The sequence below is a fragment of the Geotrypetes seraphini genome, chromosome 19 (assembly GCF_902459505.1).
Source record: "Geotrypetes seraphini chromosome 19, aGeoSer1.1, whole genome shotgun sequence".
Taxonomy (NCBI): domain Eukaryota; kingdom Metazoa; phylum Chordata; class Amphibia; order Gymnophiona; family Dermophiidae; genus Geotrypetes; species Geotrypetes seraphini.
In genome coordinates, this window is record NC_047102.1 from 30,397,097 (window position 1) to 30,610,097 (window position 213,001).

General features: G+C 42.7%; 7 protein-coding genes, 2 long non-coding RNA genes and 1 pseudogene across 19 annotated transcripts; 4 read left to right on the top strand and 6 right to left on the bottom strand.

Annotated features, from left to right (window-relative positions):
• Positions 1-1,572: 1,572 nt before the first annotated feature.
• Positions 1,573-10,544, bottom strand: LOC117352411 (vitamin D 25-hydroxylase). Its single transcript, XM_033928920.1, has 2 exons — positions 8,460-10,544; positions 1,573-2,047 (listed from the first exon to the last, which is right to left on the bottom strand). The coding sequence occupies exons 1-2, from the start codon at positions 9,139-9,141 to the stop codon at positions 1,845-1,847; spliced, it is 885 nt and encodes a 294-aa protein (XP_033784811.1). The 5' UTR covers positions 9,142-10,544; the 3' UTR covers positions 1,573-1,844.
• A 1,069-nt stretch (positions 10,545-11,613) lies between these two features.
• Positions 11,614-127,170, bottom strand: LOC117352039 (anoctamin-3-like). Of its 7 annotated transcripts, none has more exons than XR_004537562.1 (7): positions 127,082-127,158; positions 126,350-126,434; positions 125,951-126,033; positions 123,533-123,667; positions 72,254-72,448; positions 59,780-59,907; positions 11,614-12,883 (listed from the first exon to the last, which is right to left on the bottom strand). XR_004537562.1 is itself a non-coding variant. In XM_033928046.1 (5 exons), the coding sequence occupies exons 3-5, from the start codon at positions 72,444-72,446 to the stop codon at positions 12,752-12,754; spliced, it is 453 nt and encodes a 150-aa protein (XP_033783937.1). In that variant the 5' UTR covers positions 72,447-72,448; positions 123,533-123,667; positions 127,082-127,120; the 3' UTR covers positions 11,614-12,751. The 7 variants fall into 7 exon arrangements, 2 of the variants coding, with proteins under 2 accessions (XP_033783937.1, XP_033783936.1); XR_004537561.1 differs by having other exon boundaries at positions 126,387-126,434; positions 127,082-127,154; XR_004537560.1 differs by lacking the exon at positions 125,951-126,033 and having other exon boundaries at positions 126,387-126,434; positions 127,082-127,170.
• LOC117352043 (nitric oxide synthase-interacting protein-like) lies at positions 25,649-38,015 on the top strand. Of its 4 annotated transcripts, XR_004537566.1 has the most exons (6): positions 25,649-25,908; positions 26,749-26,890; positions 35,991-36,072; positions 36,913-37,054; positions 37,397-37,541; positions 37,948-38,015. XR_004537566.1 is itself a non-coding variant. In XM_033928052.1 (3 exons), the coding sequence occupies exons 1-3, from the start codon at positions 25,732-25,734 to the stop codon at positions 27,787-27,789; spliced, it is 324 nt and encodes a 107-aa protein (XP_033783943.1). In that variant the 5' UTR covers positions 25,657-25,731; the 3' UTR covers positions 27,790-27,841. The 4 variants fall into 4 exon arrangements, 2 of the variants coding, with proteins under 2 accessions (XP_033783943.1, XP_033783942.1); XR_004537565.1 differs by lacking the exon at positions 37,948-38,015 and having other exon boundaries at positions 37,397-37,605; XM_033928052.1 differs by lacking the exons at positions 35,991-36,072; positions 36,913-37,054; positions 37,397-37,541; positions 37,948-38,015 and adding an exon at positions 27,785-27,841 and having other exon boundaries at positions 25,657-25,908.
• LOC117352042 (nitric oxide synthase-interacting protein-like) lies at positions 41,319-43,082 on the bottom strand. Its single transcript, XM_033928049.1, has 3 exons — positions 42,856-43,082; positions 41,874-42,015; positions 41,319-41,531 (listed from the first exon to the last, which is right to left on the bottom strand). Exons 1-3 carry the CDS (start codon positions 43,030-43,032, stop codon positions 41,527-41,529), a joined length of 324 nt encoding a protein of 107 aa, XP_033783940.1. The 5' UTR covers positions 43,033-43,082; the 3' UTR covers positions 41,319-41,526.
• Positions 114,027-116,789, top strand: LOC117352037. The gene is made up of 2 exons (XM_033928044.1): positions 114,027-114,239; positions 114,336-116,789. The coding sequence occupies exon 2, from the start codon at positions 114,349-114,351 to the stop codon at positions 116,542-116,544; it is 2,196 nt and encodes a 731-aa protein (XP_033783935.1). The 5' UTR covers positions 114,027-114,239; positions 114,336-114,348; the 3' UTR covers positions 116,545-116,789.
• Positions 127,171-127,199: 29 nt separating the features above from the next.
• Positions 127,200-148,621, top strand: LOC117352038 (annotated as a pseudogene).
• Positions 148,622-165,548: 16,927 nt separating this feature from the next.
• Positions 165,549-168,750, bottom strand: LOC117352041 (nitric oxide synthase-interacting protein-like). 2 transcript variants are annotated; one of them, XM_033928048.1, is made up of 3 exons: positions 168,545-168,750; positions 167,572-167,713; positions 165,549-165,645 (listed from the first exon to the last, which is right to left on the bottom strand). In XM_033928048.1, the coding sequence occupies exons 1-3, from the start codon at positions 168,719-168,721 to the stop codon at positions 165,641-165,643; spliced, it is 324 nt and encodes a 107-aa protein (XP_033783939.1). In that variant the 5' UTR covers positions 168,722-168,750; the 3' UTR covers positions 165,549-165,640. The 2 variants fall into 2 exon arrangements, with proteins under 2 accessions (XP_033783939.1, XP_033783938.1); XM_033928047.1 differs by lacking the exon at positions 165,549-165,645 and adding an exon at positions 165,652-165,987.
• An 8,305-nt stretch (positions 168,751-177,055) lies between these two features.
• LOC117352044 lies at positions 177,056-179,012 on the bottom strand. The gene is made up of 3 exons (XR_004537567.1): positions 178,644-179,012; positions 177,662-177,803; positions 177,056-177,319 (listed from the first exon to the last, which is right to left on the bottom strand). It is a non-coding gene; the product is annotated as an uncharacterized LOC117352044 (long non-coding RNA).
• Positions 179,013-184,413: 5,401 nt separating this feature from the next.
• On the top strand, positions 184,414-189,759 carry LOC117352268. The gene is made up of 2 exons (XR_004537636.1): positions 184,414-184,636; positions 189,417-189,759. It is a non-coding gene; the product is annotated as an uncharacterized LOC117352268 (long non-coding RNA).
• Positions 189,760-190,906: 1,147 nt separating this feature from the next.
• On the bottom strand, positions 190,907-212,119 carry LOC117352067 (26S proteasome non-ATPase regulatory subunit 13-like). The gene is made up of 13 exons (XM_033928111.1): positions 211,942-212,119; positions 209,178-209,256; positions 208,928-208,962; positions 208,796-208,851; positions 207,902-207,945; positions 206,430-206,516; positions 200,775-200,946; positions 198,375-198,454; positions 195,833-195,958; positions 195,043-195,105; positions 193,423-193,503; positions 192,484-192,600; positions 190,907-191,441 (listed from the first exon to the last, which is right to left on the bottom strand). The coding sequence occupies exons 1-13, from the start codon at positions 212,040-212,042 to the stop codon at positions 191,346-191,348; spliced, it is 1,137 nt and encodes a 378-aa protein (XP_033784002.1). The 5' UTR covers positions 212,043-212,119; the 3' UTR covers positions 190,907-191,345.
• Positions 212,120-213,001: the final 882 nt, after the last annotated feature.

The window sequence follows — 213,001 nt, forward strand, 5'->3', positions numbered from 1 at the left end:
TTTATTGATTTTTCAATTTAAATTTCAAGTATTACACTTGTACAGAAAGCAATAATAGAATAGATATCAATTACACAGTAAATATAACTCACAAATTAACAAATTTTACTATTTATGCTCAAGTCCTCAACTTAGGATCCAAGAGTCAAAGAAAATTGGTGAAAAATAGAAGAAATTAATAATAATACATAAGAAACTGAAAGCTATAGCACTGAAATGAGGTCATCAATAATCAAATTATAGGGCTCAAAGGTTGTTTGCATTCAGACGAGACATTGCCACAAAGTTTGTCAATTGGGATGGTTCAAAAAACACATATTTGAGAGTACGGTAACACACAATACATTTACACGGATGTCTCAAATAAAAAGTCACCCCCAAAGATAAAACCCCAGGTTTCAAAAGAAGAAATTCACGGCGGCGCCTTTGCGTCTCCCGTGCCAAGTCTGGAAACATTTGTATTTTGTGACCAAGGAAACTTTTCTGTCTATTTTTAAAGTAAAGTTTTAACAACCATGTTTTATCAATTGGCAAAGCTAAAGTAATAATCATAGTGGCTGGTGATGCTAAATCCTTCTCAGATGTCTCTAAGATTTGTGAGATATTTAAGGGTTCTCGGTCTGAAGATTTTACTTTTTGTTGTTGGTTTTGTTCTTTATCAGGCAAATAATAAACCCGTGAGAATGGTGGTAATGATTCTTCAGGTATCTCCAAAGTTTCCACTAGATATCTCTTAAGCATATCTCTGGGTGTTACTAGATCAAGTCTTGGAAAATTAATTAACCTTAAATTGTTACTACTGAATTGTTCTCAAGCTATTTGTTATTTATAGACAGTTGTACAAGATATGGTGAGCCCCCCCAAAAAAAACCCACTCTACCCACCTGTCTACAACCCCAGTAGCCCTTATGGCTGCAGGTAGCACCTATATGGCAGTAGAGTAGGGTTTAGGAGGGATTTGGTGGTGCACATTTTCCACCCTAAATGTAGTGGTTAGAGTGGTTTATGGACTGGGTCCTCTTCTCTCTGGTTCACTAGCCTACCCCCCAGGCTACTTAAGACACCTGTAGCAGCTCTACTAGGCTTTCCTATACCAGGTGCTGATTTTCTGGAGACAGGTTTGTACTTTTTTATTCCGATCTATGTGGGGGTGTGAGGGGGGTCAGTGAACACTGGGGGGGGAAGTGTGTGGGTCTTTACTTTGTCGCTACAGTGGTTATCTGGTCACTTTGGATACTTTTTGGGCAATTATACCTGTTTTTACATCATCTAACTCACAACGTATAAGTTTCATCCAGGAAGTTTCGTGAACCCTTCGATTATCCCTGCAGGATGACTAAGTCTAGGCCGGCCCACATCCCATTCTAACCACTCCTCCAGATACGCCCCTTTCAGCTCTGGGCACACAGCGGGATTCAGAGGCCTAAAAAGTCCCACGGCATGTCCAGAAAGTTGGTTTGATTATCGGCACTTGGACAACCTGGGCGGATTTTTAGCTGTGTTTAAATTTTGATTATGAGCCCCATAATCACTCTTGTACATCATATGATGAGGAAAGTACCACATAGTAGCAAATGTTTAACCTATTCCATCTATTTATTTTTTTAAACTTTCTTAAAAATGTCGACAAAAATGGAATGCTTTGAAATGTTATATACTCATCATCTCAACCTCATTCCTCTTCTAGCACTTCTCAAGCATTTTGGCCCATTATGTTATCTCCTTGTTCTATAACTTGTTGTTTAATGTTTTTGCAACTTGTTCAACAATTTACAATACATAAATAAAGACAAAAAATAAGTCCTTTTACCCAAATCTTTTCACTGCGGCATTAGACCTTTCTATTAACATTGGTCCCTGCTTTGTCCACTTTGGCGCCTTTCGGCACAGATAGGGTATGGGAACGGTTGGAGAGTCATGCCGAGTTTTGGCTTTAGGTTTGGAACGACTCCGTGTGGGAAGTGCAGGTGAAACCGCTGAAGCAATGCAGAAAAGAAGAGAAACATTTCCATTCGAGCCAGCTGTTCTCCAAGACACTGTCTTCGCCCTGGAGAGTTGAAAAATGGATAAAACCCAACAAGAATTGAATGAATGCTGCCTTTACCACCTACTTATACATGCAAACTGAGAGAAAACCCGACAAGAACTTGGGAAAAGAGGAGGGGATTTGAAACACTGCCTTTCTGTGGTTTATATATTATATGCACTTATATTATATTGCATGCACTTATATATTATATGCACTTATATTATATTATATGCACTTATATTATATTATATTGTACTTATTTTGTACCTGGGGGAATGGAGAGTTAAGTGATTTGCCCAGGGACACAAGGAGCTGCAATGGGACTCAAACCCAGTTCCCAAGCCACTGCACTAACCACCACATCGGGTTACCAGCTATATGGATTTACCTGGACATGGACTGTCTGGGTGTCTGGACGGCTTTCTGGACTGGGGGGAGTTTGTCCAGGTTTTGGACTCACTCTCACCAGTCCAGCCCCCACCCCAGAGTTGGGCCTGGCTCTCGTGAGTCTCCCCCGTACCTGCTCCGGTGCTGGAATTTAAAAGCTTTGGGCAGCTGGCAGCTTTAGCGATGAGATCCTTCTGACGTCGGCCTGCCCCGGAAGCTTTCACTCTGCAGCACTTCCTGTTCCTGCGTAGACAGGATGTAGCAGAGTGAAGACTTCCAGGGCAGGTCCACGGTAGAAGGATCGCGTCACTAACACTGCTGGCTACCGAAGTTTTTAAACTGCAGTGCTGGAGAAGGTACTGGAGACTGACAAACGCCATACCTGACTCCGTAGTGGGCTGGAGAGAGAGAGAGGCTGTGCTTGGGGGAGGGGAGGTTCTTAATTTAAAAAATATCATACATTCAAAGTGATGAGACAAACCCAATCAAGAACAACTGAACATATGCTGTACATACAATGAACTGAAATGACTTGAAGAAAAAGCAACAGGAGTTCAATTACAAACACAGAAGCAGTGCGTAAAAAGAGGAAGGCATGAATCAGGCCACTGGGGGGCATATCCTATCGTTCCAAAGAGCCCCCACTGCAGCATAAATATAGTGGAGACAACTTGACCTTCCCCTCCCCCACCCATGTTGTCTTCCCATTGGAAAAAGCCTTTACCAGGCCACTCTGGCAGGCCTTAAAGGTACCCTAACCTATTATTTATTCCAAAGTAGCACCTCTCTTTCCAGAACCAGCATAAAACTAATAAATGACTACAAATAATGAAGTATTACATATACAATGTTTGATGCCAATACTTAAAGAGTTTACACTCCTAACTGCTAGATTTATGCCCTTAAATTGTCCTGTGCGTAGTCAATGTAGGAATCCTGCAGACCTATTTCATGTAAATGTATTCATTATGGGATCTTGAAAACCAAACCTGTTGGAGTACCAGTTCCCTAGGGGGAAAAAATATCAAGTCAACACCTAGACCAGTGGTTCCCAACCCTGTCCTGGAGGACCACCAGGCCAATTGGGTTTTCAGGCTAGCCCTAATGAATATGCAAGGAGCAGATTTGCATGCCTGTCACGTCCTTTATATGCAAATCTCTTTCATGCATATTCATTAGGGCTAGCCTGAAAACCCGATTGGCCTGGTGGTCCTCCAGGACAGGGTTGGGGGACCACTGACCTAGACCATCATCACGAATTCACGTAGGACGAAGGACCTGCATACGTAACATAAATCAATTTCTTAACTGCATTGCCTTTGAGTTCTATGTGGTTTACAAAATATTAACTAAGAATGCAACAAGTGATGAATACAATGGCGTAGTGAGGGTGGGAGGCACCAGGGGCAGAAGTGCCCTACCGTTCCTTCCCCGTCCCCCCCACCACGTGTGCACCCCTCCCCTTTCCCCATACCTCTTTAGCTTCCCTGGCGCAAGCAGGCATCTGCAACTTGGGGCCTGCGCTCCCTCCGACATAATTTCCTAGTCATGGGACCCGGAAGTGACATCAGGGGGAGCGCCGGCGTGGGCAGTGAGTCGGAGATGCTGCTCGTGCCAGTGAACAGCTAGAGATACGATAGGGTGCATGAATGGCAGGGGAGGAGTGGGAAGGAGGAAGTGGGACGGAGCAGAGGAGAGATGCTGGCGCCCGCACCAAGATGGCGCTCCTGCCAAGATGGCACCCCGGGTGCTACGCCCTCCACCCAACTTCCCCCTTACCACCTGAGCTTTTGTTTGTCTCTGTTAAAATGTGCTCATCGCTTTAGGAAGAATTTATGGAAATGAAGGTCAGGAACCACAAAGACACATGGCTATGGCTCTTCAGCTATTTGCATTGGTTTCAGATTGTCATATGCAGTAGGACTGTGTAAGTGGAGTTTTTTTGCACTACTTTATTTATATTTCCTCACTTCACCTTTTGTAGGACTGTGTAATATAGTACTCCCCCGAAATTTGCGGAGGTTTTGTTCACAGAGTTGAAAAACCATTAACATCAGAAGAGTACTGTAATCGGCACTCCCCCTCCTCCTCTCTTGCTACAGCCTGAACTGTGCCGCTTACCTGGTCGCCTCAGTCAGCGTTGGCTCAGCTTCACCATTGCCGGTTCCTGCGCACTCAACCTCCTCCTCCTCCTGCACAACCCCGCACGGGAAGCGCGCTCCAGGTTTCCGCGAGAAGAGGCTGACGTCAGGAGTGATGGTGGAAGGAGGGAATCTGTAGTTTTCACTGCATTGTGGGAGGGTGCACAGGAGGCACGTGGCCAGGGAAAACAGAGAGCTTTTCCATTGGTCACTCATTCGCGTTATTTTCAGACTGGAAGAGGTGGTCAGAAAATACTGTGAATGACTGAGTATGTGAATCGCCGACCGTGAATTTGTGTATATCACTGTGTAATATGCTAGTTCATTAGACTTCCTTAAAAAAATTTAAGGGAGTGCTAAATTGATTTTGCACACATTTTAAAAAAAGGTTTATTTAAATGAATGTGTGAAATAAAGCAGGAAAAAGAGGGAAAATAGCCTAAAAAGAAACTGAACATTTTTCCCGTGCATATTTACCACTATTATGTCAACTTGTCCTCATGATCCACCCTGCCAATCAAGTTTTCAGGATATCCAGGATGAATATGATCCATTTGCATACGATAGAGGCATGGTATGTAAATTTCTCATGCCTACTTACAGGTATTCTGAAATGCAGACTGGCTGAGTGAGTCTCCAGGGCTCCATTATGACATTTAACTTTGTAAGCTACTTTTACATTTTGTTATGAAAGGCGGTATAAAAGGTTATTTGCCTTTCTGTATTATATGCAGGTACTTTCATAGTCCCTAGTGGGCTCACAATCAAAGTTTTTATACCTGGAGCAATGGCAATTTCTCATGCTTGGTCCAAAATGTTTTTTGGAACTTTTGTATCCGGATCAAAGGTTGCTGGTCTTTATAGCTTGGAAGCTTGGCCAAGCATGAGAATTTAAGAGGTGTTTTCATAAAACATTTTTTGCTATACAAGTTTATTCCTATTCTGCTGTTTCTTAAGTATCCTCACTGAATTGTTGAAAAGTGCATTATGCATTGTAGGGAGGGGGTATGTTATTACTACATATTTTATATGATAATGGAATATATGGTTGGGAGGGATGGGAAAGGGGAAGGGATAAGAATTTATGTAATGTACCAATGATTGTGTATAAGTGATATATTTATTGTTACTGTGAATGAATATATTTAACACTTAATATAATTTTGAAAATGAATAAAGAATTAAAAAAAAAGAAAAGTGCATTATGGATGCCTTTAAAAAAGTAAAAAATAAATGATAATCTGCAGAGCTATTGTTGGACTTGTAAGTCTGAGACTGGAACTTTAGAACATATGATCTACAAATGCCCATTTATACAATCTTTTGGGGGGGAAGATTTGGATAACTATATCTGAACTTCTTGATATAACGGAATCCTTATCAAATAATTATTATAGGCGAGATGGGATTGAAAATGGAATTAGACATTTATAAGGCACAGATGTTAAAAACTCTAATAATGATAGTTATTCAAATAATACTTTCTAATTGGAAAAATTTTGCAAAATTAGATTATGATAATTGGTGGAATATGTTATGCTTATATGCTAAGTATGAGAAACTTTTAGCTGTAAGATCTGGAAATGTAAGCTAGTTTGAAAAAAATTTGGGAACCTTTATGCAACTTTGTGAACTTAGACTAATGTAGGATGAATATCGATAATAAGATTATTCCTGATTTATAGTTAAGACTAATATAGAGTAGAGATGATTGCAATACTGAGTCAAGTTAGGTTTTTGTTTTAATATAGGATAAATATAATCTACTGCATATAATTTATATTGTATTGTATTGTTTTGTTTATCTTTTTTCTTATATGACAAAATTCAATAAAATATATTAAACAGAAAAGCGACTTTGATTTAAAGTAGATGCATCATGTGTGATGGCTTAAAAGTGGTGCTGTGAGGAAAGTATACCAGGCCCATATTCCCTGGTCTTTTTTTGCCACCTCATTTTGCATTTTTTTTCAGTGATCACACTTAGGGCTCCTTTTACAAAGGCACGCTAGCGGTTTAACGCACGTAATAGCATGCGCTAAACCGCCAGATGCGCTAGTCGCTACTGCCGCCTCGAGCAGGCGGTAGTGTTTGGCCAGCGCGGGGTGATGAAAAGTCACGTGCGTTAACCCCGCTAGCGTGGCTTTGTAAAAGGAGCCCTTAATTTTGTTCAGCACCATATAAATATGATGGCAGATAAAGGCCAAATGGCCCATCTAGTCTGCCCATCCGTAGTAACCATTATCGCTTTCTCTCTCTGAGAGATCCCACGTGCCTATCCCAGGCCCTCTTGAATTCAGACACAGATTCTGTCTCCACCACCTCTTCTGGGAGACTCTTCCATGCATCTACCACCCTTTCTGCAAAAAAGTATTTCCTTAGATTACTCCAGAGCCTATCACCTCTTAACTTCCTCCTATGCCCTCTCATTGCAGAGTTTCCTTTCAAATGAAAGAGACTTGACTCATGCGTATTTACATTACATAGGTATTTCAATGTCTCTATCATATCTCCCCTCTCCCGCCTTTCCTCCAAAGTATACAGATCTTTAAGTCTGTCCCCATACACCTTATGATGAAGACTACACACCATTTTAGTAGCCTTCCTCTGGACCGACCCCATCCTTTTTATATCTTTTTGAAGGTGAGGCCTCCAGAATTGTATACAATATTCTAAATGTTTAGATGTTTATGATTTTAGTTGTGGGACTTTTAGAATTCACCCAGCACAACCTGACTACCATTTATATTGTAAAACGCTTGGACCTGTCATAAGAACAAGCGGTATAAATGCTGTTTAACACGAATCACCTTTGAAAAATAGTTATTTGCCAAAATTGTGTGCTGCCTGAATGAACAGGGTCTAAAAATACCCTTTAATACCCATTACAGACTGCAAATACAATGATAGAGATTTTGCTGACTCATGAGTTTTACACGCCAGACCTCAGACCCCTTTTGTTCACTCAGTGCAAATTTCTCACAAGGTACCACACGCAGTGGGCCAACATTCTGGGGATCCGAGTTCAATTCTCACTGCAGCTCCTTGTGTAAGTCACTTAAAAATTGTAAGCCTACTGGGGACAGAAAAAAGTACCTGCATACAATACACGCAAAATGTTTTGATTGCACCCACAAAAAGGTGGTAGATCAAAATACACGAGCCTTGACCCTTTATTAACCCTTTCTTTTGCACTGTTGCTCAGAAGCAACCTGTGTTTCCTATGGCTCCCATGGGAGATCTGCATCTCCAAATGCCCGTCCCTTGGCACTGCTGCTCTCGTTCAACATCAACTGACGTCAAGCAGCTGTGTCACCGTCTGCCAATTAAAGGGTTAAGAAAAAGTCAAGGGAAGACTGTAACACTCGCTTCCTTCAACGTTTTAAAAGTAATGCATTCATAGTCCTCATTAAATCCAATCACCAATAAAATGAATTGCAGAGTTTTTGCTGTTTATGTGAGAAATGTGGCACCAAGATATGACATGCTCAAGCCACCATGGCACCATTGGCGTAGTAAGGGTGGGTGGGGCGGTCTACCCAGGCATCCATTCTCCTCTCTGCTCCCCTGCTCCTTCCCTACCCCCCACCCCGCGCCGCTCCCATGCACCCCTTCCCTTCCCTCGTATCTCTTTTAAATTTTCCTGGCGTACGCAGCATCACAAACTTTGCTGCCCACGCCGGTGTTAGCTCTCTCCGATGTCATTTCCTAGGTCCTGCGCCTGCGAAGTGACATCAGAGGGAGAGCAGACACAACGCGGGCAGCAAGTTCGTAACGCTACTGGCGCTGGGAAAATTAAAGAGGAACGGGGGGAAGGGGAGCGTGCACGGCAGAGAAGTGCCACTGCTCTGGGCGCTACTCACTCTCGCTATGCCACTGCATGGCACAGAGCTGTTCCTTACCTTGGATGTTGGGATACAGCGCCATGAAAAGCACGGCCCATCTTAGAACATTGGTCGTCGTCTCTGTTCCGGCTATGATGAGTTCTCCAACGGAAAAAATTAAATTTTCAGTTGAAAAGCTCGCCCCTGGATCATTTTTGCTCTGGTCCATCTCATCCAGGTACACATCTATGTAGTGGCGAGGGGAGTGGGGTGTCCTGTTTTCAGAGAAATGCTTGATGAGCCTCAGCAAGAAATCGTACACGTCGTCTGCATTTCTGAAGAGCTGCTTATGTTTGCCGAAAGGGAGGATGCCAATCACTGGGAAGGCGTTATAGAGGAACACCCAGGCACTGGTGGCAAGCTCTACGTTTTCACTGAATATTTCAATCATGTGCTGAAAATCAGTGTCATCGTATCTAAAGCGCTCCCCGAATAAGATCAGATTAGACACATTAGAAACAGCGTTGGTTATCAAATGTTTGGGGTCAAATGGTTTGCCTTTGTGCGTATCGATGGCATCCAGAAAGAACATGCACTCTTCTGAAATTCTGTTCTCAAAGGACTTTTGCCCGTATCCAAAAGTGCGAAAGCTGCTGGTGGCTAAACGGCGGTGCTCTGTCCAGCCTTGTCCATACTTCGCATTCAATAAGCCTGAAAATAACAGATTTTTAGAAAATTTTAATGCTTCCTCATGGTTCATGCTTAAATACAGCAGTTCCAAATCCTGTCCTGCTGACCCCACAGCACTTCTTCAGAGAACCCCCCAATAGCTGGATCGATAACAGAGTAAAACGTCTTCCTTCCTCTTCACCCCTAATTACATCACTTCCTGGAAGGAAGACGTTTTATTCTGTTATCGATCCAGCTAATGGGGGGTTCTCTGAAGAAGCCAACAGCGAAACGTGTTAGAGCCCGCTGGAGTGAGACTACTTCCTAAACACCCTTGCAAGTTAAGTTTAACCTTCTCAAGCATTTAAGAGTTGAAGATATCACCAATTATAGTTTTTTGTATCACAGTCAACATAGTTTTACAAGTTTTTTTCAACAAATCTTTCTACCGATAAAGATGGTGCAATGATAAGAGCATTGAAACACCTGCAGGGGTTTGTCTCCGGTTTGTGATTTCATCACCTATTCAAGGTTCTGAGCGCCATTATGGTTGAAAGTTTCTTCTAGCATTAGTAGTCTTTTCCTTTTTTGTTAGTTGTATGATTCTACACTTTGGGGGACTTCTCTCTATATATTTTCACCCAGTAGTTTGATTGGGATGCTTACTTTTTCTGCCATGCAAAAGTAATGCCAGTGTGCTGGCATTATTTAACGTTTCCAAATCTTTTATGGGCTGGGACCCTGTGATTGCAGACAAATAAATTTGTGTGACCCCCCTGGAGGTACAAAATTAATGGTGTACCTATAGAGAGCCCACCTAGGTTATAACCCCATTGGGGTCCTGACCCACAGTTTGAGAAGCTCTGGCATATTAACTGAGAAAAAAAAACTGATGCTCTTTCCTGCCCACTCCCCATAGCGACACACTCAGATTAATCTTTAAAGTGTAATCCAGGCACAGTAAATACCAAAGAAATGAACTGATAAGAAATTAAAAGGTATGATTCATTAACCATCTCTATGAAGATAATCAACTAAGCAGGTTCAGTGTAACAAAAAACTTCCAATTTTTCTAACAGCAAAACAATAGTATAACAACCAAATACAATCAATGAGGCAAACTTGGAACTGGCCAATTGAACCCTAGTAATAAAAAGGATGATGCTCCAGCAGCTCATGCCAGTGTGACTCTTCCAACTTTGCCTTCCCACCCCCTCTCCCCTTGTTAGCTTCAAGGCTCCTAGGCCACCCCATAAGGCTTAAGAACATAAGAAATGCCTGCACCGAATCAGACCTGGGGTCCATCTTGTCCGGTGATCCGCACACACGGAGGCTCAGCCAGGCGTATCCCGGCGAACACCTTAGTCACTCATATCCCTCAATGTGTCCTGCAATGTGCGTCCAATTTTTCCTTAAATCCTAGAATGGTGGTTTCCTCCACCACCTCTTCCGGGAGAGAGTTCCAGGCATTCATCTCTCGCTATGTGAAGCAGAACTTTCTGACATTTGTCCTGGCCGTGTCCCCTCTCAGCTTCAGGCCATAACCTCTGGTCCGAGTCTGGGTTACATTTGCCAATGTGAATAATGCTGTTTCTTGCTCACCATCCTTTCCCCCTGCTGGTGAGTGAGCTTGCTCCATTTTGTCGATTCCTTTTAGCAATTTAAAAGTCTCTATAAGATCCCCTCTCAGTCTTCTCTTCTCAAGGGTGAATAATCCCAGTTTTCTGAGGCGATATTTGTAGCTCAAGTTCTCCATACCTTTTACTAGCTTCGTCGCTCGCCTCTGCACCCTCTCCAGCAGTTATATCCTTCTTCAGGTATGGAGACCAGTGTTGGACACAGTATTCCAAGTGTGGTCTGACCAATGGTTTATAAAGCGGCATTATGACCTCCTTCGATCTACTCGTGATTCCCTTCTTTATCATGCCTAACATCCTGTTTGCTTTCTTTGATAAACTCACTTCAATACCATGCCTTCCAGAACAGTCCTGTAAAGATGACTGGTTGGATATCATATATTTAAATATGAGGGCAATTTCCAAAAGCTAATTAACTGGGTAAAGAGGCTCTTTGGAAATTCATAAACCCAAAATGTTTCTTATCTTAATATTGATCTGCTGGCTCACCAGTCAGAATAAATGGATGTCAAAACCTACTATCAATTCAGACGTGGAGACAAAAGACCTCAAGAGTACTTATTAAAAGCCTCAAAAGTAACAGGGTTAAAATATTCCATCATAGGTCAAAACAACTCCATTAATGGATAACTTGAAAATAATTGTAACTCTTTTTTTCATATATTCTCTTTTAAAAAAAAAAAAAAAAAAAAAGGTGAAATATTGAGCATATGAAATAGGAACAGTTCAAACTTTCAACACTGAAACAATTCAATAATTGTATCGCACTTAGTTCAAGTATCATTCGGCCATCGCTAATCCCAATCACTTCTTTTTCAGTTGGCTATTTATCTGCCTGTTCCTGTGTGAAGCCAGAATTGATTGGAATTATCGATGGCTGAATGATACTCGAGCTAGGTGTGATACAATTATTGAATTGTTTCAGTGTTGAACGTTTGAACTGTTCCTATTTTTGACCTATAATGAAATAAAAACATAAACCCAAAAATTTATTTCTGCATGTAATACATTAATTTTCTAAATATCTTGTAAACAAATTCGTTTTCAATTGCAAGAGGTCACTATTAGAGAATTCAGATCTTTATCCCAAATTGCAGCTTGAAACGACAGGAGACGTTGGTGATATTTTTTTATATTGCCAACCTTTGACTGAAGGAGAAGTAAATACAGCATGTGTGTGTCGAGAGTGCTTTGAATTAACAAACGTGAACGAATCCACAAGGCCGAACAATACCTTATAACAAATGCAACCAAATTTAAAATTTCACAAGAGCCTCGACTGGAAACCAATGCAATTCATGGAAAAAAGGGGCAACATGATCAAACTTTTTCAGATTAAAGAATAATGCGGAATCTACATATTTTAACCCCTACTACTTTTGGGGGCTTTAATAACTACTCTGAGGTTTTTTTATCCCTCCACTTTTGATAGTATGTTCTGAAATCTATTGATTCTAACTGGTGAGCCGGCCTATGAATATTTCCACAGGAAAAACATTGTGAGTTTATGACTTTCTGTATTTATTTATTTAGAAATTTCTTATGTGCCGTACATCTACAAATTTGGGTGGCTCATAAAATACACGCACAGTGCATGTCAGACATACAAACAAACGGTGGTATAATATTATAGATTATTAATAGGAAATACTTGTAAAAACAATCTGTTTTTAGCACTAGCCGCAGCGGTAACAGCCTCCGATGCCATAGAATTCCTATGTTTCCAAATACACAGGGAAAATGTAGCAATTAAGAGTCAGAAAGTAGCTGAAATGCAATAGAGAGAACTGACTCAGGTTAATTAAACCTCCAAGAGAAGTGCTCATAAAACTGTAACTCTGCTCAGAGACTTGTAACTCTAAAGAGAGGGAGGTAACCCTCTCTTGAAACAAGAGTTATTATTTCAAATCATAGCATAGTATTTTAGTAAAAACGAGTCCTACTCTTGAGGGTATGCAAAGCTTGAAAAATATATTCAATACTTGAATGGAGTATTTCGCAAAATTTTTAAAAGTCCAAAATAATGGTGATTGCATTCAGGAAATGCTAAAGATTGTACTTAGCTTAAATGCAGAACATGCAACTTCCAGGGTCCCGACGTGGCCCCGTTTCGGCGACTGCTTCAGGAGACCCCGCCAACCGAAAGTAGATAGTTTTTGCAAATATCACACTGAGTATAAGTGCTTCAACTGTAAGCTGAAATGCAACAACAAAAAAGGAAAAAATGTAACATGCACAAGAAACAGGCACTGGGACTCAAAAGGCTACTGTAGCTGTGCAGGATACTAAAATGTTAGAAGCTAGCAATCGGACAGGAGACACAATATAACGGGAAGGGGTAAAACGCGGACCTCACGGACCTGACGGACCTTGCGGATCTAAACCCGTACGGCCTTAAAAATCTGAGGTCCGTGTCGGTCCGTGTCCCTGCCGCTTGTAGTTTCTGTCGCTGACAGACCTTGATTGAGATTTGAGCGCTGACGGATCCGTCTCAGCATAGGGAGGGAAAAGTGTTAGGATCCGTCAGCGCTAAAAATCTCTTCGAGGTCTGTCAGAGCCAGAAACTAGTGCTGGACTTTGGAGACTTCTTTTCCCCGCTCTCTTGGCTTCTGCTCTGCCGCTCCAGCACTAGTCTCTGGCTCTGACAGACCTCGAAGAGATTTTTAGCGCTGACGGATCCTAACACTTTTCCCTCCCTATGCTGAGACGGATCCGTCAGCGCTCAAATCTCAATCAAGGTCTGTCAGCGACAGAAACTACAAGTGGCAGGGACACGGACCGACACGGACCTCAGATTTTTAAGGCCGTACGGGTTTAGATCCGCGAGGTCCGTCAGGTCCGTGAGGTCCGCGTTTTACCCCTTCCCCAATATAACTACATACCGGTTCAAAAACTGAAAAGTTCCCTGCAATGGGAATTCCTATGAGCATCGGAGCCGTTACTGTGACAGCTGGCGCTAAAACCGCACTACTGGTTTGTAAAACGGTTGGGGGGGGGGGGGATGATGGAAATGTGTTTTCAGCTGTTTCTGAAATTTAAGTAAGGAATCAATAATTCCAAATTCTCGGTAATGCATTCCACACAGAAGGACCAACAACCATAAAAATGGACTCTCTGTGCATATCAAGCCTAATCTATTTAAAGCTTGGGACATCTGAAAGAGCCTGACTTCCAGGGCGCAAACAGTGTCCCGGATATTAGCGAGAATCTTAAGAATCAGTGTTAAAATTAATTTGGCAAGTGATCGGCAACCAATGAAGCTGCTTTTACTAATGGGGCAATATGATTGAAATGTGAACATTCAGCAATTAATCAAACAGAATTCTGGGCTACATGTCAGGCTCTTAAATCTTTTTTAGGCAGTCCTACTAAGAAAGAGTTACAATAGTCAAAAAGAGGATATATGCAAGCTTGCATTATAGTCCAAAAATGTGCACGTTTCTAGCTCCTGTGATGATTGTTTTATGCCATTTTCAGCACTAGCCATGCCCAGAGTGCAGTTAGATGGACTAAGCAGGGCTGCCCAAGTCCGGTCCTCGAGATCTACAGGCAGGCCAGGTTTTCAGGATATCCACAATGAATATGCATGAGAGAGATTTGCCTGCACTGCCTTCTTGGTATGCAAATCACTCTCATGCATGTTCATTGTGGATATCCTGAAAACCTGGCTTGCCAGTAGATCTTGAGGACCGGACTTGGGCAGCCCTAGCCTAAAGTGCCTCCAGAGGCACGATTCCAGCACCAATTTTTTAGCACCTAAGGGATCCTTTTACTGGGTTCGACTCCCGTGCTAGAATGTTTGTATTTTAAATCCAAATCAAGGAAGGAGAAGTATAAGAGGGAGAAAAGTGGGCCAAGCTTCATCAGTCCAGTGGTGGACTAGAGGAAAGCTTTGTTACCTTGTACCTAAGAGTCCTGGGTTTGACTCCCATTCATGGATGTTTGAATTTTAAATCCAAATCAAAGCATGAAAGGTATAAAGGGAAGAAACCAAAAGCATCTAGTACTGGTGGCTCAATGGATAAAGCACTTCCACTTGATACAGGAGATTGTGGGTTCAAGTCCAGCTTAGCCAGAGGCTAGGTGGGACCAACCCTCAGGATGGCTGTGCAGAAGCTGTGGAGTCTTCCCTAAAGGCTGGTAAGTGACCCCCCAGGGCTACCAAGTTTCCCAGTTCCAGGATGGAGCCTTTTTGGCCAGTCCTGGTTTTGAACCTCCATCCTAACGCACTATGGGATTCGTAGTCCCTGCTTTTACCCACTGAACTTTGTGCTGAAAATCAAAGAGATCAAGGATAAGGCTGTCAGAAACCCAGAACTGACCTATGATCTCCCTTCTGGATCTGGGCAATTTGGCAGTTGTGGCACAATGCCTCCAAAATACATGTCATAAGCAAGGAGTTAATATACTGAACATTTGTCATCCTTCTACTGCCCTTTGTATGTTTTAATAGATAAGCGAGAGGTAAAAATAAATTCCAGAATGTTTAAGGTAGAAGACCTCCAGCTAGCTGGCCGGTCTGAGGAGGGACAGAGAAGGTGGGGTGCAGTGAATATTGCTGTAAAATTATACCAATGATTAAGCGATTATACCTGTATTCTGAGGAATGGCCACAGGAGGACACCACTGGGCTATTAAATATAGTTCTTTCTAATGTAATTGGCGCCCTCCTGTGGCGCTATCCAGAATAACACCTATAAATCTAAGATTTGAAATCCAGCACAAAATTTCTTTAGATGCATTTTGTTTTTAAATGTTCTGAATGTGATATGCATTTCAGGCATGCTTTGTTTCTGCAATATCATATAAATACACATACTGAAGGGAAACCTCTTTAATGTTCTGAATGTAATAAGTATAGATATAATGAAGAGAAACCTTTTAAATGGTATGAATGTGATAAGTCCTGTAAGACCCTGTTCAAATGCAATGGAAACACAAGAATATTCAAAGTCTCCATCCCTCTCTGGATTAGTTAACGAATGTATCCAGTCCACCTTTTATCGCCACTGAATGCCAGTCTGATTTCCTCAAGACAAAGCAGTAGACAGTTAGAACAAGTCCCTGCAAGTAGTGGGATAAAATTCGGGACTGAATGAGTTTGGTCGACCTGAGATTGAGCAGCAAATCCAAGGTCATTTGAGACTCGCTAGACCAACCCTCAGGATGGCTGTGCAGAAGCTGTGGAGTCTTCCCTAAAGGATGGTAAGTGACCCCCCAGGGCTACCAAGTTTCCCAGTTCCAGGATGGAGCCTTTTTGGCCAGTCCTGGTTTTGAACCTCCATCCTAACGCACTATGGGATTCGTAGTCCCTGCTTTTACCCACTGAACTTTGTGCTGAAAATCAAAGAGATCAAGGATAAGGCTGTCATAAACCCAGAACTGACCTATGATCTCCCTTCTGGATCTGGGCAATTTGGCAGTTGTGGCACAATGCCTCCAAAATACATGTCATAAGCAAGGAGTTAATATACTGAACATTTGTCATCCTTCTACTGCCCTTTGTATGTTTTAATAGATAAGCGAGAGGTAAAAATAAATTCCAGAATGTTTAAGGTAGAAGACCTCCAGCTAGCTGGCCGGTCTGAGGAGGGACAGAGAAGGTGGGGTGCAGTGAATATTGCTGTAAAATTATACCAATGATTAAGCGATTATACCTGTATTCTGAGGAATGGCCACAGGAGGACACCACTGGGCTATTAAATATAGTTCTTTCTAATGTAATTGGCGCCCTCCTGTGGCGCTATCCAGAATAACACCTATAAATCTAAGATTTGAAATCCAGCACAAAATTTCTTTAGATGCATTTTGTTTTTAAATGTTCTGAATGTGATATGCATTTCAGGCATGCTTTGTTTCTGCAATATCATATAAATACACATACTGAAGGGAAACCTCTTTAATGTTCTGAATGTAATAAGTATAGATATAATGAAGAGGAACCTTTTAAATGGTATGAATGTGATAAGTCCTGTAAGACCCTGTTCAAATGCAATGGAAACACAAGAATATTCAAAGTCTCCATCCCTCTCTGGATTAGTTAACGAATGTATCCAGTCCACCTTTTATCGCCACTGAATGCCAGTCTGATTTCCTCAAGACAAAGCAGTAGACAGTTAGAACAAGTCCCTGCAAGTAGTGGGATAAAATTCGGGACTGAATGAGTTTGGTCGACCTGAGATTGAGCAGCAAATCCAAGGTCATTTGAGACTCGCTAGACCAACCCTCAGGATGGCTGTGCAGAAGCTGTGGAGTCTTCCCTAAAGGCTGGTAAGTGACCCCCCAGGGCTACCAAGTTTCCCAGTTCCAGGATGGAGCCTTTTTGGCCAGTCCTGGTTTTGAACCTCCATCCTAACGCACTATGGGATTCGTAGTCCCTGCTTTTACCCACTGAACTTTGTGCTGAAAATCAAAGAGATCAAGGATAAGGCTGTCAGAAACCCAGAACTGACCTATGATCTCCCTTCTGGATCTGGGCAATTTGGCAGTTGTGGCACAATGCCTCCAAAATACATGTCATAAGCAAGGAGTTAATATACTGAACATTTGTCATCCTTCTACTGCCCTTTGTATGTTTTAATAGATAAGCGAGAGGTAAAAATAAATTCCAGAATGTTTAAGGTAGAAGACCTCCAGCTAGCTGGCCGGTCTGAGGAGGGACAGAGAAGGTGGGGTGCAGTGAATATTGCTGTAAAATTATACCAATGATTAAGCGATTATACCTGTATTCTGAGGAATGGCCACAGGAGGACACCACTGGGCTATTAAATATAGTTCTTTCTAATGTAATTGGCGCCCTCCTGTGGCGCTATCCAGAATAACACCTATAAATCTAAGATTTGAAATCCAGCACAAAATTTCTTTAGATGCATTTTGTTTTTAAATGTTCTGAATGTGATATGCATTTCAGGCATGCTTTGTTTCTGCAATATCATATAAATACACATACTGAAGGGAAACCTCTTTAATGTTCTGAATGTAATAAGTATAGATATAATGAAGAGGAACCTTTTAAATGGTATGAATGTGATAAGTCCTGTAAGACCCTGTTCAAATGCAATGGAAACACAAGAATATTCAAAGTCTCCATCCCTCTCTGGATTAGTTAACGAATGTATCCAGTCCACCTTTTATCGCCACTGAATGCCAGTCTGATTTCCTCAAGACAAAGCAGTAGACAGTTAGAACAAGTCCCTGCAAGTAGTGGGATAAAATTCGGGACTGAATGAGTTTGGTCGACCTGAGATTGAGCAGCAAATCCAAGGTCATTTGAGACTCGCTAGACCAACCCTCAGGATGGCTGTGCAGAAGCTGTGGAGTCTTCCCTAAAGGCTGGTAAGTGACCCCCCAGGGCTACCAAGTTTCCCAGTTCCAGGATGGAGCCTTTTTGGCCAGTCCTGGTTTTGAACCTCCATCCTAACGCACTATGGGATTCGTAGTCCCTGCTTTTACCCACTGAACTTTGTGCTGAAAATCAAAGAGATCAAGGATAAGGCTGTCAGAAACCCAGAACTGACCTATGATCTCCCTTCTGGATCTGGGCAATTTGGCAGTTGTGGCACAATGCCTCCAAAATACATGTCATAAGCAAGGAGTTAATATACTGAACATTTGTCATCCTTCTACTGCCCTTTGTATGTTTTAATAGATAAGCGAGAGGTAAAAATAAATTCCAGAATGTTTAAGGTAGAAGACCTCCAGCTAGCTGGCCGGTCTGAGGAGGGACAGAGAAGGTGGGGTGCAGTGAATATTGCTGTAAAATTATACCAATGATTAAGCGATTATACCTGTATTCTGAGGAATGGCCACAGGAGGACTCCACTGGGCTATTAAATATAGTTCTTTCTAATGTAATTGGCGCCCTCCTGTGGCGCTATCCAGAATAACACCTATAAATCTAAGATTTGAAATCCAGCACAAAATTTCTTTAGATGCATTTTGTTTTTAAATGTTCTGAATGTGATATGCATTTCAGGCATGCTTTGTTTCTGCAATATCATATAAATACACATACTGAAGGGAAACCTCTTTAATGTTCTGAATGTAATAAGTATAGATATAATGAAGAGAAACCTTTTAAATGGTATGAATGTGATAAGTCCTGTAAGACCCTGTTCAAATGCAATGGAAACACAAGAATATTCAAAGTCTCCATCCCTCTCTGGATTAGTTAACGAATGTATCCAGTCCACCTTTTATCGCCACTGAATGCCAGTCTGATTTCCTCAAGACAAAGCAGTAGACAGTTAGAACAAGTCCCTGCAAGTAGTGGGATAAAATTCGGGACTGAATGAGTTTGGTCGACCTGAGATTGAGCAGCAAATCCAAGGTCATTTGAGACTCGCTAGACCAACCCTCAGGATGGCTGTGCAGAAGCTGTGGAGTCTTCCCTAAAGGCTGGTAAGTGACCCCCCAGGGCTACCAAGTTTCCCAGTTCCAGGATGGAGCCTTTTTGGCCAGTCCTGGTTTTGAACCTCCATCCTAACGCACTATGGGATTCGTAGTCCCTGCTTTTACCCACTGAACTTTGTGCTGAAAATCAAAGAGATCAAGGATAAGGCTGTCAGAAACCCAGAACTGACCTATGATCTCCCTTCTGGATCTGGGCAATTTGGCAGTTGTGGCACAATGCCTCCAAAATACATGTCATAAGCAAGGAGTTAATATACTGAACATTTGTCATCCTTCTACTGCCCTTTGTATGTTTTAATAGATAAGCGAGAGGTAAAAATAAATTCCAGAATGTTTAAGGTAGAAGACCTCCAGCTAGCTGGCCGGTCTGAGGAGGGACAGAGAAGGTGGGGTGCAGTGAATATTGCTGTAAAATTATACCAATGATTAAGCGATTATACCTGTATTCTGAGGAATGGCCACAGGAGGACTCCACTGGGCTATTAAATATAGTTCTTTCTAATGTAATTGGCGCCCTCCTGTGGCGCTATCCAGAATAACACCTATAAATCTAAGATTTGAAATCCAGCACAAAATTTCTTTAGATGCATTTTGTTTTTAAATGTTCTGAATGTGATATGCATTTCAGGCATGCTTTGTTTCTGCAATATCATATAAATACACATACTGAAGGGAAACCTCTTTAATGTTCTGAATGTAATAAGTATAAATATAATGAAGAGAAACCTTTTAAATGGTATGAATGTGATAAGTCCTGTAAGACCCTGTTCAAATGCAATGGAAACACAAGAATATTCAAAGTCTCCATCCCTCTCTGGATTAGTTAACGAATGTATCCAGTCCACCTTTTATCGCCACTGAATGCCAGTCTGATTTCCTCAAGACAAAGCAGTAGACAGTTAGAACAAGTCCCTGCAAGTAGTGGGATAAAATTCAGGACTGAATGAGTTTGGTCGACCTGAGATTGAGCAGCAAATCCAAGGTCATTTGAGACTCGCTAGACCAACCCTCAGGATGGCTGTGCAGAAGCTGTGGAGTCTTCCCTAAAGGCTGGTAAGCGACCCCCCAGGGCTACCAAGTTTCCCAGTTCCAGGCTGGAGCCTTTTTGGCCAGTCCTGGTTTTGAACCTCCATCCTAACGCACTATGGGATTCGTAGTCCCTGCTTTTACCCACTGAACTTTGTGCTGAAAATCAAAGAGATCAAGGATAAGGCTGTCAGAAACCCAGAACTGACCTATGATCTCCCTTCTGGATCTGGGCAATTTGGCAGTTGTGGCACAATGCCTCCAAAATACATGTCTCTAAGATGTTATAAGCAAGGAGTTAATATACTGAACATTTGTCATCCTTCTACTGCCCTTTGTATGTTTTAATAGATAAGCGAGAGGTAAAAATAAATTCCAGAATGTTTAAGGTAGAAGACCTCCAGCTAGCTGGCCGGTCTGAGGAGGGACAGAGAAGGTGGGGTGCAGTGAACATTGCTGTAAATTTATATCAATGATTAAGCGATTATACCTGTATTCTGAGGAATGGCCACAGGAGGACAGCACTGAGCTATTAAATGTAATTGGCGCCCTCCTGTGGCGCTATCCAGAATAACACCTATAAATCTAAGATTTGAAATCCAGCACAAAATTTCTTTAGATGCATTTTGTTTTTATTTATATATTTATTTATTTGGTTGCTTAGCCCATCCTCCCAAAAGAGCCCAGAATGGGTTACAGATCAGCATACATAGTATAATTAAATAACTGCATAGCACAGACAGATACTCTTACAAAGAATGTTGTTAATTTTCCTGGGAACAGTATTTCAGATGCATTCAGGTAACAATTTAGAAGTCAGAGTCTATGATTGCAGTCCAGTTCATGTGGGGATTTAAATACACAGGCGGTCCCTGCTCAGAAGTGCTGACAATCTAATTTAGACTGTAAGGAGAAGGAGAAGTATAAGTGGGAGAAAACGTGATGCAGCCTCCCATCAGCCCACTGGTTGTTTGAATTTTAAATCCAAAACAAGGCTGGAGAAGTATAAGGAAGAGAAAAAGCGAATAAGCTTTTGTCAGTCCATTGGTGTGCTAGAGGGAAGGTTTGTTACCTTTCACCAAAGAGTCCTGGGTTCAACTCCCATCCCTGCATGTTTGGTTTTTTTAAATTAAGGAAGGAGAAGTATAAAGGGGAGAAAACGTGATCTACTCTTCATCAGTTCTTTGGTGGACTAGAGGAAAGCTTTGTTACCTGGTACCAAAGAGTCTTGGGTTCAACTCCCCTTACTGGCTGTTTGAATTTTAATTCCAAATCAAGGAATGAGAAGTATAAAAGGGAGAAAAGGTGACCCCACCTTCGTCAGTCCAGTGGTGGACTAGAGGGATGCTTTGTTACCTTGTATTAAAGAGTCCTGGGTTTGTGCCAGGATGTTTGAATTTTAAATCCAATCAAGGAAGGAGAAGTATAAAGGGGAGAAAAGGTGACCCATCCTTCATCTGCCCAGTGGTAGACGAGAGGAAAGGTTTGTTACCTTTTTACCAAAGAGTCCTGTGCTCAACTCCCCTGACTGGCTGTTTGAATTTTAAATCCAAATCATGGAAGGAGAAGTTATAGATGTTGATAACTTCCCCACAAAAAGTTATCTGCAAAGCAGCACCTGGTAACTGGGAAAAGTTGTGCTGATTGAGGGCAATTATCTGGACAAATTATTATAAATCACCTCAGTGCTTCTCAGGTAATGCCACGGTGGTCTGTGGGCAGAGTGAGAGGTTTCCCCAGTGTTACTCAGTTACCAGAGGGTCTTTTTTTTATATATTCATAACCACAGAACTACCCAGATATAGGGTTAAGACAATAAAAAGAAGTTTCTAAGTGTATTTGAATATCACTAGCTCTGTCTGCCTCTCTGGATAAATACACTGACTGTGTTTAATCTACTGTGGTAGGATTTACAAAAAAAAAAAAACTCAAACAAAATACTGATCACCTCAGCTGTTCATCTTTTTCCCATGATTTGTTGCAGTATACCTAAAGTATAAAAAAAAATAAAAATAAAAAAAGATCTCAAGTGATGGGATTATTCTCCAATCCAAGGCTCTCCACTGATGTTATGTACAGTCTGAGATAAGCGCAGAGGATTCGTAGGTGTGAGGGTTTAAAGTCTGGGATTAGTACAGGGATTCAGGAAGAAGCTATTGGTTCAGAGACCAATTTACCAAAAACTGAAAAAAAGCACAATGTTACATTAGCTGTTAGTGAGCCAAACTTCATCAGTTCCTGTGATGGACTAGAGGAAAGGTTTGCTACCCTCTACCAAAAAGATCTGGGTTCGAGTCCAATCCCTGCTTAGTTGTTTGAATTTTTTAAATTCATATCAGGGAATGAGAGATATAAGAGGGAGAAAAATTATCATCATTACATGAAGCAGCTGGTGGCTGTGGGTGGGTGTGAAGCAGCTTAAAGGTTGTGGGTTTAAATCCCCTATTTCATGAGTTATTGGAATGTGAAACCAGAATGATGGGAGGAGAGGTATAAGGGGGAGAAAAAGTGAAGCCATTCTCACCAGTCCAGTCGTGGAGTAGAGGTAAGTTTATTACCTTGTAGCAAAGAGTCCTGGGTTCAACACCCGTCCCCGGCTGTTTGATTTTTAAATCCAAATCAAGGAAGAAGAAATATAAGGAGAAGAAAAAGTCCTGGGTTAAATTCCCCTGACTGGCTGAATTTTAAATCTAAATCAAGAAAGGAGACCTATAAGGAGGAAGAAAAATTGAGTTAACCATCACCAGTCCAGTTGTGGACTAGAGGAAAATTTGTTACCTTACAGAACAGGGTTCTGGGTTGAACTCCCCTGACTGGCTGTTTGAATTTTAAATCCAAATCCAGTAAGGAGAAATATAAGAAGAGCAAAAGTGAGCGGGGTTTCATCAGTCCATTGGTGGACTAGAGGAATTCTTTGTTACCTTGCACCAAAGAGTCCTGGGTTCGACTCCCGTGTCAGGATTTTTGCATTTCTAATCCAAATCAAGGAAGGAGAAGTATAAGGTGGAGAAAAAGAGAGCCAAACTTCATCAGTCCAGTGGTGGACTAGAGGAAATCTTTGCTACCTTGCACCAAAGAGTCCTGGGTTCGACTCCCGTGCTCGGATTTTGTATTTTAAATCCAAATCAAGGAAGGAGAAGTATAAGGGGGAGAAAAAGTGTCTCAACCTTCATCAGTCCAGTGGTGGACTAGAGGAAATCTTTGCTACCTTGCACCAAAGAGTCCTGGGTTCGACTCCCGTGCTAGGATTTTGTATTTTAAATCCAAATCAAGGAAGGAGAAGTATAAGGGGGAGAAAAAGTGTATCAACCTTCATCAGTCCAGTGGTGGACTAGAGGAAAGCTTTGCTACCTTGCACCAAAGAGTCCTGGGTTTGACTCCCGTGCTAGGATGTTTGTATTTTAAAATCCAAATAAAGGAAGGAGAAGTATAAGGGGGAGAAAAAGTGTCTCAACCTTCATCAGTCCAGTGGTGGACTAGAGGAAATCTTTGCTACCTTGCACCAAAGAGTCCTGGGTTTGACTCCCGTGCTCGGATTTTGTATTTTAAATCCAAATCAAGGAAGGAGAAGTATAAGGGGGAGAAAAAGTGTATCAACCTTCATCAGTCCAGTGGTGGACTAGAGGAAAGCTTTGCTACCTTGCACCAAAGAGTCCTGGGTTCGACTCCCGTGCTAGGATTTTGTATTTTAAAATCCAAATAAAGGAAGGAGAAGTATAAGGGGGAGAAAAAGTGTCTCAACCTTCATCAGTCCAGTGGTGGACTAGAGGAAATCTTTGCTACCTTGCACCAAAGAGTCCTGGGTTTGACTCCCGTGCTCGGATTTTGTATTTTAAATCCAAATCAAGGAAGGAGAAGTATAAGGGGGAGAAAAAGTGTATCAACCTTCATCAGTCCAGTGGTGGACTAGAGGAAAGCTTTGCTACCTTGCACCAAAGAGTCCTGGGTTCGACTCCCGTGCTAGGATTTTGTATTTTAAATCCAAATCAAGGAAGGAGAAGTATAAGGGGGAGAAAAAGTGTATCAACCTTCATCAGTCCAGTGGTGGACTAGAGGAAAGCTTTGCTACCTTGCACTAAAGAGTCCTGGGTTTGACTCCTGTGCTAGGATGTTTGTATTTTAAAATCCAAATCAAGGAAGGAGAAGTATAAGGGGGAGAAAAAGTGTCTCAACCTTCATCAGTCCAGTGGTGGACTAGAGGAAAGCTTTGCTACCTTGCACCAAAGAGTCCTGGGTTCGACTCCCGTGCTAGGATTTTGTATTTTAAATCCAAATCAAGGAAGGAGAAGTATAAGGGGGAGAAAAAGTGTCTCAACCTTCATCAGTCCAGTGGTGGACTAGAGGAAAGCTTTGCTACCTTGCACTAAAGAGTCCTGGGTTCGACTCCCGTGCTAGGATGTTTGTATTTTAAAATCCAAATCAAGGAAGGAGAAGTATAAGGGGGAGAAAAAGTGTCTCAACCTTCATCAGTCCAGTGGTGGACTAGAGGAAAGCTTTGCTACCTTGCACCAAAGAGTCCTGGGTTCGACTCCCGTGCTAGGATGTTTGTATTTTAAAATCCAAATCAAAGCATGAAAGGTTTAAAGTTAAGAAACCGAAAGCATCTAGTACCTGCCTCACTGGTGGCTCAATGGATAAAGCACTTCCACTTGATACAGGAGATTGTGGGTTTGATTCCAGCTTAGCCAGAGGCTAGGTGGGACCAGAGCTGGTAAGTAGATGGGTTGAAGGGGGGGTTTGTCAGAAACTAGGTGGAAACAGAGAAGGAGGTTAGATAGATCCTGAAGAGGTGGGAGGGACTAGGCAGAGCAGGGATAGGAGGGCTGGTATCTCTGTGTTTTAAGTATACTTCATGAAAATTAATAACCTTTGCTACTTTTTACTATGAATGGACTACATTTGAGTAAAACTACCCTCTTCTCTTCGAGCAGTATCAACCCCTACTCCTTAGCTGAGACTTGAACCCTCAGTCTCCTGTTACTAACCCAGCACACAACTCTTTAAACATCAAGAGCTTTTCAGAACTTATAGTTATCCATTTCTGGGTTCAAATCCTAGTAGTTGACACAGACAAAAAAAAAAAAAAAGATTTGAACCCTTAACTTCCTCTTACCCTCTTCTCTTGAACCCTCAGCCTCTCCTCTTGGAGCAGTGTCAACCCTACTCCTTAGCTGAGGTTTGAACCCTCAACCTCCGGTTACTAACCCAGCACTCAACCGTTGAGCTAGCCAGGTTTTCACACTAAGAGCTTTTCGGAACTTATATTTATCCTTTTCTTTGTTCAAATCCTAGTAGTTGACACAAAATAGAGTTGAACCTACTCCTTACCTGAGGCTCGAACCCTGAGCCTCCAGTTGCTAACCCAGCACACAACCCTTGAGCCAACCAGGTTTTCACAGCAGAAATTTTTCGGAACTTATATTTATCCTTTTCTGGGATCAAATCCTAGTAGTTGTCCAACAAACATCAAAATAGAGTCTAATGTTGGCATAGTACCAGAGGGATGATCCAGTGGTGACTGTGAGTACTGCACGTTAGAAACAATTATTCAGGTTCAAGTGGATGATAGAAGTGAATGCATGTGAGGCCTCTGGCAGGTGTTTCAAATGGACCATCAAGTAGACTTATCTCCTGTTTTGTTAGGCTTGTGTGATGGTGGTGTGATGACTGGTGGAACATTCTCTTATCTTCCTTTCCTTAGCCCTGACGGTTACATCTATGAGAAGGAAGCAATCCTGGAATACATTTTGCACCAGAAGAAGGAGATTACCCTGCAGCTGAAGGTACGTTGGCCATGGTTGATTTTCCTAGAGGGCAAAATTAGTGGCGTGTTATTAGACAAGCTGTGAGGACTCTTGCCGATGTGAATGCTGAGAACTAGAAAGAGAAAGTTTGGCTGTGTGAGGGATCGCTATTGAAAAGCACCGATGCAGTTGGCTGGGGTAGGGGAGAGTTTAGGTTTTACCCACATAAGGCATGAACACATGAATGAGCTTTCAGTGGGGGTATTCTCATACCTGCTTGAAACCTGCCGCATCTCTGGGAGGATCATAAGCGAGGGCTCAGAGTCACAATTTCAGAAATCCCAGCGCTATTGTAAAGTCCTCTTACTTGTGATGTCCTGTCCTGTCTGTCTGTCCAAATTAGATTGTCAGCTCTTCTGAGCAGGGGCTGTCTATTGAATGTTAAATGTACAGCGCTGCATACGCCTTTCAGCGCTATAGAAATGATAAATAGTAGTGTTCACGATAAGCCTCAAGACCTCGGTAGTGGCGCGTTTCACGTGAAGACTTTCGCCTCACAATTTGCTTGTATTGTCATTGGTCATGGAGAGAGTGTTTCAGGTCACAAATACCCCGATGTAACTTTAATATTTGAAAAACATTTATATGAGGAATAAAGTACATCGGGGTATTTGTGACCTGAAACACTCTCTCCATGCAAGCAAATTGTGAGGCGAGAGTCTTCACGTGAAACAAGTCCCTGCCAAGGTTTATTATAGGTCTGAGGACTTTATAACAGCACTGGCATCTCTGTGAGGAGACGGATGAGTTTGGGTGCTTGAGGGGGAAGGTGTCCTGGGTTACTTTTTTTCCTTCTCCTTGCCATTTCTGGCTGTGCAGGCATATGAAAAGCAGAGGAGCGAGCTGAAGACGGAGCAAGAGGAGCTGAGCAAAGCAGCCAAAGAGTCGCAAGTGAAAGGCTTTCTGGAGAAAGAAATGTCCATTGTCCTCAAACCTCTGAACCCTTTGACCGCATTGCCAGGTACTGTGACTTAGAAAATTCAGACTATATCTTTCATGCTTGAAGCTGGCTTCGTATGCTGTCCAACATCCCGAGGGGTATCCCATATTTGTACACATGTAAACATGGGCAAATTGGCTATGTGAAAATACACCCACTCATATAGTGTGCAGGGGGTGTACGCGATACGTAAAAAACGTACGCATTCCATGCAAGAAAATATGCTACTTGGGCGCAAAAGCGTGGGCATCCTTGCTTGTATTCGATGTGGCAATGAATCCCCTGCCTGAACAGAGCTTGATGTACAGAACTTAATTCTGCTTCTTTGATTATTTTAACTCGTAGTTCCTCTTTATTTTCCAGATTGAAAATGGCCAGTGCAAAAGTCTGCTTTAGTCAGCGAAGAGCCTGTCAATTCTTGCTTTTTTGGGAGTTATATTGTATGGCAGCAGTGTGTGTGTTTGTGTACTCTTTAGCTCACACCTTTTCAATAGTCGCTTCAAAACAAGGTAACATAGTAAATGACGGCAGATAGAGACCCAAATGGTCCTTTTGCTTAGATATTTCTTGGCCAGAAACCCAGAGCTCTGCCTGGTAGTGTGCTTAACCGTGCAAGTCTGCCCTGTACTGGCCTTAGTTCTTCAATATATACCATTATTTTCTGATTAGAGATCCTCTGCTTCTTTGAACTCTGTCACCGTTTTCCTCTCCACCACCTCCCTCGGGAGCGCATTCCATGCATCGATTAAAGATGAATTTCCTACCATTATTCTTGAGTCTACCACCCCTCAACCTCAAATTATGTCCTCTGGTTTTACCATTTTCCTTTCTCTGGAAAAGATTTTGTTCTACGTTAATACCTTTCAAGTATTTGAACGTCTGAATCATATCTCCCCTGTCCCTCCTTTCCCCTAGGGTAAACATATTCAGGACTTCCAGTCTCTCCTCATACGTCTTTTGCCGCAAACCTCCTACCATTCTCTGGACCGCTTCAAGTCTTCTTATGTCCTTTGCCAGATACAGTCTCCACAATTGAACACAATACTCCAAGTGTGGCCTCACCAACAACCCGTCCAAGGGCATCAACACCTTCTTCTGCAACAGAGTAGACACGCCGGATGGTGTGAAGGACCTGGCGAAGCTTGAAGAATGGTTTGAAATTTGGCAGCTAAAATTTAATGCTAAGAAATGCAAGGTCATGCATTTGGGCTGCAAAAAACAGAGGGAACGGTACAGTTTATTGGGGAAAGAACTTATGCGCACGACGGAAGAGGGGGATTTGGGCGTGATTGTATGTGATAATGTTAAGGTGGCCAAACAGGTTGAAAAGGTGACGGCGAAAGCTAGAAGGTTGTTAGGTTGCATAGGGAGAGGCACGGCCAGTAGGAAAAAAGGGGGTATTGATGCCTTTGAATAAGGCTCTTTTGAGATCTCATTTAGAATATTGTGTACCATTCTGGAGGCCGCACCTTCAAATAGATGTAAAAAGTATTGAGTCGGTCCAGAGGAAGGCTACTAAAATGGTATGTGGTCTTCGTGATAAGGCGTATGGGGACAGACAATCTGTATACTTTGGAGGAAAGGCGGGAGAGGGGACATATGATAGAAATGTTTAAATACCTATGTAATATAAATGTGCATGAGTCGAGTCTCTTTCATTTGAAAGGAAACTCTGCAATGAGAGGGCATAGGATGAAGTTAAGAGGTGATAGGCTCTGGAGTAATCTAAGGAAATACTTTTTTACAGAAAGGGTGGTAGATATATGGAACAGTCTCCCAGAAGAGGTGGCGGAGACAGAGACTGTGTCTTAATTCAAAAGGGCCTGGGATAGGCACGTGGGATCTCTCAGAGAGAGAAAGCGATAATGCATAACGCGGATGGGCAGACTAGATGGGCCATTTGGCCTTTATCTGGCATCATGTTTTTATGCTAATTATCCCGGAACCACAACCCTCAGAATTTTCTGATTCTGGACATGTTATGTCAGGCAACAATGATATACATCTTGGTTTAATGGGTTCGATATATTTATTATTATGATTATGCCAGTTCATTCATCTGCCACTCTTGAGGAGGGCAGTGGATAGGAAATGAGGCACTTATACGACCCTTTTCCACCCCAAATATTCTGTAACATAGTAACATAGTAGATGACGGCAGATAAAGACCCGAATGGTCCATCCAGTCTGCCCAATCTGATTCAATTTAAATTATTATTTTTATTTTTCTTCTTAGCTATTTCTGGGCGAGAATCCAAAGCTTTACCCGGTACTGTGCTTGGGTTCCAACTGCCAAAATCTCTGTTAAGACTTACTCCAGCCCATCTACACCCTCCCAGCTATTGAAGCCCTCCCCTGCCCATCCTCCTCCAAACGGCCATGTACAGACACAGACCGTACAAGTCTGCCCAGTAACTGGCCTAGTTCAATCTTTAATATTATTTTCTGATTCTAAATCTTCTGTGTTCATCCCACGCTTCTTTGAACTCAGTCACAGTTTTACTCTCCACCACCTCTCTCGGGAGCGCATTCCAGGCATCCACTACCCTCTCCGTAAAGTAGAATTTCCTAACATTGCCCCTGAATCTACCACCCCTCAACCTCAAATTATGTCCTCTGGTTTTACCATTTTCCTTTCTCTGGAAAAGATTTTGTTCTACGTTAATACCCTTTAAGTATTTGAACGTCTGAATCATATCTCACCTGTCTCTCCTTTCCTCTAGGGTATACATATTCAGGGCTTCCAGTCTCTCCTCATACGTCTTCTGGCGCAAGCCTCCTATCATTTTCGTCGCCCTCCTCTGGACCGCCTCAAGTCTTCTTACGTCTTTCGCCAGATACGGTCTCCAAAACTGAACACAATACTCCAAGTGGGGCCTCACCAATGACCTGTACAGGGGCATCAACACCTTCTTTCTTCTACTGACTACGCCTCTCTTTATACAGCCCAGAATCCTTCTGGCAGCAGCCACTGCCTTGTCACACTGTTTTTTCACCTTTAGATCTTCGGACACTATCACCCCAAGGTCCCTCTCCCCGTCCGTGCATATCAGCTTCTCTCCTCCCAGCATATACGGTTCCTTCCTATTATTAATCCCCAAATGCATTACTCTGCATTTCTTTGCATTGAATTTTAGTTGCCAGGCATTAGACCATTCCTCTAACTTTTGCAGATCCTTTTTCATATTTTCCGCTCCCTCTTCGGTGTCTACTCTGTTACAAATCTTGGTATCATCTGCAAAAAGGCACACTTTTCCTTCTATCCCTTCAGCAATGTCACTTACATACATATTGAACAGGATTGGCCCCAGCACCGAACCCTGAGGGACTCCACTAGTCACCTTTCCTTCCTTCGAGCGACTTCCATTAACCACCACCCTCTGGCGTCTGTCCGACAGCCAGTTTCTGACCCAGTTCACCACTTTGGGTCCTAACTTCAGCCCTTCAAGTTTGTTCAACAGCCTCTTATGAGGAACTGTATCAAAGGCTTTGCTGAAATCCAAGTAAATTACATCTAGCATATGTCCTCGATCCAGCTCTCTGGTCACCCAATCAAAAAATTCAATCAGGTTCGTTTGGCACGATTTGCCTTTTGTAAAGCCATGTTGCCTCGGATCCTGTAACCCATTAGATTCAAGGAAATACACTATCCTTTCTTTCAGCAACACTTCCATTATTTTTCCAACAACTGAAGTGAGGCTCACCGGCCTGTAGTTTCCTGCTTCATCCCTGTGACCACTTTTATGAATAGGGACCACATCCTGCTCTCCTCCAATCCCCAGGAATCACTCCCGTCTCCAGAGATTTGTTGAACAAGTCTTTAATAGGACTCGCCAGAACCTCTCTGAGCTCCCTTAGTATCCTGGGATGGATCCCGTCTGGTCCCATCGCTTTGTCCACCTTCAGTTTTTCAAGTTGCTCATAAACACCCTCCTCCGTGAACGGCGCAGAATCTACTCCATTTTCTCGTGTAACTTTGCCAGACAATCTCGGTCCTTCTCCAGGATTTTCTTCTGTGAACACAGAACAGAAGTATTTGTTTAGCACATTTGCTTTCTCCTCATCACTCTCCACATATTTGTTCCCAGCATCTTTCAGCCTAGCAATTCCATTTTTTATCTTCCTCCTTTCACTAATATATCTGAAAAAATTTTTATCTCCCTTTTTTACATTTTTAGCCATTTGTTCTTCCGCCTGTGCCTTTGCCAAACGTATCTCTCTCTTGGCTTCTTTCAGTTTCACCCTGTAGTCCTTTCTGCTCTCCTCTTCTTGGGTTTTTTTATATTTCATGAACGCCAACTCTTTCGCCTTTATTTTCTCAGCCACTAGGTTGGAGAACCATATCGGCTTCCTTTTTCTCTTGTTTTTATTGATTTTCTTCACATAAAGGTCCGTAGCCATTTTTATCGCTCCTTTCAGCTTAGACCACTGTCTTTCCACTTCTCTTATGTCCTCCCATCCTAAAAGCTCTTTCTTCAGGTACTTTCCCATTGCATTAAAGTCCGTACATGCTTCTTCTCAGGAGGCACCAGCCCAAGGTCCTGTGCCTGGATAAGCTCCCTGTTAGCACTGCGAATAGAAACGGGTCAAGTGTAATGGAAATACACAGAAAAACACCTCAGCGGGACAGGATTGGCCCATCAGAGTTCCCAATATCGATTCATCTTTTATTTTTGAAATCCATTTAATCATGGAAATACCCTCTCTAAAAATACGTAACAGCATGATGTTCTTCCGAGGAACTGGTACTCTTCTCCAAACTCCAGGAGCGTCGGGTGCACATTCCCATCCCTTCTGCTTAGGCTCCCACCGCCCTGAATACCTGGTGCTACTGCTGTCCAGCCCAGGGAAGCTTTTAGCCTCATTAGCTAAGAGACGGTGATGTCCTGTATGACCCAGTTCAAATGCAGTGGAAACACAGGAATATTCAAAGTCTCCATCCCTCTCTGGATTAGTTAACGAATGGATCCAGTCCACCTTTTATCCCCACTGAATGCCATGCTGATTGCCTCAAGACAAAGCAGTGGACAATTAGAACAAGTCTCTGCACGCAGTGGGATAAAATTCAGGACTGAATCAGTTTGATCGACCTGGGATGGAGCAGCAAATCCACGGTCATTTGAGACTCGCTAGACCAGCCCTCAGGATGGCTACTGAAGCAGCCTGTGCTGTGTAGAAGCTGTGGAGCAGGGGTCTCCAAAGTCCCTCCTCGAGCGCCGAATCCAGTCAGGTTTTCGGGATTTCCCCAATGAATATGCACTGAAAGTATTACATGCACATAGATCTCATGGATATTCATTGGGGGATTCCCGAAAACCTGACTTGATTCGGCCCTCGAGGAGAGACTTTGGAGACCCCTGCTGTGGAGTCTTCCCTAGAAGCTGGTATGCGATCCCAGGGCTACCAAGTTTCCCAGTTCCAGGCTGGAGCCTTTTTGGCCAGTCCTGGTTTTGAACCTCCATCCTAACGCACTATGGGATTCGTAGTCCCTGCTTTTACCCACTGAACTTTGTGCTGAAAATCAAAGAGATCAAGGATAAGGCTGTCATAAACCCAGAACTGACCTATGATCTCCCTTCTGGATCTGGGCAATTTGGCAGTTGTGGCACAATGCCTCCAAAATACATGTCATAAGCAAGGAGTTAATATACTGAACATTTGTCATCCTTCTACTGCCCTTTGTATGTTTTAATAGATAAGCGAGAGGTAAAAATAAATTCCAGAATGTTTAAGGTAGAAGACCTCCAGCTAGCTGGCCGGTCTGAGGAGGGACAGAGAAGGTGGGGTGCAGTGAATATTGCTGTAAAATTATACCAATGATTAAGCGATTATACCTGTATTCTGAGGAATGGCCACAGGAGGACACCACTGGGCTATTAAATAGAGTTCTTTCTAATGTAATTGGCGCCCTCCTGTGGCGCTATCCAGAATAACACCTATAAATCTAAGATTTGAAATCCAGCACAAAATTTCTTTAGATGCATTTTGTTTTTAAATGTTCTGAATGTGATATGCATTTCAGGCATGCTTTGTTTCTGCAATATCATATAAATACACATACTGAAGGGAAACCTCTTTAATGTTCTGAATGTAATAAGTATAGATATAATGAAGAGAAACCTTTTAAATGGTATGAATGTGATAAGTCCTGTAAGACCCTGTTCAAATGCAATGGAAACACAAGAATATTCAAAGTCTCCATCCCTCTCTGGATTAGTTAACGAATGTATCCAGTCCACCTTTTATCGCCACTGAATGCCAGTCTGATTTCCTCAAGACAAAGCAGTAGACAGTTAGAACAAGTCCCTGCAAGTAGTGGGATAAAATTCGGGACTGAATGAGTTTGGTCGACCTGAGATTGAGCAGCAAATCCAAGGTCATTTGAGACTCGCTAGACCAACCCTCAGGATGGCTGTGCAGAAGCTGTGGAGTCTTCCCTAAAGGCTGGTAAGTGACCCCCCAGGGCTACCAAGTTTCCCAGTTCCAGGATGGAGCCTTTTTGGCCAGTCCTGGTTTTGAACCTCCATCCTAACGCACTATGGGATTCGTAGTCCCTGCTTTTACCCACTGAACTTTGTGCTGAAAATCAAAGAGATCAAGGATAAGGCTGTCAGAAACCCAGAACTGACCTATGATCTCCCTTCTGGATCTGGGCAATTTGGCAGTTGTGGCACAATGCCTCCAAAATACATGTCATAAGCAAGGAGTTAATATACTGAACATTTGTCATCCTTCTACTGCCCTTTGTATGTTTTAATAGATAAGCGAGAGGTAAAAATAAATTCCAGAATGTTTAAGGTAGAAGACCTCCAGCTAGCTGGCCGGTCTGAGGAGGGACAGAGAAGGTGGGGTGCAGTGAATATTGCTGTAAAATTATACCAATGATTAAGCGATTATACCTGTATTCTGAGGAATGGCCACAGGAGGACAGCACTGGGCTATTAAATAGAGTTCTTTCTAATGTAATTGGCGCCCTCCTGTGGCGCTATCCAGAATAACACCTATAAATCTAAGATTTGAAATCCAGCACAAAATTTCTTTAGATGCATTTTGTTTTTATTTATATATTTATTTATTTGGTTGCTTAGCCCATCCTCCCAAAAGAGCCCAGAATGGGTTACAGATCAGCATACATAGTATAATTAAATAACTGCATAGCACAGACAGATACTCTTACAAAGAATGTTGTTAATTTTCCTGGGAACAGTATTTCAGATGCATTCAGGTAACAATTTAGAAGTCAGAGTCTATGATTGCAGTCCAGTTCATGTGGGGATTTAAATACACAGGCGGTCCCTGCTCAGAAGTGCTGACAATCTAATTTAGACTGTAAGGAGAAGGAGAAGTATAAGTGGGAGAAAATGTGATGCAGCCTCCCATCAGCTCACTGGTTGTTTGAATTTTAAATCCAAAACAAGGCTGGAGAAGTATAAGGAAGAGAAAAAGCGAATAAGCTTTTGTCAGTCCATTGGTGTGCTAGAGGGAAGGTTTGTTATCTTTCACCAAAGAGTCCTGGGTTCAACTCCCATCCCTGCATGTTTGGTTTTTTTAAATTAAGGAAGGAGAAGTATAAAGGGGAGAAAACGTGATCTACTCTTCATCAGTTCTTTGGTGGACTAGAGGAAAGCTTTGTTACCTGGTACCAAAGAGTCTTGGGTTCAACTCCCCTTACTGGCTGTTTGAATTTTAATTCCAAATCAAGGAATGAGAAGTATAAAAGGGAGAAAAGGTGACCCCACCTTCATCAGTCCAGTGGTGGACTAGAGGAAAGCTTTGCTACCTTGCACCAAAGAGTCCTGGGTTCGACTCCCGTGCTAGGATTTTGTATTTTAAATCCAAATCAAGGAAGGAGAAGTATAAGGGGGAGAAAAAGTGTATCAACCTTCATCAGTCCAGTGGTGGACTAGAGGAAAGCTTTGCTACCTTGCACTAAAGAGTCCTGGGTTCGACTCCCGTGCTAGGATGTTTGTATTTTAAAATCCAAATCAAAGCATGAAAGGTTTAAAGTTAAGAAACCGAAAGCATCTAGTACCTGCCTCACTGGTGGCTCAATGGATAAAGCACTTCCACTTGATACAGGAGATTGTGGGTTCGATTCCAGCTTAGCCAGAGGCTAGGTGGGACCAGAGCTGGTAAGTAGATGGGTTGAAGGGGGGGGTTTGTCAGAAACTAGGTGGAAACAGAGAAGGAGGTTAGATAGATCCTGAAGAGGTGGGAGGGACTAGGCAGAGCAGGGATAGGAGGGGTATCTCTGTGTTTTAAGTATACTTCATGAAAATTAATAACCTTTGCTACTTTTTACTATGAATGGACTACATTTGAGTAAAACTACCCTCTTCTCTTCGAGCAGTATCAACCCCTACTCCTTAGCTGAGACTTGAACCCTCAGTCTCCTGTTACTAACCCAGCACACAACTCTTTAAACATCAAGAGCTTTTCAGAACTTATAGTTATCCATTTCTGGGTTCAAATCCTAGTCAGTTGACACAGACAAAAAAAAAAAAAAAGATTTGAACCCTTAACTTCCTCTTACCCTCTTCTCTTGAACCCTCAGCCTCTCCTCTTGGAGCAGTGTCAGCCCTACTCCTTAGCTGAGGTTTGAACCCTCAACCTCCGGTTACTAACCCAGCACTCAACCGTTGAGCTAGCCAGGTTTTCACACTAAGAGCTTTTCGGAACTTATATTTATCCTTTTCTTTGTTCAAATCCTAGTAGTTGACACAAAATAGAGTTGAACCTACTCCTTACCTGAGGCTTGAACCCTGAGCCTCCAGTTGCTAACCCAGCACACAACCCTTGAGCCAACCAGGTTTTCACAGCAGAAATTTTTCGGAACTTATATTTATCCTTTTCTGGAATCAAATCCTAGTAGTTGTCCAAAAAACATCAAAATAGAGTCTAATGTTGGCATAGTACCAGAGGGATGATCCAGTGGTGACTGTGTGTACTGCACGTTAGAAACAATTATTCAGGTTCAAGTGGATGATAGAAGTGAATGCATGTGAGGCCTCTGGCAGGTGTTTCAAATGGACCATCAAGTAGACTTATCTCCTGTTTTGTTAGGCTTGTGTGATGGTGGTGTGATGACTGGTGGAACATTCTCTTATCTTCCTTTCCTTAGCCCTGACGGTTACATCTATGAGAAGGAAGCAATCCTGGAATACATTTTGCATCAGAAGAAGGAGATTACCCTGCAGCTGAAGGTACGTTGGCCATGGTTGATTTTCCTAGAGGGCAAAATTAGTGGCGTGTTATTAGACAAGCTGTGAGGACTCTTGCCGATGTGAATGCTGAGAACTAGAAAGAGAAAGTTTGGCTGTGTGAGGGATCGCTATTGAAAAGCACCGATGCAGTTGGCTGGGGTAGGGGAGAGTTTAGGTTTTACCCACATAAGGCATGAACACATGAATGAGCTTTCAGTGGGGGTATTCTCATACCTGCTTGAAACCTGCCGCATCTCTGGGAGGATCATAAGCGAGGGCTCAGAGTCACAATTTCAGAAATCCCAGCGCTATTGTAAAGTCCTCTTACTTGTGATGTCCTGTCCTGTCTGTCTGTCCAAATTAGATTGTCAGCTCTTCTGAGCAGGGGCTGCCTATTGAATGTTAAATGTACAGCGCTGCATACGCCTTTCAGCGCTATAGAAATGATAAATAGTAGTGTTCACGATAAGCCTCAAGACCTCGGTAGTGGCGCGTTTCACGTGAAGACTTTCGCCTCACAATTTGCTTGTATTGTCATTGGTCATGGAGAGAGTGTTTCAGGTCACAAATACCCCGATGTAACTTTAATATTTGAAAAACATTTATATGAGGAATAAAGTACATCGGGGTATTTGTGACCTGAAACACTCTCTCCATGCAAGCAAATTGTGAGGCGAGAGTCTTCACGTGAAACAAGTCCCTGCCAAGGTTTATTATAGGTCTGAGGACTTTATAACAGCACTGGCATCTCTGTGAGGAGACGGATGAGTTTGGGTACTTGAGGGGGAAGGTGTCCTGGGTTACTTTTTTTCCTTCTCCTTGCCATTTCTGGCTGTGCAGGCGTATGAAAAGCAGAGGAGCGAGCTGAAGACGGAGCAAGAGGAGCTGAGCAAAGCAGCCAAAGAGTCGCAAGTGAAAGGCTTTCTGGAGAAAGAAATGTCCATTGTCCTCAAACCTCTGAACCCTTTGACCGCATTGCCAGGTACTGTGACTTAGAAAATTCAGACTATATCTTTCATGCTTGAAGCTGGCTTCGTATGCTGTCCAACATCCCGAGGGGTATCCCATATTTGTACACATGTAAACATGGGCAAATTGGCTATGTGAAAATACACCCACTCATATAGTGTGCAGGGGGTGTACGCGATACGTAAAAAACGTACGCATTCCATGCAAGAAAATATGCTACTTGGGCGCAAAAGCGTGGGCATCCTTGCTTGTATTCGATGTGGCAATGAATCCCCTGCCTGAACAGAGCTTGATGTACAGAACTTAATTCTGCTTCTTTGATTATTTTAACTCGTAGTTCCTCTTTATTTTCCAGATTGAAAATGGCCAGTGCAAAAGTCTGCTTTAGTCAGCGAAGAGCCTGTCAATTCTTGCTTTTTTGGGAGTTATATTGTATGGCAGCAGTGTGTGTGTTTGTGTACTCTTTAGCTCACACCTTTTCAATAGTCGCTCAAAACAAGGTAACATAGTAAATGACGGCAGATAGAGACCCAAATGGTCCTTTTGCTTAGATATTTCTTGGCCAGAAACCCAGAGCTCTGCCTGGTAGTGTGCTTAACCGTGCAAGTCTGCCCTGTACTGGCCTTAGTTCTTCAATATATACCATTATTTTCTGATTAGAGATCCTCTGCTTCTTTGAACTCTGTCACCGTTTTCCTCTCCACCACCTCCCTCGGGAGCGCATTCCATGCATCGATTAAAGATGAATTTCCTACCATTATTCTTGAGTCTACCACCCCTCAACCTCAAATTATGTCCTCTGGTTTTACCATTTTCCTTTCTCTGGAAAAGATTTTGTTCTACGTTAATACCTTTCAAGTATTTGAACGTCTGAATCATATCTCCCCTGTCCCTCCATTCCCCTAGGGTAAACATATTCAGGACTTCCAGTCTCTCCTCATACGTCTTTTGCCGCAAACCTCCTACCATTCTCTGGACCGCTTCAAGTCTTCTTATGTCCTTTGCCAGATACAGTCTCCACAATTGAACACAATACTCCAAGTGTGGCCTCACCAACAACCCGTCCAAGGGCATCAACACCTTCTTCTGCAACAGAGTAGACACGCCGGATGGTGTGAAGGACCTGGCGAAGCTTGAAGAATGGTTTGAAATTTGGCAGCTAAAATTTAATGCTAAGAAATGCAAGGTCATGCATTTGGGCTGCAAAAAACAGAGGGAACGGTACAGTTTATTGGGGAAAGAACTTATGCGCACGACGGAAGAGGGGGATTTGGGAGTGATTGTATGTGATAATGTTAAGGTGGCCAAACAGGTTGAAAAGGTGACGGCGAAAGCTAGAAGGTTGTTAGGTTGCATAGGGAGAGGCACGGCCAGTAGGAAAAAAGGGGGTATTGATGCCTTTGAATAAGGCTCTTTTGAGATCTCATTTAGAATATTGTGTACCATTCTGGAGGCCGCACCTTCAAATAGATGTAAAAAGTATTGAGTCGGTCCAGAGGAAGGCTACTAAAATGGTATGTGGTCTTCGTGATAAGGCGTATGGGGACAGACAATCTGTATACTTTGGAGGAAAGGCGGGAGAGGGGACATATGATAGAAATGTTTAAATACCTATGTAATATAAATGTGCATGAGTCGAGTCTCTTTCATTTGAAAGGAAACTCTGCAATGAGAGGGCATAGGATGAAGTTAAGAGGTGATAGGCTCTGGAGTAATCTAAGGAAATACTTTTTTACAGAAAGGGTGGTAGATATATGGAACAGTCTCCCAGAAGAGGTGGCGGAGACAGAGACTGTGTCTTAATTCAAAAGGGCCTGGGATAGGCACGTGGGATCTCTCAGAGAGAGAAAGCGATAATGCATAACGCGGATGGGCAGACTAGATGGGCCATTTGGCCTTTATCTGGCATCATGTTTTTATGTTAATTATCCTGGAACCACAACCCTCAGAATTTTCTGATTCTGGACATGTTATGTCAGGCAACAATGATATACATCTTGGTTTAATGGATTCGATATATTTATTATTATGATTATGCCAGTTCATTCATCTGCCACTCTTGAGGAGGGCAGTGGATAGGAAATGAGGCACTTATGCGCCCCTTTTCCGCCCCAAATATTCTGTGACATGCTTCTTCTCAGGAGGCACCAGCCCAAGGTCCTGTGCCTGGATAAGCTCCCTGTTAGCACTGCGAACAGAAACGGGTCAAGTGTAATGGAAATACACAGAAAAACACCTCAGCGGGACAGGATTGGCCCATCAGAGTTCCCAATATCGATTCATCTTTTATTTTTGAAATCCATTTAATCATGGAAATACCCTCTCTAAAAATACGTAACAGCATGATGTTCTTCCGAGGAACTGGTACTCTTCTCCAAACTCCAGGAGCGTCGGGTGCACATTCCCATCCCTTCTGCTTAGGCTCCCACCGCCCCCGTCCAAGGGCATCAACACCAATGGACTGACAAAAGCGTATTCGCTTTTTCTCTTCCTTATACTTCTCCTGCCTTGTTTTTGATTTAAAATTCAAACAACCAGTGGGCTGATGGGAGGCTGCATCACATTTTCTCCCACTTATACTTCTCCTTCTCCTTACAGTCTAAATTAGATTGTCAGCACTTCTGAGCAGGGACCGCCTTTGTATTTAAATCCCCACATGAACTGGACTGCAATCATAGACTCTGACTTCTAAATTGTTACCTGAATGCATCTGAAATACTGTTCCCAGGAAAATTAACAACATTCTTTGTAAGAGTATCTGTCTGTGCTATGCAGTTATTTAATTATACTATGTATGCTGATCTGTAACCCATTCTGGGCTCTTTTGGGAGGATGGGCTAAGCAACCAAATAAATAAATATATAAATAAAAACAAAATGCATCTAAAGAAATTTTGTGCTGGATTTCAAATCTTAGATTTATAGGTGTTATTCTGGATAGCGCCACAGGAGGGCGCCAATTACATTTGAAATAACTTTATTTATAAGCTCAGTGCTGTCCTCCTGTGGCCATTTCTCAGAATACAGGTATAATCGCTTAATCATTGATATAAATTTACAGCAATGTTCACTGCACCCCACCTTCTCTGTCCCTCCTCAGACCGGCCAGCTAGCTGGAGGTCTTCTACCTTAAACATTCTGGAATTTATTTTTACCTCTCGCTTATCTATTAAAACATACAAAGGGCAGTAGAAGGATGACAAATGTTCAGTATATTAACTCCTTGCTTATAACATCTTAGAGACATGTATTTTGGAGGCATTGTGCCACAACTGCCAAATTGCCCAGATCCAGAAGGGAGATCATAGGTCAGTTCTGGGTTTCTGACAGCCTTATCCTTGATATCTTTGATTTTCAGCACAAAGTTCAGTGGGTAAAAGCAGGGACTACGAATCCCATAGTGCGTTAGGATGGAGGTTCAAAACCAGGACTGGCCTAAAGGCTCCAGCCCTGAACTGGGAAACTTGGTAGACCTGGGATCGCATTCCAGCTTCTAGGGAAGACTCCACAGCAGGGGTCTCCAAAGTCTCTCCTCGAGGGCCGAATCAAGTCAGGTTTTCGGGAATCCCCCAATGAATATCCATGAGATCTATGTGCATGTAATACTTTCAGTGCATATTCATTGGGGAAATCCCGAAAACCTGACTGGATTCGGCGCTCGAGGAGGGACTTTGGAGACCCCTGCTCCACAGCTTCTACACAGCACAGGCTGCTTCAGTAGCCATCCTGAGGGCTGGTCTAGCGAGTCTCAAATGACCGTGGATTTGCTGCTCCATCCCAGGTCGACCAAACTGATTCAGTCCTGAATTTTATCCCACTGCGTGCAGAGACTTGTTCTAATTGTCCACTACTTTGTCTTGAGGCAATCAGCATGGCATTCAGTGGGGATAAAAGGTGGACTGGATCCATTCGTTAACTAATCCAGAGAGGGATGGAGACTTTGAATATTCCTGTGTTTCCACTGCATTTGAACTGGGTCATACAGGACATCACCGTCTCTTAGCTAATGAGGCTAAAAGCTTCCCTGGGCTGGACAGCAGTAGCACCAGGTCTTCAGGGCGGTGGGAGCCTAAGCAGAAGGGATGGGAATGGTAGGAAATTCATCTTTAATTGATGCATGGAATGCGCTCCCGAGGGAGGTGGTGGAGAGGAAAACGGTGACAGAGTTCAAAGAAGCAGAGGATCTCTAATCAGAAAATAATGGTATATATTGAAGAGCTAAGGCCAGTACAGGGCAGACTTGCACGGTTAAGCACACTACCAGGCAGAGCTCTGGGTTTCTGGCCAAGAAATATCTAAGCAAAAGGACCATTTGGGTCTCTATCTGCCGTCATTTACTATGTTACCTTGTTTTGAGCGACTATTGAAAAGGTGTGAGCTAAAGAGTACACAAACACACACACTGCTGCCATACAATATAACTCCCAAAAAAGCAAGAATTGACAGGCTCTTCGCTGACTAAAGCAGACTTTTGCACTGGCCATTTTCAATCTGGAAAATAAAGAGGAACTACGAGTTAAAATAATCAAAGAAGCAGAATTAAGGTCTGTACATCAAGCTCTGTTCAGGCAGGGGATTCATTGCCACATCGAATACAAGCAAGGATGCCCACGCTTTTGCGCCCAAGTAGCATATTTTCTTGCATGGAATGCGTACGTTTTTTACGTACCGCGTACACCCCCTGCACACTATATGAGTGGGTGTATTTTCACATAGCCAATTTGCCCATGTTTACATGTGTACAAATATGGGATACCCCTCGGGATGTTGGACAGCATACGAAGCCAGCTTCAAGCATGAAAGATATAGTCTGAATTTTCTAAGTCACAGTACCTGGCAATGCGGTCAAAGGGTTCAGAGGTTTGAGGACAATGGACATTTCTTTCTCCAGAAAGCCTTTCACTTGCGACTCTTTGGCTGCTTTGCTCAGCTCCTCTTGCTCCGTCTTCAGCTCGCTCCTCTGCTTTTCATATGCCTGCACAGCCAGAAATGGCAAGGAGAAGGAAAAAAAGTAACCCAGGACACCTTCCCCCTCAAGCACCCAAACTCATCCGTCTCCTCACAGAGATGCCAGTGCTGTTATAAAGTCCTCAGACCTATAATAAACCTTGGAAGGGACTTGTCTCACGTGAAGACTCTCGCCTCACAATTTGCTTGCATGGAGAGAGTGTTTCAGGTCACAAATACCCCGATGTACTTTATTCCTCATATAAATGTTTTTCAAATATAAAAGTTACATCGGGGTATTTGTGACCTGAAACACTCTCTCCATGACCAATGACAATACAAGCAAATTGTGAGGCGAAAGTCTTCACGTGAAACGCGCCACTACCGAGGTCTTGAGGCTTATCGTGAACACTACTATTTATCATTTCTATAGCGCTGAAAGGCGTATGCAGCGCTGTACATTTAACATTCAATAGACAGCCCCTGCTCAGAAGAGCTGACAATCTAATTTGGACAGACAGACAGGACAGGACATCACAAGTAAGAGGACTTTACAATAGCGATGGGATTTCTGAAATTGTGACTCTGAGCCCTCGCTTATGATCCTCCCAGATATGCGGCAGGTTTCAAGCAGGTATGAGAATACCCCCACTGAAAGCTCATTCATGTGTTCATGCCTTATGTGGGTAAAACCTAAACTCTCCCCTACCCTAGCCAACTGCATCGGTGCTTTTCAATAGCGATCCCTCACACAGCCATACTTTCTCTTTCTAGTTCTCAGCATTCACATCGGCAAGAGTCCTCACAGCTTGTCTAATAACACGCCACTAATTTTGCCCTCTAGGAAAATCAACCATGGCCAACGTACCTTCAGCTGCAGGGTAATCTCCTTCTTCTGGTGCAAAATGTATTCCAGGATTGCTTCCTTCTCATAGATGTAACCGTCAGGGCTAAGGAAAGGAAGATAAGAGAATGTTCCACCAGTCATCACACCACCATCACACAAGCCTAACAAAACAGGAGATAAGTCTACTTGATGGTCCATTTGAAACACCTGCCAGAGGCCTCACATGCATTCACTTCTATCATCCACTTGAACCTGAATAATTGTTTCTAACGTGAAGTACTCACAATCACCACTGGATCATCCCTCTGGTACTGCTATGCCAACATTAGACTCTATTTTGATCCCAGAAAAGGATAAATATAAGTTCCGAAAAATTCCTACTGTGAAAACCTGGTTGGCTCAAGGGTTGTGTGCTGGGTTAGCAACTGGAGGCTCAGGGTTTGAGCCTCAGGTAAGGAGTAGGTTCAACTCTATTTTGTGTCAACTACTAGGATTTGAACAAAGAAAAGGATAAATATAAGTTCCGAAAAGCTGTTAGTGTGAAAACCTGGCTAGCTCAACGGTTGAGTGCTGGGTTAGTAACCGGAGGTTGAGGGTTCAAACCTCAGCTAAGGAGTAGGGCTGACACTGCTCCAAGAGGAGAGGCTGAGGGTTCAAGAGAAGAGGGTAAGAGGAAGTTAAGGGTTCAAATCTCTTTTTTTTTTTTTTTGTCTGTGTCAACTGCTAGGATTTGAACCCAGAAATGGATAACTATAAGTTCTGAAAAGCTCTTGATGTTTAAAGAGTTGTGTGCTGGGTTAGTAACAGGAGACTGAGGGTTCAAGTCTCAGCTAAGGAGTAGGGGTTGATACTGCTCGAAGAGAAGAGGGTAGTTTTACTCAAATGTAGTCCATTCATAGTAAAAAGTAGCAAAGGTTATTCATTTTCATGAAGTATACTTAAAACACAGAGATACCCAGCCCCTCCTACCCCTGGTCTGCCTAGTCCCCCCCCACCTCTTCAGGATCTATCTAACCTCCTTCTCTGTTTCCACCTAGTTTCTGACAAACCCCCCCCCCTTCAACCCATCTACTTACCAGCTCTGGTCCCACCTAGCCTCTGGCTAAGCTGGACTCAAACCCACAATCTCCTGTATCAAGTGGAAGTGCTTTATCCATTGAGCCACCAGTGAGGCAGGTACTAGATGCTTTCGGTTTCTTAACTTTAAACCTTTCATGCTTTGATTTGGATTTTAAAATACAAAATCCTAGCACGGGAGTCGAACCCAGGACTCTTTGGTGCAAGGTAGCAAAGCTTTCCTCTAGTCCACCACTGGACTGATGAAGTTTGGCTCTCTTTTTCTCCACCTTATACTTCTCCTTCCTTGATTTGGATTAGAAATGCAAAAATCCTGACACGGGAGTCGAACCCAGGACTCTTTGGTGCAAGGTAACAAAGAATTCCTCTAGTCCACCAATGGACTGATGAAACCCCGCTCACTTTTGCTCTTCTTATATTTCTCCTTACTGGATTTGGATTTAAAATTCAAACAGCCAGTCAGGGGAGTTCAACCCAGAACCCTGTTCTGTAAGGTAACAAATTTTCCTCTAGTCCACAACTGGACTGGTGATGGTTAACTCAATTTTTCTTCCTCCTTATAGGTCTCCTTTCTTGATTTAGATTTAAAATTCAGCCAGTCAGGGGAATTTAACCCAGGACTTTTTCTTCTCCTTATATTTCTTCTTCCTTGATTTGGATTTAAAAATCAAACAGCTGGGGGGACAGGTGTTGAACCCAGGACTCTTTGCTACAAGGTAACAAACTTACCTCTACTCCACGACTGGACTGGTGAGAATGGCTTCACTTTTTCTCCCCCTTATACCTCTCCTCCCATCATTCTGGTTTCACATTCCAATAACTCATGAAATAGGGGATTTAAACCCACAACCTTTAAGCTGCTTCACACCCACCCACAGCCACCAGCTGCTTCATGTAATGATGATAAATTTTCTCCCTCTTATATCTCTCATTCCCTGATATGAATTAAAAAAATTCAAACAACTAGGCAGGGATTGGACTCGAACTCAGATCTTTTTGGTAGAGGGTAGCAAACCTTTCCTCTAGTCCATCACAGGAACTGATGAAGTTTGGCTCACTAACAGCTAATGTAACATTGTGCTTTTTTTCAGTTTTTGGTAAATTGGTCTCTGAACCAATAGCTTCTTCCTGAATCCCTGTACTAATCCCAGACTTTAAACCCTCACACCTACGAATCCTCTGCGCTTATCTCAGACTGTACATAACATCAGTGGAGAGCCTTGGATTGGAGAATAATCCCATCACTTGAGATCTTTTTTTATTTTTATTTTTTTTATACTTTAGGTATACTGCAACAAATCTTGGGAAAAAGATGAACAGCTGAGGTGATCAGTATTTTGTTTGAGTTTTTTTTTTGTAAATCCTACCACAGTAGATTAAACACAGTCAGTGTATTTATCCAGAGAGGCAGACAGAGCTAGTGATATTCAAATACACTTAGAAACTTCTTTTTATTGTCTTAACCCTATATCTGGGTAGTTCTGTGGTTATGAATATATAAAAAAAAGACCCTCTGGTAACTGAGTAACACTGGGGAAACCTCTCACTCTGCCCACAGACCACCGTGGCATTACCTGAGAAGCACTGAGGTGATTTATAATAATTTGTCCAGATAATTGCCCTCAATCAGCACAACTTTTCCCAGTTACCAGGTGCTGCTTTGCAGATAACTTTTTGTGGGGGAGTTATCAACATCTATAACTTCTCCTTCCATGATTTGGATTTAAAATTCAAACAGCCAGTCAGGGGAGTTGAGCACAGGACTCTTTGGTAAAAAAGGTAACAAACCTTTCCTCTCGTCTACCACTGGGCAGATGAAGGATGGGTCACCTTTTCTCCCCTTTATACTTCTCCTTCCTTGATTGGATTTAAAATTCAAACATCCTGGCACAAACCCAGGACTCTTTAATACAAGGTAACAAAGCATCCCTCTAGTCCACCACTGGATTGATGAAGGTGGGGTCACCTTTTCTCCCTTTTATACTTCTCATTCCTTGATTTGGAATTAAAATTCAAACAGCCAGTAAGGGGAGTTGAACCCAATACTCTTTGGTACCAGGTAACAAAGCTTTCCTCTAGTCCACCAAAGAACTGATGAAGAGTAGATCACGTTTTCTCCCCTTTATACTTCTCCTTCCTTAATTTAAAAAACCAAACATGCAGGGATGGGAGTTGAACCCAGGACTCTTTGGTGAAAGGTAACAAACCTTCCCTCTAGCACACCAACCAATGGACTGACAAAAGCTTATTCGCTTTTTCTCTTCCTTATACTTCTCCAGCCTTGTTTTGGATTTAAAATTCAAACAACCAGTGGGCTGATGGGAGGCTGCATCACATTTTCTCCCACTTATTATTCTCCTTCTCCTTACAGTCTAAATTAGATTGTCAGCACTTCTGAGCAGGGACCGCCTGTGTATTTAAATCCCCACATGAACTGGACTGCAATCATAGACTCTGACTTCTAAATTGTTACCTGAATGCATCTGAAATACTGTTCCCAGGAAAATTAACAACATTCTTTGTAAGAGTATCTGTCTGTGCTATGCAGTTATTTAATTATACTATGTATGCTGATCTGTAACCCATTCTGGGCTCTTTTGGGAGGATGGGCTAAGCAACCAAATAAATAAATATATAAATAAAAACAAAATAGCTTGAAAATAAATAAAACTTTTTTGAACTTAAAAAAAAAAAAAATGCATCTAAAGAAATTTTGTGCTGGATTTCAAATCTTAGATTTATAGGTGTTATTCTGGATAGCGCCACAGGAGGGCGCCAATTACATTAGAAAGAACTATATTTAATAGCTCAGTGCTGTCCTCCTGTGGCCATTCCTCAGAATACAGGTATAATCGCTTAATCATTGGTATAAATTTACAGCAATGTTCACTGCACCCCACCTTCTCTGTCCCTCCTCAGACCGGCCAGCTAGCTGGAAGTCTTCTACCTTAAACATTCTGGAATTTATTTTTACCTCTCGCTTATCTATTAAAACATACAAAGGGCAGTAGAAGGATGACAAATGTTCAGTATATTAACTCCTTGCTTATAACATCTTAGAGACATGTATTTTGGAGGCATTGTGCCACAACTGCCAAATTGCCCAGATCCAGAAGGGAGATCATAGGTCAGTTCTGGGTTTCTGACAGCCTTATCCTTGATCTCTTTGATTTTCAGCACAAAGTTCAGTGGGTAAAAGCAGGGACTACGAATCCCATAGTGCGTTAGGATGGAGGTTCAAAACCAGGACTGGCCAAAAAGGCTCCAGCCTGGAACTGGGAAACTTGGTAGCCCTGGGGGGTCGCTTACCAGCCTTTAGGGAAGACTCCACAGCTTCTGCACAGCCATCCTGAGGGTTGGTCTAGCGGGTCTCAAATGACCTTGGATTTGCTGCTCAATCTCAGGTCGACCAAACTCATTCAGTCCTGAATTTTATCCCACTACTTGCAGGGACTTGTTCTAACTGTCTACTGCTTTGTCTTGAGGAAATCAGACTGGCATTCAGTGGCGATAAAAGGTGGACTGGATACATTCGTTAACTAATCCAGAGAGGGATGGAGACTTTGAATTAGAGAGTTGCGCGGGGACAGAAATCCCACCCGTCCCCACCCGTCCCCGCCAAAGTCCCACCCGTCCCCACCCGTACCCATGAGGAATCCCACCCGTCCCCACCCGTCCCCGTGAGGAATCCCTCCGTCCCCACCTGTCCCCGCGAGGAATCCCCTCCGTCCCCACCCGTCCCCGCGAGGAATCCCCTCCGTCCCCGCCCGTCCATATAAACTTCAGAAATAGTTATTTCATTTAATTATGCTACTGAATTAAAGGCTCTGGTAGAAACCCATTTACAAATAAGCAAAAAGACTTTATTAATTTGAAAATATTAATTGGGAAGAATACATACTTTGCAAATGGGTTTCTACCAGAGCCTCTAATGTTTATAAATTTTTATCAACACAACTAATATACTACTTTATCCTGAAGCAAAATAAAAAAAAAGAAATATAATTCTTTTCCTACCTTTGTTGCCTGGTTTCTGCTTTCCTCATGTTCTCATTCAATTCCTTCCATCCACTGTCTCTCTTCCTTCTGCATCTTCCATTTGCTCTGTTACTGTGCCTCTCCCTTTCTTCCCCCTTCCAAATTGGTCTGGCACCCATCTTCTTCTCTCCGCTCCCCCCATAGTCTGGCATCTGTCTTCTTCCCTGCCAGCGTCTTCTCCCTACTCTCTCTTCCCCATTTCCTTTCAGCGTCCTTCTCCCCCCATCTTCCCCATGTCCTATCCGCGTCCTTCTCCCCCCTCTGTCTTCCACATGTGCTTTCAGTGTCCTTCTCCCCCCTCTGCTTCCCCATGTCCTTTCAGCGTCCTTCTCCCTCTCTGTCTTCCCCATGGCCTTTCAGCGTCCTTCTCCACCCCCCCCCCGTCTTCCCCATGTCCTTTCAGCGTCCTTCTCCACCCCTTTGTCTTCCCCATGTGCTTTCAGCATCCTTCTCCCCCCTCTGTCTTCCACAAGTGCTTTCAGAGTCCTTCCTCCCCCCCCCCCCCCCGCCCTTCCCATGGCCTTTCAGCGTCCTTCTCCACACCTTTGTATTCCCCATGTGCTTTCAGCGTCCTTCTCCCTCCTCTGTCTTCAAGTGCTTTCAGAGTCCTTCCCCCCCTCCTCCCGTCTTCCCCATGGCCTTTCAGCGTCCTTCTCCTCACTCCTTCTCTACCGCCCCGGGTGCAGCACAGCCGGCCAGGTCCCCTTACTTTTGTGGCACTTCCCCGACCGACTGACAACAGCCCCGGTCCGACAAACCTCCCTGCCCTTAACTGCGAATCTAAATTACCTTATTACAGCTGCTGTAAGAAGATAATTTAGATTCGCGGCTACAGGGCAGGGAGGATTGTCGGACCGGGGCTGTTGTCGGTCGGTCGGGGAAGTGCCACAAAAGTAAGGGGACCTGGCCGGCTGTGCTGCAACCGGGGCGGGGTGTGGCGGGGCGGACCGCCCCCTCCCTTGGTAGCCACTCGAACCGCGAGGCTACTCTCCTCCTTACCTGCACTGCCTGCAGCACAGAGCCAAACGGAAGTCTTCCTGACTTCAGCGCTGACGTCGGGAAGACTTCCGTTCGGCTCTGTGCTGCAAGCAGAGAAGGTAGGGAGAAGAGCCGCGCGACTGAGTACATCCAGCCCCGCAGGAACCCCGCGACCCTCGGAGATGTCCCCACGGGATCCCCGCGACCCTAGGGGGCGTCCCCACAGGATCCCCGCGACCCTAGGGGCGTCCCCACGGGATCCCCGTGACCCAAAGGGGGAACCCGCGGGATGCCCGCGGGTCCCGCGGGATTCCTGTCGTCCCCGTTCCCGTGCAGCTCTCTACTTTGAATATTCTTGTGTTTCCATTGCATTTGAACAGGGTCTTGAATTTTAAGGTAACTGCGGTTTAGAAATAAATTCTTATGTTGTTATTCCGGAGTTTTCTTTCATTTGCATAAGTCTCACCTCCTGTACATTAATGCTAAGGAGATATTTAAACGTCTCTATCATATCTCCTCTCGCCCGTCTTTTTTTCCAGAATATACTTGTACATATTAAGTTGTCTAAGCCTGGAGGGGGGCGCTGTGGAGCCCGATTAGTATGGCTGCTTGAGACGTGTGCTCCTGCTCATTATCAAGAATTTAGCAACTAACAAACTTGAATTCTGTGCACACAACCTTTCAACGAACAAATTCTGATTTTGGAAAATCTGCTTTATTGTCTGCTGATTTCATAGCTTTACTATGGCTGCTAGTAAAGTTGGAAAAAGACATAAACCGGAGCCTACCTCTCCTTCTAAAGCTCCACTTCCAACCTCTGATGAAACCGATTCCAGCTCTAAGGCTATAATGGATGAATTGAAATCTTTAAAAGAGCTGCTACTCGATACCAAGACTGAAATCAAAGAAGATATAGAAGCTCTTTCGTCTGAATTTATCTCTTTCAAAACACGAGTCCTTGTACTTGAAACAAAGATGGACGTCGCTACCAACAACGTGGCAGAGCTGCAGAAGCATGTGAAACGCATTACTGAACTTGAAAAAGATATGGAAGATGCAAATAACAGATCTCGTCGCTGTAATTTACGTATTCTTGGTCTTCAGGAAGGGAACAATGATAAGGATCTACTATCTTACCTCACTGTCCTTATTCCGAAGGTATTGGATATAACTTTTGATAAAGATTTCGAAATTGAGAGAGCTCACCGCGTGCCCTCCCATCGGCATGGCGGCAACAAGTTCCCCAGACCAGTAGTTATCAAGCTCTTACGATACCAGCAAACCCTTGAGGTGCTGCAAAAAGCTAAACTCAAAGCTCCGTTAATGCACGAGGGCCAGTCACTACTTTTTGTTCCTGATCTTAGTAAGACCACAGCACGTCGGCGCAAACAACTACTGGCTTACCGACCTCAACTAAAGGCAATGAATGCTAGATTCGGCTTGCTCTTCCCTGCAAAAATGAGAGTAACCTACAACAACCAAACGAAAGATTTTCTGGAACCGGATGATCTTGCTGCCTTTATAGAACAAGCCTGTCCTACTCCCATTAATAAGGTGTAATTCCTGAACCGTGCCTTGCTTCTTGACCCGCATGATTGCCTTGGCGTGTGGCTCCTTTCTGCTGCTTTCCGCTTGACTTCAGACACCATCGGACATTGTGTGTTGGACTTTGCTGTAATGTCTCTCAGTACTCTCTTTATTGTTTACTTTCTCTGCTGAGCGCTGTCCCAGTATTTTCTCTGGACGAGCAAGATGAAGATCAAAGTATCAAACCTACTTTCACGTTGCCCTCATCTACACTAACTGTTTTTCTGCCATCGGATCGTCTTTCCCCGCTCACTGAACCGAATCTCTCAACTGGTGATCTCAACCTGTCTGGACAATTAGTTTGATTCGTTTGTTTATTAGCCGGGTGGTTTTTCCTCCTGCTGTCTTTTGTGTATATGTTGTTTGTCTACTTCCCCCCTTATGTGTCTGCAAAAGCAGATTTGCCTGCTGTTATACAAAACCCGATGTGTGCTGTAGGCTTATATTTATAGGGTTATTGTTTATTAGTAATAGGGTGTTCATGTGCTTGAGTCCCAGTCTCCTTAGATCTGTATCTTTGTGTTAATTATGCTTTTCTTTCTTTACTGTCTACTCAGTATACTTTTGCTGTTTTCTCACTATTTCACTCTCAATGACGTTTTCCCTCCTGCATAATCAAGCTTTCTATTACTTCTGCGCTATTGGCTGGCTCCTGTTGTCTCTCTAGTGTTTCCACGCCCACTTGCTAATGTTCTCCCCGCCTCTCTGCTTTCCTTTTGCTAGCTGCATTTCGTCATCTCCTGCCTTATCACGTTTCTAGTGTTTATCTTCTAGCTGCTACTCTCTCTCCCAACTTGGAGTGCAGGTAAATATGCTTGCAAGGGTCCTTTTCTTATGTAGACTGTGTTCTTTCCACTCTTACCTTGTGTTATTGTGACTTTAGAATTTCTGTACTGTTGCTTTTCATGCTGCTATGCCAGGCTTATAAATGCTGAGTGATCTTATGTAGTTAATCTCCATGAGCACCTACAGTATTGGGTTTTGGTTCTGTTTTATTACTTATTTCTTCTCCCTGTGTGACCTATCTTACACTCTGTTTCCCACCTTATTCTTAACTCTACTGAAGGTTAATATCATGACTTCTCTCCAGATGTCTTAAAATATTCATGTATTCTGGTACAATTTATTACACTTACAATTTCTTGCTCACACACCACATAATTTCTACTTGCTTGCAGTTTCTGAATTGCCTGTGTTCCCAGTTCTTACCTCATAGGAAGGTTTATGTGATCACCTTTTTCTTCATTTCATTCATTGGCCCCGGCTGATAGTTTTATATATTATAATTTATTTATACTTTACCCCTTTAGACTCACTGCTGCTATAATGTACTTCATCTTGGGTGTTATTTTAACCCCCCCTTACTTTGTCGTCCAAGGTACAATTTACTAGGTCTTGTTTTATGTTACATCATATGTGTAAAAATTTCTCCAGTCTGGCATGATTTCAATATTTAAAAAAAAAAAAAAAAAAAAAAAAAAAAAACTTTATCAACATGATATTTGAAAATGAACCCTAATACCTATTGGCTTTCATAGTATGGAATATATTGAGGGAAACTGGAATTGACACATGTAGGTGCCTTTGCTATAATTGCTTGCTCCTTATGGGCACCACTATTACACCCTTGTTCTACCCTGGATTGTAGACAACCTGGGACACTCTCCTGTTGTTACTCATTGGCTCTTTAATACAGCCCATCAAATCTTCACAATGAGGATTCCATATAGTAGTGGTTAGGTTTTGGGTATACCACAATGTATTCCTCATACAATTCTAATTACTCTATAATCACGCAGTTCCGTGGTATAATTCCCCATACAGGAGATTGACTATGGTTATCTTCACGATATGTTTCTAAATTTCGCTGTACAGCTTTTGTCACAAATATACCATTGGCACCTCTCTTGATGTCGTTGTACGAATGTATTCATATCTTAGTAGGTGCTGCCTTGACGTGGGACCATGTGCTGTTTACACCTTTCACATTATTATTATGTGCCGTTGGTTCTCCTCTTTTTGTCATTACAGGTATGTAAATGTTATGTTCAACACAGCGGAGTTTTGCTATACAAGCATAGGCTCAGTTACACGTCTGTATATCATAGCGGTATCATGGATCATGTATCACATGTCTTCATATGCTTCTTATTCTTGTTATACATAATCCCAATTGTTAGTTCATCCTCATTACATATGGAAATATTTTGAGCGCTTGTCTCTTTGCTGCCCTACTGGTCTCGCAGTTTGTCTTTTCTTCCCCTCATTTAGCACTGTTTTTGCTATGATGACTCTTGTTATTAGTCATCATGTTTTTGTCACACAGAGCTCTGATGATACCTGTTTCTTGATGTATTGTGTCTCTGACACTACCCTATTGGTTTGCAGCTCCAGATCACTTGTAACTTGCTGTAATATAAAATCATTCTGTGATACTTGATGTCACTGTCAATAATATCTTTGAACACCAAGGGTCTTAACAATCGTATTAAGGCAAAGAAAATAATGACATACTTGGAACAAGATTCTCCTGATATTATCCTCCTTCAGGAGACACACCTCAATTTTTCTGATGCCTTAAAATTACATAGAACTTGGGCCCACCCTGTGTTTTTCTCTCCTGCTATAGATAATCGCGGGGGTGTGGTTACTATCATTAGGAAAAATATAAACCTTGCTATAATTTCTTCCTCCTCTGACCTGAATGGCAGGTGGGTTAAAACGGTCATTCGTTTCCACCAACAAGTATATACCATTTTGAATATTTATGGCCCTAATGTGGACTCACCCTCATTTTTCTCTGAGATTTCTTCCACCTTGTTGTCAGATGTTGGTTCCGCATACATTATAGGTGGGGACTTTAATTTAGTAGTTGACCCAACCTTAGACAGGAAATCACAGACTCATTACAAGAAGCCTAAAGCATGGTTTTATTTGCAGAACCTGATTTCTGATCTTCATCTGATGGATATTTGGAGAACAATGCATCCTAAAGATCAAAACTATACATTTTTCTCACATCCACATCTCTCTTACTCTAGAATAGACTTTTTTCTTACCAGCTGCTCTATTAGCCCTAATGTCACCCACTCTGATATTCTGCCAATATTAGTGTCCGATCATGCGGCCATCTCAATGAAAATTGATTGCGGCCCGCCCACTACAATTAACAAACAATGGCGTTTTAATGCATCCCTATTACATGAGGAGGGATTTAAGGAGATAATCACCAAGGAAATCAATGAATTTTTTCAGCTAAATCTACCTGATCACACTACTTGGACTTGCCTCTGGGACACTTTTAAAGCGGTCATCAGAGGAACCATTATATCCTTTAATGCTAAAATTCGCAAAAAACAGAGAAATGACATTACGTCCCTGGAAAATTCTATAAAGCAACTAGAGGTATCCCATCAACAAAATCCCTTGGACATCCCGTTATTACAGAAGCTTCACAAAACACGCATGCGCTTAAACACAATTTTATGCTCTAACTCTGCTACTGCGTTAATGCTACAATCCGCATCGTATTATTCGGATAACAACAAATGTGGCCACCTTCTGGCCTCATATCTCAAGAAAAAGGAAGAACGGAGCCATATTTCCTCTATAAAAACACGTACCAATGAGCTCACTGTGGATCCTGTTAAAATTGCTAATGAGTTTCAGACCTTCTATCAAAATTTATACACTACGGAACTTGTAAACGATAACTCTGATTTTTCATTTACGGACGATCTTGCTCATCCCACTCTTTCTGACTCAGACTGCTCTAACTTGGCTGACCCTATTTCTCAGGAGGAGCTCTTAACCGCTATAAATGACATGGCTTTGAAAAAGGCTCCCGGTCCTGATGGTCTCACAATTGAATTTTACAAAGCATTTCATCCTGTCATTTTACCCCATTTTTTAAAATTTCTCAATCATGCCATAGAAGATGGTTCAATATCAGGAACTTTCACCGAGGCCACTATAATTGTATTGCCTAAACCGGGTAAGGATCCACAGTGTGTACAGAACTACAGACCCCTATCTCTAATTAATACAGATGCAAAAATATACGCCAAACTTCTGGCCTCCCGTATGCAATCTGTCATCAAGCATTTAATTGCATCTGATCAATCGGGCTTTATTCATGACAGACAGTCATACAATAATACAAGATTATTCTCTAACATTATTAATTATCTCCACACTTCTGATCAAAAACTCGCTGTCCTAGGCTTGGACGCCGAAAAAGCCTTTGATCGTGTAGAATGGCCCTTTCTGTTTTACGTTCTGAAATGGTTTGGTTTTCCATACGAATTCATTCGCATGATACGTGTCCTTTATACTTCTCCTTCCACCAAAATCAACATCAACGGGGTTCTATCGCATACCTTCCATCCCACTAGGGGTACTAGACAGGGTTGCCCTCTTTCTCCACTATTATTTGACCTCGCCTTGGAACCTCTTCTTCTAGCAATACGACACAATCCCTTGATTTCTGGTTTCAAAATGGGAGATATAGAAACTAAACTCGCGGCATATGCTGATGATATTCTCCTATTCGTTTCTCCTGATTCCATACCGCCTTTACTATCCACTATATCACGTTACTCACAGCATTCAGGTTACAAATTGAACAACAATAAAACTGAAATTATGGCCATAAATTGCCCTGAGTTACGCTGTGAAGCTACAGATTTCGGGTTCCACTGGTCGGACAATCGAATTAAATATCTCGGTGTATATTTTGGTCCCACTATGGAAGAAACTTCTGCTTATAATGTTGAATATATTACAACCATGGTGCGGGATCTTGTCAACCGCTGGTCTCCTCTTAACCTGACTTGGTGGGGTCGGTTAGAATCCATAAAAATGATGATCTCCCCTAAAGTTAACTACGTTCTTAATATGCTTCCTTTTCTGCTACCAAAATCTTTTTATACCTCTTTGGATACCATTCTCTCGAAGTTCCTATGGAATATGAAACAGCCACGTATTGGACTACAGAAACTTAAGGCTAGTAAAGCTAATGGTGGGGTTGGTTTCCCTTGCTTCTATCAATATCACATCTCCTTTCTGCTCCGCCAATGTTCATCATGGTCAATGAATTTCAACGATAAAGAATCACCATGTTGGCTCTTGCTTGAACAAGCTAAATACGGTGTACAACCCTTGAATCTCATTGTTGATATGGAAGTCCCTTCCACTTTCAAGTCAGACGCCATCTTCACTTCAGCTAAATCAGCTCTCTCATTTCTGGATAGCCTTATGGATGTTAAATGGTCTTCCTCACTACATACCCCCATTTGGAATAATCCACTGATTAAAATACAAAACTCCACTGTTTCTTGGCACATTTGGCAAAAATGTGGGATTTGGTCGATTAAACATATATGTCATCGTCACACCTGGTTGAGCTTCACAGAGTTGGTCACATTATATAATCTTCCTATTAGCCAACAATTTAGGTGGTTACAACTTACTCATTGTCTGAGGAAGGCTTTCCCTAAATTAGAGACTCTTCAGGAATCACCAGATTTGCTGACTTTTATGACTAAACTCTCAACACTACGCTCTAAAGGCGTAGCCTCTTTATGGTACAAACTAATACAATTGAAAAAATTTGAGTTTCACCCCATTAACTTCTCTAAGTGGTTTGACGATCTACATTTTATAGCAGATGACGATTCCTGGACAAAAATATGGTCTCACTGCTTTAAATCTCTTAAATCCTCCTCTCTGCTCCAATCGATGTATTTTCTGATACATAGGGCCACATGGACACCTGTTCTCTCCAACAAGATTAATGCTAATCTACCTTCTACATGCTGGTCCTGTGGTACTTCTACTGGTACTTTAGTTCATTTGCTTTTTTATTGCCCCCTACTCCAAAGTTACTGGGCAAGTGTTTGGCGAACTATCTCAGATATTTTCTCTATACAAACAGACATTGACTATGCTCTTATCTTGTTTGGTAATTTTGAAGGCATTCATATGCATGACTATTCTGAAGCCCAGCTCTTCCGCATTTTAACGGCGCTGGCTCTCCAGAACATCCTATATAACTGGAAAAATCTGGCTAATGTTGAATATAACGTGTGGTGGAACTCTGTATGTTTAATAGTTAAATATGAAAAAATCAATGCTGAACGACGCAATGCTTACAAATCCTATTGTAATATTTGGTCACCTATAGTATCTTACTGTAATATGGACCTTAATGCATAAACTTGGCCTGCTTGGTTTGTTCATTGTTCATTCTCATAATGTATGTATATTTTCCCATACTTCTAAATGTACTGACAGTATCATTATCTCTCGCTGATAGCTTACAGCTTGTTCATGATATATTGATGCATTATCCTTTAAGCTGCTCTGTATACAATCCCTACTATTGTTATTTTACTGCTCTGTTGTGACATGACCATTACTCGTTGTTTATTCTAAGCTTGAAAATAAATAAAACTTTTTTGAACTTAAAAAAAAAAAGTTGTCTAAGCCTGTCCCCACATGATTTTATGACAAAGACCAGTATCCAATTTTGTAGCAGCCCTCTAGACCAGTGGTTCCCAACCCTGTCCTGGAGGAACACCAAGCCAATTGGGTTTTCAGGCTAGCCCTAATGAATATGCATGAAGCAAATTTGCATGCCTATCACTTCCATCATATGCAAATCTCTCTCATGCATATTCATTAGGGCTAGCCTGAAAACCCGATTGGCCTGGTGGTCCTCCAGGACAGGGTTAGGAATCACTGCTCTAGACCAATACCATCCTATTTATATCTTTTTGAAGAAGCGACCTCCAAAATTGTAGTTTTCCATGATGCAGATTCGCATCCAATGGAGGCAGTGCATAATTATAGTCCTCATCCATACTCCACTCAGGCTTTCCCTTAATGTCCACCTGAATGGTGGGTGGGGGGAGGGAAATGTATTTTGAGGATTAAAATTACTTAATTATAATATTGTAATCACATCATGTGTCTTATTGTATTAATAATTGGGAAGAGGATGGGAGAAAATGATTGTTTTATGTATTATTTGTGAGTTAATAGTGCGTTTTATGCAGTATTTTATGTTCAATTAATTTTGTATTGCACTGTCAATGTTTGAAAATCAATAAAGATTTAAAAACAAAAAAGTCCACCTGAATGCAAGTACTGTACTATGGAAAATAGTTGCAGCAGAATACATAGCCAAATTATACCTACGTGACCAGGATAGCAGCATTCACACAAGCATCCCCTTAAAGAATTACCTCCATCATCTCAACGATTCTCCTGAATTAGAAACACCTCTTGTAATGGCGACATTTCCAGAGTGATGGGCTGTGTGCTGTGCTCTGCCTCTGCGTTTCGTGGATCGCCAGACCCCTTTATTTACCAAACCCACTTCCTCCCTCACACTGCAGGGGCTGCTTGGACCACATTTCTACCACTGCCTGTGCCTCCTAGCACTGTGTTTCTCTGCACACTACAAGCAGGGGATAATGCAAAGGGAAGCTTCTGCTCCAGTGTGGCAGCTGGTAAGCCAGCGCTGGGAACAGTGAGCAATTGTCTTATACTGTGCCAGGGCATTTTTGTGCCCCAAGGGTCAGCCTCTTGGCCACGGAACTGTAAACAAATACACCAGCTCCTTCAGAGACCATCATAAAAACTCTGAGCTTTCCTCTTAGAGATCTTTTGTCTTTTATCCCAAAGAGACAAGCAGACTTCTAGTATCAGAGCTACACTGAAAAAAATAATAAAAGAAGCACAAGTGATTGTTCAGAATTAAAGCTAAGTCCTCTGCAGGTACAGGATGGGCAAAAGTGAACACGAAACAGGCCACGTTGCAAAAGACAAAAGACAATGACTTTCCTCCTCCTCTTGAAGATTTTCAGTGGCGTAGGAGCAGGAGGAGGGTGCAGTCACCCCTCCTGCTCCAGAAGATGGGAGCCTGCCTCGAAGGAGCAGGAGGGACCAGGCATCTCTCCTGCTCCCAACAATTATAAAGGTACCAAGGTGGGTGGGCTGGGCCCGACCGCCTGGGCCGACCAGGGGTGGACTGGGGGGTGGGAGGCCTAGGAGCAGGAGAGACCGAGCATCCCTCCTGCTCCCAACTTTGGTGTCGGGGGTGGGCCGTGCTGTATCGGGGGGGGGGGGGGGGGGAGTGCTGCGCTGATTTTTTTTCCGTTTTAACACAGATGGCAAGAGGGAGTTGGCACCTCTCTTGCTTTTTTCTCTGGGGGGGGCGTGGCAGAGCAGAGCAGGGCAGGCAGAAAAGATCGCGGCCTGGGGGGGTGTCGGGCAGATCTCTCTTGCCTATTCCCAGACTCTCCTGCTCTCTGCCACCATTCCCCGCAGTGCAGGCCCGCTTTAAAACCACGGGCTTGCACTGCAGGGAATGGCGGCAGAGAGCAGGAGAGTTCGGGAGCAGGCAAGAGAGATCTGGGCTGGGCTGAGCCCTGACAGCAGTGACAGGAGGCTGCTTCTCCTGTCACTACTGTCAGGGTGTGCGCATGAGCGGGGAACGCTCTGGCCGTGAGAAGGGGGAATGTAGGGGGTGTGTTAATGATCGTCTCCATTTGCATGAAGGCCTTTACTGAATCAGTCGGCTGGCATGCAATAGGAAACGGATCATGCACGGTTTGGAGGTTTAGTGAATCCTGCCCTAAATGTTTTATACCCCAGGTCAGTGCAAAACATTTGGGATGGCTAAACTTTTGTTGGCACCTAAGTTAAGAGGGAAACACCATTTAAAACACTACTTTAAAAAAATGTCAAGGCGCTTTTCAGCACCCCAAAAAAAACCCAAAACCCCAGCACCAAAATCACGCCTCTGGAAGTGCCTACTGACTAGGGTTACCAGATTTGTGCAGTGACATCTGTGGTTTGCTCAGTGGTTTGAACAGTTCAGTGTTCTTTGTCATACAAATGTGTGGAACACTGGACTACTTATATGCACTAGGTAGGCTTGCCAAAAAACTATCTCACATCTGCCCTGAATTTATGTCCAATATTTACCATCCTGAGGCCCTTATAAAGGAACAAGTCATTAAGTTCTGATAACGCTATCAGGTTGGTGTTTCATGAATCACGCCCATAGGACCCCTGAGGAAGATTTTAAAGGTCGAAACACGGACCTTGTTGGGTCCTCTTCATTGACTTTAGTTATGGATGAACTTAACAGCTTCGAACTTGAGGATTTACTGCTTGTTTCAATAAAGCCTTCATCAGTAACATCTGGTTCCACAGCCTTTTTTGCTTTGGACTTTATAAATCACGCTACCATTACCTTTGAAGATTTATTCCGAGGTTCTGTCTTCTGTCTGTTGAGCTTCTGTTGAATAAGTAGAGATTGATCTGTACGAGAGTCATAACCCCCATGTTCCGAGTCATCTGTGCAAGTGTCTCTTCCAGTCTCTACAAAGAAAGAAACGGAAGGCAGAATCTTAAGCATCACTGAACTTATTAATTTAAGATGTATGGTGGTATATGGGACAGAATATTACCCATATTATCAATAAACAGAGTTATGAAAAGTAAGGAAAATGATAGAGCACAGAAAGGTGGGTAATCCCTAAATTATCCAACTGGCTTGAATAATGTGGGCTTTTATTACTTGTACCATTTGGATTTGCCCCCAACTTCTCTTATGCATGCATATCAGTGCACACAGTTAATTTGCATGCACAACTTGATTAATTGGCTTAATCTGTGCTAATAATTGGCAATTAACACCTCCTAATTGATGCTAATTGGCATGAATTAAAAGTTACATGCACAATGTGGAAAGCACGATTCTATAAAAAGTATGTGCCAGTTGTAGTTCATTAATTTGAAAAGGGGGTTGTATTACTATTTAAAAAGGCAATAGAAGACCTTCAATCACTATCCTCACTGGACAGAATGCCAGGAAATCAAAATAGTATACAAATTAAGTTTTATTACATATATACAATATTTCTAGCCATAATCATTGATTAAGTACAGAGTTTGAATTAATACGTTACCGGTTATTACATCATTATTCTGTCACTTTCCATACGATCAGGAGGCTTACTCACAAAATATCATCACACAGCTTGTCAGTAGTGGAAATGTCCTACAAAAGCATCACTAGATTAGTAATTATACTAACCATAATAGTACTTGTTCTGTCCTTGTGGAATTGTTATGTGGTTTATGGACTATGCTGTAAACCAACTCGGACCACGATGGTATCCTATGGCAATATCACTCAATAAGGACCGAATGTGACACGTATGTGAAACGTATGATATGAAAGGATTATTAATATTGAGTGACACTGCCTAGGATCCATGATAGCTGTTAACGAGCAAGGACTTTTCAGCACCTATTGAGCAGATCATTGTCAGCTCAGGCAAGCTAACACATAACATTCCACAAGCATTCAGTTAACTCAATCCACAAGCATTCAGTTAGCTTAATCCATAAGAGGGGGGATGTGTAGTCAGATTGGTATTAACACATACTAATTGGTAAACATCCACAAGGAAGGGATGGGAAATTAGCTCATGAGGCAAACACATACTAATTAGTAGGAGTTTCTCACACATACTGATTGGTAAACATCACCCCGGCATTCACTTAACTCAATCCACAAGGATAGGGGGATAAATACTGCTTCCCCTAGAAAGAAAGTTACCTGTAAAGGAGAGAGGACATTTCCACTACTGACAAGCTGTGTGATGATATTTTGTGAGTAAGCCTCCTGATCGTATGGAAAGTGACAGAATAATGATGTAATAACCGGTAACGTATTAATTCAAACTCTGTACTTAATCAATGATTATGGCTAGAAATATTGTATATATGTAATAAAACTTAATTTGTATACTATTTTGATTTCCTGGCATTCTGTCCAGTGAGGATAGTGATTGAAGGTCTTCTATTGCCTTTTTAAATAGTAATACAGGGGTGTGGCCAGGGGAGGGGCTTGGGCAGATCATGGGAATTCCTAAAAGTTATGCACATGAATATGCATGAGGTAGCTTTGCATCTCAAGGAGGCAGTGCATGCAAATCCATCTCATACATATTCATTGTGGATATCCTGAAAACCTGACCTGCCTGTGGCTCTCGAGGATTGGAATTGCCTCCCCCTGTTATAGAATATGCCGATCCACGCACAACTTAGGCACAAGTATTTACACCTGGCTTTAGCTGACTTAAATGGGTGCACCTAAAAGTTATGCAATGCACTGGCATTTTGCGTGATTTTAAAAAAAGGTACAAGCACCTTATCGAATCGCATTATGCGCCTCTCTTTTTGGTGCTGTATATAGAATCAGGCCCTTAGTCCGTATTCTCTATAGGGTGCCAATCGTGCGATCGGACTGTATAGAGAATCGCGCGTCCACGAAAGTAGCCCAGGATTTTCTGGGCCTACATTTCCAACAGCCTATCTATGCCATGAATCGCACCTATGTAGGCTCTTTACGGCACCTAACACCACTTCTGGCATTAGCCAGGCCCATAGTGGCATTAAGCACTGTACAGCACCTATGTAGGCATGATTCCGACACCTTTTATTGAGGCGTCAGTAGGCACTTAATTTTTTTTACTGTTTAAAACAGCGTCTCTCAATTAACTTAGGCACCGGTAGAGTGCCTACCGGTGTGTAAGTTTTGGCATCGTTTATAGAATATCCCCCTCAAAGTCTATCAAATTACTTTACTTCCTTTTAATTGGAGATGTGTACGATTTCCAAATCCAAATTAGCTTACAGAGTAATGCAATGCGCATTAATCACGAGTGTGCAGATGGCTGAGCTAACTTCAAATTATACATGGGAATAATAAGATTTCAAAGAGAAATCATGTCGATGCTTTTAGGGTCATCAAAGAAAATTGTGTTATTAAGAAAGCAACTGCCCCCAGTTATGACCTGAACGGTATCTTTGCTCAAGTTAAGGTGTAAATTAAAAGGGAAAGAGGTCATAGAATTGTTTTGCATATTATTACCCTAAAATGACTCCTACTGCTTTTGTCAAACAACGAAAAAGCTCAGAGCAGATACAATCTGCCGTCTTCTTTTTCTTCACTGGTTTTGATTGATAGCTTGCTTTAAGGTCCCTACACAGCTCCCAGTCTTTGGAAGCAGCGATTCAAAGAGCAGGTGGAAAAATAATCTGCTCCAATCACAAGGCATCTGCTAAGTCATATTCACAGCCTAAGGAAGACATCCACAGTTTTGATTTCTACAGACATTCCAGAGTTCTGCAACACAGAAAGAGCTTCAGGAATCTCCAGGGTACCTGGGACATTTCAGAGGTGGCTTTTCTGTTATAACATAACATAAAATCGGATTTCCATAACCATAGAGTGCTATGCGGTTTACAAAAGATTGAGTTAAATTAACATAATTGAATGAGCTCGATAGAATGGAATTCTAATTATCTAAAAATTTAGTGAATATCAGAGTTTTTAATTGTCTTCTAAAATGTAAATAGGAATAAGAAGTCGGTAACAAATGCCGAAAGTCTTTATCATAAAGAGCCACCTGAAAAGAAAGGGTGTGGTTATGATATCTTTTAAATTTGCAGCCCTTGACAGACGGAAATACAAAGAGAACATGGGATCGTCTAAGGTTCCTCTGAGAGCCAACTGACCGAATCCAACTTAAAGAGGAGCCTGACCAAACCCAACTTAAAGAGGAGCCTGACCAAACCCAACTTAAAGAGGAGCCTGACCGAACCCAACTTAAAGAGGAGCCTGACCAAACCCAACTTAAAGAGGAGCCTGACCGAACCTAACTTAAAGAGGAGCCTGACCAAACCCAACTTAAAGAGGAGCCTGACCGAACCTAACTTAAAGAGGAGCCTGACCAAACCCAACTTAAAGAGGAGCCTGACCGAACCTAACTTAAAGAGGAGCCTGACCGAACCTAACTTAAAGAGGAGCCTGACCAAACCCAACTTAAAGAGGAGCCTGACCGAACCTAACTTAAAGAGGAGCCTGACCGAACCTAACTTAAAGAGGAGCCTGACCAAACCCAACTTAAAGAGGAGCCTGACCGAACCTAACTTAAAGAGGAGCCTGACCAAACCCAACTTAAAGAGGAGCCTGACCGAACCTAACTTAAAGAGGAGCCTGACCGAACCTAACTTAAAGAGGAGCCTGACCAAACCCAACTTAAAGAGGAGCCTGACCGAACCCAACTTAAAGAGGAGCCTGACCAAACCCAACTTAAAGAGGAGCCTGACCGAACCCAACTTAAAGAGGAGCCTGACCGAACCCAACTTAAAGAGGAGCCTGACCGAACCCAATTTAAAGAGGAGCCTGACCTAACCCAACTTAAAGAGGAGCCTGACCGAACCCAACTTAAAGAGGAGCCTGACCAAACCCAACTTAAAGAGGAGCCTGACCAAACCCAACTTAAAGAGGAGCCTGACCAAACCCAACTTAAAGAGGAGCCTGACCGAACCCAACTTAAAGAGTATACGAGCCTCTACTGGTAGCCGATGTAATTCCCGAAAAAAGGGAGTTACATGATTGAACATTTTCAGTTCATGTAACTCCCTTTTTTATGGCAATCATCTTCCTAATGTAACAAAATTGATGGAACACTAATGATGTATATAACGTGATTTTAATCAAGGGAAAAAAGATCTCAAAATACCCCTAAAGTGTGATCAATAAAGTCACAAATATTTCGGGGTTAGGTTTCAAGTTTCAAGTTTCAAGTTTATTAGGATTTTATATACCGCCTATCAAAGTTGTCTAAGCGGTTTTTACAATCAGGTACTCAAGCATTTCAGGTTTTTACAATCAGGTACTCAAGGTATCATCACCGGTCAAAAACCCTTGAATTTTTAATATTTTTAATTTTAATTGATTTTTAGTCTTTTAAAACATTTTATTCTTTTATTATAAATATAGTATATGTCTATTTCATGCTTGAATTTTCCTTCTAAACTATTGAGCATTCAAATGACCAGCAACTATTGGTTCAATACCGTAATAATCATCATGCTTATATTTAAAGGATAGTAAGCACTTATCTTTGATAACCCAACGGAGGCCCGGTCCGTTTCGCACTAATGGGCTTCTTCAGGGGGTAATGAAAAGGCTTATTAAATTGCCAGTTGAATTTCCATTTTGCTCAAAGATTTTTAAACAGAAGAAAAATATGAAAAAATACATTATATACCATATTTTACTGAATAAATCATTAATAAACTACATAAAGCACCCAGTGTACTATTATTGAAACCATAATTTAATATATATTGTTCTATATAGATTTTCTTTAATTTATGTCATGTTTAACATTAAGGTGTTATCTCCTTAAATTTAAATGTGTCTAAGTTAAATCAATAAATCAATTGGTTGAAATATAATTTAAATGTTACAATTATGACTACAAGCTCAATGTTTTTTTGTAACAATTTGAATGTATCTCAGTTAAATAAATGTATCCATTGATTAAATGTGTTTTAAATGTTACAAATATGGCTGCAAGCTCAATCTCTTATTTGCAACAATCGTGTATACTGAAATCTACTGTCCACAGTGAATACTGAAAATGTCTTAAAGCTTGATGGTCTTTATACAAACGGCAGTGATTTCAAATCTGACCATTTAACAACTAGATAATACTTGCCGTTAATGAGACTTTCATAGATTCCACGGTGAATTGTAAAAAATAAATAAAATGGCGCTCGTATTTAAACCGAACGCTGTGAACTTGTTAGCCAATCAGAACACTGATACACAACTGATATGTTTCTGTATATTAATTACTTTTAGAAAATTTCTTAATGTGTTGGTTTTAAAATATTAATGAATATATCAAAACTTGTTTTGTATACAGCAATGTCGACATTTAAACATTTGAATAAATCCACGATACATCAAGATTAGTTACCATGAAGCCGACTTGAAATTTGTCGGTGAAAAAATGTTACAAATATGGCTGCAAGCTCAATCTCTTATTTGTAACATTCGGGTGTATTGAAGTCTACTATCCACAATGAATACTGAAAATATCTTAAAGCTTGATAATATTTATACAAACGGCAGTGATCTCAAATCTAACCACTCAACAACTAAATAATACTTGCCGTTAGTGAGACTTTCATCGACTCCTCACCGAATTGTAAAAAACAAAATGGCGCTCGTATTTAAACCGAACGCTGTGAACTTGTTAGCCAATCGGAACACAAATACTTGACTAATGTGTTTCTAAATATTGATTACTTTTAGATAATTTCTTGATGTATTGATTTTGAAATGTTCATGGATGTGTCAAAACTTATTTTGTATACAGCGATGTCAACATTTGAACATTTAAATATACCCAAGGTACATCAAGATTAGTTGCCATGAAGCCGACTATAAAATTTGTCGGCGAAAACAGAATGTTCAAAACAGTATTTATAGCTTTGTATATATCAACCCGGACTGTTGTACTTAATGTGCAACATTCATTAAGATCTTAGACACTTAAATTGTATGCCTTACAAAAAGTTGAAATATACCTGCAATGATGTATGCCGCCATTGAAAGCAATTGCTCGATCAAAAAAAGCATAAAGTTTAGTTTAAAGATAGCGCTGACATTTAAAGAGACACTGAAGATCTCACAGCCAATCGGATCTAAATATATTGAATAACGAGTATTCAAACTCTATGATTTAAATATGTGAAACCATATCTTCATATTAAATTCCAATAATACATCTGGCTGAATATGAATACACGAAACTGTGGACTTAACATTCCCATATAGAATTAAAATGACACTTTTTAAAAGAAAACATGCCATTCTATTTGGCTGTTTAGTCCATAAGGTTCTAATGAATGGAGTCTCGAGATCCAAAGTTGTTCTCTTCTCAATAAGAGCTTATTGCGATCGCCCCCTCTGTTGGATTTAGGAACTTGATCAATAACCCAGCATTTAAGTTGTTGAAATTTATGTTGAAATTCATTACAATGGGCTACCATGGGGGCTTCAATTTTTATTCTTTTAAGATTGGACCGATGTTCATTTAAGAGGAGCCTGACCAAACCCAACTTAAAGAGGAGCCTGACCAAACCCAACTTAAAGAGGAGCCTGACCGAACCAACTTAAAGAGGAGCCTGACCAAACCCAACTTAAAGAGGAGCCTGACCAAACCCAACTTAAAGAGGAGCCTGACCGAACCAACTTAAAGAGGAGCCTGACCAAACCCAACTTAAAGAGGAGCCTGACCGAACCAACTTAAAGAGGAGCCTGACCAAACCCAACTTAAAGAGGAGCCTGACCGAACCCAACTTAAAGAGTATACGAGCCTCTACTGGTAGCCGATGTAATTCCCGAAAAAAGGGAGTTACATGATTGAACATTTTCAGTTCATGTAACTCCCTTTTTTATGGCAATCATCTTCCTAAAACACTGCAGCACATTTTCCATTGCTTTTGTCTTCAGCACAATTCATTTTGCATCGGGCTCTTGGTTTGTTCCATTTGCGCTTCTGTTATTACTTAACTGATGCAGGAGAAAAGCTATTGGAAGAGTAAAGTGTTTCACTGTAAAAAGGATAATTTCCCTTTGAATAATGCATGCATTAAACAGCAACAGAATTCCAAGGGGGGGGGGGGAATCCTTATATTTCAGAATCACAATACCTTTACCTGGCTTTGATTTTAGGAGGCATGTTTCCAGTAGATTGCTAGTATACTGAAGGAAAGCAAAGAGCTGAGAATATGCCTGAAGCCAAGGATGCTTCTAGAGGCTTCCACGCACACTCGCTCTCTGAAAGCAAGAGCATAAGAAACATCCAAAGTCCAACGAGCTCAACAGTGGCAGTCTGGGCCACAATTATTCCTGCAGATTCCAAAATGTAGGGAAGTATGGAAATTGGAGGGGCTGCCACTTCCACGCACAACTTACAGAATACAATAAGTTACGAACACCCTAGCCGCATTTTGTGCCCAATGAGAGATAAGAATATAAGAATAGCCTTACTGGGCCAGACCAATGGTCCATCTAACCCTGTATTCCGTCTTGACGGAGGCCAATACAAGTCACAAGTACCTGGCAAAAACCCAAATAGCAGCATTCCAGAGCAAGCAGTGGCTTCTCCCATGTCTGTCTCAACAGCAGTTTAAAGACTTTTCCTCCAGGAGCTTGTCCAAACCTTTTTTAAAACTAGCTATATTAATCGCTTTTACCACATCCTTTGGCAACACATTCAAGAGCTTAACTATTCTCTGAGTGAAAAAATATTTCCTCCTATCGGTTTTAAAAGTATTACTCTGCACGTTCATTGAGTGTCCCCTAGTCTTTGTAAATCTTGATGCAGAATAAAATCGATCAACTTGTACCCATTTTACACCACTCAGGATTTTGTTGACTTCGATCCTATCTCCCCTCAGCCGTCTCTTTTCCAAGTTGAAGAGTCCTAATCTCTTTAGTCTTTCCTCATACGAGAGGAGTTCCATCCCCTTTATCATCTTGATCGTTCTTCTTTGAACCTTTTCTGGTGCCACTATATCTTTTTTGAGGTAAGGAGATTAGAACTGAACACAATGCTCAAGGTGAGGTCGCACCATTGAGATGCAGGTCTATGGCTGTTGTAACTGTGAGCCCATAAATGTAAGGTATACGAATACCAGGACACATTAGTATTCTAGACTGAAATCTGAGCAACCAGTTGCCATTAGGCTTTGACCACACACTTATAGAACAGCTCCACAATGCATTGATGTCATGACTCTAAGATGCACAAAGAGGTTTTCCCTCCTTATTCTGTAAATGCACATCCAAAAAGGATAATGAGGTTCCTGCAAAAGAACATTTGCTGGTTATTGCATCATGACTCCAGTGGAATCTGAGCCTGAAAAAGTTTATTAAATATAACATAAAACATAAAAATTGACTTTATAGACCATAAGGATCTATGCGGTTTACAAAAGATTAACTTATATCACAAATAGAACAATGAAGAAAATTAATTTTACCCCAAAATCTGGAAAATAAATAAAGGGGTCTTTTACTAAAGCGCTAACCGATTTAGCGTGATAAATGCTAACATGCCCATTATATTCCATGGGTGCATTAGCTTTTAGCGTGTGCTAAATCAATTAGTGCGCGCCTTAGTAAAACACTCCATAAGTCTTCAAATGTCTTCTGAACTCCAAGTATGACATAGATACCAAGAATAGTTGTCTAAAATCTTGATCCCAAAGAGCAGCGTAAACTCATCTGCTCCCTAGTTGTCCTCTTGTGCTTGGATCCTCAGCCCCAGCTTTGAAATGCATATTCAGTTTGGCAAAATCAGCGCATCGACCCCGTAAAGTACAGAGTCAAAAAGTTAAGGGATGAAAGTTTGCAAGAAAAAATAGCGCGATAGAAAAACTTGGAACATGGCCGATCTCCATCATCCATGACATTGCTTTTTCCCCCGCATTAAATATTTTGCTCAAGGGATTGCACTTTGAAAACAGTAAATCTGTGAGAAAAGCCCTCAAACTTGCAGGCAAGTGGTCCGTGGCTAAGAGTACTTGATTGCCCATTAAATCTTGTCTCGTGTGACTGCTTCCATGACATCTCTGGAGCTCCCTCTACAGCTGCTAAGGCAACCAGTCAAATATACCAAGACATGATTCATAGACTACTTTCTCCTAGTTTGTTACGATGGGAATCACTCTTTATAAAGTGGATCACAAAGACCTGTTTTATATCACATAATTGCCCCACTGTAATGCATAAGTTAAACCTTTTACAAATCAGACCCTTAGGCTCCGGTACTCAAATATCTTCTACATTTTACTATGCTAATCCACTGGAACTAATAGAAGCTGACGGGAGTTCCCATAAATATATAAAAAGCCATAAGATCTCTAAGGGAATGAAAGAGAGAGCAGATGGCATGGATGAGTAGTCTGGATAGGCCACACAGGCCTGTAGTCTCAAACTAGTACCAATATTGGTGGCCACCTTATAAGCCGCTACCTATCACGTGTCAATTACGCATCAGTGCCAGCTTCAGAATCACGCCAATGTGAAAGATAGGCACCAGAAATGTAGACCAGGGTTTTCCTGGACTACATTTCCAGTGCCTATCTTCATGTGAATCGTGCCTACGTAGACACTTTAAGCCACCAAACACCACTTCGGGCGTTGGCCATGCCTACTTTGGCATTCAAAGGCTTAAAGTGCCTATATGTGCCTGAAATCCCTGTTAAAAACGCCGTTTGGATAGCATTTTTAACGGAGGTATGGGTGCCTACTGGTACCTAGAAAATCAGTGTTGTTTTTAAAATCTGGCCCATAGTTTTTTTTTATCTGTAAGAATCATTTCCACTAGCAGGTCACCCATGTATCCACCACTCTATACCTATAAAGAAGTATTTATTCTTGTTTCTTTGCCTTCATTTTTCAATGGCTCTCCTGAAAGAATCATTTCCACCAGGAGGTCATCCAAGCATCTACCACCCTATATCAATAAAGAAGTATTTACTCTTGTTTCTTTACCAATACTCTAGGGAGCATAATGTGTTATTATTTCTAAGGTTGCGATAGATCATATTATTCCAAGATTCAGGATATCCCTTATAGGTTTATGCCCCTTGTTTCTCTTCCAAATCCTTTACACCAGTGGTTCTCAACCCTATCCTGGAGGACCACCAGAACAGTCGGGTTTTTGGGATAGCCCTAATGAATATGCATGAGAGAGGTTTGCATATAATGGAGGTGACAGGCATGTGAATCTGATTAAGGCTATCCCTAAATCCTGACTGGCCTGGTGGTCCTCCAGGACAGGGTTGGGAACCACTGCCTTACACTGTCTTCCAAAATTCAATGGGAAAATTGTCCATGGTACGGAAAGAAAGCTTTGGCCTTTTTTTTTAAGAGTATAAACGTCTAAATACCATTACGTTTTATCTAGAATGAAAAACATTAATATCAAACAACACAAATTCAGCCGCTTAATTTTTTTCCATCTAGCTCAGGGGTGTCAAAATCCCTCCTCAAGGGCCGTAATCCAGTTGGGTTTTCAGGATTTCCCCAATGAATATGCATTGAAAGTAGCGCATGCAAATAGATCTCATGCATATTCATTGGGGAAATCCTGAAAACCTGACTGGATTGTGGCCCTCGAGGAGGGGCTTTGATACCCCTGATCTAGCTGGTTATCTATTTTGCAGGACTTGACAACTTATGAACCTTCAACAGGAAGCTAGTGAGGTGTAGTTAGATCCTCTGCTGTTGACGTCACCATTACTGTTCCTATCCACAGTAAAACATTATTTGTTAAAACATTCCTCCTTGATGTTTCCTAATTAAAAATTAACCACACACACTTAATTAATTCGATCGTTAATGTTCTCGAGGGGCAGTTCAGGCCAGATTACGGAAGAAATGAAATCCATCAATCAAAGCTATTATGAAACTTCTATAAGATTGGCAACAAAATGAAACAAAATGAAACAAAATGAAACAAAATTCTGTACATAGCAAGTCTGTATCTCACTTCTTTGAAAGATTAATACATTGAGGGACTGACAGCTCATAGATCACTAACCCCTTCTTTTACTAAGGTGTGCTATGCGCTAACCGTTAACGTGTCCATAGACTAAAATTTTTACATTTTGTCCAAATTTTACATATAAAAATGAGACACGTATTATAAAAAATCCAAACACGTCCATGTTTCATCTACTGCTTCCTTTGGGGTGGGGGTTGTAAGGAAGGCAAAACCAACTTCCAGTGCAAACACTTACAGAAAACCAAGCATATATATATATATATATATATACAGTGGCATAGGGAGGGTGGGAGGTACCCGGGGTGGTGGGGTCTCCTGTCGCCCTCTTCTCCACCCCGCCGCACATGCTTCCCTGGTGCAAGCAGCATCTCTAACTCGTTGCCTGTGCCAGCATCGGCTCTCCTTCTGATGTCACTTCCTAGTCGTGGGACCCGGAAGTGACGTCAGAGGGAAGTGACGAGGCTGGCACGATAAGAAGGTTGGAGCTGCTGCTCATGCCGGCGAAGAGCTAGAAGTATTGTGGGGGGTGAATTGAAGGCGTGCGTGAGGCGGGGGAGGAGTGGGAAGGAGCAGGGGACGGAGAGGAGGAAAGGTGCTGGCGCCACACCAAGACGGCGCCCAGGGCAGTCTGTCGTCCCCCACTTACTACATCACTGTGTAAATTAAAATATATATATTCTCTCTTGTAGGTCTCCACCATCAGCTGCCTTTGTATAGATAGATAGAGAGGAGCCAACTTTTCAAAATTATTGGGGGGGGGGGGTGCTAAACCCAATATATATATATATCTTTCATATCTCTCTATCTATATCTATACAAATATCTATTGATCTAGCTATCTATAGAAGCCAAGTCTGCGGGTGCTGTGAGTGCTTGAGCACCCCCCACCCCTAATATTGAACAAACTCCTTGACTGTGTCCAGGGAGAGGTAATTTCAATTAGGTTTAGCACCCCCCCCCCCCAATAATTTTGAAAAGTTGGCTCCTCTCTATCTATCTATACAAAGGCAGCTGATGGTGGAGACCTACAAGAGAGAGTCTATAAGCCAAGAATAATGCCCATTTTCTAACTTGGGCATGCCCCCTCCAAAGAATAATTTTCAGAATCAGTAATATGTGTGTTAATGCATGCCAACAGGAAAAATATTGCAAAACGCTTTAACGCATTTCTGTGGTAACCTGTTGGTATGCGTTAACCACACATTAAGGGCTTAATGCCCATTAGTTAACTGTACAAACGAAGCTTTTTGTATGGTTAAAAATCACTCTACCTCGTTCCTGTTCTGCATGTATTTCAGGTGATTCTGCACTGAGGGGCTGCGGTGAGATCCGATTGGGTTGAAGCCACGAAGAGTGTTTGTTCAGGTTCTGAGGATGCGTTTGGCTCTGGGCTAAGCACGGCATGCTTCTCCTAGAGGACTTTAGTGAGTGATCTTTACTCGTTTCACTTCTACTTGTATTCATACCTAAAAGCAAAAAAGATAGGAAACTGCAAATTAAAACCATATTTTCTAAATAATAGACGATAAAGCAGTGTGAAAATTAATTGTAAGCTCTCTAAGGATGAAAACTTGCAGCAGCCTTTTCAGTAGCAAGACAGAAGCGTAAGAGGATTACTCCTGCCCCAGCTCACCACTGGACCACAAGGGCTTACGGAGGCCTGTGACAGATCCAGGGTCCAGGAAGCAGGAGGGGAGATGCAGAGCCGGCTAGGACAGGGCAGAGAAGATTCCTGTCCCACCTCACCGCTAGTCACCAGGAGGAAATGGGAATTTCTCCTGCCGGCTGACTTGTGGTGGGGTTCGGGGGTTCCCTGCCGTGGCCGCTCCCCCATCAGCTGAACGGTAGGGACTTCCCAAATCTGCGATTTTGTAACCGGTGCCCTACAGAACTGCGGCTTTGGGGAATCCCCCTGCCACACTCAGCTGTTGCGGTCTAGCGGCTGAAATGTAGACCTGGGTTTTCTGGGCCTACATTTCAACCGCCTATCATGGCGTGGCTCTGTAACTCGCGCCCTGGAATGATTGACAGGCAGTCCTCAATATCTTCTTGAAATACGATAAGGCCCTTGATGCTGTTTAATTCCTTGCAACAAGGCCTCATGCTGAACTGGGTCTGTGGTGATGCCACTGGCAGAATCGGTTATCAGTTGAACACCTCGCTCGGCTGTGTCATTAACCACCTTCATGGTATTGACAAACTGTTCAGTGGTACGGAAGTTTGGATCTTCAGACCACACTGTCCACTGGCTTTGCCAACCATTCATTGGTAATGCCAAGAGCGTGAAACAGGAAATGTGGTTCAGGTCCAACCAAGTCTCCCACTGACATGCTTCGGTGTACCTGCTTGCCACAATGAAACTGTTGTTTGCCAAAATGCGTGTGTTTAGGTATTAGCAAAGTAAGTTACATTTCTGTTATTTTCCACAATAAAGAGCAGACGTGGAAGGTTCATTTAATAAAATACCGCTAGATTTTATGTATTCAGTGGCTTTGAGCGACCCCAGAATGGGCTTTACAAATATTTTTTAAAAATTATTTTCTGATCACGCACAATGAAATTCATGGGAAAAATTTCAATTCACACAGTTTTTCCAACTATAGGTTTTTCTAGACAACCTAACGGGGCAGGTGCCGGACGATCAGGCAGTCAAGCCTAAGTCGATACTAAGAATTGCATTCATCTTTAATGGCTCATGATTTACTCAACTAAAATGAAAGCCTGACTCTAAAGAGAATATAATGCACTTTTCCAGCATTAGCTCAGAGAAAAAGACATGATTAAGTAGCATTTTCAAGATCATTTCGGTTGAAAATGAAATGCAGCAGTGGAATTGAAATTGTAGGACCACTGCTAATATTTGTGCTGCATGCTGAGGATTCTCCCATATTTTAGGAAATACTGCTTTGTCTAATCTACAGAGAAGATAAAATAGTAACATGAACCCAACAGATTCAAGTCCACAAAAACTAAAAATGTCCAAGCTATCTGCATTATTCTTTTTTCCATAACATCCTAAAGCAATAGCATTGCATTAAAATAATGAAGACGCAAGAGTAAGCAGCATATGGGCCTAACTGTTAGATGGTGGTAGGATGTCTATGGCCGCCATTACTAGAATCAGGGCCTATCTCTGTGAATCCCATCCCCCTTCTAAATGGATAATTTTGGACAAATTGAGCCGGATTCAGTAAATGGCACTGAAAATTCAGCACCAAGAAAATATCAGCGCTGAAAGATCCTATAAAGGGCATTCTGGGACGGGTGCTCTTCACAGCATAGGAGATAGGCCCCGATTCTAGTAACGGCGCTCTACGTTAGGCGGCCATAGACATCCTACCACCGCCTAACTTAATTGTTTTAATTGGTGAGAAACAGCAGAGTAATTGACAGCCTCAATTAAAACCAATTAAGAACTGACTTTAAAAAAAACGGAGGCGCCAAAGGGTGCCGTCAAAATGGCTGCCATTCTCCCATCTAGAAAGGCGCTGTAGGACGCGTAATGCCACTGCAGGCATGGCTATCGTCAGAGGCTATCACCGGAAGTGGCATTAGTCATCATAAAGCGCCTTCATAGCCACAATTGTCATCAGAAATGTAGGCCTTAAAACCCTGGCCTATGTTTCTTATATGAAGCCGCAATTCCAAATTTTTTTATTTTTCTGTTCTTGCCCATTTTTGTCTCTCATAATATGTCCCTTATATTCCTCCCACCGGCTCCTTCATGATTTTTTTTTTCTATAAGGGATGTTCAGTATAGCACAGCATTGGGTATGTTTTTCATTGAGCTCGTGCAGAGCTTTCTTACCCACGTCACCTGCACCCTGCATTTAGTACATCCCAACTCTCACCTCAACTCCGTTAATACTCAGGCTGGTGACCCTCGGGGTTTTTTAGGCCTTCCTTTCTTTCTTTTCAGATTAGGGTAGGTTCTAGAATTTTCTCTTCTATTTAGTTTCTTGTCCGAGCTTGTTTTTCTCGATTGCAGTTTTGGCGCCTTTTCGCGAAACGTCACGTGACCGCTTGACCTCGAGCACAAGGTTAAAAAAGCCGGGCTCGCGCCACTTCGCTTTTAGTCAGGAGTTTGCGCGTTGCTGCTCGAGCGCTCGGGCGAAAGCTCTGCTCGCGGCTTCGCTGATGTTCTGTGACTTTTGCATGTCTCAGGTATGGCCTCTCTTCATGCCCCCCCTCCCTCCGCCGTGCAACCCCAGCTTTCTCGCCCGCGGGTCTTTTTCTCGACGTTTGCCTTTTTATATTCCCTATTTGGTGGGTCTTTTCCTGCCCCCCCCCCTGGCGCGTCTCATTAAGTGTGTTCCACAGTTGTGCCATTTTGGGGTTTCTTTTTTCGACTCGACACTTTCAGGTACAGTTTTATTCAGTTTTCCAGTCAAAGTTAAACAGTTTTACGCTTCTCTTTTTTATTATTATTAATTTTCTGGGTTAAAAGTTCACCGGGACAAAGACGCGCCCAGACAATTGAGCGGAGGCGCGCGCCGCTCTAAATTACTGTTTTTAGGGCTCCGACGGGGGGGGGGGGGGAACCCCGCCAGTTTACTTAATAGACATCGCGCCGCGTTGTGGGGGTTGTAACCCCCCCACATTTTACTGAAAACTTAACTTTTTCCCTGTTTTTTAGGGAAAAAGTGAAGTTTACAGTAAAATGTGGAGGGTTACAACCCCCCCAACTCCCCATAACGCCGGCGCGATTTCTATTAAGTAAACTGGAGGGGGGGGGTTCCCCAACAAAACCCCCCGTCGGAGCCCCTAAAAACTGTAATTTTGTGCGGCGCGCGCCTTTGTCTTTCGCGGTTTTGTTCAGTTTTCCAGTCAAAAGTCAAACAGTTTTACGCTTGTCTTTTTTTTATTTTTATTAACTTTCTGGGTTCCTTCATAGTGTGTTTAAGTATTCATTCACATTTTGTTTTATAAGTTCGGTTTTTTTTAACGCGTTGTCCCGTACCGGAAATCCCTGTGTGTTTTACTAGTTTGTTTGCTTTTTTTTTTTTTTTATACAGCTCGCATAATGCCTTTTTTTCTCCCTGTATTTCTATCCATAGAAATGCTTTATGCTTCTTGCTTTTCCATATTGCTCCTATGGTGTTTCTAGGCTGGCAAGGGGTAAAAAGCGGACCTGGCGGATCTTCCTAATGCTTTAACCCTCCCTATGCCGAGACTTTTGCCCTGAGGTCGGTGCCGCTTTTAGTCTCGGCAAAGGGAGGGAAAAGCATTAGGATCGGTCCGAGCTCAGATTGTTAAGGACGTGCAGTTTGACCCCTTCCCATGATGCTTTTCCAGGCTTCCTTTGCCCTCTCACTGGTTTTTCAGACTTGCATTTTTATGCTGTGCAATGTATGGATATACCTTATGCTTCATGTATCTAGTGTTTTTTTATATGCACTACATCCTCCTTTGAGGTTATTATGTATTTTGATGCTTATCTATATATGCAAATGCCTTTTGCCTTTTCCTTCTCTTGCTGGATTTTTATATGCACTGCATCCTCCTTTGAGGTTATTATGTATTTTGATGCTTGTCTATATATGCACATACCTTATGCCTTTTCATTCTCTTTGCTGGGATTTTATATGCATTATATGCTCCTTTGACATTATATATTTTGATGCTTGTCTATATATGCACATACCTTATGCCTTTTCCTGCTCTTTGCTGGGTTTTTATATATACTACATCTTCATAGTAACATAGTAGATGACGGCAGATAAAGACCAGTCTGCCCAACCTAATTCAATTTAAATGTTTTTAATTTTTTTCTTCTTAGCTATTTCTAGGCAAGAATCCAAAGCTCTACCCGGTACTGTGCTTGGGTTCCAAGTGCCGAAATATCCATCAAAACCTACACCAGCCCATCTACACCCTCCCAGCCATTGAAGCCCTCTCCAGCCTATCCTCCCCCAAACGGCCATATACAGACAGACTGGGCAAGTTTGCCTCTTTTGAGGTTATTATATATTTTGATGCTTGTTTATATATGCACATGCCATATGCATTTTCCTTTTCTTTGCTGGATTTTTATATATACTACATCCTCATAGTGACATAGTAGATGACGGCAGATAAAAACCCAAATGGTCCATCCAGTCTGACCAACCTGATTCAATTTAATTTTTTTCTTCTTAGCTATTTCTGGGCAAGAATCCAAAGCTCTACCCGGTGCTGTGCTTGAGTTCCAAGTGCCGAAATCTCCATCAAAACCTACTCCAGCCCATCTACACCAAACTGCCATATACAGACAGACCGGGCAAGTTTGCTCTTTTGAGATTATTATATACTTTGATGCTTGTCTATATATGCACATGCCCTGTGTGTTTTCCTTCTCTTTGCTGGGATTTTATATGCACTATATATGCTCCTTTGACATTATGTATTTTGATGCTTATCTATAAATGCAAATGCATTTTGCCTTTTCCTTCTCTTGCTAGGTTTTTATATGCACTGCATCTTCCTTTGAGGTTATTATGTATTTTGATGCTTGTGTATATATGCCTTATGCCTTTTCCTTTTCTTGCTGGGTTTTTATATGCACTAAATCCTCCTTTGAGGTTATTATGTATTTTCATGCTTGTCTATATATGCTCATGCCATATACCTGTTTCCACTCTTTGCTGGGTTTTTGTATATACTATATCTTCATAGTTACATAATAGATGACGGCAGATAAAGACCCGAATGGTCCATCCAGTCTGCCCAACCTGATTCAATTTAAATTTTTTTAAAATTTTTTCTTATTAGCTATTTCTGGGCAAGAATCCAAAGCTCTACCCGGTGCTGTGCTTGGGTTCCAACTGCTGAAATCTCCGTGAAAACCTACTCCAGCCCATCTACACCCTCACAGCCATTGAAGGCCTCTCCAGGCCATCCTCCCCTAAACGGCCATATTCAGACACAGACCGTGCAAGTCTGCCTCTTTTGAGGTTTTTATGTATTTTGATGCTTGTCTATATATGCACATGCCTTATGCCTTTTCCTTCTCTTGCTGGGTTTTTATACTTGGACTTTTAAATGTTGTTTTATGTATGAATACAACTTATGCTTCATGTATGTAATGGTTTTTATATAAACTACATGCACCTTTGATGTTATTACCGTGTTTTTAGATCTATAAGACGCACCCATTCGCAACCCACAGTCAAAAGTCGCCGTGCTCGCCCGCCTGAAGTCCCCACCCACACCCAAAGCCGCCAGCAATCGAAGTAGCCCGCCCGCAGACCATAGTCAGAAGCCGCCCTCACCCGATGCCAAAGGAGCCCGGTCGAAGCCACCCACACCCTAAGCCAAAACCGCCCGCCTGCAGCCCGCAGTCAGAATCTGCCCGTCCGAAGCCGCTCGCATCCGAAACAGAAGCCACCTGCCCGAAGCCCACAGTCATAAACCGCCCGCACCTGAAGGATTCCGCCTGAAGCAGAAGCCGCCCGCCCATAGCTCACAGTTGGAAGCCGCCCACACCTGAAGCCAAAGCAGACCACCCAAAGCCGCCGGCACCAGAAGCTGCCGTCAGCCGAAGTAGCCCACATGCAGCCTACAGTCAGAAGCCGCCCGCAGCGAAGGAGCCCGCCTGAATCCGACCACACCCGAACCCGCCCGTACACAGCCCACAGACAGATGCCACCCGAAACAAAGGAGCCTGTCCGAAGCTGCCTGCACCTAAAGCAGCCTGCCCGCAGCCCATAGTCAGAAGCCTTCCACAACGAAATAGCCCGCCCAAAGCCACCCGAAGCCGAAGCAGCCCGCCCGAGGTCCACAGTCAAGCTACCCGCACCCGCCGCCGCCAGCAGATGAAACAGCCCACCTGGAGCACACAGTCAGAAGCCGACTGCAAGGAAGTAGCCGGCACGAAGCTGCCTGCACCCAAAATTGCCAGTAGCCGTAGCTGCCCGCTCGCAGCCGACAGTCAGAATCCACCCGCACCCGAAGCCGCCAGCAGCTTAACAGCGCGCCTGCAGCCCACAGTCAGAAGCCGCCTGTAGCGAAGGAGCCCGCCTGAAGCCGCCCGCACCCGAAGTCCCCAACAACCGAAGCCGCCCGCCCGCAGCTCGAAGCCGTCCCGGTACCTTTTTAAAGTTGTGGTGCTCTCCTGCTGGATGGCTGTCTTTGGAAGCAGAGCAGCGCGAAGCAGAAGCGCGACCTTTGCACTTACTGCCTGGTCTCGTGTCGCTCATTGATTGATTGGCTGATGTTAGTTTTTGATGAGAAGGAAGTAAGTGCAATGGTCGCACTTCTGCTTCGCGCTGTTCTGCTTTCAAAGACAGCCATCCAGCAGGAGAGCTCCAGAACTTTAAAAAGGTACTGGGATGGCTTAGAGCTGCGGGTGGGCGTCTTCGGCTGCTGGGGACTTCGGATGCAGGCAGCTTCAGGCGGGCTACTTCGCTGTGGGCGGCTTCTGACTGTGGACTGCAGGCAGGCTGTTCAGCTGCTGGCGGCATCGGATGCGGGTGGATTCTGACTGTTTGCTGCGAGCAAGCAGCTACGGCTACTGGCAACTTTGGGTGCAGGCGGCTTCGTGCCGGCTACTTCCCTGCAGTCAGCTTCTGACTGTGTGCTCCAGGTGGGCTGTTTCATCTGCTGGCGGCTTCTGATTGTGGGCTGCGGGCGGGCTGCTTCAGCTTCGGGCGCGGGCGGCTTTGGGTGGGCTACTTCACTGTGGAAGGCTTCTGACTAAGGGCTGCGGGCGGGCTGCTTCTGGTGCTCGCGTCTTCGGACAGGCTCCTTTGTTTTGGGCGGCTTCTCTCTGTGAGCTGTGTATGGGCGGCTTCGGGTGTGGTTGGATTCGGGCGGGCTCCTTCACTGCAGGCGGCTTCTGATTGCAAATGGGCCCGCCCGAAGCCGCCTGCACCCGACGTTGGCAGCAGGTGACGCCGTCTGCCTCCAGCCCGAAGCCGCCCCGGTACCTTTTTACAGTTGTGGTGCTCTCCTACTAGATTGCTATCTTTGGAAACAGAGTGGCGCGAAGTAGGAGCACGACCTTTGCGCTTACTGTCTTCTCATCGAGAACTGAAATCAGCCAATCACTGTGCGACGCGAGACCAGGCAGGAAGCGCAAAGGTCGCGCTTCTGCGTCGTGCCGCTCTGCTTCCAAAGAAGGACGTCCAGAAGGAGAGCATCACACCTTTAAAAAGGTACCGGGAGGGAGGGAGGGGAAAGAGTATTCGCTCCCTAAGATGCCCCCACTTTTCTACCCCCTCTTTGGGGGTGGAAAAAGTGCATCTTATGGAGCGAAAAATACGGAATGTATTTTTATTGCTTGTCTATATATGCACATGCCTTATGCCTTTTCCTTTTCTTTGCTAGGTTTTTATATGCACTATATGCTCCTTTGACCTTATGTATTTTGATGCTTCTCTATATATGCTCATGCATATGCCTTTTCCTTTTCTATTCTGGGTTTTCATATGCACTATATGCTCCTTTGACCTTATGTATTTTGATGCTTCTCTATATATGCTCATGCATATGCCTTTTCCTTTTCTTTGCTAGGTTTTTATATGCACTATATGCTCCTTTGACCTTATGTATTTTGATGCTTGTCTACATATGCTCATGCCATATGCCTTTTCCTTTTCTATTCTGGGTTTTCATATGCACTATATGCTCCTTTGACCTTATGTATTTTGATGCTTCTCTATATATGCTCATGCATATGCCTTTTCCTTTTCTTTGCTAGGTTTTCATATGCACTATATGCTCCTTTGACGTCATTATGTATTTTTATGGTTATCTATATATGCATATGCCTTATGCCTTTTCCTTCTCTTGCTGGGTTTTTATACTTGGCTTTTTTAAATGTTGTTTTATGTATGAATATACTTTATGCTTCATGTATGCAATGTTTTTTATATAAACTACATGCTGCTTTGATGCTATTGCCGTGTTTTTCAATCTATAAGACGCACATGTCCGCAACCCACAGTCAAAGACTGTCCGCAGTGATGTCACCCACCTGCTCCCGAAGCCACTAACAGTCGAACTAGCCCACCCTCCGCCCGCAACGAAGGACTCACTTAAATCCGACCACACCCGAAGCCGCCCATACACAGTCCACAGACAGAAGCCGCCCAAAACAAAGGAGCCTGTCCGAAGCCACCTGCACCAGAAGCAGCCCGCCCGCAGCCCACAGTCAGAAGCTGCACGCCCCTGACGCCGCCAGCAGATGAAGCAGCCCACCTGGAGCACACAGTCAGAAGCCGACTGCAGGGAAGTAGCCGGCACGAAGCTGCCTGCACCCGATGTTGCCAGTAGCCGAAGCTGCCCGCTCGCAACCCACAGTCAGAATCTACCCACACCCGAAGCCACCAGCAGCCGAACATCCCGCCTGCAGCCCACAGTCAGAAGCCGCCCGCAGCGAAGGAGCCCGCCTGAAGCCGCCCGCACCCGAAGTCCCCAGAAGCCGCTGACGCCCGCCCGCAGCCCGAAGCTGTCCTGGTACCTTCTTAAAGTTTTGGTGCTCTCCTGCTGGATGGCTGTCTTTGGAAGCAGAGCAGCGCGAAGCAGAAGCGCGACCTTTGCACTTACTGCCTGGTCTCGTGTCGCTCATTGATTGGCTGATGTTAGTTTTTGATGAGAAGGCAGTAATTGCAATGGTCGCACTTCTGCTTCGCGCTGTTCTGCTTTCAAAGACAGCCATCCAGCAGGAGAGCTCCAGAACTTTAAAAAGGTACCGGGACGGCTTAGAGCTGCAGGTGGGCGTCTTCGGCTGCTGGTGACTTCGGATGCAGGCAACTTCAGGCGGGCTACTTCGCTGTGGGCGGCTTCTGACTGTGGACTGCAGGCAGGCTGTTCAGCTGCTGGCAGCATCGGATGCGGGTGGATTCTGACTGTTTGCTGCGAGCAGGCAGCTACGGCTACTGGCAACTTTGGGTGCAGGCGGCTTCGTGCCGGCTACTTCCCTACAGTCAGCTTCTGACTGTGTGCTCCAGGTGGGCTGTTTCATCTGCTGGCGGCTTCAGCTGCGGGCAGCTTCTGATTGTGAGCTGCGGGCGGGCTGCTTCAGCTTCGGGCGCGGGCGGCTTTGGGTGGGCTACTTCACTGTGGAAGGCTTCTGACTAAGGGCTTCGGGCGGGCTGCTTCTGGTGCTCGTGGCTTCGGACAGGCTCCTTTGTTTTGGGCGGCTTCTCTCTGTGGGCTGTGTATGGGCGGTTTCGGGTGTGGTTGGATTCGGGCGGGCTCCTTCACTGCAGGCGGCTTCTGATTGCAAATGGGCCCGCCCGAAGCCACCTGCACCCGACGTTGGCAGTAGGTGACGCCGTCTGCCTCCAGCCCGAAGCCGCCCCGGTACCTTTTTACAGTTGTGGTGCTCTCCTACTAGATTGCTATCTTTTAAAACAGAGTGGCGCGAAGTAGGAGCACGACCTTTGCGCTTACTGTCTTCTCATCGAGAACTGAAATCAGCCAATCACTGTGCGACGCGAGACCAGGCAGGAAGCGCAAAGGTTGCGCTTCTGCGTCGTGCCGCTCTGCTTCCAAAGAAGGATGTCCAGAAGGAGAGCATCACTCCTTTAAAAAGGTACCGGGAGAGAGGGAGGGGAAAAAGTATTCGCTCCATAAGATGCCCCCACTTTTCTACCCCCTCTTTGGGGGTGGAAAAAGTGCATCTTATGGAGTGAAAAATACGGAATGTATTTTTGTTGCTTGTCTATATATGCACATGCCTTATGCATTTTCCTTCTCTTGCTGGGTTTTATACTTGGCTTTTTTAAATGTTAGTTTATGTATGAATATACCTTATGCTTCATGTATGTAATGTTTTTTATATAAACTACATGCTGCTTTGACGTTATTGCCGTGTTTTTCAATCTATAAGACGCACCTGTCCATAAGACGCACATGTCCGCAACCTACAGTCAAAGACTGTCCGCAGTGATGTCACCCGACTGCTCCCGAAGCCGCTAACAGTCGATCTAGCCCACCCTCCGTCCGCAACGAAGGAGCCCACTTGAATCCAACCACGCCCGAAGCCGCCCATACTCAGCCTACAGAGAGAAGCCGCCCAAAACAAAGGAGCCTGTCCGAAGCCGCGAGCACCAGAAGCAGCCCGCCCGCAGCCTATAGTCAGAAGCCTTCCACAGCGAAGTAGCCCGCTCAAAGCCGCCCACGCCAGAATTCGAAGCAGCCCGCACGCAGCCCACAGTCAGAAGCTGCCCGCACTTGACGCCGCCAGCAGATGAAGCAGCCCACCTGGAGCACACAATCAGAAGCCGACTGCAGGGAAGTAGCCGGCACGAAGCCGCCTGCACCCGATGTTGCCAGTAGCCGAAGCTGCCCGCTCGCAGCCCACAGTCAGAATCTACCCACACCCGAAGCCGCCAGCAACTGAACAGCCCGCCTGCAGCCCACAGTCAGAAGCCGCCCGCAGCGAAGGAGCCCGCCTGAAGCCGCCCGCACCCGAAGTCCCCAGCAGCCGAAGACGCCCGCCCGCAGCCCGAAGCCGTCCTGGTACCTTTTTAAAGTTTTGGTGCTCTCCTGCTGGATAGCTGTCTTTGGAAGCAGAGCAGCGCGAAGCAGAAGCGCGACCTTTGCACTTACTGCCTGGTCTCGTGTCGCTCATTGATTGGCTGATGTTAGTTTTTGATGAGAAGGCAGTAAGCGCAATGGTCGCACCTCTGCTTCACGCTGTTCAGCTTTCAAAGACAGCCATCCAGCAGGAGAGTTCCAGAACTTTAAAAAGGTACCGGGACGTCTTAGAGCTGCGGGTGGGCGTCTTTGGCTGCTGGGGACTTCGGATGCAGGCAGCTTCAGGCGGGCTACTTCGCTGTGGGCGGCTTCTGATTGTGGACTGCAGGCAGGCTGTTCAGCTGCTGGCGGCATCGGATGCGGGTGGATTCTGACTGTTTGCTGCGAGCAGGCAGCTACGGCTACTGGCAACTTTGGGTGCAGGCGGCTTCGTGCCGGCTACTTCCCTGCAGTCAGCTTCTGACTGTGTGCTCCAGGTGGGCTGTTTCATCTGCTGGCGGCTTCAGCTGCGGGCAGCTTCTGATTGTGGGCTGCGGGCGGGCTGCTTCAGCTTCGGGCAGCTTTGGGTGGGCTACTTCACTGTGGAAGGCTTCTGACTAAGGGCTGCGGGCGGGCTGCTTCTGGTGCTCGCAGCTTCGGACAGGCTCCTTTGTTTTGGCGGCTTCTCTCTGTGAGCTGTGTATGGGCGGCTTCGGGTGTGATTGGATTCGGGCGGGCTCCTTCACTGCAGGCGGCTTCTGATTGCAAATGGGCCCGCCCGAAGCCGCATGCACCCGACGTTGGCAGCAGGTGACGCCGTCGGCCTCCAGTCCGAAGCTGCCCCGGTACCATTTTACAGTTGTGGTGCTCTCCTGCTGGATTGCTGTCTTTGGAAACAGAACGGCGCGAAGTAGGAGCACGACCTTTGCGCTTACTGTCTTCTCATCGAGAACTGAAATCAGCCAATCACTGTGCGACGTGAGACCAGGCAGGAAGCGCAAAGGTCACGCTTCTGCGTCGTGCCGCTCTGCTTCCATAGAAGGACGTCCAGAAGGAGAGCATCACACCTTTAAAAAGGTACCGGGAGGGAGGGAGGGGAAAGAGTATTCGCTCCCTAAGATGCCCCCACTTTTCTACCCCCTCTTTGGGGGTGGAAAAAGTGCATCTTATGGAGCGAAAAATACGGAATGTATTTTTGTTGCTTGTCTATATATGCTCATGCCATATGCCTTTTCCTTTTCTTTTCTGGGTTTTCATATGCACTATATGCTCCTTTGACCTTATGTATTTTGATGCTTGTCTACATATGCTCATGCCATATGCCTTTTGCTTTTCTTTTCTGGTTTTTCATATGCACTATATGCTCCTTTGACCTTATGTATTTTGATGCTTCTCTATATATGCTCATGCATATGCCTTTTCCTTTTCTTTTCTGGATTTTCATATGCACTATATGCTCCTTTGACCTTATGTATTTTGATGCTTCTCTATATATGCTCATGCATATGCCTTTTCCTTTTCTTTGCTGGGTTTTTATACTTGGCTTTTTTAAATGTTGTTTTATGTATGAATATACTTTATGCTTCATGTATGCAATGTTTTTTATATAAACTACATGCTGCTTTGATGCTATTGCCGTGTTTTTCAATCTATAAGACGCACATGTCCGCAACCCACAGTCAAAGACTGTCCGCAGTGATGTCACCCACCTGCTCCCGAAGCCACTAACAGTCGAACTAGCCCACCCTCCGCCCGCAACGAAGGACTCACTTAAATCCGACCACACCCGAAGCCGCCCATACACAGTCCACAGACAGAAGCCGCCCAAAACAAAGGAGCCTGTCCGAAGCCACCTGCACCAGAAGCAGCCCGCCCGCAGCCCACAGTCAGAAGCTGCACGCCCCTGACGCCGCCAGCAGATGAAGCAGCCCACCTGGAGCACACAGTCAGAAGCCGACTGCAGGGAAGTAGCCGGCACGAAGCTGCCTGCACCCGATGTTGCCAGTAGCCGAAGCTGCCCGCTCGCAACCCACAGTCAGAATCTACCCACACCCGAAGCCACCAGCAGCCGAACATCCCGCCTGCAGCCCACAGTCAGAAGCCGCCCGCAGCGAAGGAGCCCGCCTGAAGCCGCCCGCACCCGAAGTCCCCAGCAGCCGCTGACGCCCGCCCGCAGCCCGAAGCTGTCCTGGTACCTTTTTAAAGTTTTGGTGCTCTCCTGCTGGATGGCTGTCTTTGGAAGCAGAGCAGCGCGAAGCAGAAGCGCGACCTTTGCACTTACTGCCTGGTCTCGTGTCGCTCATTGATTGGCTGATGTTAGTTTTTGATGAGAAGGCAGTAAGCGCAATAGTCGCACCTCTGCTTCACGCTGTTCAGCTTTCAAAGACAGCTATCCAGCAGGAGAGTTCCAGAACTTTAAAAAGGTACCGGGACGTCTTAGAGCTGCGGGTGGGCGTCTTCGGCTGCTGGGGACTTCGGATGCAGGCAGCTTCAGGCGGGCTACTTTGCTGTGGGCGGCTTCTGACTGTGGACTGCAGGCAGGCTGTTCAGCTGCTGGCGGCATCGGATGCGGGTGGATTCTGACTGTTTGCTGCGAGCAGGCAGCTACGGCTACTGGCAACTTTGGGTGCAGGCGGCTTCGTGCCGGCTACTTCCCTGCAGTCAGCTTCTGACTGTGTGCTCCAGGTGGGCTGTTTCATCTGCTGGCGGCTTCAGCTGCGGGCAGCTTCTGATTGTGGGCTGCGGGCGGGCTGCTTCAGCTTCGGGCAGCTTTGGGTGGGCTACTTCACTGTGGAAGGCTTCTGACTAAGGGCTGCGGGCGGGCTGCTTCTGGTGCTCGCAGCTTCGGACAGGCTCCTTTGTTTTGGCGGCTTCTCTCTGTGAGCTGTGTATGGGCGGCTTCGGGTGTGATTGGATTCGGGCGGGCTCCTTCACTGCAGGCGGCTTCTGATTGCAAATGGGCCCGCCCGAAGCCGCATGCACCCGACGTTGGCAGCAGGTGACGCCGTCGGCCTCCAGTCCGAAGCTGCCCCGGTACCATTTTACAGTTGTGGTGCTCTCCTGCTGGATTGCTGTCTTTGGAAACAGAACGGCGCGAAGTAGGAGCACGACCTTTGCGCTTACTGTCTTCTCATCGAGAACTGAAATCAGCCAATCACTGTGCGACGTGAGACCAGGCAGGAAGCGCAAAGGTCACGCTTCTGCGTCGTGCCGCTCTGCTTCCATAGAAGGACGTCCAGAAGGAGAGCATCACACCTTTAAAAAGGTACCGGGAGGGAGGGAGGGGAAAGTGTATTCGCTCCATAAGATGCCCCCACTTTTCTACCCCCTCTTTGGGGGTGGAAAAAGTGCATCTTATGGAGCGAAAAATACGGAATGTATTTTTGTTGCTTGTCTATATATGCTCATGCCATATGCCTTTTCCTTTTCTTTTCTGGGTTTTCATATGCACTATATGCTCCTTTGACCTTATGTATTTTGATGCTTGTCTACATATGCTCATGCCATATGCCTTTTCCTTTTCTTTTCTGGGATTTCATATGCACTATATGCTCCTTTGACCTTATGTATTTTGATGCTTCTCTACATATGCTCATGCCATATGCCTTTTCCTTTTCTTTTCTGGGTTTTCATATGCACTATATGCTCCTTTGACCTTATGTATTTTGATGCTTCTCTACATATGCTCATGCCATATGCCTTTTAATTTTCTTTTCTGGGTTTTCATATGCACTATATGCTCCTTTGACCTTATGTATTTTGATGCTTCTCTACATATGCTCATGCCATATGCCTTTTCCTTTTCTTTTCTGGGTTTTCATATGCACTATATGCTCCTTTGACCTTATGTATTTTGATGCTTCTCTACATATGCTCATGCCATATGCCTTTTCCTTTTCTTTTCTGGGTTTTCATATGCACTATATGCTCCTTTGACCTTATGTATTTTGATGCTTCTCTATATATGCTCATGCATATGCCTTTTCCTTTTCTTTGCTGGGTTTTTATACTTGGCTTTTTTAAATGTTGTTTTATGTATGAATATACTTTATGCTTCATGTATGCAATGTTTTTTATATAAACTGCATGCTGCTTTGATGCTATTGCCGTGTTTTTCAATCTATAAGACGCACATGTCCGCAACCCACAGTCAAAGACTGTCCGCAGTGATGTCACCCACCTGCTCCCGAAGCCACTAACAGTCGAACTAGCCCACCCTCCGCCCGCAACGAAGGACTCACTTAAATCCGACCACACCCGAAGCCGCCCATACACAGTCCACAGACAGAAGCCGCCCAAAACAAAGGAGCCTGTCCGAAGCCACCTGCACCAGAAGCAGCCCGCCCGCAGCCCACAGTCAGAAGCTGCACGCCCCTGACGCCGCCAGCAGATGAAGCAGCCCACCTGGAGCACACAGTCAGAAGCCGACTGCAGGGAAGTAGCCGGCACGAAGCTGCCTGCACCCGATGTTGCCAGTAGCCGAAGCTGCCCGCTCGCAACCCACAGTCAGAATCTACCCACACCCGAAGCCACCAGCAGCCGAACATCCCGCCTGCAGCCCACAGTCAGAAGCCGCCCGCAGCGAAGGAGCCCGCCTGAAGCCGCCCGCACCCGAAGTCCCCAGCAGCCGCTGACGCCCGCCCGCAGCCCGAAGCTGTCCTGGTACCTTCTTAAAGTTTTGGTGCTCTCCTGCTGGATGGCTGTCTTTGGAAGCAGAGCAGCGCGAAGCAGAAGCGCGACCTTTGCACTTACTGCCTGGTCTCGTGTCGCTCATTGATTGGCTGATGTTAGTTTTTGATGAGAAGGCAGTAATTGCAATGGTCGCACTTCTGCTTCGCGCTGTTCTGCTTTCAAAGACAGCCATCCAGCAGGAGAGCTCCAGAACTTTAAAAAGGTACCGGGACGGCTTAGAGCTGCAGGTGGGCGTCTTCGGCTGCTGGTGACTTCGGATGCAGGCAACTTCAGGCGGGCTACTTCGCTGTGGGCGGCTTCTGACTGTGGACTGCAGGCAGGCTGTTCAGCTGCTGGCAGCATCGGATGCGGGTGGATTCTGACTGTTTGCTGCGAGCAGGCAGCTACGGCTACTGGCAACTTTGGGTGCAGGCGGCTTCGTGCCGGCTACTTCCCTACAGTCAGCTTCTGACTGTGTGCTCCAGGTGGGCTGTTTCATCTGCTGGCGGCTTCAGCTGCGGGCAGCTTCTGATTGTGAGCTGCGGGCGGGCTGCTTCAGCTTCGGGCGCGGGCGGCTTTGGGTGGGCTACTTCACTGTGGAAGGCTTCTGACTAAGGGCTTCGGGCGGGCTGCTTCTGGTGCTCGTGGCTTCGGACAGGCTCCTTTGTTTTGGGCGGCTTCTCTCTGTGGGCTGTGTATGGGCGGTTTCGGGTGTGGTTGGATTCGGGCGGGCTCCTTCACTGCAGGCGGCTTCTGATTGCAAATGGGCCCGCCCGAAGCCACCTGCACCCGACGTTGGCAGTAGGTGACGCCGTCTGCCTCCAGCCCGAAGCCGCCCCGGTACCTTTTTACAGTTGTGGTGCTCTCCTACTAGATTGCTATCTTTGGAAACAGAGTGGCGCGAAGTAGGAGCACGACCTTTGCGCTTACTGTCTTCTCATCGAGAACTGAAATCAGCCAATCACTGTGCGACGCGAGACCAGGCAGGAAGCGCAAAGGTTGCGCTTCTGCGTCGTGCCGCTCTGCTTCCAAAGAAGGATGTCCAGAAGGAGAGCATCACTCCTTTAAAAAGGTACCGGGAGAGAGGGAGGGGAAAAAGTATTCGCTCCATAAGATGCCCCCACTTTTCTACCCCCTCTTTGGGGGTGGAAAAAGTGCATCTTATGGAGTGAAAAATACGGAATGTATTTTTGTTGCTTGTCTATATATGCACATGCCTTATGCATTTTCCTTCTCTTGCTGGGTTTTATACTTGGCTTTTTTAAATGTTAGTTTATGTATGAATATACCTTATGCTTCATGTATGTAATGTTTTTTATATAAACTACATGCTGCTTTGACGTTATTGCCGTGTTTTTCAATCTATAAGACGCACCTGTCCATAAGACGCACATGTCCGCAACCTACAGTCAAAGACTGTCCGCAGTGATGTCACCCGACTGCTCCCGAAGCCGCTAACAGTCGATCTAGCCCACCCTCCGTCCGCAACGAAGGAGCCCACTTGAATCCAACCACGCCCGAAGCCGCCCATACTCAGCCTACAGAGAGAAGCCGCCCAAAACAAAGGAGCCTGTCCGAAGCCGCGAGCACCAGAAGCAGCCCGCCCGCAGCCTATAGTCAGAAGCCTTCCACAGCGAAGTAGCCCGCTCAAAGCCGCCCACGCCAGAATTCGAAGCAGCCCGCACGCAGCCCACAGTCAGAAGCTGCCCGCACTTGACGCCGCCAGCAGATGAAGCAGCCCACGTGGAGCACACAATCAGAAGCCGACTGCAGGGAAGTAGCCGGCACGAAGCCGCCTGCACCCGATGTTGCCAGTAGCCGAAGCTGCCCGCTCGCAGCCCACAGTCAGAATCTACCCACACCCGAAGCCGCCAGCAACTGAACAGCCCGCCTGCAGCCCACAGTCAGAAGCCGCCCGCAGCGAAGGAGCCCGCCTGAAGCCGCCCGCACCCGAAGTCCCCAGCAGCCGAAGACGCCCGCCCGCAGCCCGAAGCCGTCCTGGTACCTTTTTAAAGTTTTGGTGCTCTCCTGCTGGATAGCTGTCTTTGGAAGCAGAGCAGCGCGAAGCAGAAGCGCGACCTTTGCACTTACTGCCTGGTCTCGTGTCGCTCATTGATTGGCTGATGTTAGTTTTTGATGAGAAGGCAGTAAGCGCAATGGTCGCACCTCTGCTTCACGCTGTTCAGCTTTCAAAGACAGCCATCCAGCAGGAGAGTTCCAGAACTTTAAAAAGGTACCGGGACGTCTTAGAGCTGCGGGTGGGCGTCTTCGGCTGCTGGGGACTTCGGATGCAGGCAGCTTCAGGCGGGCTACTTTGCTGTGGGCGGCTTCTGACTGTGGACTGCAGGCAGGCTGTTCAGCTGCTGGCGGCATCGGATGCGGGTGGATTCTGACTGTTTGCTGCGAGCAGGCAGCTACGGCTACTGGCAACTTTGGGTGCAGGCGGCTTCGTGCCGGCTACTTCCCTGCAGTCAGCTTCTGACTGTGTGCTCCAGGTGGGCTGTTTCATCTGCTGGCGGCTTCAGCTGCGGGCAGCTTCTGATTGTGGGCTGCGGGCGGGCTGCTTCAGCTTCGGGCAGCTTTGGGTGGGCTACTTCACTGTGGAAGGCTTCTGACTAAGGGCTGCGGGCGGGCTGCTTCTGGTGCTCGCAGCTTCGGACAGGCTCCTTTGTTTTGGCGGCTTCTCTCTGTGAGCTGTGTATGGGCGGCTTCGGATGTGATTGGATTCGGGCGGGCTCCTTCACTGCAGGCGGCTTCTGATTGCAAATGGGCCGCCCGAAGCCGCATGCACCCGACGTTGGCAGCAGGTGACGCCGTCGGCCTCCAGTCCGAAGCTGCCCCGGTACCATTTTACAGTTGTGGTGCTCTCCTGCTGGATGCTGTCTTTGGAAACAGAACGGCGCGAAGTAGGAGCACGACCTTTGCGCTTACTGTCTTCTCATCGAGAACTGAAATCAGCCAATCACTGTGCGACGTGAGACCAGGCAGGAAGCGCAAAGGTCACGCTTCTGCGTCGTGCCGCTCTGCTTCCATAGAAGGACGTCCAGAAGGAGAGCATCACACCTTTAAAAAGGTACCGGGAGGGAGGGAGGGGAAAGTGTATTCGCTCCATAAGATGCCCCCACTTTTCTACCCCCTCTTTGGGGGTGGAAAAAGTGCATCTTATGGAGCGAAAAATACGGAATGTATTTTTGTTGCTTGTCTATATATGCTCATGCCATATGCCTTTTCCTTTTCTTTTCTGGGTTTTCATATGCACTATATGCTCCTTTGACCTTATGTATTTTGATGCTTCTCTACATATGCTCATGCCATATGCCTTTTCCTTTTCTTTTCTGGGTTTTCATATGCACTATATGCTCCTTTGACCTTATGTATTTTGATGCTTGTCTACATATGCTCATGCCATATGCCTTTTGCTTTTCTTTTCTGGTTTTTCATATGCACTATATGCTCCTTTGACCTTATTTATTTTGATGCTTGTCTACATATGCTCATGCCATATGCCTTTTCCTTTTCTTTTCTGGGTTTTCATATGCACTATATGCTCCTTTGACCTTATGTATTTTGATGCTTCTCTATATATGCTCATGCATATGCCTTTTCCTTTTCTTTGCTGGATTTTCATATGCACTATATGCTTCTTTGACGTCATTATGTATTTTTATGGTTGTCTATATATGCATATGCCTTATGCCTTTTCCTTCTCTTGCTGGGTTTTATACTTGGCTTTTTTAAATGTTAGTTTATGTATGAATATACCTTATGCTTCATGTATGTAATGTTTTTTATATAAACTACATGCTGCTTTGACGTTATTGCCGTGTTTTTCAATCTATAAGACGCACCTGTCCATAAGACGCACATGTCCGCAACCCACAGTCAAAGACTGTCCGCAGTGATGTCACCCGCCTGCTCCCGAAGCCGCTAACAGTCGATCTAGCCCACCCTCCGCCCGCAACGAAGGAGCCCACTTGAAACCAACCACGCCCGAAGCCGCCCATACTCAGCCTACAGAGAGAAGCCGCCCAAAACAAAGGAGCCTGTCCGAAGCCGCGAGCACCAGAAGCAGCCCGCCCGCAGCCTATAGTCAGAAGCCTTCCACAGCGAAGTAGCCCGCTCAAAGCAGCCCACGCCGGAATTCGAAGCAGCCCGCACGCAGCCCACAGTCAGAAGCTGCCCGCACTTGACGCCGCCAGCAGATGAAGCAGCCCACCTGGAGCACACAATCAGAAGCCGACTGCAGGGAAGTAGCCGGCACGAAGCCGCCTGCACCCGATGTTGCCAGTAGCCGAAGCTGCCCGCTCGCAGCCCACAGTCAGAATCTACCCACACCCGAAGCCGCCAACAACTGAACAGCCCGCCTGCAGCCCACATTCAGCCCGCCTGAAGCCGCCCGCACCCAAAGTCCCCAGCAGCCGAAGACGCCCGCCCGCAGCCCGAAGCCGTCCTGGTACCTTTTTAAAGTTTTGGTGCTCTCCTGCTGGATGGCTGTCTTTGGAAGCAGAGCAGCGCGAAGCAGAAGCGCGACCTTTGCACTTACTGCCTGGTCTCGTGTTGCTCATTGATTGGCTGATGTTAGTTTTTGATGAGAAGGCAGTAAGCGCAATGGTCGCACCTCTGCTTCACGCTGTTCTGCTTTCAAAGACAGCCATCCAGCAGGAGAGCTCCAGAACTTTAAAAAGGTACCGGGACGGCTTAGACCTGCGGGTGGGCGTCTTCGGCTGCTGGGGACTTCGGATGCAGGCAGCTTCAGGCGGGCTACTTCGCTGTGGGCGGCTTCTGACTGTGGATTACAGGCAGGCTGTTCTGCTGCTGGCGGCATTGGATGCGGGTGGATTCTGACTGTTTGCTGCGAGCAGGCAGCTACGGCTACTGGCAACTTTGGGTGCAGGCGGCTTCGTGCCGGCTACTTCCCTGCAGTCAGCTTCTGACTGTGTGCTCCAGGTGGGCTGTTTCATCTGCTGGCGGCTTCATCTGCGGGCAGCTTCTGATTGTGGGCTGCTGGCGGGCTGCTTCAGCTTCGGGCGCGGGCGGCTTTGGGTGGGCTACTTCACTGTGGAAGGCTTCTGACTAAGGGCTGCGGGCGAGCTGCTTCTGGTGCTCGCGGCTTCGGACAGGCTCCTTTGTTTTGGGCGGCTTCTCTCTGTGAGCTGTGTATGGGCGGCTTCGGGTGTGGTTGGATTCGGGAGGGCTCCTTCACTGCAGGCGGCTTCTGATTGCAAATGGGCCCGCCCGAAGCCGCCTGCCCCCGACGTTGGCAGCAGGTGACGCCGTCGGCCTCCAGTCCGAAGCTGCCCCGGTACCATTTTACAGTTGTGGTGCTCTCCTGCTGGATTGCTGTCTTTGGAAACAGAGCGGCGCGAAGTAGGAGCACGACCTATGTGCTTACTGTCTTCTCATCGAGAACTGAAATCAGCCAATCACTGTGCGACGCGAGACCAGGCAGGAAGCTCAAAGGTCGCGCTTCTGCATCGTGCTGCTCTGCTTCCAAAAAAGGACGTCCAGCAGGAAAGCACCACACCTTTAAAAAGGTACCGGGAGGGAGGGGGGAAAGAGTATTCGCTCCATAAGTTGCCCCCACTTTTCTACCCCCTCTTTGGGGGTGGAAAAAGTGCATCTTATGGAGCGAAAAATACGGAATGTATTTTTGTTGCTTGTCTATATATGCACATGCCTTATGCATTTTCCTTTTCTTTGCTAGGTTTTTATATGCACTATATGCTCCTTTGACCTTATGTATTTTGATGCTTCTCTATATATGCTCATGCATATGCCTTTTCCTTTTCTTTGCTGGGTATGGGGTATCCCTTATGCCTTTTCCTTCTCTTTACTGGGGCCAATGAGACCATAGACTCCGCGACAGTGACTCTTAGAATTATTAGGAAGAACCTTCAGAGACTTGAAGCAGCGGCTACAAAATCATCTGAAGACATCTCTAAGGTATCAATTAAATTGGACGATTTATCTTCTGTACAAAATATTCAATTAGAAATGCACAGAAAATTTGAATTAGTGGACAAAGAAATTTCTTCACTAAAATCTTTCTGCTACCATGGTTCAAAATAGAACTTTTCTTTAACAAAAATTTAAATTTGGAAAACTTTAGTAGAAGACTGAATGTTGAATTTTCCTAAGCTAACCTTGGGTACACCTACAGAAGCTTTTAAAAGATATTTAATGGAGACATTAAAAATTTCACCTGAATGTATGCCACCTATAAATGCAAAGCAAAAAACCAAATCCAAGGAGGAAAACAAGGTTCAACTATCTGCAGTGAAAAACAATCCAGAACAAACAAAGCAAAAAACTGCAGACCTTGTACACGATGCAGGCAGGCTTTATTATGACAAGTAAATTTAGGTTAAAAACCTTTTACCAGGTGAGGGACTCAAATTTTGACCACATAATACAGGATGTGGACAATAAAATGAGTGAATACAAAAAAGATATTAAGGTTAATAAAAAAGAAAAATTGAAAAGGGACATCTTAGATTACCAAAATGGAGATATATACCCATGGGGGAAATCTAAAGTTCACCCCAGAAGGAGATCAATACATAGATCTAATTCCCGCAATTCTAGATCTCGTACTAGATATAATAGAGACAATAGGGATAATAGAATCCACTTTAATTCCACCAATTACACACAGGGTGGAGACCGTGGCAGAAAACGTATTAGGAGTTGTTCTGATGAAGAATACACATCAACAGTCACTAGTCCTACAAATGCCAATATTCCTATAGTCTCTAGCCCACAAGCCGATATACCATTACCAAGACAGTCACAGAATAATAGTTCTCATTTTTTAGAATCACTATGGAACACAATGAACTACAAGAATCCGAACAACATATACAATCAGGGTGGTCGGAACAGGAAATTCCAAGGGTATCTGGATCAATACAGGCCTCCATACAGGGGAGGATATCGAGGCACACGCAGAGGCAGGGCCCCCTTCAATCCCCATTACAAAGCCTAACCAATGAAATACCAGTTATTAACTTATCATCTCATCCATTAACGGCAACTCAAATTAACGTTCTTCAAAAGGGCTTGTCCTTTGTTCCTTCAACTAAATATGATGCATTCCAAACCCGTGTAGATCTCTATAAGTTTAAAAGAAAACTAAACATTCATCATTTTTTTAATAAAGATCAAATAATAAATACATATACGGACACATCCATTTTAAGAAAAAAGTCCAAATGGATTCCTCCAGGAACGTGCGATCCAATCATTAATACATTTTATGAGTGTGTTCTAAAAGATATAGAGAAGATAGAGAAGAAACAAAGATTCATAAAATATAATCCAAACATGGATTCTTTGGAATTTAAGGCCATTGATGAACTTAAGAAAAACTATAATTTGGTCATCAAACCTGCAGACAAAGGTGGTGGCATAGTGGTCATGGACAGGGATAAATATGTCAACGAGATTCATCGACAAATTACAGACACCACTTTTTATACTTCTCTTGACCATGATCCTACATCTTCATTAATGGACGATATTAAAGAACTAGTCGACATAGCATATAGTGCAGGTTATATTACTCAAAAAGAAAAACAATTCCTGGTTAATGAATACCCTGTAATACCGACAATATATATACTTCCAAAAATTCATAAATCCATGACAGATCCACCTGGAAGGCCTATAATCTCAGCAATTGGTTCAGTTTTAGAACCCCTTTCAGATTTTGTTGACTTTTTTCTTCGACCATATGTACCCCTCATACCTTCCTATATTCGAGACTCAGCACATATGATTAATATTCTAGATAAATTTGATGGAGACTTAGAAGACATCATCCTGGTAACACTTGATATTGAGTCCCTTTACACTAATATTCCCCAAATGGAAGCAATCAATATTATCAAAAAAACATTGAACAATAGAACCACTTCTGAACGTATACCTAATAGACTTATCATTACAGCCGCAACTATAGCATTGACACAAAACTACTTCAGCTTTTTAGGTCACTTCTTCTTACAAATTAAAGGGACAGCCATGGGAGCTTCTATGGCTCCTGACATAGCCAACCTATATGTAGCAAATTTTGAAGATAAATTTCTATCTAATCATGAATATCAAAATGAAGTAAGACTCTATAAGAGATATATAGATGATATTTTTATTCTATGGAAAGGCAGTGTTCCCAAACTCAAGACTTTTTTAGAATGGATCAACACATGTGATCATAATCTGAAGTTCAAAATGGAATTCCATGAAGACCACATTCCCTTTTTGGACATTATGATCTCCAAAACCCGTTATGGATTCCATACTACTATTTATAAGAAACCAACAGATAAGAATAATTATTTACATTATACAAGCTTTCATCAGCATGCACTTAAAAAGAATCTTCCATACAGTCAATTTTTGAGACTTAAGAGATTGTGTACAACACAAAATGAATTTGAACGACAAGCTCCTTCTATGGCTCAAAGATTCATTCAAAGAGGGTATCCCACCACAGAGATTGCTCAATGCTACCAACGATCACTTTGCCAACACCGAGAAAATTTACTTCAAACAGGAAATAAGAAACGCAAAGTGCCAGATTTTACTTGTGTCCTGAAACATTCGTACCTCTCTGGGAAGGTTCAGCATATTATCAAATCTCATTGGCATATTTTGGAGTTACATCCATGTTTTAATGGTAAGAAGCCTTTGATTGCACTTTCTCGTAATACCAACTTAAGAGATCAACTTGTGCCATCTGCACTTCCTGTAGAGAATACGATCCAGCATGTTCACACTGGACATCAACCATGCATGAAATGCTCAGTTTGCAAGCATTCTATGCAGGTCACTACTTTTATACATCCACGGACTGGAAAATCATATAAGTTAAACTTCAGCAGTAACTGTAACACTGAATGTGTCATTTACATCATCAGATGTCCTTGCAATTTATTATATGTGGGCAAGACCAAGAGGAAGATAAAGACAAGGATTATAGAACATAGAAGCTGTATCTTAAGAGAAATATTAACAGCGCCCTTGGCTCAACATTGGAGAGACTTTTCACACACTATTGATGAATTACGCTTTTTGATATTCAAAACTTATAAAAAGAACTGGAGAGGTGGTGATATTGATAATGTCCTGCTACGGACAGAACAAAGGACGATTTTTGAACTTAATACAATTATACCTGCAGGTCTTAATGCAGAAATAGATTACCGTCCTTTTCTTTAACTTTTATTCTTCAATTTTTATGTCTTTTAGTTTTTTATATAATAACTGCCACATGTTTTCAACATATGTTTTTTGTTGTATTTATATTTGAGACTTAAACAACCATTTACATATATATAATTTTCTTATTGTTCTAATAATAATAATTTTTTACTTCTTTAATATATGTTATTTAAATACTTATAATTATTGCTATATGTTTTTAATTTTATGTCATATATTTCATGATTCCATTGTTTTATCATGTTGCTTAGATATTATTTATACAAAATATAGATTGTTGAGTTTTCCTTTTTTTCTCCTTTTTTCTTTTTCTTAATTCATTATTCATTAAACAAAATGCTATCTTTATACTATTTTCTCTATATCTTCCATAATACCCACTATTCATATTTATATCTTTTATTATTTTATCACACAATAACTTATCTAGACATCTGACATAATTGTTGCTTAATATATTCTTTTAGTCTGAGTCCCTTCCTTTCTCATGAATGGACACGCCTATAAACAAGATGATTGGCTAGTTTTGTTCTGCCTATTTACTCTTTATTTATCCTTTATTTATACTAATTACAATCCTCTACACACACAGACATATATTTTACAATTAATCCCTTCCTTTTTCAGCATGTTTGTTTGTTGTTTTTTTAATTCTTAGTATCTTTCATTTTTTCACGATTGATCTGGCATTTTACTACAATTTTTCGGCAAATTTGCGATTGCACTTTACGGTCTCTTTCCATATATAGCTTCACTGGAATCAAACTTTAGTTTCACTCGGGCGGTTTTTTCAGCATGTCACCTATCGGGTAAGTCTCTATTTTCATCTTTATTTGTTTTTGTGACTTTTACTTCTCTCCTCTCTTTTGTATATGCCTGCTTTTCTCTTAGTTCTGCTGTTTATCTTTTTCAAACGCTCTGCTGTTCAATTTCATCCATTATGTTTCACATTTTTTCTGCATATTCTTTATTTTGTAATATCTGTCTTTAAAGCATACAATCTGTGACATCTGCTCTGAATCCTACTTTCTTTTGTAAGCCACAAGTATTTCTATATGGTGTTTCTCTTGTTATAATTGAATATAATATAATATTTGGTTGGGGTGCCTCTGCAAATGAGTAAATATATAGTGGTTTGGCATATATACATATATATCTCTTTATTGATTTCATAATCACTGCAGGGTTAAGGTTTTTCATAAAAAATGATGATTTTTTAACATGATTATACCTTTCATTATCTGGGTTGTCTTCTCATTTTAATAGCATATGATCAGTAACTATCCTATGGTTGTACTGTTTTTAATTACTTTTAATTGTTGTTAATTGGCTTCCTTTCACATTCAATAGTATACGATTAGTAATTACATAATGGTTGTATTGTTTCTAATTGCTCTCAACTGGTGTCAATTGCCTTATTTCTAATCATCATTGTTGTTTCATTGCTGTATATCATAGTGACTTATGACATTTATTTGGCTAGTGTTTTATTTGGCTAGTGCTAATATTCTAATTGTTTCTAATTGTTGTTAATTGTCTTTATTTTTAATTACCATTGTTATCATTGCTGTATATCATAGTGTTTTATGATTTTTATTTGGCTAGTGTTACATTTCATCCCAAATTATATTATTCATTTTAATTTTGACTAAGTTATATGTTTATGATGATTTTTATTGTTGATATGCCTTTTTTTATGTCCCTTGATAGCTAATCACCCAAGGCTTTTTTCTTTTGATAATTTTCTGCTTTACCAAAATTGGTATGTATCATATATTTACATTATTCAATTTGTTTTTATTGGTTCTTCTTTCTTCACTTTCCTTTTTTTATTTCCTCGGTATATTTTATGTGTTTCTCATTAGATATATATAGATTAATTAAAAATTAAATTATCTATCATATCATTTATTCTTTTTATGGAATATTTTTCCTTCTTTCTTTTCTTTCTATTTTTTAATATAATCTATTTTTTTAATTGAATAAATTGGACCATTATTGTAATTAATATATTGTTTTTAAAAAATTTTTTTTTTAAATATACTGTATTTTTAAATATGTTTGTTTTAAATATTGTATTTGTACCTATTAGGACCCCTGACGAAGGTTAGTCCGAAACACGGACCGTGTTGGGTCCCTCACCTGGTAAAAGGTTTTTAACCTAAATTTACTTGTCATAATAAAGCCTGCCTGCATCGTGTACAAGGTCTGCAGTTTTTTGCTTTGTTTGTTGCAACCTATAAATAAAATATATTACTTACCATGGAAATCACAAAATTCTCACCCTAATGAATTAGATTTACATAATGTAACTGGTATTCCTTAGCAACAGCAGCAGATGAATCCAGAGACCAATGGGGTAGCCCGCATCTACCAGCAGGTGGAGATAGAGAAACTGATTAACATGTGGTCCTATTGACTGGCACTCCTACTGTATCTTTAGTATGCTCTATCTCCCAGCAGGTGATGGTCGCTATTCAACTAGCTCCTGAATTCTGGCTGTGACTGGAAAATTATTTTCTCCTGTTGAGATTTCTCTTCAGTGAGCTAACATTTCTCATTCTCCTGTTGAGATTTTCTCTTCAGTGAGACAGGGGTGTCCAGCTGAACGGTGCCGGCTTTAGGATTTACACCTGGGCCTCCCCCCCCCAGGTCCCTGCCTCACCCTCCCTCTAGTGATAGAGGGTCTACCTTGGTCTCTAATTTTCTTCTTTCCCTTAAAAAATAAAAAAACCCATAGTTGCTGAATAACCTTTATGCCCTGTTAGTGCTGAGCAACCGGCTAGAGAATGACACGGTGACAAAATTCATCACCGTTCCCGTCCCTGCGGATAACCGCGGGAAATAATCCCATGTCATTTTCTAGTGTCTATTTCAGCCTCAGTCTTTCTACACCAGCATTCTTCAAAGCAAAGCTTGTGGGTCAGTGGTTGTGGCCATTCATACTGATTCTTCCCTCTCTCCTTAGAGAATGACATGAAGATGGTTTACCGCAGTTATCCGTGGGGACGGGAATGGTGATGAATTTTGTCACTGTGTCATTCTCTACAACCGGCTTCTGCCGGCCCTGCAAGCGAGGTTGTTAGTATCTGATTACTCACGTTGTTGGAACTGTGCAATTGTGTTAGTGGTTTTGAACGGCGGATTTTCTAGTTTATTTTAGAAAACGCTGACTTGGGGAGGCGAGGAATGTGTGAGAAGGGCTTGATGGCTCCGGGTATATAATTCAGATACCATGGTAGGAGCTGTTGCCTTCCCGCGCGCTTTATTTTTTCTTCTGAGGTGCATGTCGCGGATTTCATGCTGTGTCTCAGCGACGTTGCTTTTCTGGTCTGTAGGCACCAGCCGTGTCGGATTTCTTGGCGGTTGGCTCCGGGTATGATTTTTCAGCGAGGTTAGTTGGGGCTGGCACATTTGTCCGTGACATAGTCTCACACTTGTTATCGTGCACTGCCGAGATCGCCGCAGCGTGGTTAGCGTTCTCCATAAGGCTGACTGGGAGTCAGTGTTTGCTGCGGCTCGGTTTATTTTATCCCGCTGGTCAGTTATTTTAACTGTTTCTTAGGGACCGCTGTCATGCAGGGAGCATGAGGCTCACGCTTGTACACCTGCGCTGGTGGGAGTGCCACAGCGTTCAGTTTGTTTCTCTGGCAGCGGACTTTTATTAGCGTCTGACGCAGCTTCTATGCCTTCGGGGTCAGATGCGTTGGAGGTTATGGCAGTTCTGTGCATTGCTGAGACGGTGCAGCTCAGTGTGTGGAGATCTCCTGAGTTTTTTTTTCCCCCAATTAAGTTGACTCTTTGGGAGTCTCTGCAGGTGCTTGGGAGAGAGAGAGAGCATCTACTCTCTGTTTAACCACCCAGTTTCAGATTTCCTCCTTACTGGGTCGGTAGCAGGCAAATCACGGTGTGACTTATGTTGGTTGAAGGCGAGTACCCTGTGTTTCATTCGGGTGTCTCCTCATCTCTATCACGGTCTCCAAAGGGTGAGTTTAGGTAGATTTGCCTGTTTCCTTAATGTGCAGTGCTAAGTGTTTCTGGTAGCGCTGTGGAAATTCTTACTGTACATTTGGGGCATACTGGCTATTCGCATTTTCCTGCGGGCACGACTGTCTTTTGCTGTTTCTAGCGTGGCAGGGTTTTCAGCAGGGGTGTACAACCTTTTGCCATCCCTGGGCCGCCTTGGTTACTGAAAAAAAAAAAAAAAAAGGTTCCCCTTTAAAGGCGGTTGGATTTTGAAGCAGCTTACAGGCGGTTTTCAGAATTCCATCATAGTCATTTTTTCCATTGTGTGACCAGTTGGTTCTCAGGAGTGTTCCTTTATTCTGATCAGAACTTACGGGTTTTCTCCAGCTCGTTCCCTGACCTCTGTTTCACTTTGTAGGGGTCGTTACTTCCGCTGCCAGCTCTTTCGGCTTTCTCGCGGAAAAGAAGCTTTCTTTCTTTCTTAGAAGACTGCTTGATTCGGATGTTTTCCAGCCAGATGGATTTGTCAGACACAAACGGGTGTTCTCTTTTATTTGAACTTCTTTTCTTCAATTCTTTGGATGTGAATCTTCACTTTTCCAAAGAGCTCATTTCTCCTGTACTAATTCTTGGAATATCAGGGGCTATTGTTCACGTAGGAGAGGAATGGGTTTCTTCCCAGAGTCTGGGGAGACAGATTACGGTCTCAGGTTTGCCTTCTTCAGTCACCTAGAACATGAGTATGGGATTCTGTACAGGTTCTTGGATCTAGGGTGGTGATGCTACTGCAAACATTGGCTTGCTTTCACATGAGAATGCTCCAGCAGTTACTTTTGTTCCTGTGTTTCCCTGTATTTCAAGGCTCCAATTGTAGTATCTCGAAGGCTCCTCGAGCATCGCTCATTATAAGTTGGTGGCTCAGTGAGATTAATTTTTTCAAACGTATGCCCCGGTCTTTGCTGGACTGGCTCAAATTCACCAAACATCCCAGGCTGTTGGGTTAGGGGGCGCCGTGCCTTCAATCCTCAGCGCAAGGAGTCTGGTATTAAGAAGAGGCTCCGTACTCGTTCATTCTTCTGGACTGAAGCATCGGCAGGCTACCGTTTCAGGAGTTTTAGCCCATTCTTCTTCGCAGTTTACGAAAGGCTTCATTTCAACCTTGTCTTTTTACACTCTAAAAGGCTGTGCCGTTGAACATGGGGTTTCTTATGGCCATGGCTTCAGCTCGGTGGTTTTCTGAGGCCTTGTTCGGCGGGGATTCCTCTTTCTGATTTGCAAATTCTGGGGTGTCAGTTCGGTCTGTACCATGTTTTCTTTCTAAGGAGAGGTCATACATTATTTTATGCCACTCTCACTTTTCCTTCCTTCTTCCTGGGCGGAGAAATGGGGAGACGTGCTTTTCTTTATTGCATTTTTTGAAAGTGCATAGCGTTCTCCGTGAGCTAGGTTTCTAACGACTTTTAGTTGTTTAGATCACCTTTTTGTATTCTTCAAGGGACGCCTCAAACATATGGCGGCGTCTAAAGCCTCCATTGCTCGATGGGTCCAGGAGGACATTATTTTCCCTAGCTTGATGGCAGGGGAGCGGTTGGTGAAAGAATTTCATGACCATTCCGCCAGAGCGATGGTTACTGCTTGGACTCTGTCCAGGGGTTTTTTCCTTGGAGGAGTTATGTCTCACGGCTTCCTGGTCTTCTGAGAACGCTTTATCTCAGCATTACCGGTTGGATGTTGTGGTGCATGCGGTGGATGCGTTTAGTGCTTCGATTGTTACGGAGGCTGCATTTGCTTCCCACCCAGATTGAGGATTGCTTTGCTACATCCCATTGGTCTCTGGATTCATCTGCTGAGGAAGGAAAAATTATGTTCTTACCTGTTAATTTTCTTTCCTTTAGACGCAGCAGATGAATCCAGAGCCCCAACCTTTCTGGATATTGTCTGTGGGTTTTTTATTTTGCAACTTTTGAAGTTTGTTCTTATGGAAGGTTGTATTCTGTATTATTGCCTTTTGAGATTTGTTATGGGAAAGAAGTTTTTTACATGCTATGCCTATTGATGGTTACGGATGCTTGGGCAAGGAGCTATACTGGAGATACAGGAGGAGTGCCAGCCAATAGGACCACCTGTTAATAAGTTTCTCTATCTCTGCCTGCTGGTAGATGTGTGCTAGCCCATTGGTCTCTGGATTCATCTGTTGCGCTTAAAGGAAAGAAAATTAACAGGTAAGAACATAATTTTCCTTCCTGAGACTTCTAAGGAAGAAATTCAATATCGAGGCACTATGATTGTTTCATTGGTGTTTGAGCAGGATTTAAACAAGATAATGAAAACTTATTTCCATTTTTCCCAAAATTTGTTTTTCAGAAAAAATTTGGAATTTCCCCGAAGTTACTAAATCCACTCAAGAGCGGATGAAATTATTCCTGAGCATGAGGGAAGAGGCAAAAAAAATGGAAGAAACCTTGTACATGTGTGATAAAGTTTGCAGGAAACAAATATGTATATTTTGCAACGGAACACCTTCGTAGTTTTCTGGACTCAAAAAAACTTGACCAATTAATAAAGAGCAGCTAGATAGATTATGCCGGGATTAATCATGTTAAGCTTTTTACCTAGTTGATTAACATTGTTATAAGATCTCCTTATCTTTATTATCATCTTGTCTAAGAAAGAGTTTATATAATTACTGGATGATATTGCATAATTTTAAAATATTTTCGCTTATTGTTTTATGTTTTATTATTCTTTATTCAAATGCCTTATGCCTTTTCCTTCTCTTTGCTGGATTATTATATGCACTATATGCTCCTTTGAGAGCAGTGTGAGGAAATTCCTCTTTACGGGGAAGGTTCTCTGAAACAGCTAGGGGTGGTAGATACGAGAGCAGTGCAAGGAATTCCTCTTTACGGGGAAAGTCCTCAGAAGCAGCTTGGGGTGGTAGATGCGAGAGCAGAGCGAGGAAATTCCTCTTTACGGGGAAAGTCCTCTGAAGGAGCTAGGGGTGGTAGATGTAAGACCAGAGTGAGGAATTTCCTCTTTTGGGGAGAGTCCTCTGAAGCTGCTAGGGGTGGTAGACGCTAGAGCAGTACAAGGAAATTCCACTTTATGGGGAAGTTCTTCTAATGCAGTTTGAGGTGGTAGATGTGCGAGCAGTGAAAGGAATTCCTCTTTACGGGGAAGGTTCTCTGAAACAGCTAGAGGTGGTAGATACGAGAGCAGTGCAAGGAATTCCTTTTAACGGGGAAAGTCCTCAGAAGCAGCTTGGGGTGGTAGATGCGAGAGCAGAGAGAGGAAATTACTCTTTACGGGGAAAGTCCTCAGAAGCAGCTTGGGGTGGTAGATGTAAGACCAGAGCGAGGAAATTCTTCTTTACGGGGAGAGTCCTCTGAAGCTGCTAAGGGTGGTAGACGCCAGAGCAGTACAAGGAAATTCCACTTTATGGGGAAGTTCTTCTAATGCAGTTTGAGGTGGTAGATGTGCGAGCAGTGAAAGGAATTCCTCTTTACGGGGAAGGTTCTCTGAAACAGCTAGAGGTGGTAGATACGAGAGCAGTGCAAGGAATTCCTCTTTACGGGGAAAGTCCTCAGAAGCAGCTTGGGGTGGTAGATGCGAGAGCAGAGCGAGGAAATTCTTTATGGGGAAAGTCCTCAGAAGCAGCTTGGGGTGGTAGATGTAAGACCAGAGCGAGGAAATTCTTCTTTACGGGGAGAGTCCTCTGAAGCTGCTAAGGGTGGTAGACGCTAGAGCAGTACAAGGAAATTCCACTTTATGGGGAAGTTCTTCTAATGCAGTTTGAGGTGGTAGATGTGCGAGCAGTGAAAGGAATTCCTCTTTACGGGGAAAGTCCTCAGAAGCAGCTTGGGGTGGTAGATGCGAGAACAGAGCGAGGAAATTCTTCTTTACGGGGAAAGTCCTCTGAAGGAGCTAGGGGTGGTAGATGTAAGACCAGAGTGAGGAAATTCCTCTTTTGGGGAAGTTCCTCTAATGCAGTTTGGGTTGGTAGATGTGCGAGCAGTGCAAGGAATTCCTCTTTACGGGGAAAGTCCTCTGAAGCTGCTAGGGGTGGAAGACTCTAGAGCAGTGCATGGAAATTCCTCTTTATTGGGAAGTTCCTCTAATGCAGCTTGGGGTGGTAGATGCGAGAGCAGAGCGAGGAAATTCCTCTTTACGGGGAAAGTTCTCTGAAGGAGCTAGGGGTGGTAGATGTAAGACCAGAGTGAGGAATTTCCTCTTTAGGGGAGAGTCCTCTGAAGCTGCTAAGGGTGGTAGACGCTAGAGCAGTGCAAGGAAATTCCTCTTTATGGGGAAGTTCCTCTAATGTTGTTTGGGGTGGTAGATGTGTGATCAGTGCAAGGAATTCCTCTTTACGGGGAAAGTCCTCAGAAGCAGCTAGGGGCGATAGTCACAATATTAGAGTGAGGAAATTCCTCTTTATGGGGAAGTTCCTCTGAAGCAGCTTGGGGTGGTAGAGGCAATTGCTGTTTCAACTCCTCCGAGTGCTCTGGTAGCTGAATTGGCTTCACAACTCCTCCTGCTGAGTCGACTCCCGAACTTAGCTGGTCAGAAGAGGGAACACCCCGTGACGTTCTCTCCTCCATCTACTGCTCTAACGCCCCAGGACGACTCGGAGGACTCCGCTCCTCCGGAGATATCTTTGTTTTTAAGAGCTAAAAGAGCTAGAATCTAAGCAAAGGCTCTTTTAAGAGCCAAAAGAAGACACCACGGAAGCTCCGGGGCTGCTTTTATCTTCGAGATGGTGAAGCGTCGTGTTTTGCTCGATGAACCTTTGGCAGCAGCTGCGGTCCCGATGGACGTCTTCCTCCAGCGTTGGACACGAACAACAAGGCAACAAAGATATCTCCGGAGAAGCGGAGTCCTCCGAGTCGTCTTGGGGCGTTAGAGCAGCAGATGGAGGAGAGAATGTCACGGGGTGTTCCCTCTTCTGACCAGCTGAGTTTGGGAGTCGACTCATCAGGAGGAGTTGTGAAGCCAATTCAGCTACCAGAGCACTCGGAGGAGTTGAAACAGCAAGTAGCTATGGGTGGTAGACGCAATATTAGAGCGAGGAAATTCCTCTTTATGGGGAAGTTCCTCTGAAGCAGCTTGGGGTGGTAGATGCGAGAGCAGAGTGAGGAAATTCCTCTTTATGGGGAAGTTCCTCTAATGCAGTTTGGGGTGGTAGATGTGCAAGCAGTGAAAGGAATTCCTCTTTATGGGGAAAGTCCTCAGAAGCAGCTAGGGGTGGTAGACGCAATATCAGATCGAGGAAATTCCTCTTTATGGGGAAGTTCCTCTGAAGCAGCTTGGGGTGGTATATGGGAGAGCAGAGAGAGGATATTCCTCTTTACGGGGAAAGTCCTCTAAAGGGTCTAGTGGTGGTAGACATGACACCAAAGCGAGGAAATTCCTCTTTAATGGGAAATTCCTTTGAAGCGGTTAAGGGTGGAGGACGATAGGGTATTATGAGGAATTTCTTCTTTAGGGGAAAGTCCTCAGAAGTAGCTATGGGTTGTAGACACAATATTAGAGCAAGGAAATTTCTCTTTATGGGGAAGTTCCTATGAAGCAGCTTGGGGTGGTAGATGCGAGAGCAGAGAGAGGATATTCCTCTTTATGGGGAAAGTCCTCTAAAGGGGCTAGGGGTGGTAGACATGACACCAAAGCGAGGAAATTCCTCTTTATGGGGAAATTCCTCTGAAGCAGCTATGGGTGGTAGACGCAATATTAGAGCGAGGAAATTTCTCTTTATGGGGAAGTTCCTCTGAAGCAGCTTGGGGTGGTAGATGCGAGAGCAGAGTGAGGAAATTCCTCTTTAGGGGAGAGTCCTCTGAAGCTGCTAGGGGTGGTAGATGCTAGAGCAGTGCAAGGAAATTCCATTTTATGGGGAAGTTTCTCTGAAGCAGCTTGGGGTGGTAGATGCGAGAGCAGAGAGAGGATATTCCTCTTTACGGGGAAAGTCCTCTAAAGGGGCTAAGGGGTGGTAGAAATGACACAAAAGCGAGGAAATTCCTCTTTATGGGGAAATTCCTCTGAAGCGGTTAGGGGTGGTGGACTATAGGGTATAATGAGGAATTTCTTCCTTAGGGGAAAGTCCTCAGAAGTAGCTATGGGTTGTAGACGCAATATTAGAGCGAAGAAATTTCTCTTTATGTGGAACTTCCTCTGAAGCAGCTTGGGGTGGTAGATGCGAGAGTAGAGTGAGGAAATTCCTCTTTACGTTGAAAGTCCTCTGATGCGGCTTGGGGTGGTAGATGTAAGACCAGAGTGAGGAATTTCCTCTTTAGGGGAGAGTCCTCTGTAGCTGCTAGGGGTGGTAGATGATAGAGCAGTGCAAAGAAATTCCTCTTTATGGGGAAGTTCCTCTAATGCTGTTTGGGGTGGTAGATGTGCGAGCAGTGCAAGGAATTCCTCTTTACGGGGAAAGTTCTCAGAAATAGCTAGGGGTGGTAGACGCAATATCAGATCGAGGAAATTCCTCTTTATGGGGAAGTTCATCTGAAGCAGCTTGGGGTGGTAGATGCGAGAGCAGTCCTCAGAAGCAGCTAGGGGTGGTAGACGCAATATCAGATCGAGGAAATTCATCTTTATGGGGAAGTTCCTCTGAAGCAGCTTGGGGTGGTAGATGGGAGAGCAGAGAGAGGATATTCCTCTTTACGGGGAAAGTCCTCTGAAGGGGCTAGTGGTGGTAGACATGATACCAAAGCGAGGAAATTCCTCTTTATGGGGAAGTTCCTATAATGCAGTTTGGGGTGGTAGATGTGCGAGCAGTGAAAGGAATTCCTCTTTACGGGGAAAGTCCTCAGAAGCAGCTAGGGGTGGTAGACGCAATATCAGATCGAAGAAATTCCTCTTTATGGGGAAGTTCCTCTGAAGCAGCTTGGGGTGGTAGACGCAATATAAGATAGAGGAAATTCCTCTTTAATGGGAAATTCCTTTGAAGTGGTTAAGGGTGGTGGACGATAGGGTATTATGAGGAATTTCTTCTTTAGGGGAAAGTCCTCAGAAGTAGCTATGGGTTGTAGACGCAATGTTAGAGCAAGGAAATTTCTCTTTATGGGGAAGTTCCTCTGAAGCAGCTTGGGGTGGTAGATGCGAGAGCAGAGAGAGGATATTCCTCTTTATGGGGAAAGTCCTCTAAAGGGGCTAGGGGTGGTAGACATGACACCAAAGCGAGGAAATTCCTCTTTATGTGGAACTTCCTCTAAAAGCAGCTATGGGTGGTAGATGCGAGAGCAGAGTGAGGAAATTCCTCTTTAGGGGAGAGTCCTCTGAAGCTGCTAGGGGTGGTAGATGACACCTGCTTTCATAGATAGGCTCCTGATTCCATATAGTTCGTCCAGAGTTCTCAGATCAGCTTCACAATCTACTTTAAATGTTCCCTCTTTAAAAGTTATCGGAACCCACCGTGCTTCAATTTTCTCCGTTACTGCACCAATGTTATGGAACTCTCTCCCTTTGTACTTAAGATTAGAACAAGATTTGCAAATATTTAAAAAGAACTTAAAGTGTCTTCTTTTTAAAGAAGCCTTTAACTGACAGTTTACTTTTACAATAATATCAGTTAATTTCTTTTACCTTAAATATAGACTATAAATACTCATTCTTATGACCTTTCTTGGTCTCTTATTTTTTCCCCTTATTTCCCTAATTTGTTTCCCTTTTATGTACTCTTTTAACAAATATTGTATTTCTTCCCCGCTTTCCCATTGTTTCCAGTTTTCTTCTTGTCTAAAGGATGTAACCCTTGTTTGTTTAGTAGAATATTATGTATAAGTGAGTCCATTTTAAATTCTGTTTTATTTTATGTAAAACGCTTTGAAATTGGAAAAGCGTTTAATCAAACAATTTAATAAACTTGAAACTTAAACTTGTAGACGCTAGAGCAGTGCAAGGAAATTCCTCTTTATGGGGAAGTTCCTCTAATGCAGTTTGGGGTGGTAGATGTGCGAGCAGTGCAAGGAATTCCTCTTTACAGGGAAAGTCCTCTGAAGGAGCTAGGGGTGGTAGATGTAAGACCAGAGTGAGGAATTTCTTCTTTATGGGAGAGTCCTCTGAAGCTGCTAAGGGTGGTAGTCGCTAGAGCAGTGCAAGGGGATTCCTCTTTATGGGGAAGTTCCTCTAATGCAGTTTGGGGTGGTAGATGTGCGAGCAGTGCAAGGAATTCCTCTTTACAGGGAAAGTCCTCAGAAGCAGCTAGGGGTGGTAGATGCGAGAGCAGAGTGAGGAAATTCCTCTTTACGGGGAAAGTCCTCTGAAGGGGCTAGGGGTGGTAGATGCTAGAGTAGTGCAAGGAAATTCCTCTTTATGCGGACGTTCCTCTAATGCAGTTTAGGGTGGTAGATATGCGAGCAGTGCAAGGAATTCCTCTTTACTGGGAAAGTCCTCAGAAGCAGCTAGGGGTGATAATCGCAATATTAGAGTGAGGAAATTCCACTTTACGGGGAAAGTCCTCTGAAGGAGCTAGGGGTGGTAGATGTAAGACCCGAGTGAGGAATTTCTTCTTTAGGGGAGAGTCCTCTGAAGCTGCTAAGGGTGGTAGACGCTAGAGCAGTGCAAGGGGATTCCTCTTTATGGGGAAGTTCCTCTAATGCAGTTTGGGGTGGTAGATGTGCGAGCAGTGCAAGGAATTCCTCTTTACAGGGAAAGTCCTCAGAAGCAGCTAGGGGTGGTAGACGCAATATTAGATCGAGGAAATTCCTCTTTATGGGGAAGTTCCTCTGAAGCAGCTTGGGATGGTAGATGGGAGAGCAGAGAGAGGATATTCCTCTTTACGGGGAAAGTCCTCTAAAGGGGCTAGTTGTGGTAGACATGACACCAAAGCGAGGAAATTCCTCTTTATGAGGAAAGTCCTCAGAAGCAGCTATGGGTGATAGACGCAACATTAGATATAGGAAATTCCTCTTTATGGGGAAGTTCCTCTGAAGCAGCTTGGGGTGTTAGCTGCGAGAGCAGAGAGAGGATATTCCTCTTTACGGGGAAAGTCCTCTAAAGGGGCTAAGGGGTGGTAGAAATGACACAAAAGCGAGGAAATTCCTCTTTATGGGGAAATTCCTCTGAAGCGGTTAGGGGTGGTAGATGCGAGAGCAGAGTGAGGAAATTCCTCTTTACGGGGAAAGTCCTCTGATGCGGCTTGGGGTGGTAGATGTAAGACCAGAGTGAGGAATTTCCTTTTTAGGGGAGAGTCCTCTGAAGCTGCTAGGGGTGGTAGATGATAGAGCAGTGCAAAGAAATTCCTCTTTATGGGGAAGTTCCTCTAATGGGTGGTAGATGTGCGAGCAGTGCAAGGAATTCCTCTTTACGGGGAAAGTTCTCAGAAGCAGCTAGGGGTGGTAGACGCAATATTAGATTGAGGAATTCCTCTTTATGGGGAAGTTCCTCTGAAGCAGCTTGGGGTGGTAGATGAGAGAGCAGTCCTCAGAAGCAGCTAGGGGTGGTAGACGCAATATCAGATCGAGGAAATTCCTCTTTATGGGGAAGTTCCTCTGAAGCAGCTTGGGGTGGTAGATGGGAGAGCAGAGAGAGGATATTCCTCTTTACGGGGAAAGTCCTCTAAAGGGGCTAGTGGTGGTAGACATGATACCAAAGCGAGGAAATTCCTCTTTATGGGGAAATTCCTCTGAAGCGGTTAGGGGTGGTGGACGATAGGGTATTATGAGGAATTTCTCTATGGGTTGTAGACGCAATATTAGAGCAAGGAAATTTCTCCTTATGGGGAAGTTCCTCTGAAGCAGCTTGGGGTGGTAGATGCGAGAGCAGAGCGAGGAAATTCCTCTTTACGGGGAAAGTTCTCTGAAGGAGCTAGGGGTGGTAGATGTAAGACCAGAGTGAGGAATTTCCTCTTTAGGGGAGAGTCCTCTGAAGCTGCTAAGGGTGGTAGACGCTAGAGCAGTGCAAGGAAATTCCTCTTTATGGGGAAGTTCCTCTAATGTTGTTTTGGGTGGTAGATGTGTGATCAGTGCAAGGAATTCCTCTTTACGGGGAAAGTCCTCAGAAGCAGCTAGGGGCGATAGTCACAATATTAGAGTGAGGAAATTCCTCTTTATGGGGAAGTTCCTCTGAAGCAGCTTGGGGTGGTAGAGGCAATTGCTGTTTCAACTCCTCCGAGTGCTCTGGTAGCTGAATTGGCTTCACAACTCCTCCTGCTGAGTCGACTCCCGATCTCAGCTGGTCAGAAGAGGGAACACTCCGTGACGTTCTCTCCTCCATCTGCTGCTCTAACGCCCCAGGACGACTCGGAGGACTCCGCTTCTCCGGAGATATCTTTGTTTTTAAGAGCTTAAAAAGGCTAGGATTGAAGCAAAGGCTCTTTTAAGAGCCAAAAGAAGACACCACGGAAGCTCTGGGGCTGCTTTTATCTTCGAGATGGTGAAGCGTCGTGTTTTGCTCGATGAACCTTTGGCAGCAGCTGCGGTCCCGATGGACGTCTTCCTCCAGCGTTGGACACGAACAAGAAGGCAACAAAGATATCTCCGGAGAAGCGGAGTCCTCCAAGTCGTCTTGGGGCGTTAGAGCAGCAGATGGAGGAGAGAATGTCACGGGGTGTTCCCTCTTCTGACCAGCTGAGTTCGGGAGTCAACTCAGCAGGAGGAGTTGTGAAGCCAATTCAGCTACCAGAGCACTCGGAGGAGTTGAAACAGCAAGTAGCTATGGGTGGTAGACGCAATATTAGAGCAAGGAAATTCCTCTTTATGGGGAAGTTCCTCTGAAGCAGCTTGGGGTGGTAGATGGGAGAGCAGAGAGAGGATATTCCTCTTTACGGGGAAAGTCCTCTAAAGGGGCTTGTTGTGGTAGACTGACACCAAAGCGAGGAAATTCCTCTTTATGAGGAAAGTCCTCAGAAGCAGCTAGGGGTGGTAGACGCAATATTAGATCGAGGAAATTCCTCTTTATGGGGAAGTTCCTCTGAAGCAGCTTGGGATGGTAGATGGGAGAGCAGAGAGAGGATATTCCTCTTTACGGGGAAAGTCCTCTAAAGGGGCTAGTTGTGGTAGACATGACACCAAAGCGAGGAAATTCCTCTTTATGAGGAAAGTCCTCAGAAGCAGCTATGGGTGATAGACGCAACATTAGATCGAGGAAATTCCTCTTTTTGCGGAAGTTCCTCTGAAGCAGCTTGGGGTGTAGATGGGAGAACAGAGAGATGATATTCCTCTTTACGGGGAAAGTCCTCTAAAGGGGCTAGTTGTGGTAGAGATGACACCAAAGCGAGGAAATTCCTCTTTATGAGGAAAGTCCTCAGAAGCAGCTATGGGTGATAGACGCAACATTAGATTGAGGAAATTCCTCTTTATGGGGAAGTTCCTCTGAAGCAGCTTGGGGTGGTAGATGGGAGAGCAGAGAGAGGATATTCCTCTTTACGGGGAAAGTCCTCTAAAGGGGCTAGTTGTGGTAGACATGACACCAAAGCGAGGAAATTCCTCTTTATGAGGAAAGTCCTCAGAAGCAGCTATGGGTGATAGACGCAACATTAGATCGAGGAAATTCCTCTTTATGGGGAAGTTCCTCTGAAGCAGCTTGGGATGGTAGATGGGAGAGCAGAGAGAGGATATTCCTCTTTACGGGGAAAGTCCTCTAAAGGGGCTAGTTGTGGTAGACTGACACCAAAGCGAGGAAATTCCTCTTTATGAGGAAAGTCCTCAGAAGCAGCTAGGGGTGGTAGACGCAATATTAGATCGAGGAAATTCCTCTTTATGGGGAAGTTCCTCTGAAGCAGCTTGGGATGGTAGATGGGAGAGCAGAGAGAGGATATTCCTCTTTACGGGGAAAGTCCTCTAAAGGGGCTAGTTGTGGTAGACATGACACCAAAGCGAGGAAATTCCTCTTTATGAGGAAAGTCCTCAGAAGCAGCTATGGGTGATAGACGCAACATTAGATCGAGGAAATTCCTCTTTATGGGGAAGTTCCTCTGAAGCAGCTTGGGGTGGTAGATGGGAGAGCAGAGAGAGGATATTCCTCTTTACGGGGAAAGTCCTCTAAAGGGGCTAAGGGGTGGTAGAAATGACACCAAAGCGAGGAAATTCCTCTTTATGGGGAAATTCCTCTGAAGCGGTTAGGTGTGGTGGACTATAGGGTATAATGAGGAATTTCTTCTTTAGGGGAAAGTCCTCAGAAGTAGCTATGGGTTGTAGACGCAATATTAGAACAAGGAAATTTCTCTTTATGGGGAAGTTCCTCTGCGAGAGCAGAGAGAGGATATTCCTCTTTATGGGGAAAGTCCTCTAAAGGGGCTAGGGGTGGTAGACATGACACCAAAGCGAGGAAATTCCTCTGAAGCAGCTAATTCAAGACTGTTGGCTTTCATTGACTTTGATGACCTGCATGAAGGTGAGAGCTGTCACGGATTAGTTTCCAGCTCTGGTTTTTTGTTTTACCTGTTTATTTATGGTTTGGTGAAAGATTGACTTGAAGTCTACTCCAAGCTTATCTCCACAATAAAAGGGGACTTGATTGAACTTTGAATTGACTTGTTTTTGAATGTTTTGTCCTTATATATTGGACGGTGACCAGCAGGACTTCCATCTTTTATGGGAAGCACGTCGGAGTTGCGCTATCGTGAGCATTGACCGGAGCCAAATCCATACATGAGCACCGGCAACGCCACAATTGGTATCAGGAGTGGGATACAGCGCCTCCTGCTGGACATTTAGGTGAACTTTGGAAAAAAAAAAAAAAGTTTGAAACTTTGTGGATTTTTTTTTTTTTAGCTTGTTGTTTTAGTTTGTTTGTTTAGTTCCTGTCCGGAAGCAGCTGGTTCTAGACTTGGTGGTTCACGCTAGCTGGGGAAACGAAGTCTTCAGAGAGAAGAGAGGATCCTGGCAGCATAGCGGAGACGTTCCGGAAGAGTCTGACCTTGTATGCGAGGAGCCGGTGTGCATTGTGAGGACAGAAACGCAGACAAGCGACTGGAGGCCAAGGAGGCCTACAAACCCAGGCGTAGACTCACCAATCACTCTGGTAAGAGTACCTCGGTAAAGGGGTTTGGTGAGGGAGACAGAGGTGCAGGTGTAAGGTACCGCACTTGGAGAATTTTTCTTTTTGCTTCTATTCTAGGCACTAAGGCAGGATGGACCAGCAGCAGCTGATGGCTTTCCTAACCGCCGAGAGACAGAAGCAGAGTGAAGACTTACAAGCCGTGCTTAAAACCAACCAAGAGTTATGGTATCGGTCGCAAGAACTTTCAAGGCGACAGCATGACGAGATGGTATTGGCGATGGGGTTGCAAACCAAGGTACTGTCGCAGCTTTTGCAAAGACCCTCGCCAGACACAGGCAGTGAGCCCGGACTGAGTGGTGCTCAGCAAACTACAGGGGTAGCTAACCCTCTTGCGATGCTTAATCTTTGTAAAATAACGCCGGCAGATGCTCCAGATGAGTTCCTGTCCGCCTTTGAGAGGGTAGCTACTGCTGCTGGTTGGCCTCAGGGTCAGTGGGCTGTTAGGCTTCTACCCTGCCTTGCAGGTGAAACACTGTCAGCCTTTCAGACCCTAGCCCCAGAATTAGCCAATGATTATCAGGCAGTTAAAGGCCATATTTTGGAATACTTAGGCTATACTTCAGAGCATTATAGGCAGCGATTTAGATCGACCATAATGCAAGAGAAGGAGAGACCTAAGGCACTGGTGCAGAAACTATCCAAACTGGCTGAACGATGGCTATACCCTTGGTTAGGGGACCCCAGGGCCTTGGTTCTAGAAATCATTAGAGAACAATTCCTCGAGTCAGTCCCTAAAAGTCTGAGGGGTTGGGTCAGGAGACAAGGCTGTAAAACCCTGATCCAGACTCTGGAGGTTGCGGAGGCATATTTAGATGCCCAAGGCGCTGCCGAAGAGGAGCGAGCAACCTCTGTGCAGACTCTGGAAAAACCAAGGGTAACCATAGGCCCAGGGCAACCGGGGAAAACCTCTGGGTATGTCAAACCTAAGGAACCGGTGTCAGGAAAGATTCTCACCTGTTATCGATGTGGGAAGGTTGGGCATACTCAAAGAGCTTGTAGGCTACGAAAAGACCTGATAGCAATCCAAGGAAAGGGAGTCAGGATTCCCGAGGAATATCATCTGGTCGTCTCCGTGGCAGGTAAAGAGGTCTTGGCTCTTATTGACACGGGGGCTGAGCAATCGGTTACCTCTGCCCAACTTTGGGATGACTTGGGCGAGGACCTGAGTGGAGGAAATAAGGGGGTGCCTATCACCTGCATTCATGGGGAATCCAGGGAATACCCTTTGAGAAATGTGACAATAGAGTATGATAGGAAGAAAATCCCTATACCGGTTGCAGTGTTAGAAACAGCCCCCTATCCATTAATCCTGGGAAGGGATTGGCTGGCCCTATCGCAGATAACGATTCCAACAGGGAAAAGTAGCGCAGAGAAATGTGTGTTGGGGAGTCGGGTGGTGAGGAGAGCAACCTCCTCTCCCGTGAGGAGAAGACGATTTAAAACACCAAAGGCTAAGGGCTGGAGGCCGACTATTCGCTGGGCCCCGCTCTCAGATAAAGCTATAGCCCCCACGAGAGCGTATTCGAAGGCAGCGGGTTATGATCTGTATGCTGCCCAAGAACAGACCATCCCTACTAAAGGGAGGGCCCTGGTGCGAACAGATATTCAAGTATCACCACCACCAGGGGCCTATCTTAGAATAGCCCCTCGATCTGGGTTAGCTTTGAACCAGTCAATTGATGTCTCGGCAGGAGTTATTGACCCAGATTATAGGGGTAATGTGGCCGTACTCCTAGTAAACCAAGGAGATACGGATTATCAAATATGGGTAGGCGATCGGGTAGCCCAGGTAATATGTGAAAGGATTTGGCACCCTGACTTAGTACAGTGGGAACACCTCCCTGACACAAGAAGGGGGCAACAAGGGTTTGGATCCACTGGGGTAGGAGCATCCATAGGTAGCCCTCTCCCAGGATTGTTGCCCGGCCAGCTTGAAGATACAGGGGCTCAAGGAGAACGGTTGGAGCAGCATGCCCAACACTTCGAGAAGGTCCTAGACACCTTTAAGGAGATGGAGCAGGACCTGAGTGAATTAAAGGAGCAGATCACCCAAATGAAAAAGGAGGAGTTAGGCGGTATGACGCAGGTTATAGCTGCCTTAGCTCAGCGGGTAGATGGGTTAGAAAGTCCAAAAATTCATGACAATAGGGCTTCAGAAGGGCAATATGAGACTCCAATCTTAAGATGGCCTGAGGATTTTGAGGACCCAGACCCATCAGCCCTAAGCCAGGGGAAAAGGTTTAATAAACCCCGGAAACGATACTGAGCATCGCCTAGGCAAACTAAGCACCAATGTAGACACATTATCTAGGATGCAGGATGAGGGCCACATGTCCCTGACAGGCAGGGACAATCAACCCTTAAAGGTGAGGGTATGTCACAATCCTAGCCCTAAAGCTCGGCTTGTGCCAGGCATGGCTGTGGCTAAACCTAGCCCAATATTGTACTTGATTTAAGATTTGAAATGAATAAAGATTAAAAAAATAAAATAAAATAGACACATACTGAAGAGATACCTTTTAAATGTTCTAAATGTGATAAGTATAAAGACACTGAAAGGAAACCCATTAAATGTTCTGAATGTGATATGCATTTTAGGCATGCTTTGTTTCTGCAATATCATATAAAGACACATACTAAAGAGATACCTTTTAAATGTTCTTAATGTGATAAGTATAAAGATACAGATTGAACATATACCTTTTAAATGTTCATGTCATAAGTATAAAGACACACATACTGAACAGATACCTATTAAATGTTCTGAATGTCATATGTATAAAGATACACACTGAAGACAAAACTTTGAAATGTTCTGAATGTGATAAATATAAAGACACTGAAGAAAAACCTTTTAAAGGTTCTAAAAGTTATAAGTATAAAGACACTGAAGAGTAATCCGTTAAATGTTCTGAATGTGATATGCATTTCAGGCATGCTTTGTTTCTGCAATATCATATAAATACACATACTGAAGGGAAACCTCTTTAATGTTCTGAATGTAATAAGTATAAATATAATGAAGAGAAACCTTTTAAATGGTATGAATGTGATAAGTCCTGTAAGACCCTGTTCAAATGCAATGGAAACACAAGAATATTCAAAGTCTCCATCCCTCTCTGGATTAGTTAACGAATGTATCCAGTCCACCTTTTATCGCCACTGAATGCCAGTCTGATTTCCTCAAGACAAAGCAGTAGACAGTTAGAACAAGTCCCTGCAAGTAGTGGGATAAAATTCAGGACTGAATGAGTTTGGTCGACCTGAGATTGAGCAGCAAATCCAAGGTCATTTGAGACTCGCTAGACCAACCCTCAGGATGGCTGTGCAGAAGCTGTGGAGTCTTCCCTAAAGGCTGGTAAGCGACCCCCCAGGGCTACCAAGTTTCCCAGTTCCAGGCTGGAGCCTTTTTGGCCAGTCCTGGTTTTGAACCTCCATCCTAACGCACTATGGGATTCGTAGTCCCTGCTTTTACCCACTGAACTTTGTGCTGAAAATCAAAGAGATCAAGGATAAGGCTGTCATAAACCCAGAACTGACCTATGATCTCCCTTCTGGATCTGGGCAATTTGGCAGTTGTGGCACAATGCCTCCAAAATACATGTCTCTAAGATGTTATAAGCAAGGAGTTAATATACTGAACATTTGTCATCCTTCTACTGCCCTTTGTATGTTTTAATAGATAAGCGAGAGGTAAAAATAAATTCCAGAATGTTTAAGGTAGAAGACCTCCAGCTAGCTGGCCGGTCTGAGGAGGGACAGAGAAGGTGGGGTGCAGTGAACATTGCTGTAAATTTATACCAATGATTAAGCGATTATACCTGTATTCTGAGGAATGGCCACAGGAGGACAGCACTGAGCTGATTGTTGGCGGTATATAAGAATAAAGTTATTATTATTATTATTTTTGTATAGTTTTTGATGAGGTGACATTGCATATTTTAAAGTCATCTGCCTTGATCTCTGAAACCCCCCCCCCCCCGAATACAAATGATAATTAATGTTTTCTCTGCTTACAGTGTGCTTTGTGTTTTTTAAAAATTTTATTGTTGGTAGATCATTTTGACTTGGCCATTTTTAAAAGCAGCTCGCAAGACAAGTATGGACACCCCTGATCTAGGATGTCTAGTGATACCTAAGAATGCCTAGCAGTTGATTGACAACCATGCTGAGCGGTGCTGTTTATAGACTGGCCCTTACTACACGGTACCACATCACCCGCAGCGCCAAATAGCATGGATACCCATGCTGTCTGTCAGAGCAGGTAATGCAGTGCAGGCCTAAACATAAATAAATAAGAGCAACAAAGATCGGCCATGGAAGTGTGTGGTGCAGTGGTTAGAGCTACAGCCTCGGAATATTGGTGATGGGAAAAGCCTGGAGTTTCGAGAGAGTGAACAGAAGCGGATCATGGATCTGCTAGAGAATTTTTGATACGTTCACACAAGATGATCATTCTGTTACCTTGCAGACCACCTAGTACAACTAGGTTTCAACGCTCTCCTCCCGAGCCTTGCCAGAGACTCAACTAAGTGACCTTATTAGAACAACGACTGTATGAGTAGGTTGGGGTCGCTCCAAATGAGTCCAAGACATGGCTGGGATAGCTAATTCCAGGACATGTATTACCATTAAACATGTGTCATTTGAGTAATACTGATCATTTCATTTAAGGTGCCTCCTAGCAGCAGTACAGGAAGACTACCACTATGGGTCATGGTTGTGATACTGATCCCCAGAGCCAGATGAGGCAGAAGCACAGGGGGACACTCCCAACCCAGCCCACAGGGGCCACCAACAAGTCAGGTTAATTGCTGCAATAAAATGTATGCCTTATAGTTTCCAAAGCAGCTTCAATATCTAGCTTAACCCAATGAATCTTTACATCCAGCCCCTAATGAATACACAGATGAATTGCTTTGCATCGTAGCAGTTCATTAATGCAGAATTTAAACTTCCACGCATAAAAATGTACATAAACAGGATTCCTGTTTCCTCAGCACGATTTGGCTTTCTGCAAGCTTGAGCCACGTGGTGCCAGAAGTTCAGATTGGCCTCGTGGTTTCACGTCTTGAAAGACTTAAAGCTGTGAGATCAACCTGAACTTCCAGCACTGATCAGCTCATGCTTCCAAAGAGCTGAGCTGCGGTAGGGAAGCCAGGATCCCACTGCAAGCACCACAAGACTTGCCAAGCTTCCAAGGGCCAGGAAAAAAGCACTTGGTGGGCTGGGTTCTGGTCCATGAGTTGCTATAGATAATGAGGCTGGAAGAAAAGCAAAGCTGAAATGGCCTTCACACTTTAAACAGGACATAGAGGGAGGTAACCTGCATGGAGCAGCCAGTTCAACTCTGGCTGCCTTTTGGGCAAATTGGATGGACCATACAGGTCTTTATCTGCCATCATTTACTATGGGGTCCTTTTAATAAGCTGCAGTAAGATCTAATGCATGCTCACCGCAGCTTAAAATGGCATATTATGGGTCGTGCGGTAAATGCCAAATTGGTGAGCATTAACTGCATGCTAAAAAAATATTTTAATTTTTCTGCAGAGGGGGAGGGGGGCAGAAAGGGGATGTTTCAATGCTAATCAGCACAGATTCTTCAAACTTTCAAATAATAAAAGAACGAGAGGGCATTCGGAAAAGTTGAAAGGGGACAGATTCAAAACGAATGCTAGGAAGTTCTTCTTTACCCAACGTGTGGTGGACACCTGGAAGGCGCTTCCAGAAGACGTAATAGGACAGAGTACAGTAATGGGGTTCAAGAAAGGATTGGACAATTTCCTGCTGGAAAAGGGGATAGAGGGGTATAGATAGAGGATTACTGCACAGGTCCTGGACCTGTTGGGCCGCCGTTCGAGCGGACTCCTGGGCACGATAGACCTCGGGTCTGACCCAGCGGAGGCATTGCTTATGTTCAGCTACATTATCACAATCTAACTGATTAATGCAGGATTGCCACATGAACCCTCAACACCTACAAAATAGGTATTGGTAAATTTTATTGTTTATATTCCGCACATCCTACAATTCTATGTGGATTACAAATTATTTGGGTACTCAAGCATTTTTCCCTAACTGTCCCGGTGGGCTCCCACTCTATCTAAAGTACCTGGGGCAATGGGGATTAAGTGACGTGTCCAGGGTCACAAGGAGCAGTGCGGGATTCGAACCCATAACCTCAGGGTGCCGAGGCTGTAGCTCTAACCAAAAGGTAATATTTCTCCTCCTGCTAAAAAGGTAACATTTTTTTAAATGACCACACACACTAATGGTGACATTATTTAATACAAAAAAAAAAAAAAATAGAAAACTGTCCATTTTACTGCTGCAGCAAAAATAACCTTAGCACATGGGGAAAAACCAGGTACAGGCATGCAAAGGCTACTCTTTACCACAACTAACCCCCTCATTTACTAAAGCGCGCTAATCGAATTAGGGCACGCTATTAGTCTGGGTAGATTAGATGGGCTGTGGCCCTTTTCTGCCGTCAGTTTCTATCCATAGACTAACAGACACGCGTTAGCAATTAGCGTGTGCTAATCGGTTAGCGCACCTTAGTAAAAGACGGCCTTTGTAAAAGGACCCCTATGTTACTATCCCCCCCACCCCCCCGATTAGCGCAGCAGCCTGCAGTAATCACACCAAAGCCCATTGGGAATTAATGGGCTTCAGTGCTGTTGTCGTGTGACTTTGTAAAAGTGTGGGGGGAGGAGTTACATAAGGGGTAATTCTATACTTGGCACCTACTTTCCAGTATAGAATACTAGCATATGGAGTGAAATACTTACATATATTTTAGGCGTATTTATGCCAACCACAGAGCTGGTGTAAGTGCCCATTTCTCTCCTGTTCCATGTGTTGCCAACTGAATTTTTGGGTCTATATGTCCTTACCAGTGTTCCTGCTAAGCTGCGCTGGCGTGCGCTGGCGCACAAAATATTACATCGCAGCGCACAAGTTTCACGTCACAGCGCACACTCGAGCGGAGGTGAGAGGAAGCGGCGGCGGTCTGCCCTGATCGCCTAAGATGCAGCAGCGGCGGCTCCTTTCATGATCCCCGTAAATTACGGGGATGCCGCCGCTGCTGCATCTTAGGCGATCAGGGCAGACCGCCGCCGCTTCCTCTCACCTCCGCTCGAGTGTGCGCTGTGACGTGAAACTTGTGCGCTGCGATGTAATATTTTGTGCGCCAGCGCACGCCAGCGCAGCTTAGCGGGAACACCCTTGTTTTTAATTATTCTCTTTTTTTGTTTTTTTTTTTTAAATTTAGTATGTTGTAAACCGCTTTGGTTTTTAAAGCAGTATATCACGCTATAATAAACTTGAACCCATAGGGCTGGTGTAAGTGCCTAGGCCTAGATGTCGGAGATGCGCGCGTTCTGGGCTGGACTACTTGACTGAATGCCAGTGGAGTAGAGATACTGGTCCCAACCTGGACCCCTTAAAATTTATTTATTCAGGGTAACAAAACCCTGGGATTGACTACTTTAGGCTAGCAAGGGTTACATCAATCTCCAACTGCTAGCAAAAGAGGACAAACCAAGTGTCTGGACTGGACCGGAGAGATGAGGAGGACCGGGAAGAAATGATATTTTCACTCAACACATAACTAAGCTATAGAATCTGGAAGGTGTGGTTAAGGCAATTAGCAACGCTGAATTTAAGGCTTTAGATTAGCTCCTGGAGGAAAAGCCCATAAGCCATTATTAGTGATGCTGACCTGCGAAAACATCTGCTTTGGTGAGAGTGAGTGACATGGAATAGGCTGGGGGTGGGAGGGTGGAGGGGAGGCATGCCCGGGAATAGGGAGATGGTAGCCTCACAGGTGGTTTTTATCTCTCCACTGTCATTCTTCACCGAAAGGGTGGTTGATCGCTGGAATAATCTTCCACAACAGGTAATTGAGGCCAGCAGCGTGCCAGATTTTAAGAAAAGATGGGATTGGCATGTGGGATCTCTTCATGGAGATAGTTAGGGGGTGGGCCATTAGTGTGGGTAGACTAGATGGGCCGTGGCCCTTTTCTGCCGTCATGTTCTATGTTTCTATTTTACTGCTTCTGCTTTCCTGTCAATTACGATGTGGTTCTTTTCTTTCCTTCTATTACATGCTGTTTTTATTTGCTTGCTCTGTTGAAAGACAGACTATCAAATACTTAACAAATGTAAACACTGAAAACTAGAATGTGACTACAGTACTCCCCCAAAATTTGTGGGGGTTCCATTCCAGGAACCCCCATGAATTTCAAAAAACCGCAAATGCGGTTTTTCGCCTGTCAAGAGGCAGGAGAGGGCAACTGGAGCGCCGGCGGGTGAAGAAAATCACTTGCGGTCTGCTCTGAACGCCTCTTCTTGTAGTAAAGTCAGGCTACACCAATCAGGAGCTGCGTGTCAAAGCATCTCCTGATTGGTGTAGCCCGACTTTACTACAGGAAGAGGCAGTCGAAGCAGACCGCGGATCAGCGAGTCCACGATTCGCGGGGGAACACTGTATACCTCATTTCACTTTTATCACCTGCTTTCAAATGGCTGAGAGTTGTCACTTTTTTTAACTGATTCACAAACAGGCAACATGAATGTAGAGCCTGCCACTTCCCGTCCTCCAAGTCCCAGGTAACCCTTATGTTCTTTCTGCTATACTTTCATCCATTACACTAGTCTGCATGATTTCAGATGACTGAAAACTAATATGTGATATTACCTCACGTTTTTATGCTGATTTCAGAACTATTCTTAGTTTTTTTCTATCACGTACAGTTTTTTTTTCACAATTTTACTTCAAAGATTTACTGCCATGCCAGAAGGTAATGAGTATTGTTGGAGGGAAATTTCTCAATACAGACCTGTAAGCCTTTAGGCTGGCACAACTGTTGCTGCTAGTTATTGTGTGACCTTGGAAGTGTTGTTTATCTCAGACGCTTGCATTACCAGTGCTGTTCTTTTCATTTCTATATTGTGATTGTGATATTTCTATATTGTGCAGTTCTTTACAGTATTTTTTTAACGTGTTTGTAATAAAAATTGACCTCGGTGTTTCCAATAGTTAAAATCGTGAAAACGTGACTTCTTATTATATGTAAAAACTGACGTGATAGGCCAAAATGGAAGTCATTTTTAGAATCAGCATAACAAATTGATTCAAGAACTACTTTCAAGAAATCATCTGAGTAAAAGTTTTAAAATGCAGACTGGTGATTTAAAAAAAGAAGATGTTTCTGCTCAACACACAAATGTTCAGAACAGAGATAAAGTACCTGAGAAGCCCTGGGGAGTTCAGTTTGAACAGCAGCAGAACCATGTTTCTCCTTGCACCTGAGGACAAAGTCCTTTGCAGATGTTGGAAGGAGGGGGAGTTAGTGTTGGTTCACCTGGAGATATTTTTCTTGTAGCTGGTGAGAAATAAAGGGTATAATTAAGTATAAACCTATGTCTAATTATGATACAAAAAAGAGCAAATTTGTTCCATATTATAAGACAACACTGCCAACCTTGGCTGTGGCTACAGGATACTGATAGGGACTTCCACAGAGCCTGGTATGAGCGCAGACAATTGTCTAAGACAAGTGAACTAAAACTCAAGAGCAAATTGGAAATTTATTACCGGCTTGTCTCTAATACAAGCGCCTACATCAGGGGTGTCAAAGTCCCTCCTCGAGGGCTGCAATCCAGTCGGGTTTTCAGGATTTCCTCAATAAATATGCATGAGATCTATTAGCATACAATGAAAGCAGTGCAATCAAATAAATCTCATGCATATTCATTGGGAAAATCCTGAAAACCCGACCGGATTGTGGCCCTCAAGGAGGGACTTTGACACTCCTGGCCTACATCCTCCATAGCTATTCAGAGCCATCAAATGTTAAATATTCTAATTACAGAGCTGCCAAGTTACCCAGCAGTGGTGTGAACTGAGCACTTGTCCATTTCTTGACACTGAAGCAAACCAAAAAAAGAACTTGAAAACCAAAATGACCGTTTAAAGGTTCTGTCTCTTTACAAAGCCACTACTGATGGAGCTAGAGTTGTTTAAATGTTTAAAAAATAAATACATATCCTCATGCATCATCTTCCAAGACTGGGAGCGATCCTCTATTTTTAAAACTTCCATGTTCGAGATCACTGTTAAAAGTATGAAGCTTGCTGCATCATGTGAGGCTGTTCCATTTCCAAGAGGGAGATTGAAAAGCTGCCAAATCATCAGCTCCAAGAGGGAGATTTAGGACCAGTCCTGGATTTTAGTCAACACCACCCTGATGCACCATACAATTCAAGCCCCAAAATATGGACTGGTCAGGGACTGGGTCAGTTTGGATTTTAAAATTCAAATTTAAAGAAGAGATAGACAAATTTTGATTTATTTGTTAATAAATACACAAGTAGAACACTTAATTTTAAAATGGGTACATTTACAGGAAAAGCATAAGGAAGAAGGGGTTAGTGGAGATACAGCATTGCTCTCATGCACAGCTGATTAGCTTTTAAAGGTCATCCTTTCAAACCACCATTCGTTTATTTACATTTAGATTGTTTCACTGTAACAGGAGATTTGAAAACAAAGTGCATCTCATTGAGGATAAGACCCCTGAACCAGGCCATATGGCTGAAACACGTATGTGTCGGGTCTTGAATGAATAAAAAGACTGAGGACCAAGGTCGCCTCTTTTGCTTCTCTTAGTTCAACTTCTGATACATCAACCTCTGGAGAGGTATAGGCATGCAGCTCCATAGTACATGAGTCTCGCAACCTATTGACTGAAAAAGCTGTGCCAGCCTTGTCTGCTTGCCTTTTCTTCTCAAATCCTTAAGTGTCTCAGTGTAAGGGGCAAACGCAGAGCTTGTCAGACGCTTGAATTGAACTCCGGCATGGGATCACATTCCTTCATGTCATTGAACAGTTTTTTCCCACGTTGATGCCCGCCCTGGCATGTAGTTCAGGTTCTTTCCTTTAAGTGTGCAAGAATTTCGGGCTCTGTAGAGGCTTGCATTTGAATTCACCCTTGGCATTGGCACACAGTAGCAAGGTAGTACAATCTTTAGATGCCTTGAAGCCTGGGGCTTTTGCTGCCATTCTGCTTGTAAAACATGCCTGTATCATCCACATTGAATAACTCCTCTGGCACGTACCAGGTATGTTTTAAATTCCTCAGCAGCTTCGTTGTCAGCTGAACCTGCCTTCCCAGAAAGGCTTACATTTTTTTAGTGCATATCGTTTTTTTAAAATGCACTAGCCAACCTGAATTCACAGAAAAGGGTTTCACATTTTCCTGCACCTGGGTGACATTTGTAAATCTCTCTGGCTTTCATCCTGACAACAATGCTGTCCACTGTGCTTTCTTTTTCATTCACCATTTCTACTATCCACAAATTTAGCTACTGCTGTATGTTTTCCACTGACTGATTCTGAACTACAGATATTATTTTGGAACTTTCCGGCGCAGCTTCACAAATAGACCAACAAATATCTTCCTCTTTTTGCCAGATGGATTGGATTGTAGATTCATTCACACTGAATCACAGCCAACAGCAGAAACAGATTTGCTAGAATGAAGCATGTCTAAAACATATATTTTATAACTCAGACACATGACAAGTTTCTTTGGAGATGTACATGCAGATGCTTGTAAATCATTCTCTTGATGCTGGGTGGCCATTCTCTTTGAAGCTATACTTACAGATGCTTGTAACTCATTCTGTTAGGCTTGTCACGTGCTCTCTTATGTTTCTAATTCACTCCCTTGATGCTTGGTGGCCGTTTCTGGAGGCAAAGTCAAAGCCAGAAGTAAAAAAGAAAGGAAACAAAGCTTTTTTTCTAAGGTTGGAGGACCACGAATATGCGAACACATGGTGCAAATAGTGGTCACAATGCATGCAACCACGGATAAACAAAATTGTTAATCTGAAATGCACAAATAATGAGAACGCACTGTACTTAGAAGACCAAAGTTCCATCTAAGTGTGCTACATTCCAGCACTCAATTCTTCATCATTCCCATTTTTTCAATTATTTAATTACATCTACTCATAAATCTTTCAAGACTTTTTTTTCATACATAGATATTCAAGCACTTAACTTTTTAGTTCCTTCTGAGTCCAGACACAGACACGCACCTGACACAGAACTACGTTTCTTCAGCTGCGTCAGGGATGCAATCATCTCTGGAAGAAACAAACATCATATTCATTAATTTTCCAATAGTCCACAATCTCCAACATTCACTGGCATTTCATGACCCAGGATCTTAATTTCCAGCTTCCTCAAGCGTTCTCATCATATGAGGTCACACGCCGCAGGAATGCTTGAGTTTGTGAACTCCTAGATGATTGCACCTCTGTCCCTTCTGCTTGAAAAGTGCTAAAGAGCATCCCTATCCTTTCCAACGCTACAATTTGCTGAACGTATGGCCATCTGGTTTGGCTTACTACTTCCAAAGATCAACCCACCTCCATGAACTGCTGTAGTTATTATTGCTGATCACTTTGCATGGCATACACCTTAAATATGCAGTGCAGAGCAAATAAATAATGAATATACATATGTAATTTCATATCATAATTTACAATAGAGATAGGAGCTGTGGGTGCTCGAGCAAACTCCTTAACTATGATCACAGTTTAGCACCCCATTCATTTTGAAAAGTTGACTCCTATCCTGGGAAATAATAATAATAATTTATTTTTATATACAGCCTAACCAGCAGTTCATCATGCATAATAAAATTCTAACTAGCTAATGCAAGCATTAAAACTAATGAATAAAAAAAAAAATGACAATCTAAACTAAAATGCAATGAACCCAAGATCACCTCGAAACCCTAACTTCCAATGTGCAGCTCCTGAAGCAGAAGAGCCGCTGACGTCACAGCGCAGCCGCGGTCCTCCCGGCATGCCTCGGGGGGGTTGACGTCACCGGAAGTGAGTCTGCACCCTGCCGCGGACGTTTCCGGCCAGAGCCGCCGGTGCTTGTAGCCTGCTGGACGGTCTTTCGCCTCGCCATGAAGGACGTGCAGGGCTATCTGCAGCAGCAGCAGAGCCAGAGCGCCGGCCCCGAGCTGGCTGCGGTCTGGCACCGGCTGGAGGAGCTGTACAACAAGAAGTGAGTGGGGCTTCGGGAGCAAATGGGGAGCTCCAGCTGTTATCCAACAGCCTCCCTAGTAATTGCTACAACTTTTGGGCCCCTGAGGATGGAGGTCCGGGTTGGTGGAGGATGGGCTGGAACCCAAGCACAGCACCGGGTAGAGCTTTGGATTCTTGCCCAGAAATAGCTAAGAAGAAAAAATTTAAATTGAATCAGGTTGGGCAGACTGGATGGACCATTCGGGTCTTTATCTGCCGTCATCTACTATGTTACTATGTTCACCAACCCTTTTGGATGCAAACTGTTTTATGCTTATTACATTAGTGATTTCTATTCCGCCATTACCTTGCGGTTCAAGGCGGATTACATCCAAACTAAAACAAGAATTACATTCAAAATTTGAAGGAATAGACTAAGCGATGAGATAAAATTTTAAGGCAATGTTCATTTCTTAAAGACTTGGAGCTAGATTCACTAAGGGCACGGATCGGATCCATGTCTGGGGGGCTGATTCACGAATCGCCCTCATGCAAATAAGGGCCAGCGGAATCAAGCCCCCAACCGACCGCCGATCCCGACGTATGCGCAGACCATCTGTAGCTGGTCTGAGCATGCGTCGAAGAGCAGTAATTTTTTAAAAAAAATTTACTTTTAGCGAGCTCGTGGTTTTAAACCCGTGGGTTAAAACCACGGGCTCGCACTGCAGGGGAAGGCCAGGGCAACGCATGGAGCAGGAGAGCTGGGGCTCTCTGAGCAATTGGATCTGGATCAACACATCACAGTCTTACCACAGTCTGCATCACTTTTGAATGCAAACTGTTTTATGCTTATGTTCATTTCTTAAAGATTTGGGGCTAGATTCACTAAGAGCATGGATCGGATCCATGTCCGGGGGGCTGATTCACGAATCGCCCTCATGTAAATGAGGGCCAGGGGAATCAAGCCCCCAACCGACTGCTGATCCCGACGCATGCACAGACCATCTGTAGCTGGTCAGCGCATGCGTCGAAGAGCAGTAACTTTTTTTTTTTTAATTTACTTTTAGCGAGCTGGTGGTTTTAACCCGCTTTAAACCCATGGTTAAAACCACGAGCTCGCACTGCAGGGGAAGGCCAGGGCAGCGCATGGAGCAGGACAGCCGGGGCTCTCTGAGCAATTGGATCTGGATCAACACATCACATTCTTACCACAGTCTACATCACTTTTAAGTTTGGCAAAAGGCAGAGAGGCAGGAGATTCGGGGCAGAGCAGGGCGGCAGGGGAAAATTGCGGCAGAAAGTTGGGGCAGAGCAGGGTGGCAGGAGAAAGTCGGGGCAGGGAGCAGGACAAAATTGCGGTAGAGAGTCGGGGGGGGGGGGGAGTGCAGAGAGCTAGAAAGTCAGGGTAGAGATTAGGAGATGCAATCGGAAAGCAGTGAACGACTGGTCCCCAGCAGTCACTTGTTTGTATCGGCCAGCCCAGTCGGTGTTGCAGGGTTTTTTTTTTAGTGAATCGCTGCTTGTCTACATTTGAATGCAATTCCCCCTCATTTGCATGCGTGGATCAGAAGATGATCGGGACAGAGGTTAGTGAATCAGGTCGGAGGGAAATCGGGTCGCTAAGTGGTCGGAACTTGATCGGTAGGCTTAGTGAATCTTTCCCTTGGCGTCTTGAACACCACTTCTGTAGTTTTTCCTTTGTTCTTCGTTTGAGCATTTTTGTAACATTTTGTTAAATACGTTGTTGAAGAACATGTCAGGTCTTGTGTTGATATTATTTTGAAGAACAATTTTTTTTTTTGTTTTTGATTTATGTATGTTTATTTAGAAACTGCTGTGACTTCAGGCGGTATATTAAGTTTTTAAATAGATAAATAAATACTACTACTTTATTAATAATTTATCTAGCTCTACTAGACGTAGATGTACTCAGCGCTGTACACACATTATATGCAGGTACTTTCTCTGTCCCTAGTGGGCTCGCAGTCTTTGGGCTTTTTTTTCAAATGAGGAATTGAACCCAGTTCCCCAGGATCATAGTCCACTGCACTTTATCTGTCGTCATTTACTATGTTACTCCTTTACCATTTGTTGTTTTCCTTTATGGTCTTTCCTAAAGCATTGTAAACCTTTCCTTCCCCTGTCAGCCTACTCGTGTTCAGTTCGTTCCCTTGTCTTTACCCTGTCTATTTTTATTAAATTTTAACTTTTGCCCTTGATTTTTATTCCTGTAAACTGCCTTGGTTTAACTTTTTTTTTTTTGTTTTGTTTTTTTAAAATTGAAGTATAGCAAATAAAATAACTGTAGGGTACTCCGTAGTGGTTGCTTGTTCTTGTTTTCTATCTATGCGCAGCATACCGATGCTTGACGCAACACTTCTTCATGGGCTGGTGATTTCGAAGCTTGATTATTTTAACGTTTCTTATGCTATTCTTCCACTTTCTCTTCTCAAAGTGATCTTTCATTGTGCCAAAGAAAACTGTTTCTTAAAATTTATGGGGTATAAAACAAACAACATATCTACTAAATAGTCTTTTTTCTTATGAAGCTGCTGGCCCGCCCAAATACATTTGAGGGAGAATTTCTATATCTTTCTACTATGTACTAGTGACTTGGATTGGCCACAATGAGGATGAGCTATTGGGCTAGACCAGTGGTCTCAAACTTGCGGCCTGCCAGGTACTATTTTGAGGCCCTCGGTATGTTTATCATAATCACAAAAGTAAAATAAAACAGTTTCTTGATCATATGTCTCTTTAGCTATAAATGACAATATTATTATTAAGACTTAGCCAAAAGAAAAGATTTATAAACTATAAAGAGTTTTACCTCATGCAAAATTGTCATTTCTTTAATAAGACATTAACTATTTTTTTCTGAGGCCCTCCGAGTACCTACAAATCTAAAATGTGGCCCTACAAAGGGTTTGAGTCTGAGACCACTGGGCTAGAAGGACCATTGGTCTGACCAAGTAAGACTTATGTTCTTGTTGTCTTGGTCTAGGCATTTGTTGATATTTGATTTTTGTTCTCTTTATATATTGTGTCTTCTAGGTACTGGATTTATACTTCTAGCTGTGCAATTTTTTTTTTTTTTTTTGTAATTTCAGGCTGTGGCATCAACTGACACTGCAAGTTCTTGAGTTTGTACAGGATCCTTATTTTGCCAAAGGAGATGGACTTATTAAGGTGAATGTTTATTATCCACCAATACTGAGGGATTTCACAAGAGCATTTCTTTTGTTGTGTAGATACAAATTACCTCACTTCAGAGTAATACATACATTCCTACTAAGAATCTCAACTGATTGCATTTGGTGAGAGACACTGGGTATTTCAGAAATTTGGACAGTTTGGAGGAAGGCATGAATACTGGCTGATTGCTTTATTCTCTTTATTCACAGCTTTATGAGAACTTTATCAACGAGTTCGAACATAGGTGAGAGACTTTGTCATTAATGGACCCAAGAGTGTGAATTTCACTTTTGTGCTGATTACACCTTGTTTTGTTTCAGAGTCAATCCTCTATCCCTTGTCGAAATTATTCTCCATGTAGTGAGGCAGATGACAGGTAAGCAACATGAAATTTGCTAACAATTTAAAGGCTCCGAAGAGCAGTCCTGATGTGTGCTTACACTTCTGATTTTGTTGGATATGTGCACACGAGCCACAATTACTGCAAAACTTTTGTGTACATGTGCCAGAGACATTCCTCTTCTTGCTTCCAGTTTAACAACGCACATTATCCTTGCATAAAATATGAGTGTCATTTGCATTGAGTATTAGCTGTCTTTCTGTGTTTGTTTTTTAATGTTGATTCAAATTTGGTATCCCGCAATTTACAACAGATCAATGTGGCTGTGTTGCTGTTGAGCTTCGGTCTCCATTGAGGGAAGTAGGATTTTTCTAGAAGAATGGATCCCTCTTGTGTTCCAGGGTGTATCTTTAATTTGGGGTTTGGAAGAATATACTGATCGATTCTGGAGCCTAGATTCTCATGAGTTACTGGGTTTTTTAAATAGAATTCTGTGATCATGCAACAGCACATATTTTATGTTTTTTATAGGGTTTTTTTTTAACTTATACACATTTTCAGTTGCACTTACCAATTTTGTCAGAATTATAGGTTGACTGGGGCTATAAAAAGAAGGAAGATTGGCTGAGCAAGCATTATGATTGGTTGAGAACCCTCTTGGTTGTTATAATTTTGCTAAGCTGATGACTTGTATTTGAAGAGTCTTACGTTAGATGTTGGGATTACATTATAGTGGTTTGAAATATATAATAAAGAAACTCTTTGTTAGACACTTATTTGTGCCAACTTGTGACTCGGCCTTAAGGCGTGTTTTGATTTTGTTAGCATTTCCTAGGCAGTTTTTAAAATGTTTCTCTATTTAGTAACACTAAAGTGTGCACAATTTCTCTCCAGATCCTACAGTGGCTCTCACCTTTCTGGAAAAGACTCGAGAAAAGGTAGATTAATTTGAATTTACTCATGCCTTGTCTATGTGTTTCTGTTTCTTAGATATGCTTGCATATAGGCTTTCTACATCATACATGCATTTTAGAAAGCTTCTGAAATCACACCTCTTCCCCCAAACCTGACATCCCAGTTTTAAATTAACCCTTGTTGACCCAAGACTAGACAACTTCCGCTCATCATCGTACCCCATCACAAACCTCAATTTTCATTTATTGTTTTTTATGCGTTTGTAAAACTGTATTATTCTAATTTGTTAAAAATCCTGATATTTTTACTACCCTATACACAGCCTTAAACCGAAAGGCTAATGAAGTATATAAATAAACATTTATGTTTTGTTATAGCTCTGCCTGATGCACTTACTTCTTTATGACAACACATGCCCGCGGAGCTGTGGATATTTTATATGTCTGGGCATATATGTGCAAGGCTTTATACTGGCTTGTTGCTAGATTTATAAAGTAAATATAAGGAATTTTACATTGTAAGCATAGCAATAACTCCTCACCATCCCACTCAGTTATTTGACATGTCCTACACGAGCTTTCTCTTGAAAGATTAGGGGACCTCTGGTATAGCACATGCTGACATACAGAAAAACATGATGGGCAGTCCCTATTCCTTGGACTTTATAGTTGAGTCAAGGCAAGGACCTACAGTAAAACAAATAATTATTGATTTGTCATCTTATTTTATAAGTGGATTTGAATTCTGATGTGTTTACTCACCTTTCCCAAATCTGAGCTGAAGGTGAAGTAATATGTCCAACAAGGTCACAAAGGGTGAGAGAAATAGGATTTAAACTCTGACTTTCCTGATTCATGGCCCATTTCTGTAAGCATACATCTAAATTGAAAATCTGGGTCCAACTAATTTTGTGAACAGTGGTTGTAAGCTTGCACTCACAATAATTAATCTTAAAGAATTGGGCCTCAAATCCACAAGGGACTTAAACTCCACCAATGAGACTATAGTCTCTTTTCATGAGTTCATATTATTCTCATCGACCCCACTGTGGTGAAAAAAAACTCCTATTACGGAGAAAACCCTCTGGTAAACCCCCCCCCCCCACCACCACATAAAACAGACGCTATCAAGTAGCATACAGTCCACTTGACTCAAAATTTTAAAAAAATGAAAAGTTCAAGACCTAACAAACACTGAAGAGAGTTAAATCCAAACACCACTTAGCCGAATCGTGCTGTTTCTTCGTGGCACTCCTACTTTTCATCAAACGATGATTGTAATCCAAGCGGGTGAAAGTTCAAACCAATTGTGTAAGTTCTTTTTGTCATACTTTTAGGTGCACTAGTCAGACACATAGTTGGGAGGGCATGAGTGTTGATGATTTTGTAACTTTCATGTTTTGGTTCGATTGTAGGTGAAAAGCAGTGATGAGGCAATGATTCTGTGCAAAACAGCTATTGGGGCCCTGAAATTAAATATTGGAGACTTGCAGGCCACAAAGGTGAGGACTACTGAAGCTTGCATAGTTGGGGGGCTTTTGACCTGGACAATGCATGTTGTCCTGTCCTGGAGAAGCTATATATGCCCTGAGTCTGCTCATCCTTGGTTCTTATATTGTAGATATTAGCAGAGATATGCATATTACACAAGCTAAATAAGGGTTTTCCTAAACCAACTGAAATGGAATTGAAGTGGGGGGAAAGAGAGAAATGACCGCAACAACTGAAATCCTCACTATTCGGAATCAACACCAGGATGGCAATAGGGCTTTCAAAGTCATCAATAACAATGATTCCAATAACTGTATATGTGGCTTCAGCTCATCTCATTGCCTCCTTATGTGGTGTAGTTTATCTATTTACTTCTGTATCACTTGTCCAGAAATAAAAACTAGAGACAGCTTAAAAATTCTTTTTACTTATCTTTTTAATGCAGTATCTCTAGCATGCCCCGACGGAACCCGTTTTGCCCAAAAGGCTATCTCAGGGGTTCATGGAGGAGCTCTAAATAATACAAAAATGTTGTTTATACAGCTAATTAAAACATACACCACAAACATCCGGCAGACTGTGTTAAAAACTTCTACTATTATAATGTGTATACTATTCAATTTGAATACTGTAAATTTACTTCATATAAAGCATAAAAAATTAATGTATGATGTCAATCGATTAGAAATTTACATTAAATATCCTTCACTAAATTAAAATATTAAATATATGATCCTCATTAATTCAATAATTACATGAATCATTGAATGTCTTTATACTAATAAATTCATTAATTAAAATATTGTTTATTCTCAATTGTAAATTCAATTAGGTAAACTTTAATGTATTACTCAAATCTTTTAATATAAGAATTAAACCTTAATTATCAATGTATTAATTTATTAAAACTTATACTAATGTGTTCATTGAATTAATATACATGAGTGTAAACTCTTTTTAACATGAACTCATCATTGGTGATACTTGATATTTAAATTCATAAACTTCTAAAGATAGACAACTCTTATAAAAAACTTAAAAAATGATGGGACTCATAGTGATATACTTAATTTGATGCACTATTCACATATAACATACAAAAACTAATATAACTTCCATTCAACTATTCCAATTCATTGGTTAATTAATTAAACCTTCATACATCTTAACAATTAAAATCATCCACCTTACATAAACTATAAATTATATAAATTAACTTATTATCAAACTAAAGCATTACAATATAAATCATATCAATTCATAGTTATCAAATCTTAATTCTTATAAATAGCATTGATTTTCACTGGCTTAAAATTTCTAAGCTTATCACTGACTTTTAGAAATGCTGTATTGTTTACTTTCAAATTTCAGCAATAAGTAACCAATTTCTAAGTTGGAAATAAGTAACTTACTTTATGTTTCCAACTTACTGGTGAATAAATTAGCTTTTTTAGCATCCTTCGCATCTACTCTAACCGGCGTCTGTAACATGGACGCCGGTTACAGAATCGGTGTTAGTGTAGACCCGATTCTGTATAGGATGCCCCTCCCGGGTGTCCTATATAGAATCAGGGCCTAAAAGTCAGTGATAAGCTTAGAAATTTTAAGCCAGTGAAAATCAATGATATTTATAAGAATTAAGATTTGATAACTGTGAATTGATGTGATTTATATTATAATGCTTTAGTTTGATAATAAGTTAATTTATATAATTTATAGTTTATGTAAGGTGGATGATTTTAATTAAGATGTATGAAGACTTAATTAATTAACCAATGAATTGGAATAGTTGAATGGAAGTTATATTAGTTTCTGTATGTTATATGTGAATAGTGCATCAAATTAAGTATATCACTATGAGTCCCATCATTTTTTAAGTTTTTTATAAGTTGTCTATCTTTAGGAGTTTATGAATTTAGATATCAAATATCACCAATGATGAGTTCATGTTAAAAAGAGTTTACACTCATGTATATTAATTCAATGAACACATTATAAGTTTTAATAAATTAATACATTGATAATTAAGATTTAATTCTTATATTAAAAGATTTGAGTAATACATTAAAGTTTACCTAATTGAATTTACAATTGAGAATAAACAATATTTAATTAATTAATGAATTTATTAGCATAAAGACATTCAATGATTCATGTAATTATTGAATTAATGATGATCATATATTTAATATTTTAATTTAGTGAAGGATATTTAATGTAAATTTCTAATCGATTGACATCATACATTAATTTTTTATGCTTTATATGAAGTAAATTTACAGTATTCAAATTGAATAGTATACACATTATAATAGTAGAAGTTTTTAACACAGTCTGCCGGATGTTTGTGATGTATGTTTTAATTAGCTGTATAAACAACATTTTTGTATTATATAGAGCTCCTCCATGAACCCCTGAGATAGCCTTTTGGGCAAAACGGGTCCCGTCGGGGCATGCTGAAGATACTGCATTAAAAAGATAAGTAAAAAGAATTTTTAAGCTGTCTCTAGTTTTTATTTCTGGACAAGTGATACAGAAGTAAATAGATAAACTACACCACATAAGGAGGCAATGAGATGAGCTGAAGCCACATATACAGTTGTTGGAATCATTGTTATTGATGACTTTGAAAGCCCTATTGCCATCCTGGTGTTGATTCCGAATAGTGAGGATTTCAGTTGTTGCGGGTTTTTTTCCATTTGGCCTCACTTCTTCATCTTCTATATCTTTCTAGGGAAAGAGAGAAATGCCCATCAGAACTCAGCCAGATGGGAGTGTGACATTGGATAGATTGCTTTTGCATGAAGCAGGGTGCTAGCCTTGCTTGCCTGGTATCTATGGGGGGGAGGAACAAGTTTCAAGTTTATTTATGGCTTGATATACCGACCATCACATGTATCTGGACGGTTTACAATATTAAAAACTACACTCCTTGAACTAGTTCAGCTACAGACAAGTCATCATTCTTATTTGCTTTCTGTAGGATTTATAGTGGTATTTGTTTTAAATGGAGGGCATGGGTGTTTGATGTCCTGTTTTAACCTAGCACAACCTTCTCTCTTCGGTATTGCAGTCTGGGGTTGCTCCTTTTGGGTGCTGTTAATTTACAGCTGATTTCTGATCTCTGACCAAAGACTAGATAGTTACCTGGGGACAGAAATCAAACCCATCCTTGCTAAGTTCCATTCTGACCCCACAAGTACTCTCTTTAATCTCTGATCCTACCCATAACCTTTAGAAGTAACATAGTAAATGACAGCAGATAAAGACCTGTCCAGTCTGCCCAAACATACACACTCTATAATTTAATGATCTATTTCAATTTCAATTGTTCTTTTTCTTAAATATTTTTGGGCCAGAAACCCAGATCTCTGCCCGGTACAGTGCATAGGTTCCATCTACTGGAGTCTCTGTCACAGCTCACTCCAGCCCATCTAAACCACCCAGCCCATCAACTGAATGGCCCTATATGGGACACAGACCGTACAAGTCTGCCCAATACTGGCCTTAGTTCTTCAATATATACCATTATTTTCTGATTAGACATCCTCTGTGTTCATCCCATGCTTTTTTGAACTGTCACTATTTTTCTCTCCACCACCTCCTTTGGGAGCGCATTCCAGGCATCCACCACCCTCTCCATAAAGAAGAATTTCCTAACATTACTCTCAAATTATGTCCTCTGGTTTTACCATTTTTCTTTCTCTGGAAAAGATTTTGTTCTATGTTAATACCTTTCAAGTATTTGGACATTTGAATTACATCTCCCCTGTCCTTCCTTTCCTCTAAGGTACACATATTCAGGGCTTCCAGTCTCTCCTCATTCATCTTTTGGTTCAAACCTCCTACCATTTTCGTCGCCTTCCTCTGGACCGCTTCAAGTCTTTTTATGTCCTTCACCAGATACGGTCTCCAAAATTGAACACAATATTCCAAGTGGGACCTTACCATCGACCTGTAAAGGGTCATCAACACCTTCTTTCTTCTACTGGTCACGTCTCTCTCTGTACAGCCCAGCATCCTTCTGGCAACAGCCACCGCCTTGTCACTGTTTCTTTGCCTTTAGATCTTCAGACACTATCACTCCCAGGTCCCTCTCCCCATCCGTGCATATCAGCCTCTCACCTCCTAGCACATACGGCTCCTTCTGATTTCTAATCCCCAAATGCATCTCTGCACTTCTTTGCATCGAGTTTTAGTTGCTAGATATTAGACCATTTCTCTAACTTTTGCAGATCCTTTTTCATGTCTTCCACTCCCTCCTTAGTGTCTACTCTGTTACAAATCTTGGTATCATCCGCAAAGAGGCAAACCTTCAGCAATGTCGCTCGCAAACATATTGAACAGGATTGGCCCCGGCACCAATCCTTGAGGAACTCCACTACTCACTTTTCCTTCCTACGAATGAATTCCATTAACTGCCACCCTCTGGCATCTGTCTGTCAATCAATTTCTAATCCAGTTCACCATTCTGGGTCCTAACTTCAGCCTATCAAGTTTGTTCAAGAACCTCCTGTGAGGAACCATGTCAAGGCTTTGCTGAAATCTAAGTAAATTACATCTTGGTCCAATTCTCTGGTCACCCAATCAAAAAATTCAATCCTATTTGTTTGGCATGATTTACCTTTAGTAGAACTATGTTGCCTGAGATCTTGTAACCCATTTGATTCTAGGAATTTCACTATCCTTTCTTTCGCTAATGCTTCCATTTTTTTCCAATAACTGAAATTCCAATCTGGAGTTTCCTGCTTCATCTCTGCGACCACTTTTGTGAATTCACTACACATCCGCTCTTCTCCAATCCTCAGGAACCACTCCTGTCTCCAAAACATTTGTTGAACAAATCTTTAATAAGACTCGCCAGAACCTCTCTGAGCTCCTTCAGTATCCTGGGAAGGATCCCGTCTGGTCCCATTGCTTTGTCCACTTTCAATTTTTCAAGTTGTTCATAAACCCTTATATTGGCATGGCAGCTTATTATCAAGTAAGGGTCATGAGGTTCAGTATATAACCGCACACATAATTGTAGGCCAGATTTCTCTTGAACCTCTTCCCACACCAGTTCTGTCAGTCCTACTGACAGATTTGTAGGATGATGAAAAAATGTCAACTAATTTGTGATCAAAGGAGATGGAGAGACAGCCACAAAGAAGGCTTGGAATATAGTCTGACAGGGATTTTTCATTTGAGAATCCCAAGAAGACAAAGGTAGAATCTTTGAGGGGCAGGATGAGATTAGCTAACAAAATCCTGTTCGATGTTGGTTCCAAGTTTTTCTTCTGCCTCTCACAGGAGACGATAGAGAGTGTGGAAGAGATGCTGAATAATCTACCTGGCGTGACTTCTGTTCACAGCCGTTTCTATGATCTTTCCAGCAATATTACCAGACCATTGGCAACCATGCCTCCTACTACAAAGATGCGCTGCGTTTCCTAGGCTGCATTGATGTCAAGGACTTGCCAGGTAACCAAGGATTTGCTAATAGCAAGGGGTAGCCCTAGCAATGATCTCTTTTCCCTTGCCATAATCAATGACTCGTGGAACGACCCCCCACCCCAAGTGGAGGAAGAGGTAATGGACAAAAATTGCATCTGAATTCAAGAAAGCTTGAGACAAGCACAAAGGATCTCTAGGGGAAAAGAAGGGATGATAGTTGACATGGATGGGCAGACCATATAGTCTTTATCGGCTTTCATTTTTCTCTGTTTCTATGTCCCCGCAAACCTCAGCTTGGATCCAGACTGATCTTCCTTTCCTGAGGAGAAAAGGCATTTGTTCCCTATCGCCTGCCGCTGTTCTTCATATGGCCTAGAAATTTACCTGCTTAGATGTGGGAACTCTCCTTTATCCATGTCGTCTTTGAACTGAAAATTATATTATTACAGGACTTAGGTTGCCCCAGTTGTCTCCACAATGGAAAGGAAGAGAAGATGAACCCTTGTATTTAGATTTTATTAAGGGCAATTCTGTTACAAGGTGCTTGCACTTACTCGCTTTAACGTATAGAAAACCCAGCACTTGCGTAAGTGGCAGGACACTGACCGAATGCTATTCAGTAAGGGGGTGTGTCAGTGACATAATGTGTTAATTCAAGAAGGAATGTTCCTATGGGTGGGGCTAGCAATTACATGTGCAGCTTACATTATATAGTAAGTTATATGTGCTGCATTGCTACATTTAGACTCTGTATTACACCAGATCTATAGCAGGTGTGTAAATAAGAACATAACATAAGAATAGCCTTACTGGGTCAGACCAAAGGTCCATCAAGCCCAGTAGCCCGTTCTCACGGTGGCCAATCCAGGTCACTAGTACCTGGCCAAAACCCAAGGAGTAGCAATATTTCAGGGCAAGCAGTGGCTTCCCCCATGTCTTTCTCAATAACAGACTATGGACTTTTCCTCCACTAACTTGTCCAAACCTTTCTTAAAACCAGCTACGCTATCTGCTCTTACCACATCCAGAGTTTACCTATTCTCTGAGTGAAAAAAAATTTCCTCCTGTTGGTTTTAAGAGTGTTTCCCTGTAACTTCATTAATAGGTGTGCTGACAGCCGGTTACATAAGTATTCTGTAATGGAAGCCAGGTGCTCAGTTGCCATTATAGAACAGATGCCTGAAAAGGGGGCACCCACTTGTAGAATTGCCCCCTATGTTCTGTTAGTATTGAAAATGTGCAACGGTCCATCTTAGTGCACGCTCAGCTTCATTATCGAAATGCAAGAAACCATTTGCTTTCCCCGCTGTCCAGTTTGGCTCTTCACCTCTGGAACCCCTGCTGTAGCCTGTCCCAGATGTGTCTTTCCTAGTGAGGGGCACGTGGGAAGATGCAGAGTAGAGAATGACACGGAGACAAATTTTTCCCTGTCCCCGCAGGAACTCATTTTCCTGTCCCAGCAAGTTCTTTTCCTGTCCCTGCCCCATTCTTGCAAGCTCTATCCTCATCTGCACAAGTCTCAAACACTTTAAGACAGAGCTTACAAGAATGGGACAGGGACAGCGACAAAATGTGCAGGACGGGGAAATTGAGTTCCTGGGGGGATGGAGACAAATTTGTCCCCATGTCATTCTCTAATGCAGATCTCAGGCCACCTGCAGCACTTGAGCAGAGAAAGCTTATCCTGTTCTGCTGCTTTTCTGTGAACTAACCACGCACACGGCTGCTTGAGCTGTTGAATCTTCTCTGATCCAACTTCCTGTTTCCAGTTGCGTCAGAGGAGGAGATGCAACAATTCAAACAGCCGTGCACGCGCGGCTTATTGAAAGCGTGTGGCTGGGAGAAGAATTAAAGTCGGACTCGGCAGGCACCTAAGGTGAGGTGGAGGGAGGGAGATGGCAGGACGTGGGATGCGGCGATCGGGTGGGGTTGCTGGACCGCGCGATCTGTGCTGGCTTCACTGCGGAGACAAGACCATTCACCGCTCCACGGGGTGGTGAATGGCCTTGTCCCCATCCCCGCAGCGACCACTAATTTTTCTCTCCCCGTTTTGGCGGGTTACCCGTGGCTAGCTGCAGGTAAAAACCACCGTGTCATTCTCTAGACTATACCTTTGAATAAAGATTGTTTAATTGGCTGAAAGGACGCCTCCCTTGCCTGTCTATTGTACTGTATCTGAAGAGTGTGCATGTCTCAGAAGTGCTGACTTTTGCCTGAATACTAGAGTTTCTGATCTTGTGGTTCTGCAATGCAGATTAACCCAAATCAAGTTCAGTGGTGCAAGCTACAGAACTGCAAAGCTGGTGTATTGTCTAGAGTTGAACACGTGATTCTTTTTTTTTCTCCAGTGACTGAACAGCAGGAAAGAGCTTTCACCTTGGGCCTCGCTGGACTTCTTGGAGAAGGAGTGTATAACTTTGGTGAATTGGTGAGTTTGCTGCTAGAGTGTGGAGAAGTTAAAATTTGATAGAATTAAACCATATTTTATTAAGTTACACTGGTTACCACTAATTGCACGGATTCATTTAAAGCTTTGCATTACGATTTTTAATATTCTATATAGCCAGATACCACATTACTTTAGTGGAATTGATTTCATTATAAGCAGGAAGACCAGATCATACTGCATGGAAAATTTTATTTTTCAATTTCCCTCACTAAAAACAATTGGATTATTCGTTCAATGGAAGGCTTTCTATTTTTATCAGGCTCCTTTAATTTGGAATGATCTTCCTATTTTAATTAGATCTGTACGTCAATGTACTGTTTTTAGAAAACTTTTAAAGACATTTCTGTTCAAAAAATACTAATTCTGAAATGTATTGTCCTCTATTAATATGTTATACTAATTATTTGTCATTAGTTTATGTTTAACTGGGTTTGTTTCCAGTAACTGAAATATATTGTTATCCGCCATGAACTCATAAGGACTTTGCTGGATTATAAGTCAGAATGTAATGTAATGTGATAATGAAATGGAGATCACTGGTTATTGGGAGGGAAGAGGATAAGCAACAGTTGGAGTAGTACTGTATTTCCCCGCATATAGGCCGCAAAAAATGCCTATGCAAGTTTTAAAACTAGTAGATGGACCAGGATGGTCTCGGGGCTCAAGAATCTTCCGTATGAAGTAAGGCTGAATAAATTGCAGCTGTACTCACTTGAAGAAGGAAGAGAGAGAGGAAACATGATTGAGACATTTAAATATATCACGGGTCGTATCGAGGTGGAAGAGGATATCTTTCGTCTTATGGGACCTTCGTCCACCAGAGGGCATCCGCTGAAAATCAGGGGAGGGAAATTTCATGGGGACTCCAGAAAGTATTTCTTCACTGAGAGGGTGGTCGATCATTGGAATGAACTCCCACGGCAGGTGATTGAGGCCAACAGCGTGGCAGATTTCAAAAATAAATGGGATATTCATGTGGGATCTCTAATGAGGTAAGGGCAGGAGGTTGGTGAGCAAACTCATGGGGGAAGGGTCACTGGAGTGGGCAGACTTGATGGGCTTTGGCCCTTTTCTGCCGTCATTTTTCTATGTTTCTAGATAAGCCGCCCCATTGTTTTAGCCTTGGCTTATCTACCAGTAACTGGGGTGGCCTAAACAGTTTTAAAAAATCATCCCCCCACCCTTTCCTCCCTCGCCGGATGAACTGGAATCGCTGTTCCTGAAATCGTGGCCAGCGGTGCAAGGCAGGAGAGATCTTTTCGATCTCTAGCCCAGCCCCGCACTGCTTCCTGCATGCCTTTGCCATCTAGGGATCAGCTGCCCAAAATTCAGGAACGACCATATAATCAAATTCACTTAGGTAACATAAGAATCCTTTTACTAAGCTGCAGCAAAAATTGGCCTTAGAAGGCCCTTGCACAAATTTTTCCCATGCGCCCGGGGCGGTGGCACCTGTACCCCCTGTGTCCTCCTCTCCACGCCCCCACTCCTTCTGCACACACCCCCATTCCATACTTGCACTCTCCCCTGGTACCTCTTAATCTTCGCCACTGTGAGTGGTTTCTGCAGCATGCTCCTCATGCCAGCATTGGATTTACATCTGATGTCACTTCTGGCCCTGTAACCCAGAAGTGATTCAGAGGGGAACCAGGCTGGCACGTGCAACAGGCAGAAGTTGCACCACTGAAGATAATACAGAGGTGGGGGGAAGGGGAGGGATGGTGTGGGCGGGCAGGGCAGAGAGGTGTTGCCACCCCCAGCGACCTGGCGCCCAGGACAGTCCGCACCCCCCTTATTATGCCACTGCACAGCTATTAAAAAAAAATTATTAGGTGAGCACTTACCAGCACCTATTTTACAGGTAAGGGCTCATGCAGTAATCCTGCGTTAACCAATTAGTACGTAGTAATGTAGCCATATTAATTGATTAGCACAGGAACCCCCACTCTCCACCCCCTCCATGAAACCCCCCCCCCACTTTTTAGCATGTGCCAATTTGGCAGTTACCACTGGATGCCTGAGCGTATTCCACAGTACACCATTTTAAGCTGGGGTTGGCGCATGGTAGTGCTTACTGCAGTTTAGTATAAGAGCTCTATAGTAACATCAAAATCCGAAGGTTCTGCAACTACAGAATTGACTATATGGTATGACTCATTTTATGATTTTGGCTAGATGTTAAAAATCTGTCTTTATTTTTCTTCTGAAATGGGTATCTAGGCTTGTGATTTATACCTTTTGGGGGTAAAAATTTTAGATTCATTCTTACTGTGTCTCTTTGATATATCTACTATATTTGCTGAAAATTCAAATACAGTTTTTAAAAAAGTAATGAGATGGTAGGAGTAATAACAGGATTATCCCTTATCACCATGCCTCTCCTTTGACCTTGTGTCTGCTTTTCCCTCAGCTCATGCACCCTGTTCTAGAGTCCCTCAGAAACACAGACCGACAGTGGCTGATCGATACTCTTTATGCCTTTAACAGTGGCAATGTGGAAAAGTTCCAGGCACTGAAGACGGCCTGGGGCCAACAAGTGAGTAAGAGTAGGAGAGAGAGGGGGAGTGCACACGAGCTCAGAGCATGATACTAAATAATTTACTATGGGAGAGAGCACAGCAGGCTAGGGTCATTTTCTGGTGGACTTGGGCAAAGAGTGGGTGTGATACATTATCGTAATGATTATGTAACCCTGAGTGGCATAAAGTAGGTAATAATACCATAAGCTCTGTAGCTCCATTCTTGAGCTTATTAAAATGTGTCAGTTTGTTATTGACTGATCTGTTCAGTATTACATTTTTATCTAATAATTTTTTTAATCCAGACACAATGAGAGAGAGAACTGTATGGCTTCCAGGTGTCTCTGTCTCAGCATGACTTAAATCATTAATTTTGTAAAATGGTTTGTTTTTAAGCTGTAACCCACTTAGGTGTAAGCGGAATATAATTTTTTTTAAAAATAAATAATTGTTCAGGGGCATTATTAACAGAGAACCTTCATGTCACAAGAACTAAGAAATCTCCCCGGGTATGAAGTGGGCCTACATCAATGGTAGTTATGCCTGAGTTCAAAAGTTTTCAGTTTGAACCTCAAGAAAGCTTAAGGATCAAAGAGAAAAGTCACTTACCAAAGCAAAATTTCACCTTGCTGATCAGAGGATCACTTATGATAGGAAATGCAGAGCTAGCATCTGCTGTGTGCTCACAGGCTGGTCTTGTTGGTCTTATTTTCTTCTCAAGCACAATTAACTTTTTTTTTCCAGCCAGACCTGGCAGCTAATGAGTCTCTTCTCATGAAGAAGATCCAGTTGCTGTGTCTCATGGAGGTGAGTGCTAGACTCGGCAAAATGGGGAATTGAAGCACACTAGAATTGGCTTTCTAATTGCAGAGGTAACTTCCCGTGTGACAGTCATACTCCTCCTCTTGAAACCCATGTTAGCATCTCACGAATGCAGAGTGCCATCAGTGTTAAGAGCACATTAGAGACCAAATAGCTCTCCTTTGATACGATACCAAGGTAGTCTGGGTGGAGCCAAGACTGATCCAGTTACTCAAGTCTTCTAGTTGGATAACAAAAAGACTTAACAAAGTACCGGGCTGAATATCATTGCTATCTGGATAAGTGCCAGTCATTATCGAATGCCCAGATATTCAGCACTGGTATTCCAGTTCAGCCTGGCATTGAATATTATGCTGACTTCTGCAGGCTGATTATGACCCCCTTTGTGATCAAAATCAGGTCTAGATTTACTAATGCCTTATGTATGGCAAGTAACTTTTGTTAGCGCACTCTTCAAACAGTAGCATCTTTTAGTAAATGTAGTTCTCAGTTACAAACTATTTTTACAACTGGCTCTTTTGCCATTTATCTTTTGATAACGTGAACAGCGCTGCTTCTCTCTAGTTGATTAGATTAGATTAGTAGCACTATAGAACTAAGTAGGACAAATACTCAATCTGTCTTCACGCTCGTAAGAATACTGTCAGTTATGACAGTGTGGGTTATGGAAACCCCTTCCCCATCAGTGAAGAATAGGCTCATCAGACCCAAGCCGAAATTATTCCTGTGACATGGCAAGAATGCCATTTGAATCCAAAGCCTTATGTGCTTAGATGTTCAATACTCAGCTCTTATAATAATAATACCTCGCTCACTTCTCAGTGCCAACAAATACAGATATAGATAGAAGTGAGACAATATGAACCATATATAGCTTTATTTTAAAACTCTTTTAATAGCTCATTGGATGTGCTTTCCTTATTTGATCACTTTTAATCAACGGAAATGTGTGGCCAGCTTAGGCAGCGCTTTATGTATACATATAAGATATTATTAAAAACTGCCATGTTGGGTGACGAAAGTTTTAAATAATATTTTGTATGCTTTGCAGGGGACAACCTTGATAAAGCCACTGGGTGAAACATATCGGAGAGAAACAGTTCCCAGCTGACATAGTGCGCAAGATTGCTTTTTAGTATATCTATGAAAATGAAAATTTTTGATATTTAATAATAAAATGTAGTATGAAAGCGTGTATATAAAACGCAGAAAAGAATCAAATAAATAATGTGCTGAAAATTGGGTCAATGAGGTAATGACTAAAATTCATGAAATCGTTGCCTAAGCTGTGCACACATTTCCGTTGATTAAAAGTGATCAAATGTGGAAAGCACATCCAATGACCTATTAAAAGAGTTTAAGATAAAGCTATATACGGTTTATATAGTCTCACTTCTATCTATATCTGTATTTGTTAGGATTAAGAGATGTGCATTACATTTGAGGACTCTGTATTTTTCTTTCTCCTCTTCCTGTTAGCTTTGATGACTCCTGGTTTGTTGTGCATGACTTCTGTCTTCTCTGATTCAGATGACCTTCACACGTCCAGCCAACCACAGGCAGCTGACCTTTGAAGAGATTGCAAAGAGCGCCCAAGTTACCGTTAATGATGTGAGTTTTTTGTGCCAGTCGTAGCAAGCATCAGCACTGAGAGGAGAAAGGGAAGGCGAGAGAAATGACGCACACTCGTTCCACAAGCAGGGGACCTATTTTCTGCTGAAGATATAGGACTAGCATCTTCTATCAACCTCACTACACTCATGTCACCCTCTCCTTAAGTCACTTCACTGGCTCCCTGTCTACAAGTGTGTTCATTCTGCTGCCCCTCAATATCTCTCCTTATATACCTCCTCAGATAAGTCACTCTTAGCGTTACCCTTCTCCTCCGCTGCCAATTCCAGACTTTGTTCCTTTCATCTAGCTGCCCCCTATGCCTGGAATAAATTATCCGAGTTTGTCCATCAAGCCCCTTCCTTGTTTAAAAGCAGACTAAAACCCCATCTTTTTGATATAGTTTTCAATCCTTAACCCTACTCATTTGCCCTCCAACCCAGCCAGCTGATTAACCGTTCCTCTTAACGATATCCATGACATCCTGTTTGCCTTGTCATGGCTGTTTAGATTATAAGTTCTTTCGAGAAGCTCTTCTTCTTTGTGACTCTGTACAGCGCTGCATACATCTGGTAGCGCTATAGAAATAATTAATAGTAGTAGTGTGAAGAGTTTCAGTCTTTGGGAAACAGAGCTGAGATTATGATGTCATAATGCCTCTTTCCACCAATAAAAGCCAACCTCTTCAGTGATGTCACAATGGCTTGCCACAATGCCCTCCAACCCAGCCAGCAGATTTATCTGTCTTTCTATAAGATGACATGCAAGCTTTAAGGTATGTTAATAAATCTGCATTTTGTCCTCTCTTCCCTGCTGGTTCAGGTGGAGCTCTTGGTGATGAAAGCTCTTTCAGTGGGGCTGGTGAAGGGCAGCATTGATGAAGTGGATAAAAGAGTGCACATGACATGGGTTCAACCACGCGTCTTGGATCTACAGCAGGTAATAAAGCACTGCATTCTGCTATGTCACACAAGTCTGCCAATGAAGCTGTCCTCTCTTATAACTCCATTCTCTCTACTTCAAGTGATACCCTTGCCCCTCCCATTTCCATTTCATACCCTTTAAGACATGCCAAATTCCAGCTCTGGTTGATCCCCAAAATACGTTACCTGTGCCCAAGCTGCTTGAACGTCTTGGCTTAAATCCCGCACAGATGCTGACTTCACAAATTTCAAATTCATGCTGACATCCTTCCAATTTACCCTCTCGTTTGCCAAACAAGAATACTACAGCATTTAACTAATTCTTCAGTGCCAACCCTCACTGTCTCTTTGCCACACTTAGCTCTCTACTCAAATAATCTCCACCTCCTATTCCCTCCACTCTCCCCCCAGATGATGGCAGAGTTCTTCCACAACAAGAGTCACAAGATCCACCTTGAAATCTCAACCAAGTCACCTCCCCCTCCACCCCTTCAAGTTGTCCACTCTGCCAACCTCCCTTCAATGACCCTTACCACCTTTTCTGAAGTCATGGAAGCGGCAACTGATTACCTTCTATCCTCCTCCAAACCCACTGCCTGTTCCTCTGATCCGATTCCTACTTGCCTACTCTTGGAGCCATCTGTCCCATCCTCAACCTTTCACTCTCCAATGCAACATGTCTTCAAGCATGCCATAGTTACACATCTCCTCAAAAAACCCTCACTAGATCCCGTATCTCCCTCCAACTAATCGCCCCATCTCCCTCCTCCCCTTCCTAACCAAACTACTCAAACATGCTGTTCATCGCTGTTGCCTGGACTTCCTTCTCATTATATTCTCGACCCGCTTCAATTGGGCTTTTGCCTTCTCCATTCTACGGAAACTGCCCTTGCTAAAGTCTTTAATGACCTGTTCCTGGCCAAATTCTAGAGGTGCTGTCACTTCTGTTAATAATTTAAGTAAGGACAGGAGACTGGCATTATGGTTAGCATGGGAGCATTTGCAGCTCTCAGATCAGAAACTCCTCTGTAACTAAGAACTCCCATTATCTTTTGTAGATTAAAGGCATGAAGGACCGGCTGGAGTTCTGGTGCACAGATGTGAAAAGCATGGAGATGCTAGTGGAACACCAGGCTCACGACATCCTGACCTAGAGCGCTTTGCACTGCTGTTCTTGGATCAGCATTGTCCCTGAAGCAGTTGGGGGCACTGTACAAGCTGCTGTATCTGCTGCATTTGATAAGTGGGTGAGGATAATATGCATTTTGGAACAAGTGCTCTCTCTGGCTTTAACACTGCTGGCTATATCCCGCTTTGGGACAGTGGTGATGACCCTGGAGTCCTGGAAGAGATTATTCCACATTAGTTTGGTTCTAGAGCTGAAAGTTGCCGATTGTCACTGCAGCATTGTGTACTCTACTCCTCCAGAAGTTGTTCAGAAGCTGTTAGAAGAGCGGTTTGGCCCTCTCTTCCTCATCCACCTTGAATTTGCAGTATATTAATATTGTTCTTTCCAGTATGGTTATTTGCTTGTTTCTGTAAGTATAATATACATATAGTGACAATACAGGCTAATAAACTGGTTTTACAGAATGCTGTGTTTTTCATTGTGTCTAAGTTCTTGCTTATAAGTATGGCCACACTGTAGTCTGGAAGTTAGAATCAGACTTCAGTGATGTGCAGTAAAATGTTATTAGATCTTGATATACCGTTTTCCAGGGAAGGGGTAAAACGGATCTAAAACCGCACATCCTTAAAAATCTGAGGTCCGCACCACTTTTAGTCTCTGGCTCTGACAGACCTCTATGACATTTTAGTCGCTGATGGATCCTAATGCTTTTCCCTCCCTATGCTGAGTCTAGCGGCAAAACTTTAGCCTTGAGGTCGGTGCCACTTTTAGTCTCAGCATAGAAAAGCATTAGGATCCATCAGCGACTAAAATGTCATAGAGGTCTGTCAGAGCCAGAGATTAAAAGTGGCGCGGACCTCAGATTTTTAAGGATGTGCATTGTGCAGTTCAGATCCATGAGGTCCGCGAGGTCAGATGCACTGCAGACCTTTGCACATATTTTTTTAAACCCCCCCAAACTCAGCTATTTGCCATCCAGTGTCATATCGCGGGGGCTAATTAGCAAAAGCCACGGTGTGCTTCCTCCCTCCTTAGCCATTAGGGAAGGTAGAGCCGGGGGCCTAAGCTGCACGGAAAGCGGTGGAATAAGGGTCTGGGTAAAACAAGCTAAAAGGCGGGCTTGTCAATGCACAGACCTCAGATTTTTAAGGACGTGCGCTTTTAGATCCGTGAGGTCCACGTTTTACCCCTTCCCCGTTTTCCAAGGTACAACCAAAGTGGTTTACATAGGCCATAGAAGTCTGCTCAACTATAGCCTTGCTTTTCAGCTGTCAAAGCCCCACTCCAGCACATCTAAATCTGTCCAGCCCAGTCTGCTCAGTACTGATTTTGCTTCCCAGTTACTCGAATTGCCATCTAAACACTGCTAAGTGTGTTTGGTTCACTCCTTCCACACAGGATTCCTTTGTATTTATCACATAATTTGGGGGCATGGAAATGTGTATCTTTAACAAGATTTTTAATGTGTTTGTTTGATGGATAGTGAGTTGCATTCAGATTTTCAATAAGTGTGTTTAAACAAAAAAAAAAAGAAAAGGTTATAGTTTAAACAATACATAACTTCACTGAAAACTTTTATGACTTTGAGAAAGGCATTGGAAAGCAATAAAGAGTTTTATATATATATAATTTCTTTATTCATTTTTTCATATTACAACAAGTGTATCAGAAAAATTTATATGATCTTATAAATACACACTTGATTTACCTTCATGAACATTTTAAGTATTGAGGCAATAAAGAGTTTTATTATACTTTATTTATAAATTCCAGGTAAGTGGCAGCTTTTAATTCTCTTGGTGTTTCCTGGGTGCTGCTTTCATATGGTAAAAGTGAAGGCCGCTACTTTCTTTATTCATGTGGTTTGTGCTTGTAGTCCTCCAGGTGAGCCAGTATCCAGCCTGATGGTACCAAGAAGGTTAGGAACATTGCACCCAGACCAATTGCTTGTTCCTAAGGAGGAGAAAGAGAATCACATGTGAATTAAAACAGTAGAAGAAGTAAATAGGTCTTCTCACTTAAAAACAGCAGGACTGTCTCCCCTACAGGGAGATTTGGGAACTCTTGTAGTTGGTTTAGTACCCATATTTTTGATCTTCCTAAAATGTAGTCTATGGCTGAGGAACTGGGTAGATTAAGCTCTGGAATGCATTGCCAGAGGATGTGGTGAGAGCGGTTAATGTAAGGTTTGGAAAAGTCCATTGTCTGCTTGCCCTGGATCGGTGGTATGGAATGCTGCTACTATTTGGGGTTTTGCCAGGTACTTGTGACCATTGATCTGACCCAGTAAGGCTATTCTTATGTTCTTATTAACTGGGAAGACTAACAGTTTTTAGTGATGAGAGCAGTTTGCTGCCATTAAGTATTCTGGGATAAATCAGATGAACAGACAATGAATGGATACAGTATTTAATTATAAAAGACAAAATATACTCTGCAGGGAGATTTTTCATTCAATAATTTTCCTACCCTGATAAATGTGATTCTGAAGATTTGCGATACCTTGCCAGTGGCTAACTATTAGGCATCTACACACGCATGGAAACATTTGAATCCATTTAGTACAGCTTTTCCCTTTTGTCCTACTATCCATTAACTCATTCTCTATCCCCTCCTCCCACTAGGTAATCCAGGGGTTACAGATGTTAAATGGATTGCATAAAATTTTTGTTGCATTACTCACTTCAAGGCTGACATTCCTTTCATAGCCCTGCAGTTCATGCATCTGGGTTTTCCATAGAAATGTGTCTCTGGTGAAATCCACCTTTTGCCTTCCTAACAAACTTCTTGCACTTGTGTACACCAGCTATGTAATTTCTTCCTCAATATCCAGCAAATACCATATTTTTTTTCTCTAAAAGATGCACTTTTTTCCCCAAAAAAGTGGGTGGAAATAAGGGTGCATCTTAAGGAGTAAATTTTTTTTTTTTAACATACCCCTTTTTTTTAATCCCAGCGGTCCAGCACGCTTTCCGCGCTCCTGCCTCCTGATCGGTTTCCCTACTCTCTTCCTGCAGCGGCAGAGTGGTGCACAAAGCTTCAACTTCCTCTCCTCTCACCCATCCCCTTTTGCAGCAGAACCTCACCGACCCTCCCACCGTGAGGCTGACATACCTCCGCTCCGAGGCCTCCTAAAGCAGCAGGGGTGGGGGGTTGCTGAATTGACAGGTCTGATTTTTTTTTTCAGCAAATCAGGCAGCTCTAGTCAGGGATGGAGTCAGGGAGCGTCAAGAACATTTGTGGGGAGGGGGCTTCAGGGGTCAATATTAACTAGGGCTTGTATTAGGAGCATCTTTAAAAATCATGCTAGGGCTTATTTTTGGGGAAACAGGGTACTACTAGCCACTTGTGCTCATCAGACGCAGCCAGTGTTTCACGGGGCAAAACACCACCCCTGCTGCGTCAGAGAATTTAATAACAGCAAGGTCTAAAAAATACTAAAGTGCTAAGAAATGATTATCTAAAATGTTTTATAATTTTTGCTTGCACTAGTCTGCTGATTCGGGGTTCTGAAATGAGAAGGATTGTTTTTAAACAGCTAAGTTGAAGCTGTATTAAGAAGTCATAAATTATTGATTTGCTTGATCATCTAAACTTTAATTTTAAAGGTATAAAGGAATTTTGAGAATAAAAAAATGAAGTGATTGTTAAATTAAAGGTTAGTGAGAGTAGGGCGGGTTGCAGCCGGTGACATTAAGTAGAAGCATGTGGATAGTCCCCACTGAATAACCCTAATAGGGTAAAAATAGCTCCAAATTCTGAGGCTTCCAACCCTGATAACTAAAAATATTTTCGGTCTCATTTTCATTACTATATAGTTGTTTGGTTATTAATTATTCTACCTAAGATTGGGCCACAAGGAATATTTCTTCAAGGATATTTTTTTCTGCCTATTCTTGTTTGATTTCAGCACAGAAAAGCCATGGTGGCCTTTTAAAAATGCCGACTGCTAAATGTTTCATTCATATCCTCTCTTGCCCTTCTTTGCCAGAACCTGCACAGCAATGACCTTTGAGCCATTGAGAAAGGGCATTGGTCTTTATTACAGCAGGTACATATTACATAGGAGGCCGCTGTCCGATAGAGCAAATGTGCTTGTAACTTATAACCTCATCTGCCTCTTCCTGCTACGTGAGGCTTCAGGAAAGAGTAATGGCCTCAGACACTCTCCAAAAACAAAAGCAGAAAAGCAGAATTGTTCAAGCTTCTCTTATAAGCAGTTGGACATCTGATAGAGGGGGTGAAACATCTGTAGCAATGTACAAATCTTAGCTGTTTTAAACTGTTTACAACATCTCTCTGTGTTTCTCTGCACTGGGGTCTCTTTCATACACAGCAGAGAACAGGCACCTCTCATGGAAACAACTAGGGTTGCTCTAGACCTGTGTCTTTCAAACTTATTTTTTTAGCTTCGGTACACTAAATGGAGCAAATGTTTTTCACGGCACTTAAGACTGAAATTATAAAATTGCAAAACCAACAAAAAATTAAATTTGAGAGTTATTTATTTAAAGTTCTATACGCAGTGTAGGGGTAATTGTAAAAAAAGAATGATGCTTGTCTGGTCGGTTGTATCCTTGCACACACAGATACAACATTGACAGACTCTTGCGTTCACGACGTGAATACTTATGCAGGGAATTTTTTTAAATAAAGTAAAATTCTGGAGTCTCTGGTGGCACACAGTTTGAAAGAGACACTGCTCTAGACCCTGGCATTACCACTTGTAGCCTTGTTTTTCTTAGGGAATGCAATTTGGAAATCAGAATTAAAAGTCTCTAGATTAACTCTGTTGCACAAATCTAAAATGAGCTGGCAACATTACACAGCTGTTACAACATTGGAAAAATGACACCAAAATACATTTTAAAATATAATAGCATATATCAGAATACAAATATAGCAAACAGCAGATTCACACCTCTCTCCAGGGCTGGCTGTGTGTACTAGCAAACCAAACTCCTGCTTGGGGCAACTCATTACTGGGGATGCAATTTTGGCCATTGTTTAGACAAGATTAGGACTCTGCATTCATTAGCGCACATCTGGTTCATTAACATGCCTTATTGCTAATATATACTGTATATATACATATATATAAAATCAGATGCATCTGTGTGTGTGTGTTCCAACATAACTCTGAAACGCATAGACAGATTTCAACCAAACTTGGTATATATATATATATATGACTTACTATCTGGGGGAAAAAATACCGTGGGGATGGGAAAGGGGTGACGTAAAAAAATAATCGAAAACAACAGATATTAGTGTCTAATCCATAGTTTTTGGGCTCCCTGAGATTAATAATGATACTCCCAATGATGTTTAAGTCCAAGTTCAGCCCATACAGAGGGCCATTCTTGCTGCTAAAAATGAAAATGTCCACGAAATAAACAATCATATATTTCCCATTTTGCCAGGCGTAAAATCACTGAATACAAGTCTATCGATACCGGTAGATTGGGATAAATAAATATCTGGGCAACGCCAGGTGACCATCTAGTTGTTTAATAAAAGTCTCAATTATAACAAATTTTTAATGCATGTAAAATTGATGTAACTAACCCATGAATGCATGTAGAATGTGTTTGCCTACATTAAAGTGTTATATTGCACATTAAAAAAAGATTGTCAAATGCAAGCAAGGGTATAAGCCAACAACAGAAATTCATAAAGATAAACAGCCAAAACTTGTTTGCTCAGAACAGCGGACAATCTAGATTCTGCTTTTCTTCTATATTCCCTGCTTTGCCCCTGACTTGGAAGAGTAGAAGGAGTTTATAGGTAGAAGATGCCCAGGCAGCCAGCCCCTGATTCAACAGGTAGGTTAAATGCCAGCATCTCCTTCCGATCATTGTCATATTGTTCTGTATATGGGACCATGTATTCATCACAAATAAATGTAGAGAAACCCCTTAACAGCACCTCTATGTCCACTCCTCATAAAAGGGTCCTAGAGTGAACTCTATTTCTAAATCTTTATTCATTTTACATCTTACGACAAGTGTAACAATAAATAACTGTTAAAATTGAATACAACACTTGAAACTCTATCCTGTTCAACATTAAGACATTAAAATTTTAACCCAACCATAATCTATGCATTTGCAAAGCTCATATACAACTCTATTTCAAAAGGGCAATTAATGAATCATAATAAGATTTTACAAAATGCAAAAAAAAAAAAAGAGTTTCCCCTTTCAGAAGGAACCATGTGATCTTATTTTTATAAACAGGGTTCTAAGCAGATCTATAATGAAACATTTCTGTTTATCTGGCCTCTGCACTTTTACCCCCCATTTATCAGTGAAGCTGTCACTACTTTCTTTGCTGTCACTGGGAAGCCCTGAAATATACAGGCGTAATGAAGGCTCCTGGTCCTCAAGGCTTAGGGGGTGGCCCAGCAGAAATGAAGGGTCAGTGGTTCTGCAGGGAGGCTAAACTTTGGGTTCTTCAAACTAGAAAGACCCTGAACTGTAACTCATTTAATTAACACAAGAACTTTTTTTTTTCTTTTCAGGTTTTGAAACTATTTCTTTTGAGTTGAAGCATAGCAATAACCCCTCGGCGCGAATTAAGAGGGTCCAAAAGAGGAACCGCCCACTGATTAAGACCCTCCTGTCACGCGCGTCTCTGCACCTGCTCCTGCGCCTCTCGGGCTAACGCTCAAACGTCACGTTTTCAACTCTGGTCTCGGAGCCTTTGCAAAGAATATAACCGAGCCGGAGGTCGCTTACCAGCGGGGTGAGGACGTGCTTGGCGGGTTTGGACGTGATGCTCGCCCTCGGGACCAGCTGGCTGCGCAGGGTCCCGTTCAGGAGCCGCACGGAGGAGGAGAGGGGCAGCATGTTGGGCTCGCGCGACCGCCCGGTGGGTCCTTTCTCTTGCTTTGCCCTTGTCGAGTTCGCACAATTCCGGAGCTGTCACGAGCCGTTCGGACGGGCTTCAGGGCGGCCGCTGATTGGATGAGATGCCGCCCTCCCACGTGCAAGGACAGGAGCAGCGGGGTAGACCGCAACGATTCCATCATACTAAAACCAGTTTGTTGGTTGGGTTTTTTAAAATTTAAATCATTTTTATTAGATAAATAATAAATACAGTCTACAATATATAAATGAATAACTACAATCATGTACAGTATAACATATAAGTATAAATATACCCAGAAAAGCCATTAAAGTTCAAAAAGGACTGAAGACACAGTTAATACTTTAATTTCAGTTTTCAAAAAATTAACTAAGGGACAAGCCTCAGATCATGGAGCGCATCCTCCCATTGTGGGATATCTTCAAGATATCTGGGTATATTTATTCAACTAATAGTCAACCATTTATTATTTTGATTTCTGTTGAATAACATATAAGTATAAACACAAAATTAAACAATTCATAAATTAATGATATAAACTTTGTTTCAAATACAATTATAATAAAAGAAAAATTATTAAACTAGTACCCTCTACCAACCCCCTCCTACCCATTCCCCTTCTCAAGACTGCATATATATATCCTCTATAATAAAACCCTAAAAGTGCGCATGCGCACTTAGGAGGATGTGATCCCTGACAGCATGCTTTGTCCTTCCATGGCCGTATTCTATTTGCGGTGCACAGCAGCTTGAGGCGCGTGCACCAGCTGTCGGCGCGTGCAGCATTTGAGCAGCGGTGGCGCTATCACTCCTGATAGCTGGCGCCTAAAGGAACGGCTGGAGGGTGTTGTGCGGGTGCTGCAAAGTGTCTCATGCTGGTAAAAATTCCCTGCTGGAAGGGCTACTGCTGGACAGGGGGATCAGGTAAGGGCTGCTGCTGGACAGGGGGATCAGGTAAGGGGTGCTGCTGGACAGGGGGATCAGGTAAGGGGTGCTGCTGGACAGGAGGAGCAGGGAAGAGGTGCTGCTGGACAGGGGTGAGGTCAAAGGAAGGGAGAAGGTATACTCCTGGACAGGGGGGAGGCAAAATGAAGGGAGGGCTACTGCTGGACAGGGGGAGCAGGCAAGGGGTGGTGGTAGACAGCTGAGGAGAGAGAGAGACAGAAAGAAAGACAGACAAACAGACAGACAGAAAGCGACCAAGAGAGAGAGAGAAAGACACACACACATCTATTCTAGCACCCGTTAATGTAACGGGCTTAAAGACTAGTGTGTGTGTGTATGTGTGTATATATATATATATATATATATATATATATATATATATATATATATATATATATATATATATATATATATATAATTATTATTATTATTTATGATCTACTCAATAAAACACACCTTTGTGCAGTAGGTGTCAATGTACAGTCAAACCTCGGTTTATGAGTGCACCGGTTTGCGAGTGTTTTGCAAGACGAGCAAAACTTTTGCAAAATCGGCGCCTCGGAAAGCGAGTTTGACTCGATTTACGAGTGCCACCCCCTGCGATCCGACATCCCCACACTCGAGTCGCTCCCCCCCCCCCTGGGATCTTACATGCTCCCCCAAGCACCAAAACGATATCCCTTACTCCGATTGGGCACCGGCACCAGCACCAATGCACAGGTGCCAGAAGATCCTCCCTCTTCTGTGCTGGGCTGAGCGATGCATCGGTGATCCTTCCTCTTGCTTGTGCTGGGCTAGACTGGGCCTTGAGCAAAGCGAGTTTCCATTCATTCCTATGGGGAAACTCGCTTTGATATACAAGCAATTTGGTTTACGAGCATACTTTCTGGAACTAATTATGCTCGTAAACTAAGGTTCCACTGTATTTAAAAAGAGTTGCCAAATCATGAGAAATAGTCTTCCCTGTTTCATCTCCCAATCAGAAATAGACATAGCTTCCATACATATAAGATGCAACGTACAACCTCTCCATTGACTATAAGTCAGACCCACTGATTTTATCCATAAATAAAAAATAACTCTTTTCAAAAAACCTTTATTGGATGCTGAATATAAAAAAATCCAAAATAGGTTATAATTATTACAATACCATGATCGGCTGAATGGATCTAGAAAAGGAGAAGTTTCAAATTTAATTAAAATTTCTTATACCGCTCATTCAGACTTCTGAGCAATGTACAATTAAAAATAAAATAATAATTTAAAAAATTATCAAAAAAACATAATTACAAGTTAAAACATACAAAATAGACTACATGGGGAGTTAGTAAAACGAATAATACACAATCTTGAGACAAATGGAAACAAGAGGGAGAGATAGGGAAAACTTCAATAATCAAAGGAAAGTGAACATGAAAAGGGAAAAAAAACACGACAGGAAGGGGGATCTGAGTAGATATTAACAGGAAAAGTATAGCCCTGATTTGCGATAATTCGCAGGAGCCAGTCAAAGAAGCTGCTGAGTGCCAAGCAGGCAGCGCCAAAGTGCGCTCCTGCTGGTAACTGTTCAGCGGCAGAAGAAATCAGCTGCCACCGACTGGGTTAGCAAGAGCACGGAAAGCTTGCTCCTGTCCAATTCTCCCCTGGACCACCAGGGATCAAATTTTGGGGGAAGCTACGGCCCCTGTGTCCCTCCCCTCCCCCCCGTTCCGGTACCTATGACATGCACTATGTATCTGACCTCTTTGCTGAATCTGCATCTCACTGCCCTTCTAGAAAAATATAATAAGTCACTTGTATCTTGGGTAGTGACCAGTTTATAACCTTAATAAATATTAGATCTCCATATGAAGGAGAGTATCATGGAAAAGTACACTAATCTATGTAGCTGTAATAATTAGTCTATTTCTATGTATTCATGTGATCCCTTTGTGTTTAAGATGTCAAATTCCCTATATAAGGGGCTGGCTTTTGTCCTCAATTTAGAACATACTATGTCTGCCTTTAAGACTTGTGTGTCCTCATATATCGATATATGATAATTATTAATAAACAATCGTTAAATTGAGCACAAGCTAGTGTTTATTTCCACATTACCATATTTGTATAAGTAAAAAAAGAGGACACGTGGCCCCCATTCTGTCCCAATCCATGCCCCCACAATCCATGCCCTTGTCTCCGCTCTGGAGGCTCTTTAGAAGCACAAGCTCTGGCAAATCCAGGGCCTTCCAAAACCCAGACAAAATCCATCCAGACACCTGGACAGTCCTCTAAAATGAAGACACGTCTGGGTAAATCAAGACTTATGGTAAACCTAATCGAGCCCAATATCCTGTTTCTAACAGTGGCCAACCTAGGTCACAAGTACCTGGCAAAATCCCAAGGAATAAAACAGATTTTATGCTGCTTATCCTAGGAATAAGCAGTGGATTTTCCCACATACAGTATATATCAATAATGGCTTATGGATTTCTCTTTTAGGAAGTTATCCAAAGGTTTTGTAAACCCTGATAAACTAACCACTTTCACCAAATTCCCTGTCAACTAATTCCAGAGTATAATTACACGTTGATGAAGAAATATTTTCTCCTGTTTGTTTTAAATCTACTACTTAGTAGCTTCATTGCATGCCCCCAAGTCCTAGTATTTTTGGAAAGAGCAAGCAAGCAATTCACATCTACCTGTTCCACTCCACTCAGTATTTTATAGACCTCTATCATATCTCTTCTCCAGGCTGAAAAGCCCTAGCTGCTTTACATAAGAACATAAGAATTGCTGCTGCTGGGTCAGACCAGTGGTCCATCATGTCCAACAGTCCGCTCACGCGGCGGCCCCCAGATCAAAGACCAGTGCTCTAAATGAGCCCAGCCTCACCTGCATATGATCTGGTTCAGCAGGAACTTGTCTAACTTTGTCTCTCTCCACCACTCTCTGGGTGAAGAAGAACTTCCTTACGTTTGCACGGAATCTATCCCCTTTCAACTTTAGAGAGTGCCCTCTCGTTCTCTCTACCTTGGAGAGGGTGAACAACCTGTCTTTATCTGCTAAGTCTATTCCCTTCACTATTTTGAATGTTTTGGTCATGTCCCCTCTCAGTCTCCTCTTTTCAAGGGAGAAGAGGCCCAGTTTCACCAGTCTCTCACTGTACAGCAACTCCTTCAGCCCCTTAACCATTTTAGTCGCTCTTCTCTGGACCCTTATGAGGAATGAGTAAGAGTGTATTAGAGGGCTGTTTGGGGAAGAAAGAGATGACGTGAGAAACCCAGAAGGACTAGGTTGGGAGGCAGTGTGCTCTGGAAGGAAATGGAGATGAAAGGGGAAATGGGGTTAAGATGTAGAATACAGGGGCTGGAGGGAGCAGAGGGAGCCAGGAATGAATTTGTTGTGTGATAATGAAGGACTTGAGAGTGGCTGAATGATAGGAATGTCTCTTTAATTGTGTGCTGTTTTTTTCAAATATATTAGTACAAATAGAGACTAGATAGCCAATTTTCTAAAGTTAATTTTATATACAGGAGGAAGTTTCAAGTTTAATTAAATTTTGATATACCGACCATCAACCTGCACCTGGCCAGCTTACAAAGCTAAAAATAATGTTACAATAAATTTTAAAAGGGGGGGGGGTAAGAGGGAAAAAAAAGTGAACATTAAATAGACAAATTACAAATACGAACATGAGCTGAGGATAAAAAGAGGGAGGAAAGTTAATAATTACATCATTAAAATAAATTAATTAGGGGAAGAGGGGGAGAAGCAAAACTGAAGACTACCCAGGACACCTAATTCTTTTGCACTGTCCCAGTGCTTTCAACCACTTTTAGCATGAGTGGTGGGGGTGGTAAGAGTACATGCAAAAGGCAGACTAGAGAATGACATGGGGACAAAATGTTCCCCGTCCCCATGAGTTTTGTCACCATCCCTGCCCCGTTCCTGTAAGCTCTGTCTTAACCGCACAAGATTCGAACACTTCTGATTTTAAAGTGTTTGAGGCTTGAGCAGATAAGGACGGAGCTTGCAGGAATGGGGCAGGGACAGGAAAAGAACTTGTGGGGGACGGGAAAAAGAATTCCCACGGGGCTGGGGAAAAATTTGTCCCCATGTCATTCTCTAAAGCTGACGCACCACAAGATTGCACCTACTCCTAAATGACCTGTGGCACGGTCTAACTGTGCATTTTATGTAAACTATGGCATACACACAGAAAGAGGGTGCATCCATTTACATCTTAGAGCAGATGGCAATCTGTACAGAGAATTTGTGCATTATGAGGGCTGGTGATGAAACCTTCTGAGGCAACAAATAGATTCCGTTTTGGCCATTATCCATGAACATTCTGTTATGAAATTACTCCTTCATGGCTCTTAAGTGAGTATATGTGGTAGGATTTGGAGCTCCAATCCATTTTGTGCTCTTATCAGTCACCATGGACTTGGTTGCCAACTTCAGTTCTGTAGCTGAATTCCTAAGGTACTCTCTTTCCTTCTCAGCCTGAGCAATTTGCGTTAATATTTAACAAACGCCAACGCCTCTGCAAATTGAACTTTGCCTCCTGGGAGTGCTGCTGCATGTGCAGTTACTGGAGCTGTCAGATTCCCTCAGACACTGTGCAGAGATCTCTCATGACTGTAAGGGAACCTCAGATTAAAGATACCCTCTCTGAGCACCTCTATCTCTCCTGCTAGCTGATATGGTGCTATTTGTATCTTCGACTTTCTCCCACCCTTCTCTTTTTTTAAATTTTGTTTTAATTATTGATCAACATTTTCAATACAATATCAAGTAACACACATGTACAGAGAAGAACGAATAGCAATTAACAAGAATAAAAGAAATACAAAAGGAAATGCAATAATATACCATCCCATCAGGTCCCCTAAAGTGGGAGAGGATCCACACACACCATTAGCAGGACAATGTGAAGAAAATAATCCCAGAAACCTGTATTACTCTTTGTAGGTTCTGTATTTCTCAGCCAAACACATTGACACTTGGGGGGCTCATAATCAAAACCCAAATATGTCTAAAAGACAAGTCGTCCAAGTGTTGATAATTGAAACAAGTTTTAGACGTACCTAAAAACAGCTTAGGCCTTTTCAGTGCTGCTTTACGCCCAGAGCTGAAAGGGGTGTTTTAGGAGGAGTGGTGAGGGTGGGATTTGGGCGGGACGTGGACCGACCTAGACTTAGTAGTATTGCAAGTATAACCAAAAGTTTAACAAGACTGCCTAGACCAGAGGTCTGCAACCTTTAAGACATAAAGAGCCACTTGGACCCGTTTTCGAAAAGAAAAAAAACTTGGAGCCGCAAAACCATTATAAAACAAATCTAACACTGCATATATTGTTTCTTATCTTAATGCTATATACAGGATCATGCAGTTAGCTGTCAATCTGAAGAAAAAAAGGACTTTTTCACTTAACAATGTAAAATATATTTTTGCACATTAATAGCTAATTAAAATATTTAATTTTGTTGGTTAATGGGATTTTTGCTCCTGAACCTCAGTGCACACTGTCTGCACATCAGGGCTGTAAGACGTCACCTTCATTTTCACACAGGCTTGCAAGCTGTCATCTGTGAGGCATGATCAATGTTTGTTTTTAATATAGTTCATGTTGGAGAAGACCTGCTCACATACATATGTGGAGCCGAAGATCGACAGCACTCCAAATGCATACTTTTTCATGTTTATATAAGTGTTGGGAATGGCATTCCATGTTTCGAATACAAGTTTGTCCAGTTTGGGAAGGTTTTCTATATCAGTCCATTTATGATTCTGAGCCATAATGGCCTTCTGATGGGCATCATCCTCAAGAGTAGCGGTCAAGCATTTGAACTTGGACACCCATAGATCTTTGTCGGCTATATCGGCCAATTCCATCTCAAGATCAGGTTGACTTACACCTGTAAATGCAGTCATATTCAATAGGGATGGATCTATCTCCAGGGGAGTGACAGGGAAGGATAATGTGGTTTTTTCCTCTCTGAACTCACAGAATCGTTTCCCAAATGAACTTTGCATTGCGGTGATTGCAGACTTGAAATATTCCAAATTGATTGTATCATGACTTTGTTTGAACTCTCTCAAAGAGGGAAAGTGAGACAGTGTGCCTCTCTGTAAATCTTTGATAAACACTGTCAACTTGCGCTCGAATGCCAAAACCTCCTCCAGCATATGCAGGGCTGTGCCTCCTTTCCCTGAAGGGTTGTATTTAGCGTGTTTAGATGTGCTGTCATGTCTACCATAAAATGTAATTTTTCCAGCCACTCTGGCTGTTCCAGCTCAGCAAAGGTGAGCTCTTTGCTGTCCAGGAAGGTTTTTACTTCTTCCAAACATGTGACAAAGCGTTTTAGCGCCTCGCCTCTGGACAGCCACCGGACCTTGTTGTGGAGCAGGAGGTCAGAATATTTGCTTTCAACCTCATCCAATAACAAACGGAACTGGCGGTGGTTTAAACCCTTTGCCATTATCTTATTTACAATCTGAATGACCACATCCATCACTTTTGTGCATTCCGGCGGAAATGTTTGAGCACACAATGCCTCTTGGTGCAGGATGCAATGAAATGACAGCAGCCTTCTACCCAACGCCTTCTGCAGTAGAGCCACAAAGCCCTTCTGTGCTCCTGTCATGCTCGGTGCCCCATCAGTAGCTACTGAGACCAGGTGGTTAGTGTTTATTTTTTTAGCAGTTAAAAAGTCCAGGACAGCCTTACAGATATCCTCACCCCTTGTTTGGTCTTTTAGTGGTATCAGCTCAATCAGTTCTTCCTGTGGCCCAAAAGAGTTCACATATTGGCAGAACAGCGCTATTTGTTCAATATCACCAATATCTTTGGACTCATCACAGGCAATGGAGTATGCCATAACTGAATTAATGTCTTGAATTTGCTGTTTGCTAATGTTTTCTGCCATTTTTAGGGTTCTGTCTTTGACAGTCTTCGCAGAGAGTGGCATGTTTTTGATTTTCTGCACAATTTCATTTTTGTTTTTAACGTCCATGTATAGATGTTCCGAAATATTAATGAATGCTTCTTTTATATACTCTCCATCGGTGAAGGGCTTCCCGTGCTTGACTATTTCCTGAGCGGCCACAAAACTAGCATATGTTGTGGTATTTGCAGACTTCACCCACTTCTTGAAATTATTTTTGCTCATATTAACCTTCCTGATAAGTTCTGCAACAGCTTTTCGTCTCTCATCTCCATCTGTATATTTTTCAGCAAAGGCTGTGTGTTTATTCTGGAAATGTCTTGCAACATTGGACTTTTTGTGGTTTGCTAATTTCTCACCACATATTAAGCATACTGGTAAACCAGTCTCGTCAGTAGAGAATGCAAATGATTCTGTCCACGTATCATTAAACACTCTGTTTTCTTCAGAAATTTTTCTTTTCTTGCCTTTATCCATGGATGGCCTATCAGGGGGTTGAAAACAGCAACGTAAGTAGAAATCACAGGGCCCCATACCAAAATTTGCTATGCCCACTTCCCCTTCCTTTACCTGCAACCTTTGTGAAAATTGTTCGGCGTTTCTGCCGCAATACCACTGTACTGCTAAAAATCACAGATCACCACCATTACTGGGCCAATAAGCCCCCCATATAATGTGCCAGTCGCCACAGGCCCCCCTATAATATGCCAGTAGCCAATAGGAGCCCCCACAATATGCTAGTAGCCATAACTCCCCCCTACATTGTGCTAGGAGTCATAGTCCCCCCTATAATGTGCCAGAGTCCAGGCCCCCCATATAATGTGCCAGAGTCCAGGCCCCCCATATAATTAGCCATTGGTGTTAAAGAAAAGAAAAGAGGAAAAAAAAAGTGTGACTTACCTCCTGCGAGCGAATCACGTGCCTTCCTTCAGCCCGGTCTTCCTCTTTACGGCAGGCTCGGCAGCGCAGCGGCAGTCTGGCGGCCTCTCTGATTGGCTGCCGGCCAGCGGCAGCACACACGTCATCCTCCGCGGCGAGCAGCCTGACAGGTAAGGCGGCGCCTCCCATTCTTCAGGAGCGCGCCGCAGCCACTGAAAGACTCCGGCCCGCGTGACACACTACCAGAGCCGCGGCAAAGGTGAAAAAGAGCTGCATGCGGCTCTGGAGCCGCAGGTTGCCGACCCCTGGCCTAGACGGAGCTTATATGTGGTGACATGGGCCATCTTGAAACAGGTCTAAGTGGCAAAAAGGTATCCAAAGTGATCAGATAACCACTGCAGGGACAAAGTACAGACCCCCCACAAACTCCCCCAGTGATCACTAACTCCCCCCCACACTGCCATAAAAATTGGAATAAAAACATAGATATCTGTCTCCAGAACATCAGCACCTGGCTTTGGAAAGCTTAATAGAGCTGCACAGAGCTGGCTTAAGTGGTCTGGGGGGGGTGGATAGGAGATGATGCACTTATACTCCCCTTTTCCACCCCAAATATTCTGTGACATTCTTCTTCTCAGGAGGCACCAGCCCAAGGTCCTGTGCCTGAATAAGCTCCCTGTTTAATAGTTAAAATTGCGAACAGAAACGCTGGGTAACTTTAAAAATTATCAAACTTCAGAAAAGCAGTAAACACTTTTATTGTCACATGAAACTGGACTGTAATCATTGTCTCTGACTTCTAAATTGTTACCTGAATGCATCTGAAATACTGTTCCCAGGAAAATTAACAATAAAAACAAAATGCATCTAAAGAAATTTTGTGCTGAATCGCAAATCTTAAATTTATAGGTACTATTCTGGATAGCGCCACACGAGGGCGCCAATTACTTTATAGCTCAGTGCTGTCCTCCTGTGGTCATTCCTCAGAACACAGGTTTAATCGCTTAATCATTGGTATAAATTTGCAGCAACGTTTACTGCGCTCCACCTCTGTCCCTCCTCAAACCGGAAAGCTAGATGGAGGTCTTCTACCTTAAACATTCTCGCTTGTCTATTAAAACATACAAAGGGCAGTAGAAGGATGACAAATGTTCAGTATATTAACTCCTTGCTTCTAAGATCTTAAGAGACGTGTATTTTGGAGGCAATGTGCCACAACTACCAAATTGCCCAGATCCAGAAGGGAAATCATAGGTCAGTTCTGGGTTTCTGACAGCCTTATCCTTGATGTCTTTGATTTTCAGCACAAAGTTCAGTGGGTAAAACCATGGACTACGAATTTCATAGGGCTTTAGGATGGAAGTTCAAAATCAGGACTGGCCAAATAGGCTCCAGCCTGCAACTGGGAAACTTGGTAGCCCTGGGGTCGCTTACCAGCCTTTAGGGAAGACTCCACTGCACAAGCTGTTTCAGTAGCCATCCTGCATGGAATGGGCTCCCGAGGGAGGTGGTGGAGAGGAAAACGGTGACAGAGTTCAAAGAAGCAGAGGATCTCTATTCAGTAAATAATGGTATATATTGAAGAACTAAGGCCAGTACAGGGCAGATTTGCACGGTTAAGCACACTACCAGGCAGAGCTCTGGGTTTCTGGCCAAGAAATATCTAAGCAAAAGGACCATTTGGGTCTCTATCTGCCGTCATTTACTATGTTACCTCGTTTTGAGCGACTATTGAAAAGGTGTGAGCTAAAGAGTACACAAACACACACACTGCTGCCATACAATATAACTCCCAAAAAAGCAAGAATTGAAAGGCTCTTCGCTGACTAAAGCAGACTTTTGCACTGGCCATTTTCAATCTGGAAAATAAAGAGGAACTACGAGTTAAAATAATCAAAGAAGCAGAATTAAGTTCTGTACATCAAGCTCTGTTCAGGCAGGGGATTCATTGCCACATCGAATACAAGCAAGGATGCCCACGCTTTTGCGCCCAAGTAGCATATTTTCTTGCATGGAATGCGTACGTTTTTTACGTATCACGTACACCCCCTGCACACTATATGAGTGGGTGTATTTTCACATAGCCAATTTGCCCATGTTTACATGTGTACAAATATGGGATACCCCTCGGGATGTTGGACAGCATACGAAGCCAGCTTCAAGCATGAAAGATATAGTCTGAATTTTCTAAGTCACAGTACCTTTTACACCCAGCAGCAACGGGACCAACCCACCAAAAACCCACAGTCCCGATCCTGCAAAAATATGAGCTCCACCCTCCCTGCAGTCCGCTAGGAAAACAACTGCTTTTACACCTAAGCAGCAGCAGGACCAGCCACCACTACCAAGAGCCCTTTGCCCCGATCCAGCCAGGCATGTGAGCTCCTCCCTCTGCAGTCCATTGGAGAGATCAATCTACCTGCTTTTAAATATCAGCAACAGTGGGAAATCAACTGCTTTTACACCTCAGCAGCAGCGGAACTATCCGCAACTACCAAGAGCCCACAGACCCGATCCAACCAAGAGTGTGAGCTCCACCTCCCTCTGCAGTCCACTAGGAAGATCAACTGTTTTTTACACCTAAGCAGCAACAGGACCAGCCACCATTACCGAGAGCCCTTTGCCCTGATCCAGCCAGACAAGTAAGCTCTTCCCCCAGCATTCCGTTGGAAAAATCAATATGCTTGCTTTTAAATATCATCAGAAGGAGGAGATCAACTGCTTTTACACCTAAACAGCACCAAGACCAGCCGCCACTATCGAGAGCTCCTCCCCTTATATCCCGTTTAAGAGATCAATCTACCTGCTTTAAATATCAGCAGCAGTAGAAAAACAACTGCTTTTACATACAAGCAGCAGCGAGACCTACCGCAACCACCAAGAGCCCACAGACCCGATCCTGCCAGGATTGTGAACTCCTCCCCCTGCAGTTCATTGGAGAGATCAATCTGCCTGCTTTTAAATATCAGCAGCAGTGGAGATCAACTGCTTTTACACCTAAGCAGCAACGAGACCAGCCACAACCACCGAGAGAACACAGACCCGATCCTACCAAGAGTGTGAACTCTTCCCCCCCTGCAATCCGCTATGAAGATCGACTGTCGGCTCCGGGCGGCTTTCCCGCAGAGGAGAGAATCCTGCATTCACCGTGGGCCTCATCTGGGGCAGCCTCCTTGGAGCGGCTGGGGCAAGGGCAGTGTGTCTGGGAGGGAATGCATGGATGGGAGAACATCGCAGGGGAGGAGACATAGACATCCTGGGACTGTCGGCCAAGTCTCTTCCCTGAAGAAGCCCTTTTTCTGGAAACGTCATCGCTCCTCCTAAACTTACTTGCTCCACTTCATCACTGACGCTGAAACCGTGGATTGAAGACAAAGTTTTATTTTATTTTTCTTTCCAGCTTATGATTTATCTTTAATCTTATCTATTGTTTTGCATTTTGTCTTTGTTTTGTTCTATTTCTATCATTTAAATTTCTCCAGAATTCTACTGTTCAACGTCTCCCCCTTCTGCTTCTATTCCTTTCTCTCCTCTCTTCTACCTCCCAAAGTATTTAGATCAATGCTGTCTTGTTAAAATGTTTATTTTATTTTTATTTTTCCTCTAACTCTACTTTTCACTTCTCTATTACCCTCCAGGTACTTTAGTTAGATTGTGAGCCTTCGGGACAGTAAGGGAATTTTTCAAGTACCTTTCCTATTTCTAATCTTAATGTATATTTTCTGTAAACCGCTTAGAACCTAACGGATGTAACGGTATATAAGAAATAAATTACATTACATTACCTGGCAATGCGGTCAAAGGGTTCAGAGGTTTGAGGACAATGGACATTTCTTTCTCCAGAAAGCCTTTCACTTGCGACTCTTTGGCTGCTTTGCTCAGCTCCTCTTGCTCCGTCTTCAGCTCGCTCCTCTGCTTTTCATATGCCTGCACAGCCAGAAATGGCAAGGAGAAGGAAAAAAAGTAACCCAGGACACCTTCCCCCTCAAGCACCCAAACTCATCCGTCTCCTCACAGAGATGCCAGTGCTGTTATAAAGTCCTCAGACCTATAATAAACCTTGGCAGGGACTTGTTTCACGTGAAGACTCTCGCCTCACAATTTGCTTGCATGGAGAGAGTGTTTCAGGTCACAAATACCCCGATGTACTTTATTCCTCATATAAATGTTTTTCAAATATTAAAGTTACATCGGGGTATTTGTGACCTGAAACACTCTCTCCATGACCAATGACAATACAAGCAAATTGTGAGGCGAAAGTCTTCACGTGAAACGCGCCACTACCGAGGTCTTGAGGCTTATCGTGAACACTACTATTTATCATTTCTATAGCGCTGAAAGGCGTATGCAGCGCTGTACATTTAACATTCAATAGACAGCCCCTGCTCAGAAGAGCTGACAATCTAATTTGGACAGACAGACAGGACAGGACATCACAAGTAAGAGGACTTTACAATAGCGCTGGGATTTCTGAAATTGTGACTCGCTTATGATCCTCCCAGAGATGCGGCAGGTTTCAAGCAGGTATGAGAATACCCCCACTGAAAGCTCATTCATGTGTTCATGCCTTATGTGGGTAAAACCTAAACTCTCCCCTACCCCAGCCAACTGCATCGGTGCTTTTCAATAGCGATCCCTCACACAGCCAAACTTTCTCTTTCTAGTTCTCAGCATTCACATCGGCAAGAGTCCTCACAGCTTGTCTAATAACACGCCACTAATTTTGCCCTCTAGGAAAATCAACCATGGCCAACGTACCTTCAGCTGCAGGGTAATCTCCTTCTTCTGGTGCAAAATGTATTCCAGGATTGCTTCCTTCTCATAGATGTAACCGTCAGGGCTAAGGAAAGGAAGATAAGAGAATGTTCCACCAGTCATCACACCACCATCACACAAGCCTAACAAAACAGGAGATAAGTCTACTTGATGGTCCATTTGAAACACCTGCCAGAGGCCTCACATGCATTCACTTCTATCATCCACTTGAACCTGAATAATTGTTTCTAACGTGCAGTACTCACAGTCACCACTGGATCATCCCTCTGGTACTGCTATGCCAACATTAGACTCTATTTTGATGTTTGTTGGACAACTACTAGGATTTGATCCCAGAAAAGGATAAATATAAGTTCCGAAAACTTTTTGCCGTGAAAACCTGGTTGGCTCAAGGGTTGTGTGCTGGGTTAGCAACTGGAGGCTCAGGGTTCGAGCCTCAGGTAAGGAGTAGGTTCAACTCTATTTTGTGTCAACTACTAGGATTTGAACAAAGAAAAGGATAAATATAAGTTCCGAAAAGCTCTTAGTGTGAAAACCTGGCTAGCTCAACGGTTGAGTGCTGGGTTAGTAACCGGAGGTTGAGGGTTCGAACCTCAGCTAAGGAGTAGGGCTGACACTGCTCCAAGAGGAGAGGCTGAGGGTTCAAGAGAAGAGGGTAAGAGGAAGTTAAGGGTTCAAATCTTTTTTTTTTTTTTTTTTTTGTCTGTGTCAACTGCTAGGATTTGAACCCAGAAATGGATAACTATAAGTTCTGAAAAGCTCTTGATGTTTAAAGAGTTGTGTGCTGGGTTAGTAACAGGAGACTGAGGGTTCAAGTCTCAGCTAAGGAGTAGGGGTTGATACTGCTCGAAGAGAAGAGGGTAGTTTTACTCAAATGTAGTCCATTCATAGTAAAAAGTAGCAAAGGTCATTAATTTTCATGAAGTATACTTAAAACACAGAGATACCCAGCCCCTCCTACCCCTGCTCTGCCTAGTCCCCCCCACCTCTTCAGGATCTATCTAACCTCTTTCTCTGTTTCCACCTAGTTTCTGACAAACCCCCCCTTCAACCCATCTACTTACCAGCTCTGGTCCCACCTAGCCTCTGGCTAAGCTGGACTCGAACCCACGATCTCCTGTATCAAGTGGAAGTGCTTTATCCATTGAGCCACCAGTGAGGCAGGTACTAGATGCTTTCGGTTTCTTAACTTTAAACCTTTCATGCTTTGATTTGGATTTTAAAATACAAACATCCTAGCACGGGAGTCAAACCCAGGACTCTTTGGTGCAAGGTAGCAAAGCTTTCCTCTAGTCCACCACTGGACTGATGAAGGTCGAGACACTTTTTCACCCCTTATACTTCTCCTTCCTTGATTTGGATTTTAAAATACAAACATCCTAGCACGGGAGTCGAACCCAGGACTCTTTGGTGCAAGGTAGCAAAGCTTTCCTCTAGTCCACCACTGGACTGATGAAAGTCGAGACACTTTTTCACCCCTTATACTTCTCCTTCCTTGATTTGGATTTTAAAATACAAACATCCTAGCACGGGAATCGAACCCAGGACTCTTTGGTGCAAGGTAGCAAAGCTTTCCTCTAGTCCACCACTGGACTGATGAAGGTTGAGACACTTTTTCTTCCCCCTTATACTTCTCCTTCCTTGATTTGGATTTAAAATACAAAATCCTAGCACGGGAGTCGAACCCAGGACTCTTTGGTGCAAGGTAGCAAAGCTTTCCTCTAGTCCACCACTGGACTGATGAAGTTTGGCTCTCTTTTTCTCCACCTTATACTTCTCCTTCCTTGATTTGGATTAGAAATGCAAAAATCCTGACACGGGAGTCGAACCCAGGACTCTTTGGTGCAAGGTAACAAAGAATTCCTCTAGTCCACCAATGGACTGATGAAACCCTGCTCACTTTTGCTCTTCTTATATTTCTCCTTACTGGATTTGGATTTAAAATTCAAACAGCCAGTCAGGGGAGTTCAACCCAGAACCCTGTTCTGTAAGGTAACAAATTTTCCTATAGTCCACAACTGGACTGGTGATGGTTAACTCAATTTTTCTTCCTCCTTATAGGTCTCCTTTCTTGATTTAGATTTAAAATTCAGCCAGTCAGGGGAATTTAACCCAGGACTTTTTCTTCTCCTTATATTTCTTCTTCCTTGATTTGGATTTAAAAATCAAACAGCCGGGGACGGGTGTTGAACCCAGGACTCTTTGCTACAAGGTAATAAACTTACCTCTACTCCACGACTGGACTGGTGAGAATGACTTCACTTTTTCTCCCCCTTATACCTCTCCTCCCATCATTCTGGTTTCACATTTCAATAACTCATGAAATAGGGGATTTAAACCCACAACCTTTAAGCTGCTTCACACCCACCCACAGCCACCAGCTGCTTCATGTAATGATGATAATTTTTCTCCCTCTTATATCTCTCATTCCCTGATATGAATTTAAAAAATTCAAACAACTAATCAGGGATTGGACCCGAACCCAGATCTTTTTGGTAGAGGGTAGCAAACCTTTCCTCTAGTCCATCACAGGAACTGATGAAGTTTGGCTCACTAACAGCTAATGTAACATTGTGCTTTTTTTCAGTTTTTGGTAAATTGGTCTCTGAACCAATAGCTTCTTCCTGAATCCCTGTACTAATCCCAGACTTTAAACCCTCACACCTACGAATCCTCTGCGCTTATCTCAGACTGTACATAACATCAGTGGAGAGCCTTGGATTGGAGAATAATCCCATCACTTGAGATCTTTTTTTATTTTTATTTTTTTTATACTTTAGGTATACTGCAACAAATCATGGGAAAAAGATGAACAGCTGAGGTGATCAGTATTTTGTTTGAGTTTTTTTTTTTTTTTTTGTAAATCCTACCACAGTAGATTAAACACAGTCAGTGTATTTATCCAGAGAGGCAGACAGAGCTAGTGATATTCAAATACACTTAGAAACTTCTTTTTATTGTCTTAACCCTATATCTGGGTAGTTCTGTGGTTATGAATATATTAAAAAAAGACCCTCTGGTAACTGAGTAACACTGGGGAAACCTCTCACTCTGCCCACAGACCACCGTGGCATTACCTGAGAAGCACTGAGGTGATTTATAATAATTTGTCCAGATAATTGCCCTCAATCAGCACAACTTTGCCCAGTTACCAGGTGCTGCTTTGCAGATAACTTTTTGTGGGGGAGTTATCAACATCTATAACTTCTCCTTCCATGATTTGGATTTAAAATTCAAACAGCCAGTCAGGGGAGTTGAGTACAGGACTCTTTGGTAAAAAGGTAACAAACCTTTCCTCTCGTCTACCACTGGGCAGATGAAGGATGGGTCACCTTTTCTCCCCTTTATACTTCTCCTTCCTTGATTGGATTTAAAATTCAAACATCCTGGCACAAACCCAGGACTCTTTAATACAAGGTAACAAAGCATCCCTCTAGTCCACCACTGGACTGACGAAGGTGGGGTCACCTTTTCTCCTTCTCATTCCTTGATTTGGAATTAAAATTCAAACAGCCAGTAAGGGGAGTTGAACCCAAGACTCTTTGGTACCAGGTAACAAAGCTTTCCTCTAGTCCACCAAAGAACTGATGAAGAGTAGATCACGTTTTCTCCCCTTTATACTTCTCCTTCCTTAATTTAAAAAAAAACAAACATGCAGGGATGGGAGTTGAACCCAGGACTCTTTGGTGAAAGGTAACAAACCTTCCCTCTAGCACACCAATGGACTGACAAAAGCTTATTCGCTTTTTCTCTTCCTTATACTTCTCCAGCCTTGTTTTGGATTTAAAATTCAAACAACCAGTGGGCTGATGGGAGGCTGCATCACATTTTCTCCCACTTATACTTCTCCTTCTCCTTACAGTCTAAATTAGATTGTCAGCACTTCTGAGCAGGGACCGCCTGTGTATTTAAATCCCCACATGAACTGGACTGCAATCATAGACTCTGACTTCTAAATTGTTACCTGAATGCATCTGAAATACTGTTCCCAGGAAAATTAACAACATTCTTTGTAAGAGTATCTGTCTGTGCTATGCAGTTATTTAATTATACTATGTATGCTGATCTGTAACCCATTCTGGGCTCTTTTGGGAGGATGGGCTAAGCAACCAAATAAATAAATCTATAAATAAAAACAAAATGCATCTAAAGAAATTTTGTGCTGGATTTCAAATCTTAGATTTATAGGTGTTATTCTGGATAGCGCCACAGGAGGGCGCCAATTACATTAGAAAGAACTATATTTAATAGCCCAGTGGTGTCCTCCTGTGGCCATTCCTCAGAATACAGGTATAATCGCTTAATCATTGGTATAATTTTACAGCAATATTCACTGCACCCCACCTTCTCTGTCCCTCCTCAGACCGGCCAGCTAGCTGGAGGTCTTCTACCTTAAACATTCTGGAATTTATTTTTACCTCTCGCTTATCTATTAAAACATACAAAGGGCAGTAGAAGGATGACAAATGTTCAGTATATTAACTCCTTGCTTATAACATCTTAGAGACATGTATTTTGGAGGCATTGTGCCACAACTGCCAAATTGCCCAGATCCAGAAGGGAGATCATAGGTCAGTTCTGGGTTTCTGACAGCCTTATCCTTGATCTCTTTGATTTTCAGCACAAAGTTCAGTGGGTAAAAGCAGGGACTACGAATCCCATAGTGCGTTAGGATGGAGGTTCAAAACCAGGACTGGCCAAAAAGGCTCCAGCCTGGAACTGGGAAACTTGGTAGCCCTGGGGGGGGTCGCTTACCAGCCTTTAGGGAAGACTCCACAGCTTCTGCACAGCCATCCTGAGGGTTGGTCTAGCGAGTCTCAAATGACCTTGGATTTGCTGCTCAATCTCAGGTCAACCAAACTCATTCAGTCCTGAATTTTATCCCACTACTTGCAGGGACTTGTTCTAACTGTCTACTGCTTTGTCTTGAGGAAATCAGACTGGCATTCAGTGGCGATAAAAGGTGGACTGGATACATTCGTTAACTAATCCAGAGAGGGATGGAGACTTTGAATATTCTTGTGTTTCCATTGCAATTGAACAGGGTCTTACAGGACTTATCACATTCATACCATTTAAAAGGTTTCTCTTCATTATATTTATACTTATTACATTCAGAACATTAAAGTGGTTTCCCTTCAGTATGTGTATTTATATGATATTGCAGAAACAAAGCATGCCTGAAATGCATATCACATTCAGAACATTTAACGGATTACTCTTCAGTGTCTTTATACTTATAACTTTTAGAACATTTAAAAGGTTTTTCTTTCTAGTCTTTATATTTATCACATTCAGAACATTTCAAAGTTTTGTCTTCAGTGTGTATCTTTATACATATGACATTCAGAACATTTAATAGGTATCTGTTCAGTATGTGTGTCTTTATACTTATGACATGAACATTTAAAAGGTATATGTTCAATCTGTATCTTTATACTTATCACATTAAGAACATTTAAAAGGTATCTCTTTAGTATGTGTCTTTATATGATATTGCAGAAACAAAGCATGCCTAAAATGCATATCACATTCAGAACATTTAATGGGTTTCCCTTCAGTGTCTTTATACTTATCACATTTAGAACATTTAAAAGGTATCTCTTCAGTATGTGTCTATTTTATTTTATTTTTTTAATCTTTATTCATTTCAAATCTTAAATCAAGTACAGTATTGACATTTATCAATTAAGCATGCAAATATGTGTCTTTATATGATATTGCAGAAACAAAGCATGCCTAAAATGCATAGCACATTCAGAACATTTAACAAGTTTCTCTGCAGTGTCTTTATACTTATGACTTTTAGCACATTTAAAAGTTATATGTTCAACATGTGTATTATAACATCTTAGAGACATGTATTTTGGAGGCATTGTGCCACAACTGCCAAATTGCCCAGTTCCAGAAGGGAGATCATAGGTCCGTTCTGGGTTTCTGACAGCCTTATCCTTGATATCTTTGATTTTCAGCACAAAGTTCAGTGGGTAAAAGCAGGGACTACGAATCCCATAGTGCGTTAGGATGGAGGTTCAAAACCAGGACTGGCCAAAAAGGCTGCAGCCTGGAACTGGGAAACTTGGTAGCCCTGGGATCGCATACCAGCTTCTAGGGAAGACTCCACAGCAGGGGTCTCCAAAGTCTCTCCTCGAGGGCCGAATCAAGTCAGGTTTTCGGGAATCCCCCAATGAATATCCATGAGATCTATGTGCATGTAATACTTTCAGTGCATATTCATTGGGGAAATCCCGAAAACCTGACTGGATTCGGCGCTCGAGGAGGGACTTTGGAGACCCCTGCTCCACAGCTTCTACACAGCACAGGCTGCTTCAGTAGCCATCCTGAGGGCTGGTCTAGCGAGTCTCAAATGACCGTGGATTTGCTGCTCCATCCCAGGTCGACCAAACTGATTCAGTCCTGAATTTTATCCCACTGCGTGCAGAGACTTGTTCTAATTGTCCACTGCTTTGTCTTGAGGCAATCAGCATGGCATTCAGTGGGGATAAAAGGTGGACTGGATCCATTCGTTAACTAATCCAGAGAGGGATGGAGACTTTGAATATTCCTGTGTTTCCAGTGCATTTGAACTGGGTCATACAGGACATCACCGTCTCTTAGCTAATGAGGCTAAAAGCTTCCCTGGGCTGGACAGCAGTAGCACCAGGTCTTCAGGGCGGTGGGAGCCTAAGCAGAAGGGATGGGAATGTGCACCCGACGCTCCTGGAGTTTGGAGAAGAGTACCAGTTCCTCGGAAGAACATCATGCTGTTACGTATTTTTAGAGAGGGTATTTCCATGATTAAATGGATTTCAAAAATAAAAGATGAATCGATATTGGGAACTCTGATGGGCCAATCCTGTCCCGCTGAGGTGTTTTTCTGTGTATTTCCATTACACTTGACCCGTTTCTGTTCGCAGTGCTAACAGGGAGCTTATCCAGGCACAGGACCTCGGGCTGGTGCCTCCTGAGAAGAAGCATGTCACAGAATATTTGGGGTGAAAAAGGGGCGTATAAGTGCCTCATTTCCTATCCACTGCCCTCCTCAAGAGTGGCAGATGAATGAACTGGCATAATCATAATAATAAATATATCGAACCCATTAAACCAAGATGTATATCATTGTTGCCTGACATAACATGTCCAGAATCAGAAAATTCTGAGGGTTGTGGTTCCAGGATAATTAACATAAAAACATGATGCCAGATAAAGGCCAAATGGCCCATCTAGTCTGCCCATCCGCGTTATGCATTATCGCTTTCTCTCTCTGAGAGATCCCACGTGCCTATCCCAGGCCCTTTTGAATTAAGACACAGTCTCTGTCTCCGCCACCTCTTCTGGGAGACTGTTCCATATATCTACCACCCTTTCTGTAAAAAAGTATTTCCTTAGATTACTCCAGAGCCTATCACCTCTTAACTTCATCCTATGCCCTCTCATTGCAGAGTTTCCTTTCAAATGAAAGAGACTCGACTCATGCACATTTATATTACATAGGTATTTAAACATTTCTATCATATGTCCCCTCTCCCGCCTTTCCTCCAAAGTATACAGATTGTCTGTCCCCATACGCCTTATCACGAAGACCACATACCATTTTAGTAGCCTTCCTCTGGACCGACTCAATACTTTTTACATCTATTTGAAGGTGCGGCCTCCAGAATGGTACACAATATTCTAAATGAGATCTCAAAAGAGCCTTATTCAAAGGAATCAATACCCCCTTTTTTCCTACTGGCCGTGCCTCTCCCTATGCAACCTAACAACCTTCTAGCTTTCGCCGTCACCTTTTCAACCTGTTTGGCCACCTTAACATTATCACATACAATCACGCCCAAATCCCCCTCTTCCGTCGTGCGCATAAGTTCTTTTCCCCAATAAACTGTACCGTTCCCTCTGTTTTTTGCAGCCCAAATGCATGACCTTGCATTTCTTAGCATTAAATTTTAGCTGCCAAATTTCAAACCATTCTTCAAGCTTCGCCAGGTCCTTCACACCATCCGGCGTGTCTACTCTGTTGCAGAAGAAGGTGTTGATGCCCTTGGACGGGTTGTTGGTGAGGCCACACTTGGAGTATTGTGTTCAATTGTGGAGACTGTATCTGGCAAAGGACATAAGAAGACTTGAAGCGGTCCAGCGAATGGTAGGAGGTTTGCGGCAAAAGACGTATGAGGAGAGACTGGAAGTCCTGAATATGTTTACCCTAGGGGAAAGGAGGGACAGGGGAGATATGATTCAGACGTTCAAATACTTGAAAGGTATTAACGTAGAACAAAATCTTTTCCAGAGAAAGGAAAATGGTAAAACCAGAGGACATAATTTGAGGTTGAGGGGTGGTAGACTCAAGAATAATGGTAGGAAATTCATCTTTAATCGATGCATGGAATGCGCTCCCGAGGGAGGTGGTGGAGAGGAAAACGGTGACAGAGTTCAAAGAAGCAGAGGATCTCTAATCAGAAAATATATTGAAGAAAATATATTGAAGAACTAAGGCCAGTACAGGGCAGACTTGCACGGTTAAGCACACTACCAGGCAGAGCTCTGGGTTTCTGGCCAAGAAATATCTAAGCAAAAGGACCATTTGGGTCTCTATCTGCCGTCATTTACTATGTTACCTTGTTTTGAGCGACTATTGAAAAGGCGTGAGCTAAAGAGTACACAAACACACACATTGCTGCCATACAATATAACTCCCAAAAAAGCAAGAATTGACAGGCTCTTCGCTGACTAAAGCAGACTTTTGCACTGGCCATTTTCAATCTGGAAAATAAAGAGGAACTACGAGTTAAAATAATCAAAGAAGCAGAATTAAGTTCTGTACATCAAGCTCTGTTCAGGCAGGGGATTCATTGCCACATCGAATACAAGCAAGGATGCCCACGCTTTTGCGCTCAAGTAGCATATTTTCTTGCATGGAATGCGTACGTTTTTTACGTATCGCGTACACCCCCTGCACACTATATGAGTGGGTGTATTTTCACATAGCCAATTTGCCCATGTTTACATGTGTACAAATATGGGATACCCCTCGGGATGTTGGACAGCATACGAAGCCAGCTTCAAGCATGAAAGATATAGTCTGAATTTTCTAAGTCACAGTACCTGTCAATGCGGTCAAAGGGTTCAGAGGTTTGAGGACAATGGACATTTCTTTCTCCAGAAAGCCTTTCACTTGCGACTCTTTGACTGCTTTGCTCAGCTCCTCTTGCTCCGTCTTCAGCGCGCTCCTCTGCTTTTCATATGCCTGCACAGCCAGAAATGGCAAGGAGAAGGAAAAAAAGTAACCCAGGACACCTTCCCCCTCAAGCACCCAAACTCATCCGTCTCCTCACAGAGATGCCAGTGCTGTTATAAAGTCCTCAGACCTATAATAAACCTTGGCAGGGACTTGTTTCACGTGAAGACTCTCGCCTCACAATTTGCTTGCATGGAGAGAGTGTTTCAGGTCACAAATACCCCGATGTACTTAATTCCTCATATAAATGTTTTTCAAATATTAAAGTTACATCGGTGTATTTGTGACCTGAAACACTCTCTCCATGACCAATGACAATACAAGCAAATTGTGAGGCGAAAGTCTTCACGTGAAACGCGCCACTACCGAGGTCTTGAGGCTTATCGTGAACACTACTATTTATCATTTCTATAGCGCTGAAAGGCGTATGCAGCGCTGTACATTTAACATTCAATAAACAGCCCCTGCTCAGAAGAGCTGACAATCTAATTTGGACAGACAGACAGGACAGGACATCACAAGTAAGAGGACTTTACAATAGCGATGGGATTTCTGAAATTGTGACTCTGAGCCCTCGCTTATGATCCTCCCAGAGATGCGGCAGGTTTCAAGCAGGTATGAGAATACCCCCACTGAAAGCTCATTCATGTGTTCATGCCTTATGTGGGTAAAACCTAAACTCTCCCCTACCCCAGCCAACTGCATCGGTGCTTTTCAATAGCGATCCCTCACACAGCCAAACTTTCTCTTTCTAGTTCTCAGCATTCACATCGGCAAGAGTCCTCACAGCTTGTCTAATAACACGCCACTAATTTTGCCCTCTAGGAAAATCAACCATGGCCAACGTACCTTCAGCTACAGGGTAATCTCCTTCTTCTGGTGCAAAATGTATTCCAGGATTGCTTCCTTCTCATAGATGTAACCGTCAGGGCTAAGGAAAGGAAGATAAGAGAATGTTCCACCAGTCATCACACCACCATCACACAAGCCTAACAAAACAGGAGATAAGTCTACTTGATGGTCCATTTGAAACACCAGCCAGAGGCCTCACATGCATTCACTTCTATCATCCACTTGAACCTGAATAATTGTTTCTAACGTGCAGTACTTACAGTCACCACTGGATCATCCCTCTGGTACTGCTATGCCAACATTAGACTCTATTTTGATGTTTTTTGGACAACTACTAGGATTTGATCCCAGAAAAGGATAAATATAAGTTCCGAAAAATTCCTGCCGTGAAAACCTGGTTGGCTCAAGGGTTGTGTGCTGGTTATCTGTCTGTGCTATGCAGTTATTTAATTATACTATGTATGCTGATCTGTAACCCATTCTGGGCTCTTTTGGGAGGATGGGCTAAGCAACCAAATAAATAAATATATAAATAAAAACAAAATGCATCTAAAGAAATTTTGTGCTGGATTTCAAATCTTAGATTTATAGGTGTTATTCTGGATAGCGCCACAGGAGGGCGCCAATTACATTAGAAAGAACTATATTTAATAGCTCAGTGCTGTCCTCCTGTGGCCATTCCTCAGAATACAGGTATAATCGCTTAATCATTGATATAAATTTACAGCAATGTTCACTGCACCCCACCTTCTCTGTCCCTCCTCAGACCGGCCAGCTAGCTGGAGGTCTTCTACCTTAAACATTCTGGAATTTATTTTTACCTCTCGCTTATCTATTAAAACATACAAAGGGCAGTAGAAGGATGACAAATGTTCAGTATATTAACTCCTTGCTTATAACATCTCAGAGACATGTATTGTGGAGGCATTGTGCCACAACTGCCAAATTGCCCAGATCCAGAAGGGAGATCATAGGTCAGTTCTGGGTTTCTGACAGCCTTATCCTTGATCTCTTTGATTTTCAGCACAAAGTTCAGTGGGTAAAAGCAGGGACTACGAATCCCATAGTGCGTTAGGATGGAGGTTCAAAACCAGGACTGGCCAAAAAGGCTCCAGCCTGGAACTTGGAAACTTGGTAGCCCTGGGGGGGTCGCTTACCAGCCTTTAGGGAAGACTCCACAGCTTCTGCACAGACATCCTGAGGGTCGGTCTAGCGAGTCTCAAATGACCTTGGATTTGCTGCTCAATCTCAGGTCGACCAAACTCATTCAGTCCTGAATTTTATCCCACTACTTGCAGGGACTTGTTCTAACTGTCTACTGCTTTGTCTTGAGGAAATCAGACTGGCATTCAGTGGCGATAAAAGGTGGACTGGATACATTCGTTAACTAATCCAGAGAGGGATGGAGACTTTGAATATTCTTGTGTTTCCATTGCATTTGAACAGGGTCTTACAGGACTTATCACATTCATACCATTTAAAAGGTTTCTCTTCATTAAATTTATACTTATTACATTCAGAACATTAAAGTGGTTTCCCTTCAGTATGTGTATTTATATGATATTGCAGAAACAAAGCATGCCTGAAATGCATATCACATTCAGAACATTTAACGGATTACTCTTCAGTGTCTTTATACTTATAACTTTTAGAACATTTAAAAGGTTTTTCTTCAGTGTCTTTATATTTATCACATTCAGAACATTTCAAAGTTTTGTCTTCAGTGTGTATCTTTATACATATGACATTCAGAACATTTAATAGGTATCTGTTCAGTTTGTGTGTCTTTATACTTATGACATGAACATTTAAAAGGTATATGTTCAATCTGTATCTTTATACTTATCACATTAAGAACATTTAAAAGGTATCTCTTTAGTATGTGTCTTTATATGATATTGCAGAAACAAAGCATGCCTAAAATGCATATCACATTCAGAACATTTAATTGGTTTCCCTTCAGTGTCTTTATACTTATCACATTTAGAACATTTAAAAGGTATCTCTTCAGTATGTGTCTATTTTATTTTATTTTTTTAATCTTTATTCATTTCAAATCTTAAATCAAGTACAGTATTGACATTTATCAATTAAGCATGCAAATATGTGTCTTTATATGATATTGCAGAAACAAAGCATGCCTAAAATGCATAGCACATTCAGAACATTTAACAAGTTTCTCTGCAGTGTCTTTATACTTATGACTTTTAGCACATTTAAAAGTTATATGTTCAATATGTGTATTATAATTATATTAGAAGGATGACAAATGTTCAGTATATTAACTCCTTGCTTATAACATCTTAGAGACATGTATTTTGGAGGCATTGTGCCACAACTGCCAAATTGCCCAGTTCCAGAAGGGAGATCATAGGTCCGTTCTGGGTTTCTGACAGCCTTATCCTTGATATCTTTGATTTTCAGCACAAAGTTCAGTGGGTAAAAGCAGGGACTACGAATCCCATAGAGCGTTAGGATGGAGGTTCAAAACCAGGACTGGCCAAAAAGGCTCCAGCCTGGAACTGGGAAACTTGGTAGCCCTGGGATCGCATACCAGCTTCTAGGGAAGACTCCACAGCTTCTGCACAGCCATCCTGAGGGTTGGTCTAGCGAGTCTCAAATGACCTTGGATTTGTTGCTCAATCTCAGGTAGACTGGATACATTCGTTAACTAATCCAGAGAGGGATGGAGACTTTGAATATTCTTGTGTTTCCATTGCATTTGAACAGGATCTTACAGGACTTATCACATTCATACCATTTAAAAGGTTTCTCTTCATTATATTTATACTTATTACATTCAGAACATGAAAGTGGTTTCCCTTCAGTATGTGTATTTATATGATATTGCAGAAACAAAGCATGCCTGAAATGCATATCACATTCAGAACATTTAACGGATTACTCTTCAGTGTCTTTATACTTATAACTTTTAGAACATTTAAAAGGTTTTTCTTCAGTGTCTTTATATTTATCACATTCAGAACATTTCAAAGTTTTGTCTTCAGTGTGTATCTTTATACATATGACATTCAGAACATTTAATAGGTATCTGTTCGGTATGTGTGTCTTTATACTTATGACATGAACATTTAAAAGGTATATGTTCAATCTGTATCTTTATACTTATCACATTAAGAACATTTAAAATGTATCTCTTTAGTATGTGTCTTTGTATGATATTGCAGAAACAAAGCATGCCTAAAATGCATATCACATTCAGAACATTTAATGGGTTTCCCTTCAGTGGGGGGGAGGGGAGGGACACAGGGGCCGTGGCTTCCCCCAAAATTTGATCCCTGGTGGTCCAGGGGAGAAGCACAGGGGCAAGTTTTCCGTGCTCCTGCTAACCCGGTCGATGGCAGCTGATTTCTTCTGCTGCTGAACAGAAACCAGCAAGAGCGCACTTTGGCGCTGCCTGCTTGGCACTCAGCGGCTTCTTTGACTGGCTCCTGCGAATTATCGCAAATCAGGGCTAAATTTTTCCTGGTAATATCTACTCAGATCCCCCTTCCTGTCGCGTTTTTTTTTTTCCCTTTTCATGTTCACTTTCCTTTGATTATTGTAGTTTTACCTATCTCTCCCTCTTGTTTCCGTTTGTCTCGAGATTGTGTATTATTCGTTTTACTAACTCCCCATGTAGTCTATTTTGTATGTTTTAACTTGTAATTATGTTTTTTTGGTAATTTTTAAAATTATTATTATTTTATTTTTAATTGTACAGTGCTCAGAAGTCTGAATGAGCGGTATAAGAAATTTTAATCAAATTTGAAACTTCTCCTTTTCTAGATCCATTCAGCCGATCATGGTATTGTAATAATTATAACCTATTTTGGATTTTTTTATATTCAGCATCCAATACCTAAAGGTTATAAAGGTTTTTTGAAAAGAATTATTTTTTATTTATGGATAAAATCTGTGGGTCTGACTTATAGTCAATGGAGAGGTTGTACGTTGCATCTTATATGTATGGAAGCTATGTCTATTTCTGATTGGGAGATGAAACAAGGAAGACTATTTCTCATGATTTGGCAACTCTTTTTAAATACAATGGAACCTTGGTTTAAGAGCATAATTCGTTCCAGAAAGTATGCTTGTAAACCAAAGTATGCTTGTATATCAAAGCGAGTTTCCCCATAGGAATGAATGGAAACTCACTTTGCTCAAGGCCCAGTCCAGCCCAGCACAAACAAGAGGAAGGATCGCCGATGCACCGCCCAGTCCAGCACAGAAGAGGGAGGATCTTCGGGCACCGGCACCAGCATGTCCTGTGCATTGGTGCTGGTGCCGGTGCCCAATCGGGGTAAGGGATATCGTTTTGGTGCTTGGGGGAGCATGTAAGATCGTAGGGGGGGGACGACTCGAGTGGGGGGGATGTTGGATCGTGGGGAGTGGCACTCATAAATCGAGTCAAACTTGCTTTCCGAAGCGCCGATTTTGTGAATGTTCTGCTCGTCTTGCAAAACACTCGCAAACCGGTGCACTCGTAAACCGAGGTTTGACTGTACATTGACACCTACTGCACAAAGTTGTGTTTTATTGAGTAGATCATAAATAATAATAATAATAATATATATCTATATATATATATATCTATATATACATACACACACACACACACTAGTTTTTAAGCCCGTTACATTAACGGGTGCTAGAATAGATGTGTGTGTGTGTGTCTTTCTCTCTCTCTCTTGGTCGCTTTCTGTCTGTCTGTCTGTCTTACTTTCTGTCTCTCTCTCTCCTCAGCTGTCTACCACCACCCCTTGCCTGCTCCCCCTGTCCAGCAGTAGCCCTCCCTTCATTTTGCCTCCCCCCTGTCCAGCAGCACCTGTCCCCCTTCCTTTGACCTCACCCCTGTCCAGCAGCACCTCTTCCCTGCTCCCCCTGTCCAGCAGTAAGCCTTCTCCCTAACTTTGACCTCCCCCCTTGTCCAGCAGCACCCCTTACCTGATCCCCCTGTCCAGCAGCAGCCCTTCCAGCAGGGAATTTTTACCAGCATGAGACACTTTGCAGCACCCGCACAACACCCTCCAGCCGTTCCTTTAGGCGCCAGCTATCAGGAGTGATAGCGCCACCGCTGCTCAAATGCTGCACGCGCCGACAGCAGGCGCACGCGCCTCAAGCTGCTGTGCACCGCAAATAGAATACGGCCATGGAAGGACACAGCATGCTGTCAGGGATCACATCCTCCTAAGTGCGCATGCGCACTTTTAGGGTTTTATTATAGAGGATATATATATGCAGTCTTGAGAAGGGGAATGGGTAGGAGGGGGTTGGTAGAGGGTACTAGTTTAATAATTTTTCTTTTATTATAATTGTATTTGAAACAAAGTTTATATCATTAATTTATGAATTGTTTAATTTTGTGTTTATACTTATATGTTATTCAACAGAAATCAAAATAATAAATGGTTGAAGAAATATACCCAGATATCTTGAAGATATCCCACAATGGGAGGATGCGCTCCATGATCTGAGGCTTGTCCCTTAGTTAATTTTTTGAAAACTGAAATTAAAGTATTAACTGTGTCTTCAGTCCTTTTTGAACTTTAATGGCTTTTCTGGGTATATTTATACTTATATGTTATACTGTACATGATTGTAGTTATTCATTTATATATTGTAGACTGTATTTATTATTTATCTAATAAAAATGATTTAAATTTTAAAAAACCCAACCAACAAACTGGTTTTAGTATGATGGAATCGTTGCGGTCTACCCCGCTGCTCCTGTCCTTGCACGTGGGAGGGCGGCATCTCATCCAATCAGCGGCCGCCCTGAAGCCCGTCCGAACGGCTCGTGACAGCTCCGGAATTGTGCGAACTCGACAAGGGCAAAGCAAGAGAAAGGACCCACCGGGCGGTCGCGCGAGCCCAACATGCTGCCCCTCTCCTCCTCCGTGCGGCTCCTGAACGGGACCCTGCGCAGCCAGCTGGTCCCGAGGGCGAGCATCACGTCCAAACCCGCCAAGCACGTCCTCACCCCGCTGGTAAGCGACCTCCGGCTCGGTTATATTCTTTGCAAAAGCTCCGAGACCAGAGTTGAAAACGTGACGTTTGAGCGTTAGCCCGAGAGGCGCAGGAGCAGGTGCAGAGACGCGCGTGACAGGAGGGTCTTAATCAGTGGGCGGTTCCTCTTTTGGACCCTCTTAATTCGCGCCGAGGGGTTATTGCTATGCTTCAACTCAAAAGAAATAGTTTCAAAACCTGAAAAAAAAAAAAAAGTTCTTGTGTTAATTAAATGAGTTACAGTTCAGGGTCTTTCTAGTTTGAAGAGCCCAAAGTTTAGCCTCCCTGCAGAACCACTGACCCTTCATTTCTGCTGGGCCACCCCCTAAGCCTTGAGGACCAGGAGCCTTCATTACGCCTGTATATTTCAGGGCTTCCCAGTGACAGCAAAGAAAGTAGTGACAGCTTCACTGATAAATGGGGGGTAAAAGTGCAGAGGCCAGATAAACAGAAATGTTTCATTATAGATCTGCTTAGAACCCTGTTTATAAAAATAAGATCACATGGTTCCTTCTGAAAGGGGAAACTCTTTTTTTTTTTTTTTGCATTTTATAAAATCTTATTATGATTCATTAATTGCCCTTTTGAAATAGAGTTGTATATGAGCTTTGCAAATGCATAGATTATGGTTGGGTTAAAATTTTAATGTCTTAATGTTGAACAGGATAGAGTTTCAAGTGTTGTATTCAATTTTAACAGTTATTTATTGTTACACTTGTCGTAAGATGTAAAATGAATAAAGATTTAGAAATAGAGTTCACTCTAGGACCCTTTTATGAGGAGTGGACATAGAGGTGCTGTTAAGGGGTTTCTATACATTTATTTGTGATGAATACACAGTCCCATATACAGAACAATATGACAATGATCGGAAGGAGATGCTGGCATTTAACCTACCTGTTGAATCAGGGGCTGGCTGCCTGGGCATCTTCTACCTATAAACTCCTTCTACTCTTCCAAGTCAGGGGCAAAGCAGGGAATATAGAAGAAAAGCAGAATCTAGATTGTCCGCTGTTCTGAGCAAACAAGTTTTGGCTGTTTATCTTTATGAATTTCTGTTGTTGGCTTATACCCTTGCTTGCATTTGACAATCTTTTTTTAATGTGCAATATAACACTTTAATGCAGGCAAACACATTCTACATGCATTCATGGGTTAGTTACATCAATTTTACATGCATTAAAAATTTGTTATAATTGAGACTTTTATTAAACAACTAGATGGTCACCTGGCGTTGCCCAGATATTTATTTATCCCAATCTACCGGTATCGATAGACTTGTATTCAGTGATTTTACGCCTGGCAAAATGGGAAATATATGATTGTTTATTTCGTGGACATTTTCATTTTTAGCAGCAAGAATGGCCCTCTGTATGGGCTGAACTTGGACTTAAACGTCATTGGGAGTATCATTATTAATCTCAGGGAGCCCAAAAACTATGGATTAGACACTAATATCTGTTGTTTTCGATTATTTTTTTACGTCACCCCTTTCCCATCCCCACGGTATTTTTTCCCCCAGATAGTAAGTCATATATATATATACCAAGTTTGGTTGAAATCTGTCTATGCGTTTCAGTTATGTTGGAACACACACACACAGATGTATCTGATTTTATATACATGTATATTAGCAATAAGGCATGTTAATGAACCAGATGTGCGCTAATGAATGCAGAGTCCTAATCTTGTCTAAACAATGGCCAAAATTGCATCCCCAGTAATGAGGTGCCCCAAGCAGGAGTTTGGTTTGCTAGTACACACAGCCAGCCCTGGAGAGAGGTGTGAATCTGCTGTTTGCTATATTTGTATTCTGATATATGCTATTATATTTTAAAATGTATTTTGGTGTCATTTTTCCAATGTTGTAACAGCTGTGTAATGTTGCCAGCTCATTTTAGATTTGTGCAACAGAGTTAATCTAGAGACTTTTAATTCTGATTTCCAAATTGCATTCCCTAAGAAAAACAAGGCTACAAGTGGTAATGCCAGGGTCTAGAGCAGCGTCTCTTTCAAACTGTGTGCCACAGCAGAGTGGTGTGCCACCAGAGACTCCAGAATTTTACTTTATTTAAAAAAATTCCCTGCATAAGTATTCACGTCGTGAACGCAAGAGTCTGTCAATGTTGTATCTGTGTGTGCAAGGATACAACCGACCAGACAAGCATCATTCTTTTTTTACAATTACCCCTACACTGCGTATAGAACTTTAAATAAATAACTCTCAAATTTAATTTTTTGTTGGTTTTGCAATTTTATAATTTCAGTCTTAAGTGCCGTGAAAAACATTTGCTCCATTTAGTGTACCGAAGCTAAAAAAATAAGTTTGAAAGACACAGGTCTAGAGCAACCCTAGTTGTTTCCATGAGAGGTGCCTGTTCTCTGCTGTGTATGAAAGAGACCCCAGTGCAGAGAAACACAGAGAGATGTTGTAAACAGTTTAAAACAGCTAAGATTTGTACATTGCTACAGATGTTTCACCCCCTCTATCAGATGTCCAACTGCTTATAAGAGAAGCTTGAACAATTCTGCTTTTGTTTTTGGAGAGTGTCTGAGGCCATTTCTCTTTCCTGAAGCCTCACGTAGCAGGAAGAGGCAGATGAGGTTATAAGTTACAAGCACATTTGCTCTATCGGACAGCGGCCTCCTGTGTAATATGTACCTGCTGTAATACAGACCAATGCCCTTTCTCAATGGCTCAAAGGTCATTGCTGTGCAGGTTCTGGCAAAGAAGGGCAAGAGAGGATATGAATGAAACATTTAGCAGTCGGCATTTTTAAAAGGCCACCATGGATTTTCTGTGCTGAAATCAAACAAGAATAGGCAGAAAAAAATATCCTTGAAGAAATATTCCTTGTGGCCCAATCTTAGGTAGAATAATTAATAACCAAACAACTATATAGTAATGAAAATGAGACCGAAAATATTTTTAGTTATCAGGGTTGGAAGCCTCAGAATTTGGAGCTATTTTTACCCTATTAGGGTTATTCAGTGGGGACTATCCACATGCTTCTACTTAATGTCACAGGCTGCAACCCGCCCTACTCTCACTAACCTTTAATTTAACAATCACTTCATTTTTTTATTCTCAAAATTCCTTTATACCTTTAAAATTAAAGTTTAGATGATCAAGCAAATCAATAATTTATGACTTCTTAATACAGCTTCAACTTAGCTGTTTAAAAACAATCCTTCTCATTTCAGAACCCAGAATCAGCAGACTAGTGCAAGCAAAAATTATAAAACATTTTAGATAATCATTTCTTAGCACTTTAGTATTTTTTAGACCTTGCTGTTATTAAATTCTCTGACGCAGCAGGGGTGGTGTTTTGCCCCGCGAAACACTGGCTGCGTCTGATGAGCACAAGTGGCTAGTAGTACCCTGTTTCCCCAAAAATACGCCCTAGCATGATTTTTAAAGATGCTCCTAATACAAGCCCTAGTTAATATTGACCCCTGAAGCCCCCTCCCCACAAATGTTCTTGACGCTCCCTGACTCCATCCCTGACTAGAGCTGCCTGATTTGCTGAAAAAAAAATCAGACCTGTCAATTCAGCAACCCCCCACCCCTGCTGCTTTAGGAGGCCTCGGAGCGGAGGTATGTCAGCCTCACGGTGGGAGGGTCGGTGAGGTTCTGCTGCAAAAGGGGATGGGTGAGAGGAGAGGAAGTTGAAGCTTTGTGCACCACTCTGCCGCTGCAGGAAGAGAGTAGGGAAACCGATCAGGAGGCAGGAGCGCGGAAAGCGTGCTGGACCGCTGGGATTAAAAAAAAGGGGTATGTTAAAAAAAAAAAAAATTTGCTCCTTAAGATGCACCTTTATTTCCACCCACTTTTTTGGGGAAAAAAGTGCATCTTTTAGAGAAAAAAAATATGGTATTTGCTGGATATTGAGGAAGAAATTACATAGCTGGTGTACACAAGTGCAAGAAGTTTGTTAGGAAGGCAAAAGGTGGATTTCACCAGAGACACATTTCTATGGAAAACCCAGATGCATGAACTGCAGGGCTATGAAAGGGATGTCAGCCTTGAAGTGAGTAATGCAACAAAAATTTTATGCAATCCATTTAACATCTGTAACCCCTGGATTACCTAGTGGGAGGAGGGGATAGAGAATGAGTTAATGGATAGGAGGACAAAAGGGAAAAGCTGTACTAAATGGATTCAAATGTTTCCATGCGTGTGTAGATGCCTAATAGTTAGCCACTGGCAAGGTATCGCAAATCTTCAGAATCACATTTATCAGGGTAGGAAAATTATTGAATGAAAAATCTCCCTGCAGAGTATATTTTGTCTTTTATAATTAAATACTGTATCCGTTCATTGTCTGTTCATCTGATTTATCCCAGAATACTTAATGGCAGCAAACTGCTCTCATCACTAAAAACTGTTAGTCTTCCCAGTTAATAAGAACATAAGAATAGCCTTACTGGGTCAGATCAATGGTCACAAGTACCTGGCAAAAACCCAAATAGTAGCAGCATTCCATACCACCGATCCAGGGCAAGCAGACAATGGACTTTTCCAAACCTTACATTAACCGCTCTCACCACATCCTCTGGCAATGCATTCCAGAGCTTAATCTACCCAGTTCCTCAGCCATAGACTACATTTTAGGAAGATCAAAAATATGGGTACTAAACCAACTACAAGAGTTCCCAAATCTCCCTGTAGGGGAGACAGTCCTGCTGTTTTTAAGTGAGAAGACCTATTTACTTCTTCTACTATTTTAATTCACATGTGATTCTCTTTCTCCTCCTTAGGAACAAGCAATTGGTCTGGGTGCAATGTTCCTAACCTTCTTGGTACCATCAGGCTGGATACTGGCTCACCTGGAGGACTACAAGCACAAACCACATGAGTAAAGAAAGTAGCGGCTTTCACTTTTACCGTATGAAAGCAGCACCCAGGAAACACCAAGAGAATTGAAAGCTGCCACTTACCTGGAATTTATAAATAAAGTATAATAAAACTCTTTATTGCCTCAATACTTAAAATGTTCATGAAGGTAAATCAAGTGTGTATTTATAAGATCATATAAATTTTTCTGATACACTTGTTGTAATATGAAAAAATGAATAAAGAAATTATATATATATAAAACTCTTTATTGCTTTCCAATGCCTTTCTCAAAGTCATAAAAGTTTTCAGTGAAGTTATGTATTGTTTAAACTATAACCTTTTCTTTTTTTTTTTTGTTTAAACACACTTATTGAAAATCTGAATGCAACTCACTATCCATCAAACAAACACATAAAAAATTTTGTTAAAGATACACATTTCCATGCCCCCAAATTATGTGATAAATACAAAGGAATCCTGTGTGGAAGGAGTGAACCAAACACACTTAGCAGTGTTTAGATGGCAATTCGAGTAACTGGGAAGCAAAATCAGTACTGAGCAGACTGGGCTGGACAGATTTAGATGTGCTGGAGTGGGGCTTTGACAGCTGAAAAGCAAGGCTATAGTTGAGCAGACTTCTATGGCCTATGTAAACCACTTTGGTTGTACCTTGGAAAACGGGGAAGGGGTAAAACGTGGACCTCACGGATCTAAAAGCGCACGTCCTTAAAAATCTGAGGTCTGTGCATTGACAAGCCCGCCTTTTAGCTTGTTTTACCCAGACCCTTATTCCACCGCTTTCCGTGCAGCTTAGGCCCCCGGCTCTACCTTCCCTAATGGCTAAGGAGGGAGGAAGCACACCGTGGCTTTTGCTAATTAGCCCCCGCGATATGACACTGGATGGCAAATAGCTGAGTTTGGGGGGGTTTAAAAAAATATGTGCAAAGGTCTGCAGTGCATCTGACCTCGCGGACCTCATGGATCTGAACTGCACAATGCACATCCTTAAAAATCTGAGGTCCGCGCCACTTTTAATCTCTGGCTCTGACAGACCTCTATGACATTTTAGTCGCTGATGGATCCTAATGCTTTTCTATGCTGAGACTAAAAGTGGCACCGACCTCAAGGCTAAAGTTTTGCCGCTAGACTCAGCATAGGGAGGGAAAAGCATTAGGATCCATCAGCGACTAAAATGTCATAGAGGTCTGTCAGAGCCAGAGACTAAAAGTGGTGCGGACCTCAGATTTTTAAGGATGTGCGGTTTTAGATCCGTTTTACCCCTTCCCTGGAAAACGGTATATCAAGATCTAATAACATTTTACTGCACATCACTGAAGTCTGATTCTAAGTTCCAGACTACAGTGTGGCCATACTTATAAGCAAGAACTTAGACACAATGAAAAACACAGCATTCTGTAAAACCAGTTTATTAGCCTGTATTGACACTATATGTATATTATACTTACAGAAACAAGCAAATAACCATACTGGAAAGAACAATATTAATATACTGCAAATTCAAGGTGGATGAGGAAGAGAGGGCCAAACCGCTCTTCTAACAGCTTCTGAACAACTTCTGGAGGAGTAGAGTACACAATGCTGCAGTGACAATCGGCAACTTTCAGCTCTAGAACCAAACTAATGTGGAATAATCTCTTCCAGGACTCCAGGGTCATCACCACTGTCCCAAAGCGGGATATAGCCAGCAGTGTTAAAGCCAGAGAGAGCACTTGTTCCAAAATGCATATTATCCTCACCCACTTATCAAATGCAGCAGATACAGCAGCTTGTACAGTGCCCCCAACTGCTTCAGGGAGAATGCTGATCCAAGAACAGCAGTGCAAAGCGCTCTAGGTCAGGATGTCGTGAGCCTGGTGTTCCACTAGCATCTCCATGCTTTTCACATCTGTGCACCAGAACTCCAGCCGGTCCTTCATGCCTTTAATCTACAAAAGATAATGGGAGTTCTTAGTTACAGAGGAGTTTCTGATCTGAGAGCTGCAAATGCTCCCATGCTAACCATAATGCCAGTCTCCTGTCCTTACTTAAATTATTAACAGAAGTGACAGCACCTCTAGAATTTGGCCAGGAACAGGTCATTAAAGACTTTAGCAAGGGCAGTTTCCGTAGAATGGAGAAGGCAAAAGCCCAATTGAAGCAGGTCGAGAATATAATGAGAAGGAAGTCCAGGCAACAGCGATGAACAGCATGTTTGAGTAGTTTGGTTAGGAAGGAGAGGAGGGAGATGGGGCGATTAGTTGGAGGGAGATACGGGATCTAGTGAGGGTTTTTTGAGGAGATGTGTAACTATGGCATGCTTGAAGACATGTTGCATTGGAGAGTGAAAGGTTGAGGATGGGACAGATGGCTCCAAGAGTAGGCAAGTAGGAATCGGATCAGAGGAACAGGCAGTGGGTTTGGAGGAGGATAGAAGGTAATCAGTTGCCGCTTCCATGACTTCAGAAAAGGTGGTAAGGGTCATTGAAGGGAGGTTGGCAGAGTGGACAACTTGAAGGGGTGGAGGGGGAGGTGACTTGGTTGAGATTTCAAGGTGGATCTTGTGACTCTTGTTGTGGAAGAACTCTGCCATCATCTGGGGGGAGAGTGGAGGGAATAGGAGGTAGAGATTATTTGAATAGAGAGCTAAGTGTGGCAAAGAGACAGTGAGGGTTGGCACTGAAGAATTAGTTAAATGCTGTAGTATTCTTGTTTGGCAAACGAGAGGGTAAATTGGAAGGATGTCAGCATGAATTTGAAATTTGTGAAGTCAGCATCTGTGCGGGATTTAAGCCAAGACGTTCAAGCAGCTTGGGCACAGGTAACGTATTTTGGGGATCAACCAGAGCTGGAATTTGGCATGTCTTAAAGGGTATGAAATGGAAATGGGAGGGGCAAGGGTATCACTTGAAGTAGAGAGAATGGAGTTATAAGAGAGGACAGCTTCATTGGCAGACTTGTGTGACATAGCAGAATGCAGTGCTTTATTACCTGCTGTAGATCCAAGACGCGTGGTTGAACCCATGTCATGTGCACTTTTTTATCCACTTCATCAATGCTGCCCTTCACCAGCCCCACTGAAAGAGCTTTCATCACCAAGAGCTCCACCTGAACCAGCAGGGAAGAGAGGACAAAATGCAGATTTATTAACATACCTTAAAGCTTGCATGTCATCTTATAGAAAGACAGATAAATCTGCTGGCTGGGTTGGAGGGCATTGTGGCAAGCCATTGTGACATCACTGAAGAGGTTGGCTTTTATTGGTGGAAAGAGGCATTATGACATCATAATCTCAGCTCTGTTTCCCAAAGACTGAAACTCTTCACACTACTACTATTAATTATTTCTATAGCGCTACCAGATGTATGCAGCGCTGTACAGAGTCACAAAGAAGAAGAGCTTCTCGAAAGAACTTATAATCTAAACAGCCATGACAAGGCAAACAGGATGTCATGGATATCGTTAAGAGGAACGGTTAATCAGCTGGCTGGGTTGGAGGGCAAATGAGTAGGGTTAAGGATTGAAAACTATATCAAAAAGATGGGGTTTTAGTCTGCTTTTAAACAAGGAAGGGGCTTGATGGACAAACTCGGATAATTTATTCCAGGCATAGGGGGCAGCTAGATGAAAGGAACAAAGTCTGGAATTGGCAGCGGAGGAGAAGGGTAACGCTAAGAGTGACTTATCTGAGGAGGTATATAAGGAGAGATATTGAGGGGCAGCAGAATGAACACACTTGTAGATAGGGAGCCAGTGAAGTGACTTAAGGAGAGGGTGACATGAGTGTAGTGAGGTTGGTAGAAGATGCTAGTCCTATATCTTCAGCAGAAAATAGGTCCCCTGCTTGTGGAACGAGTGTGCGTCATTTCTCTCACCTTCCCTTTCTCCTCTCAGTGCTGATGCTTGCTACGACTGGCACAAAAAACTCACATCATTAATGGTAACTTGGGCGCTCTTTGCAATCTCTTCAAAGGTCAGCTGCCTGTGGTTGGCTGGACGTGTGAAGGTCATCTGAATCAGAGAAGACAGAAGTCATGCACAACAAACCAGGAGTCATCAAAGCTAACAGGAAGAGGAGAAAGAAAAATACAGAGTCCTCAAATGTATTGCACATCTCTTAATCCTAACAAATACAGATATAGATAGAAGTGAGACTATATAAACCGTATATAGCTTTATCTTAAACTCTTTTAATAGGTCATTGGATGTGCTTTCCACATTTGATCACTTTTAATCAACGGAAATGTGTGCACAGCTTAGGCAACGATTTCATGAATTTTAGTCGTTACCTCATTGACCCAATTTTCAGCACATTATTTATTTGATTCTTTTCTGTGTTTTATATACACGCTTTCATACTACATTTTATTATTAAATATCAAAAATTTTCATAGATATACTAAAAAGCAATCTTGCGCACTATGTCAGCTGGGAACTGTTTCTCTCCGATATGTTTCACCCAGTGGCTTTATCAAGGTTGTCCCCTGCAAAGCATACAAAATATTATTTAAAACTTTCGTCACCCAACATGGCAGTTTTTAATAATATCTTATATGTATACATAAAGCGCTGCCTAAGCTGGGCACACATTTCCGTTGATTAAAAGTGATCAAATAAGGAAAGCACATCCAATGAGCTATTAAAAGAGTTTTAAAATAAAGCTATATATGGTTCATATTGTCTCACTTCTATCTATATCTGTATTTGTTGGCACTGAGAAGTGAGCAAGGTATTATTATTATAAGAGCTGAGTATTGAACATCTAAGCACATAAGGCTTTGGATTCAAATGGCATTCTTGCCATGTCACAGGAATAATTTCGGCTTGGGTCTGATGAGCCTATTCTTCACTGATGGAGAAGGGGTTTCCATAACCCACACTGTCATAACTGACAGTATTCTTACGAGCGTGAAGACAGATTGAGTATTTGTCCTACTTAGTTCTATAGTGCTACTAATCTAATCTAATCAACTAGAGAGAAGCAGCGCTGTTCACAGTATCAAAAGATAAATGGCAAAAGAGCCAGTTGTAAAAATAGTTTGTAACTGAGAGCTACATTTACTAAAAGATGCTACTGTTTGAAGAGTGCGCTAACAAAAGTTACTTGCCATACATAAGGCATTAGTAAATCTAGACCCGATTTTGATCACAAAGGGGGTCATAATCAGCCTGCAGAAGTCAGCATAATATTCAATGCCAGGCTGAACTGGAATACCAGTGCTGAATATCTGGGCATTCGATAATGACTGGCACTTATCCAGATAGCAATGATATTCAGCCCGGTACTTTGTTAAGTCTTTTTGTTATCCAACTAGAAGACTTGAGTAACTGGATCAGTCTTGGCTCCACCCAGACTACCTTGGTATCGTATCAAAGGAGAGCTATTTGGTCTCTAATGTGCTCTTAACACTGATGGCACTCTGCATTCGTGAGATGCTAACATGGGTTTCAAGAGGAGGAGTATGACTGTCACACGGGAAGTTACCTCTGCAATTAGAAAGCCAATTCTAGTGTGCTTCAATTCCCCATTTTGCCGAGTCTAGCACTCACCTCCATGAGACACAGCAACTGGATCTTCTTCATGAGAAGAGACTCATTAGCTGCCAGGTCCGGCTGGAAAAAAAAAGTTAACTGTGCTTGAGAAGAAAATAAGACCAACAAGACCAGCCTGTGAGCACACAGCAGATGCTAGCTCTGCATTTCCTATCATAAGTGATCCTCTGATCAGCAAGGTGAAATTTTGCTTTGGTAAGTGACTTTTCTCTTTGATCCTTAAGCTTTCTTGAGGTTCAAACTGAAAACCTTTGAACTCAGGCATAACTACCATTGATGTAGGCCCACTTCATACCCGGGGAGATTTCTTAGTTCTTGTGACATGAAGGTTCTCTGTTAATAATGCCCCTGAACAATTATTTATTTTAAAAAAAAATTATATTCCGCTTACACCTAAGTGGGTTACAGCTTAAAAACAAACCATTTTACAAAATTAATGATTTAAGTCATGCTGAGACAGAGACACCTGGAAGCCATACAGTTCTCTCTCTCATTGTGTCTGGATTAAAAAAATTATTAGATAAAAATGTAATACTGAACAGATCAGTCAATAACAAACTGACACATTTTAATAAGCTCAAGAATGGAGCTACAGAGCTTATGGTATTATTACCTACTTTATGCCACTCAGGGTTACATAATCATTACGATAATGTATCACACCCACTCTTTGCCCAAGTCCACCAGAAAATGACCCTAGCCTGCTGTGCTCTCTCCCATAGTAAATTATTTAGTATCATGCTCTGAGCTCGTGTGCACTCCCCCTCTCTCTCCTACTCTTACTCACTTGTTGGCCCCAGGCCGTCTTCAGTGCCTGGAACTTTTCCACATTGCCACTGTTAAAGGCATAAAGAGTATCGATCAGCCACTGTCGGTCTGTGTTTCTGAGGGACTCTAGAACAGGGTGCATGAGCTGAGGGAAAAGCAGACACAAGGTCAAAGGAGAGGCATGGTGATAAGGGATAATCCTGTTATTACTCCTACCATCTCATTACTTTTTTAAAAACTGTATTTGAATTTTCAGCAAATATAGTAGATATATCAAAGAGACACAGTAAGAATGAATCTAAAATTTTTACCCCCAAAAGGTATAAATCACAAGCCTAGATACCCATTTCAGAAGAAAAATAAAGACAGATTTTTAACATCTAGCCAAAATCATAAAATGAGTCATACCATATAGTCAATTCTGCAGTTGCAGAACCTTAGGATTTTGATGTTACTATAGAGCTCTTATACTAAACTGCAGTAAGCACTACCATGCGCCAACCCCAGCTTAAAATGGTGTACTGTGGAATACGCTCAGGCATCCAGTGGTAACTGCCAAATTGGCACATGCTAAAAAGTGGGGGGGGGGGTGTTTCATGGAGGGGGTGGAGAGTGGGGGTTCCTGTGCTAATCAATTAATATGGCTACATTACTACGTACTAATTGGTTAACGCAGGATTACTGCATGAGCTCTTACCTGTAAAATAGGTGCTGGTAAGTGCTCACCTAATAATTTTTTTTAATAGCTATGCAGTGGCATAATAAGGGGGGTGCGGACTGTCCTGGGTGCCAAGTCGCTGGGGGTGGCAACACCTCTCTGCCCTGCCCGCCCACACCATCCCTCCCCTTCCCCCCACCTCTGTATTATCTTCAGTGGTGCAACTTCTGCCTGTTGCACGTGCCAGCCTGGTTCCCCTCTGAATCACTTCTGGGTTACAGGGCCAGAAGTGACATCAGATGTAAATCCAATGCTGGCATGAGGAGCATGCTGCAGAAACCACTCACAGTGGCGAAGATTAAGAGGTACCAGGGGAGAGTGCAAGTATGGAATGGGGGTGTGTGCAGAAGGAGTGGGGGCGTGGAGAGGAGGACACAGGGGGTACAGGTGCCACCGCCCTGGGCGCATGGGAAAAATTTGTGCAAGGGCCTTCTAAGGCCAATTTTTGCTGCAGCTTAGTAAAAGGATTCTTATGTTACCTAAGTGAATTTGATTATATGGTCGTTCCTGAATTTTGGGCAGCTGATCCCTAGATGGCAAAGGCATGCAGGAAGCAGTGCGGGGCTGGGCTAGAGATCGAAAAGATCTCTCCTGCCTTGCACCGCTGGCCACGATTTCAGGAACAGCGATTCCAGTTCATCCGGCGAGGGAGGAAAGGGTGGGGGGATGATTTTTAAAAACTGTATAGGCCACCCCAGTTACTGGTAGATAAGCCACGGCTAAAACAATGGGGCGGCTTATCTAGAAACATAGAAAAATGACGGCAGAAAAGGGCCAAAGCCCATCAAGTCTGCCCACTCCAGTGACCCTTCCCCCATGAGTTTGCTCACCAACCTCCTGCCCTTACCTCATTAGAGATCCCACATGAATATCCCATTTATTTTTGAAATCTGCCACGCTGTTGTCCTCAATCACCTGCCGTGGGAGTTCATTCCAATGATCGACCACCCTCTCAGTGAAGAAATACTTTCTGGAGTCCCCATGAAATTTCCCTCCCCTGATTTTCAGCGGATGCCCTCTGGTGGACGAAGGTCCCATAAGACGAAAGATATCCTCTTCCACCTCGATACGACCCGTGATATATTTAAATGTCTCAATCATGTCTCCTCTCTCTCTTCGTTCTTCAAGTGAGTACAGCTGCAATTTATTCAGCCTTACTTCATACGGAAGATCCTTGAGCCCCGAGACCATCCTGGTCCATCTACTAGTTTTAAAACTTGCATAGGCATTTTTTGCGGCCTATATGCGGGGAAATACAGTACTACTCCAACTGTTGCTTATCCTCTTCCCTCCCAATAACCAGTGATCTCCATTTCATTATCACATTACATTACATTCTGACTTATAATCCAGCAAAGCCCTTATGAGTTCATGGCGGATAACAATATATTTCAGTTACTGGAAACAAACCCAGTTAAACATAAACTAATGACAAATAATTAGTATAACATATTAATAGAGGACAATACATTTCAGAATTAGTATTTTTTGAACAGAAATGTCTTTAAAAGTTTTCTAAAAACAGTACATTGACGTACAGATCTAATTAAAATAGGAAGATCATTCCAAATTAAAGGAGCCTGATAAAAATAGAAAGCCTTCCATTGAACGAATAATCCAATTGTTTTTAGTGAGGGAAATTGAAAAATAAAATTTTCCATGCAGTATGATCTGGTCTTCCTGCTTATAATGAAATCAATTCCACTAAAGTAATGTGGTACCTGGCTATATAGAATATTAAAAATCGTAATGCAAAGCTTTAAATGAATCCGTGCAATTAGTGGTAAAATATGGTTTAATTCTATCAAATTTTAACTTCTCCACACTCTAGCAGCAAACTCACCAATTCACCAAAGTTATACACTCCTTCTCCAAGAAGTCCAGCGAGGCCCAAGGTGAAAGCTCTTTCCTGCTGTTCAGTCACTGGAGAAAAAAAAAGAATCACGTGTTCAACTCTAGACAATACACCAGCTTTGCAGTTCTGTAGCTTGCACCACTGAACTTGATTTGGGTTAATCTGCATTGCAGAACCACAAGATCAGAAACTCTAGTATTCAGGCAAAAGTCAGCACTTCTGAGACATGCACACTCTTCAGATACAGTACAATAGAAAGGCAAGGGAGGCGTCCTTTCAGCCAATTAAACAATCTTTATTCAAAGGTATAGTCTAGAGAATGACACGGTGGTTTTTACCTGCAGCTAGCCACGGGTAACCCGCCGAAACGGGGAGAGAAAAATTAGTGGTCGCTGCGGGGATGGGGACAAGGCCATTCACCACCCCGTGGAGCGATGAATGGTCTTGTCTCCGCAGTGAAGCCAGCACAGATCGCGCGGTCCAGCAACCCCACCCGATCGCCGCATCCCACGTCCTGCCATCTCCCTCCCTCCACCTCACCTTAGGTGCCTGCCGAGTCCGACTTTAATTCTTCTCCCAGCCACACGCTTTCAATAAGCCGCGCGTGCACGGCTGTTTGAATTGTTGCATCTCCTCCTCTGACGCAACTGGAAACAGGAAGTTGGATCAGAGAAGATTCAACAGCTCAAGCAGCCGTGTGCGTGGTTAGTTCACAGAAAAGCAGCAGAACAGGATAAGCTTTCTCTGCTCAAGTGCTGCAGGTGGCCTGAGATCTGCATTAGAGAATGACATGGGGACAAATTTGTCTCCATCCCCCCAGGAACTCAATTTCCCCGTCCTGCACGTTTTGTCGCTGTCCCTGTCCCATTCTTGTAAGCTCTGTCTTAAAGTGTTTGAGACTTGTGCAGATGAGGATAGAGCTTGCAAGAATGGGGCAGGGACAGGAAAAGAACTTGCTGGGACAGGAAAATGAGTTCCTGCGGGGACAGGGAAAAATTTGTCTCCGTGTCATTCTCTACTCTGCATCTTCCCACGTGCCCCTCACTAGGAAAGACACATCTGGGACAGGCTACAGCAGGGGTTCCAGAGGTGAAGAGCCAAACTGGACAGCGGGGAAAGCAAATGGTTTCTTGCATTTCGATAATGAAGCTGAGCGTGCACTAAGATGGACCGTTGCACATTTTCAATACTAACAGAACATAGGGGGCAATTCTACAAGTGGGTGCCCCCTTTTCAGGCATCTGTTCTATAATGGCAACTGAGCACCTGGCTTCCATTACAGAATACTTATGTAACCGGCTGTCAGCACACCTATTAATGAAGTTACAGGGAAACACTCTTAAAACCAACAGGAGGAAATTTTTTTTCACTCAGAGAATAGGTAAACTCTGGATGTGGTAAGAGCAGATAGCGTAGCTGGTTTTAAGAAAGGTTTGGACAAGTTAGTGGAGGAAAAGTCCATAGTCTGTTATTGAGAAAGACATGGGGGAAGCCACTGCTTGCCCTGAAATATTGCTACTCCTTGGGTTTTGGCCAGGTACTAGTGACCTGGATTGGCCACCGTGAGAACGGGCTACTGGGCTTGATGGACCTTTGGTCTGACCCAGTAAGGCTATTCTTATGTTATGTTCTTATTTACACACCTGCTATAGATCTGGTGTAATACAGAGTCTAAATGTAGCAATGCAGCACATATAACTTACTATATAATGTAAGCTGCACATGTAATTGCTAGCCCCACCCATAGGAACATTCCTTCTTGAATTAACACATTATGTCACTGACACACACCCTTACTGAATAGCATTCGGTCAGTGTCCTGCCACTTACGCAAGTGCTGGGTTTTCTATACGTTAAAGCGAGTAAGTGCAAGCACCTTGTAACAGAATTGCCCTTAATAAAATCTAAATACAAGGGTTCATCTTCTCTTCCTTTCCATTGTGGAGACAACTGGGGCAACCTAAGTCCTGTAATAATATAATTTTCAGTTCAAAGACGACATGGATAAAGGAGAGTTCCCACATCTAAGCAGGTAAATTTCTAGGCCATATGAAGAACAGCGGCAGGTGATAGGGAACAAATGCCTTTTCTCCTCAGGAAAGGAAGATCAGTCTGGATCCAAGCTGAGGTTTGCGGGGACATAGAAACAGAGAAAAATGAAAGCCGATAAAGACTATATGGTCTGCCCATCCATGTCAACTATCATCCCTTCTTTTCCCCTAGAGATCCTTTGTGCTTGTCTCAAGCTTTCTTGAATTCAGATGCAATTTTTGTCCATTACCTCTTCCTCCACTTGGGGTGGGGGTCGTTCCACGAGTCACTGATTATGGCAAGGGAAAAGAGATCATTGCTAGGGCTACCCCTTGCTATTAGCAAATCCTTGGTTACCTGGCAAGTCCTTGACATCAATGCAGCCCAGGAAACGCAGCGCATCTTTGTAGTAGGAGGCATGGTTGCCAATGGTCTGGTAATACTTGCTGGAAAGGTCATAGAAACGGCTGTGAACAGAAGTCACGCCAGGTAGATTATTCAGCATCTCTTCCACACTCTCTATCGTCTCCTGTGAGAGGCAGAAGAAAAACTTGGAACCAACATCGAACAGGATTTTGTTAGCTAATCTCATCCTGCCCCTCAAAGATTCTACCGTTGTCTTCTTGGGATTCTCAAATGAAAAATCCCTGTCAGACTATATTCCAAGCCTTCTTTGTGGCTGTCTCTCCATCTCCTTTGATCACAAATTAGTTGACATTTTTTCATCATCCTACAAATCTGTCAGTAGGACTGACAGAACTGGTGTGGGAAGAGGTTCAAGAGAAATCTGGCCTACAATTATGTGTGCGGTTATATACTGAACCTCATGACCCTTACTTGGTAATAAGCTGCCATGCCAATATAAGGGTTTATGAACAACTTGAAAAATTGAAAGTGGACAAAGCAATGGGACCAGACGGGATCCTTCCCAGGATACTGAAGGAGCTCAGAGAGGTTCTGGCGAGTCTTATTAAAGATTTGTTCAACAAATGTTTTGGAGACAGGAGTGGTTCCTGAGGATTGGAGAAGAGCGGATGTGGTCACAGAGATGAAGCAGGAAACTCCAGATTGGAACTTCAGTTATTGGAAAAAAATGGAAGCATTAGCGAAAGAAAGGATAGTGAAATTCCTAGAATCAAATGGGTTTCAAGATCTCAGGCAACATAGTTCTACTAAAGGTAAATCATGCCAAACAAATAGGATTGAATTTTTTGATTGGGTGACCAGAGAATTGGACCAAGATGTAATTTACTTAGATTTCAGCAAAGCCTTGACATGGTTCCTCACAGGAGGTTCTTGAACAAACTTGATAGGCTGAAGTTAGGACCCAGAATGGTGAACTGGATTAGAAATTGATTGACAGACAGATGCCATAGGGTGGCGGTTAATGGAATTCATTCGTAGGAAGGAAAGGTGAGTAGTGGAGTTCCTCAAGGATTGGTGCCGGGGCCAATCCTGTTCAATATGTTTGCGAGCGACATTGCTGAAGGTTTGCCTCTTTGCGGATGATACCAAGATTTGTAACAGAGTAGACACTAAGGAGGGAGTGGAAGACATGAAAAAGGATCTGCAAAAGTTAGAGAAATGGTCTAATATCTAGCAACTAAAACTCGATGCAAAGAAGTGCAGAGATGCATTTGGGGATTAGAAATCAGAAGGAGCCGTATGTGCTAGGAGGTGAGAGGCTGATATGCACGGATGGGGAGAGGGACCTGGGGGTGATAGTGTCTGAAGATCTAAAGGCAAAGAAACAGTGACAAGGCGGTGGCTGTTGCCAGAAGGATGCTGGGCTGTACAGAGAGAGACGTGACCAGTGGAAGAAAGAAGGTGTTGATGACCCTGTACAGGTCGATGGAAAGGTCCCACTTGGAATATTGTGTTCAATTTTGGAGACCATATCTGGTGAAGGACATAAAAAGACTTGAAGCAGTCCAGAGGAAGGCGACGAAAATGGTAGGAGGTTTGAACCAAAAGATGAATGAGGAGAGACTGGAAGCCCTGAATATGTGTACCTTAGAGGAAAGGAAGTACAGGGGAGATGTAATTCAAATGTCCAAATACTTGAAAGGTATTAACATAGAACAAAATCTTTTCCAGAGAAAGAAAAATGGTAAAACCAGAGGACATAATTTGAGAGTAATGTTAGGAAATTCTTCTTTATGGAGTTTCAAGTTTCAAGTTTTATTAATTTTGATATACCAACCATCAAGTTAATATCTGGCTGGTTAACAATATGTTTAAAAGAAAGAGAAATTATACAAAACTAATAAAAAAAGGCATTGTGTATATACATATAACATCACAAGACGAACTAGATGGTGAGGATAAAAGGGAAGGGAGGGTGGAGTTACATATTTGAGAAGAAACTGGAGATAGTAGGGTAAGGGTGGATGCCTGGAATGCGCTCCCAAAGGAGGTGGTGGAGAGAAAAATAGTGACAGTTCAAAAAAGCATGGGATGAACACAGAGGATGTCTAATCAGAAAATAATGGTATATATTGAAGAACTAAGGCCAGTATTGGGCAGACTTGTACGGTCTGTGTCCCAAATAGGGCCATTCAGTTGATGGGCTGAGTGGTTTAGATGGGCTGGAGTGAGCTGTGACGGAGACTCCAGTAGATGGAACCTATGCACTGTACCGGGCAGAGATCTGGGTTTCTGGCCCAAAAATATTTAAGAAAAAGAACAATTGAAATTGAAATAGATCATTAAATTATAGAGTGTGTATGTTTGGGCATACTGGACAGGTCTTTATCTGCTGTCATTTACTATGTTACTTCTAAAGGTTATGGGTAGGATCAGAGATTAAAGAGAGTACTTGTGGGGTCAGAATGGAACTTAGCAAGGATGGGTTTGATTTCTGTCCCCAGGTAACTATCTAGTCTTTGGTCAGAGATCAGAAATCAGCTGTAAATTAACAGCACCCAAAAGGAGCAACCCCAGACTGCAATACCGAAGAGAGAAGGTTGTGCTAGGTTAAAACAGGACATCAAACACCCATGCCCTCCATTTAAAACAAATACCACTATAAATCCTACAGAAAGCAAATAAGAATGATGACTTGTCTGTAGCTGAACTAGTTCAAGGAGTGTAGTTTTTAATATTGTAAACCGTCCAGATACATGTGATGGTCGGTATATCAAGCCATAAATAAACTTGAAACTTGTTCCTCCCCCCCCCCATAGATACCAGGCAAGCAAGGCTAGCACCCTGCTTCATGCAAAAGCAATCTATCCAATGTCACACTCCCATCTGGCTGAGTTCTGATGGGCATTTCTCTCTTTCCCTAGAAAGATATAGAAGATGAAGAAGTGAGGCCAAATGGAAAAAAAACCGCAACAACTGAAATCCTCACTATTCGGAATCAACACCAGGATGGCAATAGGGCTTTCAAAGTCATCAATAACAATGATTCCAACAACTGTATATGTGGCTTCAGCTCATCTCATTGCCTCCTTATGTGGTGTAGTTTATCTATTTACTTCTGTATCATTTGTCCAGAAATAAAAACTAGAGACAGCTTAAAAATTCTTTTTACTTATCTTTTTAATGCAGTATCTTCAGCATGCCCCGACGGGACCCGTTTTGCCCAAAAGGCTATCTCAGGGGTTCATGGAGGAGCTCTATATAATACAAAAATGTTGTTTATACAGCTAATTAAAACATACATCACAAACATCCGGCAGACTGTGTTAAAAACTTCTACTATTATAATGTGTATACTATTCAATTTGAATACTGTAAATTTACTTCATATAAAGAATAAAAAATTAATGTATGATGTCAATCAATTAAAAATTTACATTAAATATCCTTCACTAAATTAAAATATTAAATATATGATCATCATTAATTCAATAATTACATGAATCATTGAATGTCTTTATGCTAATAAATTCATTAATTAATTAAATATCGTTTATTCTCAATTGTAAATTCAATTAGGTAAACTTTAATGTATTACTCAAATCTTTTAATATAAGAATTAAATCTTAATTATCAATGTATTAATTTATTAAAACTTATGTGTTCATTGAATTAATATACATGAGTGTAAACTCTTTTTAACATGAACTCATCATTGGTGATATTTGATATCTAAATTCATAAACTCCTAAAGATAGACAACTCTTATAAAAAACTTAAAAAATGATGGTACTCATAGTGATATACTTAATTTGATGCACTATTCACATATAACATACAAAAACTAATATAACTTCCATTCAACTATTCCAATTCATTGGTTAATTAATTAAGTCTTCATACATCTTAATTAAAATCATCCACCTTACATAAACTATAAATTATATAAATTAACTTATTATCAAACTAAAGCATTATAATATAAATCACATCAATTCACAGTTATCAAATCTTAATTCTTATAAATATCATTGATTTTCACTGGCTTAAAATTTCTAAGCTTATCACTGACTTTTAGGCCCTGATTCTATATAGGACACCCGGGAGGGGCATCCTATACAGAATCGGGTCTACACTAACACCGATTCTGTAACTGGCGTCCATGTTACAGACGCCGGTTAGAGTAGATGCGAAGGATGCTAAAAAAGCTAATTTATTCACCAGTAAGTTGGAAACATAAAGTAAGTTACTTATTTCCAACTTAGAAATTGGTTACTTATTGCTGAAATTTGAAAGTAAACAATACAGCATTTCTAAAAGTCAGTGATAAGCTTAGAAATTTTAAGCCAGTGAAAATCAATGCTATTTATAAGAATTAAGATTTGATAACTGTGAATTGATATGATTTATATTGTAATGCTTTAGTTTGATAATAAGTTAATTTATATAATTTATAGTTTATGTAAGGTGGATGATTTTAATTGTTAAGATGTATGAAGGTTTAATTAATTAACCAATGAATTGGAATAGTTGAATGGAAGTTATATTAGTTTTTGTATGTTATATGTGAATAGTGCATCAAATTAAGTATATCACTATGAGTCCCATCATTTTTAAAGTTTTTTATAAGAGTTGTCTATCTTTAGAAGTTTATGAATTTAAATATCAAGTATCACCAATGATGAGTTCATGTTAAAAAGAGTTTACACTCATGTATATTAATTCAATGAACACATTATTATAAGTTTTAATAAATTAATACATTGATAATTAAGGTTTAATTCTTATATTAAAAGATTTGAGTAATACATTAAAGTTTACCTAATTGAATTTACAATTGAGAATAAACGATATTTTAATTAATTAATGAATTTATTAGTATAAAGACATTCAATGATTCATGTAATTATTGAATTAATGAGGATCATATATTTAATATTTTAATTTAGTGAAGGATATTTAATGTAAATTTCTAATTGATTGACATCATACATTAATTTTTTATGCTTTATATGAAGTAAATTTACAGTATTCAAATTGAATAGTATACACATTATAATAGTAGAAGTTTTTAACACAGTCTGCCGGATGTTTGTGGTGTATGTTTTAATTAGCTGTATAAACAACATTTTTGTATTATATAGAGCTCCTCCATGAACCCCTGAGATAGCCTTTTGGGCAAAACGGGTTCCGTCGGGGCATGTTAGAGATACTGCATTAAAAAGATAAGTAAAAAGAATTTTTAAGCTGTCTCTAGTTTTTATTTCTGGACAAGTGATACAGAAGTAAATAGATAAACTACACCACATAAGGAGGCAATGAGATGAGCTGAAGCCACATATACAGTTGATGGAATCATTGTTATTGATGACTTTGAAAGCCCTATTGCCATCCTGGTGTTGATTCCGAATAGTGAGGATTTCAGTTGTTGCAGTCATTTCTCTCTTTCCCCCCACTTCAATTCCATTTCAATTGGTTTAGGAAAACCCTTATTTAGCTTGTGTAATATGCATATCTCTGCTAATATCTACAATATAAGAACCAAGGATGAGCAGACTCAGGGCATATATAGCTTCTCCAGGACAGGACAACATGCATTGTCCAGGTCAAAAGCCCCCCAACTATGCAAGCTTCAGTAGTCCTCACCTTTGTGGCCTGCAAGTCTCCGATATTTAATTTCAGGGCCCCAATAGCTGTTTTGCACAGAATCATTGCCTCATCACTGCTTTTCACCTACAATCGAACCAAAACATGAAAGTTACAAAATCATCAACACTCAAGCCCTCCCAACTATGTGTCTGACTAGTGCACCTAAAAGTATGACAAAAAGAACTTACACAATTGGTTTGAACTTTCACCCGCTTGGATTACAATCATCGTTTGATGAAAAGTAGGAGTGCCACGAAGAAACAGCACGATTCGGCTAAGTGGTGTTTGGATTTAACTCTCTTCAGTGTTTGTTAGGTCTTGAACTTTTCATTTTTTTAAAATTTTGAGTCAAGTGGACTGTATGCTACTTGATAGCGTCTGTTTTATGTGGGGGGGGGGGGTTACCAGAGGGTTTTCTCCGTAATAGGAGTTTTTTTTCGCCACAGTGGGGTCGATGAGAATAATATGAACTCATGAAAAGAGACTATAGTCTCATTGGTGGAGTTTAAGTCCCTTGTGGATTTGAGGCCCAATTATTTAAGATTAATTATTGTGACTGCAAGCTTACAACCACTGTTCACAAAATTAGTTGGACCCAGATTTTCAATTTAGATGTATGCTTACAGAAATGGGCCATGAATCAGGAAAGTCAGAGTTTAAATCCTATTTCTCTCACCCTTTGTGACCTTGTTGGACATATTACTTCATCTTCAGCTCAGATTTGGGAAAGGTGAGTAAACACATCAGAATTCAAATCCACTTATAAAATAAGATGACAAATCAATAATTATTTGTTTTACTGTAGGTCCTTGCTTTGACTCAACTATAAAGTCCAAGGAATAGGGACTGCCCATCATGTTTTTCTGTATGTCAGCATGTGCTATACCAGAGGTCCCCTAATCTTTCAAGAGAAAGCTCGTGTAGGACATGTCAAATAACTGAGTGGGATGGTGAGGAGTTATTGCTATGCTTACAATGTAAAATTCCTTATATTTACTTTATAAATCTAGCAACAAGCCAGTATAAAGCCTTGCACATATATGCCCAGACATATAAAATATCCACAGCTCCGCGGGCATGTGTCGTCATAAAGAAGTAAGTGCATCAGGCAGAGCTATAACAAAACATAAATGTTTATTTATATACTTCATTAGCCTTTCGGTTTAAGGCTGTGTATAGGGTAGTAAAAATATCAGGATTTTTAACAAATTAGAATAATACAGTTTTACAAACGCATAAAAAACAATAAATGAAAAATTGAGGTTTGTGATGGGGTACGATGATGAGCGGAAGTTGTCTAGTCTTGGGTCAACAAGGGTTAATTTAAAACTGGGATGTCAGGTTTGGGGGAAGAGGTGTGATTTCAGAAGCTTTCTAAAATGCATGTATGATGTAGAAAGCCTATATGCAAGCATATCTAAGAAACAGAAACACATAGACAAGGCATGAGTAAATTCAAATTAATCTACCTTTTCTCGAGTCTTTTCCAGAAAGGTGAGAGCCACTGTAGGATCTGGAGAGAAATTGTGCACACTTTAGTGTTACTAAATAGAGAAACATTTTAAAAACTGCCTAGGAAATGCTAAAAAAATCAAAACACGCCTTAAGGCCGAGTCACAAGTTGGCACAAATAAGTGTCTAACAAAGAGTTTCTTTATTATATATTTCAAACCACTATAATGTAATCCCAACATCTAACGTAAGACTCTTCAAATACAAGTCATCAGCTTAGCAAAATTATAACAACCAAGAGGGTTCTCAACCAATCATAATGCTTGCTCAGCCAATCTTCCTTCTTTTTATAGCCCCAGTCAACCTATAATTCTGACAAAATTGGTAAGTGCAACTGAACATGTGTATAAGTTAAAAAAAAACCCTATAAAAAACATAAAATATGTGCTGTTGCATGATCACAGAATTCTATTTAAAAAACCCAGTAACTCATGAGAATCTAGGCTCCAGAATCGATCAGTATATTCTTCCAAACCCCAAATTAAAGATACACCCTGGAACACAAGAGGGATCCATTCTTCTAGAAAAATCCTACTTCCCTCAATGGAGACCGAAGCTCAACAGCAACACAGCCACATTGTAAATTGCGGGATACCAAATTTGAATCAACATTAAAAAACAAACACAGAAAGACAGCTAATACTCAATGCAAATGACACTCATATTTTATGCAAGGATAATGTGCGTTGTTAAACTGGAAGCAAGAAGAGGAATGTCTCTGGCACATGTACACAAAAGTTTTGCAGTAATTGTGGCTCGTGTGCACATATCCAACAAAATCAGAAGTGTAAGCACACATCAGGACTGCTCTTCGGAGCCTTTAAATTGTTAGCAAATTTCATGTTGCTTACCTGTCATCTGCCTCACTACATGGAGAATAATTTCGACAAGGGATAGAGGATTGACTCTGAAACAAAACAAGGTGTAATCAGCACAAAAGTGAAATTCACACTCTTGGGTCCATTAATGACAAAGTCTCTCACCTATGTTCGAACTCGTTGATAAAGTTCTCATAAAGCTGTGAATAAAGAGAATAAAGCAATCAGCCAGTATTCATGCCTTCCTCCAAACTGTCCAAATTTCTGAAATACCCAGTGTCTCTCACCAAATGCAATCAGTTGAGATTCTTAGTAGGAATGTATGTATTACTCTGAAGTGAGGTAATTTGTATCTACACAACAAAAGAAATGCTCTTGTGAAATCCCTCAGTATTGGTGGATAATAAACATTCACCTTAATAAGTCCATCTCCTTTGGCAAAATAAGGATCCTGTACAAACTCAAGAACTTGCAGTGTCAGTTGATGCCACAGCCTGAAATTACAAAAAAAAAAAAATTGCACAGCTAGAAGTATAAATCCAGTACCTAGAAGACACAATATATAAAGAGAACAAAAATCAAATATCAACAAATGCCTAGACCAAGACAACAAGAACATAAGTCTTACTTGGTCAGACCAATGGTCCTTCTAGCCCAGTGGTCTCAGACGCAAACCCTTTGTAGGGCCACATTTTAGATTTGTAGGTACTCGGAGGGCCTCAGAAAAAAATAGTTAATGTCTTATTAAAGAAATGACAATTTTGCATGAGGTAAAACTCTTTATAGTTTATAAATCTTTTCTTTTGGCTAAGTCTTAATAATAATATTGTCATTTATAGCTAAAGAGACATATGATCAAGAAACTGTTTTATTTTACTTTTGTGATTATGATAAACATACCGAGGGCCTCAAAATAGTACCTGGCAGGCCGCAAGTTTGAGACCACTGGTCTAGCCCAATAGCTCATCCTCATTGTGGCCAATGTCTCTAGTACATAGTAGAAAGATATAGAAATTCTCCCTCAAATGTATTTGGGCGGGCCAGCAGCTTCATAAGAAAAAAGACTATTTAGTAGATATGTTGTTTGTTTTATACCCCATAAATTTTAAGAAACAGTTTTCTTTGGCACAATGAAAGATCACTTTGAGAAGAGAAAGTGGAAGAATAGCATAAGAAACGTTAAAATAATCAAGCTTCGAAATCACCAGCGCATGAAGAAGTGTTGCGTCAAGCATCGGTATGCTGCGCATAGATAGAAAACAAGAACAAGCAACCACTACGGAGTACCTTACATTTATTTTATTTGCTATACTTCAATTTAAAAAAAAAAAAAAAGAGTTAAACCAAGGCAGTTTACAGGAATAAAAATCAAGGGCAAAAGTTAAAATTTAATAAAAATAGACAGGGTAAAGACAAGGGAACGAACTGAACACGAGTAGGCTGACAGGGGAAGGAAAGGTTTACAATGCTTTAGGAAAGACCATAAAGGAAAACAACAAATGGTAAAGGAGTAACATAGTAAATGACGACAGATAAAGGCCTAATGGTAAGTGCAGTGGACTATGATCCTGGGGAACTGGGTTCAATTCCTCATTTGAAAAAAAAGCCCAAAGACTGCGAGCCCACTAGGGACAGAGAAAGTACCTGCATATAATGTGTGTACAGCGCTGAGTACATCTACGTCTAGTAGAGCTAGATAAATTATTAATAAAGTAGTAGTATTTATTTATCTATTTAAAAACTTAATATACCGCCTGAAGTCACAGCAGTTTCTAAATAAACATACATAAATCAAAAACAAACAAAAAAAATTGTTCTTCAAAATAATATCAACACAAGACCTGACATGTTCTTCAACAACGTATTTAACAAAATGTTACAAAAATGCTCAAACGAAGAACAAAGGAAAAACTACAGAAGTGGTGTTCAAGACGCCAAGGGAAAGATTCACTAAGCCTACCGATCAAGTTCCGACCACTTAGCGACCTGATTTCCCTCCGACCTGATTCACTAACCTCTGTCCCGATCATCTTCTAATCCACGCATGCAAATGAGGGGGAATTGCATTCAAATGTAGACAAGCAGCGATTCACTTAAAAAAAAAAACCTGCAACACCGACTGGGCTGGCCGATACAAACAAGTGACTGCTGGGGACCAGTCGTTCACTGCTTTCCGATTGCATCTCCTAATCTCTACCCTGACTTTCTAGCTCTCTGCACTCCCCCCCCCCCCCCCCGACTCTCTACCGCAATTTTGTCCTGCTCCCTGCCCCGACTTTCTCCTGCCACCCTGCTCTGCCCCAACTTTCTGCCGCAATTTTCCCCTGCCGCCCTGCTCTGCCCCGAATCTCCTGCCTCTCTGCCTTTTGCCAAACTTAAAAGTGATGTAGACTGTGGTAAGAATGTGATGTGTTGATCCAGATCCAATTGCTCAGAGAGCCCCGGCTGTCCTGCTCCATGCGCTGCCCTGGCCTTCCCCTGCAGTGCGAGCTCGTGGTTTTAACCCATGGGTTTAAAGCGGGTTAAAACCACCAGCTCGCTAAAAGTAAATTAAAAAAAAAAAAGTTACTGCTCTTCGACGCATGCGCTGACCAGCTACAGATGGTCTGTGCATGCGTCGGGATCGGCAGTCGGTTGGGGGCTTGATTCCGCTGGCCCTCATTTACATGAGGGCGATTCGTGAATCAGCCCCCCAGACATGGATCCGATCCGTGCCCTTAGTGAATCTAGCTCCAAGTCTTTAAGAAATGAACATTGCCTTAAAATTTTATCTCATCGCTTAGTCTATTCCTTCAAATTTTGAATGTAATTCTTGTTTTAGTTTGGATGTAATCCGCCTTGAACAGCAAGGTAATGGCGGAATAGAAATCACTAATGTAATGTAATGTAATAAGCATAAAACAGTTTGCATCCAAAAGGGTTGGTGAACATAGTAGATGACGGCAGATAAAGACCCGAATGGTCCATCCAGTCTGCCCAACCTGATTCAATTTTAATTTTTTCTTCTTAGCTATTTCTGGGCAAGAATCCAAAGCTCTACCCGGTGCTGTGCTTAGGTTCCAGCCCATCCTCCACCAACCCGGACCTCCATCCTCAGGGGCCCAAAAGTTGTAGCAATTACTAGGGAGGCTGTTGGATAACAGCTGGAGCTCCCCATTTGCTCCCGAAGCCCCACTCACTTCTTGTTGTACAGCTCCTCCAGCCGGTGCCAGACCGCAGCCAGCTCGGGGCCGGCGCTCTGGCTCTGCTGCTGCTGCAGATAGCCCTGCACGTCCTTCATGGCGAGGCGAGAGACCGTCCAGCAGGCTACAAGCACCGGCGGCTCTGGCCGGAAACGTCCGCGGCAGGGTGCAGACTCACTTCCGGTGACGTCAACCCCCCGAGGCATGCCGGGAGGACCGCGGCTGCGCTGTGACGTCAGCGGCTCTTCTGCTTCAGGAGCTGCACATTGGAAGTTAGGGTTTCGAGGTGATCTTGGGTTCATTGCATTTTAGTTTAGATTGTCATTTTTTTTTATTCATTAGTTTTAATGCTTGCATTAGCTAGTTAGAATTTTATTATGCATGATGAACTGCTGGTTAGGCTGTATATAAAAATAAATTATTATTATTATTTCCCAGGATAGGAGTCAACTTTTCAAAATGAATGGGGTGCTAAACTGTGATCATAGTTAAGGAGTTTGCTCGAGCACCCACAGCTCCTATCTCTATTGTAAATTATGATATGAAATTACATATGTATATTCATTATTTATTTGCTCTGCACTGCATATTTAAGGTGTATGCCATGCAAAGTGATCAGCAATAATAACTACAGCAGTTCATGGAGGTGGGTTGATCTTTGGAAGTAGTAAGCCAAACCAGATGGCCATACGTTCAGCAAATTGTAGCGTTGGAAAGGATAGGGATGCTCTTTAGCACTTTTCAAGCAGAAGGGACAGAGGTGCAATCATCTAGGAGTTCACAAACTCAAGCATTCCTGCGGCGTGTGACCTCATATGATGAGAACGCTTGAGGAAGCTGGAAATTAAGATCCTGGGTCATGAAATGCCAGTGAATGTTGGAGATTGTGGACTATTGGAAAATTAATGAATATGATGTTTGTTTCTTCCAGAGATGATTGCATCCCTGACGCAGCTGAAGAAACGTAGTTCTGTGTCAGGTGCGTGTCTGTGTCTGGACTCAGAAGGAACTAAAAAGTTAAGTGCTTGAATATCTATGTATGAAAAAAAAGTCTTGA

Excerpts from the sequence above, each read along its gene's own strand:
- LOC117352039 (XM_033928046.1), bottom strand. The coding sequence starts at position 72,446 with ATGAATACAAGTAGAAGTGAAACGAGTAAAGATCACTCACTAAAGTCC. Across the intron at positions 59,908-72,253 it reads ACATGCAGAACAGGAACGAG|AGACTGGAAGAGACACTTGC; the intron begins GTAGAGTGATTT and ends CTTTCTTTGTAG. Across the intron at positions 12,884-59,779 it reads CTCGGAATAAATCTTCAAAG|CTTACAGTTGAAGCACTTAT; the intron begins GTAATGGTAGCG and ends GTTGCATTTCAG.
- LOC117352043 (XM_033928052.1), top strand. The coding sequence starts at position 25,732 with ATGGACCATCAAGTAGACTTATCTCCTGTTTTGTTAGGCTTGTGTGAT. Across the intron at positions 25,909-26,748 it reads AGATTACCCTGCAGCTGAAG|GCATATGAAAAGCAGAGGAG; the intron begins GTACGTTGGCCA and ends CTGGCTGTGCAG.
- LOC117352042 (XM_033928049.1), bottom strand. The coding sequence starts at position 43,032 with ATGGACCATCAAGTAGACTTATCTCCTGTTTTGTTAGGCTTGTGTGAT. Across the intron at positions 42,016-42,855 it reads AGATTACCCTGCAGCTGAAG|GCATATGAAAAGCAGAGGAG; the intron begins GTACGTTGGCCA and ends CTGGCTGTGCAG.
- LOC117352041 (XM_033928047.1), bottom strand. The coding sequence starts at position 168,721 with ATGGACCATCAAGTAGACTTATCTCCTGTTTTGTTAGGCTTGTGTGAT. Across the intron at positions 167,714-168,544 it reads AGATTACCCTGCAGCTGAAG|GCATATGAAAAGCAGAGGAG; the intron begins GTACGTTGGCCA and ends CTGGCTGTGCAG.
- LOC117352411 (XM_033928920.1), bottom strand. The coding sequence starts at position 9,141 with ATGAACCATGAGGAAGCATTAAAATTTTCTAAAAATCTGTTATTTTCA. Across the intron at positions 2,048-8,459 it reads GCTGTATCCCAACATCCAAG|GGCGAAGACAGTGTCTTGGA; the intron begins GTAAGGAACAGC and ends TCAACTCTCCAG.
- LOC117352067 (XM_033928111.1), bottom strand. The coding sequence starts at position 212,042 with ATGAAGGACGTGCAGGGCTATCTGCAGCAGCAGCAGAGCCAGAGCGCC. Across the intron at positions 208,963-209,177 it reads AAGGAGATGGACTTATTAAG|CTTTATGAGAACTTTATCAA; the intron begins GTGAATGTTTAT and ends CTTTATTCACAG. Across the intron at positions 208,852-208,927 it reads ATCAACGAGTTCGAACATAG|AGTCAATCCTCTATCCCTTG; the intron begins GTGAGAGACTTT and ends GTTTTGTTTCAG.
- LOC117352037 (XM_033928044.1), top strand. The coding sequence starts at position 114,349 with ATGGACCAGCAGCAGCTGATGGCTTTCCTAACCGCCGAGAGACAGAAG.